Below are 288358 nucleotides of genomic sequence, written 5' to 3'. Positions count from 1 at the left end.
CACTTGCAGCTCTATCCTTGACCTGATTTGGGCGCTTGATAAGACATTTGGATCAAATGGATGTGAGTGAACAAATTCAATGAAGAAGTATATTCATAAAATTGGGAAAAGAGCAATGGAGTTAGATTCAATGGTTAGATTTGTATTTTTTTTTTCCTCAGTGAAACATTTCTCTACTAAGTTAAATATTCTAGGTATTACTAGAATGAGAATGGTAGTTGCAACTACTGGTAAGAGATATGCTTTAAAGGTACATGATGAGTATTTGAAAATGAAAGCAAATACTTTGAATTTTACATTTAAGGTAACACAATCACTTGCATTCAAAATGTGATTTTAAGGAATGAGATTTCTGACAGATAACAGACACTTGGTTTTCTTTCTCTTCTTCTTTTTTGAATTTCTATCAGCATGGAAACCTGAGTACCATGAACTACATTATAAAAGTTTGTTGACTTTGACATGTGATGATGACCTACAAGAGTACTTACACTTGCTTGCTCAACACATGGGCAAATATAATTCTTTCCAACAGAACAGCTTTATTTAGAAGGATAAGCTTTAGAAGTGAAAGTAAAAGACAACTGTGGGTTCTGAAACACTCTTAAAGGAAATAGTCAAAGCTTGAAATATGCATGTATGGAAATGTCAAAGTGAAATCCATTAATCGGTATAATGAATATACTTTGATAATTATAATAAGAATTTTAAAAGATAACATTAGGATTTATGACTTACCTACAGATATGGAAGATAGACCCTCACAGTGGGTGACACCATATTTGAATAATGAAAGGGAAAGGAGTGACTTTTTTACTCACTGCTTAAAGTTATTGAGGTTGTTTTTTAGTATAGGCAGAAGAAATGTGGTTTAATTTTTTTCTTGTTGGTTGTTTAACAAAAACTACAACATAGTCTAGCTTGATTAATTTCTTTTTATTTTTCAAAAATTTCTTTTAGCCATAGATGTACATGATACATTTATTCCAATTATTTATTTTTATCTGGTGCTGAGGATCAAACCCAGTGCCTCACACATGCTAGGCAAGCACTCTACCACTGAGCCCCAACCCCAGCCCCTTGATTAATTTATTCGTATTTAGGAAAATTAGTGCCAGGCACAGTGGTGCATGTCTGTAATCCCAGTGACTCGAGAGACTGAGGTAGGAGGAACGAAAATTTGTGGGCAGCATCAGCAATGTAGCAACTAAGCAAGACCCTGTTTCAAAATAAAACATAAAAAGGGGTAGGGAGGTAGCTCAGAGGTAAAGTGTCCTGGGTTCAATCTGCAGCACAAGAAAATAAAATAGAAAAATGAAAATAAAAAGAAAAAAGTAAATTAGCTATATACAATAATGAACTGATACAATGCAGAGATGCAGTATTAATAATTTGCATTTCTGTAGATTTTAACTACTGTTCACAGTTTATCTTTGTTTTTATTTTTAAAGTAATACATACTTAATTTGGAAAATAAAGAATAAAAAATGCTTATTATCATCTTAGTCCTAAACAACTTTCATTAGTATTTTTAAATCAGCTTTTGAATCATTTTTTTACATACTGTCAAACTATATGCAGTAATTTTTTTTTTTTTTTTTTTTTTTTTTTTTTTTGGTGCTGAGGATTGAACCCAGGGCCTTGTGCTTGTGAGGCAAGCACTGTACCAACTGAGCTATCTCCCCAGCCCTATATAAGCACAATTTTGATACATTTCATAATTTTAGTGCTAAATCATAAACATTCTTTATTTTTATACATCACTTTAAAAAATTGTTTTGATGAATTAAAAAATGGCTCTACGTTTCATGGAGTCAATGTGCAGTAATTTATTAGTTGTGTGCCTTTGTTGTGTGTTTAAATTATTTCATGCTTTTTATTTTAATAAATAATATTCGAACATTTTTGTTCTTAAAATTACTCCATGTTTGGTTTTCCCTTAGGATTGATGCCTGGAAGTATAATTAGTGAATAAGAAAAAAAAAAAACAGCTGGTATGGTGGTGCACAGCTGTAATGTCGGCTACTCAGGAGGCTGAGACAAGAGGATCACAAGTTCCAAGGCCAGCCTGGGTAACTTAGTGAAACCCTGTCTCAAAATAAAATGAAAAATAAATTTAAAAAAGTACTGGGGATGTAGTTCTGTAGCAAAGTGTCTCTGAGTCCAATCCCCAGTACCAAAAAAAAAAAAAAGACTGGGTGTGGTGGCTCATGCCCTTAGTCCTGGTGACTAAGTAGAGTGAGGCAGGAGGATCTCAGCAAATTTGAGGGGAGCCTGGGTAACTCAGTGAGACCCTGTCTCAAAAATTTGAAATAAATAGAATAAAAAAGGGCTGGGGATGCAGTGCAGTGGTAAAGCAACCCTGAGCTCAGTCCCCCATACTGCACAAAAAGGAGAATGTGAAATACTGAAGGCTCTTAAATAGTGTCAAATTGTTTGCCATGGAGCCTTTGAGAAGCGACTAGGTCACTTCTACCTTCCGGAGTGAGAGCTGAGACCTTATTAAGGAGGCTTGAGGAAGCCTTTTTACCCTTTTGCCATCCATGTGAGGATGCAGCAAGAAGGTACATCTGTGAAGAAAAGAGCTCTAACCAGACACCGAATCTGTTGGTATATTCATTTTGGATGCCCTCATCCCCAGAACTGTGAGCAATGTTTCTATTGTTCATAAATTACCCAGGCTAAAATGTGTTAATAGTAGCCCAAAGGGACTAAAACAAAATGCACAGTAGTTTTTTTTAAAAAAACTTTATTTATTTATTTTTTATTTTTTATTTTTTTTGGTACGGGGGATTGAACACAGGGGCATTTAATCACTCAGTCACATCCCTAGCTTTTTTCATTTTTTATGAGACAGGGTCTGGCTAAGTTGCTTAGGACCTTGCTAAGTTGCTTAGGACCTTGCTAAGTTGCTGAGGCTGGCTTTGAACTTGCAATCCTCCTGCCTCAGCCTCCCAAGTTGCTGGAATTACAGGTGCATGCCACTGTACCCAGCTAAAATCACTTTTTGTTGCAGTGCAGGTATTGCCATTTACTAGATGAGGAAATTGAGATATACAAAGTGTGAATCCCTTTCTTGGAGATAAGGTCTCACTGTGGTGCCCAGGCTGCTCTCCACCTTCTGAACTCAAGTGATCCTTCTGCCTCAGCCTCCCCTTTGCTGGGGTTACAGGTTTGGGTGCCACCATGCTCTAAGCCTGACTTTCACCTGACCATTAACAGAGTTTGGAGTAGGTGCTGTGTGAAATGCAAAAGGAATAAACTGAAAATTTAGACACCAGTAACTATAAAACAAGGTGACTTAGAAGAGGGTGCAAAACAGGTCAGAAGGGTAATGCATTGGTGCCCAGATTTCTCTGGGTGTTCAGATTTCTTTTGTCTGGCCCATGTGAAAACCTTGGGGTGGGTGATGGGGAGTGAGGCAGTGGTAGCGTCTAATCTGGGTTATCAAGGCTGAAAGGACTTTGACAGCATGGAAGACAGGAGGGATAGAAGGAGGGGCTTGCTGTCTCTTCTAGAGTAAATAAATGTATGTGGGGAGACTGAAAGAGGTGAGATTTGAAGAATAATTTTTGGCTAAAGAAACAGCCACTTTTGTGTTTTCAAGGTATACTTGGGCTGGGGATGTAGCTCAGTTGGTAGAGTGCTTGCCTTGCATGCATAAGGTCCTGGGTTCAATCCCCAGCACCACCAAAAAAATAAATTATATTTATTCTCTCATCTGTCTTCTGACTGGAACCATAGAGAATTTCAAAGTCAAGAAAAGGAGGTTCTTGCTGTGCAGAAACCCTTGAGAAAAAGCAAAGGAATTTCAGTGAAGATCAAACACCTGAGAAAAATGTTTGCCCCAAAGATGTTCAAAAGGCAAGGAGGAAGCTTCTCTATGAAATGTAGGTACCATCACAAGGCAGATGTACAGAACCAAGATTCCAATGGCTAGGATGGCGTTATGGTTTAGATATGAGGTGTCCCCCAAAAGCTCATGTGTGAGACAATGCAAGAAGGTTTGGAGAGAAATGATTGGGCTACAGCCTTAACCTAATCAGTGAATTCATCCCTGATGGGATTACCTGAGTGGTAACTGGAGGCAGGTGAGGTGTGGTTGGAGGAGGTGGTTCATTGGGGACATGGTTATGGGGTATACATTTGTATCTGCAAAGTGGAGTCTCTCTCTCTCTGCTTTCTGATCACCATGTGAGCTGCCTCCCTCTGCCACACTCTTCCTCCATGATATTCAGCCTTACCTCAAACCTCAAGGAATGGAGCCAGCCTTCTAGGGACTAAGATCTCTGAAACTGTGAGCCCTCAAATAAACCTTTCCTCCTCTATACTTGTTCTGGTTGGATCTTTCAGTTGCAGCAGCAAAAAAGCTGATTAAAACAGATGGCAAGAAGAATTGGCCCCTGCAGAACCCAAATTGACGTCATCAGGATCAGAGGTACCAACCATGTGAGCCCAGAGGTCTAAAAGGTGTTAGAACTTCTTCTTCTTCCTCAGTGGCACCTTTGTGGAGCTCATCGGGGCTTCAGTTGGCATGCTGAGAATTGTGGAACCATGAATTACCTGGGGTGGGGGGACGCCAAACCCAAGGTCAGTTAATAAACTAATCTAAAAGTGTGGTTATGGCAAAATTGATAAAAAGTCAGTTGGATTGACAGATACCACTGGGTTGCTGATCTCCTGGTAAATAAGGTACCATCTGCATGGATGAACTCATTCATGAGATCTGTACTATTGGAAATGTTTCAAAGAAGCAAATAACTTCCTGTGGCCCTTCAAATGATCTTCTCCAAAGGTAAAATGAAGAAAAAGACCACCCATATGGTAAAAAGTAGAAATACTGGCAGCAGGGAAGACCAGATCAACAGGCTCATTAGAAGGACAAACTTAAGTTATCTACTATGGTGTTTTTACATTCTGACCAGTTAATAACCAATGACTCGAGTTGAAAAGAAAAAAAATAACACACACACACACAATCTTCTTGGGGCTCTGTTAGAAGGATTTTGCCAAAAATATTGTTTCACCCTATCCTGCTGTTGGTTTTTAGTAATGCACAGCATTCATTTGTGATGGTATTTGCTTTAAAAATAAACATCCCAGGATTGTTTTCATTAAGTTTATTAAATAACGCCTAAGTATCACATTAAAATACTGGGCTCATTTGGGTAGTAGATTGCCAAACTCCTGTGTTTTGACCACTGAAAGACTTTTCTTGAGATGACTGAACGTCAGACGATGACTAGCAGTGTGGGCTCACAGCAGCTAAAGGCCTAACAAGCACTGTCAGGCAGCCGTGCATTTCAGCTGTTCGTTTTGCTGAAGGCAGATAATTTATGCTGCATCCCACACCACAGAGCAAGTACATAAAACCAGAGAGGAATGTTAATGGAAAAAACATTAGAAATTCTTAAAGTGACAGGGATTTTTTTTCATTTAACTGATGTAATCAGATTGCTGTATTATCAGATTATGAACAAATTTAAATGAAATGTAGGTGCAAGAATTTTATAAGAGTGAATAAATACAGTATATTTGATTTTTTTAAAAAATCTGGCATGTACTAGGTATTAAGAAATTTATTGACTAAATAAAGGAATGAATGTATATATATATATATATATATTTTTTTTTTTTCTTTTTCTTTTCTTTCCTTTTTTTTTTTTTTTTTTTTGGTACTGGGAATTGAACTCAGGGGTACTTGACCACTGAGCCATATCCCCAGCCCTATTTTGTATAGAGACAGGTTCTCCCTGAGTTGCTTAGTGCCTTGTCTTTGAACTTGCAATCCTGCCTCAGCCTCCGGAGCCACTGGGATTACAGGCATGTGCCACCATGCCCGGATGGAAATGAGTATATTTTATTATGTCCTTAATACACATTTTTGTTACTACAAAATTTTACTGAACTGGAAATCTTTTTTTGCTGAAGGAATTATTGTAAGATGGATAAACCTTTAAGCAAATGTATTTGATTTTATTTTATTTTTTGTTAGAATTTTTGAGACATTTGGCTTTGACATTTGGCTATGACTTCATTATACAATACAAAAATATTGGCAGAATATTAATCTTAGTTCTCAGGGACATTTCAAAATTTTCAGTTATCTCAGATAAATTTCTTGCTTAGTTTAGTTAAACAGTGAGAGCCAAACCATAGGATGGCCAATCTAAAAGTGTTATGATACACTGGCTAAATTATTTCTTTCTAGAAAAAACTGATACATTTTCTTAAAGAAGTTATTTATGATGAGAGCACTGATCCACAATAATGAGTATATTTTGCTTACCCTACTCAGAAAGATGGGCTTTAAATTTAATTAACAAATAGCCCTCTGATTATAGTTTTGCAGTGAATGAAGCAATAATAGCTATTGAGTATTAAACATTTATCAGAATCTACTAAGGCCTAAACTAAGACATAAATTGTCTCATTTTATCCCCTCTCCAACCTTAATAGATACTATTATGATCTTCATTTTACAAATGTGGAGGAGGGGCACAAAGTTCCTGTCACTGGTTCAAGGTCACAGAGCTAATGACAGGTGGGGTCAGAATCCAAACAGCTGATTCTAGGTGTTCAGTCACTGGGATTATTGCCTTTCTGTATGTTCAGCTTATCTAAGATAATTCATAAACAGAATCATTTGAAACTTATCTCAGTTACCAGTGAGTGTGCAAGCTCTGTTCTTATTTTTTTGGTGTGGTGCTGGGGATGGAATCCTGGGTCTTAAGCATGCTAGGCAAGTGTTTGACCACTGGTCTGTCTCCTGCCCAAAGTCTATTCTTCTGCTTGATTTTTTTAGGAGAGTTTTCACTTTCTTCAACTTTCTATTGATTTTCTATTCTTCAGTCCTTAGGAAGTAGGTAAGTTAGTAAATTTGCCTTTTTGAATAATAGTGTGATAGCCAATCTATATCAACTATTTACTTTGCACCGGGCACTTTATAATTGCTTTATAAACAATATCTGATTTAGTCATTACAACATCCTTGAGGAACACACTATTACTATTAATCCCTGCTTTACAGCCCAGGAAACTAAAGCTTAGTGAAGTTAGCTACTGAATTTCAGCAAAAGTAAGCAACCCAAAGTCATGTCGGTTAAGTAAGTAAACAGTGAGTTTGAATTTGAACCCAGGGCGTTTGACTGACAGCCTACCTAACTGCCTCCCTCTCCTGCCTTCTTAAACCAGAAGCAGCGGGGCTTGTCCCCGAGCAGGTTCAGACACCACTTTCCCCTCCCTTCTGAAGCACACCTCATGCAGACTTTCCCAGTCCACCAAGTGAGAAGCCTGCGAGAGTCAGACTCCCATAGAACATCTCTCTGAGCTCTATCAGGCCTCCACATGTTGGGATGTTCTATATAGATTTTTTGTTTTCTCATGGCTAGAACATTGACAGCCTTCAAGATTCCCCTGAGGGAGTACAGCTTTTTTTCTGACATGTGAGCCACTCTGATTGCAGATGGTGGGTGTGGATTGCATCTGTCTTGGGGCTACTTCTCTCTCACTTACCAGCTGAAGTGCCCCAAGCGCTTGCCTGCTTCTTTTCGTTCTCTATTTCCCACAGATTTTTTTTTTTTTCTTCTCTTTTTAAAGGTGAAACATAGATGTTTCTGTTTCATGTCCCGCCAGCTGTCTGGTTTACCCCTCTCACCACCAACTGGAGCAAATGGAAAGGAATACATTTGCTAGCCTGGGACTGACCCAGGCGGTCCACCTTTGTTGGCTCAGTGGGTGACCTCCACAGGGGAAACACTGTGAGTTTTTGTAATCTTGCTACTCTCCCTGGGAGGTCTTTTAAGGGCTGGGTACCTAGGCATGTTTATCTAGCAGGCCTTTTTTTTTTTTTTTTTCCTCTCTCTTTTTTCTTCCACCTAGGTTTGATCTTGCATTCCACTGCTAAATCAGATAACAACAAAAACTAATATCTGTGATGGAACTTTACAGTTTACAAACCACTTTTGTATTTATTCTCCCATTTAACCCTCACAACCACCTAGGGTAATGAGTATTTACACATTTAGGGCTGAGAAAACTGGCTTAAGGTGGTTGAATTGTTTCCCCAAGATCTTTTGCTTGGGAATCCTGATGATACAATAGCTTTCCTCCGCTGGCTTTACCAGGTCCTCATGCCTGCTAGGTAAGTACTCCACCACTGAGCCACCTCCCCAGTTCTACAATAGCTTTTCAGTAGCAAGATCACCAAGTGGATGGAAATGGAAAGGTGTTTCATACCATGTAAATTCTTTGTAGCAGAAAACATTTTGGAATTTGGAGGTCAGCAAGGAGGCCAGTCTCTAATAGCTGTTCAATAAATTGTTATTGAACTGAACTAGTCAGATACTGTCACTAACTTGCAATGTGCAATTTAGCCTCAGGCAACCTTTTTAACCCCTTTGCCCCGTATTGCTTTTTTTTTTTTTTCTCTTTCCACATTTTTTTTATTGGCACATTACAGTTGTACATAATGATGGGAATTATTGTTATATATTCACTCATGCACACAATATAGCAGTGTCATTGGCTGATATTCTGCCCCATGTTCTTTATCTGCCCTGATGGTCTCAAAGGGTTGTTGTGAGGATCAAATGAGATCATTTAAAGCTTTATGGAGTGAGATCAAAAGGAATTATCATTATGCTCATGTTTTTAACTCCAAATTTCCCTGGCAAGCATCACACTTTCTATTTCCTTTACGAATATCTTTCTTTGAGATAATCTTGTCTCATAGATTCTGTGGGAGTCTTTTAGTGAAAACTGCATCCTAATTTTAAAAAGAGAAGTAGGAGTAAAGGGAAGCCAGTGGGAGTAAAAGGCTTAAGGCGAAGGGTAAGTACTTGGCCCTGGAGTCAACACTTTTAAAGAAAGACAGAGGGCAAAACAGTTAAGGAGCAAGTACAACAGCAAATTCCAAGAGAGTTCTTACTGTGAGCCAGACTCTGTTCCATATGCTTTTTGTGTCTGAATTCAATAAATCCTTCTGGTGTCCTTATGAGGAAGATGCTGTTCGTATCCCCACTGTACAGATGAAGAAGCAGCCATCAAGTGGCAAGTCATGTGCACAGGCTGGGCAGCAGGGAGGGGTAGGTAGAATGGAACTGGGTTAGAGCTTTGCTGCAGGGCTCAGGTGCTTCACATTTCATTGTGCCACCTTTGGGGTCAAGGTGTGAGACAAGCAGCCCATGGGATAGCTTTCAGAAAATTGAAGAACATACATAAGGAGAGCAGCATTCAATCTTGCTATAATGTAATTTGTCATCAAAACACTTTTTGCTTGCTTTTCAAACACAGATGCAAATCCACAAATCCATAGCATTGGTATATAATATTTTGGAGGTCTTTCAATCTGTCTTTCAACCAGAATCTATCCTAGCTTTTTTCTCTGGTGCTCTCCTGATAACTTCTTCTTTCCCCAAACTAGAGTACCTGTAGACTAAGAATGAACTTTCCTAACTTTAGCTTCCTTGCACTGAATAAAGCTACTATTTTTTAATCTAAATTTTTGAAATAGGCTTATGTTAGTATAGTTTGAAAATGAAAGGCATATGAAGGCATATCATGAAAATTGTCTCCTGCCTTTCATCATACCTAGTTCCCACACACCCCAGTTTGGTACCAGTGCTATTAATTTTTTTTTTGTACCAGAGTTTGAACCCAGGGGGCTTAATCACTTAGCCACATCCTCAGTCCTTTTTATATTTTATTTAGAGACAAGGTCTTGTAGAGTTGCTTCAGGCCTTGCTAAAGTTGCTGAGGCTGAGCTGGGGTTGTGGCTCAGCAGTGGAGTGCTTGCCTGGCACATGTGAGGCACTTGGTTCTATCTGCAGTACCACATAAAAATAAGTAAATGAAATAAAGGTAATGTGTCCATCTACAACTAAAAAAATAAAAAATTTGCTGAAGCTGGCTTTGAACTCACAATCCTCCTACCTCAGCCTCCTGAGTCACTGAGATTACAGGTGTATGCCACTGCACCTGGCCAGTGCTATTAATTTTTAATGTATCTTTTCAGATTTTCTTTATGAATAGAGAAATAATTATGAATGTCCCCCCCAACCTTTTTAACTCTAAAGGTAATGCTGTTATGCATCTTCCTTTTTTTGCCTAATGTCTTGGAAATCTTTCCATATTGTTACTTAAGAGAATCTAATTTTTTTTCTTCCTCTCTTTCTATCTTTATTTCTTCCTTCCTTTTTTTTTTCAATGCATCGTCATTCATTTTATTAAACTAGTCCCCCATTGATGGTCATTTGAATTTTTTAATCTTCTTGAGGCTACCATTTCAAATTGGGGAGTGGGAGTAAACTAGGACAAGAAGTAAAATCCAGAAAATCTTCAAATATAAAGTTGTGATCTGGCGGCAAGAATGAAAAAAAATTTCTGGCTCTGCCCTGTGATGGAGCACATCTGGAGTGCCAGAGGCTTGCATTTTGACTACAGCTGTTCTTGTTGGAGAAAGAAAGAAAACAATCTATTCTGGTAAAACCTCAACACACCTGAGCTTGGTTTGCTGCAAAGTCTCAGGGTGAGGACAGATTGACAGCTGGTGTATGAGCTGCCCAAAGGTAAACTCCTGTAATAAAGAAATTGATAGCATGATAGATAGAGGTGAGATAAGGGCTATTATCCACAGGTAAAGTTCTTTCAACAGGCTGCTACCAATTCTCATATATAACTTTCAGTTGGAAAAAAATAGTTCAACAGCTCTATTCTTAAACCTTTAAGTAAGCTCTGACACCTTATCAAAGAGCAAGGGAGATTTGTCTTTGTACCTTGGACACATGTCAAATAAAAAACTTCAGTAAAGGGTAAAGTATTTAAAATAGAAATGATATGTCTTAAGCTTATGGTATTTAGTACTTTATTAAAAGCTTATTTTGATGACAGGATCTAGTAGCAATTTCATCTTAGACTTTCTAAGGTTAATAATCACAAATATGGGATTTCATTTCAGAGTTTTGATATGAATCCATGAGTTTTTTTTTGCATTGAAAGATAAGGAATAGTTTATAAGTGATCTCACAAGATACCACTGTACTGAAAAATGGAATATACTTGAAAAATGCAAGTGTGTCATTTATCAGTGTTACATAATGCTATTTTATTGGTTGACAGTGAATTGTAAGGAATTTTGAATTTATTACATTGCAAAGAATTTCCTAATTTGTGATGTTTAGGAAAAAAATTTAATATTTCTTCTGATGTGCGAGGCATGGTGGTGCATGCCTGTAATCCCAGAGATTTGGAATGCTAAGGCAGGAGGACCCCAGGTTTGAGGGCAGCCTCAGCAACTTAGTAAGACCCTGTATCAAAGTAAAAAATAAAAGAGGCTGGGGATAGAGCTCAGTGGTAGAGTACTCCTGGATTGAACCCCCAGTACAGAAAAAAAAAAAAATTTTTTTTTGGATGTAAACCCAAGGTTTGTTTTCTTTTTTAGTTTTTTTCCTCTTTTCTTTTTAAAGAACCATATTAAAGGAGAGAAAATAGACCAGAGCTCAACTTGAGAAAGGCATGCAATCAAATTTCTTTAGTCTTGCTGGGTGTGGTGGTGCACACCTGTAATCCCAGTGGCTTGGCAAGAAGGTCATGAGTTCAAAGCCAACCTCAGCAACTTAGTGAGGACCTAGGCTTCAGTGAGTGAGATCCTGTCTCTAAATAAAATACAAAAAAGGGCTGGGGACATGGTTCAGTGGTTAAGTACCCCTGAGTTCAAACCCCAGTACCAAAAAAAAAAAAAAAAAAAGAAATTTTCTTTAAGCTTGATTTTTAGTGGAAGTCTTTTATACATACATGTGTATCTCAGTATGAGTATTAGAAATAGTAAGGTTCTTAGCATTTGGACTTAATCAGAACATATTTTGTGTTCTTTGTTACTTTGAGAAACTTTTATGAGGTTCATTGAGTTTTTTGTTTTTTTTTTTTTTTTTTTTAAACTCAGTGAAATCCAAATAACTCTGGAGGAAAAGCAAATTGAACAACTATTTTTTTTCCTCCTCTAGGAAGACAAATAAGGTGTAAAAACATTATTTAGCTAGAGCAAACTTTTTCTTTAAAAAATTTATTCCAGCATGAAAGATGGTGGAATGAAACAGACACCATTACCCTATGTACATGCATGATTACGGGAATGGTATGAATCTACATTGGGCAAAACCACAGAAACAAAAAGTTGTACCCCTTTTGTGTACAATGAATCAAAATGTGGTCTGTAAAAAGAAAAAAAAAAAAACAGAAAAAACAAAGAAAAAAAACTTATTCCAATAACCCTGGAAAAGTTTTTGTTTTTAATTTAGTCCAGTTTGATAATTCTGTTTTGAAAATAATTTGTTTAAAGATGTGAAAGTGACAATTTCAGAAACATAACTGAATGGCTTGCTTCTTCTTGAACCAAAAGAAGAATCCATGGTGTGAACTAAATCAAGCTTTGTGTTCCTGAGCTGTTCTCTTGGACTTTGACTTGTTACCCTTTCCCCCAGGTTAATGGTCCAGTTTTTCTAAAACTAAGTGTGGACCAGTTACATTAAGACCACATGGGGTTTTTAGGTATGATTACTGTGTTGCAGTCATATTTTTAAATTTCATTTTTTGGAGATATAAATTTGCAGTATTAATAAAATGTTAAAATATCTAGATTATCTTCAAAATAAATATGTATGAAGGGTAAGTGAGTCATGATAGAGATGAAATAAAACTGGCTGTGGATTGAAGCTGGATGATGGGTATATGGGTAATCACACAGTTTTCTTTCTAATTTTGTATTTAAAATTTCCATTGAAAACAGTAAAAACAGAACAATTGCTTATGGTCTTCTTAAAAACTGAGATTCCTGAGCTTCAGCCTAGGTTTTCTGTGTCAGAGTCTCAAGTGTGAGATATAGAAAATGGCATTTTATGGAGTTCACTTGTGCTCACTGAATGATAAGAGCTGCTGGTAAGAGGTTTCCTTGCACACGTCACTCAGTGTATTTGTGTCATTTGTGTGTATGTTGTGGTTTCCATATATCGGCCAATTTCCCATTCTCTGAATGCAATAGCAAATCAAAGTAATTACTGTATTTAAAAAATTCAGACTTTAAAATTAAGTTTCGAAGAATTATTAAAGTGAAGCAAAAGAAAACAAACAAAATAAAAAAACCACATCTGTTTCTAACTAAAATGTTCATGCGAATAGGTTAGCTTTCTTTTACCTTTTGATGAGAATGGATTATCATGGGAATATTATAATCTCTTTCTCTAATCAGGGCAATAATATCCTATTCCAGACATCAAGTTGCATTCAACAGTGGTTCCTTGCTCTTTCCCAAATGTACCATGTTACTTGGCAATGGGATTCCCTTTGATCAAAACATTCTTTAGAGGAGGGTATAGTTCAGTGGTAGAACTCATATTTTGCATGCATGGTACCCTGGGTTCAATCCCCAGCAACGCATGCCCATCCCATGAAATTAAAAAAAAAAAAATTCTTCAACTTCCTCTTTACCTGGTTAATTTCTTTTCTTTTTATTTATTTATATTTTGGGGCTGGGAATTAAACATGGCCTCAAGCGTGCTAAGCATGTGCTCTACCACTGAACTACACCCACGACCCCTCCCTGATTCATTTCTGTACACCTTCACCCCACTGCTATCACCAGTTACTGATTCAGAAGTCTTTATTTTGTGGGTGAGGGTAGGTTAGGTTGAATTCATTGTGGTTTCCTGGTATGCTATAATACCGTAGTGCTGGAATGTTGAACATACACTTCATACTTCATCATCTGGCTCCATTTGCCCGCCTTTCCCCTCTCCCTCACCAGGCTATACACTTCTATTGGTTAAGGACCGCGTTTTGTTTATGATTATATCTCGGCTGCTGAGTACAGTAGCTGGCATGTAAGAAATACTGAATAAATGTTTATTGATCAACTGAAGATGTTCACAAAACATCTCAGCAATATTTTTTGAACATGCCTGGGTCTTAGGAATTTTTTTCTTTTCTTTCTTTTTTTTGATGGTAGGGAGGATGAAACCCAGGGATGCTTTACCATTGAGCTACATCCCATATCCCCAGTCCCTTTTTTTGAGGGTTTTGCTAAGTTGCTGAGGCTGATCTCAAACTTGTGATCCTCTTGTCTTATCCTCCCCAGTGACTGGGATTGCAAACATGAGCCATCATGCCCTGCCATTAAGTCATTCTTTAAGGAATAAAGAAGCTTTCTGGATATAAAAAGCACTCTTTGGTTGTAAATGCAGATCTTGGAAAAAAGTTCCCTCCAAAGGAAGCTAACAATGCACCAAGAATTTCTCTCTTGGGGGCTGGGACATGGCTCAGTGGTAAATAGAAGCCTAGATTGTTCCCCCGCATCAGGAAAGAGAAGACAAGAACGAAATCTTTAACACACACACGTCTGTAATCCCAGCTGAGGCAAGAGCATGGCAAACTCTAGACAGCCTGACAATTTAGTGAGACACTGTCTTAAAAATAGAAAGGGCTGGTGATGTAACTCAGTGGTAGAGCACAGTCATCATTAAAGAAAAAAATTCTGTGTTGGGCAAAGTACTACTGATAATAATTTTGCTTCTATGCTTAGTCATTTTAATACCTCTTTGTTAATTTACCATCATTAAATTATATTTCTTAGTCCCACTTTCCCCCCAAAATTTAATTGTGAAAACTCTCAAACATCCAAAAGACTTGGAAAAATTGTGCAGCATACCCATATATGTACCATCTGGATTCTGCAATAAAATGGTATCCCAAGAGTCTTAGTGAAGTTTTAAACTTTAATAATTTCAGAAACATACATGACAAAAACTTGTAAAAACATCATTTAAACATTTCTCCAAATTTATTTTATACTTATTTCCTGAGTGTTTAATAATGTTTTAGTTTTTATCTTACCATCTACAGAGGGATTGAAAGGAAAATTTAAATTAGCAATCTATGAGCCAAAATTTACAAAGCTGGTTGGATGTGGTGTTGCATACCTGTAATCTCAGTGACTTGGAAGACTAAGACAGAAGAATGGCAAGTTGGAGGCCAGCCTCAGCAATTTAGTGAGGCCCTAAACAACTTAATGAGACCCTGTCTCAAAATACGAAATTAAAAAAGAAAAAAAAGAAAAAAAAAAAAGGACTGGGGATGTACCTCAGTGACAAAACACTCCTGGGTTTAATCCCTAGTACCAAAAAACAAAAACAAACAAGCAAACAAAAAATAAACAAATTAAAACTTTAAGTAAATAAGTATTCAAACAATATTTTAAGTTCATAGGATGTTTCTGAAATTATTAAAGCTTAAAACTACAGTAGGGACCCTATTGACAGCATGGAAACCCACTAAATATGAAGACTATTTTAAATTCTTATATCTTATAATGTGTTAATATTAAGAATATATAAAGAAATGCAACTCACCAACAAAAACCCTGCAAACGGATTTTAAACTGGACAATGAATTTGAATGGACATTTTTCCAAAGAAAATGTACAAATGGCCAATAAGCATACAAAAAGAGGTTCAACATCACTAATCTTTAGGGAATTGCAAATCAAGATCAGGATTAGATCACGCATCATATCCATTAGGATGACTTTAATAATAATAATAAAGCAAAACTCAGAGTGTAGCAAGTGTTGGTGAGTTTGTAGAGAGATTGGAACCCTCGGATATTGTTGGTGGGAATGTAAAATGGTATGGCTGCTATAAAAATGCTTGGTGATGCCTCAAACATAGTCAGGTGTGGTGCTCATGCCTATAATCCCAGTGACTCAGGAGACTGAGGCAGGAGGATTGCAAGTTGGGGCCCAGCCTGGGCAATTTAGTGAGACACTGTCTCAAAATAAAATACAGGCCTGGGGAGGTTAGTTCAGTGGTAGAGTGCTGGCTTAGCATGCACAAGACCCTGGGTTCAGTCCCTATTGCCTGAAAAAAAAATTCTAAGTCAAAAGAAAATAAAAAGGGTTGGTATTGTAGCTCAGTGGTAGAACTCTCCTGAGTTCAATCCCTAGTATCACAAAAATAGAAAAAAATTAAATTAAAAAATTAAACAGACTTGTTATATTATCTAGCAATTCTCCTTCTGTGTATATACTCAAAAGAAGTGAAAACAGGGACTCAAACAGATACCTGTATGCCCCATTCATAGCAGATTATTCACAATAACCAAAAGGAGCTACAGTGTTTGTACACAGATGAATGGATAAGCAAACTGTGGAAAAGACATTCTATGGAACATTATTCAGCCTTCAAAAGGAAATGCAGACGCATGTTACAACGTGGGTGGATCTTGAAGACATGAAGATAATCAGCCAGTTACAGGTCAAATACTGTGTGATTTTACTTATATTAGGTACCTAGTGTAGTCAGTTCACAGAGATGGAAAAGTTTACCAAAGGCTGGGAGAAGGGCATTTGGGAAGTTGTTTGATGGCTATAAAATTTCGGTCTAAAAGATGAAAAAGTTCTACAGAAGGACAATGGTGATGGCCACATAGTAATGTGAAGGTATTTAAATCTGCTTAACTGTAGGCTTCAAAATGGTTATAAGTACATTTTATATGCACATTTTTACTATAATAAAAAAGTCTTTCAGAAATGTTGAGCAAATATGCATAATTGAATAAAGTAAATTTATCTGTTACAGTAGTGATATTAAAATAAAAGAAAAAAAAACCCTCCAGTTTTAAAGCAAATTACAAGTGAAAAATATACTGCTTCCTCTTAAGGAAGTGGAGTGCAACAGTTTGGTTTGGTCTGAGACTCTTTGCTGAAGTAAACTCCATATGAAAAGAAAGTAATGGGGGAAAATTGCTGATTTGGGTAAATTCTTCTTATATATTCTCATTAACTTATCCTTCTCTCTTTTCACTTTCTTTTTTGTCAGTTCCAATGTCTTCAGATACAAATAGCCTGTCCATGGATTGCAAGTAACATAGCACTTTCCCCAGAGGCAGAATTTGTACATATGGTAATTTAGAAAAGAGACAATTTAGCTCCCTTGTATAAATTGCCATGGTTATTCTTCCCAGAGTTGGGGGCAGATAAGATGGAGAGTTTTTTGAAATCACTGTTCTGGTCTTATTGAATTAGCTTTTTCTGAAAGGATCCCAAATTGAGTTTATTATTTAGCCTAATTGAAGATAGTTAAGAAGGACCCCAAAAAATTTCACAAAAGTCTTTGTTTAGGGTGCAATAACTGCTACAGTGATGATGAGCTGGAAGGAAAATAAATTTAGGCATTATAAATATATGAATAGATAATGTTTGTGCTTTCTGAAAATGGAAGATCCAGAAGACTAGAATGCAAGTCGTGTACATAGGTAATCTTAGTGCTGAATCCAGCATGGATAACCATTTTCATGTCCCCTTCAGCACCAGAATAAATTGATAAAATGTGTTACACTGTCTTCCTGCCACAGGAAGAAACAAGAAATACATATTTTATAATACCTGGGCTTCCCCCCAACCCCCCCCCAAAAGGTGAGAAAATATCAGAAGATTCATGGTCAATTTGGCCTTGAAATTTGAATATTGCCCTTTTCTGAGACTTTTTTTTTTTTTTTAAACCAAACTTCAATCACCAAGTTAAAAAAAAAAATCAGCTTTTATGGCAAAGGGATTGAAGCGAGGGAATTGAATGAGAATTGTTGATGAGGATGGTTGTGGTGGATGCTATTTTTCTACTTTTGAAAATTCATGGAAATATTAATATTGTGCAAAGTTTTAGTTTGCATTTTAAAATGCTTTGAAATTAGTTTCTAATGTCTATCTGTGAACTTGAGGCATTCCCTTTATTTTATGTGTGTCTGAATTGATCTGCCACCTGCCTTGAGCCTAGGATATGCCAAATTACTTGACTCATCATTTAGCTAAAGAGGCTCCATCTTGATTTAGGGATTCAAGACATTTTCCTGCCTCCCAGAGAAAACAGTTGCAATTTCATTCACATCTTCTTCTCTGTGAATCAAAACATAAAAATTGAACTCAAACTTCCTTTTGAGTGGTAAGTCTCTTTAAAATAAGAAGTATGGCTATCGAAGCATTATGTGAAATTTCTTTCTCTTTGTTTAGAAACAGAATCTGAAATAATGTATCCCTCTAGATTTATTTGGAACTAGTAACTATAGATCTCTTTCAGTCATGGGCTAGTCTCTGAATGTGCTGAACGCTCCTTGGAGAGCAGGGTGGAAAACCCCTCTGAGTGTCACCGCTCCTGTTATTGATGTTGATGGCAGAGCCTTCTAATTCTAACCCCTGCTGAGTCTTTAGAAACCTGGTAGATTGTTAACATGGTTAGCAGGAGTTCATGAACTCTGCTCTGTAGAAATGTAAAATCCTACAACTTTGATATGGAATTGGCATTAAAATATTTTTTCCCCATATCAAAAAAATTTAATAGCTTATAAAGGACAAACTTATGGAAGCTTGTTGGATTTTAATACAGTTTCTACTGTATAAATATTGCATTTTCAAACATAATATGCTTGGAGAATTGTTAGAAAGCTTGTTTTTGGCAATGTGCTTATAATTCCCCCTAGCCATTTAAAAACAAATAACGAATGTTTTTTCTATATGCTAATGGAAGCAATGTAGAAATATTTAGTTATTTACATAAAGGAAATTTATGGTAGCAATGTTGTGAAAATCAGTCATTTGGAAATGATTAGAACCTATAGTTAAAGGGTGTATTTATTACTCACATAAAATTAAGGAAATATCTAGAGGAATAGTCATTACATTCGATGTGCAGTTAAGACACCCAGTTGCACATGTCATGGTTGTAAATCAAGTGTATTTTTCCAGTGGGTATTTGGGTATAGAGGCAGAAAAATTTCCTGGTCACCACTTTAGTTTTTCTGTTGTAAAGCTGGAAAAAAGAGAGGGACCGGAGAGACTGGGGACAAGGAGGGCTGGTAGAAGAAAAGCCAAGGGGAGTTGACTTTCAAAAATTTCTAGTGCCAATTTCCCAAGCAGATAACATCTACCTGAAGATAAATTTATTCAAGTGTTCTTTAAGTATCTATTAAAAACAGTGCTGCGGAAAGACCCCTTTTTGTAGGGGTGGGAACATAGTGGATAGCCAAAGTGGTCACCCTCTCTCACTCTCTCCCTAGCTCTTTGTCCTACAACTCCCAATCTCTCTTTTAAGCTAAAGGAACATAATCTGAATTTATTCCGGCTATGGGCTGATTCACAGGCAAGACTTCAAGGGTCTGAATAGCTCTCTCAGGGAAAGGAGGGAACTTCCTGGAGGGTGCTGGGGTTCTTTCTTTGTGTGCAAAGCTGATCTCTTCACATCTATTAGCCTTTATTGAGTATTTGGTGAACAGCTGGGGATACCAAAAGGACTAGGAGCTGTTGCTTGTCTTTCAGAAGGTCACAAGCTCAGTCTCATTTGTTTAGGGAGACAAACGTAGAAACCAGTACTTGTAGTGAGTGCAGCTTGCCCCGGTAGAGGTAAGGACCCAGGGTTCCACAAGTAGCTGTAAGTAATTTATTGGGTAGTGAGGGAATGCTTTACAGAGGAGTGACACTGTGCTTATTTAAAGCGTGTGTGGGAGCCCACCAGGTAGGAGAAAGCATTTCATAGAGAGTGAACAGAAAAAAAGTCAAGAATCGTGAAGAAGCATGTCATTTGGTGTGGCGGGGGCGGCAAACAGCTTGGTGTGGCTGCACCATAGGGTTTAAAATAAAGTTTGTGGGATGCAGAGGAGGGAATTATAAGAGAAGGTTGTTAAGGAAGATTTGAAGCAAGGTTATGAAGAACCTTGTTTGGACTTAGATTTTTATTTTGGGAAGCAGAGGGAATCCACCAGAGGTTATTAAAGTTACTAAAAGAGAATATTAGATTTATGTTTCAGAAAGATCACGTTAATACAACAATTGTCCGGCAAAGAGGGCAGAAACAAAGAAATTGAGAATCAGGAGATGAAGACAGCTTTGTATAAGACAGTGACAATAGGGTTAGAAGATAGGCACAGATTGTGGACAGAGAGTCAGGAAGTAGAATCAGTAGTACTTGGTAGCAGATTGGATTTGGGAATTGAAATAGAAGAAATAATTAAGAACAGTTGGGTACAATAGCTTATGCCTGTACAATCCCAGCAACACTGGAGGCTGAGGCAGGAAGATCACAATTTCAAGGCCAGCTTCAGCAATTCAGCAAGATCCTGCATAAAAATAATAATAATAATAATAAAAAGAACTAGGGATGTAACACATTGGTAAACTCCCCTGAGTTCTATCCCTGGTACCAAAAAAAAAAAAAAGAAAGAGAAAGAAAAATAGAAAGAAAAGAAAAGAAAAGGAGATGGAGGAAGAAAAGGAGAAGGAGGAACAAGAGGAGAGGAAGGGGGAGAAGGAGAAGGAGAAGGACTTCAGAGCTGCTTTTACTTTAGGAGCTAGAAGATTGGGTGTGGAGATGGGGATGATGGGAAGAGGTTTAGGAGTGGAGAGAATTTTAATTGCAGACATAGTCACAAGTCAACTGATAGAAGAGAGAATGGGTGAAAGATGTATAATTGGGAGGGGTCATTTTTAAGAGTTCGAAGAAGGCCCTAGAAATAAATAAAATTGCCCCAATAGAGCTTCTGGAATTAGAAAAGAAAGTTTGCTCTGGGCAAACTGCCCCTTAGTACCTTTCTCCAGGCTGTCTACTGAGAAAGTGGCTCGCTTGAAGACTAGGGGAACAAACTATCTACTCTTGAACAGATGCGTTCTTCTTTCTCCTTTCTTCTTACTCTTTATCCTACTGATCTACTCTTTTTAAAATAATAGTTTCTTTCTGCAACAAATTTGGGGTTCCTTCCATATCCTTAAAAAAAAAAACCCTTCAAGGTACTTACATTGCTAGTTCAAAACTAACAGGTGTTGAAACCTGAGCTATAAGTCATTTCACTTTGAACACTGAATTTATTTCTCTCTGTGGATGCAGTTCAGACTCACTCTCCTGCTCTTGAAACTTGCTTTGAATAAGTCAGTTCCCCAGAGTCCAGGTCTCATTGTGTAGGAGGGTTACATAGCCTGTATCTGGGCTCCAGCTGTTGGAAGTCTATTCAGCACCGTGAAGTCTTTGCCTAATGTCTGTATTGTCATTTGGGAGGGAATCTAAGTATAGTAATCTCTGAGTAAGAAGAGCCAGGCATATTTCTTTTCTAATTCCCAGATTCCCTGAACCTTCCTGTTAGGAAAATGGTTCTTCAGGGAACTCAGCATCTGCATTCACACAACCAGGAAGGCCATCAGTCCTGGGACTGAACATCCCACCAACTCCAGGTATTGGGGAATTTTGTTATCCAAGGTCATTGACCCACAGAAAATGAGTAATAAGGGCCCAAAGTTCTATCAGATGTGAATGAAGTGAAATACAAAAGTACAGACTAAAAGAATAAAAGAAGGAGGAGAGGAAAGTTGCTGAGCCATTTTTTAAGCAGCTATCACAAGCGAATCACCTGCCACCTGCTATGTATTTTATATGATCTCACTCCACCCTTACAGCTTCATGAGGTATCATTCTACCCATTTTACAGAAGAGGCTCAAGTTTAGAGATATTAAATTACCAAAATCAAATACATGATGACCTGAGATTCAAACTTCACAGTGGCTCCAAGTATGATCTCACAAGCAAGGAAAGAAGTTGGCAAAGAGAAAGCTATAAAAATGTATAGGAAGGAAGGAACAACATTGCTAACCACAACTCCAGCTGCAGGGCTTTCAATCATATTCTTCCTGTTTGCCAGTCACCAGAATTTTCCCTTCACACTGCCCAAGAAGTGCCACCAATCTGCCTTGTAACTTTTCCTATCTATTTAGGCCTCCATTTACCTTTGCCCTTGATCTCCTTTTTTTATTTTTATTTTTATTATTTTTTTAAGATTCAAGTATGTTTTATTTATCCCTTGATCCTTTTTATAATATTTTGTAGACACAGTCATACCTACATTACAGCATTTCTGAGAGGTTAGCAATGAGGAAAAACTACTTACTTCTACCATCTGAGAACTTGAGGGAGACCAATTGCCATGATCTCCTCTTGGAGCCTGCTGGTTTGGAAGATTGTGTGCATGTCTGAAAGAGAATTCCTCCAAGAAGAGCCATCTTGTCACAGGAACACAGAGTCCTGCTGTTTGCACAGCTGTATTTGTTGCTCTTATTGGTAGAGAAGGGAGGCTCACAAGACACTTGGTTTTAGAAAACTTTTCATGGTCCATGTAGAAGAAATTAAACTAAGGGCCAGAGGTTTCCCACTGCTTTTTCTAGAGGCCAAGAATCTTTTATTTTTGAATTCTCTCTCTTGTCATTGAGGACGTATTATGGCAATTACTATGTAAATGTTACCATTTATTTTTGAGATTTGCCTGAGGGAAGTTTCTTCCTAAAGAAATTATTTTTCTGTCTTTCTTAAGAATATTTAAGTTCTCTTTCTAAATGAAGTATTTGTGACTTTTCTTTGACCAGAACTGGTTCATTGTATTCAGTGACCACATTGCTCACCAATGCTGAATCATCCTGTTCCTTCTGCTGCCCCCAACAACCCCGGGACTGTTTTTCAATTTAAAGCAACTGTTCATGGAAATACTGCCGTAAAGGAAAATACTGTGAGTCAAAACACTTTGGGCCAAGTCCAACTCTCAGATAATGAAGTCAGTACTACTTGTGCAAGAAGGAATTTGCCCCATGATAGTAATAAATCTGTTATTTGTATGTCATAAACATAAATGGCTAGATGTATTCCAAGGTCCTGCTTGAAATGAGTTAAGTGGGTTTCCCTGTGCATCCATAACTAATTTGATGACTATTCATAAAACTGCTTTTATTTAGATACTAATTACAAGTGAGTAAGTTTTATTTGGAAACTGAAATAGGGGAGAGATATTTATTTGTAGTAAATATAGGGCCTTTCCTTGTGCCACTTGAGCATTTATACCTACAGGGAAAAAGTGGTGTTGCCTTTCCTTGGGTAACTCAAGGGACAGGGTGGGTGATTAATAATGAAAACATTGGACCATGTAATAAGCAATGTTAATATAGCAATGTCTAGAAAATTGTTGGTATCCTCATGAAATGTTACCAAAAAGGTGCTTTCAAGGTAGGTACCCTGTTCATGTGTTGACTGTCTCCAAACTAAATGGATCCCAAATCAGATTCTGTGAAGTATAAACCACATTAAAAATTATATTTGGACCAAAAGTCCCTTCTCCTTTCTACAGGAATTACAATTTTGATCAAATCAATGCTGAACAACATTACTTTTTCTTCCTAGCTATGGTGTGTCTAGAAATGGTTTGTGACAGAAAGTCTTTTTATAGCTTTGCTTTCAACATGCATTTACGTTTTAATGATACATTCTCCGCCTGTAAAAATGTAATTGTAGCACACAGAAAATCAACACATTTTAAGCTTTCTGAGTATATTTAAGCTGTCAACAGTGTGCTATCTGACATACAACATTACTCTGCTTCCGCCTTTAATGGCTAGGTTGTTTTCTAAAGACAGTCTAATGACACAAGACTCCTAAATCCTGTTGGACCATTTGAACTAAGAATGACCTGGGTGGACAGGGATGCTTTGGCCATCTGTCATTGATAGCTGTATTGATCTGGAGATGGTGGCTGAGGGCACTGTGTACTGAGGGTCAGGCAGTTTGCTGAGGTGTTGATAACCATCACTGATACCTTTGTGATGGGCTTGATTTCTCATTCTGCCTTCCTCAGCGGTGGAACCCTTGGGCAGTAAGTAACCTGGTCAAAAAGTATGCTTCTAGGTCAAAAGGGTACATCAGTTCTCATACATTATTTTCCTAGGTCACCCTTTACCATGGCTAAGGAAACTGTAAAAAGAGAGAGCTTTTTAAAAAGTTTTGATTTTGAAAAATTTCAAGCATACAGGAATTCACCACTTGTTTCTATTTGAATCATTTCAAAGTTGCAATATGATTGTTCATCCCTAAATACTTTAGCAAATATCTTCTAAAATTAAGGAAATTTTCCTACAGATGCACAATCCATTGTTATACTTGAAAAAATTAACAAAAATTTCAAATGTAATCTGCTAACCTATCCCTACTAAAATTTCCCTGTTTGCTCTCCAAATTCTTAGTTTTTTTTTTTTTTTTTTTTTCAAACAAGTACTTATTCATGGTTAATGTTTTACATCTGACTGCGTCTTTTAGGTCAAAAGGGACCCCTTTTTAATATTCAAATAGTATGGCAAAATAAAATGGAAAAAACTGATCTCAGATTCTATTATAGGTAGGAATAAATAGTTTTGTTCACACACCTGCTCTACCCCCTAATGTCTAAAGCAATTCAGATTCTAGCTGATGAAATTGTCACCAAGTTTATGACCATTCTTAGGAGAGAAGAATTTTTCTTTTCTGGATAAGCCTCTTTCAATCTCTGCATTGTGACAAGAAGTTAAATGCTCAAAAGATTGCCTTCCATAGATATTTACATATTAGGAAGCAGGGAAAATCGAATGGTTGTATCAGTGCAATGAATATATTATGGATATTACAAAGTCATAGTTGTAAATGATCCATGATCTCAAAACTAGTATTTAGTTCTGAAAGTTAGTCAGTGTGGTTTGGTGGTATATACAGTAGCAGTGAACTCTTTTGGATTAATACAGTGAGCAAGTGATAATAATACAGAAGAGCAGAATTAGAACATGTGATAATAAATATGAATGTGATGAAATGTATTTTCTATAAATGAGAATAACCTTTTTTTCCCCCACATTTCCTGTGGTCCATAAAAATGCTTCTCAATAGGTAACCTTCCATGTTATTGTCTTATCAACTAGTCTAGTAAAGTGCCATGTGTTTACACAGTGGACACTCTGTAAATGTTAATTGTTGATGATATGCAAGCTACTTTTCACCTTTTTTGGGGGAAGGGGTGCTGGGAATAGAACCCAGGTTCTCATGCATGCTATATATGTACCTCTGACCCCTGGTCTCTTTCTCTCTTTTCAGTTAACTCTGGATCACAAAATAAGATAATGGGGTTGAAAAATCATATGAGAGATAAGGGACACAAACACCAAAGGGACCAAGAAAGATAACATAACTTCTCAGTGATACAGTAATCCACATTAGAATTTGAAAATTATTAACTGTATTGACTTATTAATAAAATGCACTCAGCATACATTTGTTAAGAATTTTCTAAAATTCTTGGCATTGCTTAGAGGAATTATATTGAAACCCTTTGTGTTATGGAAAAATCCAAATATGCATAAAAGTAGAGAGAACAGTATAATGCATCCCTGCATACCATCATTCAGCTTCACCAATCCCAACATTTTGCCATCTTGTTTCATCCATCCTTCCCATTATTTGGGAGAGGTGGTAAAGGAATATTTTAAAGCAAATCTCAGATGTCATGACATTCACATAATCAAACTTCATTAGGCATTTGAGGAATATTTGAAAGTCATGAAGTTTGGATTTCTAAAATTTTTCTAAAATTTGTTTTTAGATGTTGATAGACCTTTATTTTATTCATTTATTTATATGTGGTGCTGAGAATCAAACCCAGTACCTCACACATGCTAGGCAAGCACTCAACCACTGAGCCACAACCCCAACCCTCTGAAATGTTTTTGACTAGAAAAACCTTAAAAGTTAGTTGCCCAGTATTTAGTTAATAAATATATTTGTTCCATAGTGAAGTTGAATAATTTTGAAAAGCAATATGTGCTATCTGAAGTATAAAGTGATGAAATGTTAAATATTTTCATACAACTCGAACTACAAAATACTTATTTAAATAATGTTTTAATAGGGGTATTTGTGTATATGCAAAGAAAACAGCATTAAATTAAAACATACACACCCACACATTCATACACGTACATGCAAAGGGGAAGTATGGTCCATTTTTTTAAAATCTCACACTTCTCTCTGCAAAGTCTATGAGCAATAATAATGCAGAATTCCTGTGAAATTTATCACTTTATGACGAATTTATGATCCAGAAGAAAAACCAAGAATGGTTTGATCAGAAGTGATCATGAAAAGATAAAGAAGCAGAGTTTCAGGCAAGGTTCAAATAAATTAAGTGACTTTTAAGGGTCAAAGTAGAAAAGGAACAGAGTAGGAGGAGGATCCTGCTCACTCATCCTCCGATGTGCTTCCGCTGTGTCCTGGGACAGACATGGGACTGTTTTCTTGGTTTCCTGTACTGTCATACTTGCATATACAAAGTCTGATTCTGAATTTGCATTGATCCTTGAATCTTGTTCCTTATTTTATTACAGGACAATATACTACAGTATCAAGCAGAAGACCGAAGAAAATACCTGGCGCAGTCAATTCTCCTATTTTACGGAAAGAGGGCTGAGGCCCAAGTTTCAGTGACTTACAAGCCTGTGGTGTTAGGGCTAAGCTAGTGGTCTTTGCACTTCACCAGGTAAACCTCTCCATATTGTTTCATCTTCAGATGTAGTTCAGGCTTATGGCAAATGAAGTAAGCCTCTACTTCAAACGTAAAGGTTTTCCAGAATTCAGAGTGGGTAGACTGACCTGACTGTGGGGGCAGAACTCTCCATCATTTCAGGTAAAGATGTAGTTCACTTACAGTAGTGATGGTCTTACTTTTTGAAATGCATATAATGCCAAATTTTTGTGAAAATGCATCCCAATTTTACTCTGGGAGTAGTTTGAACAATCTGCCTCTGTCTCTCTCTCTCTCTCTCTCTCTGGTATTGGGGATTAAACCGAGGGGTGCTGTACCACTAAGGTACATCCCTAGCCCTTTTTCTTCTATTTTATTTTAAGACAGGGTCTCACTCAGTTGCTGAGGCTGGCCTTAAACTTTCCATCCTCCTGCTTTAGCCTCCTGAGTAACTGGGATTACAAGCATGTACCCCATGATAGGCTGAAAAAACTGCATCCTTATGCAACTGATAATTGATGGACCACACAACGTACAAGTGAATTCACCTAATCAGAATGGTAGAACACACACACACACACACACACACACACACACACACATATACATATATACATTTATATGTGTGAGGATATATATATATATATATATATATATATATATATATCCCAAACTCTATTATTTACCAGTAATTCTGTTTGCTTGGATGAGTCAGAGAAGGCACTGTCATGGACCTAGCATTTGAACTGAGGCTTTGAAAAAATATGGGGAAAGTGTACTGGAGAGAAGAAACAGCATGTGCTGAGACATGGAGATATACTTTGTTCAGAGAAGAGGGAATCCTTAAGAACCTCAATTGGTTGGGTCACTTCTGGAGTTTGGTGTTGTCCTGAATGGAGTAGGTATGACCACCACAAAGATTCCTCTTCCCCACCATATCTGACTGCCTAACATTTTTCCCTCTTGTACTCTGTTCTCTCAACAGGGGCAGACAGGGGTCTTGCCAACTTACTAACTTAGCCTGTTGATATCCCTTCAACTCAACGTCACTTGGACTCTATTCAGATGCACCTTCACTGTCTAGTCCCTCTTCATTCAACCTGCACCATTGGTTTTTCTGTTATGAATAGGACATTAAAATACTCTCAATAAAACTTTAAAACTAATTCTTAACAATTTTTAGGTAGAATCCTCAAAAAAAAATGCCTGATAAATAACAATACTTTTCAGTGTTGCATAATTTACCAGATAGTATAGTGCCTAAGAGCACTGGAATCAGACAGATTTCAGCTTGAAATTGGTTGTGTCACTTAGTGAATCTGTAATCTTGTTTGGGAAACTTATTTAAACTCTTTGAGTCTCTGTTTGTTAAGAATATTCAGTTTAGAGACTGGCGTGCTATAAATTCTCTTTCTCCTGGGAAAAAGTAGGTTTTTTTGAACCATTCTGATGGAGCCCAAGTGAGAAACTAAAGAAAGAGAAAATCTGTACAACATGGTATTCACTCAAACGTAGGCTGCTCTCCAAGTGTTCTCAGAACCTGCTTTCCTGTGTCTCTTCTGATTTTCAGCTGGTCTGTGAGCAGTTCAAGGTTAGGGACCATTTTTTCTTTAGCTGTTTCCCTTTCTCTATGGTAGTTAGGACTACTAAACAAAGGGGGAACCCACATACATTTTCCTTCTTTCTTTTTCTTTTGGTGGGGTGCGGGGTCCTGGGGATAAAACCTAGGTCTTCACTACATAATATTTTGGTTTAGCCGTTGCTGTGTAGTTCACGGGACATCCTGGATGTCACCTTTTCTCATCTACTGGGGCAGTCCTGGTTCAACCTGATTCCATGGCATCAGTTGCCTTTCAATTCCACTGTGTGCAAGTCCTAGGACCTGCAGTATCACAGGTGTGTGTGCTTTGTGTGTGTGTGTGTGTGTGTGTGTGTGTGTCGTGCACATATATAAACACAAACATAAAAACCCATAGAGTACATAGACACAATATACACACATACATGCATATTTAAAATTTCCTACATACGTAGTTTGAGTTCAACATTGGTGATAGGTTAGGGAGAAAATACTGCAATGTTTGTCTTTTACCTAAGCTACAGGGCAGGGCATTGTATCAATTAAAATGATGGTCTTTTTTCTATTTAGCAAGATAATCAAAAGTTTCTCATTTATGTTTCTTACTTCAATATTAAGTATTCTACAAAAAAACCTTTTCTCAAATTAGATAATCCCCTTTATTTCTATAGGGCTCTGAAATTTGCAAATCTCTTTAATTTCTATTACCTGGCATAAGAACTAATAGGTATTAAATACATACTGATGAATGAATGAATGAATTCCATTGACCCCTTAAAACACACCTACAAGGTAAACAGAACAGATATTAATATTGAATATCATTCTTCCATTTCACATATGTGAAAACAGAGGTCCAAAGTTAAACTATCTTGCTTAAACTCTTGCAGCAATAAATGGCACAGCCAGGATTCAGCTTAAGTTTTGGGATTCCCCAATCAAAGTACTTTTTAACTGCTATTTCTGATTATAGGAAAGACGTGTTTTAAATTTCTAGTACTTGGGGAAGATTGTATTACTACAATTAGTTCTCCACATGAGGGCTTCATGATGCTTCTAATTATAGCTTACTTGTGAATCTCCTCTGTGTAGTAACCTTTAGCATAAATTTAGTGGTAACTGTGAAATACTTCATGACTCAAGAAATATAAGGATGGAACATAGCTATTGATCAAATCCAATGCCTACGAAGCAATACATTTAGTATGTATTAAATCTGTTATCTAAGTACACATGCTATCTTAACATCTGTCTCTCACACTTCACTGAAATGACCAGTGAAACTATGACTAATAAAATTGGTTTAGAACCAAAATTCAATAAAAGCAAAGTTAATTATGTGTTTGTAAGAGAATAAGCATACAGTCAGATCAATATGCAAATTGTGACCTTCAATGGTCTTCTCTGTCTTCTTTTAAGCCCTTAGTCTTGCAAAGATTAACTTACTACCTAGAACTTCATTTTGTGAAGCCACTAGGACTTAGATTACTAGATTTTTAATTGTTTACATATCAGTGATATGTGTGCGTATGTATCTGTGTGTATGTGTGTGTGTATGTATACACATAAATTTTCTTTGGTGGGGAGTCCTGTAATAACATCAGAAACAGTAGATGAGACAAATAAATATGTCCAACTTCAGTCAGCAAAAGAACAGATTTAGAAAATTAAGTTTACAGCAACATTTTCTTAGCACCATGATTCGACATCACGTTTGATGCTGTGGGGAATACAAATTAAGTAAGACATTTTCTGGCCCTTAAAGAGTTTACAATCTAGTAGAAGAGATAGTCATGTTTATAAACGTTGTGTGTGTTTGTTTTAAAATAGTGACTCAAACGAAAAGAACAGAATGGAAAACAGATGGAGGGATGGATTGAATACTTGGGAAGGCTTCACTAAGGAAACAGCATTTGATCAGATCGTGAAGAATGTATAGAATTTTCACCAGAGGAAATGAGAAGGCAAGGCTAGGTGGAAGAAATAACAAAAGCAAAGGCACAGAGGACATACTGCAACTGAGGATGAGTGGTACCCTCCATCATACTAACTAAACCTATAGGAAAACAGTGCCTGGCCTTGTACCTCAGTTTCATGACATTGGGCTAGTTAGCACAAGGGGTGCTAGATGGAGACCTGAAAATCATTCTTATATTAAGAACAGCTTGTAATACCTTACTTAGACACAGGAGTGACAGCGGACCACAAACATACTCCACTAAACTCAAACTAAGCACATCACCAACTTACCTTCCCTTGGGACTCAGAATGTTTATAGCCACTCCAGCACTTCTCCATGTGAGAGGAAGTGTGATGGAAGGAAAGTCCAAGTGGAAAGAGACAGGGGTCTTGCTTGATTGAGGGTAAGGATCTTACTTTTCAGATTTCACAAAAACATATCACCCTGTAAACACATTGCTAGAGACTGAAGTGTCATTAGTGTTGTGCTAAGTCAGCTTGCTCATGACCTGCCGCTAACCTCCTTTCTATGAATTCATGAGTGCTTTTTTCCAGGGATGCTTCTTAAACACCTGTTAAGAGATTAGAGCAGAATCCCCAGATGTTTCTGAAAACCTTTGAGTACATTTGTAGTAAACAAACACATCGGAGGCCATAGGTTATAATCAGGAATAAAGCAGGCAGGGAACTTTTAGCTGGCTAGTTGCACTCAGGCTACTGAAAGGTTTAACTGGAGCAGTGTAGAAGACTGTTTATATTCTTAGTAAGAGTGGACCACGTAGGACAAAAAAAAAGAGACTGTTTCTGCTATTTCTATTACTTTTGTTTTCCTTAGGCAGTCTGAAAAGAAAAAGCTTGTTTAATTCCCAGATAACTTGAAATTCTTTTTCTTGGCTCCTTTCCTTAGTTTAGTTTTCTCCATTATTTCCATTTTAAAAAAAGAAAATTTACATTTTCTAAGATTAATATTCTAAGGTCATTTTTCTTTCCATGCCAATTATGTAATCTGGAATAAAGAACTTCCGTCTTTAAGGCTATCAACTAACTGAGACCCTTTGTGTGTGTAGAAATGTTGCATTTTCAAAGAAATAATTGTTTTTTGTGGGCTTCCTGTTCACTGGCCAAGACAGCTTGCAGAGTCTTTCTTCACTGTCTCTCTCTAGCCATCAAATGGCTTATGTTTCCTGTGTAGACATGAGCAATCTGGGATAGTTACATAGGGTCCTATTTTGGGTAGCAGAAAGGAACCATGAAAAAAAAAGTTCTTTGATTTCATAAACATTGAATAAGCACTTATTTGAGGTAGGTGCTATAGTTTCTGGAAATATAAATATGAAGAAAACATAGTTCCTGCCATCACGAAACTCAGAATTGGATTGGGAGTGTAGCTCAGTGGTAGAGCATGTGCTTAGCATGTATGAGGCCCTGGGTTTAATCCCCAGCACCAAACCAACAAAATTCCATAGAAAGTAACAGAAAGGTGGACACTGTATCATAAACATAAATCCTTTAAAAGAGAGAAGTGCAAAGCATGAGGTCATTCTTTACTTGGTAGACACAGGGAAGGCTTCACTGTAGAGGTAGCATCAAAGGTGGGTCTTGGGGGCCATGGGACTGGGAAACAAAAATAGAAAGAAATTTTTTTCTGGCAGAAAGAATAACACGTGTTATATGCTAAGACCATTTTGGGGCACAAAGTGTGCACAATGTGAAAAATGTGATATGATAGGTGCATGTGGCATGTTTGGGGGAATGGAGATACAATTGGGAAGTTAGATTGAGACCAGATGATAGCTAAGAAGGTTTGACATTATTCTGTATGAAATTATACAGTGTAAAAGGCAGCAAAAATGTAAACTTGAGGATTATTTTTAAAGATTTCTTTATAGATGATCCATTTATAATAGAACTAAAATTTGGTCACTTAAACAATGTAACCTGAATGATCCTTTTGGGTTACAAATAAGTTATTCCACTTCATGTTTTCAGATTATCTGCAATTATTACAATACAACACTTATTGACCATAGGCTTTATAGACCTTAGATGCAAAACACAATATTATCTTGTCTTCCTTTAGGTTAGAAGAATAATTACAGGTATGGATTGTTACAGTAACAAGATGGAAGCTGGGTTTTAAAAAGTGGCAAGGTTATCGTTTAAAACAAACCCCTCCCTTTGTGACTTTATTCATGCTCTATATTACATTGGGGGTCATTTGACAGATATAGTGAAATTACACCTTAATTTGGATAAAGTAAAGGATATGTTTTCTTTTAGACCATAGACAAATCCTTACAAGGTGATAGGAATCGCCAATGTGTGAATTTTAAAAAATCAGCTATTTCCTCTCAGATCACACAGTGAATGTATAGTAAATAAAATAAGTAAAAGACATCAAAAGTTATTACTAACTACTATAAGAGGTTATTAATTACAAGTAGAAGGGAAGTAGACTAGCAGTCTTTCTGTAGTCATGAAAGAGTTGTAGGCTGTAAACAAGAATGTCATGGCCCCCCTCCTCCTCCCTCCCTCTCTGGCTCCCTCCCCTTCCCCCTCCCCCTCCCCCTCCCCTTCTCCCTCTCCCTCTTTCTCTTCTTTCAGTTCTGAAGATTGAACCCAGGACCTCAAATGCTAGGCAAGCACTCTGCCTCTAAGCATCATCCCCAGTCTTCCTTCTCTTACTAAAAAAAGTTGAATAAACGTTTATACCGAGTCTCACTTTATTCTAAACCTTTTGAAATAAACTTGCAAGAATTATAGCTGACTCTTTACTACCATTCTCCTCCTCCCCCTTCTCCTCCTCCTCCTTTTTGGTACCGGGGATTGAACCTCATAGTGCTTTACCACTGAGCTACATTCCCATCCCCTTTTATTTTTATTTAGAGACAGGTTCTTGCTAAGTTGCTGAGGGGCTTGCTAAGTTGCTGAGGCTATCCTTGAACTTGGAATTTTTCTATCTCAGTCTCCCAAGTTGCTGGTATTATAGGCATGTGCTATCGCACCTGACCCAAGGATAGGAGTTTTATATAAATAAGACATTTATCATAAATGTTATCATAGAGTACATGTGATTCTATAATTTGTTTTTAACTCAGCGGTATGTCTTAGAGATCTTTCCACGTGAGTGCATAAAAATATCAATGTCATTCTAAAATTGTAGTATGTATATACCATGGTCTGTTTAGCCATCCTCCTATGTTGGGTGACATTTTGGTCATTTCTAAAAAGGAAATGGATTTTTAAAGGTTTGGAATATCCAAAGGGTTGAAGTGAACTTTATCTGTTATGTTTAACTTATTAGTACATGTGTTAATGTACTATTTGTGCAATTAAAGCTTAAACATTTTAATAACACTTGTTTTTGGGTGACCATTTAACGTTTGTACCCACTCCCATTGCCTGTATGGTGTGCTAGTCTCTGTTCTACTGTGATGAAGACAGTAGACAGTCAACCAGCTTCCCACTGGGCACCAGTGTCCATTGGGGTTGGATCTGTCCTTAATCCCAGTCTGTTTCACTGAAGTTTCATTTTCTTTGCCTCCTTGCTGTTAGCTTCTATTGTCACCAGTAAATGGAAGAAAAGGCATAGGTATATGTATGCATAAATGTATGTATGTATATTTATATGATCATTTATTTTATATGTATATATACATGTATAATTATTTATTTATATATTTATTTTATATATAATTATTTGTTTGTTCGTTTGTTTGTGGTACTGGGGATTGAACCCAGGAGGTCTGCCCCCAGCTCTTTTTATTTTTTCATTTTGATACAAGGTCTGGCTAAATTGTTGAGGCTAGTTTCAAACTTGCACTCCTTCTGCCTCAGCCTCCTGAGTCACTAAAATTACAGGCATGTGCCACTGTGCCCAGTGAGGCATATTTTTAGTTCTCAGTGTGGGTTTTCTAAATAGTCAATCTCAATTTAATGTGTTCATGTGGTTATCTTATATATCGAGTGATTTCATCTTTTTTTGTTAAAGAAAAATTAAAAGAGCTCTTGTTTTACAAATTTTAGTTTTCAACATAAATTTCATCTTTGATGGTTTTCATCTAGAAAAAATTTGGCCTTTAAAGTATAGTATGAATTCTAATTGGCATAACAGTAAGGAAAGAACACTACCAACACTATAAACTCTAAATATAATCATCCCTTGGTATCCAAGGGGGATAGATTCCAAGACCCCTGTAGATCCCAAAAGCTGAGGATGCTCAAGTCCCTTGTAAAAAAATGACATTGTATTTGCATATAATGTACACATACGCTCATTTATACTTTAGATGTAGATCTAGAGATGTCTAGATTACTTATAGTATCTAATATGATGTAAATGTTGTATAAATAGGTGTTATACTATATTGTTTAGGGAATAATGGCAATAAAAATGTCTGTCCATGTTCAGGATTTTTTTCCTGAATATTTTCAATCTGTAGTTGGTTGAATAGGAGGATACAGAACCTGTGGATATGGAGGATCTTCTGTAATAGAGTTGCAATTGCATCTTTTGAGCAAGTTTCTTTTCATACTTATTTTCAGTCATATATTTTCCTGTTAGGTAAAGCAATGAAGAAATGAAAAATAGTCATTTCAAACAAATTTAACACATAGAAATATTTCTGGACTTGTCTGAGATGTTTCAGAAAAAAGCTGTAGGATTACTGTTCTTGTTAAAAAAAAAGAAATTGCAGCTAGTTCCTTTAATCTCAGCTTCACTTAGTAAATTGAGGATAATTCATTAAAGTTGGAGTATGTTTTCCAAGTAAAGATAAAATGATTGGCCTCTATAAACAGAATTTTGGAACAAAATCATCTAAAAATTGGTTTAACAGTGTTTCTAAGAACAGAAGCATAATAAATATTTTTATATTCAGGCAGACATTTAGCAGGAAAAAAATTTAAAATAAAAACTTCAGAGAATCATCTCATCTTTTTGCTGTCTTAAGAGTTGTTTTGGAAATGGTTAAGTGACCACACAGTGATGGAAAGTTGGCCTATAGTAATTTTGACAGTTTACTCCAGAGCTTTGCTTTCAAATATGCTCTTTAAGAAATGTGTTTGGTGTTTTTTTCCACCGTAAGAGCAGATTGCAAAAGACTTTTGAGACTTGAAAAATATCCCTTCCAGTTTATGGTTTTGGGAACTTTCAGCGAATGTGTTCATGACTTTCATATTTTTTAGCAGAATAAAATTCTTTCCTTCTTATGCTATGTTTATAGGCAAAATAATAAGTAGTTAGAAAGAAGGAGGGTACATGCAACAACTAACCTAGTTGAGAAATAACATGATCATTGAGATCTAAAAGGCAGGAAGGGTTCGATCTTTGGGCTCACCTATAATTTGTGCACCATAAATGTAGAGGGAAGTCAGCAGGGACTTTTTAATGACAGTGCTGTCTATAACAGTATCATCAAGAAAGACATTGGCATAAATCATTGGCACTTTGCAAAGTGTCACTTCTGTCAACCTTCTAGTGATGTGATCTTTAGTCTTTCAAATCCATAGACTGGCATTTGGATCAGCTAAGCATCTCACATCCTGTCTTGCATATTAAAGTCCTTTTAGCCAATATTGTAATGCTGAAGTAATGCATGTTCTAAACTATTTTTAAGCAACTGACCTAATAACTAAGCTTTGCTCTTGGTATAGTTTGCAGAATTTCCTGTTTGCAAATGCAAATGAGCCCATTATTCATTTTAGGTAGTTTCCCAGGGAAAAAAAAAAGATAAATGAAGCAGTGGTTATTTTTATATCATTTCAAAGGACTTTTATTAATAAAACTTTTATTTGCAGTCCAAAGGCAGTTTTACTTTTAATTCAAGAAAACACATTTTGTTAAAGTGATTGATTTTCAGTTTGATAAATTTTATGAAACAGAAATAGCTGGATGAGGTGGCATACACCTGTAATCCCAGAGACTTGGGAGGCTGAGGCAGGAGGATCACAAGTTCAAGGCCATCCTCAGTAACTTAGTGAAGCCCTAAGCAATTTAGTGAGACCCCGTCTCAAAATAAAATGTAAAAAGTGCTGGGGATGTGACTCAGTGGTTAAGCGCCCCTGGGTTCAGTCCCTGGTACCAAACATAAATAAATAGATACATTAAAACAGAAATAATGATACTGATTAACATAATCAATTATTCTCAGCTAGATGAAATAAAATAAGTCCACACATGTACATAAAAAGATGGAAAATCTGTATACTGTAATTTAATTTGAATGAATTCTTGCACTCAACGGAATTGCTTCTTCCATTTATGGAGCTGAAATCTTATAGTTACTTGCATTGGTATTTAGAGGTTCTGAAATTAAACTGAAAAAAAAAAACTTGAGAAGCATATAGCTGATTTCATGCCTCCTTATTAAATTTTCATCATTTTTATGTTCTGATTACAGTTCTTTGAGAAAACTTAATTTGGAGCAGTTATACCAGATGGTTTGGGGTTACAACATTGTGGTTAAATTTCACTGTTTAAAATTAAGACAATTTTTTAAGGATAATTTTGGATTCACAGAATAAATAAGAGAAGGCACAGAGCTTTCCCATATAGCTCCTGCCTCCACATAGGTTTATTTTGCCCATTTTCAACATCCCCTCCCCACCCTCCAGAGTGGTAGATTTGCTGCTATTGAACATGCATCAATACATCATTATTACTCAAAGTCCCATAGTTTACTTTAGGGTTTGTTTATTTATTTATTTATTTATTGTCAGTACTGGGGATTGAACCCAGGGCCCATGGATGTTAGGCAAGCACTCTACCAATGAGCTACACTCCCAGCCCTTAGGGTTCACTCTTGACATATATTCTATGGGTTTTGACAAATATATTATGATATTTGATGATATTTGACTATTATGATACCATTATAGTATCATATAGAGTATTTTCACTGACCTATAAATTCTCATGCTTTGCCTGTTCCTCTCTCATTCCCAAATCCTGGAAACTACTAATCTTTTTACTGTTTTCCATGATTCTGTCTTTTTCAAAATATTACATAGTCAGAATCGAACAGTATGTACTTTTACAGATTGGCTTCTTTCACTTAGTGATACACATTTAAGTTTCTTCCATGTCTTTTCATTGCATGAGAGCTCATTTCTTTTTTAGCACTGAATAATATTCTATTGTCTGGATGTACCCAGTTTTTTTATCCATTCACCTGCTGAAGGATATCATGGTTGCTTCCAGGTTTGGGTAATTATGAATAGAGCTGTTATAAACTTGCAGGTTTTTGTGTAGATGATAAGTGTTTAACTTCTTTGGGCAAATACCAAGGAGCATGATTTCTGAATCATAATTTGGGTTTATGTAAGAAGCTTTTGTAAAACTGCCAAACTGTCTTCCAGAGTAGCTGAATTATTTTGCATTCTCATGAGCAGTGAATGAGAGTCCCTGTTGCTTCATATCCTCATCAGCATTTGGTGTTGTCAGTGTTCTGGATTTTAGCCATTCTAATTAGGTGTATAGTGGTATCTCATCATCATTTTAGTTTGCCTTATTATGTGGAGCATCTTTTCATATGGTTATTTGCCATCTGTATATGTTCATTGGTGAGGTGTCTGTTAAGGTTTGGGTCATTTGAATTGAGTTGTTCATTTTCTTAAAGTTGAGTCTTATGAGTTGTTTATGTTTTGGGTAATAGTACTCAATCAGATATCTTTGCAAATATTTTCTCATTCTCTTGACAGTATCTTTCATAGAACAGATTTTTTTGGGGGGGTGATTAAACCTAGGACGTGGCTCTTGCTAAGCATGTTTTCTACTATTGAGATACACTCCCTGCACCAGAATTTTTTTTCTTTTTCTCAGTACTGGGGATTAAACCCAGAAATTTTTTATTTCATTTATTTATTTATTTTTGTGGTACTAGGGATTGGTACCATTTACCACTGAATTACATCCCAGCCCTTTTTATTTCCTATTTTGAGATAGTGTCTCTTTAAGTTGCCTAGACTGTTCTTAGGCTTGTGATCCTCCTGTCTCAGTCTGCCAAGTTACTGGGATTGCACCACTGCGCCAGGCTGAAGTTTTTAATGAATTTGAGCTTATCAGTTCTTTTTTTCATGGAATGTACTTTTGGTGTCATAACTAAAATTTCATCATCACACCCAAGATCATCTAGATTTTCTCTTATTATCTTTTAGGAAGGTCATAGTTTTGTTTTTTGCATTTAGATCTGTGATCCATTTTGAGTTTAATTTTAGTGAAGAGTATAAGGTGTGTATCTAGATTCTTTTTTTTTTTTTTTCCGCTGGTGGGTGTCCGGTTGTTCCAGCAATATGTATTGAAAAGACTTATCTTTTCTTCATTGTATTTATTATCTTTGTTCCTTTGTCAAAGATCGTTGGACTGTATCTAAGTGGGTCTACTCCTGGGCTATCTATTCTGTTCCACTGATCTATAAGTTATTCTTTTGCCAAAACTACACTGTCTTGATTTTTTGATAGTTTTAGAGTAAGTCTTAAAATCAAGTAGTCTCAGTCATCCAACTTTGTTGTCCTACCAGATTATGTTGGCTATTCTGGGACTTTGGTCTCTCTGGATAAACTTTCGAATCAATTTTCTGATATCCACAAAATTTCTTACTGAGATTTTGATTGGAATTGCATTGAATCTATGGATTCAGTATGGAAGAAGTGACATACTGACAATATTGAGTCTTCCTATCTATGAACATATACTATTTCTTCTTTCATTTAGTTCTTTGATTCCTTTCATTAGAGTTTTGTAATTTTCCTCACATAGATCTCATACATATTTTGTTACATTTTTATGTATTTCATTTTTGGGGATGGTAATGTAAAATAATATTGTGGGTTTTATTTTGTTTTGCTTTGTTTTGAAATGGGGTCTTGTTTTGTTGTCCAGGCTGGTCTTGAACTCCTGGGCTCAAGTGATCCTCTTGCCTTAGCCTCCCAAATAACTGGGAGTGGGCACACAGCGTGGTGCCTGGGTGGTATTATGCTTTTTTTTTTTTCCAAGTTGCACTTTGTCATTGCTGGTATTTAGAAAAACATTGCCATTTTTATATTATTCTTATGACCTTCAATCTTGTTATAAACACTGTTAATTTCATTTAAAATTCTTGCAGACATAGATATACATTATCTCAAGAAGAGAACTTTGGAAGCATAAAACATGATCCCTGTCTTCCCAGAATTTATGTTCTTATCACCATCACTATTACTCCTTACTTCCTGGTGCTATTCCATAGGAATCTAATATCCTTTCAAAGCTGTGCCATGGTCTCAATGTTCTTAGACAAATCAAATTTTTTTTGTTCTGGTTTCCAAAGAGAGCAGAGAAGGATCCATATAAAAACTTGAGGTGGCAAGAGACCTACTGTTTCAACCAAAGTTAAAGAGCTTCTAAACTTTTCCTAGATTCTCAGAGTATCACTGAGATAGTCAGAGTCCAGTTGACCCAGTAACCCAAGGCAGAGGAAAAGGTTATGTTTTTTCCCTGGGGTTCATCCAATTTCAAGGGGACTGCTGTTGGCAGTAGAAATACCCTTAACAATAACAAACAAACAAACGAAACAAAACAAAAAAAAAAAAAGAAAAGAAAAGAAAAAATAAAGAAAAAGAAAAAAGAAAGGAAGGAAGAAAGAAAAGAAGTTCCCTTTAAGCGAGGTACAGTGGCACATGTCTTAGCTACAGGCTGAGGCAGAAGGATCACTTGAGCCTGGAGTTCACGTTCAGCCTGGGCACATAGTGAGAACCTGCCTAAATAAATAAATAAATAAATAAATAAATAAAATCAAAATACTCTTTAAAATGTCATAGAACTCCTCAAAAAGACAAGATACATTCTCAAATGTTGCTAAATGTTTGCTTCTTTTTTCTGTCTGCTTATTTGTGGCATGTTTACATTTGAATCTTGGCTGTCTTGCCTCCAAAGTAACTGAACTTTGGCAGAAACAATAAAATGTTGGCCCCCCTATTTGTATTTTTTTAAAAATTTGTTGTCTTTGTTCTTCTGTGTGGGCCTGTTGCTTTGTTCATAGCAAATTCTGGCTTCATAGAAAATTATCAAGTCATTCTCTTCAAAGTTAAGTGTGGTAGAACAGTTTCATCAGACAAGGTACATAGTTTCAACTCTATGTGGAATTAAAATGGAGAAAAACTGAAACGACAGAAAATAGTGCTGCAGATAAAGCAGATACTAGTCCTTTGCTCAGCTATGTGACCTTCTTTGAGATCTCATATCAACAGCTCTTTCTATTTCAACCTTCTAGTTATAAAATGGGAATGAGCACTACTGTTCACCACTGAAGGTACTTATAAAGAGGATTTTGAAAATTCCAAATGAAAAGACCTTGTCAATTTACTCGTTCTGCCCAGACCCAATTGTACATCGAACTAGAAAGAGTCCTAACATGGTAGCTTATGGTGTAGACCTGATTGCCCTAGATTTGTTCCCCCTTTACCCTGTATGGCCTGGGTTACAGGAGGGCAGACACCCTGTAGGCTGCGATTCCCCAGATCTGGATAGGCAAGAGGAAGGAAGAAATCACTTCTTCCTCTCGCTTCCTCTGTGCCTCAGGCAGCAACACTCTAGAAACCCTGGCTCCTCTGAACTTCCAGCAGTGGTTCTGGCTCCTATGACGCAACCCTACTCCCTGGCTCTGATAACACAGTCTCAGCTCTTGACCTTCTAGGTTAGCTGGTAGGAGAACAGGGGTTTCCTGCTTTTGCTGCTCTCTGCTGCCCCAGTTTGCATTTTCTCTTCAGTCACTCATATAATCCATTTCCTGTTTCAGACACTTGTCATGGCCTGTTTATGTGATTGAAATCTGAATAATTCACGTATCTGTGAAGGTCAAGAATAAGTATTTTACCTTATCTTTTCCCAAGAGAAGATAAGGAGGAAAGGAAGGAAGGATTAAAGGAAGGAAGGAAGGACCTTCAGTTTGTTTCTGCTTCTTCTTAAGACCTTCCCTTGCCCTCATTGCTCTTCTCTATTTAACAGCTGGGGACAGCCTGCTTGTGAACAGTCCTTTCAGAACTGAGACCAGCAGATCTAAGTAGGCTGGCCATGGGGGATGAAGGAGGAAGAAACATAAGAACCACTTGTAGAAGGATCCCAGGCAAACCCAGGTCCTTCTAGAACTGAGAAGGTTCTAGAAGGACCTGAGAACTCTGTGATTTCTAACCAGGTTCAGGTTGCTCCTTGATGGCCCCATATTCCCATCTTCTTGTATTTTCTCCACCCCATTGCCCATTCGTCCTCCCAAACACTCCACTAACTCTCCTATATATTTTTATTTTTTATTTCTAATTTTTGATACTAGGGATTGATCCCAGGAGCACTCTACCACTACATCCCCAGTCCTTTTTATTTTTTTTATTTTGAGACTTTCACTAAGTTGCTGAGGCTGGCCTGGAACTTGTAATCCTTCTACCTCAGCCTCTTGAGTCACTGGGATTACAGGCATGCACCATGGTGCCTGGTCATCTTGACGGATTTAAGGGGGACTAGAAAGGTATTTAGTACACTGTCCCTCAATTGGTATTAGTCTAACATTTTTCTCACGATGAGACTAGGTCTTTGGGGAGGAAGATTACACAAGTAAAGTATGATTTTCATTGCATCTTGTCAAGGTGCATAGCAACATGACATCAGTGTTTGTGATGGTCTTCATCGTCTGACTGAGGTGGCACAGGTTTCTCTACTGTGAAGTTACTCTCATTTCCCCCTTTCCATACTGTACTCTTTGAAAATAAATTGCTACGTGCAGCCCACATTTAAATAGTGTGCAGTTACACTCCACTTCTTTGAGGCTAGAATATTTACATATATTACTGAGAATTCTTCTAATTGGGAGATTTGTCTATTATCCTTTTCCTTATTTATTTATATCAGGCAGGACTCATATATATTTACTATTTATCTTGGTTTTAATACTATAGTACTTTATTTTGTTGCTTAAGGTTTTGCAGTTTTGGCTATTGGGGAATCTTTTAACTGGTTCCTGTGGTCCTTAGACATACTGAATCACTGTGGGGTTTCTTGACCAAATCAAGAAAAATTAGCCATTTCTAAATCAGCCTTTTCTCCAGGGAGCCCTGGTTTCTTTTGTGGGAGAACGTTGTTAGAATCTAAGATCTGGGTGTGCTCATTGCTAAGTGTCCCTACTCCTTTTTCATCCTATTTGTTATCAGAGTTGACCAACAATTCTTGAACCTGAGGCTCCAATTCCTTTTCTTTTCTTTACTCTAAAGATAATTTGCCTAGCAATAAAACTTAGAATGTCAAAACGGAAAAAAATAGCTGTTCAGGTTAGGTTAGATCATTTGGGGACTATCATAGATGAAGAGATTGGATCAGATGACTTCAAATGTCACATCCAGTGCCAAGGTTCTCTGATATTTTTTTCTGATGGCTTGATGTAGGATGGCAGTCTTCTTACTCTCCAGGTGGTCTGAGATGAGAGAGATAAGAACACGGGGTGGGATGGGGAGCATACTGGTGTGGCTAAAGTGGGGAGTTATATGCCAGGTTGGAAAAGATTGGAGCTATATGGGGTGCCTGGCCTCGAATACCAGGCCACATTCTTTAGACTGAAGTGACCATTTAATTTAAGAAACCAGGCTGATATAGCTAATGTTCTGTAATACATATTAGAGAAAGGTTTTTCAGAGTGAAGTTGGCCATGAGGGCAGAGAAATAGCAATAATGGACCATGCAGGTGGCTGACTCCATAGGGGTCAGGACTGGGGGGCCAGTTTCCGTTCTGTTTCTTCAGCACACACACATTCTCTTTTTTACCTAGTGGATGTAGATATTCAAGTCCATTATGAGTATTTTAAATACATTGTATAAAATTAAGTCTGAAGTGGACTGTACAGACTCATTTTCCTTTATAACATTCTGCTCCTATTAGATTTCAAGTAATGCTAGAAAGCCCTAGAGGAAGTAGAAAAATGATATATGCAACCCAGTTGTCTCACTGGATGATTGTATGTACATGTATAATCTCATTGTCTGTGGCTAGAAGATTGTAGGAGAGTGAGAACAATTTTAAACCCTGAGGCAGGAAATATTAATAGGTCTTTGTCTTTAAACTGGCATAACAAATATTGTCCAGCTTGCTTTTTCCTTCTAAGTTTGTGTTATTTATTAATTCCCCCTTTGCATTCTGAACTTTGACATATTTCTGCCCCATCCCCCACCCCTGCTTTTGAGTCATCCCTCTGTGCCTGCATTTGGGTAAGGTGGGTTACCTCTTTACTAGGGTAATCACCCTCTGAATGGATAATAATTTGTACAGAGGCAGCTTACTTTGCTTCAAACCTTCACCAAATCAATAACCTTGAAGAGGGAACTCTAATCCTCCCTCACCTTTGAAGTACTTTGATATTTTTAAAACCTGATTCTCCTACCTTTTCTTAGTTCTGTAGCTGTCTTCCTCTAATCCTGAAGTATTTGTATTGATCATCTGTAACTGATAATTGTTCAGATAAAAGTTGTCATTATTTTCATTAAGAAGACCAAGACTTAGGCTTTTGATCCATTCTATAATTCTTGCTCATTAAAATGTTGATACTTAAATGTTTCCCTCAATACCATTTAGAGGAAAAAACACTTTAACAATGTTAATGTTTTTTATTTGCATTTGGCAAATATTTAGGAGCATTTCACAGTGGGGTTTAAAAATAAACCCAAACATCTCCTTCTACCTGTATTAGATCTCCCATAAAGAGCAAATGGCTAGGGGCTGGGATTGTGGCTCAGTGGTACTTCACTTAACCTCGCACATGCGAAACACTGGGTTCGATCCTTTAGCACCACATAAAATGAATGTAATGTGTCCATCTACAACTTAAAAAAAAATGGCTACACAGGAGGCTGAGGTAGGAAGATTGAAAATCTGAGGCCAACCTGGGCAACTCAGCCAGACTGTATCTCCAAATAAAAATAGAAAGGACAGGGGATGTAGCTCAGTGGTAGCGTGCCAATCCCCAGCATATTTCAATCTCAATTTCTCTCTCTCTCTCACTCTCTCTCTCTCTCTCTCTCTCTCACACACACACACACACACACACACACACTGACACAAACAGGAGCAAGGGAGTCTTTTCTACTTTTGGTGGAAGCCAGAGTACCAAAGAACTGCTCCCAGCAGAAGTGAGGAGGGAGAAGTTTTAGAGGAATAAACACAATGAAGGGTCTGACCTGAGGAGTGGTTACCTCTTCCTGCCTTTGCTGGAAAATGTCACAGATTTTAACACAAGAATGTGCATAGTAAGGACAAAAGACTTTATTCCACGTGGTGAGGGGAGAAAGAGAAAGTCAAGTCCATCAAGCCCAGTGATACACAAAACCTGTGTCAGGTCAGGGCAAAGACTCCCGAATGTTAATGACCCATCATTTACCTGCTTGTTGACATAGATGCATATTTCATGAAGGGGTTTGGGTTTTTCTTTTTTGGGGGAGTACTCGGGGGGTGTCTTGTCTTTTTTTTTCTTCTCTTCCTTTTTCTTCTCTCTCTTTTTCTTTCTTTGTGGTGCTGGAGATTGAACCCAGGCCCTCAAGCATGTGAGGCCAATGCTCTGCTAATGAGCGACATTGCTAGCGCTGCAGTTTTTATTTAATAATTATGACTACCACTTTTTATTTATTCATTTTTTACACAAGAAGAAAAAGTGACATTTAACCATTTATAGGTCAGCTAGTGGGAGAACAGGAAATAGTCTGATTCTTAAATTTGCCTGCAATGATTGCCGTCCCTTCAGACGGGGGCTTCTCTTTGTCACTTTCATTATTGTTTCTGCGCAATGTACTGACGATTGGGAGATGGCATTTTAAGTGGGTGTAGGATAGGGCTGGAAAGAACTCTGAATTTCCATCACTCCCCACCTTCCTGAGCATCACAATGGAAGTCTTTGCCAAATGGGAGTGGAAAGGAAGGGGCCATGGGACATTCTCCGGCTGGCCTCGGACAACGCTGACAGCACCCATCAGCCACTCAGCACTTTTCCAAGTAGCAGCTGATGCCCGACTCCTCAACTTTAACCCAGGAAAAGAAGGTCATCTCAGGGAAGAGAAGCACATCAAAGATTATGCTGGTGGCCTGCTGGAGAACGTGTCTTTCCAGATTTTCTTTAGCTCAGTGTCAGCACCCTCTTTGGGGATAGAAATGCAAGTGCTTTTCTGTCAAGGAATGAACTATATGTAGGTTCATCATTGAAAGCAGAGAGAAGAAAATTGGTTTTATCTCAGAGCATTGGAAGAAATCATAATAATTAACATTTTTGGGCATTTACTAAGTGTTAGGCACTATGCTTAGTATCTTATATAAATTGTTTAACCCTTAACATAATCAAAGCTACACCTCATTTTTCTTTAAGATTAGCTTCTTCCTTTAGGAGACTTTGTGATTAAAACACTACTTATTTAAAATTACGTTCTGTCTCTGACATAATAATAATAATAATAATAATAACAGTACCATACTGTAAAATAGTCTGTCTGACCTGAATTTCATTTAGACACAAGCATGCCTTGTTTTTCTGCATGATTTTTCTTACACTATCATTTATCACCATGAATTATGAAAACAGACAATACCTGTTCCAGGCTCTCCCCCTTGTACACTCAGAGATCTGTGTGTGTGGTTCACGGGACTTTAGAGCTGAGCATAGGGTCGTGGCGGTGCACGCCTGCAATTTCAGCTACTCTGGAGGCTGAGGCAGGAATATTGCAGATGTGAGGTCAGCCTCCGTAGTTTAATGAGACCCTATGTCAAAATAAAAATTAGAAGGGGTCAGGAGTGTAGCTCAGTGGTACCTTGGGAATTGCACCCCTGGGTTTAATTCCCAGTATTCCTCCCCAACACACGAAGAGCTCAGCATATGGGTAGCAGGGGAGTTCTGTACATCTCCATAGGCTCATCATTAGTCCAGACATCCCTAGGATGGTAGGCTCAATAATGGTCCCTAAATATATCCGCTCTCAAATCCCTGGAACATGTGACTATTATATGACAGAAGGCACTTCACAGATGTGATTAAAGATATTGAGGTGGGGCAATTATCCTGTATAATCACTGTGGCCCCAATGTAATTACAACAGTCCTGAAGAGGGGTATAGGAAGTAGTGAGAGAGACGGGGAGAAGGCCATGTGACCATGACAGAGGTTGGAGTGATGCACTTTGAAGATGGAGGAAGAAGCCACAAGCCGAGAGTCCAGACAGCCACTGAGAAACAGCAAGGAAGCAGACTATCCCTCGGATACTCCAGAAATGACTAGTCCCACTGACACCTTGACAGTTGACCAAAGCAACTGATTTGACACTTAGGACCTCCAGAACTGTGAGTGAATAAAGTGTTGTCTTAGTTTGGGATCGCTCTATTGAGAATACCACAGGCTAGGGATAATGCTTATTTCTCACAGTTCGAGAGCCTGGGAAGTTCAAACTCACGGTGCCAGCAGATCCAGCCTCTGGTGAGGGCCCACTTCTGGGTTTGCAGATGGCCGTCTTCTTGTATCCTCACATGGTAGAAAACAAGGAGAGGAAAAGCAAACTGTCTCTTCTTGTAAGAACACTGATGCCATTTTAAGGGTTTCACCCTCATCACTCGGTTACTTCCCAGAGGCCCTGTCTCTGAATACCATCACATTGGGAATTAGAGTTTCAACATGTGAATTTTGGGGGTGACCAAACATTCAGTGGATAGCAGTTGTTTTAAGCTACGAAGTTTGTGGTAACTTGTTACAGAGTGGTAAGAAAGGAACACACCTAGTTAGCATAGCATTTAAGTTTTATGCAGGACAATTATGCAGCGCTTTCAAATTGATGCATACGCAGTGCAAAACACAGGACATCACAATTCTGAGCTCTTAAACTATTTGTTGTTGGGTAGCACGCTGACGCTCTTGGATGGCTTGTCCTTGTCCTCCCTTACCACTGCTGGCACTCCTCCACCCTCAGAGATGCATACACAGGAACAAAGCATTTATTCTCTGAGTGATTAGTCTTCATTCTCAGAACAAGAATCATTTTAGATTATTTTCAAGGGAAGTCTTAGGGAGAAAAAAACATCTTTGCGTTAATCTCAGCAGTTCTTAACTCCCTTTTTTGTCTTCTCTTGTGGTGTGCTGAAGATTCATCCAAAATAGAGAGCTAGGATGCTAAGGGTAAATTGAAAGGAAGATCTATTTGTTTTGTCCTTTGTTATCACAGGATAGTAAAAGTAATTAGTTTGCTTATCCTTTGGTGTATTTCTATGAGCCAAACTTTGGTATGCTTAATATTTAATACTATTTGGAATCTTTGCAATTAAGACCTATATAAAAGACTCTGGTAAATTCTCTGGCTAATCAAGAGAAGACACACAGGCATTGAGGTGTAAAGAGAGATTTTCTCAACTTGAAGCAGCATCTTAAGAAATATGGTAAAATGAAAGTGGAAAAAGAGGAATTTTAGTAGAGTATCAACAATGGAAATTTTAAGGTATTTTTTAGTCCTAACAACAGCTCTGACAGGTAGTTAGGAAGTATTCAGTAATTAAAGTATATGTATAGTTTGGAATAACTCTATATTAATAATTGGTTTTCAAAGAATATAATACATTAAAATTCAGTCAATGCTGAAGCTTAATTGCATGTAGTTTATTTGAATTCCACTGACTCAGATTTTATACAGGATTATGCTGTGCACCTAAAATATCTCCATGAAGGCACAAAAAAGAGGTTCTTTACATTTCTGCACCTGCACAACCCTGGTAGCAAATTTAGTGCCTGGGTGGCCCTGAAGATTCCAAAATGGTGAAACACATTTCCTCATAATCACTGTTATGAATTTAAATCAATATAGTTACTTTTTCTCAGAGAAGAGTATATGTGGGGGATAGCAAATTCTAAAAGAAAAGAGTAAAACTTTTCCCTACCTCTCCATCCTATAGAGGATTAAAATAGTAAAGCTGAACTGAGGAAAGAGCTTGTAAGTTTTCAATAGCATCTTAATTTGAAATTGCAGTTTGAGAAGACGAATATTCATACTGCTCTTAAGAAATGCTCAGAGACCTGAGGTGCGCTGCATTACTAGGCCTGCGAGGGCTGTGTCACTTCATTGTGTCTATATTCCCGGAAGTGCTGGCCTTCCCCCAGTGGCATTTCCAAGAACAATGGTACAGCTCAGGCCAATCAGAGAAAGACAAACGGAAATGATAAAAGTATGTCTACTAATTGCAACAAACAGTTCAAGAAAACATAAAGAAAGCAAATGACACATGTTCCTGGAGAAAGCAAGCTGCTAAATGAGTTCCTTTTGGACAGTTATTCGTCCTAAAAGCCCTATTTAGAATCATTCAGCCACCAATCGTTGAGTCATTAAGTGTTAGAAACTGAAAATCTGTAGGCATGAAATTGCGGTCTTTTCAGAAAATGTAAAATGGGAAACATTAGAATATGCAGTACATATAAAAGACAGGAAATATTAAAAAGTAAGCTAGAGTAAACTAGGCAAAATTCTCTGTCACTTTTTATTACCTGCTGAATGGAAGTAAACATTTCTGGGTATACTATTTGAAACAGAAAGGAACAAACAAAAAGATTTGTTTTAAAAATATGTATATATCTTTATGTTTTTCTCCTTCGGTAGTATTAATTTTTAAAGTAGCTTGATTTAGGCATAAAAAATATCAGTGCCATCATTATTGCTGAATAGGGTGGAAAATGATCATTTACCTTAAAAACCCTATCAGTTCGGAAGCTTATGTGTACAGAGAATGTCATCTGTATCTAGAATCATTAGTGGGAATATAGGCCATCTGTGAACTCTTAACACTAGATTTATGGAAAAGTCTGAAACCAGGAGCAGTGGTGTGTGCCTGTCGTCCCAGCCACATGGGAGATAGAAGCAGGACGATGGTTTGAGTCCCGGAATTTGAGGCCACCTGGACAATATAGGGAGGCCCTGTCTAAAAAAATTCTGAGGTTTTTGAGAGGGGGTCATGTAATAATTCTCATCTTTTAATCATACAAATAAGGTTTTAAAAAATGGTTTCTTAAAAAAATCAGCCAACTAAAGTGAATTTCGACTCTATTTGTAAATAACTAATTCAATGTAATTTTATGGAAATTCAATATTAATGTATAAAATGATTTATTAATAAGCACATACACTTTATAATACATTTAGGATATCAAATACTGAAATAGTTGGTCTCTTTATTGAGCTGATTTAGATTGTCTTTTAGATAGTTTCATTGTTAATTGAGTCATCCTGCAGTAAGACAGGCAGATTAAAAAATGTGATTTATATCTCTATCTTTCAGCTCATTGCTAATTTTAGGGGTATACAGTAGTCTAATTTTACATATTATTTTTCAACAGTATTAGGATGATCAAAGTAACAGCTGTTACTGAAAGCTTCTTTGGGGACTTGAGTGATTTAAAATAATGTGCCTAAAATACCAGTTTTCCCACTTAGTTTGCTTTAGTTATGATCCTCTAGGCAGGCTCTACATCCATCTTTCAGAGAGAGAAAGCAAGTTGATGTTTTTATATGCCTTTTTAGCTTTGATTAACAATTACACTTAGATTTTAAGTGAGTCGATGAGGAAAAATACTGTTCATGTTCACCGCTGAGTTTTAAGAAAACTTAAAATTAACTTCATGTTTTTTTCCCTGTTAAAACAAACCTCTGGGATTTCACCCTCAGGCTTTGACAGTTAACAATTAACAAGGGTTTGAAGAATGCTCTTACCACCACTTCCCCCTTGAGAACTTTGTAAGCTTTGCATGTAAATGCAAACAAAAATTTTAAGGCTTTTGATCTTGGAGATTTGGGGAAATCTCCAAATCTCCAGAGCAAATTTAAGGATTACAGGCTTCAGCAAGTACACATATAAAAGCATGACAAATTAATAGTAAATATATGGTATTGATCCCAAACAGGAATATGATGGATTTATATCTTATGACGACACTCTAGTCTGAGTTAAAAAAAATGTCACTGGGATGGGCGGGAGTGGAGGAAATGGCAGAAGTCTATCTATTGACTGTATTCATATTCGTATTCATTTACATGCAAACGAAAGAACACAGTTCACTGAAGGGCTTCCTGTACTATAATCCTTTAAAAAAAAAAAAAAAAAAAAACTTGTTCTAAGCAGAGTGAAATTCAATTCTAATCAGACCTGGGTCACCAGGGAGTTGATATCCCAAAGGCCTTTTTGTTTCCCTTGTGTCAAGATCTGAGAGAGCTGGTATTTAGCTGCAGGAACATAGGAAGCCTCTTGCTAAGCAAGACAATGGCCAGGGCTTGTGGAATTACCATAGTGCCACATAGTAATTGTCATTCTGAGAGGTGATCTATGAATTCCCTCTCCCACTTGGTAGCGGTGGTAGCAAGTTGACCTGGTCATCCCAGGTTCAAGTGTCATTGATTGGCTGATGATGGACAAGGCAAGACATGAATCTACTTGACATTTCACTCAACAAGCATCTTAGATGTATTATCTAAATCAGTCTCCCCCCCCCCCCCCCCCCCCGCCTTTACTTTGCTCATAGTTTAGCAACAGTAGCATGCAGGGACATATCACCTTGTTTACATCTGGTAGTGACTCTTGGAAGGAACAAAAAGGTCTCCCACAATCTTATGTAGGCATTTCACATTCCACAACTATTAAGAAAAGTTGACTGAACCATAGCAACTATTAAAATGACCAGAAATAATGGATGCAATTGTTTCTAAGGAAGAGAAACAGAAAATAAACCTGATCCATGTTTTTTGTTTTTTGTTTTTTTTTAGTAGTAGTGATTGAACCCAGAGCCAGAGCCACTCAACTACTGAGTCACATCCCCAGCGCCCCCCCCCCTTTTTTTTTTTGTATTTCATTTAGAGACAGGATCTCACTGAGTTGCTTAGGGCTTCTCTAAGTTGCTGAAGCTGACTTTGAACTTGTGATCCTCCTGCCTCAGTCTCCCAAAATATTGGGATTACAGGCATGTGCCACTGTGCCCAGCTCAATCCTATTTGTTTTGTACCATGGATTAAATTGTTGCTTTCTTTATTTGCATGTTTTAAATATTGAGAAAGATGACATGTAATGAGAGAAGACTCAACTCTGGTGTTCTCCATAGAATTTATGCAAATCTGCATTATGTGAAAACTGAGAAATTGATTTCAAAATAAAACCTTGGGACAGGGAACTTAATTTGGTTACATGATTGATATATACTTTTGTTGCCTTCTATGATGTCTAAACTAAAGACTTGCCCAGGCTCAGTGATGGGTATCAAAATGACTAAAACTCTGGAAAATAGTTATTGATGAGGAAATTAAAAGGAAACTAAAAACAATAACTGGAAAGAGACCAGAAGAGTAAACAGAGGGAAACTCTAATCAAATGCTGGCTTGGGTCCATAGATGCCATCTATGGAAACCAAGAGACTTTGACCTTGGTTCTGTATCCACTGTTCTGGCTGATGTGACTAATGACACTCACAGAACAAAACAGGTAAAAGAGGTAAGAGCTCATATATTTTTTATTTGTCCAGTCACATATACATCCTCCGTTTTCTAAAATGTACATATAAAGCATTGTGATGATGGGCTGGGGTTGTGGCTCAGTGGTAGAGCGCTTGCCTGGCATGTGTGAGGCACTGGGTTCAATTCTCAGCACCACATATAAATAAATGGATAAAATAAAGGTCTACTTTATTTTAAAAAAATAAAACATTGTGATGTTGATCTAACATTGTAGATAGTTTCTAAAAGAAAGTTTCTCATAAAAAACTACTATCTATGTTACTGTAGAGGGTATAATTCCACACGATGCTGGACTGGAAAAAACAATGTAGAAGTACTCAGTTGAGAGTTACTTTGGGTTTAATTTTCCTTTTTACCTTGGCTAGGACCATAGTTCAAAAATTTTATCTCAAATAGGCATTCCCATAATTTTACAATGAGCTACTGAAAACTTAAATGAATCTATTTTAAATTTTGAAATTAGAAAATGGAAGTAGAAGTCAGAAGTGAATAAATACATAGATTACTCTTAATGACCCTCTTGTTAATGTACTGTTTATGAGATGAGGTTTATTACCTGAATGTCACCCTAATGATTTAGGCCAAACATGACCTCTTTTAATACATTTCAATCATTTATTCTGACTTTTTTTTTCTGGGAAAGGAACTTCTCATGCCACTTTCCTTTAAGACCGCAGAATGAAAGGCACTGGGAAACCCTTGGGTTTCTATTGTGCAGATGAAGACATATAAATACCTATACAACAGGCAGGAATTGCAAAGGTGTCATCAGCAGGGGGTAGAAGAGAAGTATCACTTACCCATCAATCTTAAGTTTTAGGATGTAGAGGATCTTGGATATGACTGTTATGATTTCAGAAACTAAGTGAATTAAGAGTGAATGGACACCAATATGAGTAGAGTTAGGCTATAAATTGTTGGTAAATAACAGTTTCTGAGCAATATCCTATTGTGGTTGATTATATTATTTTTCTAGTAACTTCTATTGTAAAAGAACCTCTTCTCGTGAGTAGAAGTGCTGTATTGCCATTTTAAGACACTCTGTATGTTTGCAATAGTTCTTGTTCTTTTCTTTCTGCCATGAGAATGACATTTTCTCAGTAATCTGCACTCATGCATTCATAAATCTTTATTGGGTATACTCTATACACAAGAGGTAGACAAGTATTTGCCAAGTTCTGGAAATACAATACCTCAAGAAGCTTCCATTCTAATGGAAGAGATAGAAAAGGACAAAAATAATTTTAAAATGATTGTGTAATAATTTTATGGAGGAGATAAACAAGGTGCTGTAATGGACAAGAATGAGAGGTAGAGGTTGAAAAAAAATAGCAAGCAAGCATAGTAATGAAAGTTGTTTTATTTATTTATTTATTTATTTTGGTACCAGGGATTGAACATAGGGGTGCTTAGCCACTGAGCCACATTCCTAGCCCTTTTTATATTACATTTAGAGACAGGGTCTTGCTGAGTTGCTTAGGGCCTTGCTAAGTTGCTGAGGCTAGTTTTGAACTCATGATCCTGCAGCCTCAGCCTCACAAACCTCTGGGATTACAGGCATGTGCCCACCACTGTGCCCAGTCATGAAGGATCTATTTAAAAAGTGATATTTAAACAAAGACCTGGGGAATGAGAAGCTGACCGTATGAAGAGTATTCTAGGTCAGGGAACAGCAAATGCAAAGCCTCTGTGTGTCTCTTCAACTTACAACTTGATTCTCAATATCTAGAAGACGACAAAGTTCTAAGATTCTGTTGTGAGTCATTTCAGGGGCTCAACTTGAACTTAGACATCAGAATGGACTTTGCAACGATAGAAAACATACCCCCATGTAGCTCCAATGTAACAACAACATAAAACAGAAATAGAATACAGACAGATAAAATTACATGGGCTTGCACTGCTTTCTTTAAATAGAACAGAATGTAAAAAGGATCTCCTCGTTTGATTATAGTGTGCTGGCCATACGAATGTCAAAGGGATAAAAGTGACAAATGCACAAATCAGAGTGAAGGGTATTTTTACTTTCTCTGTCTGATCAGCATCCCAAGGCAGGCTCCCTGCTAGCCATTTCCTAGTTAATTAGAAATTTCTTGTCTATTTTGGAATAGACTTCACAGAGTTCAAAATCATATCAGTGAAGAAATACTATGGAGTGTCACTGCCATCCCAAAAGTCCCATACCAATGTAGACCTACACTTACTAGGGATGGCACCAAACTGATTTGGGAGGAGTGAGCTACTCGTGCACTGGTGTTCTGCTAGATATAAATCATCTAATAATGTCACACAAATGCTTCCAATGGCATTGTGTTCATATTGCATTTGCAGCAAAGCTGGAGAACTGCCTGGGTGTCTACCCTAATTTCCAAATTCGGGGTCCCTCTCATGTTCACACCAACATGTATGACGGAGACAGAGGAGATGTGCAGGCAGGGAAATCCACAGGAAAAGCAGTTAAGTTTATCTCAGTTTAGGTGACTTCCCCCAAAGTGTCATTCCCCCTCCTCCTCCCCTTTTTCTCCCCCAAGGCAAAAGGTGCAGGAAAACAATTCTTAACTAGGTGTCTTTAAACTCTAAATTCTGCATTTCTGTGATTCCTAACTCGACAAGCACATTTAGAAATCAAACACAAAGCTGGGTTGGGAAGAAAGCCAATTCTTTGCCCATTGCACCTGGTCCCTTAAAAGATAATTTATATGTGAGGCAAAGAAGGCATCGGGAGTGTTCTTTCTAAAAGGTGAAAAATGCTTTTATCTTTTACAGACATAATCCAAAGACAGCAGCAGAAAATTTATATGTATAATTCCCCAATTTGATGTAGTAGTTAAACTATTTTATCTGGCCTTTGCAATGATAGAAAACACACCCCTATATAGCTTTAATAAAACAACAACATAAAACAGAAATAGAATATAGACAGATAAAATTACATAATGCTCTCATGATGGTGATTTGAGAAGCAATTTCTACATTCCATTAAGATCAGGGAGAGCATAGCAGACTTCTTAGAAGAAGCCATTCCAGTCTAATTAGGGATGCAGGTAAATACACCTAGCCCTTCTGATCTTTCAAAATCATTTGTAAATGAATTCAAGGTACAATTTAAAAATGCAATAGTGTTTAACTAAACAGCACATTACTTTTTCTCTTCTTAGCAAAATGGATGTAAAAGAGAATAATTTATAAGCCATTTCCCTGGCTAAGATGCCAGTTGCCCACAAACTGATAATCATTTGGATGAAGAGTGTTAAAACCGAAAAGCAGGAATTCCAAAGCAAGTGTGTTAGCGAATAAAATTTCTAATTAAGTCCAAATAATTAAGTTGTCAAATATCAGTATAAATCCTCAAATAAAAGTCCCATGTGTGGGACACATTGGCCCATACCCATAATCCCAGCAGCTCAGGAGGCTAAAGCATTATGAGTTCAAAGCCAGCCTCAGCAATTTAGGGAGACACTTAGCAACTGTCTCTAAATAAAATACAAAAAAAGAGGGCTGGGGATGTGACTCAGTGATTAAGTGCCCCTGAGTTCACTAACTGGTATAACAACAACAACAAAAAGCCCCATGTACCATTCATATAAAATCTAGGACATTTAAAAAATGTGTCCCCTATTTGAGTGACTTCGGAAGATAATATGTACTAGAAAACAAATTTGTAGATGTTCAAGTAAAGGAATATTTTCAATTTTATGCTTATTTGTAACTGAAAATCAAAGAGTTCATTTTTCATTTGTTTATATTTTTTTAACTAGAACCCAGAAGTGTTTGCCTTCTTTGGATAACCTACTTAATGAGATAGCTTATTCTTACATTAACTATCTTACTATATTATCTTCCATGATGTAAACATGCTTCCATTAGGTCTTTTAAGTAGTTTTAGGTGATCAAGTGGAGTGGTTAGTATTTAGATAAGTTCTCAGTAGTAATCAACTATATAGAGTAGAACAAAGTAATTTTGAGTATTTATAATCAGTTTTTAAATGTTAGTAATTTTAAATGTTAGTTACTTAGTGTTAGTAAGTAAAATAAGATCTTTATTTCTTAAACAGTTTAAATTTCTCAAACCAGGTATGTTAATAGTCATTATTTGAAAAACCTAAAACATGTCAACCAATTAGAATCTATGCAAGAATTTTTCTTTTGGGTGGTTAATATCAAATTCAGTTTTTATTTGTATCAAGGTTATACATATATTTAGTTTTAAAAATCAAATTTTCCACAAGTTTAATTTTGATAAATAGCAGGCTTGTCCTGTCTCTTCCTGTCCCCTACCTTAATCCCACTTCCCACTGAAGGAAATCACTGAAGGAAATCACTTTTAACTCTTTCAACTGTTTCTCTTGGTACTTGCTCCACATCACTCAACCTTAGGCTGCTAGTTATTGACTTTTTATTTTTGGGCACCATCTGTCTATTGAATATGGAAAATAAGAATTTATCTTTCTTGTATTTCTGTTCCTACCAGGATTCTCATTACTGCCTGATACATGTCTCATTTTCCAATTTTCCTCATACAATTATATTGTAATTTGGTTTAATATTCAGGGCTTACATTATCACGAGTACATAAATGCTATTCACAGCTGAACTATGTAGTGTACCATAATTTTTTTAACTTTATCACTTTTAAAAAATAATTTATTTTAATAATCTTATTTTTTGTTTATTTAATTCTCTCTGTACTTATGACCATTTATCCTCAAATCCTTCCCAAATCAAACAAATTCTCGTTATTGCAAACCCTCAGGGATTCCATCGATTTTCCTTATCATTGAGGTCTCTCTCCTATGGACTTCTGATCTGTCCTAGTTTGGGCTGGTTGCTTTCTGGGTTTGCTGCAGAGCTATCATTCTGGGATCTTCCTTCACCATCCTCCAGGGGAAGGCCATGTAAAGAAATATTTTAGGCTTTTCAGGCCACATGGTCTCAGGCACATTTGCTCAACTTGGCCATTACAGCATGAGAATAACCACAGATGATAGGTGCATGGCTGAATGTGTTCCCATAGAACTTTATTTATGAATGCTCAAATTTGAATTTTATGTAAAATTTATGGCAGGAAATATTCTTCTTTTTTTCTTTTCGAAAACGACTTAAAATTCTGAAAACCATTCCTAGTTCTTGGGCCATATAAAAACAGGTGCCAGGCTAAATTTGACCTGTGGGCCATAGTTTGCTGACTCCTGCTTCAGGAAATCATCTTTGTCTCTCTTTTGTGCTGGGTCTCCCGATTTCTTTCCTTCCTTCCTTCCTTCTTTCCTTCCTTCCTTTTTCATAGTCTTACTTTGGTAGATCCTACCTATCTTCTAACAGCTTCCTGAGAAATGTTTGAGATCTTCAGCGACTGAAGTCCATGTTTTCCCCTTCACATTTATAATTTTGAAAGCATTTCTCCATTGTTTGCCAGCTTCCATTATTGTTACTGAGAAGTCTGATACCCTTCTGATTCTCAAATTTGTGTGGTTTTTTAAAAAATCCAAAAATCCTTTCATTTTTTTTCTTTGCCCTAAGTTTCAGAAATTTCATAATGATTTTTTTTTTTTTTTAATGAAGGTGTGGATCTACTTTTTTAAAAATATATTCATTGTTTTGGGTACTCCATTGATCTTTTCTTTTTTTCCACTTCTTTTGTATGGGGATTGAACTGAGGGGTGCTTAACCACTGAAACACATCCTCAAACCTTTTTTATATTTTGTTTAGAGACAGGGTCTTGCCTGCCGAGTTACTTAGGCTTTGCCAAGTTGCTGAGGCTGGCTTTGAACTTGTGATCCTCCTGCCTCAGCCTTCAGAGCTGCCGGGATCACAGGCATGCACCATTATGTCCAATTTCCAACAGTCTTTTCATTCTGGAAACGCTTATCTTCAAAGTGCTAAGAAGGTCTTTTGAATTATTTCCTCCAAACACTTTTTGGAATTCCCATTAGCAGGTTTTAATGTCCTGAATTGCTTGCTCTCCTGCCATTCCTATCTTCTCTCACCTACTTTTCTTTTTACTTTTAGATTGTGTGTGTGTGTAGGTATGGGTGTGTGTGGTACTGGGGACTGAACCCATGGGTGCTCTACCACTGAGCTATATCCCTGGTTCTTTTTATTTTTTGTTTTAGGGAATGCACCAATATCAGAGACTTTAGGTATGTCATTTTGGACTAGTCATATTTCCCTCAAAAGAATCATACAACTCCTGCCAGCATTCTGGAAGTAGAATAGGGTAAGAGGGTTGGGGTTTTGAAAGTTCAGTATGTAAACTTCCATTTAATCTTCCCCTTTTAGTGTGATACTTCTATCTCAATTATGCCTGGGTTCCATCAATCCTGAGTTCTTGTATTTTATCTTCTCTGGAGAATATCTTGTCCTGTGCTGAGATTGGAGAAGGGTGATTGTCTAGCTGCATGGAATTGAGGAAAGACTAGCTCTTTGATCCACCCCTTTACTTCCAGTGACTTTTAATGTCAATTCCTATCTATCTAGAATTTGTTGTTGTTAAAGCAAGTTAGGTAGCTTCTTTGCTATTCCCACTGCCGGTTTAGGATTTAGCTTTTAGGAGTCTTATTGTTCATTCATCTGTTTTTAAGCCTCCAAAATTTAGTGACTTCATCGCTCCTTTCATTTTTGTTCTCCTGTAGGTTTATGGTTTAAAAACTCTTTTGTCACTGTAAGGGTTGGGGGAGAGAATAGAGATAAAGTATTCAATTTGTCATTTTAAACTGTACTAACTTTATATGAGGATTTCTCTTATGAAATTATGTTAACTTCTTTATATATTTTAATCGGAAATCATTTGGTTTATAAAATATACCTCCATGTGAGGCATAGGGTATTAGTAAATAGTTTAATCCTAAGGGGGTAATGGTGAATTTGGTTTTATATTCTTTTTGCCAGATACCTAGTATTATTTGTCCTAAGTTTCTACATGTTTCGCACATATGATAGTGGGAATCTATGGGAGTTGTCCTAAAGCATATTTAAAGCATATTATGTGTGTTATAGTGTTATGATGTTTATTAGTACTAGGTTCAGGATGTATTGACAAAAACTCTTAAATAACAGTGGCTTAAATCCTCTGTTTCTTCCTTATATAAATGAAAACAAGAGGTAAGCAAGTAATCCAGGGTTTATAAAGAGGCCCAAGGTCAAGAATCAGTTTCCTTCTCTACGGATGTTTTACCAGCCTCAATGTGTGGCTTCCTCCTTATGGTCCAAGATGGCTCCTTGAACTCCAGCCAGCAGGCCAAAGGAAGTGGAAAAGGGCATGTCCGTCTTTTTAAGGATGCTTTCCTGAAATTGCATGCATTACTTTACGGATGTTCCATTAGCAGAAATTAATCATATATACATAGGCAAACTTCGTATCTAGTTACAAAGGAGTCAGGAAAATGTGACCTTTATTGTATATAACTCAACAAAAAGTAGTGTATTTTTTACAAGGAAGGAGGGAGGAATGAATTTGGGGTATAAATAGCTTCTACCATAATATCCAAGATAAATTGTGTAGGAACTGGATCTGATAAAACATAAGGTCCCGGAAGTAGAATACAGTAAGGAATAAAGGAGAAACAAGGAGGAAGAAGATAGTGTTTGAGGAGGGACAAAGAGGGCCTCTAGATAAAGGGAGGAGGACACTGTGATGCACAAAGAGAATCCTGGAAGAAGGTCTGAAGGTAGGATGTTATTCTTGGATCTATAATTCTGTCTTCTTAGGCAAGTCCCTTACCTCCTTGTACCTTTTTTTTTAATCAATACATTGAGAAACATCTAGTAGTGAATGCAAAGACAGGAGTGCCCTGGGAGATGGGGTTAGTTTCAAATCCATACGTTTACTCTGAGGATTCAAGTTTTAACTAATTCAAACACATGGATTAGTTCAATCTAAGAACATGGGATAACTTCTCAGTGTCTTAAACCCAGACTCTTATTTTGACTTAGCTTATAATTAGATGCGTGATTTTGGAAAAGTTATTCTTGGTCTCACTTTTCTTTTCCATGGAATGAGATATTGAATTAGATTCACAATTCCAAAACTGTGTATTGAGTACCTTGGGGAGCAGCAATGAACTCACAGGGATATTGCAGAATATTTGGAATTTTCAAGGGCAACAGTGATATTTGACATTTTTCAGACACCAGACAAAATAATAACTTGAGATAGTCTGAAATATTAGCTTATGCTGTATTTCTAGAGTTGGTCTTTGGTTGTGCTATGATGAAAAGCAAATACTTCATAAAGATCAGTATTGAACAAGAAAAGGGTGGAAACGTTCAATTTGATTCCAAGCTTTGTGATGTGCAGTGCTGAACAAATGTACATTATTGGGAAGTAGTTGTGATTAAAAATTAAGTAAAATATGATTTTTCTTTTAATTTGTGTTTTTTTTTAAGTCAGCAACTAAATTGCTAGGACATAAATACTTATTAAATGTTTGATTCCAACTACATAATAAATGAATCATTTATTATTGCTTTTGGCCAATGAGTACTGTGAAAAAAATTACTAGGATATTCACAGTGCTATGACCCAGGAAAATTTAGGCATTTCTGGCCTTGATACTCTTTAGGATGTTCCAAAACTGTCTGATTGTATGACAACTTCTAGCCTGAGAACCGTTCCTACAATATGGAATGGTTAACAGGCTGAAGCTCCGGGACCTGAACCTTGTAGTCAGAAGAGTTTGGTTCTAACAGTTCTTACACAAGCATGCATGAAAAGTCTGTCCCTAGATCATTCTATGATCATAGTTTAGATCATCTTAGGGGAATACATGTCCCAAACATTTCCTTCCTATTTTCAAATTTAGTCATGGTATTGGCTGTTGAGAATATTTACCTCTTGGGCTGGGAGGTGTAGCTCAGTGGTATATTGTTTGCTTACCATGTTCAAGGTCCTGGGTTCAATCACCAGTGCCAAAAAGAAAAGAAAAAAGAGGAAAAAAAAAAACAACAACCAAAAAACAAAAACAATACTAAACAAAACCCCTACTACCTCTTGCTGAGGGAACTACCTTACTAGGTCATGAGATATGAGTTAGAGTTTCAATAAAGGAACTGAGCAGAGATTTGTTCTTGGCAAGCTTAATTGTTATGTGGAATACATTTTCATATAGAAAAATGTTGTGACTATTTTATATAGTTTAGTCAATTTTAGCATTTATCAAACATACAAGAATTTATTTGTGACATTCAGATTTTTGGCTTCCTGTGGATAAATACTCAAGAGACTAACCAAGATCTTTTTCTGGAAATGTTTGGTAAACAAATTCATTGCATTGTTAGAAGTGCTCCTAGAGCACCTTTCCCAAACTCTATTAACTTTATAAAAGAGACCAAATTCCTTAGAGCAAACAACCTGCCAAAGCCCTGAGAAAACCAAACAAGCTTTAATGTTCAGATATGCTGACTGATTAGAAAAAGAATATTGTGTTTAAATCAAGAAACTTTGATGGTTTAATGAAAATATTAACAATAATGAATTGCTAAGTTGCAGCAAGTTTAAGACGCATTGCTTTGAATTGGTTCCTCAGTCATGCAGGAACCCATGCGGAATGTAAAAACTCCTCCTTTGTCTACAGCAGTTGCATCAATGGAGAACCAAGAAAATAGGTGTTGAATGATTTGACTATTCAAATAATGCTGAGCAGATTCCAACTTCAACCTTAAGTAGGCACAAATGCCGGGTAAATACTTTTAAACTAACTATCCTTCTGTTTCTCATTTGGGTTTGAATTTTAAATGATATCAATGAAATGTATTTTTTCCACTCAACACAACTAACAATAATTTTTATCATACACAATAGATTCAGATAATGATCCCCAGTTTTTTTGTTTACAATTATTTTTTTCCACTTTCTGTGCTTTTACGCTGCTTCTAGTAAACCCAGTATTTTCTCATACTAAGGAGAATGATATGAAAGTTTAACTAAGCTCTACAAATATGTTGTTACATGCATAAAATGTATATATACCCTGTATTAAATTAAACTTTTTTTTTTTTTTTAGGGGAAACATTGTGTTGCAGCAAAAATTAAAAGCCCTGAATTTAGATCAGCTCTTTGAAGACGACACTGCTACATACTAACTAGGATCTTTGTCAAGTCATTTAACTTTTCTGTGTCTCAGTTTCCTTTTCCATCAAGCATTTACAATAATATTGGCTGCTTGTAGTATACACCCCACATACCAGGTCTCAAATTTTCAATTTCTTAGTATTCAGGGGTTGATATATTTTACTTCTCGGGTGCCTACCTCCTCTACACTTTTCTTTTGAATTTATTTTTCTAGAAATTTCTTGCTTAGTTGTAATGGGATCTAACATGTTACCAGTTAGTAAAGGTCATACACAGCCGTGATAGGGTTGAAAGAGGTAAAATGTCTGGCTAGGGTTAGTACTCCTCATATGTTCCATGCTATCTTGCCACACTCACTGGTATGTCTTTAATTACAAGGTTGAGTTTTCAGAACCACAGAAGTTACTTAGTCAGCAATCTGCTTAAGTAAATGTTCCTGATGCTGCTGGCTCTGCCTTCCATCCCCTACCCCTTATGTTACTGACTGACTTAATCCTTGACAGTTTGGCAACATGTAAGAATGAATGTTGCTGGGGGAAATCAGAAGATTTCAAAGATCAAAAATGTTCCCAAAGATATTATAAGCTGGAACCAGTTATATGGAATTATTGGGTTGTTGAAGGACAGTGCTGCAGTATAAGGAATATGATCTCCCCTAAACCTGGAGGATGCTGCTGAACCCAGATGTCTCAGCTTCCAGTGAAGTCATAGATATCTGCCAGCAAAGAGTTATGAATATCACCCAGGCAGGCCTCGCACCATGTCTGTTGAAGCTAAAAGTGTTGTTTCAAAACCAGCTCATTTGCTGCAGTGTTAGGTATTGGGTTCTGCTAGTATTGGTTAAAACTTGGGTTATGCATTCCAGGAGACCCAAACTGAAAGCATCAGCTGTCTTGGGGTTAATCAAGATCACAGCATCAAATGTGCGGTCTTTTCGCCGTGTATGTTTTTTCAGTGGTTTGCCTTCTTGTCTCACTCACCCGCCTCTGCCTGTTTTTCTTCATTCTCGACTGTGTCTTTAGACAGTGCTGTCTCTGACAGCAAGCTGGATAAATCGTCAGTTGCATGCTGATGAGCTGCTTTGCCTTCTTTCGCCAGATTAAATCAGGACAGCTTTGGAGTTAAGAAAAGGAGAGTGGTCTTTGCCATTCCCTCCTACCTTCCCTTCTTTTTTTTTTATCTGGGACTTTTTCTATTGCAAAGCCCTTCTTGGTTGTGTCCCAATTCAGGACACTTCCTTCATCTTTTCTGCCAGGAACATAGCTGCTTCATTGTCCTACCAGTTTGTTTTCTTGTTTGCTTTTACTGCTCTTACTTTGTGTTCCTTGTAATAAGTGCACAACTTATGAAAAATTTAAGGAAGTTCAAGTAAAGTAGAAAGTCTACTTACTCCCATTGTGAGAAAAGAACCAATATTTACAAATTCAGTTTTAATATAAGATGGTAATAACAAGAAAAAAAGAAAAAAAAAAAAAAACCTTTAATTTGGTATTCCCCAAAGTTGTTTTGAAAATCACATTCCAGAACACTGATGCTACATCGTAAATCTCTAAGAAAAGAATATCGCACACTGCTTTTCCCAAATGTTAGAGGATGCATTCTTGTTTCTAAAGGATTTTCAACAGAGTAATGTTCCCAGAAACATACTGTTAGAAATGTTATGTTCCATTTTTCTACCATTTATGCTATACTTCAGCTTTATATATAATTTGATAATTAGTTATAATTTCAAAGAACTGTAGACCTCACATTTTAAAAATAGTGATCTCTGTGGGGAAAGTTGGTCTTAGTCTTGATAAGGATTTATTGCACTTTGGATACGTTCAGAAATTTAACATCCTAGTAAGTTTTTTCAGTGCTGGGGATTGAAACCAGGGCCTCATGGCAACCTAGTAATCTTTAAATCTCCATTTTGATAGGAAGCCATCTTATTTCCATTTTATCTTCACAATTACCTTAAGAAAAAGTGTAGAAAGAGGTGTGACTAGAGTTCCATTTTCCCCCAATCTTTATTATTTACTGTTTTATGTACAATAGACAGAAGTAGCTGAAGCCAAAGATACAAACACTGAATTTTACCTGCCAATATGAGTCTTGAGATTTGTCAATATTTCAGAACATTGCTCTTGGGGCTGAGCATGTCACATTAGTATACAATGAAGCCTCCTTTCTCTCCCAAAATACGTTCTGTATCATGACTATGCCCCAGTCCAGACCCCAGTCATCAACTTTAAGCCCACAAGGTCACCTGGTCATCTTGTGATTACAACAGCAGCTTTACTGCTTGTAATTGTCCTACAGCTGTGGCAGGTCAATGGAAAAATGTTCTTTAAACACCATAAGCATCTGATTGTGCAATACCTAAATGAGTGTCATTGATTATTCACACTGCTGGCTGGTCAAAGCTGGGGAAGTAATTAGGGCTTTTTGTGTGGATTATCCACTGAGAAAAGGTCAAATAACTACAAACAGTGCCAGCAGAGAGGAGCCACCAAGGACCGCAGCATCCGTGATCAGTTAAGAAATGCTAAAGCAAGGTTTAATAATGATGTGCTTATGCCAGTTCTACAGAACGTGATCATTCTGTCATAGAAATTCAATGAAGCATGAGTGATGGCTACTTTTTCCCTGGAAGCTCTGCTTCAGGTCCCTGATGCCCATCAAACTGGTTTGTCAGGGAAACTAGACTGAGAAGAATTTAAAAAGCAGGGCTTTCCCCACCTCCCACCCCTTCTTTAAATCAGGAATAAAGGACTTTTGGCTAAAGGACCATTCTCTTAAACTCCTCTTTTGAAACATCATAACAATATTGTTTTTCATATTTTTGATTAAGTAACCCATCAAATGTCCTGTATTATGGGAACTTGAAACCACTCATTTGCTGATTTAAATTAGGAGCTTGAAAAAAAAAAAATCCTCTTTGAGTCACAGTTCTATTTAGAGTAATGCAATGCTGAAAACATTTCAGTTTGCTGAAGGGTCTTTTATATTTTCCAAGTTCAAGATATCTGTTCTATAAACCAATCCCCAAATCCAAAGGCCAAATGTTTTCTCTGATATATGGATGCTGATCCATAATGGGGTGAGGCTGGGAGCAAGGGAAGACTGGAGGAACTTTAGATTGGGCAGAGGGAAGCGGGGAGGGGAATGGGGATGGGGATGGAAGAGATGGTGGAATGAGATGAATATTATTACCCCATGTAAATGTATGATTACATGAATGGTGTGACTCTGCATCATGTATAACCAGAGAAATGAAAAGTTGTGCTCCATTTGTGCACCATGAGTCATGAAGGCAATGTACATGACAGCAACCTCATGTATAACTATTGGAACAAATTTAAAAAAAGATATTTCTTCTAAATCCACTTAGTCATACTTGGGACCAACATCCCTCTTAAATAACCCTGGAAAATCTAAGGTTAAATCTTCATTTAAATTATTTGTTGTTATTAAACGGATGATCTTCTGGCAAAGACATCAATTTAGTTGATTTTCACCCAAGTGTAGATAAAGCATTCAAAAGCCAGGTTTGAGAAGACACTAGGGAAATGGTATTTGTAAAGTAAATGGTTGGGGGTACCCAAAAGTAACATTCTTGGGTTGCTTCCTAACTGTGCCTGGAATTGTATTAGTATAGTGGGTAAAAATACTGAGTGATAATTGAGAACAACTTTGTGTAGGTTGAAATACTGGTTGGATCACTTCCTCTGTGATATTGGGCAAATCGCTTAAACTTTCTCAGCCTTAGGAGAGGGTGGACAAAATTTTAAAGGTATCTGTTACCAGAAGCCAGTGAAATAGCAGGTAGGAAATTAATTGAGAAAACAGGGACTCTGAAAGCCACCCTGTCCTTATAGAATGCAGACCTACCAAGCCCTCCTAAGAAACGGGAGCTGTGACCAATGATCTCCATGTGGGAACAGGTTTTTGGGTCAAACTGCTGGGTTAGACATTGACTTCTCTAGTCTTCATTGCTGATCCTCATCAGGAATCCATAAGACTGTGGTCATGTTGAATGTAACTTAAGAAGGATTCACTTTCTAAAACAGAAAAAACTTCAAACTTAATGGTGGGATTAATGTTGGAATTTCAGACAAAGTAACAAAGAGAAAGAGGTATTTTGGAGCAGGCACTTCTAACTCAAATCCCCAGTTGAGTACCACACGTTTGCTCTCTTCTTGGTCCTTTTTGAGGTTGGAAGTCTCCTGGGTTGAGAGAGAATTGTGAAGAGAATAAAATAATAAAATAGCATATGTGGAAAGTACCTGGCAAGCTGTAAAGCTCAACAACAGCCATATGCCAGAGCCTAGGGGAGACAGGGAAATTTGATTTTAAAAGACTGACTTAGGGATCGGGGTTGCGGCTCAGTGGTAGAGTGCTCACCTAGCATGTGTGAGGCTCTGGGCTCGACTCTTAGCACCATGTAAAAATAAAATAAAAGCATTGTGTCCACCTACAACTAAAAAAACAAAATAGTAAAAAAAAAAAAAAAGACTTATTGCTGTTTCTGAAGTATTACTTTTTTTAAAGTCTGCAGGTTCTAAATGATAGGGTTGTGAAAGTTGTCTGCTATTCTGTATGAATTCTCTTCCATTGATCATTTAAATGAGGGATTATCTTGTTTTCCCTTTTTGGACTGAGGATTAATTCTTGAAAGCAAAGATGGAGTATATCCTGGCTCTGAATGTTAGAATATCCAAGGACCATTGCATGACACTTTCTATGTTTTGTAACAAAGGAAATTTCATTGCCCATCCATGAAAGTGGAAAGAAAATAGAAATGATGTGATTGAAATGGTGAGAAAGCAAAAATTCATGTGCGATTGGGATTATTTTTAAGTCCATATGAAGGTCAAATGAAATTATTTTTGGTTTTAGTTCATAAACGAGATGAAAAATCTTTGTATTTCCTATTTGTATCACTGTAACATATGAGGAAAAGGTTGTCCTAGACAGAACTAGGACAGTTCATTCCTGACTTTCTTGGGCCACACTGATGGGAATTTGGTAAAGTGATTTGTTGCCCCCTCTACGCCTGTTATGGTTTCTGGGGGCTGATGGAGCAGGTATGTGCCTGGGGGCAGCAGTGACAGAGTGATTGAGAGGAGTAGTGGAGACCATTGAGGGAGGAAGTAGATCCAAGTTTTCATCTCAGTCCCACCTCAAATTCCTGTCCAAAAACATTATAGAGGGAGGAGGTATGATTTTTTTGGTGTGCATGGCAATTCTATTGAGGTATAATTTACATACCATAAAATTAATTCTTTTAAATTGTGCAACTAGTAGCTGTTAGAATATTCAGGGGGTTGTGTAACCATCACCACTTTCTAGATTTAGAGGATTTTTATATCACTCTATGTTTAGCATGTTGAGGAACCGCCAAGCCATTGTTCAAAGTGACCGCACATTTTATATCCCCACAAACTCTGTAGGAGAGTGCTAGTGACTCCACTTCCTCACCGACTCTAGTTCTTGTGGGTCTTTTTAGATGATAGCTGTCCTGGTTGATGTGAAGTAGTATCTCATTGTGGTCTTGATAAGCATTTCCCTGATAACAGATGAAGTTGGCCATCTTTTCATGTACTTATTGGCCATTTGGAGAAATAAAAGAAATATGGGTTTCTTTAGTGTTTCATTTTTTTAAAAAGTGATTTTTGCCCTTTTATGGTGTTACAAGCTCTCTAAAATTTCATTTTATCTAGGCATATTTTAGAAAGGCTCAGCGGAGAACTTGGTATCTTGAGGCCTCACTTGCATAAACCAGTAGGGAAAAAAAGAAGGTAGAAACAGGAGGTCAGTGGTGAGGGGGTGTCCAAGAGTCCACATGTGTCATTTGAAAAGGTAGGGCAGTTATAAATATGCTTAGGTGCATGTCAGTACCCAAGATGTTTGATCTGATGATTAGGAAACAGTAGCAGAAATCACTAGTTAAGGACAATCTGAGTGATTCATTCAACCAATATTTATCAAGCACTTGCTGTGAGAAAGAATCTGAATCTGGTTTGTTTGTTAGGGAAAGCTCAGTAAAGTGATAGTAAATCACTGGCTTCCCATTGCTTATGTTCTAGTGGAGGAGCAACAAGTTTAGAACAAAAATTCAGTCTATGAGCATGAGAGTCTGACAAATGCTAGGCAGAGAAACAGGCCCAAGAAATGAATAGAACTTTTCCAACAAGGGATTCCAGTATCACATCAGAAAGTCACAGGAGAGGCTTGATTTGGTGGGGAATGGTGAAGTGCGAAGGACCAGAGGACCATATGCAGGCATGTGATTTTTTTCCCCCAGTACTGGGGATTCAATCCAGGAACACTTTACCACTGAGCCACATCCCTAGCCCTTTTTATTTTGAGACAGGGTCTTGTAAGTTGCCTAGGCTGGCCTTGAACTTGTGATCCTCCTGCCTCAGCCTGTGGAGTAGCTGTGATTACAGATGTGTGCTACCATGCCTGGTCATTTTTACCTTTCTGTTTAACCTGTCTTTTCAATTTACAAATCATTTGGATGCAAAATACTAATTACAGGACATAATCTTTTTATATATACATATCAGAGCAGCTGATCAACACACTGATTTCTTATGACTGATTATTAGACTCTTTATTCAAAGTCTAGTAAGAAAAAAGGCTTGGGCCCCATCTCTCAGATGGTTCAGGTAGAGGTAAGAATAAGCAGACACAGCACTGTATCAGAATGCATTTGACTGAAAGAAATAGGAAACTCAACTGTAGAGGCCTACACATCTGGAGTTTCATATTCCTTATATAACTAGAAGTCTACAGGTAGGCGGTTGCTGGTTCTTAACCTAATGATTTCAGGGCTAAATTCTTTGTCATTTTCCTGGTCAGAATATAGTTTCTGTGGCTCCAGCCCCATGCCCATGTTCAGGACAGGAAGAAGACCAATGGAGACTTTCTCCTTGTACAGTCTTGTCTTTTTATTTAGTATAAAGTCTTTCTATGGATTTCCCTGGATTTCATTGGCTAGAATTGAGTCATGTCTTCACTTTTTGGCTAATCCATCAAGAAGGGGAAAAAGATTAATTGCCATGATTGATTTAGACCAATTTCAGCTCATTCCTGTTGCTGAGGCATTAGCCACCCGTTCCTGAAATCAAGGGATCTCTACCAATAACCTGAACATAAGTTGAAGTTTTGTTACCAGAGGAGAAGGGAGCAATGGTGTTGCTTAGAGGAGACAAAGGTACTGACCCATGCACCAGTGGATCCAAAGGTGGTCGCACACTCAGATTGGAGATATGGTACGGGACTCCTGGAAACTTAGTACAACAGGATCCACAGAGCCTCACTACATTAAACTAGAAGGGGCAGAGATCCCTGGCCAATCTCATATTCTAGCACCTCCATTGTAGAGGGGCTATGGGGTTCTTTTCCTTTGCATAGCAAACTAAAGATAAAGAATCTTTTAGTCAGTGCATCCCATCCTTAGGTGGTCTTCTACCCCTTTTTTTCATTCTTTCTGTCAGTTTCCAGAGCCTCATAAGGACCAAATGAAAAAGTAATTAACACCTGTTGGGCTCTTACTGTGTGCTAGGCACTGTGCTGAGCACTGGACACTCCTAGAATCATATTTATTTTATTATTTGGAAGCTATAAGTTGACCATCCCAGCTTTCTGTCATAATCAGAAAATGTGGATTGAACTGGTTATGAACTTCCTGTCCACCATTTTGTTCTATCATTTCCAAAAAGTTGTTTCTCTGTCTAGGTCACCTTTATATCATTTCTTGGAGTGTTCTGAAAAAGGCCACTATGTAAGTATAAGCCAACTAGAGTCACACAACTAGTAAATGAGGAAGCCAGGTTTTAACCTCGGACTCTGTGCTCTGGAGAAATGCCTTTAGCTATCCAGTCTCTACAAATGGAGAGTAAAATGGAGATTGAGAGGGCTGATCTAAAGATCCAGCTCATGGTGTTAATCTTTACAGGCAGTAAATGTGTATCTAACAAGGACTTTCTGAAGACATTGTGCTCTGATTTAATGCTAATAGGAGAGTTTTCATATTCTGAGGAATGCTGGAGAGACAACTGCCTGGGGACCAGCAGGGTCTTGTGCCTTCTTTCAATAAAAATCACAAGGAAAGAGTTCTCAAGGAGGTGTTGATGATATGAAGAATCATTCTTTCCCCAAATATCTTCTTTGCCTGAGGCCTTTGAACTTATCAGAACGGTATTTTTAGAGAGGAATAAAGACCTAGGAATCTTACATTAGATTGAAAACCGTGCCTCTTACAGGTGGTAGAAAATGAAACACACCTATTTGAACATCAATTTTTGCTCTTTTTTTTTCTTGGGTATTTTGGTTGAAGCTGAACAGCTTTTTCTGAGCAGTAAGTGACCTTGACAAAAATTGGCTTTACTTTTCAGAAATTTTAAAGTTAGGGCGGTCAGATGGACACACCTGACTGATATTTTTTTCACACCCAATTCTCTAATATTTATTTTAACTTGCGTAACTTGCTTGCATTAGCTTGCACTGACGCTTACTGCTAGTGGAGCATTCTGCAGTATTTTTTTTTTTTTTATGGCAGCTTTCATACAAGAGTAATTCATGGTATGGTTTGAGCCAAGTTAGCACACTGTAAACCAAAAGAACTGTTGTTTATTCAAAACTGAACCCGAGGAAGACTCCAGGGCACTGCCCTTCCAATGCCAGGCAATGAAACAATCTAAACATTCTGTCATCCTTATATATAAACATTATTTAATGAGCACTCTTATGGAAAACTGCATAAATATGGAAGAATTCTTTTCATTTAAAAGCACAGGAGGTTTTGCCAGCTCAAATGTGGTCTTGCTTTTGCTGGTTCATTGACTTAGGAATAAAAGAATAACCTGTTTGTTGCGGGGAGGGATTTCTAACTATTTGTTCTCTTATTGAAATACCATTCTTATTCCATCATGTTTAAGTCTGGTAACAACTTCATGTTAATGAAAGGATTGTGAGCGGGTGAGAAAGGAATAGGACTAAGCAGCTCTTTCTATATGATCTCAAACTAAACCCTTGTTTTCAGATTAATTTTCTTTAGAGAGGAAGTACATTTGAATTTCCCACATGTATTTAAACAACTTTTGTTCTATATGCAAAGTACAGCATATAACTTAGAATAAAAATTTCCATTTTGCATATTTCGGCATCCAAGTATGCAAAGATTGGATTCAACAGTTAACAGAACAAACAACAAATGCTTTTTCAAAGGGAAACCCTTGGAGCTTGGCTACTAAAGAAATTGTGTCTCACTGCCAAGGATCTGGACTGGCTTAGACATGCTATTCTAGTTCTGAGTCATCTTCATGATAATGTCAATAGCATGAATTTGTAATCACTTAGCAAGCATTAATTTAGAAACTTTTCCCCCTAAATATTCCTTAATGTAATAAATTAGCCTACAACATAACTAATAGTATCAGAAAGATAAATAAAGAAGAGGGATGACATATACTTTCACAGAAACTAGAAGCTTGAAGAGTAAAATATATTCATGTTTAATCAGCTCTTTGGTGACTGTTGGAGAGAGGCTTTAGATCAGATCTGGTACAAGAACAGATTTGCTCAACTGGCAGCACTTAGATCTGAAAATGTTCTAAAGTTGGGTTGTGGTGTGCAACATTGGTTGTACAACTCCTATTCCATATATGCGCAAGAAGCATGTGAATTGCTCATTAAAATAAAACAAGAATAAAAAACAGCATATATGGAAACCCTCTCAGTACCATGACACATTATGGATTTATCTGCTGTATGACTTGTATGGACTTGTATTTCATGCCCAACAATTTCTTTGTGGGAATCTGAATAAGAGAAAAGAGGATGTTTCTTCTAAATACCTTCAAAGGTAATAATTGGACTATTGGAATATTCCACTTCATTAAGATCTATTCATAACATTTTACTAATTATTTTTAAAAATATTCCTCCACTTAGCAAAATATAGATAGGACATATTGGAAAGGTTATTTCTCACCTAGTGCTAGAAAAAGTCCCAGTGGATGGCATATTCCCTTCTCTCTTCTAGAAGCCATTTCCTCTGTTTCATCCACTCCAGCCACTGCCCAAATCTCATGACCCAAGCCCCACCAGTTTCCGTGCTCTCTCTTTCTCTTGGGTTCTCTCCTTTCAGGTCACACTTCCCTCTGAGGCCAAATAACCCTTTGCTAACTTCTACCTAGAACTCTTTGCTGGAGGGATCGCCTCCTCTTGGTAAAACTGAAGGACATCACACTCTTCAGGGTCACAATGTGTCTATTTTACGAGAGGTCACCTAGATATCTTCAAACTTCCTTTCAGTTTTGATCTTTACCATGGATAACATTTTTTGAGCATGAATGACAAATTAATCCTCAAAACAGCAACCCTGAGAAGTGGTTACAATTGTTATTCCCATCTTAGCCCTGGGGCAATTGAGATCTAGATTGATCATGCAATTGTCCCAAGGCTACACAAAGAAGTAACTAGGATCCAAGTGAAAAAGTTTTGATACAGACAGAGCTCATGCAACCAACTATTATCTCTTATCTACCTAGGCTACCTCTTCAGTAGCCACAGTATGGAGTCCTTACTGTGGGCCGATGTTATGCTAAGTAATTTAATACAGCTTCTAATTTAATTGTTAAACCTCCTCAATAATATTAACATTAATAATTTTGATCAGTTTCCTTCTCTGTAAAATGAGGCTATGATACCAGTATCTCCATATTGCCTTAGTACTTGATCATATTTGTTTTATAACACAATGTGATGATCTAATGGTTTACATCTTATTCCTTAACTAGAAAGTAAGCTCACTGACAATTTGTCTTATTTACCTTTGTGTCTTCGGTACAGGATGTGATTTCTAGCACCTAGTAGGTATTAATAAAATATTTGAGGAATGAATAAAAACATGTCTTGTTCATATGGTTAAGTGAGACAGTGTATGTGACAGTACCATGAAAATTAATTTTTATACAAGTGCATACAGTTCATAATAATCTCCTGTTGGACTCTGCTTAGTATGAAGTCAGATATTCTCCTTTTGCAGGGAGAGATGTGCATTTTTACAATTTTTTTTTGAATCATTACCATTGCCTGTGATGAGGCAGAATCTTTACTGAATATTTCCATGGGAAAAGAAAAGACTACTCTTTACTTTCTCTCTCTCTCTCTGTCTCTCTCTCTCTCTCTCTCTCTCTCTCTCTCTCTCTGTTTATTTTTGTACTGGAGATGGAACCCAGGGTCTTACACATGTGAGGCAAGTACTCTACCACTAAGCTACATCCCCAGCCCAAGAACACTTTTCCTTGAAGATCTACATTCTACTTAAAAGGCATATCTAATCTAATTTTTTAAAATCTTAGGTCTCCCAGTTGTAAATGCCAGTAATGTTCAGTCTTTAACTATAGAGTAAGCATTATGAATAAAGTGAAAATGTATTTGTACAGAGCCAAAAGAGCCTCAGATGACAGGCAAGAATAGCAGAACAAAGTGTTGTTAATGATTACCCTGGATACTTTAAGAAGAGTGCAGAAGATCAATAGATCTACAGAACATTAATCCTTCTTGAATGTGAGTGCATCCTGGATTTTATTTATTTAAGGTTGCACAATTGAGTTATATTTTTGAGAATCTAATGGAAAATAATCATGTCATCTTTCAGGAAAGCAATCCTCTCCTTGTACTGGCCAAGCTGCATCTGTTAATTCTTTTCAACCAGCAAAGTAGTTGGTATATTCTTGTAAACTTTCTGGAGGCAATTTGTCCATTATCAGGCCTGAACTTTAAACAGTTGGAGGAAGAAAGGAAAATTCAACAGCTCCTCTTGTGTCAAGATAATTCGAATGAGTCTCATTTTAATAAAACTCTAGAGCACAGTGTCACCTAGCAAGTTAACAGGTACTCAATAAATGCTCTTCGAATAAATGGATGAAAATCTAAATTTGGGAAATAGATCAATAGAGATGTGATCATTTACACTCCCAAAAGATTTATCTGCTCATTTGCTTCAGAGTGCTGACTTTAAATATGGATCTTTTATACTAGTATCAAGGAATAAGAATGTGAGATTTTTCTTTTGAAGTTACTTAGTCCTTTTCCCACCTAGGGTGTTGTGCCTACCATCTCAGCAGCTTATCGCTTTACCTATCATATATGATGAAAGAAAGAGCTTCTAGTTCCTGCATTTTTATAAGTACCAATATCTAATTTTTTAAAAAATAAAAACCTGCTGGACCACCAGGATTTATAGATTTAAAATGTGCCATAATGTATTACGACTTAGCATACGTAGCTTTCCCTCCAACATCTGTATCCTGATTTGTAGTCTAATAAACCTTCCTGCTGCAGATGGCATGTGCATAGTTGTTCTGAGGTGTAATACATCAACACAGCATTTCTAAACACAGAGCAATAATGTATTCAATTAAGGGAGGAAATAAAACATCGAGCTGTTTCTTATAATAAATCTTTTACTAAGCTTCCAACATCACATGTTTGCTGAGGAAATAATACATGTCATTCAGACTAAGGGTTATTGTAGACTGCTGAGGGAAACATGAAATTCTGGAGGTTTCAGCAGTACCGTGAAACCCTGAAACATGGAAAGTGTACAAATTAGAAAAGGATGTAATATGTGACTAATGATACCTCTTGGGATACCTTTGGAACCCATATTTACTGTTATGATCACTAGATTCATTTAAGCTACAGGAGTTGAAAAGCAATACCCTTGTAAGTGAAAAACACCTCTGAGTTCATTAGATGTGGTTGTAATTTAAGCTCTAAAGGCTTTTTTCCTTGCTGTCATTCTTCATACTTCTGGAAATGTGGTACTTGAGCTCCTAATAAAAGTGGTCTACATCATGACCATATAATCTAAAGTTCCTGGAAAGCACATTTACACCTCCACATCTGTAGCTAACACTGGGACTGAACAGAAACTTAATTCACCCCAGATGTCACTCAAAAGAAAGTTCTGGAGAGAGGTTGCTGTTCTTAGAATTTTCTAGCCACTGATTAAGGCCCAGGCAATGGTATGAATAGTCAACCAAGAGCCCACATGTCCCAATATTGAAAACTCTTTTCATGTACTATGCCAAGTGCAAAATTAATGGAATCCCACAAAGTTAATCCCTTAAATCTATATCTTCACTTGTGGAGGGAAACAATAGATAGTTTGACATTATTTAGACAGATGATTCCAGGTCTTTCTTTCTTTCTTGAGCACTTTAACAAGAAATTTTGTTCTTCTGACTTGGTAGCATCATGTCATAGTGCTTCAGAAAAGCTGACATGACAGTTTCTTTGCAAAAAAAGACATATGTATGTGATTTGGGCTACTAATTACCTAAATAGCATTTGGCGGTGCAACATAATCAGGCAGTCCATATTTTTCCAATGATACTCTAAGTCTATGATACTACTCTTCCTTCCTTAACCTTGGGTTTTACCAACCAGTTCTCCTATCCTCAATGATGTTGGACCTCTTGATATGAAATCAGCGTTCCCATTCCCAGGTAACGTGCCTGACTGGAAGGGCTTTATGGCTGAAAAAGATCAATGCATGAACCGTAGGATTCTCCAGTGTACAGAAAAAAAATCAAGCAGGGTAAGACTTCAGTGCCATGCTAATCTATTTATGGTTTCTACTTGTGTCTCTTCAACTCATGTGTTTCTTGCCACCCTGCTTAGAGTTGCCTTCGTGACAAGTGAGGCCCTCCAGGTGTATGGGTCAGTTGGTCTTTACAATGTCCCAGGAGGCCTTGCGATGCTGCAGCTTCTTAGTTGTAGTTCAGGGAAGAACTCTGCAGGGACTTTGTGCTTTATGACTATTGGGGCTTCTGCTAGACAGAAACCATTTTTTTTTTGTGTGTGTGTCAGGTTGGATACAGAAGCCAGATTCTCTAGGCTCAATTGTTGTAACTACTCATAAAAATTAGTATTTAATAAATACACCTTCAAGATTTATTAAGGGAACAATATGAGAATGGTCATATGAAAAGTAGGTTTGCTTTAAAGACTTTGTTCATGGATAATTAATCAGAGATTAATCAGCTAATAATTAATCAGAGAATCTACCTAACAAGTTCCTCTGAAAATGTGTATCCTGAAAACCTGATCTGTGTTTCTCTGTTAAACACTGGAATCTCTACAGTCCTTTGAATTCTTCTTCCTGGTTTCACTACAGAGATTTGAGTTAAGTTTCATGTTTAATGATACTGATAATTTTATTCTGGTTTCCTGATCTACATTTCCTCTCCTCCCCTGTGATGGTCTGTGAAATGGTATTGGCAGGCTCTAAATACCTGAGTGTGCATGCAAAAGTGTATTGTGTGCTTGTGTATGTGTGTGTATGTGCTCACTTGCATTTTTTGGGGAAAGAGTTCAAAGTTTTTATCAGATTCTCAAACAGATGCATTTCTCAGAAAAAGTTAAGGATTATAGTCTATATGGTGTTTTAGATTTCCCATCTCACCTTTAATTGTTCTGTTTAACAACTATATTTAGATTATAAATCACCTAAATTCTTTTCTTTAGAAGGAGAGTGAAGGAAAGTTGGATGGCAATAAAAATTATATACAGGTAAATTCAAAAAGAAAAGAAAAGAATAACAAAACAAAAAACCTCAAATCAAACAAAACCCAAAACAAATATATCCCATTTGGACTGGGGATGTAGCTCAGTGGTAAAGCACTTTGCTAGCATGCACAAGGCCCTGGATTTGATCCCCAGCATCAAGTAAGTAAGTAAGTAAGTAAGTAAATACCTAAATAAACAAAATGGCATATTTTGTTGTCAAGGACTCAGTCTACCATTTGGGCTTTTCCCTCCCAGAACTAATGGACTGAAAAGAATAACCATAGATGGTATACATCTATATGAAAATGTAATCTGGTATCTTTTCTCTTTTTATTTTTCTCTTAAGAAAAAAGAAGCCAAACAGGTTTATCTTGAGAGTTCCCTATGTGAAGGGTCTTCTGAATACTACAGGGAAATAATATCCATAGAAAATATTTCAGCATGTGACATTGATATCCAAATTGACCTAGGGACTGAAAAACCCCTCTATGTTGTACATATTAATGTAGGATTTTAAAGATAACCCCAAAGGACTTGCTTTGCTAATTTGGAAGCTAGATAAGTCCAATAAAATGAAAACTTGTTCAGAGAAAAAGCTTTGATGAGCAAAGATCTCAGGAGATCAAATAGTAACGCCAGACCACTGGAGGAGCAGAGCTATTTCCCGGTAGAACACAATATCTTCCATCTTGATTTTTCCAAAATAATTTTTATGAACATATTGTGAATTACACAAGACACCAACCCTGCTGTTTTGGGAGCAAAAAGACAGAGCTGACAGATGTAGTTATTTGCCAGGAACAACCATGTGAATTTATAAATATTTTACAAGTGCAGCTTTCAGAAGAGTGACTTTTACTGCCATATTAATGCAACTTGCAAATTTATAGTCTGGGCATTTGTGGGTTATGAATGTCCAGTATTCGAGGCTAGTGCCAAGAACATGGTTTATGTTTTGAAATTTTTTTTCTCTGATTACAGACTTCTTGGTTGTTAAGATCTGCTTTATAATTCAGCTGCATATGAGGCACAAGGCTACATAATACATCAGTCCCCACTCCCAATAGCTAGACTCATAAATATACTCATTACAACATACTTGATGTGACAGAATGACACCCAAAGCATAAAAAGATCTCTAAAGAGTAGCAAACTGGTAAGATATAACAGTGGCAATATTCCATGCTTCTGGTCAGACCCATAATATTTGACCTAAAATTATAATTATGTGCCATAAGACAATGAAAACTGAAATAATATGTTTAGGAAAAGAATATTTTAGGCTATATTAGATAAACACAGTAAAAGAGTGTAGTTACTGTACTCATCTTTCAGCAGATCATGGAGAAAGAAACACCCTGCCAACTCTTTCCTTAAAAATTTGTAAGTTGCATTCCACAATGGCCATACCCAAGGTGAAAAGTCTTTTTAGTGTTCCAGACTTCAAAGAGAGAAGCAAATTTCTCTGGGCTTGAGCAAGCAAAACCTGAGATGAAATCTTAAGGTGATGAGACTGGCCACACATGTCCTAGGGTTCTCTTCTTTCAAGACATGACCTAAGAAGAATCCTTCACTGTTAATGAAAATCAGCAAGCACTGTTGCCCAATCTTTCTATTTCTGCTAAGTAGTTCTACTATCTTTTTTTTTTAAATAATGTTACTGTACTTTTTAGATCTTTATTTAATTATTTTATGTGGTGTTGAGGATCGAACCCAGTGCCTCACGAATGCTAGCCAAGCCCTCTACCACTGAGCCACAACCCCAGCCCAGCTCTGTTATCTTGAACTTATCACTTAATTTCTCGGGCTTTATTCCCTCTTTCTTACAATATTCAAGTTGTACCATGTGACTGCAACATCCTTTCCAACTATGATGAGATTTTTTCTAAAGCATGTGTGCACAAATATATAAATATTAACAGTATTTCATAATGTGTGATATTAGTTGTTTTGTTTATTAGTATACACACTTTTCACTCCCTAAAAATTTCAGCTGGCAAAATACTTCATTGTTTCACTTTTTGATATCTGTTATTTCTGGTTCTGTATTTAGATTGTATATTATCTATTATCCCCAAAAGAATTCATTGGGAGTCTAATCTTAAATAATGGAGAATCTTGTGTTCTTACAAAAAAAATTGTGATTAGTACAATGAGTAAAGCTTTTCTGAATTACCAAAGCTAAATAAATAAATAAGTAAATAATCCCTGTTTATTCCAAGGCTTAATCCTATTGAGGCCCCCGAACCTGATTAATCATGTAGCAGGCAGCAAACTGCCCCTTATTAGCTGACCTTACACATTTCAATGAAATGGACTACATCCTGTGAAAAATGACACACACCCCAAAATCCCATGCAGTAATTATATTAGAAAATGCTTTGTTAATGGTTCTAAAGACAACCTTCGCCTTAAGAATAAGATTCTGTCAAGAGCAAATCCTTCTTCTTTCATTTGCATTTAACCTGAGGGATAGAAGTCGTCAAATGCTTGTTATGGTTTGCCAGGAAAACTTCAGCTTTAAAAGTAATTGAATCAATTGGCTTTATCCTATTATCTTAGAACCTAGCAATTTTAAAGAATGCAATAGAATAATAACTGCCCACAATCCAGTCTTATATATCCCCTGTTGGTTTGTTTTCTTCTTTTCCACTTTTTCTCTGACTGAAGTTTCTTTTCTGTCTTCCTGTGAAGGTAAAAATACAAGAGGAACATAATTAACTATTCATACTCTTCTAACACAGCCACATGGTCACATGATAAGTGGAACATTACCACACAGAACTGCTAAGATGACATCCTTTTTGCAGGCTCAATTTACTTAATTTTGTTCCTTCCAATGATTAAGTCAAGGGTCACTCATTCTGCAAAATTAATGGCTGATATAAATTTAGAATAAAAAAGCATAAGGAAAATAGTTCTTCATCCAATGTATGGGCAACCTGTGGAATTTACTACTGGGAAGCCATAGATTTAGTCAATGGATAAATTAGAAAGGGTTAGATAATTTTACGACCAGTCATAATACTATGGTTATGAATACTAAGATAAGGTAATAGAATCTCATGCTTCAGGGAAGAGGCTGATCATCTTAGAAGCTTTGAAGGAATTCTCCTATTTTATGATGCTTTGAAGTGCCGGATACACATTGAGATTTCACCTATTTTTTTAAAGTGTTGACTTCTACTGTGAACAGGAGACTATATAAAGTCACATTGTTTTTTTAGCAATGTAAACAAAAAATGTCTGTTAATACAAGACCAAAGAACAATAAGATGATAAAAGAATTTATTCTTTAATTTAAAGAATATTTATTGAGGATCTCCTGTTTTGTTGGCTTTTTTGCCTCTGTGAGTGAAAGACTTGACAAGACCAATTAGAGGAGTTTATTTTGGGGCTCACAGTTTCAGAGGTCTGAGTCCATAGACAGCTGACTCCAGTCCTCTGGGCTTGAGGTGAGTCAGAACATCATGGCAGAAGTAGGTGGCAGAGGGAAGCAGAAAGCTCTGTGCAACAAGGACAAAATATATACCCAAAAGGCACACCCCAGGGACCCACCTCTTCCAGTCACACCTTACCTGCCTATGGGAACCATCTAGTTAAACCCTATCAGGGATTAATGCGCTGATTACATCAAAACTCTCACAACCTGATCATTTCTCCTCTAAACTTTCTTGCATTGTCTCACACATGAGCTTTTGTGTGAACACCTCATATCTAAACTGTAATATCTCCCATGAATCCATTACTGTTCTTGGTGTTTGGGATAGAACAATGAGCAAAATAAAAATCCCTACTTCCGTGACCCAACCCTCTCCTCCAGCCCCTTGTTATATCCTAAGGAATCAGAATCTTTGTCCAAGATATTGTGATCTACAGTTTGTCCAGATGCAGATGAACCTCCCTGAGTACAGCTTCTCAGGAGTAGGTTCTCTTGAAGCTATCTGCCCCCTGCATACAGAAGTGAGACAAGGACAGGGTAACTGCAATAACCAGTCTCATTCAAAGAAGGGAAGGATGGGAGACACACAGCACTTAGTGGTCCATAATAGTTCTGAAGTCAGTCAAGCATATGTTGCTATATTTCCTATACTTAAGAAGGATAGAATGTTCCTTGATTAGGCCCAGTTCATCGTAGGACTGTCCTCTGAGGTTCTTCTTAGAGGAAGGGATTTATAGGCCTCTGCACTCTTCCCTCCACCCTTTAAGACATTTCCTTTTCAATAAAAAAATAGCTCAAGTTTGTAACTGGGTAGTTTTCATAGCCCATTTACTATGTATAGAAAACTTTGGGGTCCAAAGAAAGTCTTCATTTTAAATCATTCTGTTTTAGTTCAAGCTGGTAGGGATTTTTTCAGTACCACTCTTTAAAAAATTTTGTTGGCTTCCTCTGAATCTTATTTGGGTCTAACTCATGCCCTAGAGACCACACCTGTTTTTGAGAAGGCCACTCTCACCTTTGAGCCGCATATCAGGCTGCTGTGACACAATACTGTGTAACAAAGTGTCTTTCATATCCTGTTTTTGGTAGGTTTTCATGGGTGTGGGTAGGGAAAGGGACCACAGGGAAGATGAATCCTTTCAAGGCACTTCCCCAGTGTGACGCCGTCCAGTGGAGTCAATTTGTCGCGGGAGACAATGGAGTAGTGAGACTCTTGAATTCGAAAAGGTTTATTGATGATTCAGAGACCCAGAACCCCGGGGCTCCTCCAGCCAGCTTATATCCCCTCCAGGAGGTGAAGGGTAGGGCCAACGCTAGTTAAGCGAAAAGCAGGCGAGGAGCTAGCTGTCCAATCACGGTAAAGGTCAAAACGAGCAGGCACGAGCAGGAACACTCAGGAACACATGTGCACGCATTGTGTGCGTGGGCTTAATTGAATACGGCCAATGATAAAACACCTGGGTGTGCTTATGTTAACTGACTTCCTCACCCCCGATATGATCAAAACAACTTCTGGCTGGCTACCAGGTACCATCTTGGCGTAGTCCGCATGGCATAGCCCCCAACACCAGTGATCCACTTTCTCTGGACACTCCCCACCTGCCTTCAGTTCTCAACCAGTCAGTCCACTCAAGCTAGGACATAATGATTAAGTTACAGCTCTCACAATCCCATCTTTTCACATCTGGATATTCCAGCATTGACATAGGAGCTTTTGGGGGACACCTCATTTCCAAACCAGAACATATGCCTTGATATGGATCTTTACTATGAAGTCAATTTTTACTTTAATAATCTTTTAATGGCTAGAGAGGCCAGAAATAAGAATTAGTTTTGTATTCTCAAATCTCAAATCCTGGCTTCTTTATATTGTCTATGAATTCTAAAGAATAACTGCACAGTTCTCTCTAACTCAATGCCCCACACCTTAAAAAAAAAAAAAAAAAAAAAAAAAAAAAAAGAAAAACTACATCTTTACAATGTTGCCTGGTAATTTCTTTAGCAGGTACTAAAAATTCACTAGATAAGTTTTCCATTTCCAAATGATCATAGACAGCAGGGTGTGGTGGAGCACATCTGTCATCCCAGCTATTTGGGAGGGTGAGGCAGGAATATTGTAAGCTCGAGATCGGCCTGGGCAACTTCATGAGATCTTGTCTCAAAAAAAAAAAAAAAAAAAAAGGGTTGTGGATATAGCTCAGTGGGAAATCCCCCATGGTTTCAATCTCTAGTACTAAAACAAACAAACAACAAACAAATGATCACAGCTAAAGTTTGGGCACTGTTCACTACTACATGTTGTTTTTCCAGGGTACTATTGCAGTTTCTTCACCAATTTTCCATTTCCTGCTAACAGTTGATTCAACATTTTCTCAATTTTGGCTAACAATTGTCCTCGTCCCTTTTCCAGTCTCTGTTTACCACTTTGTCCCAAAGTTAATGCTAAATATTTTAGGTTGCTGTTACAGCAATGCTCCAGTTCTCATGCCACTTTCTATATCAGTTAGTTTTTTTTTGCTGCATAATAAACGGTCCAAAACTTTGTGGATTACGACAATATCTAATATTTCTCACAGTTTTGTGAGTTGACTGGGTGTTTTTTTCTCATACAGATAGACTCAGCTGGGGCTAGATTGTCTGGGACATCTCCACATGTCAGGTTGCTGTTCTGCATTGGGTGGTGAGAGCCATGTCCATCACCATCCGTGAACTAGCCCAGACTCATCCACATGATACAACATTGAAGTGCACAGGGACTCACACATAGAAATTTCTGGGCTGCCATTTGCAATTGACCACAATCCTTTTCTTTTCACTTTAGTTTCTCATCTTTATTCTAGTACTGAGGGGAATTAGCTTTGTTCACTTCTTGACTGGTTGCCTTACCAGTTACTTTCTTATTCTGTTACTTGATCATGACTGTGAATATTTACTGATACTATGCATTTGGTGTAATAGTTATTCAAGACTTCACTGAACCACATTTCTCTGGGTCTTATTGGTGAGTTTAATTCTTTCCAGCTTGTATTTGAAAATTCCATACTCAAAAAAGGTCAGTTATTATTCCTCACTACTTGAGATTTGATTGAGTTAAAACTGTCATACTTTACCACTTGTGAGCTTGTATATCCCTTTATTGATCATTAGGGAACACACATTTTCCATAAAATTTACTGTGTCCTTAAGATGAATGTTGAATACAATTATGAATTCGTTTGAAGAATCAAATATAGTAGTGGTAGGTAATATTCTGTTTTCTCTGCATTGAGATTAGTGGTTCCAGAGGAGGCAGGAATTTTAGAGTGGAAAATGTTTTGGGAGTGGGAAATGGAATTATGTGTTGAGGAAAGCATCTCCTTAAGGCTTCTGCATTCTTAAATCCATCAAAGGAGTCATTTATTTCTCTCATAAATCTGTAATGATGGCATGGTTGCACATAATGGTTTGTAATTTCATTTGGTCAGCAAAGAGAAAAATGAGAGAGGTAAACAAGCACATGAACCTGGTAATGTCCACCCAATATTTCCTAATAGCCCCTGAGATGGCAAGCCTAAATGATCTTGCTTGTTGAAAACCATGGCAATATTGGAGAGGATGAGTTTCTAGGCATAAGTGGAACACAAATAATGAGATGATTTCTTGTGCCCTGCATAACTGACATGCTGGTCCCAATTCCCTATAATAAGCAAGTCTTTTGCATTCGACCTGTGATAGAATAACCACTGTCGACACCCATTTCCTATTCTAATCACATCTTAAAAACTTAACATGTTTATAAACTAAAAACTTAAGCCAAAATTTTAATTTGTTTCACTGCACTCTCAAATTCATCCCTTGTCATTGCAAGATCATTTTTCTGCTGCCTTCCTTTAAAACTGCAGAGTTTGTATTACAATAAATAAGTAAACTTTATTTAAAGGTGTCTGTTTTAAACCAGGATCTATTTTTGTATACATGTTATTAAGAATGATATGTAAAGCAATCAACTCAACTATTTGAAGGAATTATTTTGTGAAGCAGTAACTGGGCCTAATGTATGATAAACACTATCATCTGAAGGGTAAACTGCTCATTTTCCAGGAGCAGTTTATAGGTGGTAAGTTTATTTATTTATTTTTTAAATTCATACAGATACATCAATACAACTACCACCATTACTTGAATGTCAGCCACCTTAGGTCTAGAATTTTTAATTGTCTCCTAACTGATCTTGCTTACTTCATTCTTTAACCATAACCAAATTGGTTTACACATTGCTGCCAAAATGATTGTCTTTAAGTTGGTTGTCATTCCCTAGTTTAGAAATAGTAACCATTTCCTTGTCTCTCTATAGTATAAAACCCAAATCCCTACCTGACCTTCAAGTCTGTTTATGAACTTGTCTTATCACAGGTAATTTCCACCTTCATCTTCGTATAATAAACTGAGAAGTGAGGTTATCTGTAGCTCAGCTCCCAAATATCTTATTTTGTCTAGAAGGGACTAAGGTTTTTCTTAAAACTGAGGTGCTGACTATTTTAAATACTATAAGGAAAAAAAGTCAGTGTCTTATTTTAAATAGATAGAGATATCAGATTTCTAATGGATCTGAGGATTCTTTATCATTTCAGCATAGAAGGTCTAATACTGCTCCAGGCCTTCTTTGCAATTTGAATTTAAAAAACACATTAGAAGACATTTTGTACGTAATGTTGTTTTGTGATCCTTAAACACAGTACTGGTGGGTATTATCATAGCCTGTTTTCAGACAAGGAGGTTGAGTTAAAAAATATGTGCAGTTCTTCATGACTAGCCAGAGTGCAGCCAGAATTTGAATAACATTTTCCTGCCTTTACAACCTGTGCTCCTTTCTCTTTACCACAGTTGTAGCATAAATGCATGATAGTGCTGTTTTGATCCATCCCAGAATCTTCCTATAAGTTTTCTTGAGTGACCTCTGCAACAGATGACCATGGAGTTGACAATTTATTAAATGAATTTTTAAGAATTACAGTGTTCCAGAGATTCACTCTCACAGATGCTAGACTCTGAACTGTTCTTTCTCTTTGGGTCAGAACTACATGTTGCATGATGCCAAACAGGTGTTTTCTCCTTGATACTGTGTTTCATCTGGGTATTTAGATCCTGGCAGGGATAATGAGAATTAACTTGTAATAATATAGAATATAAACCATTTTCCAGAGTCGGGGTTCACAGTCTTTAATGCATTCAATGGTGTTGCCAATGATGCTGTAAGTAGGAATGGATAACAGACTGTATATTCAAAAGACATTTTCTGATATTATGGGTTTAGTTAAAGATTTCCATGACTTTAAAAATATTCTATTGTATTTTGAGTCTAAAGAATTGAAATAGAATTTGAAGACTTTAGTTAATTGTACAGGATCCCTTTTTCTGCTACCTCCCAAATGGTTACAAATTAGAGAATAAAAATTTTGTGATGAGCCGGGGGGTGGGGGTGGTATGCCTGTAATCCCAGCAGCTTAGGAAGCTGAGACAGAAGAATGGCAAGTTCAAAGCCAATCTCAGCAAAAGCAAGGTTCTAAGCAACTCAATAAGACCCTGTCTCTAAATAAAATACAACATAGGGCTGGGGATGTGGCTCAGTGGTCAAGTGCCCTGAGTTCAATCCCTGGTACCAAAAAAAAAAAAAAAAAAATGACAAGTTCTGAAAAAATATAGAATACTTCATCATAAAATATTGAATATTAATAAGAAACATGCCAGTACTTTTGGTGCATTGAAAAATATTTAACTTGTTGAAATCGAATTTTAATATATTTCAATTCTACAAACCTGGACTGTGGTTGGGTTTAAATTCTGTCTTCCCAAGTAAAAAAAAAAAACAAAAAAACCCCACAACTTTTTAAATAGCAAAAATTTTTCCCTATGTCCATAAAATGTCTCTTTTATGTATTTTTTTGAAGTAAAAGTTTCAAAAACCAAAAAGATTATGAAATTTTATCCAATTTGCAAGCTCATAAATTAGCCTACCACAGTTTTAAGGGTGCTTGTAGAAGACATGATATTCCCAGGTCAGAGATACTCACAGCATTAGCAGTAGCCAGAGAGAGAGAGCATCAGCATTGCTGCCACTTCCCCAAGTCCCAGTATCCTGCAGGCAAGGAGAAGAGCATCGGGTGATATTTGCACATGCAGTACAGAGTACAATAGGTGAAGAACCCTGAGCTTAGAGAAACCAACTTATTTACAATGAACAGTAGGCATGTTTACCATTTGCTCTAGGAGAAAAAAATCTCTATATTCCAGGACTGAAAGCTAACCTGCCCTTTGACCTAGAGCAAACAACTATGTGCAAGACATGGCTGTTTGCTACACATACATGTTTGAAAAGGTAGTCTGAAACAAAGTCAGTCAGTGCTTCTGTTGGTAAGATGTACAGAAATATGGTTTCTCCATGGAGAATTGTGTTCCAACACCCAATTTCTGGAGTCCCAAGAAACTTTAGGGCATGCTACCAGTTTGACACATTGAATAGAAATAGAAGAGCAGTTATATCCTGTGCCTTAAGGTGTCCTGTTCCCCAACTTAATACATATCTTGACCTTTACCATAATAGTTTATATGTTGACACAAGTTTTAGTTCTACCAATAAAATCCCTTAGCAAACTGCAAATACTGCTGAAAGTTCATCCTTCCATATTCTAGTTCATAGAAATTGATTATTTAAGGAGAAGGCTATCCCTGGGCTTGAGGCCTGTTTCTGCCACTGACTACACTGGACCTCAGTTTTTCAACCTGTTAAATACTAAAAATTATGAAACAGTAGATAAATGATATAGAAATTCTGAGTTAAAATGCTTGCCAAAATAAAATTCTACACCTATCTAAACATGAAGCTAAATGTATTTTCAGATACGTAAGGTCTCAGCAGAATTGTTGCACCTCCACCTATACATTAAAATGAAGAAGTAGAAAAAAAGGGAAAAGAATTTAAAAAAATGGATCTCACAAAAATAAAAGGGAAATCAAAAAAGTAGAGGAAGGAGACAGAAAGAGAGGAGAGAAAAGGAGAAGAAAGCATAAAATCTTGAAAAATAAAGTGGAACAAGAAATGTGATTATAATATACTCCGTGAATGAGTTGTAAGTCTTATTTATATATTCATAATTATGAGACCTATGATTATGGATTTAACTTAACATATGCTATAATTATGTTGGAAAGATGGAGAAGGGGAAATAGGTGTGAATGTTTGGGAGAGTCTGAGAGGATATGTTAGAGGTAATGCCTTCCATAGAATGAACTAAATAAATGTTTAGAATTCAAGATTTAAGAAATAACAGCATAAATCCATTATCTGAAAAAGGGATGTAAACACCAAAAGAAATAACTCAAGTAATTAAAAGCAATTACCTAAGGAATCAGTAGAAGTTGGAGAGGGGCGGGTTAGGGGACTGTTTTCATTGTGTTTCACTTTTTAAACTATGTACATGTATTACTTTGACTGAAGTAAAAATTAACTTTAAAATGTAATACATCAATTGGTCCAATGCTAGTTCAATGTTTAGTAGAGATTAGCTTAAATCAGAGGTAGGATGGAGCCCAGTGGAATCAAGGGAGCAGAAGGTGATGCTGTTAGGAGAAGTGAGACTGATATTTCCAGTCTTTTACAATTCCTTTTCTAGGGTCAACTTTGGCTGCATCTTTGATCTCATGTCATAAATGACATTAGTTAGAACATTAATCACATTTAGAAGCTGTACTTACTTGTTTGGAGTCTATGTGGCAAGTCACTACTTCAGCACACTAAACACCATCATTTCAGTCTGAAATGAGTTAATACATCTTTGGGGAGCCCCTAATTCAGTGTCCAGAGCAGCTTTGACTCACTGGAGGAATATTGTGTTGTTTATTGAATACAGGTAGTGGGTGAGAGAGAGAGAGAGAGAGTAGAGGAAGTCATTGCCTCTTTCTGCCTTGTTTCTGTAGGCCTATAGAATTTAAATTACAACTCTCCTGGGTAAAGATGATGACTAATTCAACATTCTGAATTGCATCTAGCAATTGTTATTGCTCAATAAATATTATGGTGGTAATGTTTGGAGGGTTGGGATGTTTGCAGCTTAGACAAAACTGTCACCAGTTGTGTGAAAATGAGCTCAAACTGCTGTCATATTTCTAGTTGGCTCTTGAGTGTCATGCCTATGTGAGCCTGTTCATCATGTGGGACTTCCACAGTGCAGCTAGGGCACTGTGATCCATGCAGCTTCCTTTTGTGGACTTTATGCAGTTTATGATCTGTACCAATGAGCTGGGAAGGTGTCTGATACGAAAGAAAGAAGTCGTGTAAGAAAACGCTATTAGACTGATCAAAATTCCACAGCCTTTTTCTATTTATTCATTGAAGAATCTAAGCAGCTATTGTATACAAAACAGTACTAGACAGTGCAAGGCTACAGAGCCACAAAGACATACACCCCCATATCTCAAAGAGCTTACAGTTTAGATGGAGGGACAGAGTTATGAATACTACTTGTGTCAGGCAGAATGTTCTAGAAGAAGCTGGTCTCTGGAATTGGAGGATCCGGATTTAAATTCTCTACTTTCTAGCTGCGTGGTTGTAAAAGAGTTACTTAATCTTGCAGAGGACTCTATAAGATGGAATAATAATATGTGAGGATTCAATGAATTGATGCTTTCTCAGCAAAGTGTCTGGCACATGGTAATATCCGAATAGTTATATTTTAATAGTAATATATGATTGTTACTGGAGGAAGCAGTGGGAAGGGTTTCCAAGGTAGAAGGAGCCCTTCCTGATGGAGTGGCATGTGAGTGACTATGGAAGTGGCAGCTGAGCTGAGCATCAGAAGAAGATGAGCAAAATTTTAATCTCGCTGAAGAAGGAAGGTGATGTATTGCAGCATTTTAGACTTGAAATGGTATGGACGACAAAAAGGCATGAATGTTTTGGCTTATTTAGGGATCAGATATGTTTGGGGGTTTGTAGTGAGACAGAATGCTGGAAAATGAGATGGACATCAATTAGAATAGGCCTCCAATGACATAAGAATTCAACATTTATGCTGTTTAGTAGAGTTAGGAAGTTGTTAGTTGTTAACCAAGTTGAGAGGCGATGAGGAGAGTACTTGAGAGGTCCTCCCTGGATGCTGGAAATGTGGGGAAAACAGTAGGTACTCTGATGTGACTGGGGGATTGGGTGGCTGTGAACCAATATGGTGCCCAGGAGGAAGGTCTGATTCACAAGGAAAATAATTGCTTTTGTTTTGGAAATTGGTGACTTAGTCCTCAAGGTTACTAAGGTTACTCTTTAAAGAAAAAATTTCTTGAATCTATGATTATATGAAAGCTAAAGTTTTGTGTTATTCATTTTGTGACTAATATGATTTTCAAGTGGCTTCTTATGTGCCACACCAGGCTTTTAGCATAAAGATACATGAGAAATATTAAAATCCAAACACTCTCTCCAACCCCTCTAAATTTTCTCACACCTTAGCAGAAATCTTAGTATCTAAGGTAAGGATTCTAATAATTTAATATGAAGAATATGTCTTCACATTTGTATTAATTTATCTTTGGACCTGCTTAAGTGACCTCCAGTGAATATTTAAAGGATTTGTACTGTCTTATCAGTAAGGTAGGTATCAAGAACCATTATAGAGGGGCTGGGGAGATAGCTCAGACGGTAGAGTGCTTGCCTTGTAAGCACAAGGCCCGGGGTTCGATCCCCAGCACCCCCCCCCAAAAAAAATACAAAATAAAAAAACAAGAACCATTATAGATGGGCTGGGGTTGTAACATAGTGGTAGAGTGCTTGCCTAGCACATGTGAAGCACTGGGTTTGATCCTCAGCACCACATAAAAGTAAATAAATAAAATATAGTTATTGTGTCAATCTACAACTAAAAAAATATCAAAAACCATTATAGAATATTCACATAATGTTACATTTGATTGTGAAATCAGCAAATTGAAGAAGGGAGGCAAGATAAAGACAGGCAACTTGAGTTCCAACACAGTAGAACTACTGGGTTATGTTTTAGATATGAGTGTACCCTGGTATATGGTTTGTGTGTGAGGTGGCCCCCAAAAGCTCATGTGTGAGATGATGCAAGAATGTTTAGAGGAGAAATGATTGGGTTTTGAGAGTCTTAACCCAATCCGTGAATTAATCACCTGATGGGATTAATTAAGTGGTAATTGAAGGCAGGTGGGATGTGGCTGGAGGAGGTGGGGCATTGGGGGCATGGCTTTGGGGTATATATTTGTATTTGGCAAGGGGAAATCTCTCTCTTTCACTTTCTCTTTCTCTTTCTCTTTCTTTCTCTTTCTCTCTCTCTCTCTCTGCTTCCTGATCATCATGTGAGTTGCTTCAATCCTCCACACTCTTCTGCCATGATGTTCTGCCTCACAAGCCCCTAGGAATGGAGTCTGCAGATTGAGACCTCTGAAACTGTGAGCCCTCACATAAACTTTTCCTCCTCTACAGTTGTGCTGGTCAGGTCTTTTAGTCACCATGATAGTAGAAAAAGCTAAAACATCCCCTAAAGGTTCATGTGTGAGACAATACAAGAACATTCAGAAGTGAAATGATCAGGTTATGAGAATTGTAATCTAATCAGTGGATTAATCCACTAATAGGGACTAACTGACTGGTAACTGTAGGCAAGTAGGGTGTGGTTGGTGGAGGTGGGTCTCTTGCAACATGTCTTTGGGGTTTACATGTTGTCCCTGATGAACAGAGCTCTCTCTGCTTCCAGGTGCCATGTTGGGTGACACTCTACTCTGCCATACCCTTCCACCATGTTATTAAGCCTCACCTTGAGCCCAGGGCTATGGAGTCAGCCAACCATGAACTGAACCTCTGAAACCATGAGCCAAAATAAACTTTTCCTCCTCTTTATTGTTCTTGTAAGGTCTTTTGATCACACGAAACTGAGTAAAACACACCGTATCTGCTCTGCAGGACTTGTATCTGGTATGTAAGAGAAATAAACTGCAATCTTGTTTAATTCTCCAGTACACTGGAACTTGTTATGCAGTTCAGTCTATATGTTAACCAATATAGATTAAAATAATATATGGGTAGCAAAATGATTGAAATTTTGAGAAAAAAATCATCTGTAATTCCACCCTTCTAACACAGCTATCTTAAAATTTGCACATTATCATCTGACCCACATGCATATGTTTTTACATAACTGTAGTGTTTACATACCATGTAATCAGCTATTTTAGATTTAACCTTACATATTTCATAGCCCTCTGTTTTTTTTAACACGGTTGTCATGGATACTTTTAGGACCTTCATATCATTATAATGTGTTGCTACACTCTGATCCACAGATCTATTCAAGAGATATATTCTTAAAAATTAGGTTTATTATTAATTATTGATTTTACAATGAATCTGGTTGAGCCTATGAGTACTGTAAGCTTAGCTTAAGCCTGAAATATATACTCAGCAGGGGATGCATTATATATAATAATCAATATATCCTAGCTAGTATTATTGTTATTTGTATTGAATTCTACTGTCTATCTCTAGAGATGAAAAAGTTGAGAACAAGATCTGGTTTGAAATAACAACTGGGGCAAGTTGGAAGACAATGATGGAAACCTTTACAAAACTATGACCAACCAAAAATGTACCACTTACAAGACATTCAGCTGTTAGTTGTTAAGATTTGAGTTTCTTCAGATGTCCTTGGCTGGAAAGAAAACTCAGCCTCTTTCTATTGCTCACCTTTAACCAAGTCTCTTCTCCCTTTACTCTCATTGTTTTACCATGTCTTGGACATTTGATATTTCCTCTATGGGGCTTTAAGGTCGTGTGTGAGCTTGCTTGATGTTTTGGAGATCTTAATAGGATAGGATGGATAAGAACATTCCACATAAAGACTTCTAAATTTATCATATACATATGAATGATATATGAGGTTTTTTTGTTTGTTTGTTTGTTTGGTGCTGGGAATTGAACCCCAGGCTTCATGCATGTTTAGCCTGAGCTCTACTGCTAAGCTACACTCCTGGCTCTCATTAAGTATTGCTTTAGCTAAAAGTCTAATGTGAGCAGATGGTAAGGTTTCTTATATTGGTGAGTTCTCGATAGTAGAAAATAATATTTTAGATTTATTTTTTGTGTGTGGTACTGAGGATTGAACCTAGGGCTGCTATACCATGGAGTTATATCCCCATTCCTTTTTATTTTGAGACAGGGACTCATTAAGTTGCTGAAGTTGACCTTGAACTTGCAACCTCCTGCCTCAGACTTCCAAGTTGTTGGGGTTACAGATGCGTATTGATGTATCTGGCTTGGAATTTTTTAAATTAAATTTATTTTAATTAAAGTTAATAACTTTAATAAAAAAGAGATGATTCTTAATCTACTGAAGAGTATGCAAAAAGAGAGAAGCAGTAATTAAAACAGTGTATAGGAAATATAATCATAGGATTTCAAAGGCCAAAAAGTATAAAAACGTCTTCAGTGACATGTCTCCTTCAACACCCTTATGTACTCAGTCCACATATTCCCTGACCAAATTAGCCATTTGTGTTAGTCAGCTTCCTATTACTATAACAAATAAGTGAGATAGCCAACTTATGAAGAGAAAAGGTTTATTTTGTCTCAGTTGTAGTTCATTCCATGGTTGTCCCTTTTGCTTTGGGTGAGGCAGTGCATCATAGCAGGAGTGTGTGATGGAAGAAAACTGTTCACCTCATGATCAGGAAACAGAAGAGAAGAATAGAGTAGGGTCCCCTCTAAGGACACATCCCCAATGACCAAGGGACTTCGCATAATGCTCCATCTCCTAAAAGCTACCACTTCCCAGTAGTACCATCCTAGGAAGCAAGCCTTTACCATATGGACTTTTGGAGGACACTTAAGATTGAAGCTTTAAAACCATTGTTCATAATTTCATCTTTCCAGTTCCCTGCTGCATATATAAGCAAATGTAAATGTAGATTCTTACTTTCTCTCTTTTTGCACACTCTTCAGTATGTTAAGAAGAACCTCACTTCTTCCCTCCCTCCCTCTCTCTCTCTCTTTCTCTCTTTTGGTTTTGAGACAGTCTCCCTATGTTTCCCAGCTGGCCTTGAACTCCTGGACTCTTAGCAACCTTCTGTGTGTTATGGTTTAGATGTGGTGTCACCCAAAAGCTCATGTGTGAGACAATGCAAGAAGGTTTGGAGGAGAAATGATTGAGTTATGAGAGCCTTAACCCAATCAGTGATTTAATCCCCTGATAGGGATTACTGAGTGGTAACTGAAGTGGTAGGGTGTGGCTGGAGGAGGTGGGAATTGGGGTGTGGCTTTGGGTATATAATTTGTATTTGGCAAGTGGGCTCTCCCCCTGCTTTCTGATCACCATGTGAGCTGCTTCCCTCCACCACACTCTCCCACCATGATGTTCAGCCTTGCCTCCGGCCCTGAGGAATAGAACCAGCCTTCTATGGACTGAGACCTCTGGAACCGTGAGCTCTCAAATAAACTTTTCCTCCTCTACGGTTGTTCTGGTTGGGTCCTTATTCACAGTGAAAAAGCTGACTAAAACACTTTGTTTCAGTGTCCTAAGTAGCTGGGACTACAGGTGTGAACCACTGATTCTGGCTCAAGAAGTGTCTTTTGAAGAGATAAATTTTCAGTATATTTTCAACACATAAAAATTACTGTAGTTTCTGGAAATATTATAGGTGTGGTTACATTTCAAGGGCATTTTTGGAATCTAGAACTTGGAATTATTTTCTTCTTTGAAACTTCACTGAAATAACAGCATAAGAAAATTTCATGTGTAGTTTGTGCTACTAAAAACAAAACAAAACAAAACAAAACAACAACAAGGAACAGAGTCCAATGACCAGAATACAGCTTGAAAAGATGTCAGATTTCAAAATTCATTTTTCATATCTGTGCAACATTTATATCCCAAGTGTCTCTATGTAGTTAGGACAAGACTATCATGGCTGGTACCACAAAAGATCTCACATTTCAGGTTTGCAGTTTGTCATTTCTGAAGTCTCATATCAATAGATAAGATCTGAAATAATTTATTTCAAGAGCATAGAGGATTGATGATACAGTATGATATGCTTTTGGATGTAACAGAAACCCCCAACTTGGAGTGACTTGAGTATTAAGAAAATTTCGTGGCTCATAAGTCCAGTGGTAGAGAAGTCTTCTTAATTGATTGACACAGTAGTTCATCTCACTAAGGAGCATTGTTCCTTCTGTCTTTTCTCTTTGCTATCTAGTTTATCTGCAGATTTGATTTTTCTTGCATTGGTAGGAAGATTCTGGTAGGAATCAGAATTCTTCACTTCTCCAAGATGGAAAAGTGGTGTGGAGTGGGGAAAGAGCATCAGAGATGCTGGATCCAGGAATTCTGGAGAACTGGCCCTCAGTTAAGACACAGGAATGCTTCTCTGTGAGTGTGCTCAGGGAGTTTTACAATAAATGGATAGACAGCAATGCGAGCAAGTGTATTTAGAAACTAAAGTGTATCTTGTTCAAGGTCAGTAGTTCCCAACTGAAGCTGCACATTGAAATCACTGGGGAGATTAACATGTAAATCTGATGCCCAAGTTCAGTTCCCAGAGATTCTGATTCATTTGTTTAGACATCTGAACTTTTAAACTTCTAGTCCAGCACTTTTAGGAAGAACCCAACAGAGAATTCAAACACAATTAACTTTTAATTCCTCAGGAAATAATATTAGCAGGTGATCAAACTGGTGGTCAAACATCCCACATTTATTAAATACTTATGTCAGTTGACCTAAAGCTAAAAAATTGTCTATTATTCTAATAAAAATAAAGGCAGAATCAGAACATGTGTTTTTATTGTGACAACAAAAATAAGAATCTGGAAACACCCATGCCACTCTACCCTCCCTTTATCACTAAGTCACAACCTATTTGCTAACCCTCAACTCTGGAATTCTTCCTTCAAATTCCATTGCTCTCACCTAAAGGCACATGTCACAGTCTTTCACCTGTATTGCTGTGTGGTCTCCTCACTGGGTCTGGTATGTCTTCCCTCCAGTCTTTTACAAAGCTTCCAGGTAAGTTGTCTCTCAGTAAAAGTATTGTCATATCAATCGTATCATTCCACTGCTCAAAAATCTCAGGTTCTTGAGCCTTGCTTTCTAATGCCTCTTCAATCTAGTCCACATATACCTTTTTATCTTCTTTCACTTTACCTTTCTTATTTTTAATTATTTTAGCACTGGGAATTGAGCCTTACTTTACCCCTTCATTCACTCCACACTTTGGTCAGATCGAATGAGTCACTATGTCCTTACACATATTTCGTCCATGTCCCCATTAACACTCTGCTTAAACCTACCTTTTCCATAAAATATTTCCTGATAATTCAGCTGAAATACTTTCTTTCTCAAAATCCCAGAGAACTTCAACTGAATTTTTCTTGTGACACATATTCTACCTTGTAATCTAATGAGAGGTGTACATGACTTCCTTCATAGTCTTCCATCTTTGATTTCTTCTTTATGCTTATGTTTGTTGAATGAATGAATGAACTTTCATTCAGTTTCTCTTTATAAATTTTACTTTTTTTAAACTGGGGAATAACCAGAAATCAAGAGAGCATCTGCTTTCCATGAGCAAACAGTATTTAATCCTCACCAGAATAAACCTCATCTGGCTGCATGTGAAGTTTTTTTTAAAACTTTATTTACTCATGTGGTGCTGAGAATCGAAACCAGTGCCTCACATGTGCTAGGCAAGCACTCTACCACTGAGCCACAACCCCAGTCCCTCTTTATGAACTTTAGACTACTTCTGAATGCTTATATGATTCCAGAGCATTTGGAAGTTTTGTTTAAGGGGACGGTGATAAAAAGGTCTTAGGTCAACTTGGCAACTTGGTTGTGTTTGCTATTATCGGACTAGTTCCACAACTACTGTCATGTACCAGACACACAAACTTAATAAAAAGTCCCCCAAACACCATTCTTATCTTTCAGATGAATAAACTGATATTCATAAAGAGAGGGTAAGTAACCTGCCCTAGTTCCTTCATAAATTGACAAAGCTGGAATTCCAGACCATCTCTGTCTTACACCAAAACCGTAGAGAACAGGGTTAAAACTGAAAATAAAGATGGGGACTTAATATCAGGCTGTTGAATTTTTAATTAATTAATTAATTAATTTTTTTAGAGCATCTGGACAAGGTCAAGTTCCTGTCTACTTATTTACACCTTGGTCTAGTCTGATTCTGTTCTCAGTCCTACCAGCAAAGCCACTTCTTATCCAAATACGCTATCAAAGAAAAGTCAGGTGAAGTGGTACACACCTGTAATCTAGCGACTTAAGAGGCTGAGGCAAGAGGATTGCAAGTTTGAGGCCAAACTCAGCAACTTAGTGAGATCCTTTCTCAAAATACAAAAATAAAAAGGGCCAGGATATAAGTCAGTGGTAAAGCACCCCTGGGTTCAATCCTCAGCACCAAAACAAGACAAAACACAACAAAAACCAAATCTGCATGAGATACTTTGACTCTAGCCCAATCCAATTCTACAGAAACCATTAGGAATTAATAATAGAGATTGAGAGGCTTCAAAATGAGAGAATACAAAGTTATGAACAAAAGATGAAATTTTATGAGGTAAAATTGCTATGAAACCTCAGCTTACCTATCGAGTCTTTGTTGCCTTTTACATATTCATAACACAAGTTGGTTATGCCTTCCTGACCTCAACTTTCAGTTTCAAAGTGAATTTTTCAGACTTTTATCTGTATTGTCTCCACATAATCAGATTTGTTTTTAACCTTCCAGATGTTTTCCTAGCACTCTCACTTTCATCCACTGACAACTGTGCAGAACACTGAACATCAGCTGAATAAATATGGTTCTGGTCCTGTGTGTTTAGAACCCAGAGAACTAAATTCAATGGGAATTTGACAAATTGGTTCTATGGTTGTTATAAGAACAGTTATTATTTAGTTTTTAACACTTGTTATTATTTAGTTCGTTAAAGAAGAGGACATAATTTGTCTCACTCAAAGGTGTCCCTGTACTGTAAATCCTCACCCTACATCAGTCTTTGAAAGGCCAAATGTAAACATAAGTGGTAATAGCAGCAGGAAAAGAGCTTCATTTAAAAAATGTGAGCACAATGGACACAATTTGATAATCTAAAGGACATTAGGAGAGACAGTTTGAGTCACCAGTCTCTAATGGGTGTGCAGAGCTGTCACTTTAATCCTCACATCAGCTTCATCTACTTTCTGGATACTCCAAAGAGTGACTGTCATAGTTGAGGTCAGGAATGAGCCTTCCAATCAGAACTATCTATACCAGAGGTGTATTTTTGTCTCTTTAGTAATAATGCATAACTAGACACAATGGCCACCCACGCACCACAGAAATTTTGTGATGAGATGTGAAACTAAAGATAAAGCATTTTCCAGAATCTCTAAAATATAGGAGTCACATTATTTCTCATATGCTATGCCTTTTATTACTAGATTCTTCTTTTAGTCTCCGTAACTGTTGGCTAGTGAGTCCCAAGTAAGACAGATGCTAAGCTGGTCATAAATATGACTTTTACTCAAAGTCAGAGAACAAATTAGGAGACCAGAATAGTAACTGATATTCAATGTTTGTCAATTTCTCAATATTCAAATCTAATAATTTTCTTCATTTTAAAAAACTAATTAGCCTGAATACCCACTTCAGCTGCACATATACTAAGAGTTGGAACTGAAAGTATAAATCAGTGGTCAAACAATATTACCACAAGGCAGGAAGTTCCAGTTCAGTTCCTACTACACCATGGAGTTACTGTTGAGGACCTTAAACTCTTTATTTATTGTCTTTAGATTTATAAAATTGGGGGATTAATATCTTGAACTCATAGGAAAGCTGTTAAGCTAAATTAGATTAATAACCAATAAACATGGAAACTCTTGAGCAAAGAAATAGCAAGTTATTAAGTGTGTTTGTTTCTAACTAAGTATTTAAGAACGCTGGAATGTAAATTAGTACATTACAAGGCATTTTGGAAATACCTATTAAAATTCAGAGTAATAATATTGGGGAAGGGAAAAGGTACTTTTACTTTTCAGTTTATATCTGATTTGAAAAATGGGAATGTTTTATATTAGCATTTTAAATTAAATAATTAAAAATGAGGAATATTATACCCATTACTGTTGTCATTATTAACATATTCATTGTACAAATTGATGAGATTCACTGTGGTCTTTCCATATACGCATATATTGTGCTTTAACTACATCCAACCACCCTTCTTCTCCTCTTGGCCACCATCCCCCCAGCACTCTTCCTTGTTCCTAAAAGTCCCTCACAGTTCCTTTCTGTCCCCCTACCCCTCCCTGTCTCTAGTGACCACTATTCCCTTCCATATATCTTCAAGGTTGACTGATTTTCTTAAATCAGTGAAAACTGCACCTTTTGAAAGTAAAATGCTCTTAAGGGAAGTGAATCATTGATGTCTACTTCACACTGCAATTGTAGACCAATCAGTTACATAGTTCAGGTTTAATTTTATTTTAGAACGGTAACATGTTAATGGTTCAGTGGTCCATGCTAACTAACAGTTTCACCATAGACCTACATAGTCTATATTCTGTATCTAGTACATAATAAAATAGCTCAAATAAAAATGCTCTGGCCAGCTTAGAAACACTTTCAAGAAAACCTCGAATGACTGTGTCTGTCTCAGATTTTTTCATCAAGTTGTTACTGTATCTGGGCAGAGAGAAAAACAAGAAGAACCAGAGGCAAACTGCTTCCAAATCTTCAATAACAAGGTGAGAAATAACCCTCCTAAAGTTTCTACTATTACAGAAGGTGCTGGAAAATCTTGAGGGAAGGGTAAAAAAAAAAAAAAAAAACTAAGAAGGAACCAGTCATAGAAATATAGTACTACTAAAATGTTTTAAATCTCTCCTTCAATTTTGTTCTCTGAAAAATTTTACACTGGAAGATTCTGCTTTAACTTTGAGTTTACCGAAAGTCTAAATCATCCTTCATTAGTGGACACTGATTTAATTTTTCATATTATAAAGTTTTACAACTTTTTAATTTTAAAATAAGGTTTTTTTTTTTTTTTAACAAACAATCTCATCCAATTATTTGGCACAATAAACTCAAAAGCAAAGAGATTCTATTGAGAATATGAGAAGGCTCAATTCACTCTGAGTTCAGTTTAGATTAACACATTTTCTTTGGTAATTCAGTTGATCATATAATGCTCTGTTTTCGCTAACAGTGGATTTGACACCTAAGTCTTCTAAGATAATGCAGTAACAATGACAGAGTTTGGGAACGCAACTCAGAATAGGGTACCTTGGCATTTGAGAAAAGAGTAAAGGTCTCTGACTGCCCCTCACCCTTCTCTCCTGAAGCAGATCACAAAAGGATTCAATGAATCAAAATGCAGTCTGAAAAAATAAAAAATTTTAATTAAAGAAAGGAAAAAAAAAGAATTCTCTGACCTTCCATTAAAATAGGTCATTAACATTTTTATTCCAGAGAGATCTTTCCTATAAAGAGAGAAAAAGTATGAAGATGCAGGATGCAGAGAAGAATTCGAATCAACAGGCCTTGCTACGTTGCTCTGCTTGTGACTATTAGAGCATGCCTCTTGTCCTCTGGTCATGCTCCTGCATGACTGTCCATAATAATATACAGATTTCTTTATTTCTTTGGGTGTTCACTTCTGAAGGCCTTTCTTGGAACATAAAACGTACGTTAAATAAAATGTGTATGCTTTTATCGTTTTACTGTCTTTTGTTATAGGAGTCTTAGCCATCAGCCTTATGATGGGCAAGGAAAAGATTACTTTTTCTCTCCTACAACCATTACTTCTTTTTTTTTTTTTTTTAAATATTGCAGATCCATTTCTGAGCCTCTCGGCATACATGAAAAAATAAAGGTGAACTAATTTTCCTGTTGTCTGGAGTTTGAAACAGATTGATAATTTTCCAGGTTCAGAAAAATGCTGCAATTAAATTTGTGAAGAAAGATTTTTATCAATTCAAACACAGAAACAAAGAAATAGGCTTTGTAAGACACAAAAACATTCAACCAGTAGAGATGCACAAAGGGACTAGTAGCATGTGGCAAACAGATAGTAGAGATATTCCCCAAAAGATTTTTTTAATACAAATTCTCTAAGATTTCAGAGCTTAGTGTTGACACAGCTCTGTTTATGTTCTGCTGTTACTCATCAAGAAGCAGCAAACACAACATCTGTGGCAGGCTGCTAATCTCTTCCCAATAGCTGTTCTTCTTTCACAACACTAGAATTTTTAACCCGGTGTAGGACTATCCCAAATTACCACTTCCAAGACTCTTTTGGTTTAGTGCTGCCATGTAACTTAGTTTTGGTCTATGAGCTATAAGTGGTGCTACCCTGTGGCAGCTTGAAACCCTCCACAAAACAAGGCTGATCCATGCTCTTTGTCTCTTTGATATTCTTCCACCTTCCTGCCTGGAACACAGAAGCTACCATCTTGGACAAGGAAGTTGAAAAGTTCACATTGTGAGGAAACCATGTCATTCCTGGACTGCACACGTAGACCCTGAATTGAAATAGAAATAAATATTTATCCTGCTTAAGCCATTGTACCTACGGCTTTCTGTCATTCTCAAACCTAACTCTGATGAATACACCAGCTTTAAGACCCACTGAGTCACTGGGTGCGGTGGTGCACACCTGGTAATCCCAGTCGCTCAGGAGACTTGAGGCAAGAGGATCGTTGAGTTCAAAGTCAGCCTCAGCAAAAGCGAGGCACTAAGGAACTCAATGAGACCCCGTCTCTAAATAAAATACAAAATAGGGCTGGAGATGTGGCTCAGTGGTCGAGTGCCCTTGAGTTCAATTTCCGGTACCAAAAAATAAATAAATAAATAAATAATCCACTGAGTCCGTGTTGGGAGAAAACCACTACTTACTTCTTAAATTTTATTTGTATTTTTATTTATTTATTTATTTAAACAGATAAAGCTTGTTTTTATTTCAAGGACTGAGACCACTAAGTACTAAGTGGTCTCTTCCTCCTGGGACAGTCCTGACGATCTCTGCCTTCTCGGCTTGCAGGCGCTCCTCACCGCGCTTGCGCGCCTTCTTGGTCTTAGACCTGCGGGCCTCAGCCTGGTCAGCCCGGACCTTCTTGCGGGCCTTATCTGCCTTCAACTTTGGATGTGTTCCATGAGAATCCGCTTGTTTTTGAACACATTCCCCTTTACCTTCAGGTAGAGGCTGTGATGCATGTGGCGGTCAATCTTAGATTCTCGGTACCTCCTGAGCAGCCTACGTAGAACCCGCATCCTCCTCATCCAGGTTACCTTCTCTGGCATTGGAGCATTAGCGGTGCCCTTCAGCTTACCTAGGCCCATACGCCTGCCCTTCCGGTGAGCCAATGTATTTTTCCGGCTTGGAGCCCGGGAATGGACAGTCACTGGTTTGCGGATGATCAGCTCATCTTTGATCAGCTTTCGGATCCGCTGACGGGAGTTGGCATTGGCGGTTTCATTGGTCTCGATGGGGTCCCCATCCAGACCTTCTATTTCCCACAGCGGAGGACGCTGGAGGCAAGCCTCTTCTGAAGCCTGAGCATACTCGTGACTGAGGCTGCGGCAGCGAACCACTACTTATTTAAAAGTATACAGATTTTTTTTTTTTTTTAAATTTTTTGTAGAAAACAGATAACAGAGTCAAACAGGGCTGGGGAGTGTAGCTCTATGCTATGGTATGTACTGCATATGTTCAAAGCCCTGGGTTTGGTGCTAGCACCACAAATACACCACACACACACACACACACACACACACACAAACACACACAGAGCAAAGCAAACAAAAATAGATATCAATGAAAAAAATTTCCTACAATACAGTTAAAATGCAAAGTGAGACCTGAGTTCTTATTCCAGTTTTAGTATTGAAATATTCTATTCTATAATGAAGTAAAATAAATATATAAATCATAATAGATACAAATTAGCATATGATTTGTTTTCAAGTGTGTCATTTTGTTGTCTCTCTCTCTCTCACACACACACACACACACACACTCATTCCAGATTTTTTAAATTAACTGAAGATTAGACAAAAGCTACCTGAAAAGAAAGGTATTACTGCTACTAGACTAATTAATTTTATTAAACTTATTTTCCTGGTGCTGGAACCCAGGGTGCTCTATCACTGAGATACAATCCAAGTTCTTTTTTAATTTTATTTTGAGATAGGGTCTCCCTAAATTCAGGATGGCCTTGACCTTGGGATCCTCCTGCCTCAGCCTCCCTAGTAGCTAGGATTACAGGTGTGCAACATTGCACCAGGCTTTATTAAACATTTTAAAAAAGCAAATCTCCATTTCCTCTTCCTTCTTACCTACCTCTCCTCTCCACATACTCAGTAGATGATCTCACCCTCTTCTTCTTAGAAATAGAAATTTCCAGATGGAAAGTTCCTCATTTTTCTATTACCAAATCTCCAAATCCACCTGTCTATACTCTTCTGACCTCCTTCCCTTGGGTTATGATTGGAGGGCTGTCTCTTCCTCCCCAAGGTCAATTTCTCTACTATACTTTGAATTCTAGAGCTTCTGTCTTCTTGTAAAATCTGTGCTTATCTCTTTTCTTTCCTGTATCTTTAACATTTATGTCTTTTCAACAGGATTATTCCCATCTGCTTCTAAACAAGTTTGTTTTACCCATTACAGAAAGATTCCTGGTTAATAATCTCTTCTCCCTAGGTAGCGTTTGGATGAACATGGTCAACACTTGCCTGTGTGAAGAATCTCTCTTCTCTGTATTTTTATAACTAGCCACAGGGTTGAGACCATAGGCCTCCACATTTAATCAGGTTATAGGCAAATCTTGTAGCCCACGGGATAAATAGTCTGTATTTCAGGTGGCTGCATATATCTGCTCTTGCCCTTCTATGTATTGATTTCTTGGTTTAATTCTCAGAGAGGAATCTTATTTTCCCAAATTCCTTATTCCTAGAGAATACCTCAATGTAGCTCTGCATTATATAACACTAGTTTTCACAGTATTTTTCTACATTAAAGAATTCCTTATAATCAATGCACATGTGTGTACCACCCAGATTTTGTCTCCTAGACTTGTAGTTTTCAAATTCCATATATAAAATTTTCCAAGGGGCTGGATGTGTAGTTCAGTGGTAGAATGCTTTCTTAGCACATGTGAGGCCTTGAGTTTGAAACCCAGCATCAGAAAAACGTAATTATATTTAAAAAAAAAAAGACTTCACCAAGAAGTACAATACTAATTGAGTTGTTCTACTGAAACAACGAATCTACTCCCAACAGACTTTATTGAAATAACTTGTTTGCATCAAGCGTTGATCAAGGTTTCTTATTTTGAAAGTCAGTATTTAGTTACTTACATAGAACCCATTGCCATGGAAGTTAACAATACCATTTTAATAAAACAGTAGCGAATATTTGTAGAGAAACAATAAATGCTTCACATTCATTGCATGTTTTATGATTATGTGCATCAGTAAAAAGAAGAAATTGAATATATTTACTCCACATGGAAAAGATGTTAAAGTAATGAGAAAAAAAGAGATATACTTCTGATTTGAGCTGATCAGAAGATGTATCTTAGGAGCAGACTTTCATTTACATGTCTCCAAATAACAATTTAACCAAGGCAGTAAGAATGACTACTTTATCTGAATTTTATGAGGGCATTCTGATTTGTTGCTATTTAAAGGAATCACATAAGGGCAGCAAATTCCCCAAACATTGGAAAATGTAGTATTGAAAAATTCCAGTATTAACTTCTTACAGATGAATCCTCACAAATAGTAGAAATAATAAAGGGTGGTTTTATGAGTGTGTGATGAGGTAGCAGGGTCACTACGATTGAACTGAAGAACTTTCATTTCCCTGACACAGAGGCAATTCTTAAGTGGCATTTTTTGCTCAGAGAATTAGTACAACACAGATATTACATTCGAAGGCTCTTGTTACTAAAATAACAATTGAAAATAACTTGCAATGAAAATTCAAAACTGCCTGGTGAAAATGAATTAAGCACACCAAAACAAAAAACAGAAAACAAAAAACAAAAAAACCAGGATAAGCCTTTTCAAAGACTGAGGCTTTGCTGTTACACACTTTATAAAACCAAAACACAATTTTTTAAGTTTCCCATCAAGTGCTGTAGTACAATTCAACTTTCAAATTATATATATATTTTTATTTGCAATGCTTCTGAATTCCATCTAGATAAATCTTACTCTAAGAATAAATAAGGAAAAAATGAAATTATTTTGGTAATCAGGAATAATTTTAGGGATTTCTAGAGAAATTCATCCACGCTTGACTGCCATAGTTATTGTCTTGGTAAATATGAGTTGTTAAATTATATTCATTAGTTAAACCAAAAGTTTAGGGATGATAGTAGTTTTGTCAATGGAATATATGCTTTATGTATGAAGAAATTATTCAAAATTGTGTGCATTAATAAGTAAACTAAAGTCATAGGCATTAATATATTTTCTAGGAATAGCCCTATTAATTAAAATGCATTTACTTGGTAGTGTTATTACAAATGCTGGTTCTGTTGACTATTTAGAAATCTTGTTCTATTTATAGGTTTTGTAGGTGTGTATATTGGTTTTCTATTGCAGCTGTTATTAACAAATCGACACAAACTTGGAGAATTAAAAACTTGGGGAATATAACTTTATTATCTATGGTTCTGGAAGTCAGCAGTCCAAAATGGCTTTCACTGGGCTAAAATCAAGGTGTAGCAGGGCTGCATTCCTTTGGAGGATCCAGGGGAGAATTCTTTCCCTTGCCATTTCTTGCTTTTGAGGACACTTGCATCCTTAGCTTTGGGCCCTTTCCTCTATCTTCAGAGTCCTCAACATAGAGCCTTAAAACCTCTCTGTGTCTCTGTTGTCACATCTTTCTCAAACTTTGACCCACTTGGCCTCCCTCTTAGAAGTATGCTTAAAGATTATGTTGAGTCAACCTGGATAATCCAGGCTAATATCCCTCTCTCATGATCTTTAATTCAAACACTTCTACAAAGTCCCTTTTGCCACGTAAGATAACATGTTCACAAGGTCTGAAGTGCAGGATATGGCAAACTTTGAAGTCATTTTTTCTGCCTACTGCAGTATGGTAGACCAGATCATTTTTCCAGTGTTCCCTCCCTACCTGCAAATAAGAAGTCCATATACCCTTCAGCAATTTTGTAGTGCCTGCTCAATATAGGTAAGGAGTATGCCCCATCTCTTGGCTCTGGGATCCACCAGGTGACTTGTTTTAGCCTAGGAGATTTTAGCAGTTTTTATTGGTGCATTATAATTACATAATGGTGTGATTTGTTGTTACATATTCATACATGCACATAATATAACAATATATTTCAGTCAAACTCATTCCCCAGCACTTCCCCTTTCATTTTCTTCCTCCTTTGCCCTAGTTCTTTTCCTCTACTCTACTGATCTTCCTTCAATTTTCATGAGGCTTCACCCACCTTTCTTTTCCTTGTTCCTCTCTAACTTCCACATATGAGTAAACATACAACCCTTGACTTTTTCTTAATGATCTTTCTGCCACAGCCTCCTGAGTAGCTGGGATTACAGGTGTGCACTACCCCACCTGCCTAATGCTAATTTTTCAAATCTGTCTTTAAAAAAATCAAGGTTGCTATTAAAAGTAAAATTAAAGCTCACAGAAATGTACAGGAACATGGCTGGACAGGAATCAAGGTTGTCAGTCCTTTTTCTCTCATCTGTGGCTTCTGGGAAAAGTACCATTGTTTGGAGTAATAAAGCAAGAACTCAAATAAGATGGAAGGTAGGGTCCCCATACAAAAGGCATTTATAATATTGAAAAAATGAATGGAAGGGTGGCAAAACACATCAGAATGGTCGATCACTTACTTAATTCTTGATGTCCTTCATGGTGCCATAGACATGTCTGGGGTAGTCTACAAGTTGTGAAGACTGGGTAGGTGTCAACAGTACCAACTTTCTTAGCTTACCAAAATTTAGATCATAAAACCACATTAAAGTAGCCATCCAACAAGGAGAAAAAAAAGAGGAAAAAATGGAATTCAGTTTATTTTAGTAAAAGTATCCTAAAATTATGATGTTAGGAATAAAGGTAAAAAAATTGTTTTGTATTACAGGATGGGATTGAATATATATTTGATGGATAAGATACAGAAAAAAGTTGAAAAATTAAGTGGGGTGGGGTGGGGTAACAGAGAATTTCTGAGTACAGAAATATATAATGCAAATTACAGGCAAATATACAGGTAGTGCTAAAAGTCCTGTAAGAATATGTGTTTGTGTGTGTGTGTGTGTGTGTGTGTGTGTGTGTGTTGTCTGTTTTCTCAGTCGTGGGATGCTATTAAAAAAAGGCAGAATTTGGTTGAGACTTTTAAATTTTATTTGATTTCACTCTTATTGGTCTTAGAGTAGTCATTTGTAAAACACTACTGTTTAATATTGACAACTTTGAAAGTCACTGAAAAAAATTAAATGGCAATTTAATGTTACAGTTGCTTATGGTTATCAAATCCATCAAAGCCCTTCATGAATATATTAAGCACAAACCCACTAAATTACCGCTGCTGAAGACAGCTTGGTATTTTAAAATTGCCTGGTGAGAAAAGGTGCACTATAATAGGAAGTATTCTGGTCACAATTTACTATCTTGTCTTTCCATAGGGAAAGAAACTCAGACCTGTTTTTAATTAGTGAATGTTCTAGAACCTCTGCCAACCTAGCTAAAAAGTGATCTCCAGAAGTGTATTAGGAAAACATTGTTTCATCTAAATTCATGCTTTTTAATTGCTATAATAACAAAATGAAGATAAATTCCTGTAACAAAAATAATTCATATGGGTAACAACAGAGAAAATTCAGTAAATAATTTATATTGAGGTGGGTGTGGTGGGCTAGGCCTGTAATTACCCAAAATCAGGAGGGTGAGGTAGGAGGATTGCAACTTTGAAGCAAGCCTGGCAATTTAGCAATATCCTGTCTCAAAAAAAAAAAAAAAAAAAAAAGGCTAGGGAATGTACTCAGTGGTAAACACCCTGGGTTCAATCCATAGTACTAGAAAAAAATATTATTGAGTCAAGTATAATTGAAAGCTCAGATGTGAATCCTTCAAAATTTAATAAGGCAGCTATGTTCTTCGTTTTATTCTTGTAGAAATATTATTTTTTTTTCATTAAATGTTGGTAAGGATGTTGTGGGGATCAGAAAACACTACATAAAATATGTCCATGAACACCTTGCTTATTTCACACTGCTAGTCCTGAAACCATTCTTTGAAAGGCCCATGCAACCTGCTTTCCCTTGGAATGTTTAATTTCCAAAATACGGTCTCAGTTATCTTTCCTCCAAGGTGCACTGTGTCAAGACTTCATGACTTCCCAAACCAGTCTAAGCCAAGGTGCAAGGAGATAGTTACTCATCCACTCTCCTGAGTCTCTAATTGGTAGAAATTCAGGGAGTGCAGGTCAGGGTTCTCCTTGGGAGTGGGGTGGGCTGGGGAAGTTTAAATGATACCATTAGCCTTGCACTTTACCCCCTAGATAAGCTGAAGGATAACTTTCCCTAACTCTGCTATAAGCCAAGAATAAAATGGAATTTCCGAGGTCACTGGATGGTAACTCTAAGACAGAAATTAGAGATTTAAATGACAAGAATTAAAGGGGAAGAATCAAAAGTTCTCATCTTTTAATGCGCCTGCTCACAGTGCAAGGTAACCTCACCAAACCATAAAGGAGAAGCAAAACAGTTCACATGGAGAGGAGGGGGTCTGCATTAATTTTAGTAATGAAGAACAAGCATTTTCTTAGCATGATCACATACCCTGGGAACCAAGGCTGACCAGTATCAGAAGGCAACACAGGGATTGGATTCCTCACATCTCTGGAGACCCAGGTAAAATTTAAGACCAGCCTGTTAGTCAACACCTAAGAATGAGGCAGAGCCATGGTACAAGAGGGCTAGAGGTGATCTAGACATATTGATACCTTTATTAAAAGTACACAAGGTAGGGACTTGGTCTCAGAACCCAAGTAGGAGAAATTCAGTTACTAGAGCTTGGCTAAAAGTTAGAGGACTACCATCAAAGCTGACCTTATAAGCAAGCAGGGCTGGGAATTGGCTCAGCTTAGCATGCATTAGGTACTGGGTTCCATCAGTGCTGAGATTTCTGAACATTGAGAGTCTGTGAAGGACTAAAAAGGACAACAACAACGAGAGAGAGAGAGAGAGAGAATCTGGAAAGGGAAATTCAGCTTAAGGGAGAAAAGGGCTGCTACCTGGGCAGGAACCAACCCTCTGACCAGAATGGAAAGGGATAGGCAGTTCTCTCACCTTATTCCTAATTTGCAGAATACTAAAGAATTCAACATCTTGTTAATAACTCAAAATCAGACCATGTTAAATTGCTTGTTCTTCTTCTTTTAAAATGATTGGCCAGGATAGCAAAGGCCCGAGTGTATATTTATATGTATGCAAATGAGATGAAGAGCTAGAGAAAATAAATGTGTTTCTTATCTTGCTAACTTAATAAATTATACACTAATATGATTAATAATAATGATAACCTAGGCTGGGGGTGTACTTCAATGGTAGAATATTTGCATGTTATGCTTGAGGTCCTAGGTTCCATCCCCAGTACAAATAAATAAACAAATGAATATGACCTAAAAACTCAAACCATGAGTTGCATCTAGTAGAACTTTTTGGTTCTGATTGGGCTTAATGTCACATTTTTTAAGGGTAACTGATTGTCTTCATATGAAATTCCAGTGATTGAGAATATGATTTTTTTTCTTGTTGACTGCCACATAATGATGAAATCATACCTATTAGTTCTAGAAGAATCAAATGAAAAGAAGGATAAAAATTTGGAAAATAAAACAATCTTCATTTCTAAAAACTCTTTTAAAGAGTCATTATTACAGGCTAGGGATATAACTCAGTTGGTAGAGTGCTTGCCCCCCATCCACAAATCCCTGGGTTCGATCCCCAGCACCAAAGTCATTATTAGATGGCTTGAAAGACAATAGGGTTAAAAAATTTAATGGATTAGGCTGCAAAATAAGTACAATTTCAATTGCTTCTTTCATTTAATTCACTCTTTACTTACAAGTCCACCTTGGTTGCTTTATTTCTTGGATCATTGCTCATGTGCTATGCCTTATCATGAGGCCTCAAGCAGCCCTGTACAGAAGTCCATGTTATGAGGAACCCAAGCCTTTTCCCAGCAGCCGAAGAGGAATGGAGGACTCCAGCCAACAATCCTGTGGGTAAACTATCTTTAAATCAGAGCCCCTGGCCATCATCTTCAAAGGACTGCAACAGAGCCCGCATCTTGACAGCACCCTCACGAAAGACTTTGAGCCTAAACTATTCAGCTAAGCTGCTCCTGGATTTGTGACCATCAGAAACCATATGAGCTACTGAGTTTTTGTTTAAAGCTGCTCAATTTTGTTATGCAGCAATACGTAACTAATATAATGCCTTAATATAATTTTTCTCCCACATGCCAAGGAAAGCTAAACAAAAATGAAGATAAGAGAGACAGGAAAATGTAAATTGTGTTTTGGCCTGCTGTCTGCAATGTTCCTCTAGATTTTTTTAAACCTAGGTTTGTGGTTGGCATTCTAAGTTAATTTTGAAGGGCATAAGGAAGGGGTTTAGCATTAGAAATAGGGATACATATGTATCTTCTTTGAACTGGAGGACCCACTTTTGAGAAGAAAATCAGATTTTCCCAGAGTTTAGTCTCTTTTTTGTGGAATGGTAGGGAGGCCACCACCTCTCTCTGGTTGAGATTTATAGTTTCATTTATTATCATTATCATTATTAACCCCATATGACTAGTTTAAAGAATGTAAAGTATGATTTGATTTCCTTCTTAGTTTTTGTTATAGAAACACTTGGAAACAAAAGAAATATGTATTTATTTTAGCCTTTGTCTTTCCATCTTACAATCAATTTCAGTAACTTTAACAATAAGCAGTAAAAATGATGGAGTATACAAAGCATTGCTCAAATGAATCCATCATGGACCTGTGTCCGAGAATGGATTCCTAAATAGGGGAAGTGTGTTTTATACAAAAAGTCCATTTTCTGTTATTGCCATTTTTATTTAGACTACTAGATGCTATATATTTTAAGGCAATCTTAATAGTTTTCTGTCTTTCACTAACAAGAATGACTTGTCATAATGAGTGTTGTAGACACTGTCCATTTGATCCACTCCACAAAGCTGTCTATTTGATACACGAGTAAATCAACTCAATTCCTTTGTGGAATGAGAGGAGTATAAATAAATAAATGAGACAATAATAAAAAAAAAGTGGTCAGTTCTATCAGAAGGCAACAAAAGATAGGGAAATTTGGAAACCTAGTGTAATAAAAAATGTGACAAGACAAAGAATTGTATGCGATAACTATAAAGAGGAAATGATCCTTGCTAATAAAAATATTCATGAAACAGTTTCGACCTTAACAGAAAACTTTGCAGTTTAATAATAGTTCTTAATTCTGATACCAGAAAAGCCTATATTATAAAGTCACTATTCACTTCTGACTCTACCAAAAAGAATTGTGATTTTCAGAACTCTTTCTATAATTCATCACATTTATAATACTGGATAGGAATTTCGGATTCCATTTTAGGAAATAGGTTTGTTTTGTGGGTGTCTTTTTTGTTATTACTTCAATTCTGAAGTTTTTGTCTTGTTCTGTGAGGTAAGGCATGGACACCTAAATGCCCTAATTTTTACTTTTACAATTAGTATTTGATATTATCACTTAAAGAATTTCACAAAATATCATACTGTACTTGACTACTTAAATTGTCACTAGTACTGTCTGAAAAAAAGATATATATTTGTTTTTGGTTCTGGGGATTGAATCCAGGGCTTTGTGCATACTAAGCACATGCTTTGAGCTACACCCCAGTCCTTGAATGTTTTTGATGAAATATTAATAGAGCCATTGTTCCATGCTGGGTTTAGGATTCCAGCTGGGGATGAAAGATAAATTATGACAAATTAAGTGTTCTCTAGGTGCTGGGAAATAATAGTAGTGTTTTTCAAATGAAATCTCAGGATGTATGGCATTCACCTAAAGAAACTGAAAGACTGGATCAGAATTTCTGGGAGTAGGACTTGAGAATCTCCCATGTCATAGGTTCTACCAAACCATAGGTTCTGTGATTCTAATGCAAACTAAAGTGTAAGGACTATTGACCTAGAGAAGTTTGGAGGGTAGAGGAATAAGCGATTGAACCATATCACATGTACAAAGTACAACAGTAGTACCTATGAAAGATAATGGCTGATAGTCACCATCTTTAATGTAGGTAAAGTTTAGGAAATGATATTCATGTGTCGTTTTCAAAATAATGTACAGAGTTGGAGGGTACACCTTGGGGCATCCCAGCACTGTTTCCAAGCATATCTTTACCAAGAGACATAAGGCAGTGGACACCTGCAAAATGCTTTGTCCTGGCAGTTCCTACTTGGAGACTTCTTTAATTAGCCTATATTCTTTACAGTTACTCTGATTTCTTCATTTTCCTTGATGACAAACATGGGTACACATTAGGTTCTCGGTGACTTTAATGGTGCAGAGGAGCTTGCATGTAATATCTAAGATGTGTCTTTTTGAGAACATATGTAAGATTTACAGACAGAAAACACTAAGTATTCCTTGACTAAATGTTCAAATTGGAGTGGACAGACTGCATAATTTTGTTCTACTAATCACCACCCGCATTAAAAAAAAAATGCTTGTAGATGGACAGTGGTACTAATATCTATTTAGCCTTCTGGGTTTTTGTTTTTACTCTCTGATGGACAGTGCCCAGAACCCCCCTTTCTTCCTCCGTAGTGGGGGAAAATCAGGCACTCTAAGAATACGAATTAGGCAGAAAAGAAATGTAAGACCCAATCAGAACGCTCCCTGGAGCAGCTCCAGACAGCTTCTCTAGGAGGACTGGCGGAAGATGGGCTTTGTTACCTTCATGCAATCGGACAAAGAAGGCCGTAACAGTTTAGGTAGGTCTAAAACTCCTTGTGGGTTAGCAAACGATGTGTTAAACTTTGGTAGGGCTGATCATCGGACAGAAGGTCCCTTCGTCGGAAAACTTCTGGGCACCGCGGATACATTATTTTTCGGGATCGTGGAGAAATGATCAGCGGTTGTTGAGGTACCAGTACCTAAAATGGCGACAAGGGGCTTCAGCGGTGGGATCAGGTGACGAAGGCCGGGTCTGCTCCCTTCCCACTAGCCGCTCCTCCTCCAGCTCCCCTACGTAGGGGTGGGCGTGGCTTGCCTGGAGGCTCTTTCTTCCGAGCCGGAGAAAAACCGAAGGGTACACATGCGCAGTTGGGCCCCCGAGGCCCTTCTCACCTCCTCCCCGCCCACCGCCCCGCCCCGTTTTTCCGAGCGGGGCTGGGCCAAGAGTCCAGCTGCTGCTGGCTGGAGATTCAGTGACTTCCTTGTTGTGAGTCCCGGCCTGGCAGTGTCCGGACTCTTAGCCCCGCTGTCCGCACCGGGACCGCTAGCCCGAGTCTAGGTCACAGCCACAACCCCATCCGTCGGTCATCCTTTGAGCACAGGTCCTTTCCCCCGCACGCCTTGCGCTCCCTAACATGCCCAACCCCGGCAGCACCTCCTCTCCCTACCCCCTCCCTGAGGAAATTAGGAACCTGTTGGCAGGTAATGAGCGGGAAGGGGGCGGGTAATGCTGCCGGGGCGGGGGCGAGGGGACGGCGAGCCGATGGGGACAGAAGCATTCAGAGTCCTTACCCTGCCTCGCTGTGTATCCCGCCCCCCGGCCCCAGTCTTCTGACCAGTGGGGGCGGGACAGGGAGGAGGTAAAAGGGGTGCTGAGAAAGGGAGTGGGCGTGTGTGTTGAAATTTGGTGTGGGGATGGTGGGGTAGCCCTTCTAGATACTCTACGCTAATGGGATCAGGACAGTTCTGTGTGCATAATGAAGATGCCGTGTGTGGAGGGAGGGGAGAGGAAGAGGGCGAGAACATTAATGAATGCATGTGTAGAGCTGGAAAGACAGCAGAAGTCAAAGAGGTAGTTCTTGGGTGGCCTCGCCAGTGGAGATGGAGGGTGTAACAAAGAGATGTCAGAGCCACAGGGGTTAGGGGTTATGAGGTGGAAGGGTGTATCACTTCTAAAACTCCCACTTTTCTTGAACATTCAGCCCACTCGTATTTTGAGACTTACAGAGTCGAATTCTCAGATGGCCACTTGGCCTCAGTAACTATTAAAGCAAAAAAGGAAGGATGTTTTAAAAGTCCTACTTCCTGTGTCACATGATGAAAGTGCTTCATCTTTGCACCCTCATCTTCCCCTTTTCAGTTTTACATTCCCATTTATGGGAACTTGTTTTTTTTAAGAGTTAAAAATGTGGTTCTTTAATGCGGTTATGACCCCACTATTAGTTCAGTAATATTCTGAATACGGAGCTGTGCGTTTTCACCAAGGACCAATGAAGACTTTAGAGTAGAAAATATATCTTTATAGGGGAGCACAAATCTTGCCTATTCTGATGTTCTGGAATTCTTACCATCATTTTGTCTTGTGTATGTCAGAATTCTGGAAACGGAATTGACTATTTTACTTTGTCTCTGTCCTTCAATATTGATCACAACTGTATTAAAACATTTTCTTGCAGATGCCTGTGTTATAAGTTGCTTATTTTAACTCAGAAAGCAATGTCATAAAAAATGTGATATTTGAAATAGTAAGTTACTGGTATGACAGTGCGACAGCAAATGTTCTAATAGTAATACACCGTTACACTATTTTGGTGGTTAGCATCTATAGTGTCTGCATGAATGCAGACTTATGTTTGTATGGACGTGATAATGTGATGAATGCATTTGTAGTGGGGTAGTATTTCTTTCACTTTAAGAAATGATTATCATTAATGGGTAGCACTAAGGTAAATATTGAAAGAACTGTAGAGACAAAGTAGCTGCTTTTCCCATTACATGAGTTTCACATGAGTATAAATTTTGTTTTACTACAGTTAACATTTTTGTTGTTTCAATGCTGGAATTGCTCACCGAGAATATTATTTTAACAACCACAATAGAGAAATATTTGTCATTATTCCAGAAATTAATGTCACCATTTTCAGGTTATGTTTTTGAATTTAAGAAATAAAGTGCAGACCTCTGCTTGCATGCTTTCCAAGTTTGACAGCTCCCACAGTAGGCTGTGTGCTATTTGGTGCCATTTCATACATTTTCAGGTAGTAGAATATATGAGTTATGGAACTATTCTTTGATTTGCATTGGTCATAGTTTTTTATGTGGCTCTTACTTATGTAATTTAAACTAAAAGCTCAGAATTACATATTTAAATTATCTGCCAATGCTAACTTCCTACATATTTATGCCATCTCTCAAGTCAAGTAATAGATTAGCAAAATGTCTGCAGTTACTTTTTTCTAAGTCATTTTATTGACATTTTTAGTATTTCATATGACTAAAGTACATCACATTAAAATGCATGAGTATTAAAAACAAATATTAAAACGTTAAAACCTTGGAGATTATAAATTTGGATTATACTTTATTTTCAAAGTATATATATATTTTAAATTTTTTTTAGTTGTTGATGGACCTTTATTTTATTCATTTATATGTGGTGCTGAGAATTGAACCCAGTGCCTCACACACGTGAGGCAAGCACTTTACCACTGAACCACAACCCAGCTCTCAAAATATATTTTTAAGAGCTGTGGATGTGAGTTGGGGGATAGATATATCTTTAAGTAAATCAAACAAGTGAAGCAGGTTCTTTTCAGGGTTAAAACATTTTAAAATGTATTCAAGGAAAGTTGTTAACATTTTATGTTTAACTGTAATTAACCCGTTATGTCCCATACATGGGACACCTGTAAAAACCTATACGAGTTTATAGGACACCTATGATATTGTTCAATGTGTTTTTCTATGCATCCTATGTATTGGGCATTGAGACATCATGGGTTAAAATCTTTTCTGAGGTAGACAAGGCTTCAAGAATAGATGCTCTCAGCAGTTATTTCATATATTTCATCTAAAAACATCTTGGGGAGGCATGAGAATTTGCATCATTCCAGTGTACTGGTGATAGTACATGATTAGATTTAAATTTCTAAAACTGCAGAGGAAGTGTTTGTATTGATTTGAATTTTAGAGCTTTTATCTAGTATAATTTTTTTTAATTGAGAAAGATTGGTATTGGTGGTTGTAAACAGTCAAGTGTTCTTAGAATACATGGCATGATGCTAGAATTCCAAGATAGAGAAGATAAGGAACTAAACCTTTCAAAAGTTTAAAATCCTTTGCTTTGAGGAAAAAGAACAGAAAGTCCAAGATAATGGCTTTCAGAATAATATTTGCTAAAACATTTCCTTTTGTGCTCCATGTTCCCATTATCCAAGGCATTATATATCATATATTCTAAGTATTTGGCATTTAACTGCTTGATGGGGACCAGTTCTTAAGTGTATGTTTATCATATTTATTCTTTGTTTTTCTTGTTGATTATGGTAGTTTTAGGCTATCTTTTCAATACTTGTCTTCTGTGCCTTCTCCTTTAAAAACATTATATAGAAATGTGAAAAAAAGAGGTTGTCTTAAATAACATTTAATGATACCCTTGGAAAAGTGGTAATATGGTTTTTTATACTTTCTATAATTAAGTATATTAAATCTTGAAAGGCTATACTTTTTATAAGAAGTGTTGAATTATTCTTCTGGTTATGTAAATAGAGAAAAGAGTTTTCAGAATTTTGAACTACCATATGTACTATAGGCAACCTTTGATTTCCCCCTATAATGATAGAACAACAGGGTTAGCTTGAGTAATTAAAATCGAAAGATAATCCCAAATCTTGTCCATTTAATCTTCCACATCCAAATATTTTGACTAGGACTAACAGCAAGAATAACCTTGATTTATGTGAGTTTTTCCCTTCTGGCAGGCAAGAAAGTGAGAAGTACTGCAACCACTGCCTGCTACCCTACTTCATTTGTTTAATCACCCTTTAAATATTGGTTTGTTAGTGATTTGTAGTCAGATACTCTAATTCATTCTCATTTACTCATTTTACAACAACTTTTTAAAGGAAAGCTAACAGATGTTATCTTTTTTTTATTAAATTAGAAAATGAAGCAGATGTTAAAAGAATATAGTTATCAGTGCACTAAAGTCTCAAAACCAAACAATAAAGTGGCTATATGTTTTCTGCAAAGTGACCTTGAGGTTTTGATCACATGGCACTTTTGATTAGAAATATCGTATTTTTCTCTATTGGGGATTTCCACAACTTTTTTTTTTTTTAAACCTTCACACATTGTAATTGATAATCCCTTTAGGGGCAGTAGATAAAGAATACAATTCAGCTGAAATAGAGGCAGAATTTTTTTTCAATGCTGAGTATAGTATGATTTGATTTCCACCTTTCCAAAGCCCTGTTTATAATTTGGTCAACATTTTGGTTTTATTTTTCCTCTGAGAATTATTTATGGTGTATCTAGTGTACCATAATTTCCTTCTGGGGCATTGGCTGAGTATGTAAAGGGAAGAGTGCCACCTACTGAGTCACCAATAGTCACCTATTTCTTAGCACCTGGAATTTCCAACAGAGCAAGAACAAGCCTGCCCCAGTTTGGCAGCAGTAACTAATGAGCATCAAGCTAATAAGAGAACATTTAATCTCAAAATAAAATCAATCTATGATACATCTTAGATTTTCTGTTCTAAAAATAGGAATATGAGTTTGTAAATCAAGGGACCAGAAATTTATTGAGTTTTTTTTTTTTTTTTTTTTGGTTGGGTCAAATAGTGTAGTTGAATTAAGATGTGGGGTTAGGAAGATTATTTGCCTATTTACCTTAAGCCTATAATGTCCTACTTTTTCTTGGGAGGGGGTATTTTAATATGTCCATTCAAAGTATTTTCATTTCAGATTACTAAGTAAGGCTCTTGATGTTATTCACAATTTTTACAGTTACTTAATCCTAACTAACATTGGTTTCCTTTAAAAAATGAGCAGTATATGGAAAATTTTCAAGTGGGGTTATCTCTACTATCAGCATTTAAGTATAGCTTGAAAGAAGGAAGAAACAACAGAGTAGGAAAAGCCTCTAGTGATTTGAAACACAGTTCAGTTGTCTCTCATAAATTTAAGATTAAGTGTCATATATGGGTGATAAAAGTGGCATAGGCTAGGTTTTATATACTCATTATTCACTTAGTTTGTCTTTTTCAATTAAAGCCAAGTCTATCTTTTTCATTCCACTGAGTTTACATTTCTTTTTCAATCACATTCTGAACACATTACAATAGAGGCTGCCTAACAGTGAATATAGTGTAAATCTCAGACTAATGTGTTATTCACTGTGGCTTCTTTGAAAATGTGTGGTAAAAAGTTTTTGATTATTGTAAAGTGCTATTTATCAAGAGTCATCTTTTTAGAGGTTGAAAGATGGTCAGCCCTATCTTTCAACAGCCCAGCTTTCTATCATGACAAATCATTTAATCTGTAAAGCCAGTTTTAAAAATTTTGTAGGATGATTGGATTATAAGGCTCAGGTATGTTTTATCCATTGCAATATGAAAAGTGTGCTTGTTTATGTCTCTTTTTCCATGTTTGAAAAGTCCACAGTTCAACCCTAACCTATAAAAGTGCTAGGTAATCAAGGATATTGATTTGAACAATCAATAACTTTTCAATTAGCCATTTTCCGACTTTGGGTATTTGGCTTCATTGATCTGCATGTGCCCAGTTTAATTGATTTTTATATTTTCACCAGTAGCTGTTTGGTCAGACCATTTCCCTGCTTTAACAGAAAAGTGTCTTTTTGTTTTGAGTTTCAGTCTAGGCTACTATCTTTGGCACATTAAGTTCAGTGACAGCACATCTCAGTGAATACAAAGTGAAATCTGACCCAGTTCATAAAGTAGAGTGAGATGTGGAATTAAGTAGTACAGCTGTTTGGGGTGCCGTTGGATTGGTTTTTACACTTATTTTATTGATCTGGGGCTGAGCAAATGGTGGTGGATTCAGCTGAGTCCCTGCCCCTTCCTCTTTACAATTTAGGCCATGACAGAGGTTGTGTGTGTGTGTGTGTGTGTGTGTGTGTGTGTGTTACCTTTGTGACTGTTTACAGACTCCAGCCTGCAGGTCCTATTGCAGGATCTTTGGTGGTGGGGGATGGTGAGAACAAGTGATCAAAGCTCCACTGTCTCCAAGAGTGGGAACCTGGGCTAGGTACTCAACTTGGAGAATCCGATATATATTATTGTTGGCAAGAATTTTAAAACTGTTCTGATCTTGTGTAGTTCCATCTTTTAACTGTTTGATCTGGACAGAAGTTGGTAGAAAGCAGTCTATGTGTATGTGTTAGATCCCTGTCCTTATCACTCAGGACCCTAGAGGAAGACCGGGTGGCAGTTTTTTCTGTGTGTGCATTAAAGAAAAGAATTAAAAAAAAAAAAAAAAAAAAAGGAAGGAAAAGTCGGAGTACCAGTCAGTAAGTCCTGTGTCAAGTGTTTGCCTCTTAAGGGTCGAGATGGCTATTGAGAGGTTTCTAACTTAAACTGTTTAAGGATCACTGAGCCAGAACAGGTCATCTTTTAATTTTGTTTTCAGACCTTAACATCTATCTCAGAGCAGTTGTAAATCTGATCTTTTCAGCGGCCTTCTCCCCCAGATCCTTACCGCTGTTCCTGGAGATAAGGCTTACTCCTGACGGCGTCAAGGTGTAAAACAGCAGCAGAAATCCCCATCACGTTTACTTTTGCCAGAATAACTTTTTCTAATGATGACTTTCGGGGGTGGAGGCTGATGGGGTAATCCTGGAGCAAAGTGCTGGCGGTGCAGACCCGCAGTCTCCGAGACTGCGGGTGGGGGTCAGTTAGATTTGAAGCGCTGGAGACACCCCTTTCCCGCTCCTTCTCTGCAAGGGCCAGCGGGGCCCCACATGCGTCATTCCTGCGGCGGGCGCCCACTGGAGTGAATGAAACCCCCTCCCTCTGAGAAAGAGGAATTCTGACTCACCAGGCCAAGGGGCGAGTGAGCGAGGCAGGCTGACCTTTTCTTGTAATCCAATTACGGTGTTTCCCCCCAAGTTACAGGCAGTCAGGAGTCAGTGCAATCTACATATTAACCGAGGGACACGACCCCTGAAGGAAGGTAAAAGAAGGCTAAGGCGCTTGCTAGTTTACCGCGCTCGCTAGTTTACCGTTTGCAGGGCTATTTAGAGCACAATAAAAAGCTTCAAATCTCTTTCCCATCCAGCCAGAGGAGCGCTTGATTCACCCAAGACTTTTATTGCTCGCTTTTGAAATATTGCCCTGGCTTTAAGCTACAAAGCCGCAGATCCAGCCCCATTTGTCTGGCGAGGGCGCTGCCCCAAACCCGTAGCTCTTCCTGCTCACAGCTCGGCGCATGGGGAACCCTGGTTTTTAACACTCCGCAGGGTTGAGGGTCGAGGGTGGAGTTTCTCGGTGGGCAGAGCCCGGAGCATCTCCTAGGAAAGCCCAAGTTACTTCTTTTCTGTGCTTGCTGTGTCTTTGCGCTTGGGGAGCCAGGTCCGTGCGGTACAGTCACGGCGCGGAAGGCTGCCCGCATATCCAGGGAGCTTCCTGTGCTTAGGAGACACTGGTTTAGTTGGATTTGAAAATAAAAGGGCGAAGTGTAGATTTTAAGCCATGACTTGGATTTCAAAAGCTTAACAGACAACCAAATCTGTTGACAACAAACAAATTATAGCAGGAACCGCTTCCAGTTAAAGTTCTTATTTATTCAAACAAATAGCTAAGCATTTCCTACTCTCTACATCTCTTTTGAGAAAATACCAAAGAAGTCATTGTTTATTAAATTCTTCCGGTTGCTTTAAACCCTTTTCTGGGAGAAGCTTGAGAATAAATACATTTAAAAGACTTCTCTAAAAGTATAGATCTTTTTCCTTATCCAATCTCTGAATCCCCTCCCCTCAAAAAATACTGACTTTTTGCCCCCTGGAATCTCACACTCTCCACAAATCTTTTCTCATAAATAGAAGCATCTAAAGAATTATTAAAAAATTTATTTTTGGAGTCTTTAAGAAAATACTACATAGAATACTATAGCCTTTTTTGTTTTCTGAATGTGTATAGAACTGAAATGACCTTTAAAAGAAATAACTCTTGAGCTGCAATTCCTTGTGTTATTGCTTCCAGAGATAGAAAATACATCTTGTTTGTTTAAACTTGGATTGTATAATGAAAATGTAAAATAGGCAATTAAATACTCGTGGAAGAGGGAATTAAAGACAAACATTGAGTGAAAATAACATTAAGCAGACTATTCACCAGTCATTGTGCCAGTGATTCTCTCAAGTATTGAGTCCACTTGGAAGGAACCATCAGCAGTGGGGATGCTACTCCCTTTCCTTATTCCACTTTTTTTTTTTTTAAAGAAATATTACTGGATGGATCTCAGGGAAGTCAATGATCTTTTCCATTTCAGCTAATGTCTGAACGTCCAAAGGTTGCTTGCTCCTCTGGGTACAAGCTTCTCATAAATTTCATTATTTTAAACTCACTTGAGAAGTCTGGGTCTGATTTTTGCACTGGTTCTGGATTATATCTGACCCCTCTTCAAAATATGGGCAACTCAAGGAAAAAGAAGGTGGAACATTTTGCCTCCATTTCATTTTGATACTTACTTTTAACATATTAGTTGTTAATGGACTTCAAACCATAAGCTGTTTTAAAAAAAATTATTACAAGATTAAATTTTAATTCTTTCACTTGTCATTTTGACTTAATGAAAAAATGCCTTTACACTTTTGTAATGAATGTATAATAATTTAATCAACTTTCCTTACTGGATCAAAATACTTTTTTAATCAAGAATTTAAAATCGATTATAAACATTTTATTCCATATGTTAGTTTTAAGTAGTTAATTATAAGTATAGTTGAGGGATTCTTTATTATACTGCTTTGCATTACTTATATGCAATCCTATGTTTTGATGCCATCCTTCTATCAGTGTGTGTTAGGCGACAATGTAGTTAAATAAAAGAAAGTAAAACATACATATATATCTTCAATATGAAATATGGATGATTTATAGCCATGTCTAGTTAAAAAATTTAACAGTATCTTCTTTATTAAATATTTCAACATGAACTTTGAAATTCTGAAAGTAAAATTAATCTAAGGTACATGACATTTCATAAACAATGAGAATGAAACTATTATAAAAATCAGTTGAGCAAGGACTTCTTGAAATTTTACACAAGAGAGAACCAGACAAGAAAATAATTTAGGAGTTTACTAAAATTTTGAAAAAGAGGCTGTGGGGAATGTTATATGGGGTCCTAGAAATCTTAATTCTTGGATACTATATTTTTAAATAGCAGAAGAATCTGTTTTTTCTGCTTCCTTTATGTAAGAAGTATACCAGTGGAAACACTATGGCAGGAAGCAAGAGCACAGAACTACACAGCTGGTTTTCTTTTTTATTTGAGAGACTAGAGTGGGTGGGGCCAGTAGTAAGGAGCAGGGTGTGATTTGGGAATCTTGGTTAGAAAAAAGGGATTTATTTTTTCTTTCAAAGCATTACATATTATTTATACCTGAAAGTGGATTATACTGAGAAAAACAGACCCTTGCCAGAGACATTAGCTTATATTGATATACTGCTGTGAATGACTTGTTCATATAGGAACTCACAAAGTACTATAAAATGATAGTAACACATGCGTGAAAGCTTGCTTTTACATGAGAATTTGTTTTATGGGCACCATAGTTTATTAAAACTTGTGTGCTTCTTTCTGGTTTAATGATGCCAAACATTCAGATAGCATTTGCTGTGCTAAGCATAAGTATAGCATACACATTTTATTAGCTAAGTGGTAAACAGATTTGTCCAACTTAGTATTTGAAACACACTTCAACGGTTATACTCTGGGTTGATAAATAACTAGACTGAATTCTACAGATATTAATGCTTTTATGTAGAAACAACTATTGTTGTATTTGTTTTCACAAAAAATGATTCTTTTCTATAATTTGTATCCTGTTTCTTACATTTCATGCTTTAGATGTCGAAACATTTGTAGCAGACACACTGAGAGGGGAAAATTTATCCAAGAAAGCAAAGGAAAAGAGAGAATCCCTTATTAAGAAGATAAAAGATGTAAAGTCTATGTAAGTCACTTGCCTTTAATTACTGATTTTTTGCTTAGAAGCAACTTTGTAATTAGGAATTGATTTTAATAAGGAATTGATTATCATGGAGTTAAATTTTTATGTTCATTTGTTTGTGTTAAGTATTTTTTAAAGGACAAAAATATATTTCCACCAGTTTTTAAACACAAATATACTTATCATATACCCTTTTCTTGAGAAGGTTCTTGACTGTGTATTTTTCTAAGCATTCTAGCAAAATCCAACTGTTTATTTTGATTATCTGAGGGTATATTTGGTTTAAATGATAAGACATGAGTAGATTGATGATTTTAATATAAATATAGAAAATACCTCATACACTGAAAAGAGAATCCTTTTGTTACTACATTAAAGGAATAAACATATGTTATAGGTATTAAAGATATAGTCTCATTTTACTACTGTACTTAGATCTTTAAAAATAATTTCACCATAAATTCACTAAGCATTTTGGAATTGTCATTTCAGCACAGGAAATAGTTTTTTTCTCCCTCCATATTTGTAATATAGATTTTAGATTTGAATGTGCCACTGATTATACCTTCTTGTGATTTGCCAACCCCCTTTTAAAATGTAATGTTCTTCATTTTGCAGCTATCTTCAGGAATTTCAAGACAGAGGTAAATTTCAAATTTGAACTTTTTTTTTTTCCTCTGTGGAGATCTTCAATAGAATAGTCTAACATATCCTGAAATTTGATAGTTGGAATCAAAATTTAAATTTCCGGGCTATATATTTAGACCTTCAAGATGAGAGTGCTAGCTCCCCCTGCTGAGAAAAAAATTAAAAAGCATATCAAGAATCGATTGCAGTCCTCTGATGGAGAAATCATATGCATTTAACATTCTTGGGTTTCATGTTTCTTAGAGTTCATTGTGGCAGAAATTTGTTAGGACAGGTATATACCTGCAGTTACACATGGAAGAATTTAGTGAAGCAGTGGTGAGATATGAACCCAGTGCTGTTTAATACTGCAGAGGTTATTTTATAGAATGGCAGAAGCAGAAGGGCCTGTGGCTGGGTGCTCACAGGTCACATTTTTGAAGGATACTTTAAAAACACAGCAGGTGGCTGTGTGCCTGGGGACCTGGGGTCTCAAGTGAGGTGCCCTGACCTGGAGAAATGAAGTCTTAGAGTTGAGCAGGTGCTTCAGGAGGAGCAAAAACTCCAAGGACATCGTTGTTCTATGCCTGAGACCACGAGATTTGGGGATCACAGGGCCTGATACTTGAAGGCTTCCCAAAATCTCTCCCATGTCATCTTTTGTCAGCTACAGACAGAGGCCTTCTACCACCAGGGAGCATATTGTAACAAATGTTGTTGAAGACTATTTATTACTTAAAAAATATTTTTAGGATGTGACTTTATAAATAAACAAAACAACCATTTGTGGGGGGAAAAAACCCCCAAATAAAAACTGTAAATTTTTGTTTGATAACATGAGTAAAATCTTTCTCGAATGCTAGTTTTTTTTTTCCTTGTGGTTCTTTTGATTTGAATAAATGTGTTGTTTCATAGAGATTTTTAGAGATGAGAATTCAGTTTTACGTTTTTGAAATATGTGAAAACACTGGTAGACTGATTGTCTTCCTTTAGATTTGAGGGGCAGCTGCTTACCACGCTGAAGACTATATCAGGAAAAGCATAGGAAGTTCCTAATACTTCATGTTTTCAGTTCTGTAAGGGGAACTCAGTATGGCCCTAATTTCCCTGATGCTAATTCATAGGTCATGACCTCTAGCTTGTGGATGCTGGTATGAGGGTCATAATATGAGGTCACTTGACCAGGATCTGAACTAGGTTCTGGGTTTGGGGAAGAAACAGTATAATATCTTCCAACTGGAGTTAGCAGGACCCACAGAGTAATTCACATTTGTGCCAACTGATGAGAGAATAATGACAGTTCTAATAAACTAAGTACTTAACCAGACAAACCTACCAGACAAACCTAAAATCAGTTAAAAAGAAGTCACAGTTTCTTTTCACATTAAATTGTCAAGATCTGTGTGACTGAAAGGAATGAGGTTTTTTTTTCTCTCTGTATTAAGGTTTTTTTTAAAAAAAAAAAAAACTATTAAAAAAAGAGTAGATGAGGAGACTCTTTCTCTCCCCAAGTACTCACTTTTTTTGTGTTCTACAGTGAATTCTAAACTATGGACTTAATCCTGTTGTATTTTACTTTGTCAAATATAGAAATGAATTCATACATTTTAATTATGATAGCTTTTATACAGTGTACTATTTATAGAGGAATATTAGATATTTGATTCTGCCTATCTTCTTAAAAGGCATATTTTGTTCTGGTGATTATTTATTGAACTCTTCATTGTGGCTTAATTGTGTGTATATTAAAAAATTTTAAGCTAAGAAAGCATGATAATATGAAGTCATTCTATAATTGCATATGGTTCAGTAATAGTGTAGGAACTTTCCCTTTGGAATTCTGTTTTAGAACTTGTTCAGGTGTGTGGATATTAAAATTACATTACTGAGATGCATTATTTGTCTCCAAAGAAAATGAAAGTTTATATTACTATATGAAGGAAATTGAAAAATGAGTTGAGGATAAGAGTTCAAATAATGTGGAATTCAGAGATTCACCATAATCATTTTCCTCTGAATAACTAATTTGTAGTTCAATACTGCTGTATTGAGTTAACTAATCACCAAGAGTGCTCAAAAGTAAGCCTGTGGCTAAATTGGAGGTATACCTGGGAGGAATATGAGAAGTCATTTTACCCTACAAGTATATTTAGCTTTGTTCTACAAAGACTATTTTCTAGTTTATAGGAAGAATAAAGGATGCAGACTTAATAATTGCCAAGTGATTATTCAAGACACTTCTCTTTTTTACAATAGGAATTTATTATGAGATCTCTACACTGAATGGATTCAATCCTAAGTATGTTTTGGGGTACTGTTCCCCTCTTATATTTTCCCCTATGTGTTTTAGATTGTCCTCATCCAGGGAGAACTGTAAAGAATTCCTTTTGGCTGTTTTCCTGTTTCTTTCTCTCATATCAAAATAGGGTCACAGTGAAGTAAGCCAAAGTTGTTTTCCTCCATTTCATATTCTTGATTTTTAAAATGAGAGTTAAATACCATATTAATACCATTATTGGGAGAAAAAAGAGCCAGGCAGAGAGGTCTTAAATAAACTAATTCAGATTTATTAATTTCAAAAAGTTTTTAATCTCTCTAATGTACAGATGTCTGTTGTGTGTCCTTCCTTCCCATCCTAATTCCTCCTTACACTTTAGCTAAAATTTTCCATTCTGAAATTTAACAATACAGAATTACTAGTTTGAAGTATTTGAATTCTTTAATTAATCAAACTGACATGATTATTGATATAGTAAACTGCATAGATCTTAGAAGGATTTTTTTTTCATTTCTACTTTTTTTGTGAGAATAGTTTATATTGTTAGAAACTTGTTTTGTTACAGTGGCTCCAAGATAATAAAGCTTGTTCACTAAACTAATTTTCTACTTGTTATTTATATTTATTTCCATAGAAAACTATTGTTTTAAACTTCACTTTTCATTTATTAAATTTATGAAAGTTTTCCTTTTATCTCCTTATATGATCCAGTTTAGATTCTGCATCAAAGAGATCTGACAAACTGGAACTTAAGAATACTTATCAGTTGATTTTCCGAATTATTTAATTTTACTTGCATTTAAAAATGATTTGAATCCAGTTAGCTAAAACACATTTTGCTTGACCTAGTCTCTGTTATTCACTTGAAATATTGCTCATTTTATCTAGAGAGTGCCTTCTTACCTCAAAGTATTGTGAAAGACAGAATAACTATCTAACCCGAGTTTCCTAGTTGCAATATAGCCCAACTCTCTAACATATCCTTCTTCCATGCACTGGAATTATGCTGTGTGATTATTTTTTAATTGTTCTGTCACATAACAGCATCCTAGGACTCTTAAATGTGATTTGAAATAATTATTTTTGTAATGAGAATAGATTACTGTTTGAGTAAAGTCTATTGACTGAACTTTAACTAGAATTTTCTAGTATATATTAGATACATGATAAAAAATGTTTACTTACGCTGTACTTGTATCTTGACCTTCTATTATAGTTTCATTTTGCTCAAGTGATGATTTGGATGTGATTTACTTTCTTTATAGACTGATTTATTGAAATAAGACAATGTGAAAATACCTATTCATGACACATAATAGGTGTTCAGTAAATATTATATTAATGCATATTCACTAATTCAACTTAATTTGTCAAGAAGATTTAAGTTAATCTTGACTCATAAGTTCACTTCTAAAATAATTTTTAGGAAATTATTATAAATTTTTTAAAGAAGGGCATACATATTAAATGATAATTATTTCAAGAGAATGGCTTTCAAATTTGTAAAATATTAATGTCTACAGTTTTTTTTTTTTTTTTTTTGGCCCTGGTGATTGAACCCAGGACCTCTTATATGCTAGATAAACACTAACCACTGTTCCACACTTCCAGCCCTAGTGTCTACATTTTAAAAAATGTGAATATATTGTTTCAGATGGGACAGCTAAAAAAACCCATTTTCTCCTTTAAAACTCTTTGCCCTCTTAATTGCAAAAAATTTATTTAATAGATTATGCCCTTAAGACTTCATTGATATTGTTAAATATGCATAGATTTACTTAGAAAGCAATTTCCTTTGACCTTCTCATTTGTACTATTTCTTAAGTTTATCAATGGACTGAATAACTTGCTAAAAATAGCAGTACTGTTAGGTAAGAAGGCATCTATTTTAGTTTGTCCTAATGGAATCCTTAAGAGTAGCAGAAAAGTCAGAAGTTTGGATGATGTTTAATTTCCTTTCCCTTAGTCTTCCTAATATAGTACATTTTCTGTTGAAAGTTGGCTCCACGATGAAATTTGAGCAGATAACTTGCAGCTTTTTTCTTCCACCACCGACCCCCACCCTTGCCCTTGTACAAATGTGGTCAGCATGTTTGAGATTCTGGGGCCTCTGTAGTGGTAGAAGTCTATTTCTGAGGCAGTACTTGAGAAATAGTGTGCTTATTTTAAAGCTGTGCCTCAGTTCGGTGTAAGAAATTGTCTTTACTATTTACGTGCTATAAAGTAGCTTTCCTATTGTGGAAGAATTAAGAGGAGGATCTTCTTATTTTTCAGTGACCTATATCCTTTTAAGAATTCAACTTCCCTTAGGAAATTACAAGTTAAATGCTTAATTCTAAAATTAGATCAGACAAGTAAACCAAGTAAAGAATTTAACCGAGTAGAGAGACAAAACTAATTTGTTTTCATTTGGACTAATCCCCTCAAGTTTGTCTTTCATGTTATGTAGAAAAGAATAGTTACCATCTAAATTGTATGCATTAATTTGTTATTTTTTCTTTTAAATTAATGTTTAATAATTATACATGGCTGTAGGGTACAGTGTAGTATTTAGAGTGTGGATAAAATGTGTACTAAATTTTAGAGATGTAATGTTTTTAGATATTTAATGTTTATCTGATTGTTGAAAATCGCACTGTATTTGAGAACAAGCAGTAAATGGGGTGACTCACCATCAGTCGTAGTAGAGATCAGTGGTAGCAGAGTTGAGTCGATCTTGGGCCACCTTTCCAGGCTTTTAGGAAAATGTTAATTGATGATGAGCTGTAGCAATTTGAACCCAACTATTATAAATTTAAAAATAGATATCAGAGAAATACGCTGCTGTGGTACAATTAAATGTCGATTCTGTTGTGATATTTAAGCTGCCACTGAAATTAAAGGAAGGAAAGCCTTGGATTATTGTCTTTTAGGCTGTTAACTTTGTATCGTTAATTAAACTTTTGAAAGTTGTAGGATAAATCAAATGCTTTTCTAGGGAAACAAGAAACAGTATTAATGAGCAACAACCCCATAATTATCCTTGTGAGTACATAACAGGGACACATTCATGTCTTTTCTTTGCGCAATAACTTTTACAAAGAAGTATTTTTAAACTGATCATTAATTTTATGACCACAGAAATGAGATGCAAAATTTATGCTGTTGTCATTGGCACAGGCTCAAGGCACCACTGACATTATGTGCGATTGTAATAGAATGGCTGCCAACTAATGATTCTGTAGACATTTCATTTGAGCATGCTTTTCTTTTAGATGTCTGATTAGTCTGTAATGCTTTCAATTATGTCTGTAAATTGTATTGGATACGTTTACCTGATGCCCATTGTTGATTTGGAGTTCAGCTTTTTATTACATAAACTCAAGTTGAACATTTCCCTTTAATTTATAGAAGTCTTTGCAGGTAAAGCTTCAGATACTTAGCCCCTGGGGAGGAAAAATGCTTTGCACTACTCAACAGCGACCCCTGTGTTCAGTTAAAGCTCCCTATAAGACAGCAGTTTTTACTTTACTGGTTGAAAAACAAGATTAGTGAGGGGGGAAAAGGGATGGGTCATCCATCACTAGGCCAACAGTAAGATGAGGAAGGTCACAATGAAAAGTGATAGTACGTATCTCTTAATGCAGTTGTTAAAAAGGGGCTTCCATGTACGATGCCACATTGCTGCTTTACTTTCTGAGTGAATTCAAAGGAAGTTGGGTGTGAGGATGGGGAGGGAAGCGATCAGGCCAATAGCAGTAGTTAATTTATTTTCTCTCAGATAAATGTCACACTGATTTTTTGAAAAATAATACTTTCAGTTAACTGCATTTCTTAGAATGGGCAAAATGGAAGACAATTTTATAATCAAAAGGTTAAAAAAAGAAATCACCGAAGTCTTCAACATATCAGTGACCAATTTGTTTAGAATATTCTTTTATTAAATATTCAGTTCACAGCCTAATAATGATCTTTTTATATGCATAATACATAACATATCAAATGTAGATTGGTATGTGCATCTATGTGTATGTATGTGTATATAATATACTTTACACACGTGTACACATAAAAACTTACAGTGGACATTATCAAAGGATAATAAACTACTGTTGATTTTCAAAGCTTTAAAATTACCCATTCATTTCCACATAGAGTTTGAAATTTAAACCTGAGAATATGAATTTTTAAAAAATGCTTTTCATATTTTCTTTGGTTTTTCATATATTCTTTGGTAGTCATAACAGCATAATATACTAAGTGCTAAGTTCTGATGATGTATTTGAAGTATCCTGATACCTTCATTTTAAAAAATTCAGCAAGTTTTATTGTTTTAGTGTGTACAAGACATCCTCAGAAAATTCATAGTATAGAAGTTATTTCTTAAGAATATAAGGATACTCTAGCAACTGAAAGTAACTTGAGAATTTTGTGACCTCTGCTATTGCATATTCCATGTACTATCATAAATTGTTCAAAATGTTTTTGGTAGCTGTTTTTCACATTCTTTCTTACCTTATATTTGATATCTGAGCATTCTTGTTTTCATAAGAGAAATATTGAAGGGATCACTGAGTGTTTTGAAAAGTACTTGGAACATGTCAAAAGAAAGATAAGTTGAAATCTGAAGAATGAGAAGTATTTATGTGTACTCTTTGGAATTTCAATCAGGGAAGAACCATCATCATATTTTGTACACCTAGAGGTAAAATCCTAAGAATAACAAGATAGCCATCCCTGTATTCTGCTCTTGCTGTCTTCATGTCTTAAAAGAGGCTCTTTGCTTTATCAAAATTTTCCTATGCTGGAAAATAGGGAGGTACCCATGCAAAAATAGGTGTCAGGGGATATGGACATCCTTTTGAAGAGTCTAACAGCTTTAACCTGGGTCTGCCCAAAAACTGTGGCCCAAAAGTAATACTATAGAACTCTAGGCTTCCCTGCTGGGATTTTCACCAGGACTTTTGAATCACCCCTGAGATGGCTGGTTTTCTCTTGAATCTGCAACAGGTAACTTGAATTGTTAACGGTTAGATACTTGACAATAGTATTAAACATACTTTTTCTTTAATGTTGAATCTGTGCAAAAAATGAGTGCTTGTATATTACTGGGCTAGCAAATTGCTGATTCAGCATTTTATTAAAACATTATTTCAACTAAGTATATGGAAAAAACCCAAACCACAAGATCTTATCATGGGAGATTGAATGACCTAAAACAAACAGGCAGACAAACCCCAAACAAACCAACCTAAAATCAAGTATGAAACCGGCCAGAACATTTTTAAAAATGGTAACAACATACTACTGAATGAACACAAAGTGTAAATCATCTCGTTTGAATTTTAAAAGGATTATATGAGTTTTAAATCTGTTTTCCCATTAAGGATTCCAACTCTTAAAAATACAACTCTTTTTAATCTACCCTAATGTAATCCTGTGATTTTTAATGAAATAAAAAGTGTTCATATGGCTTCACATCACCAATTTCTCATTATCATTTTTCAAAATTACTGAGTAGGTAAATGGAATTACTTGAATTATTTTCTTTGTTGTACTTTGCATCTTTGGGGGTATTGATATTTTAATTTTTTATTTGTTTTGGGTACATGCTTTGTTTTATCTTGCTTCTACATTTTGAATTCTTTATAGAAGCCATCATAATTTAGGGACTGTATCCTTTTGTGTCACAAATAAGCAGTTGTCTATTGGTTTTGAGAAACTGACCACATTTACATAACAATGAATACAAACTAAAATAGGACCTGTTTTAACTTCATTCAGAAAGTTTTGTTTTCCCATTACAGTGACTGAACTTAATAGTAAAACTTAACTCTTTAGCCATTAGTTCAGATGGCTAAATTATAGAAGGCATTTCTCTGATTCTTTTACAGGTGATGCAGAAGAGGGGGAAGAATATGATGACCCTTTTGCTGGACCTCCAGACTCTATTTCATTAGCCTCAGAACGATATGACAAAGATGACGAAGCCCCCTCTGATGGTATGTGACATTTTTCCATAGAATTTACCTCTTGCCACTTTGACACCAAGCAGTGCTTTTTGTGGAGGTAGTGGTCTTATCAGAAAGCTGAAGGCTGAGGCTTCCATGAACTCACCTTTACCAGAACCTTTTAAGGAACGGAAGAGCTCTCTCTAGTGGTCCTAGTTGAGGTTTCCCTAAAAATGTAGTTGCTTCTTTTTCTAGGAAATTTTTAGAATATTAGGAGAGTGTTTTGCATTACCATGCGAATATTATTAGTAACAGTTTGTTGGCTAGCTTAATATTATCAAATTCTTGTTTAATTTTATTGTGCTTCTTAATGGCTTGCTGTATTATTTATTTTATAAATAATGAAAAAGGTTTTTAGCTTTTTTCTGAAAACTTCATGCAAAATGAGTTAATAAAATATTAAATTAATTATTCTTACATTGCCTTTTCACATTGAGACAATTTTTATCAAATGCTTTTTTTAAAACACATTTTCATTTTTCTGATTGTCACTTAAAAATGCCTTATATTATGAAGTAATATTATAATATTTTTGTATTAATTGAACTAGTAATAAAGTTGATTGTTTATCTCTTAGTAATTTCTAAAAACTATTGAATGTTGCCAAAGTTATGGAACTTGTTTTAGTACAGCATGTGCTTTCTCTGTTATAGCCAATTGAGTGCATCTGCATGATAGAAACCTTATAAGGGTGATATATAGTTATAAATTAAGAATGTGTATCGATAAATTAGCCATGCATATTAATTTGTGGCACTCAAAGTTTCACATAGACATAGAAATGAGTAATGTCTTCTGCCACTATATGATGATCAAACTGTGCAGTTCCATCTCTAAATACAATTGCTGAATGAAAATATGCTTCCTGCAACAGAGCACTCCACATTTTATGTTATCCAGATTATTCCCTTTGGAAACATAAATTGCTTTTATGAGGTATAAAATTATGTCTATTGCAGAACAGGGATAAGTCAAGTACATGCATAAGTGATAAACATTCTAACCACTGATTCAGAACAAAACAATCTTTTTTTATATCCAGAACTTTGTACAATGTGTAGCAATAATAATCATATCCATTTTATGTTGAGTTTTACATTTAATTTCTATTTTTAAAATAAGGGATTTTTTCTCTTATATTTCCTTTTTATCTTTTACAAAGATGTACATTTCTCTTCATTTATACTTATCATCCAAAACAGAGCATTATCTTTTCTACCCTCATCTTCAGAAGCATTTCTGCTAGAAAATGATTTATAATTGAGGAAATAATATTTTCTGGTCAAACAGTGAATTATCATCTTTGTTGTACTGTTTTTCAGATGTACTTTAATTATTTGTTTTGCTTCTCTGTATAATGTTGGTAGATAAGAATGAGTGTATTTGTATACATACACATATACAGACAAAGTATTTATACCTCAGGGGATAAACAAACACATGCATACAGAATGTTCTCATAGAGTAAATATCCTTAGAGTGTCTCAAAATAGCATAAATATTTTGATGTACACGGGAGCATTATATGCATTCTTTAAAAATTGCAAGAAAAAAAAACCCAGCAATTAAATATGTACGAGAGTTTTATACACAGTGACTTGTTATTGCATTATATTGTCTTTATATGATTATCATGTTTTCTTTCTTAAGAGTAAAAACTTTATCACATTTTCATAAACAAATATACAGGAAATAGGTTAACATGAAAAATATTTGCTGTTAAAAGATTATAAATATTTGAATATTATTTGATGATTTTTTTATAACACCAGCTTTTTTGTTAAATATTGGTTCATACTATTAATGTTTAAGAAATTCTTAAGCAAATCGGAAATTTAACTTTTAATATTACTTATTTTTATATATAAATAACGTGATTTTTAATGGTTTCACATTTTCTTCTAAGTATGTTTTTCTAGGTTAATTTTCAAACTACCACTTGGACTTCTAATCTACTCTTAAGACATCTCATCATCTCAGTTTTTCTCCCTGCAATTTAGATTTTTGTCTGTGTTTTCTTTCTTTTGCTGAGTAAATTTTCCTTTATTATGTGACCTCAGTCTAATAATGTATTAATTATAAAAAAAGATAATGCATTTAACAATAAGTATAACCAATTTAGCACAGGTCACCAAAAGGCCTTTTGTCAAAATCAGATTGTTGTTTTGTCCTTTTGACTTTTACCTTATGGTAGGCACTAACAAAGTACCTGAACTTTGATGGATTATAAACTCTAAACATGATATGTATTTTTCATAATGCTAATGTAATTTTCAAGGTACTGAAAAGGTCAAACCTGCACATCTCTATGTGCATTCTAAGTCTGTCTTTCCCTTTAATATTTCTTTTTCTCTGTTCCTCTGGTTCAAAAGTTCACTCAGTTCCCAAATGGCCACCTAATTTTCCAGTTATTCCCTCAAGCCATATGTGTTTTGGTTTCTTTATGGTTTATTAGGTACTGTAGGAAAGTAGCATAAGTTATATCTTCTAATGAAATTCAAGCACACTTCAGTGATGCTTCGACTTGATTGCTGGTAGCAATTAAATCACAGCCAAGGAGAATAATGCATAATCTCACAAGGTCCAGACACCCTATAGAAAATGAATAGGGATGAAGACAGAAAACAAAAACAAAATCTCCAAACCCTGCCAGACACACTGTTTCCAGCTTGCCCTTTTTTTTTTCTTTCTTTTTTTTTTTATTGGCCAGCTGCCTGATTGATAGCAAAATCATAACTTGCTGCATGCTAACAGGCAGAGTTCACTTGTAGGTTATTGTGAGCTGATAAAGGGTTAGATGGAGTTTTGATTTTCGCATTGGACCTTGGTACATCAGATTAATGGAATTTCAATGAGAGACTAAGAGTAGCCACAGCTTTGTCACAGAAACAGATGGAGATTCTATAGTCATGTCCACTCATTAATACTAGTTGCCTGAAAGGTGTGCTGCTTCTCTATACAAAAGAGTTGATATAATTGATTTTTGAGTGGTACATTGAAAAAAAGTACCTTATTGATGACTAGAATTGTAACATAAATGGTGACAAATTTTTGTGTGTCTTGTAACATAAAAATATTGTACTTTGTAATTTTTTCTCCTTTCTCTTTGGAGACAATTTTTTATTTTTTTGAAGAGAAATACATCCTAAGAACAATTGCAAAAAAAAAAAAAGAAAAAAAAAGAGATAAAATGCCATGCTAAATTACCTTTTAGGAAAAAGAATAAGACTTTACATTTTATTTATAAATGATTATATGACTTCTATCAGAGCTTCATTTTTATATGGTAATATTTTTAGAAAGCATATTTATTAAAAGTTTTATTTTATTAGCTGTATGCTTTATTTTTTTCTGGAAAATTAAAAAATGAATCATAATGGTTTCTAAGCTATTGTAGATTACTGTTGGAAGTTTTATGCTTATCCTTTGACTGGAGATATATTGCAGTGTTAATATTGTTAGAGATAATGAGACTTAAAACCTTAAAGAAGAATATTCTTTATTGTACACATGTTACAATGTTCGGGCACCAAGTAGTAGATATCAGGTAGCCTTTAGACACTATATAATGACTTAAGTTTCCATTTTTCTATTCTGAAATCATTTTTCATTTATTTTTGTCATTTGTGAAAGAAAGCTTCTAACCATATAGTATTGTGGAGAGTCCCTGAGGTAGGTGAAAGGATTCAGTGAGCTAGAAGACATATATTGGCTCTGCTCATCAATGATAGGTCGAAGGATCCCAGTGGACATTTGTTACAAATCTGATTCAGTCCTAGACCATAATCACTTTGTGGATAAGAATCTGGAACCTCTAGGGTGTGAATGTAGGAAGGCTAAAATGAAACTAAAGATATAGAAGAATCATTTATTGTCCCGGTATCTTCCTAACTGAAAATTTCCAAATGAAATAAAGCTGTGGGCATTGGCAAGGGTATAGGTTTATATGAAACAGTGTTTGTTTAGAAATGGAACTATTTTTTTAAAGCTTGGAATTAAGAAATAGTTAAACTACTTTGATCATAATTTAAAATATTATATAATATCTTTTCCTTTTTGATTTAACTTATTTTAAGAAAATCCTATGTATAAAAATTTGGGTTTATGAAACATGTAAATCATGTATCCCAGAAGATTTATTTTAAAAGAATTGTTTCTAGGATGCCTGTATATCATGAGTACTCATAATGCTTCTAAAACATCCATAGGCACATTCATGTATTTAATGTACCAAGCTTTTGAGGAAGTTTTCTTTGTATGTGTGTGTGTGTGTGTGTGTGTGTGTGTGTGTGTGTGTAAAGTTAGGTGTAGCACTAATCAGTTCTTATAAAAGTCAAGCAATAAATGTTTTATTTTTCTGAGTCTCAGTAGAAAATGAAATAATGTTTACAATCAGGATAATATAAGAAAAAGATTGAAGCTTTCAGTAAATTAACCACTTAAAGTAAATGGTTTTCTACCATGGTCATGTAGTTTTTTTCTATTTTAAATATTTTTTGTTTTTAGTTGTAGATGGACACAATACCTTTATTTTATTTATTTATGTGATGCTGAAGATTGAACTTAGTGCCTCACCCATGTGAGGCAAGTCCCCTACCACTGAGCTACAACCCCATGTGGTTTTTGATACTTAAAATTATACCTTTGTATTTTATTCTGAGTATTTATTTATTTATTTATTGTTATTTTGTGGTCTGGGAATCAAACCCAGGGCCTTGTACTTGCCAGGCATGCACTCTACCATTGAACTGTACCCTTGGCCCCCTAAGAATTTAATTTCCAACTTGAACTTTTTTTGTGTATTTACATATTAATATTATACTTGTGTTTTAAACTTTAATAGTTATATCGGTATACCTAGTTGCTAGCTTGTGCATGTGTTAGCAGTGTAAGAGAGGGGATTATAGTTTGGGGAAAGGAAAAAAGTAAATAACATGTTTCCAACCTTAAAGATATATATTGAGGATATAAATCACACAGATGTGAAATATCTTTGTGATACAAAGATACAAAGAAGTAAATAAAGGCACAGAGCCATTAAGAATCATCTTTCTATGTTTTATGCTACTAAATGGGAAACTATATCAGAGTAAAACAAGTGGGCAAATGAGACTGTGGCAAAATAAATTACATAAGAAAGAATGCAAAAGTATTTACACAATACATGAAGAAGGGTGCAGGATATCTGGATAAGACAATGAGGGATTCAAAGAGGAGTAAGATAAAGTTCTTATTTTTTAAAAATATGTAATTGAGATGGGAGGAGAAGACAATCACCTAAAATAAGATAATTAGCATTCTAGTAATCTAGAGTAAGCTTGATTCCAAAAATGATAAACATTATGTGTGGCTATATCTATGATGTGATCTATACCAAGGCAAATAATTGGTTTCATTGATTTTACTCTCTTAATTTATTGGTTGAATCAGTCATATGTTGTGAATAAAACAAAGCCTAAACTTTATACCTAAATTCTGAATGATTTTAGGGTAAATTGTAAAGGGGGGACTTTTATTTAAGTTTTGTGTGGTGCTTGAAGTTTTCTGGAGAGAGTGGGAAATGATCCTGAAAACAAAATTTGGAATAGAATTCCAGCAATCAGGTTTTAATACTCATTGATGATAATTTGTGTGGTCAAGAACAAGTCACTTCACCTTTCTGGGTTTTTGTTTTCTGGTTTGTGCAGTGAAGTATTTGGAATTTCCCTAGAGCACTAAATGCTTTTGTCTACATTTTAGAATTGTAAACTTAATGGTAACAGTGAGGTGATTTGCTTGAAGAAAATAGGTTTTGTGGGTGTTAAGCAGAGGTGAGGTTGTATAGGAAGGAGTAGGAGCTCTTGAAGATAAATGCATGGTTTACAGTAGGAATAAATGCCAAGTTCATTTGAGGACTTTCCTTTGATTTGGTAGCCATTAACAGATCCCCGAAGCAATTAGCAATGTGGTGAGTGCATATTTGGGGGGTATTGCCTTGGCAGTTAAATGTAGTTAGAATGAAGGCAAAAAGACCAGTTAGTAGAATCAGCAAGACAAATACTGTGCTATATTATTTATTTTTAATTTTTATTAAAATTTTTTCTTAGTTGTAGGTAGACACAATACCTTTATTTTATTTATTTATGTGTGGTGCTGGGGATTGAACCCAGTGCCTCATACATGCTAGGTGAGCAGTCTACCACTGAGCCCTAACCCCAGACCCTGTATTATTTATTTTTAATCTTGACAGGCTCTCTGTGAGGTTGATATTATTATTATCTGACAATTGAGGGAACCTAGGGATAGAGATGAGATAATATGATTTGCCCAAAGTCTTATAGCTACCAAGTGGTAGAACCGGGATTTGAATTCCTTTCTGCCTGAGTCCAGGGATTGTGTGCTGATCTCAAAGCCATTACATTTTCCTTTTTCCCTGGCTAGATACTTTGCTTCTGTTTCAGGGGGTGTTGACAAGAGCCTGGGTTAGAGTAGTGGACAGTGTGCTGAAAGGGAAGTGCTTTTCATATCTCCCTTTTCAGCATACTGTCTGCACTTCAATAGAGTCAGCATCACCTAGGAGCTTATTAGAAGTATTGAATGTCTGTCCCCACCTACTGAATCTGCATCAGTACTTTTAACAAGATCCCCAGGTATATGTCAGAGTTTGAGGAGCTCTGTTCTAGAGGCATTTGTCATACTGACTCTTCTTGCAGCTCAAAAAAAAAAAAAAAAAAAAAAATAGGCAACCAAGCAATTGCATGTATGGGCTACCCATGAACATTTCACTGCACTGCACCAGGCATTGCACTGGGGACCACCTTGAAGTAGGTGAAAAGTAATCTCTGTGGTCACCTACCTTCACTTCCAGTACTTGTTTCTGTCACTGGAAACCCTTATACTGTAGCTTCCTAAGCTGTACAGGGGCCCCTTTTCCAAGGATGCTGTCTGTGGGTAGTTGTCCCATTTTGGAACCTTTTTCTAGAGTTTCTTTCTCCTCAAACTCTGCTAGGTAAAGCTGTGATAAATTATTCCTAAGAATATTTCCTAAGAATATTTGCATGTTCATAGGGGCAGTGCCTTTAACCCAGGGGAGTCCAAGGCCCACTCATAGATCTTGAGGCATCAGCACAGGCCAGGGGTAAAGATGTTATTTTAGAGTATCATCTCTCATGAGATTTAGGCTTATCTTTCTTAATGTGCACATGTGGATTTGATTCCATTCTTTGAGTTCAGAGAGATTACAGTTAGGGCTTCCTGTCTTTGGTTGTGCGTCCTGTTTACAAATTGAGCCAAAGAGTGAGTTTAGAGACAAACTCAAAGAGCAGAGTTCATTAAGACAGTGGGATGACTAATTTGGATGTAGAAAGGAGTGCTATCCTGGCATAGGACCCCAAGGAGAGCGCCTTTTCTCCAGGAAACCTAACATGGAGGTGGCCGTGCCCATGGTTACAGTAGCACCTTCAAGGAAATAAAGGGATTACAAGGTTTAAAATGAATATTGATTAATAAGTCTGGCACTGTCTGCCATATTCTTTCATGGAATTTCTGTCTTTTAATCTGTTCAGAACTACCTCTTAAGGAGACATTTTCCCTTTTTTTATTCAGTCTCTAGACATTTTCCCTTTTTAAACTTAAAATATGGAGACTGAGAAAGGACTAGAACTTTAAACTCTGAGTAACATTCCAATTTCTTTGGTCTTTCTACTCCATGATACTTATAAAATTAAACTAGCATTTGTTTTTAAATTATAGGAAACATGCATGTGGTTAAAAATAAAAAAGTAGACGGTGTACAATACAAAGAAATAGCTTTCTTTTTCTGCCCTATCCTACCCTTAGAACTGCTTCCCAGAGGCCACTGTTCTTACAGGTTCTTCTGTAGTTTCTGGAGCAACTTTATTTATGTTTAAATATATTTTAATTTTTAATTGAGATATAGTAATTGTACCTATTTATGGGATATAGTATGTATAACATATTAGAATAACTACAAATTACACTTCTTGGTTTTGTTTGACCAACTATAAATGGTATTTTTTGACTCCTGCAATGCTGGATACTTCCTTAAAGCTTCTCTCCCATTTCTGCCTCCCAAGTTTTTATTATTTTATTCTTATTTCTTTTTAATGTTAATTTTTGACTTAATCTTCTTTTCCTCCTCCCCCACCTTCTTCCCTTCCTCCCCCTCTTCCTCCCCCGACTCCACCTCCTTCCCCTCCTCCTGGTCCCTTTCCTCTATTGATCTCCCTTCTATTTTCATGAGACCACTCCATCTTCCTTTTTCCTCTCTTCCTTCCACATATGAGAGAAAATATACAACCCTTGACTTTCTGAGTTTGACTCTTTTATTTTTTATTTTGTGACAGGATCTCGCTGTGTCCAGACTGACCTTGATCTTGCAATCCTCCTGCTTCAGCCTCCTAGCAGCTAGGGTTACAGGTGTGGGCTCTCATACTTGGCTTATGATATATTCTTATTTTTTAATGTACCAACCTCAGGGCCTATTGATTTTACTTTGAAATGTCAAGAAATTAGCACACCCGGTCTTCTTCTCATCTCTCTTTCCACTCCTCAATTTTGGTTTTTTAAAAACGACATTATTTTTGCAGTGTTAAGCTCTCTAACATTTATATTTGATTTCCTGACTCTAAATTGACTGCTTTTTTTTACTGGCTAGGAATTACTTGGAATTTTTTATTCACTGAAGATACCTTTTCTTGACTATTGATGTGATTAAGACTATTTATTTATTGCAGTGCTGGGGATTGAAACTCAGAGCCTCACACTTGTTAGCAAGCATTCTACCACTGAACTATACCCCCAGCACTTTTAAAAACATTCAGAAAGGGGCTGGGGGTGTAGCTTAGTGCTCACTTATCATATGCAAGGCCCTTGGGCTCAATTTCTGGCACCATGTGTGTGCAAGCGTGCACATACTCCCTCTCTCTCTCTCTCTCTCTCTCTCTCTCCCTCCCTCCCTCTCCCTCTCTCCCTCTCTCCCTCTCTCCCTCTCTCTCTCTCTCTCTCTCTCTCTCTCTCTCTCTCTCTTTCTCATGCACACATACCACACATATTTTTCCAGGGGGACTTCAGCAATCTATAATGCCATTTTAATAACACCAAGAGACTGCTTTATCCTATTTCACAACTGGTCTATTAGAATAATTCCTTGGGGAAGAAGTAAGCTCCCTGGCCACCAGTCAGAGGAAATCAAAATAAATATGCCAGTCTGGCCTTGGATATAGATACTTAACTTTCTGGAAGAACCTGGATTCTATAAGCAATAACGGAGAACCATCCTTTCCCCTAAAAGAATTGTAGTCTTACTGTGGGTACGGTGAATGCACACTTCACAGTTAGGAGCCTTACCAACTCTATTCAGATTAAAAAATGTGTGCCATTGGCAATAAATACTCCAAGAGATCAGAAAAAGAAGCATTGCATACTGGTATCAGTGGAAGAGGCTTGGATTTAAACTAGAATTTAATAAGGTTGGATGCAATTTTAATTAGTAGAAAGTGGAGGGAAGAATGCTTTTCTGAGAAGCTGAGGGAACAGGGAATAAGAAGAAATGGAGCTAGAAATGAGCATAGTTTGAGGAACTATGGAAAGACTAACATGACTAAGAAAGGTTTGAGACGATCAAACGATGAGGTTGACCAGAGTGGCATGGAGAGTGGCTCTGACTTTTGGTACCGATTCAACCACCAACTGAGCTACTCTAGTTAAGGCATGAATTGGCTTGCTTCTTTAAAAAGATTTAATTATTTTAGGCAAGGTAAAAACCAAGTATGAAGTACTTTAAATGATCTCAAAAGGAGCTGATTCTGTAATGACCCATTTTAGACTTTTGAGCTAGACAGTATGATGAAAAGTGGTATTTTAGGTAGACATAGCTAGTTGTGCTATATAGATGGATTATAGGGGATTTAGTCAGTGAGATAAGAGGCTATTCCATTAAGCCATATGTTCAGTGATCAGAGACTCGACCATGAGAGGGACAAGGAAACTTGAAAGGAGAGGATACATATGAGGAAGAATGGACAGGTAGTAGCTATGTATAGAATTTAGAAAAAAGATCGAAGATGATTATAAAATTCTAAATTTTAATGACTAAGAAAATTGACTGAAATGTGAATTTGGAGAACAAGTTTGGAGAAGATGAAAATGTTGATAAGTTTGGGTTTGCAAGTGGAACTGAGCTAACAGTGGACATCCAAACTGCCTACTAACTAGTTAGAAATATGGGAATGGAGCTTTGCAGAACCTTTGCTTACCCTTCTTTTTCATCCCTTTTTTGGCAGATATGAGATGAGACATACCTCAGTCACCCTAAAAATGAAATATAGTGGTTGAGAATCATTTTGTTTGTGTTCAGATACTAGCCTCCAGCAAGTTTGTGGCCTCCATCAAGTTGCTGAGTTTCCTCATTTATCAAATGAGGATAATAATTGTACCCGTATCGTATTGCTATTACAAGGATTAAATATAAGATTATATAAATTAAAATTAACAAATTTAATATAATTATAAAATGATTAGTATAAATTTATGTAAATATAAAGCACATAAGAAATGAGAATACTTCCTGATAGTAGGGATGAATTAAATTCAGGTTATTATTATCCCGTCTATTTTGAAGATTGCTTTGTATGTTTTATTTCTGCGTTTAAAACAGCTGTGTGCATGAGGTCTCATCCATCTTCTGTACTGTGTAGCTTATATGCTTCACTGGTTAAGTTGGATTTTGTAGGATTTGCAGTTGGAAGTTTTAGGGATTTAAAATACATGATCATTTTTTAAATTGGGTATTTTCTGTTGAAAACTGTTAGCAGTTAAATTTTCTGTATCAAATCTGTTATGCCTTTGCCCAGAACCATTCTACCTCTCTGTATCTTAGCTTCTTTTTATTGACTAAATAGTGAGCATGTGAGAATGAAAAAATTTTATACCTGGGAAAATTTTGTAGATAGGTATCATTAGCCCAGGGAAGAAGGTACTGTATTTTATACTTTAGCTTGATAGCTAGTGACTAAAAACTTACATACTTCTGAGAGCATTTGAATGAGTTTAAATCATATTACAAGATTCTTCAATAAGGCTGTATATTTAAAAACAGGGAAAAAGTGGCCCAAAATTATTAGGAAGCAAGGACAGCAATCAGTATCTCATTATTCTCACTCAAGAGCCAACTGGGATAATGTTAAAGACAATAACAAATCCAAACAGAAAGAGTGGTACACTCAACTAAATTGTAGGACTGGAAAATCAGTGGTAGCAAATAAATTAAGGCAAAAATTGTTTTCTGTTTTTACAAAGATTAAACAAGTAGTGCAGTCTTTAATATCTGCCTACCCATTTTATTTTTTTACAAAAGTTTCAGTTGGTATCAGTGTTTTGCAACAGTGATTGAAGAAAAATTAAGTACACTCTAGATTTTAAAATAATATAGATAATGCCAGGTACAGTGGCACATAGCTATAATCCCAGCAACTTGGGAAGCTGAGGCAGAAGAATTGCAAGTTCAAAGCCAGCATGGGCATCTTAGTGAGACCTTGTCTCAAAATAAGAAATAAAAGGGACTGGGAGTGTAGCTTAATTGTAGAGCACCCTGGACTCAATCCCCAGTGATATATGAAAAATTTGTAGGTATTTTAATGAAGAAGATATCTCTGCAATGTGCAGGAATCAACTTAGGTGAATTATTTTCTTGACAAGTTCTTTCTTTATTTCTGGTTAACACTTTGCATTATAGGTTTGGGGGTAAGCCTAAAGTGATTTTTCAGTTAAACCTTAGTTTATGAATTTTGACATATGTACTTACTGAGTTAAAGGAGATGACTTTGATTTTAGAGAGTCCATCAGCAGTTTGGCCTAGGGTCTAGTATTTTTGAAGTTTTTTGAAATACATTTTTACCTAACCATAGAATTTACCCACTTAAAAGTATACATGGCCTTTCTGTGTAGCTCTTTTCACTGAGCATAATGTTTTCAAGGTTTATCTATGTTGTAGCATGTGTCAGTTCTTCCTTCCTTTATAGCCCATTAACAATTTATGGTGTGTATTATTTGCCCCCTTTTGTTTATTTACCAGTTGATGGACATGTGAGTTGTCTCCTCTTTTTAGCTATTATGAATAATGCTTTTGTGAACATTTGTGTACAAGTTTTTGGGTGAATATATGTTTTCATTTCTCTTGAGTATACACCTAGGTATGAAATTGCTGGATCATATGTAGATTTAACTTTTTGAGGAATCGCCAGACTTTTTGCAAGTAACTGTGCTACTTTGTTCCTACCAGTGACTTTTCCATGTACTTTTTTTAACACTCAATATTACCTTTTTTATTTTAGGAATCCTAGTGGATGTGAATTAGTATCTCATTGTGTATGTCTTTGGAGCCAAATCCTTTCCCCAGTTTTCAGTAGGGTTGTCTTTTTATTGTTAAACTCTGAATTACTTATATATTCTAGATACTAGTAGCATATCAGATATGTGATTTTCTTTAAATTGGTGAGTTGTCATTTCACTTTCCTAATGGTATCCTTAAAGCACAACATTAAAAAAATTTTTTTTTTCCTCTTTTTGGTATTGGGGATTTAACCTAGGGATGCTTTACCACGGAGCCACATCCTCAACCCTTTTAATGTAATGTTTTATTTTGAGATAGGGCTTTGCAAAGTTGCATAGGGCCTCACTAAGTTGCTGAGGCTGGATTTGAACTTGAGATCCTCCTGCCTCAACCTCCCAAGTTGCTGTGATCACAGGCACGTGCCACCCTCACTAGAAATATTTTAAAATTTTGATGAAGCTTAATTTATCTGTTGTTTCATTTATGCTTTTGGTGTCATGTCTAAGAAGGCTTTGTATAACAGAAAATTCATAAGGTACTGTCTTTCTCTTAAGGTCTTCTTAATTTGAGGATAAGTTATTTCTCAAAATACTGAGTTCTTTTACTCTAAGAAATTATAAGATTAATATACTAATTAAAATAGGGACAAATCGTACTCTATTCAGTGTAATTTTTCCTTTTATAGTACATGTTTTAAAGTTGTGCAGATGACAAAAGGTAACTTTCTTCTTGTGCCTTTTCATCATAGTGAACTCTCAAATTCTATAATCTTTAATATCATTTTAAAAAGAATTCTTGGTTTCTTTTGTGGCATATGATATCACTACTCTTATTTCTAGCAATATGCCTTTGACATATAAGTGCAATAATGTTTGCTGCATTGCAAATATAAACATAATCACATGGCTCTTTCAAGTTAGTTTAACAAATTATTTCTGAGAACACATAGTGTAGATTATTGGTGACACTGGCTCTTCTGGGTGAGGCTTTGTCAGTTCATAGTTATGGTGGTGGGATTCAAGGGGTTCCGGAATTGTGGTCTTGGAAAAATTGTTACTATCTTTAGCATTTAAAAAGACTGTTTATTTGCTTTTGTCTCTTCTCCCTTGTAAGGACATTCCCCTCACCCTCTGTGTCAGTCATCAAACTGAGTGATCTTGCCAGATAAGGAAACTAAGACCGAGACACAAAAAATGTCATGTGAATTATCTAACCAGTACTGTTAAATGTGTGGTCTGAAGACTGGTTCTGATCTGTGATCTGTTGATTCGTGATCTGTATACTACTGATCTACATGTGACAATCTTAAGTACAGAAATTAAGAGTAAGTACTGAGGAATATTGATAGCAATTTGACATTTCTGTTTTATCCAAGCACATAGTCATCTCTTCCTAGCAATCCATGTTTATTGCTTTTTATGTTTTGCTGTGAATTTTTACAAAAATATTGGTTCATAATGTCTTGGGGCAGGGTATGGTGGTCCTTTACCACAGACAGAAATATTGATCTAGGATCAAGATAATTATTACAGGAGCCCCAGAATTATAACTTATGCTTTCTGGGACCTTTTCTTTTTTTCTGTTTTTTCCCCCTGTATCTTTCTTTGTGCCTTCCTCCATGCTGATAGCCATGTTTTAATTGGAATATTAGGTTTATATTCACTATGGAGAAACTTTAGGGATTATAGTCCCACATTTATTATAAAGTATGCTTTCAGATTCCAGTGTCATATCAGATAATGTAATTATCTTTCATGCAAAAGTCAAGCAATGGGTGTCTCAAAGCTTTTCACTTGGAGTATCTAGAGAAAAGGGTAATGTAATTTGAATGTCATCTGGTTCTTTTTCTGACTTGAGAAGAATCATGTAGGGTCATACTTAAGACTTTATCAGAAAAAGTAATTTCATCTCAGAGCTGTGATTTTGGGTCATTTTGTGTAAATGTCTCCAAAAGCTCCTCCTAACTTTTTAATGCCATTTGTAGAACTGGTCTATTTTCAACCTGTTGATCATTTTTTTTTAATACTGAAGGAGGTAAACAAAAATAATATTTTAATATTAAAAATAGTGAAATGTACTATGAAGAGAAGAAATATACATATTTCTTTCATTGAATAGGGCTTGTTTTGGTATTAATATTCTGGAGAATATATATATATATATGCTATAAACTTCTAATATGCTTAGCATAGGATTTCTTTGCTAAAAGAAAATGTGTCTTATAGGAGGTAAGGAATTGGTTTTTAAAATATAAATAGTAAGAAAGGGTAACAATGTATGTTTTAGGTAAAGTGCTAAATGGAACAAAAGTTTTATTCAACAAATTTTACTGTTAGTTAGAACTGTTAGTTCTGTTAGTCTGGGAGCAATAAGATGATTAATAAGTTAGGTCACTGCCGTTAATGACCATATGGATTAATAGAGGAAAGTGAGATATAAATATCAACTCTAATTTAAGGGAGACTGGTGTAGTGACTTCTATAAGAAATATAGAAGGAGAAAGAAGACAATCATTATGATTGGAATGAAGAGTACTTGCTAATAGGAATGGCATTTGAGGCATGTTGGAGAGAATAAGAAGGTTCTTCACATATGAAACATAACAACATTTTAGATTTGTGCAATCTGGTAAAGAGATACATTGGTCAAGACTCTTGATTCATGGGACAAAAAACAAACAAATAAACAAACAACAACATTAACAATTCAAACTGAGCTCAGTTCAGACTAGCTTAGGCAAAAGAAAGGGGAATTTATCGGTTTGCCTATGAGAAGATAGTTGGCATCTCACTTCTTGCCCACCCAAATCCAGGTAGATGCTCCAACTGCCTTGAGTTTTCTCACTCACGTTCTGCTTTCTATGTTTAGCTCTCCCAACCTCTTTGTGTGTGTGAGAGAGATGCTCCAGTTGGTCAGGATTGAGTCAGTGTCCAAAATAGAATGTGTGGGGGTGTGAGGGGTATGGGGGGTGGTTAGCAAAAGCTGCTGCTGCAGAAACACATGCAACTTATTGGTGGTGTCATTCTCCAAAATTCTGAGAGGAAGCAGTTCAGAGCAGGCAAAAACAGATTTCCACTACACAGTAGGATAAATGGAAGTTTGGTTAAACTTAGATGTTGTAGAAGTCTATGTAGAGAGAAGGGAAAAAGGAATGACTGAGGTAGACAGTAGTCATAGGTGTATGGTCAGCTGAGAGTAATGTCCTTAAAGCAGTAGGTTAAAACCATTATTTAGCATGTTAAATTTTCAATTGATTTGTAGATAGAAGAACTTGAGGGAAAAAAAAGTTGGACTAACTCTCCGGACTGATTAATTTTCCTTATTTATTTTTTATAGTGCTGAGGATTGAACCTAGGGCCTCCAGCCCATGAAGTAGGTCCTCTACCACTGAGCCACATCCCTGGCAACTTTCTTTTTTAAAATTCTAATTTATTAGTGTACCACTCAATCTTAAAAGAAAAAGAAAATGTAAACAAACAAACAAAAGCTCCAAAGAGTTTTATACCATTTTTTAAGGAAGAGAAACTGTTCCTTTTAACTTTATACTCACCCCACATCCCAATTTCAAAATATATCATTTATTTGTCTTGGTTGTGGATGTTTCCAAGATGAGATTTGATATCATACTTCATTCCTTCTGTGTATCAGGAAACCCTTGCTTTCCTTTATTGAAGGAGGCGGTTCTGTTCAATCTTGGTGTTCTTCATCCTCATCTTTGCTTCTGGAGATATTTCCTCGGGTTCACTATCCTCACCTTCATTGAAAACTGCCGCTACTGAAAGGGTTTTAGAGCAAGAGTTAGAACAGTTTCCCTAGGCTTACTTGATCCAAGTTTGATGGATATGGCTGATGCTTTCTTTATTATCCGACTACTTGTGGCAAATCCAAACTTGGAGATTTTTGTAGACTTTCTTGGGAGGTCTGCTGCTATTTCTTTAGCTGATCATGTCTCAGAGCTGTATCTGGAACTTTCCCCTCCATTATTGGAACAAATAGTCTTGGTTTTTCCAGTTTCTTCTGTTTCTTCTTCAGGTCCTCTGGTGACCCCAGTCCACTGTGGCTCTTTAGGCTTCTCCTTTCCTGCCTTCCCATCCAGCATTTTCCCTGGGGCAGCTATCTGTTTTTATTAAATCTTTATCCTTTTTTAAAGTTTGTTTTTGCAGTTAGTAAAAGGTTTTTTTTTTGCTTGTTTTCTTATTTAAATTGTGTGCTATTTGGCTACCCTTTTCTTTTTCTTCTTGGCAGTGTATAAGTGAAAAAGATTAAATCAATCAATTAAAACACATCCGTCACTTTTACTTTTTGGCACTGATGTAAAAAAGAAAAACTGTATAGTTTAGAGATAAATAAAAGTTAGACTTTTAGATTATTTGAATTTAATTTGTCCTTAATAGACCTGCTTCTTCTTATTTTTTTCTGATTTGTATGGTTTTATAAAAATCAATGGAAGCAGTTCACAAAAATACATATATTATACCAAAGTTAAGAAAATGAGTTAGAAACACAAGGACAGAGAGAATGAGGATAGTCAGAAAAACTAGAGTGAAACTAGGATTAATATTTGTATCTCAAATGCTTGCCATGAGTACGCTAGCTTTTCCTAGAGAACGTACATATCTGGCCCTGAGATTTTTATCAGTCAGTGCAAAGAGGGAAAAAATGATCAGGTGAAGGATTTATAGCATTCTTCATATAAAAATAAATCAGATACTCAAGAGAGATACAGCTCTTACTAGTACTGGAATCCTGTGAAATTTCTTTCAAGGAAACTCCAAAAAGTATGTCATGAGGATTTTGTAGTAAATAAAACTCTTAAAAAGTATATTCAGTATTGCTTTGGAGTTTTTTCTTAAAGATTTGTTTAAGGCACATCATTTTATGTGGGGCAAAATAACAGTGTAGATTGGTGGTTGACAATCTATGGCTTATGAAGCAAATCTGACCTGCTGCTATTTTTATAGTAATTTTTAGATTGGAAAACAACCACACCCATTTGTTTACATATAGTCTGTGGCCACTTTCATTTTATAACAGCAGCACTAAATATAGTCATGTGCCACATAGAGAGGTTTTGTATATGATGGACCACATTTAAGATACTGCCTTATGAAGTAGCTCTCTTAGTTTGTGTAAGTACACCTATCATTTGCACAATGAAAATACCCAACAATGTATTTCTCAAAATATATCCCTGTTGTTAACAAGTGATGTCTGACTCTAGTTGTGACAGAGATCCTATGTCCCTCAAAACCTCTAGAGTATTTCCTATCTGACTCTTTGCTGTAAAGATTTGCTAACCTTTCTCCTAGATACACAATTCTCTGATGGTTTGGTTTAAAATTAAGACATCATATAAAGTATCTAGAGCAGAGGTCTCAAACTGGTAGATGATGTATTTTGTTTGGTCAAATTAGTATTGGTTTTTTAGAAATTTGTGCCAACCCAGAAAAATTCAGAATTTGGCTTTTTTGGAAAAATTGGGTGAACTGACCACACTAGGTTTGCATGGTATTCATCTTTCTCTTTAGATGCACCATCTCTTTCCAATGTGTATTCCATACTACTCTGTTACTTCCCAGTCTTCATCTTCTCCAAATAGTCTTTTGGCCACTGAGTTAGAAAAATAGCCAAGTTGCAAGTACTTGAGCTATGTTCAAATATATTGTTTATTGTAATAGTACTTGACAGCAGAGAAATTTAGGATGTATTACTTGACTACTGCTTGGAGTGTACTTTTGTATTGCTACCTATAAGCAGGTTATACACATTTTTAGCCAGCAGAGTTGGAAGTACAGTTGATATTCTCCTAAGATGAGAGGCTTGTCAAAGATGTGTGCCTACGTGTAAAACCAACAAACCTGTATATGAAAATGGGCTAAAAGATTTGACCTAGAGACAGGCCAAATTTTCAACAGAAAATAATTCTAGTTCTATCTTAATAAAAAGACAAATGGATAAAAAGACAAGTATCTTAAATTTACTACTTTGGCTCATCAGTTTCCTACTTTAGAGAAGAGATAATGGGTTAAATTACCACCATATATAAAGAACAAAAGGCATCCAAGAAAATATTTATCAGATTAAGCAGGCATAGAGAAGGGTTATAAAGAATAAGTAAAACGAACAAACAAACAAACAAAAACCCCAAGAAATCCCAAGATTCAATTTGTCATGAGAGAGGACCTGGAAGTAGAGAGAAAGAGAAAAGACAGGGCTTAGCATACTTCTGGTGAGAACAGGCTTGAGAAGGCCTCAGGAGGGAATTCATTGATCAAGGGTAAGTCCTGGCACACAGGACATGCCCAGTATTAGCTCTTGGCTATTATAATAACATGTAATATATAACAATTAGCTATTCTATGGGTAGAGACAAGGAAGAGTAAGTACCTAGAGGGAAAATGGAGGAGAACCATGGTAGACTTCATGATTGTGTCTAGACTGAGTCCTGATTCTTAGATTCTTTTCTCAAGGAAGTGATAGCATCTGTAAAGAAAATGGGAAAGTGGATAAGAAAGATCAAGTCTGTTGAACTTGAAGGAGTATTGAGAAAATTAGTCAAAGCTGTTTGAGAGGGAGTCTGAGATATGGGATAGAGATATAGAGAATCACTGATTTATTTGCCTAAACATGTTGAATGTCATGAAAAAGATAAGACTTGCCAGAGAATGTAGAAGGAGATGAATTAGGATGTTCAGAATAGAGACGTCTACCCCAACTTTCCTCACAGGTAAACTGGGAGAATTGTCACTTTGGTTTCTAAATCCATGATCCTAAGTTACAGAATTTTAGAAGCCATTAATTACTTTCACTTAGTATGATTATATAGCCAAGGGGATACACTTTATCTTGGTAGTTTCTCTGACATTCATTTGAATGCTGGTATGATCTTAGACATTTCCTTTCTCTTTGCTTTTATTGTCTATTTTCTTCTTTGTAATTCAGGGCATCATGTTATGTTGCTGTACCTTGTCCTGGCAGCTTGAATAATATCAATCAGTATTCAAGGCAGACCAGATACAATTCTAATATCTGCGTGTTTATATTGAAGGACTTTAAAGAAGATAAAATTTGTATTTCATCAGCTCAAGGGTAAATTATACTGTTGTGGTTAATTGTACAGATTATTATATCATAAATACCTTGGTTTAATCCTGGTTTGACATTGTGACTTTGGGAAAAATTATTTTGTCTCTAGGCCTTAGTTTCTTAATTTATAAAAATAGAAACAGTTATAGTATTTCGTAAGATTGTAGTAAGGATAAGGAAGGTCCTGGCACATCAGACATGCCCAAGTATTAGCTCTTGCCTATTATAATTTCTCAAGATATTTGAACATAGGTAATTTGTGTTGAACAATATTGCATTTAATTATATCCTAGCTACTTATATGTCAGAATGTAAGCACCTAAAAGATGAGTTGATAACACTCTGAATTTTTTTTACCATTGAATATTCATTCTTGTACATTGACTACTTCCATGTGGTGATTCATACGTGTCATGGCCTATGTTAAATTTCAGTGATCTTTTTATTTGGATGAATTATATTTGGCTTCATGTTTCTGTCAGATGATAGGAAAATAATGAAACAATAGCATGTGAATTTGACCAAAGTGAACCCTGAGAGCCATTAACTGGATATTTTGTTAGAAAAGTGATAATGGGATAAAAATGTGAATTATCTTGAAATTCAGAGTGGCTCCATTCTTTGGTTGTCTAATACCTGATATCTGCAGAGTTTTCCTTCGGATGATAAAAGTGCTTGAGAGATAAACTTTATTCTTTACATGAACAATATATGGGATTTATGTAGAAATAACTCCTTTATTTTAAAATTGTTCCCTAATATATTTTTTCTTGCTCTGTTTTGCTACCCTTAAACTTTATTAATAGGGTGTCTTGTTATCACAATCTATTTATTCTCTATTGACATTGTTTTAAATCCTCTACTCTTTCTCTTTTATTTGATTTTTATTTAAGAATATATTTTAATTTATTTTCATGAATTTTTATGGACCTGTATGATACTTCTGTGAATTAATTGTATTCCTCTGAGATGATAAAAGCGTTACTACTTTGTTATTTAGTACAAAAATATGAAGGTTAAACAGCTATGTAGCACGAAATTATGGTGGAGGAATGTGTCCTAAGTTCAAACACTGATGTTCATTTTACATTTTACAAACTTTCAGACAAGCTATTCGAATACATACACAATTTTTGTTAGATAAGGAAAAGTGACTTAGGAGTGGTTTGGGTAAAGCACATCTTCTTAGATTAATTTTTCTATCGCTGTGTCTGCCAGTGCCCACAGTAGGGATTCAGATATAGCATCAGCAACTCATGTTAGCAGCGTATTCCCTATTCTTCCATAACATGCTAGAAAATGTATTAAAAAGGTTTCACTTAACATGGATCAAATTAGTGTGTACCTGTGATTTGACTAATACTTTGCTAGAGCCTTATAAATTCAGTCCTTGCTCTTATACTTAAAAACTTTTTTTGCCATATCAAGTATATTTATTAATGAAATCTAATTGGTCTGTCACTGATTGTGTTTGAGACAAAATCAAAAGGCCATCCATCAATGTAATTGCTAAATATTAAGTGCATCTGTATATTTATATTGTAAAATTTTATGTTCTTAGGATTTAAAAAATCAACAGTCTGAATTTTCTTTTAAATATTTTTAAATTTTTAATTTTCTTATTTTAGTATTTGACCTACTAAAGCTTGAATAATGCAGAACAGCTGTATTTATTCATAAGTGATAGTAGGCCAAAGGAAGGTGGTAAGAAAAGAAAAAATAAATTTCCTCAGCATAAGCTTTGCCAGTTATTGCTAAGTACATAGCTGTATTACATTTTTAAAGCATGACTAAAGCAGATACTAAATTTCTCACAATTGTACAAATTAACAATGTATGCTATCTTTACCATATGATTTGACTTTGAACATGTCTTGAGATGTTGCTGTTTCTTTAACATTCCTTAGATGGCACAAAATGGAAAAAAATTTTTTCTGAACAAAAACATGAACAAAGTATTTTTTTATAAAGTATGCAAGTCAGTTATTTAGTTATGAAACCATCATGTGCAACCATTATCTGATCATAATTTTCCTTTTGGAAAATATACAGTTTTAACAGATGCTGTCATTGAATACAAAGCAAAAGGAAAAACAGGAAAAAAAAAGATAGCTTCATTTACCCCCTCTACAACAGTTATGCAAAAATCCTTTAGTATTTATTGCATGTAGATCATATGCAGTTGAATCAATTATCAATGTACTTTGCCAGGCCCATGATGAAAAACTGAGATTACATTTTACTTTTTACTACATATTATTTTATCATTGCCAACTAATGTTGGGACTATTTAAACATTGAAAAATTCGCTGGCATGGTATTTAGAATGTTATTAGGGTATCATAGGAAGGATGTACTGAGTTGGTGGTAATTGATTTATCCCCATCATCCTGAACCTCCCACTCTTCTTCCACTTTGTCCTCCCTTGGGCAATAATCACAGGGTCGAGCTGCCAATCTGTAGACTTAATTTTTTCCAGCAGTACCATCTGGCTCCTTGGCACCAGAAGTTATATTGGTTCTTTGTGGTTGCTACTGAATTTGTCATATTGTTAGACAGCTTATAGGATGTTTTTGCTATTTGATCCTAATTTTCTTTCAAGTAATTATTGATTATTATTTAGAGAATCTTCCTTTGCCATTTCTGAGAACATGGCAGAATTTTGTTGTGAAAAAAATAGAATGCACCTAAACAAGTTGTGTGTCAGCCTGGAGATTCTTTTTCCTGTATTGTTTTCTGTTGAGTTCTCCTTTTCAAGAGAGATTAATTTAAAGTTAATCATGGAGGTTTTCTGTTTCTAAAAATCATTCAATGTGTATTTAAATCCTATTATGAGTACCATCACATCCTAATTGTGAATATTTAGAAATCTCTATCAGTGGCACAGATAACCTTCCAACATCCAGCAGTACTTTATCCCTGTTTAAAGATGGCCGCCTTGTGAATCTTGTGTTTTATTTTGTAGATGAGGTGGTTTTACAGTCATGTCTAATAACATTCATAAACAATTTAAAAGTAGAATTGTGAAAAGTTCATCAGTGTTTCAGTAATTAAAAATAATTTCCCAAGCATGTATTTCTACAAACTTAAGCATTTTTTTCATCTTACATTGTAAACTAGACATTTTCAATGAAGTAAAAAAATTATTTGACCCATTTGTTTCTAAAATAAAGATCATAAAAACATTTTTAAGCTCTTAAAGAATGTACATAGAAAGCAGATCACTTTGACAAATATTTATTTCATCATATTTGATTGCATTTTCATTTAGTGGAACAAGATAGACATATGTTTTAGAAAGTTTTTAGGGGCATTCATTCACATGAAAGTGTTTCTCTTGAGTTTAAAATTTTAACTAGATGCTATGTGATCCGTTAGTTTACAATAAGGACAGGCTACTGATATGTTAGAAATATTTATTTTGAATCCTTTTTGTGGCTGATGTAAGGGTATTTGAAGTTCTTAAACAGGGTCTTAGTTGGGATTATTTTAATATTACTCTATTAGAAGTAGTATTTTAATACTACTCTATTAGAAGCCCACTAACTATAAACGGGACTTGCAGAACATTTTCAGAATGTTAGATAAAATATACAGCTAAATTACTGTCATTTGGTTGTGATGTGATGTTAAAATCAAGTTGTTTATAATTTTTAGGTTTTAAGTATGTAAAGGAAATGAGTAATAAATGTCACTGTAAGAAGAGCTAAATCAGATGTCAGTGAAATGATTCATGTGCTAACTGGAATAGTTAACATGCATTTTATTCTACTGTCTAGCAGGAGGAGGTGGGCTATAGAAAAATGAATTCTTCACTAAATTATTCACAACAATTATATCAAATTTTAATAACTTGAACTAAGAAGGCGTACATATGATTCATGTTTTCACAATCACCTACATTAGAGATTAATTGTGCTTTCTTTAAACAAAAATGCACTCTTACAAATGTTTTTAATTGGTAAATCATGATTACTTTCATATTTATAGAGTATTATCATTTGATCAGTTTTTAGCTATAACCTAAGGTGAAGCTTAAATATCACAGCTAATCTGTTGTCTCAAATGCCAGCTCATTAGAATTTGCCCCTAGTATCAAAAAATGCCCTGAATTGTTTGTTGGCTTTATCTTAACTCAAATATGTAAAGGGGACAGTAGAACATTTTTCTTTGGAATCACAGAGAGTTCAGTGACCTTTCTGTGGCAAATTATGTAGAAAGAAAATATTTATATTCATTTAAAATAACCTCCGTGAAGAAATAGTCTCATTACCCTGTTTGATCAATTTCTTGTAGCCTGAGCTGTAGCATGCTGCTATTGCCATTGGTTGATGGAATACACTGAGTAGTGGCTAATGGTGATGGTGCTCATCAGGAAGGGTTCAGCCAGCGGTCAGCAACAAATAATTCAAGACTGTTTCTAAGTTTGTGGCTGGTGGAATTTGCTTCTTGCCCCAAGCCAGCGGCATTGCTGAGCTGGGCTATTTGATTAGAAGAGAGGCATATTTGCTTCTTAGCAACTGCACATTTGCACAACCCATAGTCTTCTACTGCCTCCAAAGGTTTTCCTTTTGTGATAGTAGAATAATACTTTATTGTTGATTGACGGACAAAAGAGGTTCTAATACAAGGCAAGCTTATAACCATTTTTGTAGTTGTTGGCTTTTAAATATTTCAGCTACATGTACCAGTTTTTGAAAAAGTAAAGACCAAACATAGGTATAGTATAAATAGGCATCAAAACTCCAATGTGTTAGAATTTCAGTTTGCCTATTAGTGTAAGGAGGTTTACCCAGAATGAATTGAGTACTGTTACTTTTTTGCTTAGCAGATTCAATAATAGAAAATAAAGCCTGACCCTTGTTGATACTCTGGGTATATGCGCTTCCAATGAGAATTAATGCTAGATAAAATTTAACTAATGTTTTTGAAAGAAAAATTGATGTTAGTAGAGTTTTTACATAGCTTTTTCACACTTAAGAACTGGTTTTTAGAAATCAAATTTTGAATTGTGAACACATTGTAGGCATAGAATTTGGAACATAGTTTTCACAGGAATGAATCTTCAGAAGAAAATATGTGTCTTTAATAGAAGACAAAGGTATTTATAACCCAGCAGTTAAGAAGCAAGTGAGACAAGATAAATTTGGGAAGGACAGTCTGAGTTTTATGATCCTGGGAAACCAGGACTGGAAAAAAAGTTGTGGGTTTTTTTTGAACATCATTTTATGGCTTTTCTCACTCAAATTATATGGTTAGGACTTGAATTTTGGGATTTTTAAGGCAGATGGTTTAAAAAGTGGTATGACTATATATGATGTTAATTTTACTCTTGTGCTATTTTATGATGATTGGGTTTTAGAAAAAAAATCTGTGATACCATAAAGGAATACTGAAAAAACTATTTGAGCCAATGTATTTTGATATACATGATTTAAATCCATTATTTTATATAAATTGTTGACATCACCCCTGGTAAAATGAAATTGCATATGTAAGATGAATTAAGGTTTTGAACATAGTGATTTTTTTCCTATTTAAAAGATGTTTGTTCAATTTTTGTCTCCTAAGATTTATGACAGATGAGAGAGTTTTCACAATTTAAAATGAACAACCAAAAAAGTGCATTGGTGTGAGTTTTCTAGTTAGCAAATCTTGAAATGTGTTTTGGGACTTAGGGAAAGTTAAAGCAAGTGCAGACATTAACATAGACATAAAGTGTGTGCGGGCAAATACTCTCATTCCCAATAACAGGACCTTAGGGCATATCAGTATGCATAATATGGCCATCACTGTATTTACTTACTAATAAATAGCCACTTTAGTGGCAACCTAGAGTCCAAAAAAGGGAAAAGGAGTGAGGTTGAGTGATCCAATATTGCTAGGCAATAATATGCCCCATCGTATCAAGCAGCTGTCCCTTTGCAATTTCAGTTAACATACTTGAAATAGTTCCTTTAAAAACAAATTTGAGCTCTAGGAGGAAATGGAAAATACTTTTAAGAACGGTTTTAAATTGTTTAAAAATTAACATGCCTGCAAGAAAATTGCCAAAGTTACATGTGAGTTTGATGTTATATAAATTAGGATTATAGCTTTTGTTAACATTTTATTTATAAGGTAAATTATGGGAGTTTGATGTAATAAGGAAAATGCTCTTTAAATTACTAAACTCTCTTGCAAATAGTTGCAAAAATGGCATTTAAAAGCTCTAATCTAGTACATTAAAATTACTTGTATTTGTCTATATCATTACATGGCATTGTTGTTAAGTGCCCTCTCTTTTTTATATACAAATAGCTTTACAGCTTCTTATTTGGGTGTATATAACAAAAGGCAGTTTGCTTAGTGGGACTTAGGAGGATCTATTTTATTATTAACAAGATTCATCCCTCCATCTTTCATTGTAAATGTAAGTAGTGAAAGTGATGTCCTTTGGACTCAGGTTTTTACATGTAGGTCCATTTGTTAGAGGTGAAGAGGAACAGGGACAAATAGAATTTTCTTATACTTTTTTTTTTTCCAGGTAAGGAGGGTATGTGAATAGGGAAGAAGCAAGGTGGTAGGATTGGGGGACAGATTTTGTTGTCCGTTCCTCCAGAAATTTCAGTGCTTGTGTAGTCTCTTTAGGCGTCTGAAGTCAAATCACTAAACAAATCAGAATAAATTCTGTGGCATAACTCGTAAATTACTGTCTTATTATTGAGGAGGTTATAACCCAGAGAGATTAGGTGATTTTCCCAAAGCCACATAACAAGCAGTGGTGAAGCTGGGGTAGAAATTTAGGTCTATTTTTTTCTCAGAAGTGACGATCTTTCTCCTACAGGACACTAATACCTGTCTTGCAGGCTTACCTTCCTTGTTTAGGAATGTATGCTTTGGTACTAAAAACAGGAGATGAAATCTCTGATAACTAGCTTTGCGACCTAACCAAACTCCTTGACTGCTTCTTATTTTTATTTTTAAAATTAATTAATTACCTAACTAATTAAATTATACAGTTCTTGGGATCCAACCCAGGGCCTCAAGCATGCTGGGCAAGCCCTCTACCACTGGTCCACATCCCTAACCCCTTATTTTTAATTTTTAATTGAATAAATGTTAAATGATAAGTAAAAATTTTATGTATTTATGGTATACAACATGATTTGATATATTTGTACATTTGATATATTTGGACATTGTGGAATGTCCAAACCAAGCTATTTAAATATGCATTACCTCACATACTTACTATTTTTTTGTGGTGAGAACAATTAAAATATATTCCCTTAGCCATTTTCAAGTATATAATGTTTTATTAACTAGTCACCATGATGTACATCAAACTTAATCAATCCTCCTAACTAAAATTTTGTGTCCTTTGAAATCTTCCCAGTCCACCCACCTCAGCTTCTGGTAACCACCATTTTACTCGGTTTGTTTGAGTTTGACTTTTTAATGTTCCATAAAGATGTAAGTGAAATCATGCAGATTTCGTCTCTCTGTGCCTGACTTAATAACTAAAGGTTCATTTGTGTTGTCACAAATGACAGGATTATTATTATTTCTCCTCCTCCTCCTCCTCCTCCTCCTCCTCCTCCTCCTCCTCCTCCTCTTCTTCTTTTCTTCTTCATCATCTTTAGGGCTGTGTGTGTGTGTGTGTGTGTGTGTGTGTGTGCGCGCGCCATTTATCCATTTATCTGTTGATGGACAGTTAAGTTGATTCCATATCTTGCCTATTGCGAATAGTGCTGTACTGAACATGATGTCTCTCAGCATACTGATTTTATAACCTTTGGTATGTATACCCAGTAGTGGGATTGTTGAGTCATATGGTATTTTTATTTTTAAATTTTTGAGGAACCTCCATGCTGTTTTCCATAATGGCTGTACCAATTTACCTTCCTGCCAACAGTGGTATAAGGGTTCCTTTTTCTCCACATCTTTGCCAAAACTATTATCTTTTTGATAATAGCTATTCTGAGAAATATGAGGGAGTATCTTATTGTGGTTTTGCTTTGCATTTCTCTAATGATTAGTGATAGTGAACATTTTTTCATAAACATGTTGGTCATTTATATGTCTTTTCTTGGGAAATGTCAATTTAAGTCCTCTGCCCACTTTGTAATTGTGTCATCTGTGTTCTTACTGTTGAGGTGTTTGAGTTCCATATGTATTTTGAATATTAACCCCTTATTAAGCTGTAGGATTTGAAAATGTATTCTTTACTTCTGTAGGTTGTCTCTTTACTCTGTTAATGGTTTTCTTTGCTGCACAGAAGTTATTTAGTTTGATGAAAGCCCATTTGTTTGTTTTTGCTTTTGGGATCCATGCCAAAGTATCTTTGCCCTGACCAATATCCTGAAGCTTTTCCCCTAGGTTTTCTTCTTGTAATTTTACAGTTTCAGGTCTTATGTTTAAGTCTCTAAACCATATTTATTTGATTTTTTTTCCTATGGTGTTAGGTGAGGAAATAATTTCATTCTTCTGCATGTGGATATTCAGTTTTCCCAGCGTCATTTACCAAAGAGACTATCCTTTTTCCATTATGTGTTTTTGGCATTGTCATAAATTGATTAACCACAAATATAGAGATTTATTTCTGGGATTTTTGTTCTTTTCCATTGGTCTATATGTTGGTTTTTATGACAATGTCAGGCAGTTTTGATTACTGTATTTTCATAGTCAATCTTTCAAATCAGTTAGTGTGGTGATTCTAACTTTGTTCTTTTTGCACAAGATTACTTGGACTATTCAGGGTCTTTTGTGGTTCCATATAAATGCTAGATTTTTTTCTATTTCTATGAAAAATGTCATTAGAATTTTGATAGGAGGTACATTGAACTTATAGAACACTTTAGATAGTATAGACATTTTCAAACATTAATTCTCCAAAACAAGGATCTTTTCATTTTTTTGAGTCTTCTTCATTGATATTTTGTAGCTTCTAGTATATAGATCTTTTACCTCATTGGTTAAATTTATCACCAAAGTTTTTTTGGGGAATAGCTATTATTTTCCTGATTTTTTTGGATAGTTAGTTATTAGCATAGAGAATGCTAATGATTTTTTTATTTTGGTATTGTACAACTTTACTGAATTTGTTTATTAGTTCTAATAAGATCATGTCATCTGGAAACAGACATTTAACTTCTTCCTTTCCAATTGGGATGCCTTTTATTTCTTTTCTTGCCTAATTGCTCTGGCTAGAACATCTAGTCTATGTTGAATATAAGTGACAAGAGTGAGTGTCCTTGTCTTATTTCTGATCTTAGAGAAAAAGCTTTAAACTTTTCCCATTGAGTATGAGGTTAACCAAAGGCTTGTCCATGTATGACCTTTACTGTGTTGAGGTACATTTATTCTATGCTTACTTTGCTGAACTACTTGGCTTCTTTAAAGTTCATTTTACTATTAGATTAACTTAAGGATAAGTATACTTATTGTTTGAGTTATTTGAGGTCCAAATGAGATAGTCTATGGAAATTTTCTTTGTGAATCTGAAAATACTTTACAATAAGGAACTCTAATTTAATAGATGGTAGACCTAAGGTTTGATGAAGTTAAATTCATGTTTTTTGATTTCTAACCATTGGAATGGTAGATTGTCTTTTTAGTTCTGGAAGGGACCTAGTCATTTAGAATCATACTTCCTTGGTGAAAACCTAGGACATAGAGTGTTTAGGCAGCTTCTCAAGGTCATGTATCTTATTACAGCTTCTCAAGGTCATGTGTCTTATTAATATTATCACCACCACTACTAGTAGCTACCATTTATTGGGCTTTAATCTACCAGGCACTGTGCTGGGTATTTCTTGCATATTATTTCAAATCATCATAATCTTGATACAGAAGAATATATATTTTACTGATAAACAGATTTAGGGTGCTCACACAACTAGGAAGTGGGAAAGCCAGGATTCAAACCAGAATCTTACCGTAGTGTCTTTATTACTGGTACAGTGTAATTTGCCTCCCTAACTCCAGGTCCCAAACTTTAGCTTTCTGATTTCAGTTAGTGAAACATGATCTCCTCATAATCACATCTATATTTTCACTAAAGAATCTGTTAATATTAGGAAGTGTAAAGTTTGAATCATTTAAGTAGCTCTTTGTTCATCTGTTTTTTAAAAAACTGAGTCTTGACAGTTGTGGTGGTACATCATACCAGTTGCTAAAAAGGTTGAGGCCAGAAGATGGCAAGTTCAAGACCAGATTATGCAATTTAGTGAGACCCTGTCTAAACAAATAAAAAAAAAAAAAACAAACAAATGAGGATGAGAATGTAGTAGAGTTCCCCTGGGTTTAATCTCCATTACTGAAAACAACAACAACAACAACAACAACAACAACAACAACAAAGTCTTTTTCCCCCCTTCAGTATATGAGAGAATCCCAACATGATAGGAATTCTATTTTCTTTTCTTTTTTTTGATGGAATTCTTTTGTGACAATAGGTATGAAAACTTACTAGTTGATATAGATATTAGTAAAATAAACCTCAATAAAAAGCTATAGTCATCTATTATTTTTCTTAAGAGGGGAAGTAATGGTAACCTGTATTCTAAAACTAGTATGTATAATATGTATGCTTTTAAAGTAAATGACATTTATTTTTCTCACAAAAGATTTCTTATTATAATTTTGCTCAGATTAATAGAGAAATCAGTTTGTACTCCAAAAGTACAAAATGCCTATGGAACAGGTGGTGGCAGCTTCATGATACTCGTTGCAATGGGAGAAACTGGTCAATATCAAATAGATAACAAAAGTGAGTTTGACAATAAGCATTTAATTATGGGTTGGTTTATTTTTCCAAAGTGGCTTTTTAATTTCTCTCTCAAAAATACTAAAGTGGAATCTTATGATAATGTGCTTTCATGGGGCCTGTTTAATGGGGCTGCCTTATAGTGAGATCACTTTTATAAGGACATTCTTTTGTCCTTTCAGTAACTGTTCTGTTATCTGATGTCTAACATTGTTCACCTTCCAATGCGTGAATTTTATTTTATAGATTACAGCGTTTTAATAAGGGTAGAGTATGATGTAATTGGTATGTAAAATAATGCATTTATAATAGCCATTTTATTTTATTATAGTAAAATTTTTAAGAAAATTTGAGATAAATGAAGAAAAACATAAGGAAATTTAGAATAGATGTTTTGAGGAAGATACTCCCAAATACATAAACACATTAATATAAATTACTCATCTTGTTAGGGAGACATAAAATAAGACAAGATCCTTGCCTGTGGTCATACACATTAAAATTTGCAGAATAAATGCTAATGGTGATGTAATATAAACTATAACATTATATTGACTTTGACTAACCAACATTACTTTTAGGTAAAAAAAGACAGATAAATTCATATATATTTTTAAAAGCTCCTTCTTGTATCTAACCTGAAATCTGTATATTCAGCTTAATAGCTTTTGTGTTGAGAGTATAATTTTGGCATTTGTTCATTCAACAAATATTCAACTTGCTGTGTTCAGTGATTTCCACTATAAGAGCTGAAGATGCAACTCTAAAAGACTAATGAAATTATTAAAAGTAATGGGTATTATGAAGAATTACTAGATCATGAGAAAGGTGGTTACATGTTAGCAATGTATCCATGTAAAGACATCCGATAGGGTTTTGAAACTATGGTATGAGGTGAAAGAGGGTGAGAAGACATGAGTGGAGAGAGAAAATATGAAGCCATCTGCATAAAATTTGAGATTACACTGTGAACTCATTGAAGGTACAGGAATGAAAGAAGAGGGATCTTTGTTAAGTCAGAAAAGAAAAGAAAAAGCCAATGAAGAGATAAGGTGGTTAAAGGATGAGTTAGGGTGCCTTAATGTCACCCTAACTTTCAGTTTAGAAACTGAGAGTCAAAAACAGAGAGATCACTGAATATGAGAACTGAAAAAAGATAATCGTTTTGACAAGGAAGGTATTATTGATCCTAAAGTCATTTAAATTATTTTTGATAGATTATTATTTACTACTAATAAGTCCATTCTTAATTCAGATTTCCCTAGTTTTTACTTAGTTTCCTTTTCCTGCTACAGGATCCCATCCAGGATTCCACACTGTGTTCAGTCATTATGTCTCCTTAGGCTCTTCTTAGCTGGAACATGTTCTCAGACTTGCTTTGCTTTTGATGATCTTGATGGTTTTGAGGAGTAACAATTTCCTCAGTTGGGATTTGTCTGATACTTGTCTTATGATTAGACTAGGTTTATGGGTTTGGGAAGGATGATGACAGAAATGTCATTTTTATCAGTCATATCAAAGTTCATATTATCAGTATGACTTATTTCTTTAAAATTTTTAAAATTATTTGTTCTAATTATACATGGTAGCAGAATGCATTTCAACTCATTGTACACAAATGGAGCACAACTTTTCATGTCTCTGGTTGTACACGATGTAGAGTCACACCATTCGTGCAATCATACATGTACATAGGATGATAATGTCTGTCTCATTCCACCATCTTTCCCAACCCCACATCCCCTCCCCTCCCCTCCCTCCTGACCTATCACTTTTTATATTAACCTTGATCACCTGAGATAGTGTTTGTCCAATTTTTCCACCATAAAGTTACTCTTTTCTCCTCTAATTATTTTTAACCTTTTTACTTTGATACGATTTACATAACAGAAAAGTTGCAAGACTAGTTACAAGAAATTCTCATATATCCTTTAATCAGATTCACCAAGTGTTTTGTCTTTTTGCGTGTGTGTGCGTGTGTGTGTATGTGTGTGTTTTCTTTTGTTCTGAACTATCTGAAAGCAAGTTGGAGACTATGCTCCATTCAAAGTAAATGGGTTTTACATTTCTGGTGTATCATAGCAGGAGGTGCATGATGTTTACTTATGTATTATTGTTGATGTTACCATTGATCACTTGGCTAAGATGTTGTCTTCAGCTACCCCAGTGGTCCTTCTCCTCTGAAGTTAGTGCTTTTTCCTTTGTAATTAACGAGTAATTAATGTAATTAGCCCACTCTTTTTTGAATTTTCATATGGTAGTTTCAGTATCCATTGATGTTTTTCTAATGACATGTTTAGTAGTTGGCATTAAAGTTTCCCTTCTTTATTTATTTACTTATGTCAATGTAGACTTGTATATTTGTATTCTATTCAATATGTTATAGTTTTTTTTTTGTTATAGTTTTTTACCACACTTTATTCTCATTTTGATGCTAAAACTATCCCCAAACTGACTATTGGGAACCCTTTTAAGGGAATTCCTATGCTCTTATAATATGCTCCCATTATTTTTTGGGTACTTCACATAACAAGATGTTCCAGGCTCATCTTGTAGTTTCCTTGTTCCAGTCCCATATTTAGCCTTTTCTCTAAGAAGTCGTAGAGAATGATAATTAAAACCCAAGATCTATGTGCATGATATGTTCATATAATTGGTATATCATTGCTTTTAGACTTTTGGAATGACAGAGGAGGAAATGTATCAATAATATATATAAATATATAACTATGTTTTCATATGCATTTATTTCTGTTTTTTTTTTAAGTTTTATTGCATGACTTCTGAGGCTAGATCATAAGAAGCTTTGCAGCTTCACTCTGGGTCTGTCAGAATGCTCATTCTTGGAACATTTTCTCTTGGATTCTGGCTGCAATGTTATAAGAAGAGTAAGCAATGTGAAGAGGTCATACACATGCTCTGGTTGGTAGTCCTAGGTGAGCCCCTAGTCTATAGTTAGCATCAACTGGAAGCCATGTGATATAGCAATTGTGGATATTCTAACCCAATTGAGTCTGCAGATGACTGCAGCTCAGCCACCATCACATGGTAGAGAAAAAGTGACCAATTGACCTGTGTAATCCACTGGATTATTTTATTTTATTTATTTATTTTTATATTGTAGGTCTCATTACTCAGGAATGGGGGAGCAAGCAGATCAGGAGGTGAATTCCACTGAAAAGAAAGTTTGTTATTCACAGTTCCCAAGAGAAGGAGGCATAACATGCCACACAGGGCCACGTGGGAAAGTACCAGGGCTGATTAAGAGGCAGAGGGAGTGAGGGGAAATGTGGGTTAAGAGTCATTATTGTGGTTTCTGTGGGCAAGGCAAGGCAGGGTATGTAGGCACAGAAATGATTAGTTTGAATAATTTTGGCAGGCCCTGGGATATAAGGTCTACCCTAGTTGTCTTATACCGTGTCCTAGAGTGATTTAGTACAGGTGGCTGATGGCCCAGAGTTTAATCACTAGATAAAAGAGATAACTGTGTGTATGGGTTCTGGAATGGTTGACTTGAATCTGAAAGGCACACATGCAGGAGAGCCCTTTATTTTCTCTAGGAATTGGCTAGCCCTGGGAAGAACATTCTTCCCAGTATCAACAAGCCCTCAGATGTCAAAACATCAGAAAATACAGAAAAAAAGGGACATAATTAATACAAAGACACAAAGTAATGAAATGGTTGTTGTTTTAAGGTACCAAGTTTTGGGATTGTTAGGTAATAAAAAATCCATTTATCTGTCCATCTTATCTGTCCACTTGTCCTTCTGTCTACCTTTCCACCTACCTACTCACCTGTCAGTAACAACAAATTCATTTTGGTAACCTCAATTCCAATCTAATATCACAAGTTACAGTTTTTGTTCCTTTCTGTATTTGTAACTCGATTATTCAGTGATGGAAAATCTTGCTTCCATCATTCTCAATATAGTTTCCACTATATTCATTTCATTTTCTTAGGCCTGTAATTCAAAGTAAACAGTAAATTTATAGTAAAAATAAAAGTAAACTTCTAACTAGCTTTCAATACTTAAAGTTTTTTTGAAATGTATAAATTCTTTTTTTTTTTTTTGTGGTGCTGGGGATTGAACTCAGGGCCTTGTGCTTGCGAGGCGAGCACTCTACCAACTGAGCTATCTCACCAACCTGAAATGTATAAATTCTAAGTGTTTGATTTAGTGAGTTTTGAAAAATGAATATACTCATGTAACCTATACCATTATCAAAATGTTGACTATTTCCATTGCCTCAGAAATTTTCCTTATGCTTTTTTTTTTCAGTGCCCAGTTTGTGCTCCACTCTACCTCCAGCAAAGTCTGCCACTTTTCTAATTTTTTTAATCATAAGTTTGCTTTGTTTGGTCTAGAATATTATTAATACTTTATAATTTCTCCATTAAGATCACTCTATTCTAAGATACCATCATCTTTTGTCCAATGACTTTAATGGCTTTCTAATAATATCTGTCTATAATCTAATTAATTGGTTCTCAAACTTTTTGCACATTGCTATCATATGGGGGTCTTTAAAAGCTATTGATCACTGGCTTCCACCAGAAGATATTGATTTAGTTGGAATGGGTGTGACCTTGGCATAGGAACTTTTAAAAGCTTCCAGGTGATTCTAATATGTAGCCAAGTTTAGGAACCATCGAATTTACCAATTTCAGAAATGGAAAAGAACCTAATTCTAAGGGTTTTCAGAATGGAGTGGTCTTCTCTCTGTTATATTACCTCTCTAGTTCAATAAGCATAGATAAGGTGCTTTGGATAGATTTTAATCAAACATAAAAAACCTGAGTGATGTTAGGGGAATCTGGTCTGTCACAGTGTCATTTCTTTTTCTATAATATCTTAGATCTATCTTTCCTATATTTTTCCTATTTACTTGTCCTAGACTAGTCTTAGTTATCATGTACTTGAATTACTTTTATAGTCTCTAACCAACCTATGTGCCTCTTCTTCCACCTCTTATAATTTGTCCCATATATTACAGCATCAATTGAATTCCTCAAATGTGCCATTTGAATCTCTATTCAGAAGCCTATAATAATCTTACTTATTTCAAATATGAGATTTTTTTCTGACTTTAAAACTATCATTATTTCATATGACTTTAAAGTTTATTTTTCTCAAAGTAAACATCAATTTTTTCAGTTTTGCCTTTAAGCCATAAATGTTTTCAGACTACCTTTTTCTTTGAAATTTGGTTCCTTTCCTGTCTGAAATACTCCATTTGGAGCTCAGCTATTTCACAACTTTTTGTAGAACTAAATATCCTGGTTGAAAATATTGCAGTCACCCTTCATTTTTTATGGTTGTATATATTGCTACATATGACATGATGTTTCCCTGTAATTATTTGCAGATTTTTTTTTTTAGGTATCAGAAGCAAAGCATGCCCATTTGAGTGTAATGATTGACACTTTTGGAACACTGGGCATAGGGTTAAGGGCTTTATATGAATTATCTCATTTATTTTATTTTTTAAAATTTTTAAAAATTGTTGATGGACCTTTCTTTATTTATATGAGGTGCTGAGAATTGAACCCAGTGCCTCACACATGCTAGGCAAGCACTTTACCACTGAGCTACAACCCCAGCCCGAATTATCTCATTTAAACCCTGTAACAACCTTATAAAGTAGGCATTGTTACTGTGTCTCCTTTACATGTGAAGAAGTTAAGGTATAGAGAGGCTAGGTCACATGGCTATTATTAGACCCAAATTCAGACTGAAGCAGTCTTATTATAGAGCCTGTCTCCTCCCTTTCTTTTACTTTTTTTTATTGTGGTAAAATAGATATAATAGAAAATTTACTACTTTGACTACTTTTAAGTATTCAGTTCAATGGCATTTAGTACATTCACCATGTAGAGGAACCATGACCCTAGTTTCATAACCTTTCATTGTAGCAAACAGAAACTTTAAACCCATTAAACGATAACTTCACATTCCTCTTATCCTCACCTCCCAGTAACCTCTATATTCTTTTCTAGTCTCTGAATTTGCCTGATAGAAATGGCAAATTTATATGTAGGGTCATAGAAGTGGAACCACACAGTATTTATCCTTTCGTGTCTGGCTTATTTCACTTAGCATAATGTCTTCAAGGTACATCCATGTTCTTCAAGGTACATCCATGTATCAGAATTTCACTCTCTTTTACGGACAATCATATTCCATTGTGTTTATATACTAAAATTTGTTTATCCATTTATCTGTTGATGTCACATTGTTTCTACCTTTTGGTTATTGGGAATATTGTAGAACTTAGGCTTTGAATCACAACCTATACAGATGCATTATTTATGCTTTTTTTGCAAATAACCCCCAAAACTATGTATTATTTTATTATTAAGTAATAAATATTTAATTATTCTCACTGTGGTTCAGGAATTTTGGAATACACTGCTTAGCAATGTGGGTTCTATCTTGTGATCAGTCATGAGATTTCAGGCAAAATATCAGCTGGAGCTGTAGTTATCTGAAAGTGTGGAGATAGAGAATCCACTTTCAAGATGGCTCACTTGCATGGCTGCCTGTTGGTGCTCCTTTGCAGTCCTGCTTCACAGGGGACTTTCCACTTGGCTACTTGAATACCGCCATGATACAGTGACTGGTCCCTTCTGGTATGAGTAATCCCACCCAGAAAGAGCCATACAGAAGCTACATCCTTTTTATGACCTCAAATGTCACAGTCTGTTCCTTAGAAGCAAATCATTGAAGTTGACCCACATTCAAAGGGAAAGAGAGTAGGCACCACCTTTTGAAGGGAGAAGTGTCAAAGAATTGGTAAACACATTTTAAAACCACTGTAACTGAGAAGTATATAGAAGAAAATAATCAAATAATTCCTGCTAGTATTATCTTATTTATCTGCCTAGAGATATTTTCTATACATAGGATCTTATAGTCTATATGCTGTTATTTTATTTTTTATAGGAAACATCTTTCCATGATATTAAACATTTTTCTGCATATAGTTTGTTAATATTTCAAGCAGTTGTCAAAAGTGGTATTTCATTTGCATTTTCTTTAATACTGGTGGAGTTATTTCATATTTTTATTCATTATTTGTATTTTTTTATAAATAGCCTTTTCATATATTGGTTCATTTTAAAAATTGAAATGAACTTTTTTTTTAGGGATTAAACTTTATCACTGAGTAACATTCCCCAGTTTTTTTATTTTTTATTTTTTATTTTGAGAGAGGGTCTTGTTAAGTTGCTGAGCTTTACCTTAAATTTGAGATCCTCCTGCTTCAGCCTCCTGAGTAGCTGGGATTACAGGTGTGCACAACCTCAGCCAGCTCTTTTGCTTTGTTAAACATTCATTATGTGTTAAGGATATTAAAACATCATGTAGTTAAATACTTCTTTATTTGTCACTTTTTTATTGACTTAGAAAACAGATTGGAGAATTTTAGAGTTAGAAAGGATAACAGGGGATCTAGTCCAACACTTCTGATCCAGAGATGAAACTACCCTATTTTTTCTCTCCTCCAGACTTCTTTTCTACTTTTCTCCTATCCAGTCTTATTAATCTGTTATTGTCATTTGCCCAAATGTTTTGTGCTCAGCACATGGTAAAGAAGTAAAGGACATGATGGATGCATTTTCATTGGTATTTAACAAGGAGTCATTCTTTAATAGTCAGGAATAATGAACCCTACTGATGATGTGTTAGGTATGTGTCACCAGGTAGTAGGAGAGACTTTAAATTTTGGAGAGTTAAGCAGCTTCCTAGATTTTAAAAATGGTGCTTTACTAAGTGACCACTTCTCCTTTTTTTTTAAGACCATATCTTGACCATGAAGTTGTTACCCAGTAAATCTAAACATAGGGGTTTCAGTGACACACTGTTGTTTACAATACATCTCTTTTCAAAATGGACTTGAGATGCTAAAATTCTTTTGTACTTATAGTGCTAAAAATTATATTTTGCTAGTAAAGGTTGATTCAATTAAATTCACTACTTCTAAAGCTATAAAAATGAAGTACTTATTAAGTAAGAAGAAAAATTTAAAAATTCACTTATGAGTTTATCTTTTGATTTAAGATAAGATTAAAATATGTAACACTTAGATAATTTAATTTTATTAAGAAGCTTGGAGCTTTCTGATGGGAAAAGGTGATATGACTTAATATTAGTATGTTAATCAAAAGGAATAAATTATTTACTGGAAAGAACCAACATCTGAATCTTTCACATTCTTTCTCCTTGGTTGTATATAGTTACTGAAGTGTATCTATCACAAATAATAAGGAACTTGGCCTGAGTTTCAAAGATAGAAGAATTTGATTGTATAAACTAAAGCAAATACTATGTAGCAAGAGTAATATTAAATTTCCGTGGCTCTTATCTTGAGGCCCTTTAGGATTTTTTCGGTTTACATAGTAAAATCTCTTTTAATTGGTACATAAACATTTATGCACTTATGGTCAACTCTTTTTGTCTATTTCTTTACCCACTTTTCCCTACCCCAAGAATTGGTGAGACAAATTATTATAAATGGACCATATTAGCTTTACAATTTTTACAAATGAAAATTCAAATGTTGCTAACATCCCACAGTGAAAAAATATAGAAGAACATGAATTATATCAATTTCAAAATGAGCAAAGAAACTAGAAAACCCCAAATGGATCAACTTTAAAAAAATGGACCTCAGTAGATGACAGAACCAGGTGACTTTAGAGGATTTCCATCTTTGTTTTTAATTTGTTATGACCATTTCTAAATAGGATTGGATGAAGCACTTTTGGCTAACATATTAAATTCTTTATAGATTCTTAACCATTCTCTTTTTCTGGTCTTGGTTTCTTGGAGCTCTAATTTCCTAAGACAAGCACGTTTCCTGACAGCCAGGCTAATTAATTGTTTTTTAAACCCGAATCTTGTTGCTTTAAAGAGTCTGTCAATATTAGCAAGTGTTAAGCTTGATTCATTTAATAGTAGCACTATATTTAATTCATCTATTTTAAAAATGAATTTTTCCTTTAATATGTCAGAGTTAAAAATGACCTTAGGGATTATTTCATAATGAGGAAACTAAAGTACTGATGTTAAGTGACTTGTCCAAGTTTATGTAGCCTGTTTAGTGGCAGAAGTACTTCTGTAACAGATCATTTGCCTCTTATTTAGGGTTAAAACTTTCCATCTCTTGCCCTTACTGGTCTGACTTCCTTGTCAAGTCACACAAAATAGCAGTTACTGTGCATTTTGTTTAATTGAAAATAATTTTAAAACTCAGAGTAATGAAAAGGAAATCTTTCTAGAGAATTTGGTTTGATTTAATAATTGTTCATTTTCCCCACAAACTGTAGTGATCTCTTTTATCTTGATACTGAGGTGTGAGGAATTTTAATGTAAGGATAGTCCACTTACGACTTTCAATTTTGGATTCTAGGGTACAGGGTTAAGGAAAGAGCTCTCTGGAGGATTCTTGAAACTCTTTCTCATCCTGGAGAATTAGCAGTTTAATTTCTGGTCAACCTGGGTTAGTTAAGGAATGTTGGTGATTATGCTTTTGCCCATTTCACATGCAGAAATTCAAAGTCAGGTAAAAGTAAGCCTGTCAGACCTGGGGAGGGTTATCCTAGAAACAGCAGGTAGGGAAAGAAGTTCAGCGTTTCAGAAATAAGGCCCTAATTTCCAAAGTCTGTGCTACTACTAGTCTGCAGTAGCCTAATTTCCATTAGGAAAGAATTGGTTTCTTAAAAGGGAAAAGTCATGGAGAAAACTTCCTAAGAGCTTTTTACATTCTTTTTCATGAAATTATTTCTGCAACGTATTGATTAATATCTAACCTTAAGAATTTTATGTAGGCATTTCACCATTATAATTTTGAAATATGGAAAATCCTTGCAAACATTCTTAGATTGCCTTCTGTCTGTCTGCCTTGTAAAAGATCCTTTTAGTTAAATGGACCATCCTCCTTAAATGATGTCATTAGCTCAGATTGAAAAGACATTGCCTGCAGGGAAATCATTTAATTGAACTAAAGTGCCTTATTTCTGTAGATCTTGGAGCAGTTCACTCACTCTTATCTTCAGATTAGATAATTTATATCAGATAATTTTTTCAACTCTACAAATGATATAATGTTGAAAAGTAATCTCCCTTTTAAGGTATTTTTGTGTTATGTAGTTCTCCATTTATATCAGAATTATAGTTGATGGTTCTTAAAATGTAGGCTACCATCATATTTTTCAGACAAAAAAAGTAAGTATTTTAGTTCATTAGAACTAAATTATTAATGTATTTGGGTTATATAGGTCAGTGACCCCAAAATAAATGTTTGTGACTCATGTAGAAACAAGCCAACTGCTCCTGCTCTGAAGATCTTTTCCGGTAGCCTTTAAAAAATTATTAAAATCAGGTTTATTGAGATATAACTATATACAATAAAGTTTATCTTTAAGTGTACAGTTTCATTAGTTTTGCTAGATGTGTGTATCTCAATAACCACCACCATAATCATAAGATCTAGAACATTTCCATTACCAGAAAAAGTCCCTTTATGTTCCTTTGCAGTCAGTCTCCTGCTTTCCATTCTAAGCCTTTCATAACCACTGATTTAATTTCTGTGCCTTTAGTTTTGCCTTTTCTAGAAAATCATATTAGTGGAATATAGTATGTAGCCAGAAATTCTTCCTTCTTACACTTAGCATGATACTTTTATGATTTATCCACATTGTTACATGTATCTGTAGTTTGTTCCTTTTAGTTACTGAGTAGTAGTTCATTGTATAGATGTACCACAGCTTGTTATTCTGGTTACTAATAGTGGATACTTGTATTATTTTCTTTTTCTTTCTTATCTTTTTTTGGGGGGTGGGGGTACCGGAATTGAACTCAGGGATGTTTCACAACTGAGTCACATTCCAGCCCTTTTTTGTATTTTATTATTTATTTATTTTTACTTTCAGTGAATCTTTATTTTTTTGATTTATATGTGGTGCTGAGTGTTGAACTAAGTGCCTCACACATCTAGGTAAGTGCTCTACCACTGAGCTACAACTCTGGCCCCCTTTTTTGGTGTTTGATTTAGTGACAGGGTTCTACTGAGTTATTTAGGGCCTTGCTATGTTGCAGAGGCTGGCTTTGAACTCACCATCCTCCCGCGTCAGCCTCCTGAGCTGCTGAGATTACAGATATGCTCCTCTGAAGCCTCTTTTCAGTTTTAACTAATGTGAGTGAAACTACTGTAAATGTTTGTGTAGAGATCTTTTTGAGGACTTATGTTTTCATTTCTCTTAGGAGTGGGATTGCCATTTCATATAGAATTTGTATGTTTAACTCTGAGAAAGTCCCAGCATGTTTTCCACAGTAGCTGTACCATTTTGTATCTCACCAGTAGCTGGGCATCCTCACCAGCATTTGGTATTGTGCATCTTTTCATTTTAATCCTCCACTAGGTGTGTTAGTGATGCTACTGCCTTTAATTCTACTATGCATGTATCTTTATCTTAATCCTAAGAATTTAAAAATAAAAAACCCAAATATAGCACCCAACCCAACTATTAGTTGAGTCCATTTTACATAAATGGGTCAGTTTGTTTCATGGTTCTAAACTGATTATACTCATTCCAGTTTTTAAAAATTTTGTGTTGAACTCAGTATTTCTGCTCACTTTTGGTATTAAGGAATGAAACCATTATCAAATATTTTCGTTGTGTTCATGAATGTGCTACATGATAGTATTGGTGGAAGCAACATGTAGCTCCTCACCTCTTGGAGTTTGCCCTAAGAAATATTTAGTTGAATTTTCATGGCAACTGTACATATGCTGAACTAATTTTAAAAATGAAGATAACGAGCATGGTGGTGCACACCTGTAATCCAAGCAACTTGGGAGGCTGAGGCAGGAGGATCACAAGTTCAAAGAAGCCAGCCTCGGCAACTTTAGCAAGGCCCTAAGCAACTTAGTGAGACCCTGGCTCTAAATTAAAAAAAAAAGGCTGGGGATATGGCTCAGTGGTTAAGTGGCCCTAGGTTCAATTTCAGACACCAAAAAACAAACAAACAAACAAAAAAGACAATACTTTTAAAATTCTCAATGAAGACATTTTGCCATTTAAAAAAATTGATTCTTTTTAGTTATACATGACAATAGATTACATTTTGATAAAATTATACATGCATGGAGTTTATCTTGACTCTTAAAATGTTCACAGTTCTCTGCTTTGAAGTACTCTGGTGTCTTAGCACAATAGAGTGTTACTATGTTGAAGGCTTTTGATGTAGTATGACCATTTGGTAATAATTTTAAGGCCCTACTAATATGTGGTTCCTTCTCTTCTGCTTAGATTAGCAGTTTTGAAAAGGACAAAGTTATTTTACATAAAAAAATTAAGGCAAAATGAATGCTATCCAAAGATCTGTTGAACAGTCTCTAAAACTTTTAACTATTTAATCCTAGATACTTAAAAACACTTAGAAGTGCTGGGATATTAGTTTCAAAAGCATATATGAAATATAAAATATTTTATTAAAAGTGACCAATGTATGAATGCTTTTATTGAGGTAGAAAGTGGTACCAAGTAGAATAGTATATGAAATCACATCAGTAATTGAATTAGAACTTGTAAAACCTTTTCTTAGTTTTTCTTCTGAGAACTAATTTGCTCTGAAATAACAATACCACATAGTTTCTGTATCAGTATGTTTCATGACTCATGTTGTAAAATTCACATGTAAGATTTGTAAAATTTCACCTTATTAAATTTAGATAATTTCATGGTATGTAGCTCTTCTATCATTGATTTGATGTGAACCTCACCAAAATCAGTCATAACAACATCCAATTTTCTCCTAGTCTCTAGTTCACTGCTAGGTCAGCAAACTTTTGTGGAGAAGAGGATGAAAGGGCAGACTGGTCTGATATAGGTAATAGGCTGCTTTTTGTATCCAGGTGAGAAGATTCCTTGCTTCCAGACCTAAGTAATTAGGGGGGTAAGAATCCTTCGATAATTCAGCCAATAAAGGTGTTTAATGATAGAATGAACAGTTAGAGGTGATGATTAATTAGCCTGGGCACTTTGGGCTGGCCAGTGTGCATGCAGTAGTACATACTGGCCATCAGCTGGTAGGCATGCAGTCTTGTAAAGGGCTTTCTGCTCTGACACTGGTCATATATCATTGCAGCTGTGCCCTTTGATTACTGGGAGGGCTTGCAGAGTGATTAATAGCCAGGATCAATGTTTCTGCCCAGCACATGACATTTGGTCACAGAGCAACCATATACTTATTCCCCTTTGGCACAACGCTTAGGAGGAATGAAGGATGAGACCTGCCAATTTATAGCTGAGGAGCTTCCAGTTTATAAAATGAGTCAACTTTGACTGTACAAAATTATTCCCCATTGAAATAATTAGTGCAGCATTAAACACAATTAGAACTAAAACTACAGGAGCATGCTTGCTGAATTTAAGCCAGTTGACAGATGGTTAAGGCCTGATATTTGGCTGCCTATGATGACCAGGAGTTATTATTTTGCTGAGAAAATGAAAAAGCTTGGAAGCGAGTAGTGGCTACTTAAAAAATTAGGTAATATGAGGTAAAATACATATTTTAAATACATCAGAATGTTAGAATATTCAGTGTGACAACTCTATAAGTGTAATACAATTGACACTATGTGAATGATGCTTATTATTAATACAAGATATATCCATTTAAAACAGGCACTTTTTCAAGAAAAATCGGTTCCATGTGGGCCACTTTACTTTGATATGGTCTTATTTAATGACCTATTGTGGACCTCAACTTACTTTTTATGGCACTTACAAACCCTGTTAGAATAAAAGGTTTGTAGATATCAGGTATTAAAAAATTCAGCTACTTAAGAAACATCTTTGGGCTAAAGATTTTTAAATCCTTAGCTATGTAAATTGAGCTTACTTATGGATTTTTATGTTACCATATAAAAAAAAAGATGGTCTTTTGACTTTCTAAATTAAAGTTTCATAAATTACAAGTCTGTATGTTTTAATAGAGTTGAGCATATGTGCTGTGAACTTTGGTTTTGATAATAATATTTAACTAATAATGGCTCTTATGCATTCGCAGTGCTGGCTGTCTTTTTGTGGCATTTAATTCACAGACAATTGTTTCTAGACTAATCCTAGATGTGCTTCCTGATGCTGAGTCATTTTACATTCTGGTCATGATTACTCTAAAGAGGCTATGTAGAAAAAATTGTCAAGATCTGTTGAGCATACCATCTAAGTCTAAAATTATTTCCAAAATCTTTGTGTGTGTGTGTGTGTGTGTGTGTGTGTGTGTGTATGTGTATGGTGTTAAGCATGTATTCGAGGGGAGTAAGAGTTTAAGCTTTCAAAGAAGCTGCAAGAAAGTTATGAATGGAGCATCACTTTTCTAACTCACACACATGATTAGAATTAGAATCCATCTTATGTTCATGGTTACAAGAAGTCAGTTTTCTTACTGGATTTTTCTTCTAAATCATTAAAAAAAAGTAAGACTAATATATTATTTAGTATTCACCTACCCCTTTATTTGTAGTTGGAAATAGGGCCCATTTAAATTTGGCAGTTTTGGGTTAATCACTTAATTTATGACATATTTACATTTCTTAATTTGTAATGGAAGAAAATATACCTAGGCATATCTAATTACCTAGATTTATATACTGACTTAAAAATAATTCTAGGTGATTTATGATTTCTCCTGTAATATTTCTTTTTCTATTTTCTCTTACCACTGGGAATAGGAGGGATAAAAGGTTCTTTGCTTATTCAGGATATCAGCCAGTGACTACCTCTTAGAAGAAACCAGGGCATGCTTCTAAATAGCTATTGACTGTCTTGGTACTGTATCTTTGCAACAATATTAGATGATCATAGTCAACTTGCGTAATAGCTAATAAAACATTTTAATAGTATTAATATTCTACCTATTTTATTTTTTTGTTCCTAGAAGTCATTGTTGATTTATATACCCATATATTTCTTATATACCCATATGTTCTTATATACCCATATATTTTTAATACCTTCTCTTGACCAGTGACATAAATTTGTGAGTTGGTGGGGGTTTGAAAAGAAGAGCATGAGAGTCATTTGTGGTTGCGAATTAAAGCAAAATTCTGAGATGAAGGTAAGGAAAGAACTTAGCTTCTTTCCTACCTGTGCTCTAGTATAAGATAACTGGACATTGTGTATTTGAAAACTAAAGATGAGCTTAATTGATTACTTCTAGGCCTTGAATTCCTATTCTTATTTCATTTCCTGTTATATGTGGATATATAAGTCTTCATGTGATTAAAATTAATTAGTTATGGGGAAGAGGTGCAATGTGTTGAGTTACTAGATAATTGGTGTCTAAAAAAGAGTGATCGGTAGAAGGAGGAATGATAAGATTTTCTTAACCTTAAAAAAAAAAACTGGACAATTCTATAGGTAGAACATGTTGACTTGAAGAATTAAGTTCAGAGAAACAGAATATTTTAGAACTGTCACTTTGTGGAGAAGATATTTATTTAGATATAGACTGAGATAACTTGTGTCCTGTAAAGGCCATGATGGTGTGTTAGTGAGATCATGGTAAAATTAAGAACCTTTTCCTTCACATGTGCACATGTACTCCTTTCAGAGGGTGTGGGGCTCCCCTCTGCCTTGGGTCCCCTGCCCTGCTTATTACTCTTCCCCACTCCTTCTCGCCTGTCCACATCTTTGACTTGACCCACTCTTTTCATCTCTTTCAGTTCAGCTCACTGATCACCTCTTCAGAGAGGTTTTTCCAGCCTACCCTTTCTAAAGTAGTCACTCAATCTCTATTGTCATTCTCTATCTCTCTAGCCCATTTTACATTCTATATTATTGGAGATTATCTTATATGGTGTTTAAAATTTGTTTCTCCTCCCTAGAGTGTAATTTCTGTGAGGTTAGAAATCTGGTTTGTCTTGTTCAACACTATGTCCCCAGTTCTAGAATGGTAGGTCTTTAATGAGTGTTAGTTGAATGAATGAATTAAACTTCTGTATTAAATTTTAATCTTAATTAAAAAGAAAAAAATTCCCCAGTCCTGAGTTTTTCTGTTATGGTTGCCAAATAATTTGTATAGTATGGCCAGTGTAGCCCTTAGACCCAGGCCAAAGGGGCCCCTGCATTGGGTCCTGATTGGGCTCTTCTCCAGTTGTATCCTACCCCACAGATCTATTCTTAGAGTCAAGGCAGTGCCCAGCTCATATCTACACCACTTCAACTCACTTTCTAGACCATGTTCTGAGTTCCCAGGGTGCCAAGACAACCCTAAGTTTGCTCCCAAGACCTCTGTGGGCTTCTTCCATGTCTGTACTCTGGGAAGTGAACCATATCACTGGCGTGAATACCTGTTGGCATAGGAGGCAGGAGGCAACTCGGGTTGTGTACAGGGGAGTGTGGAGAGATCAAGCGAAAAAGGTTCCCTGGGGTTTAGAATGGAGCCAGGAGTGGGGAGAAAAGAGATGTGGAACTCTTAGGAGTGTAAGATTCTAAATTTTAGTTTAATCTTCCACATTATTATTATGATGGTATGTATTTGTCAAGTTTGGAGGATAGACCATGTTGTACTTAGAAATTTTGTTAGCTTCATATTAGATATGTGTTGTGTGGGCCTTCATTTGTATTCTTGTTCTAGGCCCCACAGATAGAAAGGAAGGTTTGAGTATTCTAATTTAAACTTTACCTCCTCAGAATTGGCATATTGAAAGAAGTTTAGCAGGTTTTTATTGAAGGTAAAACCTATTGGCACACCTTATGAGCAAATATAAGGCAATTCAGTTTTGCCCCAATATTTTGCTATGCATATTTTTAGACATACCACAGAGAAATAGAAGAATTTTATGGTGAATAGATTTGGTCACTAACACTTTTCTGTTCTTGCTTTATCCCTTATCAGTTTTCCGTCCTCCATTTATCAACTTACCTTATTTTTTTTGATACATTCCAAAGTAAATCATTGATATTAATATACTATCCCCTACATATGTGTGGGAATTTGCTTTTAATAGGAGAAGAAAAATCTCACTTAAGAGACTTTATATCTTTATAATAATTATCCCTGTAATTTGATAAATTTATTATGTTCATTCTTCATCAATGAGTTTGAATTCCTACCATGTGTTGGTCTTCTTCACAAGGTGCCTATATTGATGATAACTTCTTGTGACTTAATGCAGCACATGATGATTTATATCCAATTTTGTTCTGGCACATAAGACTTTGAAAACATAAAGATGCATTTGAATGTTTCTTTTCCTTCAGAAACAAATTCTGGTTTGTGGCCCCAATAGGCAACATGGAGAATGGGGACACGGGATGATAAGCAGTGGCAGTCTGGCAAATGTTTAGTCACTGGCTCTTATTGTGGAAGCAACCCTGATTTGTAGCATTTGCTGATTTCCATTGGCAAATATTCCCACCATGGGGGAATTGGTTTTCTGCTACCAGCTGAGGTCTGGATGATTGGGGGCCTACAAATTAATTGATAATAAATTAATAGAAGTGACAAGGTTTGTTCATAATGTGTGAGATCTCTCAGTAATAAGTAACTCCCTGAATAGTCATGGTGGAAAGGCTTATATCCTGACTTAAATGGAAAGGTTTTAGGGCTTCAAAGGATGGAAGTGGGACTTGTTTATGCAATTGGCTTTAGAATGCCTCAATGCCAAGGGTTAGGTGCCTGCCTGACTGGAGCCCTGGAGCAGGGCTGGGGTTGCACTTGTCACAAACAACTCTTGTGAAGCTCTGCTTTAGTCTTATTGATAAGTTAAGTTCAGATAAGATTTCCTTTTAGCCTCTGTGGATGGGTTTTTGGTTCCTTCAGCAACCTGCATGTTGTCACTCTGGAGTTTAGAAAAGATGCTAACAATTGGTTTGTGGTCCAACTCTAGGTGGCCCCAACACAGCACTGGAAGTGTTATGATGGAGGAGAATACATAAAAGGGGAGGCATCCTGGAAGAGAAGGTGCTTAAGCTCTTTTTTTAAATTAGTGCATTATATTTATACATAATATTGGGGTTCATTTTGACATAATTATACAAGCATGGAATATAATTTACTCTTCGTCGGTCTCCAATACTTCCCCTTTTACTCCATTCCCCTGTTCCCCTTTCTCTACTGGTCTTCCTTCTATTTATTTATAGTTATTTAAATTTATGGATATACATAAAGGTGAAATTCACTGTGGGATTTTCATATACGTACATAGCATAGTTTGGTCAATTTCTTTCCATAGGTACCCCTTTTCCCTGTCCCTCCTTCCTCCCCCTCAGTCCTTCCTCTGCTCTGTTGATTTCCCTTCTGTTTTCATGGGATTCCCCCTGACCTTTTTTCCCTTTTCTTATTTTGGTCTTGCTTCCACATATGAGAGAAAACATTCCATCCTTGACTTTCTGAGTCTGGCTTATTTCACTTAGTATGATGTTCTCCCTTTCTGTCCATTTCCCAGCAAATGCCATAATTTCATTCTTCTTTATGGCTGAGTAAAACTCCACTGAGTATATACAGCACACTTTCTCTATCTCTTCATCTGTTGATGGACACCTGGATTAGTTTCAATAACTTGGCTATTGTGAATTGGACTGCTATAAACATTGATGTTGCTGTATCACTATAGTAAACTGATTTTAGTTCTTGGATAAATACTCAGGAGTGGAATAGCTGGGTTATATGGTGTTTCCATTCCTAGTTTTTTGAGGAATATCCATGCCACTTTCCTGAGTGGTTGTATTAATTACAGTCCCATCAACAATTTATGAGTATACCTTTTCACCCATATCCTCACCATTAAGCTGATTCTTGAAGGGTGAGTCTGAGTTATACACTAAAGGGTGGGAAAGTGGGCTAATTAATGCTGGTTATAGCAGGGTTGTTAAGATCCTTGTGATTCTTATATACATATTACTAAGAATTCAGAGATAGAGAAATGGTGGGAAATAGGTAGGGAAGTCACATTCTGTCTACCCAAAGCTTCAACCTAGTAACAGTGTAGATTGGAGGAAGACCAGAAGAAATGTAGTAAAAAGAAGAAGACAAACAAGAAATATTTTTAGAAACATGAGTAGACTAGAGCTTGGTGACTTACCAGGAAAAGAGAGTTCATGATAATTCCCTAGATTTCTGCCTTAAGCAAATAACTAGTGAATGGTTTATTACCTGAGGGTAATATGAGAAAGGGAAATGATTTGGGGAGTTTTAAAAATATTAAATTAGAACTGCTTTGGGGACATGCAGGTAGCAATGTTGGCAATTAGTTATGAGTTTGGAATGCAGGAGAGTAATCCAACTTCAACATATGTATTTCAGGAAAAGCAGAAAGAATTCAGTGCATTCTGGTGTTCTTTTTGTGCATCTGTTTTGGTCTGTTTGGTCTGCTACAACAAAATACCTTAGACTGGGTAATTTATAAACCACAGAAATTTACTGCTTAGAGTTCTAGAAGCTGGGAAATCAAGGTGCTAGCAGATTTGGTTTTTCTGGTTCTGTTCCTCATAGCTAAAGCCTTCTATGTGTCCTCACATGGCAGGGGGACAAGACCGCACTCTGGGGCCTCTCTTATAAAGGTACAAATTCCATTCATGAGGGCCTTGGAGACCTAGTCACCTTCCAAGGGCCGCACCTCCTAATGTTGCCCACTACCTTAGGAGTTAGGTTTCGATATTTGAATTTGGGGGGACACATGTTCAGACTGTAGCAACAAGTTTCTAAAATGTATTATTTCATACAACTTATTTTTTAGTTAACTTGAAAAAAAAAGATAAGCTTTTAACCAATATCCTTAGAAGATGCCAAAGGTGATATTTCTTTATTGTAATTTAAAGTAGCATATGGTGGTTTACATCTGATTTCTTCTAATAAGTCAGGTTTTATCACTGCCTTATACTGTCAGTTTATTACTGCCTTATACTACCAGTTAAATAAATACCAGATGATTCTTCAGTGCCAAGAAAAAAATTTCTCAACATGTACACAGATAATATTACAATATCTTACAGACAATTTAGGAGTCGTTAAAATCACATATTTCTTTTACATGCCAGAATTGTGCCAGAGACAGAGACTCTATCAAATCTGTCTCCATGAAGCAAAAAGTCTAGTGGAGAATACAAACATTAATCATGGAAACAAATGAACCAATATTATCTATACATTCTAAAAAGCCCCTGCCATTAGGGGAGAGTATGTGATGCCAACAGGGGGATCTGGCCCAGTCTGATGCAGTTGGACTGAGGTTTGAAGAGTGGCTGGAGTGGGAAGAACAGTATGGAGGAAACTGACCAGAGTGGATGCTGATGAGAGGCTGTTTCAGAAGTTGGGTAAAAGATGGCAGTACTTAGGCTAGAGAAGTAGCGTAGGTGCTGACCAAAGCAGAAATCATGGGGCTCCTTAGGAGGCCAAATATAGATTGGCAGAGAGGGTGGTGTCAGAAGTTGATTCTTAGCTTTTGATTTGATGCCCTATGTTTTATTCAGGAGTTGTCGCTAATTCAGTATTTAAGTGAAGTAAAATGGTAGCTTCACAAAGTCTATTGTTTTTGAACAGTAAGTCTCCTTTGGAACTAAAGATTTGTTGCAAAATTGATTGACTGTTGTAGTAGTAGTTAAGTATGTAAATATCTCTGGAAGAGCAGAAGCACCTAGGTTGACATTATGTACTTCCATCTTCTTTTGGCAGATATATGAAAATTTTACTGATATGAATTGGAGTTGTATGCAAAGTGGGCAGATTGCCTTTATTCAGAAAGATTTCATCTTTTCTACTAGGGGAAAAATCCTACAAAACATTATTGTTTCATTGGGTTTTAGATGCATACCACTCTGTTAAAAGGCTAATATTATCTAAGACACACTGTTTTACATGGTATAAGAGGATCACATTTGTACTAATTGTGTATTGCTGACAGATAAGCTTCCATTTTCAGTCTTCTCTTACTACAAGTTCATCTTTTTTTGGTTGATGTGTTAATCACTTTTTTGTTGCTCTTACTAAAATACCTGACAAAAATAACCTAGAGTAGGCAGAGTTTACTTTGGGCTCATGAGGTTTTAGTCCACGGTTGGCCAATTCCATTACTCTGGGCCTGAGGTAAGGCAGAACATCATGATGGAAGGTTGTGGCTGAAGAAAGCTGCCCAGTTCATGGCAGCTGGCTATGAACAGAGAAGCAGAGGACAAAATACAAGCCCCAAGGGCAAGCCACCAGTGACCTATTTCTTCTAGCCACACCTTAGCTACCTACAGTAACCACCCAGTAATCCATTTAAATTATTAATTCATTAAATGAATTTGCCCACTGATCAGATTGCAACTCTCATAAGATAATCATTCCATCTCTGAACATTCCTGCATTGTCTAACATGAGCTTTAGAGGGGACACCTCATATCCAAACCAAAACAGTAGGTATTTAGTGAGACAGGATAAATTTCTTCTTTTGTTGTACTAATGACAAATAGGTTACAGCTCTAGTTATCTTGTAAAATAAGCAATGGTAAATAAAATTAACATTATGATAGAAAATTTCATTTCAGTGATCCCTGTTAGCTTTTAAGTGTGTAAACATACCCTTAATATAAACATACCCTTAATATGTTATGGTCTTAATATGCTATGGTCAAGTAACAGCACAGTAGCCTTTTGCACTGTTTTAGCTGAGATGTTATGTGGTTTGTTGAGCTGGAGGAAGTTAGTGAAAAAAATTGAGCTGTGAATAGAAGTTATTTCTCATGTGAAAAAAAAATTTGCTACATAAGCGTTTAGAAGTTAGGAAAGCTGAGTATATTGACTTTGGTTTTATAGATGGAGAACTTATGACTAAGAGTTTGTATTTGTGTTTAGTTAACAAATTACAACCCACTGTTTTTATATAGCCTGTAAATAGAGTGGTTTGCATTTTTTTAATGATTGAAAAATCAAAAGAATCATCTTTTTATGACACATGAATATAATGTGAAATTCAAACTTACATGTCCATAAGTAGTTTTTTGGGATATAAAAAATACTCATTCATTTTTATACTATCTATGACTATTTTCAAGCTACAGAGGTAGAATTGAATGGTTGTGATGGAGTCTGTCTGACCAGTAAAGTCAAAAACTATTTATTTTCTATCCCTGGTCTAGAGAGCCCCTATGTAAGATTAGAAATTATTTAGGTCATTCAAAATCAAATGAATGATTCTGAGAGAAGCCAAACAAGTATGAGTTGAATTAAGCAAATAAAACAATTCTACCACAATAATAGCAGCAGCTAACATTTGTTAAGCATTTGCTATGTACTGTATTATCTTCAAGATACTTTAACACATATTGACTCATTTAACCCACGGGATTCTATGAGAATCTAGTTCATCCCCTTATACAGGAATTAGCACAGAGAGGTTAAGGAACTTGTCCAAAGTTAGTCAACTCTGAAAACAGGCTAATTGAACTGTCCTTCAAGTCACCGATTTTCTTATAAGTATGTACCTTATAAGTACTTTTCATTGAATGTATTATATTTCTTGAGCAAGAGATAAGGGTACAGATTGAGCATCCCTAATTTGAAAATTCAAAATCCAAAATGTTCTGAAACTTTTTCAGCACTGACAGGAAGCCACACGTGGAAAATTTCACACCGTGAAACTTTGTTTCATGCCCCAAATTATTAAAACTATTGTATAAGATATCTTCAAACTCTGTGTGTAAAGTGTATGTGAAACATAAATTAATTTTGTGTTTTTACTGGGATCTCAAGATATCTCACTATGAATATACAAATATTAAAGAATCCAAAATCCAAATCATTTATGGTCCCAAGTATTTTGGATAAGGGATATTCAACCTGTATTTTCCTTGCTTATTCTCACTTAGGGTACTTCTAGGTTGTATTTGATTTTTAAAGCAGATATTAGGTATATTTCTTTTTCACTACTGGGGGCTGAACCTGTTTTCTGTTGTGACCAATCCAATAGTTTTTCCCTCTAATTTTTTAAATGTATTATGTCACTTAATTGATCAAAATTTTGCAGTAGTTTCTCATTGCCACCACATCAAATTACAAGGCTGATGTAGCCTTGCAGGATCAGCCTGTGTCTGCCTCTTTAGTTGCATCTGAGACCAGGCTTTCTTTCACTGTGCCCTCACTACACTGGTTTTGTTCAAGTTCCTTGAACAAATCAAGCTTTACCTGCTTTTACCCTTGATGTTCTTTGTGCCATGTTGTAGGTCTCATCCTCAAAGTCTGTCATGTCTTTAGAGGTCTCCTTGGGCCTCCTTTCTAAAATGAGGCTCCTTCTCTGCCCCTGCCTTATTCCTTATCCCTTTTTGTTTCCTTTGGAGCACTTGACACAGTTTGTAATATTTGTGTTTATTACTTGTTTTTCTATCCATTTTTCTCATCATATTGTAAGTTCCACTAGAGAAGGAACCTTGAGCCTTTTCACCATGTAATCCCCATGCTTAGCACAGTGCCCAGTGTGGCAGGCCTTCAGTAAATACCTAAGAAATGAATGAGTGAAAGAGATCTGCTTTTAGTGCCACTACGTAGTCTAAGCACTCATCACAAAGAAATACTGTAGCTGCCTCCTAAACTAAAAGGCCTTTCACATTCCTTTTATGCTTCTAATTCCATCCTGCCAAATTGATTTTATGAAATACTACGTTGATAGAATCATTTGCTTCCTCGAGATCCTACAGTAGTGGCAGAATGCCTACTGAATCAAGTCCAAACTTCTTTGCTTGTTTTTTAAAGCTCTCCTCATCATAATCTTTTACTTCTCTGTCACATAACTCTTTGCTTTTATTGGCTGGCCTTTTTCACAAGCCATCAGTATTAATTCTAAATGCTTGCTGCCTTCCAACACTCATGAGAAGTCCTTCTCTGGTAATCCCAACCCCTCGTCCCTTGATTTCCCATTGCAACTGTTCCTGCCTCATCCTTAGAACTTAGATCTTGGTCTCATACTTGAGTAGATTTGCCAATATAAGTCTTATTTGTACAATAATATGGAATATACATCGTGAAAGTTTTGCAAGAAGCTGATTCTAATTTAAGCAGAGTATATTTTATAGAACGACATGGATGGAAGTGCTTTGTCCTATAATTGTCAGTTTGGGGATTAGAGAAAGATGGAAATATATACCATTTCTGTCTTGGATATTGAGATAGTTGATGTCAATGAACAAAGTTGCATCTTATCTTTATTAAATTTCATTGAGTATGTAAGCTTCAAATGTTTCTGATTTATGACATACAGAATTACTTACAAAATTAGAAGAATTCATTCCATTGATTCAGAATTTGTGGTAGTATTACAGGGTAATTTTTTGTAAGAAAAACTAGTTGTTTTCACTGTGTGAAAAGGTTATAAAGGAAATATTAGAATCATTCTTATAGCTTATAAACAGCTTTTTAATGATAGCAATTATAAGTACTCCCTACGTTTTTAAAGGTAGGACGTCCCCATCAGAACTTTATTTGGAATTGTTGATAACATATTTGAATTCATGCCTCTATTCACAATCCAAGAAAGAACATGTATCACTGTATTTTATGCAAAAATTTTTAAAAATTCAAGTTCTGTCACTGATTTAAATTTGTTGCCTTCTGGTTAATTTTGACTACCAGTTTTAACTTCTTAAGTCCTTTGAAATTCTAGAGTTCAGTTTAGAATGGCTTGGCAATTAAGGCAGATATCAGAATCTGAAAATATGATTGTTTCAGCTACTTTTGATGTTATCATTTCTAGAGCACTGCTATTCATTTATTTTCTTTATTTGAAGGAGAAGAAATTAATTGTTCTGCTTCAAATTTATATTATGTATTATATATGTATATAACATCTATATGCTATATGTATATAATTTATTTTCTATATATGATACTGGAGTTAATTACTATTGTTTAATCATAGGATATATTCCCCTTATGTAAGAAAGTATATTCATTTGATATTAGTTGTTACTTGCTTCCCAGATAAGTAATTTGCCTGTGGTCATCCATTTCTGAGTAGTAGAACATCAACTGGGAAAACCAGACCTGTCTGATTGCTGAGTTTGTGACTTTGAGCAATGTGCTACTCTTTACAGATATAAACAGATGATTACAATGTAGAATAATGAAATAATGCAGTGATAGAAATATGTCCTTCATTTGAAGTACTTTGCAATTCTTGATATCCTTTTTATGAATTTAAAATTATGTGCAGCACTGAATGTTAGAAGAATCATAGAACATGGAACTAGAAATGACTGAAAAACTGTCAAATATTGTTCTAAGTGCTTTACATAAATTATTTCACTTAATCTTGAAAGCAATTTTATGAAGTTGATGCTCCTGTTATTCACTTCTGCAACCTGGGAAACTGAGACTCAGTAGAGGTTCATACTTGTTTTTCCAAGAGAGGTTAGACTAAATTCAGCCATATTATTTCAAGCAATATGAAAAAAAAATTTTCCTAACTCTGAAGTATTTCTTCCTAACTCTTAAAAGTAAGGAATTTCTTATTTGCCAATAATGATTTTCTTGTAACAAGCTGTTTTCAAATGCATCATTACAGTTCTAGCAGCATAGCAGTCTTCTGACTTAGGCCTCAGGGGTTAGAAATTAATTCAGGGTAATCAAAAAGTTTTGTGCTTTTGTAGTAGTAGAACTTATGTAAAATGTAATTAATGGATAGCTGTGTTAAAATATATAGCTCATAAAGTTATATATTCCAAGGATTTTATTAGTCTAAATACAGATCAATTCATTTATTGATGTTGAGTTATAAAACAGTGGGAATATATCTTACCAAGATCTTAGTCTGTTTTCTTGTGTTTACCTGAAAATACCATTCATTCCTCTCATTGATATGTTTCTTATTACTCCTCCCTACAAGTATCATGCTGTTTGTCTTGACAGGACACTCTGGATTTTTGTGGTATCCTGTCACCCTCAGCATTTTGTATTCTTAAGTTTGTGTGTATGCAGAAAGGAACAGCAAATTTCTGCAGGCATTTTGGGCACTTAGTTATATTGACACAGTGATGACCTTATTTTGAAACACACTGCTACCCTGTGGATCAGCAGAAGAATATACTGGGTATATGGATTGAAGATCTTTTATCAGTACTTGAAGACATAGCAGGAATAATGAAAGATTAAAATGAAATCATTGGGAATCTTGCACATCTGAGAAAATAGTTTCAAATATTCAAAGAACTGTTAATGTCTGCTATTTAATATTTAGTAAATTTTATTTCCTTTTTCTGTCATCATAGGGTTTCTTTGGAGAGAAAAGATCTCACACAGTCTTTGAAAAGTTCAATATTTAGACTTTATTTGTGTTATATTTAATTATAAAATATTATATCAATCATTTCTTCTTCTGGTCTGTCGTGGAGAATATTTGAATTTCATATTCCAGGTTTGAAGGAACTAGAAGACCACTATCTCTGGAAAAGATGTATTTTATATTATATGTTTAAATTATTTTTTCTTTACATTAAATTTAGAGTACTTTCAAGCATTTGACACTTTTTTCCCTTCCAAATATTAAACCGGTTAGTGATTTCAACTCTTGACCTTTTAAAAATCCCATGTACCATTTTGTTTTCCTCAGAAAACTCTCCAGACTCCTTATTTGGACACCTGAATCACCAGTTTGTGAGACAGTATGTTGGGGAATTACAAGTAATTTGGCATAATGAGAACACGGAATGCAGCTGTTCAAGAAGTGAGAGAAGATGGAAAAATGGACAGGGGATAGGTTTTTAAAGGGTCTTATCTATTGTGCTAAAAGTTTGTCTTTATCAAAGTAGACAGTGGGGAGCCAATTGCAGAAATGACATATCAGATTTGTAGCTAGGTAAGATCACCTTAGCAGAAATTTGGAGAATAGAATGGAGAGACCAGAAGAAAGTCTCTTGTAATGATCCAAGAGAAATAAGAAAGAATGAGAGCTTAAACTGAAGAGATAATAGTGAGGAGTAAGAGGAGTGTATAAACTCAAGAAACATTTCAGGGAGAGAAAGAAAGAGAGAGAGAGAGAGAGGAGATGGGACTTAGTGCTTGATTAGATGTGGTAGGTAAAAGAAGTTGAGATGAATTTTAAGTTTTGAGATGACTAGTTGTGGTACCTTGCATAGAGATAGGAACAATGAGAAGGAACGGAGGTGACTGGAACTAGGTCAGTCAAAGTGAAAAGAAAGGGAGTAATGAGCTTAGTTTCACATATGTTAAATTTAGAAGGTAAACATTTAGTTATTTTATGGATTTGGAGTTTAGGAGAAAGATCTTGACTGGAATTTTTAACATGTAGCAAGCTGAAGGTGTAAGTGTGGTTCACACTGGGAAGGTGTGAACAGTTTTAAGAAGTGAAACACAAAGACAAAGTGCTGGGAAGATGTCCACATTGAGGACTAGGATGAGGAGGGTGAGAGTCTACAAAAGCAGACTGAAAACAAACTGTAGAAGAGGACCAGAAGAGAAGAGTTTGATTAGAACTAAGGGAGAAGAGAATTTTAGGAGAGGGATGAGTGGTCAGTAATGTCAGTTGCTTCAGAAAGAATTGAGAAAGATAAATACTGAAAATTGGCCACTGAATATGGAAATTTGGAGGTTATAGTGATTTTATGAAGTATTTATGGAGTATTATGAGCAGAAATCAGATTGCGGTAGGTAGATTGAAAAATAAGAAGCGAGCATCAGAGAAGCAAACTTCTCTTTTGAAAAGCTCAACAGTAACAAGCTATGGTACACAAATACTTGGAATACTGCTCAGCAATAAACAGAAAGGGACCCTTGATACTCATGATGACCTGGATACATCTCCAGGCAGTTATGCCAAGAAAAGAGTCAAATCCCTGCCAGTTACACACTGTATGTGTCCATGTCTACAACACTCTTGACAAAATTATAGAAATGGAGGATAGAGAGTGGTTGTCAGAATTTAAGGAAGGGAAGTGGGGTGGGAGGGAGGTGGGTGGAAGGAGGTAGGTAGAGAAAGGACAACAGGAGGGATCCTTGTGGTATGGAACTGTTCAGTGTCTTGACTGTATATACATTAACCAACTGGTGATAAAATTGTATAGAACTTAATACACACACACACATAAACACTCACAAATACAAGTAAATGTGAGAAATCTGAGTGAGATAGGTGGATTGTATCAATGTCAGTGTCCTGGTTGTGCTACTTAAACTATAGTTCTATAAACTGTTACCACTGGAGGAAATTGGGCAAAGTCCCAAGGGACTTTGTTCTTACAACTGAATATGAATCTGTAATTAGCCCAATAAAAATTTCAAAGTATAGCAAAAGTCTTGCCATATACTAGGGTCATAATAAGTGTTGTTCATTGAGTAATTACTGTCATGCCTTATTCATATGGGATAGAGACTATGGGAATATATATTTTATTCTGAAATAAAGTTCTCAAAAATTGAAGTTATTAAGTTTAGATTCCAATTGCAGAACCACTTTATTAAACTGGTGTTTGTTGATGCTCCCTTGGAAATGTATTGGCTAAAAACTTCTGAACAAATGTAACTGAGAAAGCCTGTAGCATGCAGAGAAATACCCAAGGAGCATGCTAACTTATTAAAAATTATCTTGGGTCCACAGAAGGGCAATAAATCTCAATTCTGATAACCCAAAGTGGAGAAAGAAGGGTTTTCATCCTCAGTGGGGATACAGGAAGGGAGAAATGTAAAATGGCATCTCATTCCATTCTCCTGGTGTCTTCAGTCAGTCTGTAAGTAACAGCCACAGAAATGTGCCCGAGGTGATGTTTGTGATTGTTAGTGTGGACCTACAGAATTGTATACCAGAGTCGGCCCATTTGTTTTGAAGAATTTAAAGTGTATCTAAGCTCCAACCCATGCAGAATGTTTTTCTGGAGAATGTCATCTTCATCCCACATGGGATGTGTTTAATAGATGACAGGCTGAATTATCAAGATCATCAGTGGATTTATCTAGTACAACTGTGTAAGGGTCGGGAGACAGGCAAAGCAATTTAAATGGACCCCGTATAATCGTAATGTAAAATTTTCCAGTAGTGTTAGGAGTTTATTAATTAAATATTCTGGATTCTATTCACTACTGAATAAACATGTAACATAACTATAAAGTGATATTTTATATCTGCCACCAATTAAAGTTACATGCCATAAAAATACTCTGGCTCCCACAAAACAAACACACACATGGATTGAGTTTCACTTGGAATTTCCTCTGGCCGGTTGTTTGAATGTTTGCCAAGTGCTTTGTAAAGTGCTACATACAAAAAATCCAATAGGCTTTGGTTTTTCTGATATTTAACTAGTGCTTATTGACTTAAGTGAGAGTTTTATTTCCTTCTGAGGGTGTAAGTTGGCTTTAGGGCCCACCATGGTTATTATAATTTAACATAAAAAGTAAAATGAAGCTTTTGGTATAAAGGATGATCCCTATAACATGTATTTTAATCTAATAACCTTTATTTATTCAGCATGCATTTTTTGAATAATTATGTCCCAGGGAATGGGAAGATGAATAAAATTAAAGTGTTTTTGTCCTCAAGTAACTTATGCCCAAATCTGCATCTCTCCAGACCCAATATGACTTTTTCTCTGTAGGTTTTCTGGGTCATCTTTTTAGTCACATTGAAAGAATGACCTACATTAAAATGCTTCAGCTTTTTCTTTGATAATTTTATTCATTTTCTATAAAATATTGATTTTTTTTTCTTTACATACAGTTCTTATCATTGTTTTCTGTGGTACTTTTGTCTGTTTATTTATTGATAAACAGCTTGTAAATTCCCATTTTATTGGTGAAGAAAGTAAATGTTAAGTAGCAAACATATTTCTCTATATTCTATATAAGATGGACATATGCACAACTGACTCCAGCTTAGATTTTCTACCTATTGCATGTTTTACAAGTTCATTATAACTTTGTGAATATCAATTACATAACCTACTTATCATTAGATGTCCGTAGGTATTTTTCATTCTTGAATTCTGCTTGTTAACTTCCCTTCTCTTCCATTAAACTTGTTCAAGAGTTCAGATTTGTGTTCTCTTTCCTGTTCTGGAAAAGGGGTTAATAACTGGGTTCTTTGATTAGAGTAAGCTGGTGGATCATTTGGTTTAAGTCCTCAGGTCCCAAACTGATCATCATCTAAAAACTCTATTTTCACTAGCTATACCTAGGGATAAGTGGGCATAATAACAAGTTATAACACTTATCTTACAGAAATAACACTTTTTTTTGCTTTTATTGAATGAAATTGATGCCATCTATATAAACAACAGAATAAAATGATTGCTGTGTTATAAATCACAACCAGAAGGTTTCTGGGAGGATTTATAATTTTATTTCCTTTTAAATATTGTTAGTAAGCTTTACCTAAACAGTTATTACACTTGACCCTAATTTTAGTGTTTTATTTCCTCAAACACGTATAAAACATACCTGATAAAGATTTTTAAAGCCATCTTTGCATACATTGATGCATTTTAGTATTTTTAGATACTAAAAATGTTTACTATTTTTAAATAGTGAAGCACTAAGGTTAGAAAGAAACTTACAAAATGTATAGTCTGTGCCTCTCATTTTATAAGTGAAGTCTAGAAACAGTGAATTATTTAGGAACCTACAGTGACATTTAGGAGCCAATAAGAGTAACCTGATTCCTGGTCCATTTCTTCTACTTCTATTAAGGATGACCATGCTATTGTTATTTTTTATTGCACAATTGTTCTCAACATACATTATAAGATACTGTACCTGGTTGCTAGGTGGTTAAAACTTTAAACGTACACACACAGCACTCTTCATGCCCTTTTCATGTTTGAAGAGTATATACCAAGGCAAGGATCAGCTGTTTCTCTTTCTGAATTATTTAATTTCCAAGTTGTTGTTTTTTTGTCTAGACTTCAGCTAGACAAATGTAGAGTGTTATTTTAATTTGTTAAAAAACAAAGACTGGTGGTATAGCTCAGTGGTAGAGTATGTGCTTATTACATGTGTGAGACAGTGGATTCGGTTCCAGAACAACGACAACATAGCTGGGAATGTCACCCTTCATAATCATAATGAAAATAATTCAGGAAAGAATCTGGGAATTCTAAGCCTAGTGAATGCTACAACTAGTGGGTGAAAGTTTGAAGGAGAATGGGATATTTACATCATTTCAAAGGCTCTCCCCACAAGATGCTGATTATCTATATAGTGAAAAATAGTAAGGTGACAGTGGAGAAATGTGGCATATGTTGCTTTAAACAGGTCATAAGATTAGCATCATCAGTGATGGGATAAATTGACATCATGTGCCTCCTGATATGGTGCCCTGAGCCCTAATAATGGGATGAGTTTTGTACAAATGTTTTTTACTTTAGTGGTCTTGAAATTCTTTAGAATAAAAAATTCAGACTTTATGTGTTTTATGTCAGCCTCAAAGAAATTTATGTTACTAGGCCACTTCCAACATGATCAGTTATTTCCTTTTTATTTGAGATTTTCTTATGTATCTTGATCGTTATGATTTTTCTTAATGTAACTAAAACACAAGAAGTTTTAATTAATATTCTATTAAGTAAATATTTAGTGTTACTAAAATATGAATAAAAATATTTTTAAAAACCTGAACTAAAAGATGACATTTCCTTCAGAACATGTAAAACTTCAATTGGTCATTGAAACTCTGTTTCTTCATTAGATCCTAAAGAAGAAACTAATGCCTGAGTAGCGATTTAATTAAAATATATTGTCGATAAGGCCAGTGTTACCTATTGGAACTTCTGTAGGCGTTATATTGCTCTCTGGCTATGCATCTAACATTGACAAATTGGGTTGCAAGTTTATGATTTTGGTTTCTTGGGTGTCTAAGAGAATGAAAGGTTTTTAAAAGAAGTTATAAATTGTTTTGAAATGTTTAGTTTCCTTCACCTTAAAAAAAGTCCTGTTTCTTAGAAAATTATTTTAGTTGTATCTAAAAGCATAAGCTACTTCAAAGATATCTCAAGCATTAGTTTCTCAAGGATATATTTTGCAGCATTGTGTGTTTATTTGTGTGTGTGCTATACCCACACGCATGTATGTGTGGGAGAGAACATTAATCACATGGGTAGGGTTTTAAGGAATTTCACTAGGAGGTTCAAGGACAGTTAGCAGTAGACCTAAAAGATTTCAATATGAGAATATAGTTTGTACAATAGATGTATTTTAAAATATTATGCATAAAATGAACTTTGCAATATCATAATTTAAATGTACCAGAGAAAACAAAAAAAAATTTTTTTCCCTTTAGTACTGGGAATTGAACCTAGGGGCACTCAACCTCTGAGCCACATCCCCTAGCTCTTTTTATATTTTATTTAGAGACAAGGTCTCGCTAAGTTGCTCAGGGCCTTGCTTAGTTGCTGAGGCTGGCTTTGAACTCGTGATCCTCCAGCCTCAGCTTCCCAAGCAGCTGGGATTACAGGTGTGCACCACCACACCTGGCTGTACTAGAAAAATATTACTGTTTCAGGATGGTATGAAATAGCATTGGTAAATACAGCCTCTTAAGTGATTTTTTTTTAAGTTTCAAAAGATTTTTGGCATTTATTTTTCTTAGCTGCTAGCAAAGTTCACAACTTATTTAATGTTCTACTGTTGTTGACATGGACAGATTACCTATAATATTGGATTACTATTGCTGTCTTTTTATTCACTGTCTGCACCAGCTTCCTTCAGTGAGGCTAATTAGAGCCAGTTGTTCTGTAGGATTCAGTGATGTGTATAATTCTTTTTATAGCAAATTCAACTGACTAGCAAATTATTTTTCTTGACATCTGAAAAAGCTATTCGATTTTAAGAATTGCACTTTTAAAGATTGCAATCTTTTTTAAAAATTTTATTTTTACAGACTGCTTAAGATTGCAACATGCCATTTAAAACTCTTTTGTATTACATTGGAGATACACTAAATTTTCAAATATATCAAAAAGTTATTTTAATCTGTTGTAATTAATTTTTAACCTTACATATGAATTTATTATTACTAAACAAGGTTTAAATATCACAGTTTAAAATTGCAGAGTTGACTAAGTTATTTTGAAAACTTGTGTTGTCTTTTTAAATTGTTTTGAAAACTTGTGTTACTACAAATATTGGATTAGAAAGAAATTGAAAGTACTTTTTCTTTGCTGTTCCTTCTCTTCTCCCTGTCACTAGTGATTTTTTGGGGGGGAAAGACCAGTTCTCTTTTCTGGGCTCCACAGTCTCCCATTTCATTCTCTAATTACTGCAGGCTGGCTTCTTTTGAATGCTACCTTGTCCCTGACATCTCAGCAAGACATTATGGCCTCCTGATTTCCATATTCAGCAAACAATTTCTAGTACCTCTCTTTTTTGACCTTTCTGAAGTAAATAGTACTCCTAACCATGACTTGTTTCACTTCTAAAATTCTACATGCTTTTGGCTTCTGGTCACACAGTTCTCACTTAATGTTCTCATATGGCCCTTTTCAAGTCTTCCTCGGGACTCTTTTCTCTTAACAAAAGTGAAAAATAGAACACTTAGTAGCTTGGTTGGTATTCTGCCTGAATTAGACATGACTGACTGGAAGTTGTATATATAAAGGAGTTGCATTCACTATCTTAGGTTAGGAAATAAATTTTCTCACTCAGCCTATTCTTTATCCCTAATTTGGCATAAATTCGTATTTTTTTTTTTTGTCCTTCAAGTAGTCTCAATTGATGCATAGAATATCTGAATTGAAATAACTCTGAAGGAAATTTATGTTGTGCCTTCAAGTAAAATTTAATATTTCCCTCAAGAAAATCTGTCATCTCATTTAATTGCTGGGGACAAGCAAACTTTTTTATTTTATAATTTTACATCTTTCTATTAGCACAGAGTATTTATAATATTTTTCATTACTTTCCAGTGTGAAAATGCTTCTTTTTTCTATTCATGGCTTTGTTTTAGGCATGAAGGTGCTTTTTTGAGATTTTCTTGACATGTAGCATTTTCAAGTAACTGAGATCAGTCACTTTTACTTCATACCTAAGAATTCTCCAGATGGTTTCTATACATATGTTTCTCTTTTCTTGGCCACCAAACTTCAATTTAGCTTTATTTTAAAGATTAGTAATAGTACATGCCTTAGGAATAAACATTTTAGAATCATCCAGAAGACTTGTTCAAACCAAAAACAGAGATATATTTCCCAAAGAGCATGACTGCAATAAATCAGGTGACTAGAGTTGGGGAAGGGATGGTAGTGAGCCTATTTGTAAACTTTGGGTTTCTGAATGTTAATTTTAAGTTAGCTTTTTAAAAGGCCAGTGTTTGTAGAGCTTATCCTGTCAGCAATATCCTGTGTCAATTGTCAGGTCATGTTTAGCGTGTGAAGATGTATTAATCTGCCATAGCTAGCACTGTAAGAGGCTGGGATAAATAGAGGGCTCAAGCAGATGAAGAGGGATTAACTGTGTGGATTGAGCAAACTCTTCAATCACAGAACCAGTGATTTTACAAAGGATTAGCTGCTGTTTTTACAAATATTGATTACTGATTTGCTACTCAGAATGGAGATGACATAACTTGTGCAGTTTCTGTGTAGTGGGCTCTGTGAAGTGCACATCATTCATATTAATGGATTTGTCATAGGCATTATAGAAACTGACAGATTTATTATAGTAGCAGTTGCTAGAACTGTTATGGTTAAGGTTGTGTCAGCAGATCTATTAAAACTTCAGGATTTTAGAAGTTTATGACATAGCTATAAAATTCATTTCCCAAGAGGAATTTGGAATACCAGTTATAGCCTGGCACAATTTTTAATGCATATTTTTACTTTAGTTTGAAGGCATTTAAGTTGAAATAGAACAAGAAAATACATTATTTTGTTATTTGTGTAATACAGGTTGAATATCCCTTACCAAAATGCTTGGGACCAATGTGTTTTGTATGTGAGATTTTTAAAAAATTTGGATATTTGCATATACATAATGAGATATCTTGGGGCTGGGACCCAATTCTAAATGTGAAATTCATTTATGTTTCATATAAACCTTATACACATAGCCCAAAGGTAATTTTATGTAATGTTTTTACTGTACCTATGCTTTGATGTCAGTTGTGGAATTTTGTTCTTGCACTATCATAGCTGCTCATAAAGTTTCAGATTTTGGAGCACTTTGGATTTCAGATTTTCAGGTTCAGGATGCTCAATTAGAATAAAAAATTTAAATTCATTTCATTTTGGGAAAAATTTAAATAACACTGAGAAAATCAGTGCAAGGAATTATATCAGAAAAAATATCCCTTTAATATTTTTAAGAAATCAGTTTTCCCACAGATATTTTCATTGTCACAGTAGGAAGGCTTTTCAGAGACATGACTTGTTATCTTGAAGGGTGAATGGGAGCTTTCTAGCAGTTATGGTGGTGAGGTGTGGAGGGAACAATAGTAAAGAAGTAGCATGTTTCAGGCAGAGTGACATCTGCCTGACCAACACTTGACCAAGTTGAAGAAGAGCCAGGCATGTGAACTTTCTCAGAATGGAGATGAGCTGAGCAGATTGTTTTTAAGTTCTATTATTATATTATGAAACTACAATTGTATTGTTAAATTAAATCTTCTACCTTTGTGGGTGTGCTTTTTCTGGCTAATGATTTTAGTAATCTAAACTGGTTTAATTTAAAATTACTTAAAAGTCTGTTTTTATTTTTCATTTTAAAAGTTTTCTCATGTATACCAGGTGCAGTGGCACATGCTTATAACCCCAGTGTCTAGGAGACAGAGGCAGGCAGATTGAAAGTTTGAGGCCAGCCTCATCAACTTAGCAAGACCCTGTCTCAAAATAAAAAATAAAAAGAGTTAGGATGTAACTCAGTGATAAAGTGCCCCAGATTCAATCCCTAGTACTCACTCAATTTGTATTATATCACATTTTAAATATAATACATACTTGGGACAAAGGAAAGTTGCTACCCCTTCCACTTCCCCCCAAAAAACACTCCCTAGAAGTGAGAATTACTAACAAATCTGAGGTGTGTCCTTCTAAACTTTTTTCTTGAGTTATATGAATATATACATGCTAGAAAAAAATATGGACTCAAACTTTTTTAAAATTTAAAATGTGGTGTATCACTGTACATGTTTCACTGCTTGCATTTTCATCCAAGTATTGTAGCCATCTTTCTACATTTTAGTACATATATTCCCACATTATATTTCTCTAGTTTTATTGAGTAAATGGTTTTATAATGTTTCTCTTGCAGGACAGTCTTTCTTTTTCTTTCTTTCTTTCTTTCTTTTTTTTTTTTTTTGCTGTCACAAGTAGTGTTTTGGTGAAGATTGTAGCACACACAGCCTTATGTAGCTGTGCTTTAATTTGTAGTTGAATTCTTAGGATGTTGTCAAATTCTCATCAACAAGCTGTATGAAATTACACACCCCAAAGTAGTTCAAGTACCATCTCTTCACACCCTCCTCATTGTTTGATGTTATTCATCTTCTTGGTGTTTGCCAGCCTTACAGGTTAAAAAGTAGAATCCTGTTTTCATAAGTTTTTAGTGAGGCTTATTTGTTCAGTCATTTTTTCCTTCAGCAAAATTTTTGAGAGCCCATACTGTGTCCCAGGTGCTAATCTAGGCACTAGGGATACAGCTGTGGACAAGGCTGTTGTGTCTCTGAACTGGTAGAATGAATGATCTAATGAAGGAAGGGGGACCTGGGCAGCAGACAACAAATCAGGAAATGTTCATTTTTTTCTTCATGTTGGCCTTTATATATCCTGTGAGTTGCTTGGTTCATATTCATCACGTCTTTTTCTTTTGAACTATTTATCTTTTTCTTACTGATTTGCCAAGAGTTCATTATCTAGTGTGACATCCAGGCAAATATTTCTCCTGTAAGCACCCCCTGAAAAAGTCATCACTTGACAAGTTAATGATTTTACCAGTTCTTAGCCATGTAGAGAATTATCATACCTCATTTCCTTGGTTAGTAAGAGATAATTGGACCAAGTATTAAATTTCCCTAATTCAGCATCCTCTGAGGAATTTGTCAGAGGTATTTCTTTTTTCTAACATGATGTGTTTTTATATTTTCAAAAGTACATTAGAACTATGAGTATTGCATGAGGCTTAAGGCTATCCAGATGAAGAAGACTTAATTGACTTAATTGGTTTAAGAAATAACTGTTATTATCTTAATATTAGGAAGATAGGTAAAACATAATTTATATAACTTTTGTTTTTCAGTGAGAATGTACATCTTGGTCTATTCAGACATGATTTTTACTCCCTAGTTCTTTGAAAACCACATAATGGAATATCTTATAAGATGTTACCATTGAATGATCTGAAATAAATTGTTATGTAATTTATTTGTATGGAATCTGAGTGCGATGCATACCCTTTGTACTTTTAAGTCTTTTCCACATTTGTAAGAGGTTACCATATGTTTCACTCATGAATTGAGTGAACTATAGGTTAAGAGTCCAGGTCATTTTGTTTTTCTGGCCTCCTCCAAGGTGAATGCCAGGTATTTACTGTATAAATGAGAGACCCCACTGAACTGCCTTTGGTGTGATTCAAGTGTAACTGAATTGCACTGTTTACATGAAGTTCCATCATTCATTACATGTCATTGGCAAACATTTTATTCCATTTAATATTCTATGACCTTCTGTTCAAAATATAACTGGACATTTCTAATTTTAATCAAAAAGTTGAACTTTGGTGGTGAAAGTATTCTGGTAATGACAACTCTTAAGTGGAGAAAAGGAGGTCTTGGATGATTGGATCGTGTCAGGCTCCAAGAACCTGGGATGAGATGGTTCACATGGCGACCACATTGCTGCTTTACCTTTGGATGTCTCGCTCATAACAAATATTAGTTTCTATGTTTGGCAGTTGATTTTTCACATCAGAGATACTTAGTTTTAAAAAATATGCTCAACTCACATGACCAAAAATGGATACTTTTTTTAACTATACATTCTGTCTCAGTCTCTTTTTTCCTTTTTATTGTATTTCTTGCTTTGCTGTGGCAGTTGCAGAGTTTAAAACTAAATTGTAGTGTATTAACTGTAAAAGTAGAAATTAAGGTGGGAAATAAATGTGAAGATGATGTCTCTACTCTTTTGTTCTCATAGTCTTTACTGTCTTGCTTCTCTTTCTTCTCTTTCCTCATTGGTTCCTTGAATCCTTTTCAGTGGAGAACAGCCCCTAATCAGGAGCTTCTCAAGGGCAAGGGCTGTAACTGTGCCTTTTGCGCCTTCACAGTACTTGGCACATTCTGGGTGCCCAATAAAAGATGAATGAGCAAATGGATGTGTGCAACTAATTGCTTAGTACTATTTTTTATTATGACAGTCTATTGAGGCTACTGTGCAAGATTTATGAAATGTTTACAAAAGTATTTTAATACCTCAAAAGTTAGGTGGTCTATAAGTAAAAATCATCTGCTTGATCATTTCTATGGCTGGCATTTCCCTTCTGTTTTCAATATTGTGCTGATTGCTAATCTGTACTTACCAATGTTCTTCTGGTTTTGTATTGAACATTGTCTTGGAGCATATTTTATAAGTCCCATAAACAAGTATTAAATTAGTTTCTTAAAACTTGTGTGCAGTAGCTTGGAGTGGTGGCACATGCCTGTAATCCCAGTGACTTGAGAGACTGAGGCAGGAGAATTGCAAGTTCAAAATCAGTCTCAGCAATTTAGTGAGGCCCTAAGCAATTTAGCAAGGCCCTGTCTCAAAAGAAAACATACAGAGGGCTGGGGATGTGGCTCAGTGGTGAGGTGTCCCTGTGTTCAATCCCTGGCACTAAGTAAGTAAATAAATAAATCAGTTCTGAGCAGTGTAATTTACCTTAAAGCAGTACTTCACACTTTAAAAAAGTATTTCCTGTTGATTTTCATGCACACCCAGGTTTCAGAACCATTGCCTTTGGATCCTTCTGCTGCAGGTGCGGTGGAAAAGACAGACTTGTTCACACATTTTAGCCTGATATTGTAGGTGCTACGTGAATGTCTGTTTGTCTCCCCAGCCAGTTTCACATGTGGTTGTTAACAGTTATTGCCCTCTGAAGCTCAAGACCAGAAAGAGAGTTAAGCTTGTGATATGCTTAAATTTTCAGGAAAAAAAAGGCTACACATTAACTGTTCTAATATTGATGTTTTAGTTGCATCGTCTAGTAATTCACTCAGTTATGTAGATAAAGTGCTTTCTAATCCTTTCAGTTACCCAGTGGTACTGAAGAGTAGACTTGGCATTTTATCATTCTCAGTAGCATGTCCTTCTGTGGATTTGTTTATTTGAAGTAGACAGACACATGCTTCAAATTTTTACAGACTAGAATTGTCCTGGCTCTGAAAGCTTTTGTAGGGTAATTGCTGATTTGTTTTTGTACTAAGATGATCTTCTTTCTGGCATATGTTCTTGCAAAGCTATTAAACTTTACACATTTAACTGTAAATTTCAAGTAAGAGCATGTTAACTTTACCCCTGGCTTGGCTCCTTATTAAGGGAAAAGCATAAACAAGCTGTGTGTGCTTCTTGCAGGGAATAAGCTTTTGTTTGAGATTTAATATTTACCAGAAGTTTTGATTGAGACAAACAGTATTTTGGAAGCATTGTCTGAAAAAATGTGCATGCTATCTATTCTTTATAGGTATTCTGTAACCTTAACCTTGAGTTTAACATAGCTGTTTAGGAGCTATGTACTTGGGATGCCTGGTTTTATACTCTGTAGAATTGCTTTAACTGAATTTTGCTTTGGTATTAGGCTGTTGGCCCAGTGTGAATAACGTTATTCAAAACAGTCCTATGAAACTTTTGTTTTATATACTATAAAGATGTTATTGAGGACATTGAAAACACATGGGAAAAAATTATTTCTCATTTCGGTGCCAGGAACCAGGAATAGTTACATGTTCTTCCGTGAGCAATGATCTGTATTTGTCTTGTGGTCAATGGCACATATAGTTTCTTGCTTCATGTTTGGGGTTATAAAGCTTATAACTGAATTTTTGACCTATTCCTAGCAAATTTAAGAGACGTCGTAGTTCCAACTAGTTTTATGTCCCTCTCATCTCCTAGTTTTGCCTTAATTAAAAAAAAAAAGTCAAAATAATTTCAATTGCAGAAAATTTGCAACAGTAGTACAGATAATTCCCATATACCCTTTACCCAGATTGCCCTAACATTAGCACTTTTCTGTGTAGGTATTTGCTTTATCATTCTTTTCTGTTTCTGTGTCTCTGTCCACACTGATAGCTCCTATTTGTTTTATAGTTGCTTCACCAAATGTTTCTGAACCTTTAAAATACTTTCTTGGGAGAATGAGGCAATGTATTACTGAATTAATGATAATAGTGGATGAGATTGTACACATTTCACACCTATATTGAACAAAGGGAATTATATAAAGACCTCTTTTTCTAGGTGGAGAGAAGACACATTGTGGCGGGGTGTGGGGGGTGAGGAAGGGGGAGAGAAAAAGAGAGGAGAAAGAGCACATAGGCCTGATTTTTGAGAAGGTACTTAGAATACTTCAAAGGACAGTTACTTTAAATGGCAGATGAGGGAAAATGCCAATGATATTTTTTATTTAAATAGAAATCAAGGAGTTGCCTTCTTAAATAAAAGCGGGTAATGAATACTAAAGCATGAAAATGATTGGGAATGTATTTGCTTTAATAATGAAGCCCAGTTTAATAATCAAGTATTCAGAGTGGGACTATGAATACTGTGAGAACCTTTAAATCAACTGTGTTTCCTTTTATTAAGTTGTCATAAAATAATTTCAAGTTTGATCACTTTCAAACTACCGTTTTTACTTTCTTTAAAAAAAAAAACTTGGGACTGGGGAGATAGCTCAGTCGGTAGAGTGCTTGCTTTGTAAGCACAAGGCCCTGGGTTTGATCCCCAGCACCCAAAAAAAAAAAAAAAAAAAACTTACTTTATGTCACGGATGGTGGTGCACACCCATAATCCCAGCAACTCAGGAGGCTGAAGCAGGAGGATTTAAGTTCAAAACCAGCCTCAGCAACTTAGCAAGGCCCTAAGCAACTTAGTGAGACCCTGTCTCTAAGTAAAATATAAAAAGGGCTGGGGATGTGACTAAGTACCTTTGGGTTCAGTCTTCAGTACCACAACAAAGCAAAACAAAACAAAACTAAACTAAACTAAACAAGCTCATTGTAACCACACCTCAAATATAAGATTCTTTTGGGAGATGGGGATAGGATGACGTTTGTTTGTGCACCTGTTCTCTTTCTTCACAGCAAAACAGAAACGAAAGCTTTATTGTACCATACAGTACAGAAGGCATGAAAACTGCATATTCCTATTTCAGATACTTCAGATATAATTCTGTTATTAATGACTCAAAAATTTGGGGTCAGAGATTTAAAAAATGGGATAAAAGTGAATTTAAAAAATCTTACAAATTCTAAATGCTTTTCATATTCTTAAAATAATTTTTAAAATTTATAGCTTAAAACAAACATAAAACATTTGCAAAAATAAATGAATGAATTAATTGTCCTCTGGTCTGTGTGAAAATAACACAGTGGAGCGGAAAGGAGCTAAAGAATTCATTCTAAATTATAGTCAGTTCTTATTTCTAAGCAATTTGCTAGTGGAATCTGCATATAAAAAGAGCTTTCTTTTCCATCCATAAATATCAGTTTTCCCAGCATTAATTTGTTCCACGTTTGTATATATGCATTTTAAAACCAAAACCGAAGTCTTTTTAAAAGACATGCTTAGGAAGAAAAATTGACCCCAAATCTTGTAGAAGATGAAATAAATACTCTAGAATTTTAAATGCATGATATTTTAAAATATCATTCTCCTGTTAAGGCATTAATTTTACATAATAGTGATTAATGCCATACAAGAATAATTCAATAGTGTTGTCTTATATAGCTTCTATAGATGGCATTTATTTATTTATTCCATCAACAGCATTTCAGAAAATGGGCTTTGTAGGAAGGCAGACTTTGTAGGAAGGCAGACTTGGGGTACTAACTCCACTTATTGAGCATGACCTTGATTTCCCATTGGCAACATAGAGATAATAATACCTACCTCTTGGGGTTGTGTGAGAATGAAATGAGCTGATGATAGTATCATGCTTATTTTGTGGTGAAAGCTCAATAAATGTTAGCTGTTGCAGTTACTACCTCATTGAACCGTGCTGATGTTTGCAGTCATCCATGGGTAGTTCTTTAAAAAAGGATTCTTAAGATTATAGTATAGAGATGTGGAAAAGGTTGTGATTGATACAGAGATAACAGGTAAGGAAGAAAGGAGTAGAACAATTATTAGCTGCTATTCTTTGAATTTTATACATAAATTATTTGACTTTTCTCTGAAATACCTTCAACAAATTTTCAATATTGAGTTTTATTTTTCCAGGTTGCCTTTGTTAGGTGATATTTAGTGAAGGACCAAGCAAATAATGCACACTAGTTTTTCATTTGCACACTAGTTTGCATATTTGTTTTCTAAGTGAATAGAGTGTTGCTTTTCTTTTATACTAACCATACATGTAATGCCATCTTATGTTTTTTCATGGATCAGATTTTTTTTTGGCCAAACATCTATAAATGGAAAGAAATTTGTATTGCTAAATGGTGTTTAACTTTCATATTTTTATTCACATGGTTTATCTTTTCATCTGATGATTTTCTTATGTGTAGAACAAGGAACTTGTAGCAAATCTGTCATTTGAAAATAATTGTACTTACAAGAACTAACATTTCTTAAAGTGCTGCCCTTCTAAATTCCCACAGTATTTTTCCAGAGTATGCTCTCTTATTACCTATGTTCCAAAATAAAGTTTAATGCATTGATGTAACTTGCTAAGTCACAGAACTAGTGGTTAAGATACCATTTGAATAGAAAACCCAGGGTTTTAACCATAGTTCAAAGTTATAATCTCAGATTTGGGACATCTTCATTGTGGTGAAGAAAAACTTTAAAACCCAATTCATAATTGTGTATATTGAGTGTTTAAGTAGAGTTCCTGTGAAAATTTTGATATATTTAGGATTATGTTTATAATTGAAGGAGAAATGTGCATTCCATTTTAAGATTGTGCTTCATTTTTTCAAGGTGTTTGTTTCTTAGAGGCTATTGTTTTTTTGAATTCAGTTAGTTTTTTGGGTAAAGCAGATGATTTAAATATAGACAAATGCAAAGTAGCTGAGAAATTACTCTATGTAGAAGATACAATTTGGTTTTTATTCTTTCTGTGAAATTTACAGATCTATTATTAAAAAGAAGTTTTTATCAATATTAAAAAGAAGGTGACTGTGATAATAAATATATAATTATAATCTTGACTTCAATGTGAAATTTCTCTTATTTATCTCATTTTGGAATGATTGATTCAGTATATTTAGATACCGTCACCCCTGGAAATAATTAAGAGATTCTTACAGAGTTTTCCACAAATCAGTAAATTTGGCATTTTAAAATTAAAAAATATATTTTTAATTCTATAGGGAACAAACAATATGTTACAAAAATGTGATACCTAATGTTCTATCATTAGATCAAAGAACCAGAAATCATAGAGAGTTTTGTTTTTCTCTTCTTAGTTAATGAGAAAGGGGCGGCAATCCTATACTAAAGACTTGTCTAAAAAAAACTATCTTCAGATAATAAGAAGATAGTTTAGATTCTGGTTATATACTTACACATACTCTAAAGGAGCAGTTTTAAGTGATTGGGAAAGATAATTGAACCCCATGGATAATATAATTCACATGTACTTTTGACCTGTGATTTTTTGACTACTATTTTAGTGGGCATTGGTGAGCATACTTTATTTCAAATTTCTCCAAATTTTTCTGGAATCTTGCCATTTGAATTTTATATTTTTTGGCAGATTTCCATGAAAGCTAGTACAGCCACAAATAAGTAAGTAAATCAATAAATATCTGATAGAAAATAGAAGCTTTTGATTGAATTCTGAACAAACACTTAATCTTTGTATTATATTCATGAGCACTTCCTCCATGCATATAGATGATAATATTGATAGCTATTGTTGTCTTCCTTGGTTCCAGAAATACTCACTGAAGACATATTGGAATTCTCATGAGGCTATTGGAATTTCCATTTCATGAAGTAGTGTGAATAAAGGCAAAGTTGAATTACCCTAATGGTTTTTCAGTTTTTGCTTGGTAGCTTTCAAAGTGGCTTGCCACTTTACAGAAAAGGGAGGAGACTAACAGATGGTAAACCTGTGATTGCAACCTCTACTTCGGCCCTGTGTCATTAAGTAGACTGTTTTATCAGTCTTTAAGGCCTTGTCCCTACAGCTTAGCCCCCCTGAGAATTCTATGATTCTGCTAATTGGAAGTTGACCATCTTTGTGTCTAGCATGGTGTGAGCCTTTTCTGTCTTTGTTTTTAAAAAAAATATCATGATAACTTTGGAGTCACCAGAATTAATCTTACTTGGTTAATCCCTTCTGAAGAAATAGTGATGAGAAAACAAGTTCTGTGAAAAGGCTATGCTTAAGTAACAAAATTAGTCGCCTTTCAGAATTATTATTTTCTTAAAAGTTATTGTTTGCTATGTCTATTGAATATATAATGTCTGTTAGTATATAATATATAATAATTTTCTTTTTGCTGCTAAAACTGATAAAAGGATTTGAAATTCCGGTTTCCCATGTGGAAAAAATAATTATTAGAATATGAAAAATATTTAATTTATATACTTATTTTCTTTGACAGACATTAATAGGCTAACATTCTAGTTAGAAATAAAACTTTTGAAATGATGTGAAATTTTTCTATGCTAGATCTAAAGGAAGTGGTGATCAATTGCTCTAAAAAAAATGTGAGCAATTTCTACAGTTTATATCTTTGAAAGTTAAATCAATTTTGGATCTTGGCCATTTGTTAAAGCACAAGAAAAGCATTAGTATGCAAACAGTTTATGGAGTCCTAGAATTGAGAGAGCCTTTGAGAGAAACTAACCTATGTTTTTCATGTTTTAGATGAGTAAATGGAATCCTAGATAGGCCAAGTGATTCATTTAAGGTCATAGATTTACAGAACTAGGATTTGATTACAGACATCTTTACCATGGATTTTGAAGTCAGTATCAATGTAAAACTAAACTTCTGAATATCTGCTATGTCACTAAACTGTTTTTTAAAAATATTTATATTCAAGTAAAGTTTAGGTTTCTTTCCCTTGTTGGTGCATAGTCTTATTTTGTCTTGTTTTTTCTTGTTTTGCAGATATGATAATGAATTATTTTTACTTAAAATCTTTTTGGAATAATAAGAAAAGAGGGTCAGCAACTTTACATCTTTGTGTTTTCTGCCTGTTCTCTAGAATCAGGGAAATGACACCTGAGTTTATGTGTGCAGTTGTGAAGTAGTGAACTAATGATAAGTTCTGAGCCAGTCATATAGCTCTGGGAACTGAGGCACACTTATAGACTGCTTTCCTAAAGCTCAATACTCAATATACCCTTCAGCCAAAATTTCATAAAGATACTGACATCATCTGGAAGGACACTGGGAACAAAACATTTTTATTACCTTCTACAAAATTATGATGTATTAGGACTATATTGGCATTATGAAATGGCACCTGAAAATGTACTTCAATTCTGATGGCCAATTCTTTTTTTTAAATTAAAATAAATTTTTTTTGTGGTAGTGGGGTGATGATCACTTTTTAAGAAAAATTATCCAATAAAAAAACCAGGAGAGGTTATTTTAGGAGAGGTAGGAGAGAGTATTCCAGCTTGCAATGAGATTGTGTTCTAGGAAAATTAAAGCCTAATATGATTCTATTTAAATAAAACAATCATTAAGTGGATAGATACATTTTGAAAAATGAGTCTATTTACCAAATTCAGGGAATACTGCCTGACCAGGAATTTTCTGAAGTTTATTACACGAGTTTCAAAGAGAGGAAAGGAAGCACTATGTCTCCCCCCAGAGGGTGGTCAGTTTAGGGACCCAGTATCCCAAGTGTAAGGTGAAAATGAAGAATTAAAAAAATTTACATAAACATATGGATGTTTTGTTCATGTGAATTACAGCAAGAGAGAAAGGATATTTTTGAGGAACTTATCCTTAACTTTTTGTAATTGAAGGAAAATAGTCACATCATGTTGGAACTCAAAATATTTGACTGAATAGACCAAGAAGATGCTGACTTAGAGTGAGAAATCTCATGAACAGAAAACAATCCTTGTTATATCTCTTCCTTCTTTTTCAATATAAAATAAAATGAATTTTTAGTTGCATAAAAGTGGTGGAAAAATTATACTGCTTGAAAACTTTAGGGTTCATGTTGAATACTATATAAATGCCAATAATAAGGAGAAAAGATGAGGCTCAGAAACCTAGCAGAAATTTTATACAAAGTCTAGATTGAACAACCATAAAAATGTGAACATATTATTTCAATGAAACCTGTAATATTGTAATTTATTAATGATAAAATAGTAAAAATAAGGGTTTAGATATTATGGTCATCAAAGTTGCTTATCAAAAATTGAAATTACAAAGAATAATGAAAAATAGATGTCTGTTTTGAAAATGTTTCCGAATCACATCTCTTGTGAAACACACCTATTTGGTCCCACATAAAGAACCAAGTAGGTAGAAAGGAAACCGTATAAAAAGTTAATTCAAGATGTAAGTATTTAAAATTTCTACAGATTCCTTTATCATCTTTCAAGTTTTTTTTTGTTTTATTCTAATTGCAGTGGATGGAGTTTCAAGTTTTTTTTGTTTTATTCTAATTGCAGGGATGGAGTTTAGATCTTGTCCAAAGTAGCCACATCCATGGACACATAGTCCTCAAAATCAGTGATCTCCTCCAGCATATCTGTTCCAACTCTCTCATTTTTAAGTACACACTGGATTTGAAGTTTTAAAGTTCCTTATCCCACTAGAACTAGTTTCGAGGAGTGTAGATTGGGCCTTCTGTTTGAATGCTTCTGATGTGCCCTTTAGTTTTCCCACAGCTGTCTCATCCTCTTAGGTTTCATGGCTTATAAAAGTTGCAGGTTGGAAGGAGACTCTTTTCTTGCTCAGTTGCCCAAGCAACTAAGCATGGATGTTAGTTCTAACGTCTGATTTTTTTCAAGCTACTCTCGAAAAGTAGAACTGTCATATAAGAAATGCAAGCTCCTTTTATAAAAAGAAAACTGACCTTTCCTCATTTTCTCAAGATACTGAAAACTTTTGGCCCCTTAACCAAGCTCATGTAGCAATTTTCTGTAATATAAATAGATTGGTCTAGAGTTTGGGTTAATTTTTTCTCCCTTAGAATATAATGTATTCATTCATCACTTTTACCTTACCAAAGGAAATCTTTTAATTGCTTTGAAAATAACTGCAGTGCTTAACTTGAATAGTTCCTAAATCATGCTTTTTATTGTCTTTCTGATGAACATTCTCTAGACAGCATAGTCTCACATTTACATTAGCATCCAGCTGATAGTTACAGTATACTAATAGCATGGTTGTTAATTATAATAATGAATAAAATCTTACATGTGTTGAATGTCTACAGTATGCTAACTATGGCCTGGTTCAAAACTTATTTTTAGGACAGGGGTATGAATTTTGATAGTGTAACAGATCTGATAGTGTAATTGTGAATTCATCGGCATGTTGTATAATTAGGTGTGTTTTCAGTTTCTCATAGTGAGCTAATGTAATTGTGCGTGACAAATGTTGGGCAGTTCCTCATGTTGCCTGCTAGATAGATTTGTACTAGCCTTAACTTCCTTTTCATGATGTATCATTATTCATGGATATTTGTAGAATTTTAATTTAGATCAATCTGAGTCTTCTTAGATGGTAAGATACTGTTTTTCATTGTAGGTATAGAGGGACGAGTCTAAATGATGTGAGAATTCATTTTTAAAAATCTTATAGCAAATTTCCAATATATCGTAGCCATCAGAAAGTAGTAAGTATTTATATGTTTATGATGCTATACAGATCACATGATTCTTCTGAGGACTTAAATATATAAAGTATTTAAGGGGATTACTACTGATGTACTTTTAAAAAATTTCACATAGTTTTTAAGTAAATTCTGAATATTGGACAAATAGCTATAATGGTTTAGAAAAATAAAATTTTAGTTAAAAAATGTCTTGCTTCCCTCCTCCCCAGGAATGAAAAAAAAAGATTTTGTATTAGAAATATGAATTTAGAATCAGAATAAGTATTGCTTATGACATCAAATATTATTATGATTTATCAGGTAGAAATTTAATCAACATTTTTCTTAAAGCAAAACACTCAAGTTATATATATATTTACCCTAGCAAAATCTAACATCCCCCTCTTTCTTCTCTCCCCCTGTCCTCTCCCTCTTTTTATTACCAGTAATTTTTTTAAACTTGAAAGCTATGCTAAAGGTACCCATTTCTTCAAACAATTTGAGTTTTCTTAAGACTTCTAAACTGTTTATTCTGTATGTGAAGAGCATTTAACTTCTCAGTGAACTAAATCAGACCACTATCACCATTATCACTATACTGTTTTATGCTTACTGAGTGAAATTAATCCACCAGGGAACTAAAATTAGTGCTTTAACTTTAAGGTTTATTTCTTCAGGAAATGTATCTATAATTTTATACCAAAGGTACCTTAATCCCCAGGATATTTTTTAAAAACTGATAAAATTCTGTGTTGAATTTGTATATAATAAACTTTCTACCAAACATATTTCTATCATAAGCTATATTAAAACTAGTTTCATTGAATGTTCCATAGAAGCTTTAATTAAGTTCACTGTTTCACTTGTTAGAGTTCTAGTAAAATTCTGGGGATAACTAATGTATTTCTAATGAAGTTTATAAAAATGGTGAACCCTTGTGAAATTATTGAGTTACCTATCACCCATCACCAAAAATATACAAATTTCTAATTTGACTTAACATTAGTTTAATCTTTAATTTTTTTATAGGGATCCCATATTTGTTTTTGATAGTTATAGCAAATCAATCTAGTTTTTAGACTCTTTCCCTAGAAAAATCTAAAGCATACTCACTTAAATGTCTGTAAGATTTCTCTACAAATACAATCAGGGAGAAAGAATATTTGACATGGACTCAGAGAAATAAATTTTAGCATTTGATTTTGGGAAAAAATAATCTTATATTTTACTTTGTAGGAATAAGGATATTTGAGTAACAGTCAAAATGCATTGAAATTCTTGAAGAGTTAATCCAATAGAAATGTAAAGAACTATATGATTCTAAAAAATTTCTGAACTTTCTTTCATGGATTTATTGCATTTATTCATTAATAGTTTCTAAGTCCTACCCTAAAGTATCACATTTTCAAGATAATTCAGTTGCAGAACATTTATATATTTTGGGACCATAATATATTAAGATGTAAGAGGGAAGAACCTTTTTTTTTTTTTTTTTTTTTTTTTGCTCTTGAGATTTATAGGAAAAGAGGGACTAGTCTAGGGAATGGACCCGAAACAAGACTAATGGGGGTTTAAACAATTTCAGTAATTAAAAGTACACTGAATCTAATGAGATCTGGCACTTGGTTTTTCTAAAATGGATTATCCACCTCATTTATTTCCCACTCCGCTTCCCACAGGAAACCAGTTTCCTCCAATTGCAGCACAGGACCTTCCTTTCGTCCTGAAGGCTGGCTACCTTGAAAAACGCAGAAAAGGTAAGTTGTAAGATTCTAATTAAAATCTAAAAATGATTTCCTCCTTAGATACAATATAAAGAGAGCATACTACAGTATACGTGCAGTATACATGTGTAGTCAGTGTGCTCTTTAGGTAGAAGAGTTTAGGACTGTAAGAAAATCTGGATGACATTATTCAAACCATAAAATAATATAACTTTCAGCTTTAAATAATTTTAAATAACAAAACATTAGGTCAGGTTTTAGTTGTCAGCCTGGACTGTTTATGAATTATTCAGGAGCTGTTTCCCACGTCTTCTAGGAAAGCTGTGGGCCATGACTGATCTCAAGGATGGGATTTCTCACTGTTACCCCACCCTGCCGAGCGGCAGGCTGTCCTCCACCCGACCCAGCACACACCCGGACTGGTTCAGATCAAGCCTGGCATCTTGTCTGCCACTGTTTTTATTCGTTTCAGTGTTCCTCTCCATTGGCCGTGATAATTGGGAGTTGACCAGATGGTCTCATTCTTTCAACACCAAAGTTTAATGGAAATGAAATATGGAGGTGGTGTTATGATATGGGAAATGAAGGGCAGAAAGTCTCTTCATTACTGTTCTGCTTATCTCTCGGGTAGTCCCTTTGGGCCCTTCTGTTTATATTCCATTTGCTTTTCTGAGCTTTCTTAGCTGAATTTTAAAGCTGAAAGATTTAATAGAAATAATCTAGGTCAGCTCCCCCTACTATCCTTTTTATAACAGATGAGAAACCAAAACCCAGATGCATCAGACACCTTTCTGAAACTGTCTCTGTCAGGGAAGTTTGATTGCCAGGCAGTTGATCACAAAAGAGTGGCAGCACCATCTCTGCTTCACTTTATTCCTTTTAGTTTTATTGGGATTTTTGTTGTTGTTTGTTTGTTCTTTTTTTTTTTTGGTCTCTAGGAATAAAAGATACATATTAATTAGTCATAGAATGTTAGAGTCAAAAGGAACTGTAGAAGTTATATTAACTAATCTTTTCTTTTACTGGAAGGACATGGCCTTAACATTTGTATGACATGTATATTATCTAAACTGTTCTTTCTCCCCTTTTATTGCAGATCACAGCTTTTTGGGATTTGAATGGCAGAAACGGTGGTGTGCTCTCAGCAAAACAGTGTTCTATTATTATGGAAGTGATAAAGGTAGGTTGTTGTTCAGTTATAGCAACTTCTATTGCTTGAGAGTTTAGGGGTCATTTTATTGCCCCCTTCCCTTAATTTTTGGGAACAGGATAAACTGAAGATAAATGGAGAAAAAGCAACAGAATTTTTAGCAATCAAAGTTTAAGAGTAATTTATAATTCTGTTTCTCTATTTCGTTATTTGATGAATGTTCTGAATTCTGCATTGCCTTAAAAGTTAACTCAATTGTGTTTCTTTTTTAAAAATATTTTTAAAAATTGTTGATGGTCCATTATTTCTATTTATTTATATGTAGTGCTGAGAATCGAACCCAGTGCCTCACACATGCTAGGCAAGCACCCTACCACTGAGCTACAACCCCAGCCCCAATTGTGTTTCTTGATTAGGAAAGAGAGTAAAATAACTTTCATCCATGTCCTTTCACCTTCGGAAATCTTTACCAACCAGGCAATAGTTGTAGAATTTCTGGAAAAGCAAAGGCCATATAGGTATGAAATTTTAAAGGCTGGAAGAGAAAATATTTTAAAAGAAAAATTCGGATAAAATTAAATGTGCACTACACCTTTCTGGGCTCCTTTTACAGATGTAAATAGCAATAGCAAACATGTACACAGAATTTACCATATTCTAGATCCTGTCTAAGCACTTTAGCTACTTAAGCATGGCAGTTATGTTAATTTGATTAACTCACAACAACTCTCTGAAGTAGCTACTATTATTAGCCCCATTTATTTTGCTGTTAAGAAAACCAAGGACAGAGAGATCAAGTTTTGTTCAAGGTCACAGAACTTTGGTAAATGGCAGATATAGGATATGTCTGTAGCCCAGGTAGTATGGTCAGAGTTCAAGTTCTTAACCACTACTGTCACTATATTAATTTACAAGTAGTAGGATGCATTTCATAACTTCATTTGTTGATTAATAAGCCTTTTACTCATAGTTCATATGTTTATTATTTGAATAAACAGAGGCATAAAATGATGAAATTTAAAGGATGTAAATTCTTAGTTTTGCTTTTTTTCTAAGGAAAGCTCACTAAAAGTTGAATATTATAAATTAAGGGTCATATAGAAATAGATATTCACTTCCAGGAGGGGGCCTTGAAGGAGAAAAAAAGGCATAAAATCCCAGAATCACTAAATACATTTTTTCACGGAATTGTTATTTATCAGTATTGTTTGAAAATTCATGTTTCGTTTTATATTATTTGTGGTTTTAAGGATTTCCCCTTATTAAAACATGTAGATGAGACAATTTCAGATAGTTTTGAAATACATAATGCTAGAAGTTGATCTCACCCTTTGGCTAATAGAATTAACAAATTAAGCACTTAGTGACCAGCTTGTATTCCATTAGTAATCTATAATGAGCTCAAATATAATCATGGGATCATCAAAGTGTAAACCGTCAATACCTATACACAAACAAGCTTCTTTTGTAAGTAGGTGATTTTGTCAGAAAACTTAAGAACCCAAGTTAAGTTATGATTGTCATAGATCATAAGCTTATGTTACCATTGTAGAAGCATAATTTTATATAATATAGTGAATTTAGATCAAGGTCTTACCTTTCCACAAAAAAAATCCTCTTTTATACAGGTCTAGGAGGGAGGTTTGAAATCCTTATAGCTTTGGTTCAATTAGGCTTCTCATTTCTAATTGTTTTTAGAATCAATGAATACTACTGTCAGTATTTCATCCATTTCTAACTGGTATATACCTATAGTTAGGTCCAGGTCAGCAAGAGCCTTCCTAAAACCCTTGGAGTGTTTATATTTACTTCAAAGACCAAAGTTCTATAAAAAAATTCCAATTAGAGTATTTTGGATATTATTTAAATTCCCAGTCCTATTCTTATTTGAGACCTCCTGAGTTAGTGGCATTGTTAGTAATTTGCATTTTAACTACTTTGTGATCCATTTAGCCCCCTCAACCAATTCCGATTTTTAAAAATTAGCATTTTATGCAAATCAAAACCATACTAAGATTTTCTTCCAGTCAGAATGGCTATGATCAAAAATACAAATAATAATAAATGCTGGCAAGGTTGTGGGGAGAAAGGTACACTTGTACATCGAGGGTGGAACTGTAGACTAGAACAAATACTCTGGAAAGCAGTATGGAGATTCCTCAAAACACTAGGGATGGAACTACCATATGACCCAGTGGGATAACTGGTATTTTCCTCAAAGATCTAAATTCAGAATTACTATAGTGAGATAGCCACCTCAATGTTTATTGCAGCAAAATTCACAATAGCTAAATTATGGAATCAACCCAGATCCCCGTCAATAAATGAATGGATTAATAAATGGTGTCATATATATATACAATAGAGTTCTACTTGGCCATAAAAAAGAATGAAATTGTGGCATTTGTAGGTAAGTGGATGGAAATGGAGAATATCATGTTAAGTGAGATAAATCAAACTCAGAAACTCAAAGGTCAAGTGTTTTCTCTCATATGGGGAAGCTAGAGTAAAATAAAGGAAAGGGGAAGGGAAGGATTGAATGACATATAGGAAAGATCAGTCAGTATTGTGGAAGAAGGAGATCAAGAAGCAGAGTGGAGGGATGGGGAAGGGGAGGCAATGCGGAAGGAATTCCTAAAAAAATCAAGTTATGTGCATATATAAACTGCAGGGAACTTCACCTTTATACATAGGTAAAAAGAACCAATCAAATATAAATAAATAGATGAGCAAAAGGAAGTCTAGTAGAGTAGAGGAAGAAATAAGGGGAAGGGGAAGTAGAATGGGGAGGAAAGGAGGAGGGATAAGGAGGCAGATCACAAACTGAAATCGAATTCCATGAATGTATGAGTTTGTCAGGGTGAACCCAACTATTATATACAACTATAAAGCTCTAATAAAAAAATACTTTAACATTCTTTTTTTCATGTTGGTATTTGAACTATAAAGCTCTAATAAAATTATATCATTTTAACATTCTTTTTTTCATGTTGGTATTTGAGGATCTGGCTTCTTTTTCCTTAAACTCTTCTGGTCAGTTAGTATGAAGCCTCCTATTTCAAGTGTGATTTCAATCTGTTTTTGGTGGTTCTTTTCTCCTTTGGCTGCTTCCTTTGGAATTCCAAATTAATTTCTTTCCCTTTAGGCTCTTTGGAAACTATCTGCCTTTAGATATTTTTAATTGGCTTATTTGCCCTGATTCTGATTTCTTTCCTTTAAATTATTTTCTTTCCAGGAAATGTGTCAAATAAAAATTTTATTTTCTTTTGTGAAATGAGGTGGCTACTTTGTACAGCCTTTTTTTTATTGTGTGAAGCATTTACCTAAACTTTGGCAAGAGCTATTTAGATATATGAGAATTGTAATCCTCCCACTAAGTAGGATTTAGATAAATGGATTATGAAGGCACAGAAGGAGTTGATACCACTTACTAGGTTAAACTGTACTTTGTTACTGTTTGACAGATATACAGCTCACATTTTCTGCCTTATTGTGCGTGCCAAAAACATATTGACCTATCAAGATAGTAATGGCTTAGAAAGAGTGGGTCCATCCTCTAGGGTATATAATGCACTTACCTTTGTACGCATAAATATTGTCTGTATTTATTATTCATAGCCATTTGGGGTCCTTAAGTAACAAATACATATAGTTCATATTTTATTGCTTTATGAAGTCACATCCATCCTCTCATCTCCTTCCTTTTCCCATGATTATCATGAATCTCATTCATCAAATTTCCTACATCCTAGATATTCAGATTTCCATTCATTCATTCACTTACTCGTTTATTTGTATTTTTATTTGGTAAACATTTGTGGGCCACTTGGTAGATAAAAGGCAGTGGGTGGGGGGTAAGATCCTTAGAAGTGCTGACAGTTTCAGTTGTTTCGGTATCAGGGAGAGGAAGTGAGAATGAGGGATCAGAGGTGGGGACTAGGCAGCTAGACATAATTGCAGTGCAGGAAATAAATAAAATATCCTTGGTTTTCAAAGGAGTGAGAGCTAACTGTCTAGGGGAGTTAGGGAAGACTTGCTGGTGAAGAGCACACACTGTATTGGGCCTTAAAGGATGCGCACTTGCTGGGTAAGTGCTAGGCTTTGACTATATATATCCTTCCAAAATTAACATGTTGGAACCTAACATACAAGGAGATAATATTAAGGGGTGGGACTTTTAGGAGATGGTTAGATCTCAAGGGCTTTACCCATATACATGAGGTAAGTTCCTTTATAAAAAAGCCTCTTTTGCCCTTTTTCTTTGTCATGGCTCAATGTTTGTCCCCTCTGAAGGGTGCAGCAACAAGGTGCTATCTTAAAGGAGAGAGCAGTCCTCACTAGCTGAAGATCCTGCTGGCGCCTTGATCTTGAACTTCCCAGAACTTCAAGAAATAAATTTCTGTTGTTTATCAATTACCCAGTTGTGGGTGTTAGAGCAGCCCAGATGGACCAACGCAATGAAGGGTAAAACATGCCAGGCAAGGAAACAGTGGAGATTTGGGGTTATGATAGACCATGAATGGAATCATTGTTGGGACCAAGGCTGGTGGTGTGTGGAGTGAGTGAGGAAAGGGGTCAGGTAAGGCTAAGCAAGTAAATTATATCAGATTGGAGATTGATGAGAGCCTTTGGAGAATAAGGACCTTGCTGAGGTTTGTATTTTGAGTATGACCTTTAAGCAGAGCCTGTATAGCCAGATTTGGTTTTTAAAAATTAATCATGATAGTATTGTAGAGGATGTATTAGAATGGATAAAGATGGGATCAACAGGACTATTTAGGAGGACATTGAACTAGTCTAAGCAAGAAAGGTTAACACAGGGCTGTTGAGAAGCAGAGCAAAGGTTAATGCAGATCTCTCTGGCTCCAAGTTTTGCTTTCTCCACAACTTTGTGGTTATCAAGCATTCCAGGGTGCCCATAAATGATGGCCAAGTTAGGAATCTGTTGTTGTTTTTCTTTTACCTTCCATATGATCTTTTTTGGGGGGGTACTGGGGATTGAACTCAGGGGCATTCCACCACTGAGCCACACCCCCAGCCCTATTTTGTATTGTATTTAGAGATCTGGTCTCACTGAGTTGTTTAGTGCCTTGCTTTTGCCAAGGCTGGCTTTGAACTCTTGATCCTCTTGCCTCAGCCTCCAGAGCTGCTGAGATTACAGGTATATGCCACTGTACCCAGCTCGATATGATCTTGAATCAGCATTATGATATGAACTTTTTCTCTCCTCACTTTTGAGGAGGGGTGGGATTGGCAGTTCATCGTACCCACCTGTTCTTAGGACATACGCTGCCCTCCCCGTCAACTAAAGAATATATCAGCATCATCCAATAAGTGGCAGCAACAAGTAGCCTTGCTCCTACCAAGTCATTCTAAATGTATGTTAAAGGTTTTTTATTACATTACTGTATTTTTCATTATAATATATCTTCTACATATAATAAAAGTCAGTAGAAAATTGGACTTAAAACAGATAATGTAATATAACAAAACTTTTAGGACTTGGCAGAGAAATTAAATTTTTCATTGAAATTGACCATCTGCTCTCTCACTTTCCTTACTACTTTACCATTGATAGGAATAAAGAGAACATATCTGTTCAGTTTGAAAATTATTTCTGGGTTAGGGCATCAATATTTTATAACTGTATCCTGATGATATATGTGAAGTGTGTAAGCGAATTCTGATATTTTTAAGATTTATATTGCAATTTTGTTTTCATTCGATGTGTGAAGAATAATATCTTTATCCCTTTAGAAGTAGGAATCATTATTTCTACTTTATCAGAAATCATTGCAATTTTATAGACTTTTGGTCTTTGATATGCAAGTATTAACTTTTACTTTATTGCAGTAAACCTTAAATAAAACATATGCCTTTATTTTCTGCCTTGGTAGCTAGAAGACCTTGTAACAGTATAGAGAAGTTAAAAGAAAAACTGATATCTACTTATATAAATATATAGATGTTGCTTTACTGCATGGGTAGATAGATGGATAGAAAGATGAGCATATTTAGATAGATATAAAGCTATAGCAACGTCCACACCTGTAGATATTCTTTGAGCATCTATATTTCAGGTGCCATTCTTGCAAACCAATACATTGGCTCAGAGGAGGGGACACAGAGGACCCATTAAGCAGTGTGATGCATGGGAGCCAGCTCACTGGAATAGTGGGTGAGTGAGGACTGCTGAGCTGGAGGTGAAGTCAAATTGTGAAGAGTTTACAAGGCCTAGTCAGGACCTGGCCTTCCTAAGGGGCAGTTAATGTTTCAAAGCATTGAAGGTATGCAGATGGCATGACAAGCTCTCTTTGGATGTTGGAAGGTTTGGAGGTGGTGATATTGAAGGCATGATGCATTCTGAAGTTGAAAGTGATGGAGAATGAGCGGAGGCAGAGGCTCCACTGCCTTGAGTACATAGTGGAGCTGCTGCTTATCTTTAACCCTCTCATGTTGTGAGGATAGGAGCAGCAGCAGCAGCATTCTGTAGGAGGCTCTATGAAGATAATACATACAGGATAGTAAGATGTTCTCTGTGTAGTGGTTGTCTTAACAGTACTTTTTGTTGTGATAGTCTCAAAAACCATACCATAGTTATTATATGAATTTCAATTTTAGAGGAAAATAATAGATACTGCAAGAAAATAAAGTAGAAACAAGGTCTTTAACTTCCTTTTCTTCAAAACTGCCTGTGATTTATTTATTCTTCATTTACAACTACTATCTTGTTTTTAAATAAAGTTAATACCGATGGTTAAAAATGTGTAGCTGAGTAATACCCAATAAACATGAATGATTTTTATGTCTTTATGTATCACTTTAAAATAATTTAGATAAAAAAATAAATGCTTAAGTATTTGAAAAGAAAATGAACAAGGCAGGGATGCCCTCTTTCACCACTTCTATTCAACATCATCCTTGAAACACTTGCCAGAACAATTAGACAGACCAAAGAAATTAAAGGGGTACAAATAGGAAAAGAAGAACTAAAGCTGTTACTATTTGCTGATGACATGATCCTATATTTAGAAGATCCAAAAAACTCCACTAGAAAACTTCTAGAACTAATAAATGAATTCAGCAAAGTAGCAGGATATAAAATCAATATGCGTAAATCTAATGCATTTCTATTCATAAGTGATGAATCCTCTGAAAGAGAAATTAGGAAAATCACTCCATTCACACTAGCCTAAAAAAAAATAAAATACTTGAGAATTAATCTAACAAAAGAGGTGAAAGACCTGTACAATGAAAACTACAGAAAATTAAATAAAGAAATTGAAGAAAACCTCCAAAGATGGAAAGATTTCCTATGTTCTTGGATAGGCAGAATTGACATTGTCAAAATGACCATTCTACCAAAGACACTGTACATCCAATGTAATTCCAATTAAAATCCCAATGGCATTCCTCATAGAAATAGAGAAAGCAATCATGAACTTCATCTGGAAGAACAAGAGACCTCAAATAGCCAAAACAATCCTGAGTAGAAAAAGTGAAACAGGAGGAATCACAATACCAGACATTAAACTATACTACAGAGCAATAGTAACAAAAATAGCATGGTGTTGGCACCAAAATATACAGGCAGACCAATGGTACAGAATAGAAGACACAGAGACAAAACCACATAAATACAAAAACATAAATACAGTCACCTAATACTAGACAAAGGAGCCAAAAACATACAATGGAGAAAAGATAGCCTGTTCAACAAATGGTGCTGGGAAAACTGGAAATCCATATGCAGTTAAATGAAATTAAACTTCTATCTCTCACCCTGCACAAAACTCAACTCAAAATGGATCAAGGGGACCAGAGGCCCTGCACCTAATAGAAGACAAAATAGGCCCGAATCTTCATCATGTTGGCTTAGGATCAGACTTCCTCAATAAGACTTCAAAGCACAAGAAATCAAAGCAAGAATCAATAAATGGGATGGAATCAAACTAGAAAGTTTTTTCTCAGCAAAGGATACAATCAAGAATGTGAAGAGAGAACCTACAGAGTGGGAGAAAATCTTCTCCACATGCACTTCAGATAGAGCACTTATCTCCAAAATTTATAAAGAACTTACAAAACTTTACACCAAAAATACAAAGAACCCAATCAATAAATGGGCCAAGGAACTGGACAGACACTTTAAAGAAGAAGGCATATAGGTAATTAATAAATATATGAAAAAGTATTCAACATCTCTAATAATTAGAGAAATGCAATTTAAAACAACTCTAAGATTTCATCTTACTCCAATTAGAATGACTATTATCAAGAACACAAACAATAATAGATGTTGGTGTGGATGTGGGGTAAAAGGCACACTTTTACATTGCTGGTGTAGTTACAATTGGTGCAACCACTCTGGAAAGCAGTGTGGAGAATCCTCAGAAAACTTGGAATGGACCCACCTTTTGACCCAGTTATTCCTCTCCTTGGTTTATACCCAAAGGACTTAAAATCAGCATACTACATTAACACAGCCACATCAATGTTTATAGCAGCTCAGTTCACAATAACTAGATTGTGCAACCAACCTAGATGCCCTTCAACAGATGAATGGATAAAGAAACTGTGGTATATATACATAATGGAATATTATTCAGCCATAAAGAAGAATAATGTTATGACATTTGCAAATAAATGGGTGGAATTAGAGAATATCATGTTAAGTGAAATAAGCCAAGCCCAAACAACCAAAGGCCAAATGTTTTCCCTGATAAGTGAAGAATGATATATAATAGGGGTGTGGGGTGGGGAGGGAGAGAAGAATGGGGAAACTTTAGATTATGTAGAAGGAAATGAAAGGGAGGGGGGTATTAAAAATGGTGGAATGAGACAGACATCATTACCCTATGTACATGTATGATTACACAAATGGTATGAATCTACATCCTGTACAACCATAGAAACGGAATGATGTACCCCATTTGTGTTCAATGAATCAAAATGCAGTCTGTAAAAAATTAAAAGATAAACTTAAAAAATATATTTAAAAAAAAGAAAAGAAAATGTGTGGCTATGTTAGTCAGCTTTCATTACTATAATGAAATACTGAGACAATCAGCTTGTAAAGAGGAAATATTTACTTTGGCTCTTAGTTTTGGAGGTCTCAGTCCATGGTCAGTTGGCCCATTGGTTTTGGGCCTTCACAAGGCAGTACCTCATGGTGAGAGCTGTTGCAGAGGAAGCTATCATCTCATGGTGGCTGAAAAGCCAGGAAAGAGGAGTTGGCTGGGTTGCTAATCCCATTAAAGGACATGATTCCAGTGACCTAACTTCCTTCCACTATGCCAGTCCTCCTAAAGATTTCACCACCTCCACAGGCTGGTGACCAAGCCTTCAACAAGCCACCTTTGAGGGACATTCCAGATCCAAACTATAGTAGTGACTATAAAAAAAAAAACTACTTGATTGTTATGCTTGCAGTATATCAGAACAAAGGAAAAAGGAAAGGTTTGAAATTCCTGCCATCAGACCATATTATCCAAACTTGTAATTTTAACTGAAATGTTTCTTTTGGACCCACAATGTGTTATTATCCACAGCTAATTAACAAATATATAGGTAGCTTATAATGTTTTTCATTTAGTAACTATTTGGTATCTCCTCCTCACAGTATAACTCAAAGCACTAGAATGTATATTTCAAGCATTGGCACCTATATTTCTGTGATCCAAACAAACAGAAGTAACAAAAGTAAAATGTTCATTAATCTTTAACTGAGGTCCTACAATTACTTGTGTCTGTTTTGACAATGTTTAGTGAAAGGACTTACATCAAGGGACATCTTTTCCTCTTCCCTCCTAATGAGTATTAGTACCTATGGGTATTGCATGAGTTGTTCACTGAGGGGAAAGACTTTCTTAAATATAAGTAGCAGATACTCTCAGACATGACTGAACATTACATGACTTTCTGCTTACTAGCTATTGTGCCAAGTTAGTATTCATGGAACAAATGCAGAAACCAACTTTATGCTGAAGAGGAAATTGTTAGGAGAATATCAGTTTTTAGGCAGAATTGATGGGAAAGCTGCACAACCATGCTCAGAAAGTAAGCAAGATCCAAAGAAGTAAGGTGGCTAGACTTTCAGCCCAGTGCATGCGGAGTCTGGTTGGAACACCCTGCTGGCCGTGGTCTTGTGATGTTGTCACTGTTAACTGCCACTGATTGGTGAATGCCTTTGCCACAAGAGTGGATTCTGAATGGTCTTGATTCTTTTGTTACTCTCTTCAGATTAAGGTTCCAGGCTGGAACATCTGCTCACCTGTGCTGGAATAGGGAAGATCTGCCACTCTCCAACTGCTGTGGTGGGAAGCTAGGCCCCATCCCCAATAATCTTGGAACAAAAACAGGAAAGATGATTGGCTGCTGGGGAGCTCCAGTTGATAAATACATATGAGTTTATAAGGGTCATAAAGGATTTGGAATTATTTAATAGTTGCTGTATTTAAAATAAAATGAGAGTGCTTGGTGTTCTAAGCATTATCTTCTAAGAACCAATGAAAAAGAGAAAAGACAAGTATATTTGCAAGAAAAATGGTACTGATTAGATTTTGGTAGGTGGCAGTAGGTGTATGGGGGAACACGGGAACTTGGTGAAGGAAAAAGGGAAATTAAGAATGGTACTCAGTTTTCTGGTTTGGGGGCTTGAGTTAATGGAGGTACTAATTATTGAGATGGGGTACACAAGAAACATCATAGGAGTTGGGGATCACAGATGTTGGGAAGAAGATATGATCTTCATTTTGAGTGTGTTCTGTTCATTGTACCTCTAGGACATTCAAGAGAGGAAGTATGTATAACACATAGATGAAGATTTGGATATACAGTCTTGAAACTGTACTAAATATATAGAGAATTATGAGTCATAGTCATGTTGATAGGAATTTAATCTTCGGAGTTAAATGCAATTGCCCTGGGAGCTCTGTAAAATGAGAAAAGAGCAGGATTTAGAACATGACCTATCATGGCTGTTTAAGAAACAGGCAAAGGTAGAGGAGCCCATAAAGGAAGCTGAGAAAGTTTGACTCATGTTATAGGAGGAAATGTAAAAGAACATTTATTTTCTTTATGGTGACTTCATAAATCACATGTTCTGTCTAGGACAGTGGTTTTTCACATGTTAGTATCAAAATCATCTGGAATGCTTGCTAAAATTTGTTTTCCTGTACCTATGCCCAGAGATTCCTGTACAGTAAGTGCTGGATTTTTAGCAGGTATTCAAGATAAGTGATTTCTTGAAATATACTTTGGGAAACAACTTTCTAGGAAACCATGTGAAATGGTTAGTGTCAGAGATGCTTAGGGTCCTGATTCTTACCACTTAACCATTTGTGTGACTGTAAGTTGGTTAGTTTAAGGTTTGTTTTCCCGTCAGTGTTGGGGATATAATATATACCTTCTGTCACTTAGAATTATTACAAGGCATATGTGAAATGTGCTGTATTAAGTTCCTGACACATTAAAGGAGCTTGCTAAATGTGTGTTGTCTTTTTGGCAACTTAAAAAACCTAGAACACAGCTGTAAAACTAAAAGACAGTGAAAAAGTAGAAGGAAATTTCTGTCATTAGCCTCGTGTGTTATGTTTTGTAGGAGATCAGAGCCAACTGCTTTTACCTTGAACGTACTGAATTAGAATTGTGTAAAATTAAGTTACTGACTTAATGGATTTCATTATCTAGTTTCTCCTAGCAGCCTCCAGTTCTGTAGGTGTTGAGCTTGAGCAGCAGGGTAGAGGCAAGGTTAAAATGTGAAGTAGAAGCCTAGGGAAATTTAATAGGGGGGCCAACACCTCAGACATCTGGCAGGCATCAGTGTGTTATAGCATACTATAAAAACTAATATTCAAAATGATGCTGCTAGATTGTCAAGAAAACATTAAATTAGGTTTAAAACACATTGAGAAAGTTAAGGAAGTATATATTTAAGAAAGATTTTCATCACCAAGACCAAAAATTTTAAAAGTTTTGGCACTTAAGGGAATAAATTTCTGCTATGTATGAAGTTCACTAAGATAAAATATTTTGTTAGTCTTTCACAGTTATGGGTAAATGAACTTATATACCTTGTTTCCAATTCAATTGGCATTTAACTGTTTTTAACAATCTGTGTCAAATCAACAGATGTTCTTGAAACTATCCCAGAAAACCCTGTGGAACTAACTGGTATATATGAATTTTTGTGAATAACCATGCTGAAGTATTTCTCTGTCCAGAGTGAAACCAATGTGAGGGAGAAGAGCAGGTCTTATTATAACCATGTCTCCCTATTTCATGCCTTGGATCTCTTGTATAATGTTTATTAAAGGGAAATATTGCAACTTTATTTTTTTATTTTTTTATGTTTGCATACCATATTATTTTTATTTTTTTCATATATATGTGTGTATATATATATATATATATATATATACACACACACACACATAACATATATAGTGTGCTTGTGTGTGTGTGTGTGTGTGTGTGTGTGGTGCTGAGGAGTGAACCCAGGGCTTTGTGCATGCGAAGCAAGCACTCTACCAACTGAGCTATATCCCCAGTCCTTTTTAAAAATATTTTTATTGGTGCATTGTAATTATACATAATGGTGGAATTTTTTGTTTTGTATTCACACATGTATACAATATAACAGTATAATTTGGCTAATATCATTCCCCACCTTCCCCTTTTACTCCCCTCCTGTCTCTTCCTGGTCCCTTTCTTATACTCTACTGATTTCCCTTCCATTTTAATGAGATTCCCTCCTCCATTTCTCTTTTCTTTTTTCCTCTCTAACTTGCACATATGAGAAAAAACATATGACTCTCTAAGCTACTTTATGATTAGGGTTGTACAAAATCTATTGAGAAGGAGTTAGGAATTTCCTTCTATTCAGTCTTTCTGGTTCCACATCCGTACTCCACTTGGCTGTTTATATGATTTTTTATCCTCACTCAAACAAGTAGGTCTAAGTATTAGTTTCTTTTTATTACTTTTACTTGGTTAAACAATATCGTCTTTTGTTCCACGGACTTGGGTCTGTCTTTGGCAGAATGAAGTTTTCTTCTGTTACGTCTTTGATTATTGGCACTGTTTTGTTACTCATCTTCCCGAACACTTTTTCCTTACGTTGTATTTTTGTCAGTCCTCCATGTCCATCATATTACCTTTTCTCCCTATCCTCCTTTACTCTTCTTTTCCTATCTGCTGAGTGAGCTTTTCAGGGTACACATGATCTGGTTTTCAGCAATATCAATTTTACTTTTTATCATGCCACTTTTAATACATCATTTGTTTAGCTACTGCATTTTCCATTTCCTTATACAGTTTTTCCCTTGCTTTGCTGACTTCATGTCAGTCTCTTCATGTCTCAGCCATTTCCCTTTTTATTTATATTACATCGCTTCATCTTCTCTTTTATAATTTGTGTTTTTCTTTTATAAAAGATGCAAGGCAATGGCTAAAGCTTACTTCGGTTTCTCTGACTTTGTTTATAATTTCTGCATCTCAAAATCTTACATTTTTGTATTACGTAATATTTTTCTGACACCTGTCTGTTTGCATTTCTTCTTTTACCTGTCCTGGAACAATGACATATCTGTATAATCTGGAATGCTTATAATAAATAGAATTCATTCTCTCTGGTTTTCCTCTTAGACTCTAATGGAAGATCTGCTGCATGATCCTATAATGCATTTCTGGGAATTTTTTCTAAAGTGTATCTACTAGTGCAAATTGGGGTCTCCTAATCTTGCTACTTCCTAAAAATCTAGTGCAGAAAGGTCTCCTGTTCCCTCCAGCTTTTCTGAACTCAGTCTTTGTAGAGCCAATTTTACATCTCCAGATGTAGACTCCCACTCTTTGTGCATTTCCACTTTCATGTATTACATTGATAAGAATATTAGACCTAAGGTAGAGGTCAAAACATAGGTTTTAGAGCAGATAGATCTAGTGAGTGAAGAGATTGAACCCTGTGTGGCAGAGGGGAGAGGTGACTTTCCTCCATATCTGGTCCCTGAAAACACTTTTTCTCCATGGTGGTGGTGGTGAGTTTAAGGAAATTTTTCAAAATTGTCCTGGATGGTTTCGATATATTTCCTCAGATTACTTTTACTTTTTGTAGTGGAAATTAAATTCCTTTTGCAGTCTAATGGATCACTGAGTATTTGTGGAGTGAGTATGTGTGTATGAGTTTGTGTGTGTGTGTGTGTGTGTGCGCCCGTGTATTTTCAGTGGGAAAGTAGGAAAGGTCTGATAAAGTGTTATAAAGCTACCTGGCTTGTTTAAAGTGCTTTATATAAATTTGTTGAATGAGAGAATGAATGCTTTCATTTTTTTTTTAAAGAATTTTAGAACCAACCGTTCTTAACCATTTATTATTTTAACACTTTACCCTCAATATTTCTCTGGTTAAATATTTTGCAAAGTAGGCTTTGGGAGTACCAGATCCATAAAATATTCTGTGAAAAAAGGTTCCATAGATGAATAATTTTTGGAAATGGTTCATACTAAATCTTTTTCTTAGAAATTGTCAGTATGTAAATATACTAAGGGTCCCAAGAACATGTTGATCTAATCTGAACTTACTCCCCACAAAAACTTTTTAACTTTGTTTAATTCAGCACCAATCTTCCCAAACTTACCTAATCATAGAAACCTATTAAGACCTCATAAAACACACTTCAAGAATGCTATAATTTTAAAGTATAGTTTGTGAACTTCATAGGGAATTGTAGACTTTTCAACCAAATAACTTCAGATTTTTTAATTGAATTTTTCAGTCTTCTGGATATACAAATTATGACTAAATACAATTAAATCATCCAGGTTTAAGTCAAGAATTTCTGAATCATATTTATTCTTATTCAACAATTTGGATAAGATATGATCTCAAAGATCTTTTAAAAATATATGTTACTGTAGGCATTAGTTTATTTAAAGAAAGGATATATATATATATACACATATAATATTTATATATATCCAAAATACATATATATATATTATTGATGGACTAAGCTAAGAGAGCCTTTTATCTCATGTTATGGGAGCATGTCTCTATTTTCTCTGAGACTAGTAAAATGGACAGTTTGTCCCTACTCATGGTTTCAATATTGTGTGTTAATCTGGGAAATAAACCTATAGCTGTGCAACTTTTCTATGAAAATGGCACAACCAAGTGAGCTGGGAAAGCTAATTTTATTTTCAGTTTGAGAGTATTAAATCCTTTGTTGCATTTCTATTTTGTCTTTAAAGTTATATCTGACCAAAGCTCAAGTCATCTTTTCTTTCAATCTTCATTATTAGATTCAAGTGTGCTTCTACTATTTCAGCTGTTCATTGACTGGTTAATAAACCTCAATTTTTGTAACTAATGCTTTTATGCTTGCTTTTCCTCTTTTCTCCACCCAAATATTTTGTTTTCACATTACATCTTTTTTTGTTACTAGTTTTGTTTTTCTTTGTATTTAAAATTTTGAGCTAGATTTGGGAGTTTTGTTATTTTAAGAAAATATTTTTTCTTTTGATGAGGGTGGTGGAAAGGAGTTGGTAAAAGGAGATAATGGTAAATGAAACCCAGAAACTTTCAACTAGACAGGTTTTCCCATAGACTTTCTAAATCTGAAAGAACCAGACTTGGTAGTGGGTTGTCTAGCCAGTTCTAAGTTCTAGTTCTTAGGTATTCCCTGTATATAAAGGTCTTATTTCCACACTTCATTCTGAACAAGACCACATATACAGACCTCTTTCCCTGGTTCCCATAGATATCCTTTTTAGACCCAACTGTCCCCAGTGCACCCATATTTTAGAATTAAAAATGATATCTAGAAATGTTATTTAAGCATTGCATTACTAAAACAATATGACCAAAATTACTCTTTTCTAGGAGTTGACAAAACAACTATATATTTATATTTGCTGTAGTAAGTGAAATTCTAACTGTGATTTTATCTTCAACAGACAAACAACAGAAAGGTGAATTTTCAATAGACGGCTATGATGTCAGAATGAATAACACCCTTAGGAAGGATGCAAAGAAAGATTGTTGTTTTGAAATCTCTGCTCCTGATAAACGAATCTATCAGGTTGGAGTTTTTATGTTGTCTTGAAATTAAGTTGATAAGATGTTCTGGTTTCATTTATAGAGATATTAACATTTTGTTAAAACAAGGCTCACTGACATGTTAGTAATAATAAAAAATTACTGGTTTTTGTACAATGGACATTCATATAAGAGAAAATACATTTTAAAAAATTCAGATTACTTCAAGTGATATCTTCTTCAAAAGGATCAAGTGAATATATAATTTATCAATTACTTTACATATAGCATTTTATATCTATTTTAATAGAGCAGTATGATTTCCTAAAAGAATTACATAGCAGAAAGAGTGAAATTATCAAAGGAAAAATATTAAAGTGTTAATGCATATTGTATTGCTTAGGGGTGTGGGAGAAAATGAAGATAAAGACACGTATCAGCTCTGCAATTCAAGAGCTATCAGCTAGGCATCAATATGGAATGTATGTTTAATAAGTTTTAAATATCTGAGATCGCAGTTGAAAGCCAGTTAATTAAGTTGTCAGGTAGTGTGTTGGAATCTGACAAGAACATTTTTAAGAAAACTGTACCCAGCAGTCTAAAGAAATTCATGGGTGTCTTCTAATTGTCAAGGGCAAATTTTGTTCATCAGTTCTGTCTTTGACATTGATGAAGAGAAGCAGCTTTTTTTCCTGCACAGCTGCCAGCTGCTGATCAGAGTTTCAAATCCATCATCCTCTGCTTCAATTACGTAAATTTGTCAAAATTAACTGTACATTATAAGAAGCATCCTTGCAAGAAAAGTACCACTAGACATGAAAAGAATTACTAATGGTCTTAAAGAAATGATAAGAATGCAACATACTTTTTATTTCTACCGTGGTAATTTTTGTTCTTATTGTTTGTTCTTTAATTAGTTTACAGCAACTTCTCCCAAAGATGCTGAGGAATGGGTACAGCAGCTGAAATTTGTATTACAAGGTAAGAGCATCAACTGAACATGCAGTCATGGTAAATATTTAAATGCTAAATAACTGAGTAGTTTGGTTTTCATATACAAAAGCTTATTGACTTCAATGAGAATGATGAAGGGAAATGACTGGTTTAATATAGACTATTTGCTTTAGATTCATACAAGCATCTTTTCTATAAGTGCCAGTTAGCAACTTTAAAATAACATATTTACAAAACAATCAACTTTAAAAATATTTTAAATGAAGAGGAATGTGCAGAAAATATTATTACTACTTAGTAGGACTGTGTTTATTGAGGAAATATCATATTAAAAGCCTCTTTTGTATCCCTTTAAAATTCACTTCATGAAACATTTTGTAGACATGGAATCTGATATTATTCCTGAGGACGATGATGAAAAAGGAGAATTATATGATGACGTTGACCATCCTCTACCAACCAGCCAGCCACCAACAAGTGGGCAGCCAATAGATGATGAAATTTATGAGGAACTTCCAGGTATTTATTGTCTGGCTATTCACTTAAAGATAATTTCGGCTCTTTTTGCACACACCCACATGTGTGTGTGTGTGTGTGTGTGTGTAATTTGTCTTCAAGTTGGCACTTGAGTAGAGAAGGGTGAGCTATTAGGAACAAGGACAAAGAAAATATTCAAAGCCCTATTTTACAAAAATGGTTCTGCTTGAGGTATTTCAAGTGAGTGGATGTATGCTTAGGAAAAGTGAATGGAACATTAAAATGAAGCAGATACAATCCTAATCTCTTGGGACTTTTGGCTCATTAGCATTGTTTATGCTACATAATTTTTTAATTAAAAAATTGACTTGCCTTACAGTTTTTTCCACCAACTCACACATCATTTTTTATTTATACATCTTGGAACTTCCATTAACCAGAAGTTCCACGCACGCCCCATATGTCATCAACTTCTGCCTCCTTTCCGCCTTGCTGTAGTGTGTCCCATTGTTTTGGAGGAATGCTGAGGAAAGATAAACAAAGGCCTTTTGGAGACTTGAAGTCTTCCTTACTGATATTTTAGCATCAATATGAAATGGAAGATTTCTTACTATAAATTCTCAGGCCTGGTTTAGTGTTCACATGTCTCAGTATCTGTTATGTGACATAAAATGACCTATTGGCTAATTGACTTTTGATTTTGAGAATCAAACTAAAATAGAAAAATAGGCATCTGGGCTGGGGAGATAGCTCAGTTGGTAGAGTGCTTGCCTTGCAAGCACAAGGCCCTGGGTTCAATCCCCAGCACTGCAAAAAAAAAAAAAAAAGAAAGAAAGATAGGCATCTGAAATTTAGGATTCTTAGGATATAACAACATTTGGGGAATTGTATTATTACAAACCCTCTAAGTTGAAATGAGCCTTTTCCTGACCATTAAAAAATCAGTAGTAGAGAAGAAAAAGGGATTATAAGCAAAAAGGTGAGATTTAAGTAGCATCTCATGTAGAAAAGCTGTTTTTCTCTTGACTAGAACAATATAATGACATGGTATAAACCTTTTAAATTGATTTAGAAAATAATGTAGATGTTCCAAATTAATGTACAAATGTCACTGCAACACAGTCAGTAAAACCTAATAACCAGAGCCTAGACTTTAGAGTAAAAAATTTAAATTCTGGACTAGTTCAATGAACTTGTAAGTTAATTTCTTCATCTATAAAATGGGGCTAATATCATTGGGAGGCTCACGTGTAATTTAGCACAGTGTTTGAATATTTCTATTATTTGGTGCAGCTCTTCATTTATAGCCTTTTCCTTTCTGGTTTATCCTAAGGAAATGATATTTGCCATACCATCGGTTACTCTTATGTAGCAAAGAATATTCTTTGACTACTTGTTTTTAGTCATATCATATCATTTGTACAGTTATTTCAATCTTCAAAATATTTGAGAGAACTCATGAGATATATAATCATGTAAAACGGAAGAGTGTAGTACCTTTGAACATGATATTGTCGTATGCATTTCATCCCTTTGAAGTCCTAGAGTGACTGTTATAATTGTTGAATTAACTGTAAAGTTCTGTGATTCTTCAGCTTGACTATTCTTTCCCTGCTACCTGAAGAACAAAAAATCAATCAAGAATAAAGATCAAATGTTCATAGTTTTTTTCCATAATAAAGACCAAGGAAGATCTCCCATAAATAGCTTGAAATTTAAAAATATGAAACATCTTCTCTAACAGCTGTTCTTTCTCATCCTTTTTTGGCCTAAGGCCACATAATTGTTGTAAATAACTGGTTAGTCTAAGTAGTGTTACTTCTTGCTGTGGTACTGGGGGAAATTTAAGCTTCTCTGGGATTTCTTTGCCCCTGGCTGGGATCCCCAGTTGCTGTACAAAGTGATTGAGCTTGATAGAGCCTGCAACTGTGCCCCTGGGAAGGGCGCTCTTGGAGGCAGCTGTGGAATGTCTGGTGCTTCTTTCTTCCCCAGTGTAACCCAGAGCCTCGTCAACATCTGCACCATTCAGCAAGTTTGTCGAGTTTGAGCCAGCAGCTACAGAGGGGATTTTTCTTAGGGAAGCCCCTAAAGTTAGTTCAGAGTTTTTGTTTATTTAATATCTAAAACTAGAAAGGTAACTTTTTTGTAATTAAAAAAAATTCTTTCAGGATAGGAATTAAACCTACTACTTTCACTTCTGTGACATTTTAATTTTGAGGTGAAGGTGATGAGAACAGTAGAAAAGCATAGAGCCCATGTACAAATTGTTGATATTTTTCCGGTTCTGTACAAAGAACTACGTATCTGTGAAGTCTGACTGGTTACATTGCAAGAATTAAATAGTACTACCATTTCAACACAATTTTCTGTCAATTACATATTATTGAAAACTTATCCTCTTAGTTGAAAGATGAGGCCTACAGATGTATTTGAAGAAAAATCTAAGCAGTCAACATGATAGTTTAAATGATAAATCTCTTTTTCTGGGAAATTAAGCTCTAACTTTATTAAGTGTATTTTTTTTAAAATGAAGTAAACCTTCAGTTTTTAAGTATAAAGAGTAAGAAGAAGAAAACCTTGTTTAAAAATTATATTGCAGAATATCCCTTGGAAAAATGTTCATAATTCCATGGGAGTGTAAATAGTTTCATTGTAATTGTTTTTCAGTTAGAATATTCTAATTTTATTACAGCACCTTCACTTTAATTTCTTGTTCATTAATTTTTAACTAACTTCATAAAAGAATAAGGATAAATTTCTAGGTTTCTTTGTGCTTAGGGAATTTATACATATGGCAGAAAAGAGTTGAGGAAATGATATTTCTGGGGAATGGTAAAGGTATTTGGCTTTTTTTCAAAGACCCCAATGCTTTGGCATCTTTTGTGTTTTATTACTTATTAGCATAAGCCAGTTGGGTTTGCATATCTTATGATATCACTATAGCATATTTTTGTTTGCACAGCTAATATGTTGGTATAAGTGTGTTAAACTATTTTATAATACAGTAATGAGTTCATTTGGCTTAGCATTTCACAATTTATTGCTCATTTTTTCATCAAAACTCTAGAGAAGCATTTTTTTGTCTGATTTTGAATTCTGAAAATGAGAAGAAATACTTGGGAAATTGTTGCAGAATTCAATCCAGCTTGCTCTTCTAGTTACTATGTTACTGGATCTCCCCCCCCCCACCCCCCGCCAACACACACACACACCACACACTTCAATGGCAGGAAATTGTGTAGAAACACTACCAACAAAAAGATTTTTCTGGATGGGATAGAATCAGCCTAGTAAAAAGAATGGTAACCACCCATTAGCCTATTAAATCTGCAGCTTTCAGGAGAATTGCACTTGAAATGTCTTCTGGCACAGCAGACTGGAGGAGAGAGGGCAGTGTAAAGTAGGAAGACAAATTTCTATTCCATTAACCTATTTTTTTTTTTTTGTTAATGTGAATTCATTTTTTTAATTGCAATGACAGATTGAACTATTCTGAGCTAGAAAAGGATGTTTTTATCATTTGGTTCTTCATTTACACTTAAGTATATTCAGTTCAACCATATGTGTCTAAAATGGAATAAAAAGTAAAATGCAACTATGATTTTTTTGATGAAACTATTATGCATACATTAAAAAGAATAGTGTTTGGGTAACTTAAATTTGAAGTAATTTCTAGCAGGTGGGCACAAATGCAAATTTAATCAGAGTGGTTACAAACCCCTTAAATATATTTTAGTTTTATTTTCCTCCTGAATAATTATCATTCACATTACCAAGTAGATATCAAGGTAATAGAGACACTCTAGTCTCTGGTATTAACATTGTTATGAGCAATGGTAAGTTCTAACTTCATCAGTTTTTCTCATTCCTTCTTTGGGACACAATGGAAAAATATCAGTTAACTTTCACAGAAACACATATATTCAACATTTTAATATTGTTAGTATGGGCAGCCTGCCAGTATTTTTTCTCAAACCATAGTACTGAATTATAAAGTTATTATGGTGCTATTGTGTCCAAATACATAGTATGATAAATATTTTTCCCAAGTGAATAACTAGATTGGAGTAAAATTTTTAGATGATTTCAATTCCAAATTCTACTGAGAAGGTTATCTGAAGTTATTTAAAAAATAAGAAAAATATTCATAACTCAGGGTCAATGCGTGCATGTACTATTTGTTTATATTTTTATCTCTGCTGAATGTAGATGTGCTTTTAGTGGTTTTTATGTTGCCTATTTCAGATTATGATTCTGCTTGTCATATAGTTTTTCTCTGTCACTGGCATTGCAAACAAATTTCTTTTCATTATAAAAGATGGCTTAATATATACTGAAACCCAAAATACCTGTATGCATGAAAAATACATATTCCATTGGTTAAGACATAAAATGATCCATTTTTGCAAACTGAAACTACATCTGTAGTCCTGAACCAGGGAAGATTTTAGCTCCCAGGATACATTTGACAATGTCTGGAGACATTTTTGTTAGTCACAACTAGGGTGTGTTTGTGTGTGCATGCACCTGCATTATAAACATGAAGTGACCAGTGATGCTGCTACAACAAAGAATTATCTGACCCAAAATATCAGTAGTGCTGAGGTTGTGAAACTCTGGCCACATGTATGTATAGATAGCTTTTGGTTTATCACTTTTGGTTTATTATCCATATTTCTTGAGTTATAAAGATTCATAACCCAACCTCCAGATAAGAGTTTATTCATTTTTATGGACATAATATGGGTTTTCTTACATACATAAAACAAAGTTTTCATAGAATGCTTCTAGGTTATAAGAAATCAACTGGACCTACCTGTCACCATTTCCTTCAGGACAGTGTTGAAGTTCTGTCTGTCTGTCTGAGGGAAGTGAGAAAGTCCAAGGTGACCACAAAGGCAAAATAAAAGTAGGGGAGCATTTTCTCTATTCTCACAAGCTACTCTCTGTGAGGGATGAAAACAACTTCTTTCTTTTCTCTTTCTTTCTTTCTTTCTTTCTTTCTTTCTTTCTTTCTTTCTTTCTTTCTTTCTTTCTTTTTTTCTGACACGGTAGGGGTACTTGGTATATCCTGTTGGGATAGGGTTGTTCTTTTGAGGCTGAAGGGGGAAGACCTATGTATGGATGAAGGACTGGACCTTATCTAAAGGGAGAGGGCATCCTGGGAGAATGCAGGGCTAAGAAGGTCCAGGTTACCTGGAATTTAGCAGGTGGCCATAGGAGAACTGAAACTTTATGGGACCTGAAGAGATTAGCTGACTTGAGGTGGTCCTGTGCCCTTGGAGGTGGCCTGAGAGTCACAGAGGCTGCTCCATTAAGAGGGACACACACCTGAGTGGACATCATAAACCACAGTGGGTACTTGTTTATTACTCTTGGTTCACTTTTTTTTTTTGTTATTGCCAAGTCTTGATTTTTAAATCTGTGTTTATAACCAATACATACCAAAAGAAAAACTGAATATTGCTGATGAACATGAAAGAAAAAAATGGAAGTTGCCCTTACCCAAGTAAACATTACTAACTGTATGATATGAATCTTTGTCTTTTGCTATTGAAAACATACAAATACATGTATAAATTTTAAAACAAAAATGATATCTTTCTTTTTATTTACTTTCTTCTGCCCCTTTTAAAAAATTTCCTTCCTCCTCTGGCTTTCTCCCTACTTCTTTATTACTTTCTGTCTTTTCTCATTCACTTATTTTCTTCACTTCTTTTAACTATTTCTGCTTCCATCCTTCTTTTCTTGCTTGCTTTAATTTCCTTCAGTTCATAAATTTTCTTGAACACCTTTTAATGCCAGGCTTTGTACCTACTTCACCTGTCCTTACACAGGCCTCAAAAAGGTGCTGCTACCCCTTTCTGATCCAAGCCTTGACATACTACCTCTAATTCCTCATGATTATTTATATCTTATGTATACATATTATATTTATGTCCCATGAATTTGCATTTTGCTTCTCTGGCATAGGAATCCTGTGCTGTAGCAGGTAGTGTCAAAACTAGCCTGTGTCTTTCTGTCATCACACCTTCTTCCAAAGTCATCCTCCACTTCTCTCTTCCTCTCCATCTACCTCTTATCTCTGCTTCACCTACCCATACACCCAGGATACCTTTCACTCTGTGACCAGTAGATTACTATGATTGAGAGCAGGGACTTAGCAGGGAAATGTACATCATTTTGAGTCCCAGCTCCACCCCTTACCATGTGCTTCAGTCAGAAGAGTGAACACAGAAGACAGGTGCAAGAACAGTAGTAAATATACAAACAGGTAAAGTGAGTCAGTAACTTTATCTATTGCTTTTTCTAAATGAGCCTGATTTTAACTAAATTCTGCCAATAATTAAAAAGTTAAGTGGGACAAGATGGAGGTATAGGTAATGAAAGCTTGAGAAGTACTGTCCTGTTCAGGAGGAAGGAGAAAAGAAGAAATGAGTAGTAGCTTTTGTTCTTGTTGGGAAACATAGAAGTAGGAATTGCATTTTAAAAATTCACAGTAACTTAAAAAATAAAACTAGAAATGCAATTTTAAGTTTCCCAAAGCAAAAGAGGGGATATTAAAAAAGTGGTATACCCCATTTGTGTAGAATGAGTCAAAATGCAGTCTGTAAAAATTAAAAAAAAAAAAGGTGACCAAATAAGAATTTTTTTTTTAATTCCAAAGAAGGCTGGGGATGAGAAAAAAAAAAAAAAAGAAACAAAGAAAAAAATCTGATAAAAATAAGACTTACTCTAAAAAGTAATTATAATACATGTAACTTGATTAAATCAATCTATTAAAAAAATGATCACATTGGGATTTTTTAAAAAATCTAAAAGTACTCTTCTTAGAGCAGTTACATCTGAAATAAAAACCATATAGAAAGTTTCAAAACAAGAAAAGGGAAATAAATATTTCAGATAATCTTATCCAAAGAGAGCTACTATAGCAATCCTGTAGTTCAAGACACAAAGCAGGGGTAGGATTATGAAATACTACATATTAACTATAAAAGAATAAGCTTTAAATCAATAATATAAAATATAAACTTTAAATCAATAATACAAAGACTTGAACACAAATTTGACAAATCCTCAGTCATAGTAGGAAATCTTAACATACCACTTTTAGAGACTGGTATACCAGGGAAACAGAGTGTTAGAAAGACTATGGAAGCTTTGAACCACAAAATTAGTGACCTTGATCTAATATATTTAAAAGAATATAAGTCAGCCTTTCAAATAGTGTAGGATTTCTGTTCTTTCAGTACACAGAATAATCAGGGAAACTGATGGCATATAAATCACAAATCCTAGCAGATTTCAGTTAACCTTTATCATACAGACTATGTTCTTTACAATGAAATTTTATTATGAGACAACTCTATTAAAATAGTTAAAAATATCTCAACATCCCTATGTTTGGAGGCTAAAAAATAAATAGCTCATGAAGTAAAAGAAAAATATTGCAATGGAATTGTCAAAATGTATAGTTCTGAAAGAGAATGAAAATAGTGCAGATAAAAATTTTGGCATTGTGCTTTAAACCATATTTAGGGGGGCTACAGTGATGAATAGGACAAATGGGAGAATTAATCAAGAACTGGATACAAGAGAACAATCTGAAAAGCAACTGTAAGTGTACTAAGAATATGTAAAGAGAATGTGTAAAGAAGGAATAGAAACTTTACCAAGAGAAAGGGTCCCTATGAAAACAAGGATTAGACTTGCTTTTTTAAAGAACGCAGTAGGGCTGGGGTTATAGCTCAGTGGTAGAGCACTTGCCTAGCATGTGTGAGGCACTAGGCTCAATCCTCAGTACCACATTTAAGTAAATAAATAAGGGTCAATCAACAACTTAAAGAAAAAAATTTTTTAAAAAAAGAACCCAATAGACTTGCTAGAAATTATTGATGGTTTGGATTATTTATCCTCTGAATTCCAAATTTTCAGATACATATATTTATATTGCTTGGATAACCAACAGAATACATATTAAAAAATCTGAACCAGAAAGTTAATAAATGTCAACCACTAATCAGACAAAAATGTTGACATTTATAAAACAAGAAAAAAAATTACACAAATTGACTGGGCTATCGAGATTTTTTCTTGTGAACCTTATATTCTTCAATCCTAATTCTGTGCCAGAAGGTCAGATATCCACACTGCAGGTTTTGTGTCTGTACACAACTGAATACTTTTGTCATTTGCCACCAAGAAATCCCAACAATTAGTTCAAAGGCCCAGCTTCTCACTACCTTCATATCAGACTTTTTAACTGGAGTCTTCATTCTGCAGATATGATTTGCCTCCCAAGCAGAATATACTAATCATGACCAGCTCTTGCTTTTAATTCCTGCATGTTTTCAGAAGACAGAGTATGATAAAGTTTGTAGTAGCTTCACAAAAATTTAATTGCTTCTTTAGGTCCTGGATACACAGGCATGTGTGCTTGTGTGCATGTGTGCACACACACCCATGCACGAATACATGTATCTCTAAAGACAGACTGCAGAAGGAGAGTATCACGCTTCACTATTTTTGCAGATAGGTCAGCTGGGAATATCAACTTCCTCAGAGTACTTGGCTGCTTACTTTAAAGCAATGATTAATAAGAATGGACAAGTTCAACAAAATGTCAGTGATAAATATAAGCACTCTTTATATCTGGCCTCACAAGTACTGCAGTTGAGTAGTGCAAAGCTTTCAACAAAGTGGGAAAAAAATCCAGTCTAACTTAATTAAGCCTAAGTGAAATTTTACCTTGATTTTATTTCAAAGAAAACATTCTTTTATTGATCTGTTCCTCTTTATTAGAACTTCATTAGAATTCTTACAAAGAAACAACAGCTCCTTATAGCTACTTGCCCATTGGCCCCTTTGTTCCTTATCCAGAAGTTGAGATGGGTCAGAAAATGTTTTCTCATAGAAGAACAAGAGAATTAAGTTGCAGGGTCCAAGTGGCATTCTCAAGCTGTCTTTGAACCAGATCCTGAATCCCCTACCTGCTGGTCTGGACCTCTTTCCACATTCCTGATCCTGGTTCACAGAACTACAATCCCACTCTGCACACACAGTCTTGGGAGCTCCCTTTGTGCCCTGGTCTCTTCTCTTTACCTGCTCACTCCCTAACCCCTAGCAGTTTGGTTTTCTGACCTGATCACTAACGAAACCAGCTTCTTCAGTAGTCACCAGTACTCCCCCAATCATCAGTCCTGGGCCTCACCTTGATCTCTGGAGACTCAGCTTTACTGGCCACCCCTTTTGTCCTCCGGCAGCCTTCCTCATTTTTATTTTCTTGGTAGATACAATATTTGTACATAAACATCTCAGCATTCTTAGATTTCCTGATGCTTACTGATTCTGATTATTTCAAATTATTTGTTTTCCAGTGTGTCTTTTATTTCTTTAATAATGAAACTTTTTTGTTTCTACTTTGCCTTATGCTCTTTTTTCTTAATTTTTAGTTGTAGGTGGACACAGTACCTTTATTTTATTTTTATGTGGTGCTGAGGATTGAACCCAGGGCTCTACATGTGCTAGGTGGGCACTCTATTACTGAGCCACAACCCATACCTTGTGTTCTTGTTCTTTGCATCAGACATTCTTTTTTTAAATTTAATTATTTTTAATTGTTTTTAGCTGTAAATAGACACAGTACCTTTATTTTATTTAGTTTTATGTGGTGCTGAGGATCAAACCCAGTACCTCACACATACTAGGCAAGGGCTCTACCACTGAGCCACAACCCCAGCCCTGCATCAGGTTTATTGTGTAGTTTATTCATCCAGTGAATATTTATTGAGAACCCATTGCATGCCAGAATCTGTTTTTGGTGTTGGGAGTTTAGGCATGAAAAAGGAAGTTGTAGTCTTTATTAAAATAATTACAGATTATAGAAAGTGCTCTGAGGGTAGATAAGAGGGTGAGGGGAGAAGGAGTGATCGTTTTATATTCTGCAGTCAGGAAAGAGGTGACATTTAAACTGAAACCTCTTGGGTAAAAGTATTAAACACAAAAAAAGCAAATTCTTTTCAGGCACAGAGAACACCAAGTGCCAGGGTGAGGCTGAATAGTGCTGGAGTGTTCAGGATACAGAAGGAAGGCCCTGGGCTGCCAGACAGAGAGAGGTTAGAATGAGATTGGGGAGGGAAGCTAGAGCCTGGTGAAGCAAGACCTTGTAGGATCAAACCACAGCTCTGTGTGCATAGATGACACTTCAAAAAACCTGTGTTGGATTTTTAAAGTGAGGCTTATGTGTATAATTACATGAGATTTCCCATGTACATCAAATACTCTTTATTGTGTTGTGGTTTAATATGATGAAGATTTTGCATTTGGAAAGCTGTCTCTTTACACTTTCTCTGGGCAACTTTATACCTTCAAGTACCACTACATGTAGATGCATACATTAGAGAAAAGTAGAGTATCTTCACTGGGAAGCCAGCTCATCAGAAGAGTATAAGATAAGATGATAATTATAATGTAAGGGTTAAACCTTAGTATTGTCAAGTACTTTCCAAAGCATTATCTCACTTAATAATTTATATACTTTATTCCATCAGTACTGTTACCGTTCCTGTTTTACAGGTAAGGAAACTGAGGCACAGAAAGACTCAATAACTTGTATGAGTCACAAACTAAGAAATGGCAGAGTTGGAATTCCAACCTAGGCATTCCAACTCTGAAGGTCAAATTCCCTTAACCAGTAATTATATTGCCTTTCAACAGAAAACATCACCTTGTTCTTAGCTATCAAATAAACATTTACTAACATATATGTTAAAAAGACTCTAGGAAAGATAGGATACCATTCTTATTTCACATTTGGCCTCTCCTTTGAGCACTGGACTCATTTAAAGAAACTATTGGTTTTCATGTCAAACTCATATTTAAGATCAGACTCACCATCTTCCTTACAAATTCTGCTTTCTCTTTTATTTTCTATTTCTGTTAACAGTATCAGTAGTCATTCAAGATTTAAAAAAAAAATTTAAAGAACCTCAAACCCATCCTGACTCCTTCTCGGTCACCCCATGTCCCCAATCAGGTCAGATGCCAATTATTACTGATCTTGCCTCTAAAACATCTTCCATCTCCAGCTCTCCATTTACTCAAGCTTATGGATTTCTCACCTGGATCATTACAAGTGTTCCTGAGTGCTCTCCCCCACTTCCTATGGCTATATCTCTCTGTCTTCAACCAACCTGATCCATTCTATACACTACCAAGAGATTGATCTTAGAATATAATATGCTCAAATTAATCCCTTACACAGTAACTTTTATGGGTCCCTACTGCCGAGTGGACCAAGTTCAAACTTACTGGCCTGGCCAGGCCAGGTTCCAGTCTGCTACTCAAACTCTTGATGCTCCAGACAGGCTGAACTTTCACTAATCCTTGCTCCTGCCCTGTGCTTCATCTTGGTGCCTTATACTAAATCAATGTGCTGAGTTAATGAATTAGTTCAAGGACAGAAATCCAAATAGCATATAGATAAAACAGGTTGATTTTTTTGTTTGTTTTTCCCCATCCACACTGTCCATGACCAATACTATTGTTTTTTTCTAATCTATACACTATTTATAAGGTAAAGTATAGATGCTATGATGGTAGATAAATAGCCCCTATCCTCAAATATGCCATAATTTAATTATAGAATCAGGTTTATGAAATCTAACTGTAGGAAAAAAAAAAACAGATTAAAATGTGTATCACTTTTACCAATTCCAAAGTGTAATGTTCTATGTCCACACCTATGTGGAACCTTTATAGTCATTGCATCAGAAACAATAAAGATACCCTTATGGATCTGTGTATTTCTTACATCAGTCTATATTATTAGTATAAATACAGTATTTGCTCAAAATCTGCTAAGGTAGAATCTTCATGGTCATTCTATAAAAAAATCTAAATTCCCTGGAGATTCTCTGTCTTTATTGGGCATAATACAGTATTTTTATTAGTACAAGATGGCCTAATACTAAACACAATATAGTATCATAGTATAAGAGAATGTGGTATTATAATACCATATACGCCCGTGTCATTCTGGGCACATCCAGAATATATTATCTAAATGCTTGGAGACACCAGGTATAAAAGAATTGAAAACCTCCTTTATAAACCAGTTACTAATTTTTCAGTTAATGGGAAAAATGGTGTCAAGAATAAGAATTCCAAAGTTTCTTAAGCCATATTTTTGTGCTGCTTCAAAATGCCAAGTGGTTCTCCAGTGCCCGTGAAGTGCATATTCCTCACTGTGGCACCCAGAGGTCTTCTGCAATGTGACAGTCTCCCACTGTAGCCTAGTCCCAGTTATAGTGCAATACCTCTTCTGTTTCAACAAACTGATTAGCTCTTTGTTCTCCTGCAGGAATTCCATCCTTTTAAAACCTCACATTTTGGTTCACACCTTCCTGTCTACATGGAATGCTCTTCTCTTGTTCAGTTTCTAGCCAGATCCTTCCAACTTTCCCAGGTCAAATCCCAGCTGCCAGAAAAGCCTCTTGTGCACATCCCAGCATGAAGTGACCTCTGCCTCTTCAAACTTTGGTAGCACCATTCATCTGAGAATTAACTGTTTATAACTTTTTTTTTTTTTGTCATTTCACTTTTCATGTGATTATTTGGCAAGCAAGCAAATGGGTAGATCATTATAACTTATCTTGATTATATTTACAAGCCCCAAAAGGATACAGGTCAAATCTTTTATTTCTTGGCCTATCCTTTACATAAATACCTAAGAATTCAATAATTAATACTTTACTCCTAAGAATTCAATAACTAACACCTGAGTAGTACAAAGTTAAATGAGCCCATCAGTTAAATTAAGAGAAACCTTCCCTATGATGATTCTTTTCCTAATAATACATCAATTATTGCAGAACCCCAAAAGAATTACTAAACACTGTACTATCAGTGGTGTATTGAAGTATGGCTGATCCCCTAGAACTTCATTAAAATCTAACATTACCATTCCAGTGAGCATGGTCTCAAATAAATAAAGTTATGAAACATAATACATTGAGTGATGAAAAGCTCTAATATCATCAACATTTTGTACCATTAAAGATAGATCATGTCTTGTGAGCAATAGGACCCACTTGAGCTCCTTGCTCCCTATGGAGGGCCAGTCATCTCAAGTGAGACATTTCTCAGGAAATGACATACTCCTTTGCTCCCACTCATTCATTAAAGGTCACAGGTAATATAGCTCTAAAGAGCATATCATAACGAAGATTTTTAAAAACTGACATCTGCAAGGACAGATACCACAGGATTTAACTAGTAAGCAAATGATGACAGTTGTGTGTAGAAATAATCTCAGATATGAAAAGTTGCATAAGCAGCTTGAAGTATGGTGAAAGGAGATTAATAGCCAATGATTGGATAAATGCTGGGAAAATACTTAAAAATGATCTCTCAAGCCACTGTGAGATTCAGTGGGCACAGAGGAGCCACGGAAGGGCCTAGAAAAAGAGGAAGACTGTGGTCAAGATTCACTTTACTCACTCCTAGTACACACCATGGCATACTTTAATCCCCGTTTCCCTTCTCTACACCTTTCCTTCAGTTAAGCTAACTCCTTGCCACAGCCTGCTGCTTGTGAGTCCTGCTCTGATTTCACATAGTCTATAACACTGTCTCATTCACCAGTAATCTCATTTCATTTCCCCAATCTTTTCCTCCCCAAATTACCCAACATCTTAGTTCTTCCTGGAAGTTTAACCCAATTAGATGGGTCAAGATGAAGGTCATCTATACCCATAATAAAATATCTTCTGTCCTCAGATTGCTTAAGACTTAAGTCTAGGGACTTGGGTGGTAGCTGGGTGGTAGAGAGCTTGCCTAGCACGTATGGTCTCTGGGTTCGATCATCAGCACCACATAAAAACAAATAAATAAAATAAAGGTTAAATTCTTTAAAAAAAAGAAAAAGACTTAAGCATAAAAGACAGTAACCCCCAAACATGTAGATATACATGTGAGTTTTGAGCTTCATTACTTCAGAATTCATTGAAATGTGTTCTGAAAAAATCAGCTAAAATTCTAATAAATGAACTGAGAAGAAAGACTGAAAAAGTGAAACAAGAAATAAAACAAGTGAAAAGAAAAAAGCCAGCTCTTTGTGTAAGCAATTCAGTTATTCATGCAAAACATACTAATGAGGCAGTTTGGATGCCAGGCACTGTGCTGGACGCTGAGGACAGGGGTTGACCACTATAACTCAAAGTTTGTTAAGTAGAAATAAATGTAACAAATAAAAAGCAGTGGTTATGAAAAAGTAACCAGAGACCAAAGAGCAGCTGATAAAGAACCAGAGGTGCGAGCAGTGGGTGGGGTATCTGAAAGGGACTATTTGTTCAATGCTGCTCATTCCCAGCGGGCAGTATGTGGTTCTGAACACCTGCAGAGCATTCTGAAGATGAAAGTGGAATGATTAAGACGAAGGAGTTTATTAAACAAAGGCCCTTTAAAAAAGGTTTGGATGGAGTAATTACTGGTATTTTGGAAGAGGCCAGATTGTACCTATTCAATTTTACAGAGAAAAAGGGGAATTTATATACATGAAAGGATTTAAGAATTTTTAAAAACACTTTCAAAAACAACTTTTAAATCCCCTTAACATTTAAATTAAATTTTTTTTTGCCCCAATAACAATGAAAAAAGACTTTCCAAAGGAAGTGGTAGAAGAAACCCCATTGCTTGAGATATTAAAAACCAGATGGTCCAAAACCCCAGAAAATATTCACACGGGATCCATTCTTCACTGGGTGAAAGCAAAGGGACCAGCTTCATGTAATATATGGTTTGCATCTCTAGCTTAGCAATGCTATGAAAATAAAGATTTACATTTCCTTGGGCTTTCCCTTAATTTTGTGGCCCTCCCCTATGCTTTTACAGCATTTGGCCTTGACTTCTATTATAGCTGGCCTCACAGGAATTACCTGTTTGCTTGGCCACTGGGCCACTCTTCTTCTAGCTTCATGCATCTGCAACTTATAGGGTTTTCTCCCTGTCCCTAGGGAGTGCTGTGTGTTCTGGGTCCTGGAACCTGCTCCTCTACTCCACGATTTGGCATTTATTTCTGCCAGAACCTTGGGGGTTTCACAGTTTTTGTATTGAATTTCTTGGCTTGGGGCACATCACACTTGAAGGTTGTCTAAATTTGGACCTCAGATTGTACAGAGTTGGAGTTTTGATTTCTCACCAAAACCCCAACACCCCCAATACCTTCCAGAACGGAGAAAAGACAAAAAGCTTCCTGTGGCAGTCCTGGGAGAGTGGGGTCTCTCTTGCAGCTGTCTATTCTCCTAGGCTTTGCCTGCTGTGTCCAGGAAGGTGCTCCAACTCCAGCCTTTCATCCTGCAGATAGTGTGTCCCTTTGAGCAAATGGGAAAAGACAGGGTTGTTTCAACTTGGATGTTGACCATATTGCTAGAGGCTGAATTCTTAGCCATAAGTAATCACTTATTACAAAGACACTACAATAGAGACTTAATTATAAGTACTTGATTTATAAATTTTAATTCAAGTTAAATAAACAAAATTTTGAATACATACTGTGGGCATGGCTCCAGGCTAGGTTCTCATATCCTTTCTCCCGAGAACTGTTAGGCTTTAACTTTTATATTAATTACTTCTTGACAAGAAGACATTTTTGTTGAATTTATGAAGGAAGAGATCTTAAATGGCTATTGAATTTATGAAGTAAATGATCCTATATAGCTGCTTAATGCTTCTTAGGGTAAAAATGACATTTGTATATAAGAAGAATTATAGAAGTTATATCAAGGTAGAGATCCATCCAGATCCAAGTGTGGACTTTGATTTTCTTTTCAGCTAAGAATAACACATATTTGCAATCTAAGTCATGTTAAATCAGGTTAATGTGGTGACTTTACAATATGTCTTAAAAATGGAGTCGGCATTCCAATCAACTCAAGTCCTTCTAATCTAAATAACTTACTTTATTCCCTATGCCAATCAATCATTTTTTCCCCAGAAAGTCAAACCAGTTTTTACACTATTCATTTGTAAAACTTACATGACATAAACATTATGTGACAGAAGTTGTTTGTTATTAAGAGAGAGAATATCATCTCAAAGAAGCTTGTCATCTGGAAATAGGAAAACTCACACAAAGTAATTTTATTTGTATCATGGCTTCTTCACTGTTGGCTACATTTGTGACAACTGATTTCATATTAAATATTAATAATATTTTGTTTATGTTTGAATGTGCTACAGTGGGATGTAGACTTTACTCAGAATTTTCCTGGTTGGAAAGAAGACTGTTCAGTTAAGTGATACACTTGTGGGCTGGATAAAAAGAATTATAGACATTATGTATCTAAGAAGAGTAAGTTGCCACTTTGGTGTCAAAATTTGGTGTAAATTTTTTTTCTCTTTTCAGTGCAGGGAATTGAACCCAAGATCTCAAACATGTCACTGAACCACATCCCCAGTCCTTTTCACTTTATTTCGAGCCTGGGTCTTGCTAAGTTATCCAGGCTGACCACAAATTTACGATCCTCTGGCTCAGCCTCACGAGTAGCTGGGATTACACGCGTGCGCCACTGCATCTGGCTTGATGTCAAATATTTTGAAGTTTCACTTTCTCCTTGAAACTTATAAAATTGCTGTTTTTGAAGGCTAAAAAAAGTGACAAAATATTCAAAATTTCATTTGATTCAAACTAATAGAAACACTAGTTAGCAGCAGGCGCAGGCTTTAGAAAGTTGTGGATATTAATATAAATAGTATGATTATAATGAATGAGCTATGGAGACAGTTAATCTATTTGCTGGGAAGAATTATTATTGGACTTTTGATATAGGGAATAAAGTCAGGGTTATATTTCTCATTTTCAAGAACTAATACAATAAAAAAATTGACGTATTTGGTTTGAATTTCTTGTGGTGAAACAAGTCTTATTTGTAAATTTTACTGTAATTTTGGTGAGATCTATTTTAAAGAAGTTTTGCATTGTGTTGAATCTTTGGGTTTATGAAATGTGTACGCGGGTGTCTATGATTTGTTTTGTTTGGATTTTTCTGTTCAATATGTGAGAATACCCATGAGACAGGCTCCTGCTGAATTTTTGGTCACCATGTCATCAGTGCTGGCAGTGCACGTTGTCAGTTGTTTAAACATTGTTGAATCCACTGTGGGTTGGCAAGAAGCATCTGGGAGCCAGACTTTTCCTATGGACACATGCCAAGTGGTGGATTGTATTTCCTTGCTACAGTGAACTATATCAAGATAATTTTTCTTCTTGAGTTTTTTAATCCAGAAATTATTTTCCAAAGCTAAGTAAAGGATCATGTGATAAAATCATTTATAAGAAAGCTACCTGAATTCTGTAACCACTGGTCAGTTACTACTTCTCTTTAGTTAGAGTGCATGTAAACAAGTCATGCAGTTGTACCACATTCAGATAGTTAACATTATGGTCCTAAGTAGACTCTTCAGGAAAGTTCATATTGTTATTTCATGTGTTCTCTTTAAATCAATAGTTTACTCTAAGCAAGGACAATAAACATTGAATGACCATTTAAATACTGTAGTTGGGCATGCCATTAAATTTACATGTTTGATTGCATACGTAATTAGATGGAACTAAAACCCTGAATTACATTTTAGCATAATGTACATAATTAGAGCACAACATTTATTCTAAATAAAAGTGCCAGGAAAAGCTTACTAAATGTTATATTAAACTTAGAAAACATAAGCAGTTGTGGTCAGGGGACGAGAAAACAAGAATGTGTATCATGCTTGAAAATAGACAATAGGTTAGTTTTAGAGCACTAACTGGCTGACCCCAGTCCCCTAAGATGGCAGGAATCTCTCTTCCCAAAGAGGATAAGTTGACTTCATTTGCTACCCTGGGACACTGTGGGTGAGACCTTGAAAAAGTCAGATCGGGTTTGCCCACAGTGTATAGTGAGAACACCTTGGCTCTTTTACATAAGCAGACGTTTTATTTGTGTTGGCTTTTATTCTGGGATCCAAGTAAGAGAAACTTTCAAATGAGAGTTCAGCCTGTCCCTTTAGGGGACCAAAACTGAGCAAGTGTGTTGTTTTTCAGGCTCAAATTTTTATTCTTAACGTACCTTAAAGAGCATCAAATACTATTTTGGGGAAATGAACACCAGGACCTCTGTCAGATGAGTTCTGTATGTCTAACCTCCCCTTCCTCCCCCAGAAGCTTCTACCTTGCTTCTTTTGGCAGCCCCTTTCTACAAAAATATCCTTGTTCTAGAAAATCTTTCCTTTTCCAGGCATTATGACATATTTTATCATAAATTTTGTCAGTGTGACAAAAAAATACTTCTTGCTTTAGAATTGAAAACACCTTAAAAACATCATTCTGAAAGTCTGTGCACAGCCCTCCATAAGTTCATGGAAATTTGTATTTTGAAAGTGCCATTCTTTTGTGTTATGTAAAGTGCTTTAATTTGCTGCATTTTTCATGTCTTACCGCAGTCAAATCTGGTGATAGTCTATAGCTATCTTATTCATGATTAATCAATCTTTTTAGGCTCCTGGCTAGGACAGAAGCTGCTCTGGGCTCTGCTTGCTTCAGGGCTTGGCCTTACTCTGTTTTTTCATCATATTCAGTCTGGGAGGGAGGTGCTGGGAGATGATTTTTCCATTTACAAGCTGCCTCCCAACAGAAAGAAAAATGGAAGGGGCAAATGCCAAGCTTTTCAGTTTTTGTGGCCATTACAAACATGACTCGTCTCCTGTTTTTAGCAGTGTACACTATTTTTCAAGGGGGTTATATTTTTTTTTTCTGGATTGTTGGAGTTAGCCAAGTTATTTTTTCAATAAAGAATCTTGAAAATAAGAATATATGTCAATACAACACCATGAAATTAAATTTCTCATCAGTTGCATGTTGGAGAAGTAGGTTAAAGTGCTGTTTAATTAATTAACACAGATAGGAACAAGTGACACTTGCTGAGTCTTATCCCGAGAGAGAAGAAAAACCATAGTACTTCAGAACTCAAGGCAGTACACAGCCATCCTGGGTTCAAATCCTAACGCCATTGCTTATATCTGTGTTACACTGCACTAGTTATTTAAATGATCTACACATCTGTTTCTTCATCTGGAAAATGGGAATTATGGCATACCTAGGGTTTTGAGGATTGGATGAAATTTATAAGTGCCCAGCAGTGCTTGGTACACAGTAAATCCTCAGATTGTCATAATCAGTGTTATTAGACACCTACTATGCAGTGGTCATCGTGTTGGCCATTTCACCTCATTTTGTCCTCACAATAATTCTCTAAAGTAGATTTAATATTTATATTTTCCAAATGAGAAAATTGAGGGTCAGAATGTTGAATTAATTTCCCTAAATTTGTATAGGTAGCAAAAGAGGGTAATAAGAACTAATGAAACACAAATTTTATTTGTTAGTATAGTTCCATTGTATCTTTTGAGAATATATATGCAATTAACTCCTGCTTTACTAGTTCCATTATAACTAATTTTACTTTGGTATTTTTTAGTGAGGCATACATATATTTTGAAACTTAAAAGGTAAATGACATTTAAAGATACAGTGTCCTAATTAACTTAGATTCAAATGATGATTGAACACAACCTTTTGAAACCTTATGTAAGATGATGTGGCTGTAGGTCATTGGTTCTCAAAGTGTTGTCCTCAGCAACATGAGCTGGGAACTTGTTAGAAAAGCATGTTCTTAACTTAAAAAAAAAAAAAAAGAAAAGCATGTTCTTGGCCTCACCCTAGATCCACTGACACAGAGGCTCTACGGTGGGTCTCAGCAAACTGGGCCTTTACAAGTCCTCCACTTGCCTCTGTTGCCTGTGAAAGCTTGAGAACCACTGCTCTGGATAAATAACACATCTAGGTGATATACAGGTGTGTTGATATAGCTCATACTACCTAGTCCCAAACTGGAAGTTATGTATTGTAGAGAAAGTATGTGATGGTAATAGAAAAATATGGTTGGGGCTGTTATTGGATAATTTTCCTATAGATATTCATTTTAATATTGTGGGCTTGATCCCTTCCATGCCTTGGATTTGGGCTCCTAGGCAGGTGGCAGCCATTACTGTCAGTCATAGTCCACTGAACACAAAAGAATTGGGAGATGGGAAGTGACTCTCTCCCCTCTATTACCATGGTTAGTTTTTTTGATATTCGATCATTAGAAACCTTCAACCAGGAGGAACTGATGCTAAGAATATAGAGAGGGAAGGGAAGCAATAAACAGCCATTACCATTGCATCTTTTTCTATCTTTAGATGCAATTTAAATGTTGAAGTAGCATATTAAAAAATGAGTGGGGTCAAGGATATAGGAAATAGGTAAACTGCTACTATATCTAAATTTAATTGTAGGGGAAAATGGATAAAAGCTGTTATCATTTTAGAATCCATGATAGGGAGGAAAAGAAGGGTTGTCAGCTGGATTGACATATTTGCCTAGACTCAAGGAAGGCAGACTTCAAAAAATTCAGAGAAATAATACCACAAATACATGGTATCAAAGACCAATAAGTATTTTTAAATGACATTTGAATTTTAATTATAAATAATGCCAACGAAGAAAAAAGGCGGAGAAACTAAAATATATCAGTGTCCTTATGCTACATTCTCTTCAGTGAAATGCATCTTTAAAAAAGATGCATCAACAGCTGAAATGGCCACATAGCTAAGAAAATATGAAAATAGCTGAAATTTATCAATTATGGTAAGGACAGCAAAAAATGTATAATAGCTATGTGGTTTTGTTTGTTTCCAAAACTTATTCGGGGCTAAGTAGCTCAGAGCAAAATAGTTCGATTTCTATTTTAATTAATCCTTTCTGTGACTAATCTCCAACTGATAAGGTTAGTAAGAGTAACAGAAGCCCAGGATTGGTCGAGAGATTGGATCCTTTACCTATGCGTGACTTTGTAACATCATGCATCAGTCAATTAAATAATCAATATTTCACTACATTATTCAGAACCTCCAAATATTGACACAATTTTTTATTTGTTCTTTTTAGATATACTTGACAGTAGACACAATTTTTTTTAAAAATCACATTTCGTTACTATTACTGCCTTTCTCATCAAAAATCTTTAAATAATAATGATCTTTTAGGCTTACAATGGTGGATATAAATTTCTGAAATTCTAATTTTTGCTTGAAAAGTCAAATTTTATCATTGGCAATAAATATTGTGAGTTATGTCCTTGAGTCAATAAGCTTACTTTATTTTTGAGAAAATGTGGATTCCTAAATCTGGATAATCGTAGTTTGTCAGTCATTCAAGAAAAAGCAGCATTCCATGAAAAAAAAAAAAAAAAGCAGCTTGTCCAACTCACTGCTTGTATTCTTGCCCATCTGGTGGTATAAAAGATGTGTTTATGCATTCTTCTGATTTTGTCACACAGAATATTAACAAAGACACGTACTCAAGGCTGGTATTAGGTGGAAATAATTTTTACCTCTTCATCAAGGACATTCTTCAGTGAAGCTGGTCTGTCTCTCCCTCTCCCCTTCTCTCTCTCTTAAATGCTAGTGTAAGACAGTGAAGGATGCAATGACAGTTTGGTGCCACTATGCTGATTTATGCTAAGGTGTCAGTAGTTTTACCCGTCATTGCTTCTTAACATCAGTGCAAATGTTAACACAGTGAAAGAGGCACATAATTTCTGTCTTAGTAGCATTATGAAAATATTTTGACCTTACATACCCCTACCCCCTGAAAGGGTCTTGGAAATCACTGCTGGTGCAAGGGATATGGTACCAATAAGCCAAATGGTGACGGTTCCTTGTATGTGACTGTGCTTCTTCTTTCTTGGGTTCTTGAAAACAGGTTAAGGTGCTCTGCACTTGATAAGGAAGGGTACATATACATAGGCAAACAGAGAAAACAGCCAAATCTGGTAGTAAATGAGACCCCGGGTTCAATCCCCAGAACAAAAATTTTAAAAATAAAAATAAAAACTAAAAACAAAACAAAAGCACAAACAACCAAGCTGAACAAAAGAAAGAAAAATAGGTGTCCTAGAAGGAGATGTTAATAGTAGTTATGAATAGGTCAGAACTTGTTTTACTTATCTCTGTTTTTCAGACTTTTCAACAATGAGTAGATAATGCTTTTGTAATAAGAATAAGAAAAAGGTTCATTAAATGAAAAAAGGAACTATAATTGTACCAGAAACATAGGGCCAAATAGAAGTTCCTAAAACTGAGAAATAATTCAGACTTTCCTTGGTTAAAAGAATTTTAATATTGTAAAATTTGTTATGTAAACTGAATGCCCAGGAATTTGGAATTCATTAGGATTGCAAGGAGAATTTTATATCCTAGCATCCAGGGAATAGTACACAGAGCCAAGGAGTCATGATTCATAATTTCCCTGCTGAACTCTTTAGGAGTAGGATCGTTCTGACTCATAGTCACTTCTCTTTTTTAAACTTTATTTTACTTTTTTTTTTTTTAAAGGTAGTGCTGAGGATCGAACCCAGTGCCTCACACTCTACCACTGAGCCACAACCCCAGCCCCCACAGTCACTTCCGTCCCATAGAATCAGGCCTCCTGAAACTTAATTTTTAACCCACCTGCTTTCTTTGTCTGCCCCAATTGCCGTACATGGTCAGAAGTGCTCCTCCAGCCCCAGTCCATGCTTATAAAAGTGTCCAGTGGTGCAAATTGCACGGAAGATGGGGCAGGGTGCAGTCCGTGTGACCTTGAGCCAGACGGTCAGCATCCTCTGCTCACTTCCCCTGTTATGAAATGAGGAAATGGAACAAGATATCTAAGGTTCCTTTTCCTTCAGAATTTTTTTTTCCTGATTCTGTCAAATGAGGTCTTTGCTTGAGTTTGAATTTTTTTCCTCAACATCCCAACTGTGAAGTTAACACATATAATGTCTATGTGAAAAATTGTTTTTTTTTATTTTTATATTCGTTTTTAAATTATTAATTTTAATATCATAGTAAAGAAATTACTACAATCTAATGGCATTTCCTTTTTCATTTGAAGTGCAATGATAACCTTTTCATCTTAAACCTTATAAAGAATAGAATGTCTAAATTAAAAATAAGATTATATGATTGAACAACTGTTACTTATTTTGTCATTTTTTATATCATGTTGACCTTTGTGGTTGCTACATTCATAAGTTGTTGCAAAATACCTTGCTGTTAAGGTAATAAACTTGATACTACATGCTAGCTGTGTGTCCCCCCCACAAATCTGGCTGTCTTATTGTCCTCCCCAAATCCTTGTTCAAAGTGCTATCAGCTAGACATTTTTCTTCCTGCTATGAAGTACCATAGAGAAATGACAGAGAATTAGAAACAATGTCAAGGTTACACAAGTAACCAGAAATGTAACAATGACCCCACTTTGCCTAATCTCCAGGAGAGTTAACATGACTCTGAAATAAGCCATTTCAGTTATCTTTATCCTTCTGTACATTTTAAAGTTTATGTAAGGCTAAAACTTAGGCACATGCTTACATGAAGATCGTATTTTATTACCTTAAAATGTATGTCAGTCTATTAAGTAGATAGAAGAATCTTTACAAGTGTCATATTTATGTTACCAATAGTTCTGAATTCGTAGGCCCTTGAGGATCACACTCTCCCTCATTTTTATAATCTTGAATCTCTTGCCTATAGCCTTTGATTCTGTTCTTCATCTTTTCCAACCTTTTCTCCAGTCTTTATAGCTCACCACAGTTCTTGGAAGAGAAGAGGGGTTGAGGTGTCTTCTCTCCAAATGTCGCTTGTATAAAACCTCCCAGCATTGCTCCATCAGGACTAGCCCATTGTGTCTTCGGTTCCCTCATGCATTCTGTTACATCCATTCAGGGACATCTTGCTTGCAGTGCCCAGAATCTTGAACCTCTGATGAAATGTGAAGGAGAACCCATTGGTCTGAAACGTGGGTGAACTTCTTTCAGTTCTTGGTGTGTAGAAAGACTCACCTTTCTCATCTCTACTTTAAATATATCTTTCTTATTGAAATTAAGTGAAGAGGAAAAGAAACTGGCTGACCTAAAAATATTTTTTTTTTCATTTATGAATTGTATTAGAAACCTTAACAAAGTATTCAGTACTGTATGCTGGTGTTGGGCTGTAGAGTGTGTGCAGAACTAGTGGTAGAGAAAGAGCTAGAAGAACAGAAAAGAGTAGGCAGCATGTTTTTTTTCATCCTCAGTTGCAATTGTGTTTGTAGAACAGCACTAAAAAGATTGTTTCATATATAATACTTGATAATATAAAACTTGCCCACCTCTGTGAAAACATTTTCCAACTCCAGAAACAGTCAATGTTTGTATAAAATTTTAGAAAATAAATTTAAGCTTGTTTTTTTATTTTTATTTTTTGTAATGCTAGGGAATCGAACACAGGGCCTTATGCATACCAGGCAAGTGCTCTTCCACTGAGCTATACATCCCCAGCCCTTAAATTGAATATTTTAATGAAAATAAAGGAAAATACACTGTGGTTCAGAATTAGAGCTTAGTAACAGGTCTGAAGTTTAAATGCTGGCTCACAAACTCTTAACTGGTTGTGAGAACCTAGGCAAGTTATTCAAGCTTCATAAATTTCATTTCTTGAATTCATAAAATGATAAGGACATAAGTACCTATTACTGCCTCATAGAATTGTTATGGGGATGTTGTTATATAATGAATATAAGTGCAGATAATATGATCTTTTAGGCAATAAATATTAATCATTCTAAAGAAAAATATGTAATCGCATAATCAAGTGAAGTTCGGGCATGTTGTAATCTAAACACAAACTTCATTTCACAGCATGATTTCTTATTGTGTCTTATGTCTTTACAATACATTGGAACTTAGTGAAACTGTTTTCTAAAGTTGTTTTGTGAGACAGGTAAAGGTTTTCTTACGTTCCCTCCTCTTCTCCCTAGAGTGCTTATCTCTCGTCCTGCCTTGGTGCTAACAGTATCCTCATCTTTCTCACCCAGTGTCACCTAAATATGTCATTGTTTATCACACTTCTTTTTGGTCATTTATCCTAAAAATAAGAACATTAGTAAGCCAGAAACAACCATTTTGTTAAAAAAAAAATGCATAGCTAGACAGATCTGTGATCTTTATTAGGGTAATAATCCATCTGTTATGGAACTGGATCAATTTGTAAATTAAATTGATTAAAAGGGGGAAAAAAAGTCTTAACTTTTCCCACAGTAAGCATTTTCTCAAATGAATTTTCCTAAAAAGATTTGGGAAGACTCAATTATCTTCTTTGCTTCTTCTCTTTGCTCAACCCAGAAAGAAAGCCAAATATCTATTAAAAAGGGAGGTAGGGTGCATTTATCCTTTGGGATTCTATAAGGTCTGATTGCTCTTGGAAATTTTATATTTTTGACATGGTTTAATGTTAAAACCTTTTGATAAGTACCAGAGCATTTCTGCTACTCGTGGATCAGTAAATATGTGACTATGTTTGAATTATTTTCTTCACTTAGTTCACTTTACTGTTATTTTCATCTTGTCTGATCACAAAAACTCTCTTGATGATTCTTCTAACAATGTGTGATTGGAATAATAACTTCACATGTTGAAGAGTTTTGTGCTGCAGCTGAGAGGCATGTAAATACAAGCTGCTTATTTGCAAGAAGCTTCCAGATTTGCAATATGATTGCTATGGAAACCACATAATGAAAACCTTATAACCATCTGTGTGGTTTGATGGATTTTACTGCATAGCTGAGCTGTTTTTGTTTACTGTTATTAAAATGTTGAATGGAATATATTAACCCATGAACATTGACTGTTTGAGGTATTAATTAGTATTGTATAATGACATCGTGCCTCCACACCAAAATAAAATGTGCTTAACAATAAACCTAAATGAAACAATATGTGAGTGTATATATTTCTAACACATTGTGAAGGTGATTATTGCCTAGAATTCTGGTCCTTGTTCCTATGTATTTTTTTTAGTGGTGCGAAGAGCTTTGCTCTGCTGATAAATGAATATGTTAGGATTTATTTTCATGACTTTTGAATTCATTTGTTCACTCAGTATTTAGTGAACATCTCCTTTGTGCAGATTCTAGTCAAGATTCAGTATGAGTTTTTCCCCCTAAGATTTAAAAACACACACTAAATTTGATTTTATTGTGTTTTATCTGGAAGCTGCTTGTATTGTTGACCTAAGATAAAATGAGTTGTTTGAATATTATTAAGAAAAAATGATGTATGAAATGCAGGATACTTTTTCCTAAAAGATAAAATTACTAGGTTTGATATGGAAAAAGGAAATGTTTTTAATTTGCACCTCACGCTCTAAAATGCTCCTTATTAAAGAACATCTCAAATGAACTTCAACTTGCATACTTTACAGTGAATATTGATGCTTAAGTAAATATTTTTAATATCATTCTGATAATTTAGGAATATATTTCTTAAGGACAGAACTCTCTGACACCAATAATACAACCTTAAGCATATGTTATAATTGCTTAAATTCTAATAAAAAAATAAAATTTTAATAATTTTTTTTACTAAATTTCTTGCTAACTTTTTCAAGCAGAAGAGCTTTCCCCTTTAATTGTTATAATTAATTTCTCTGCTATTTGGAGCTGACTTTGGGTAGTGATTCTAAATCCCAGTCTCTTCTTAAAGCCAAGACTAGTGTTTACTATATTGATATGGTTATAGCTTTTAACGAAGGGAAAATGTCCTTACCTCTTTTTATATTTATTCCTTATTTTTGGATTTGTGACCAGATTGGAAAGGGAGTGGGTGTTAGGGATAAAGAAAGTGTAAAAAGTAAGCAGAACTTTCTCCTTCACCTTTTAAAAAATTAACTATCTGTAAAGTGAGTAGATTGGACTGACTGTAAATGTCCCTTCTACTTTAAAAGTTTATGTGAAAATACCCTATTAAACCATTTATAACAACTAGTCCTTGAGGTTTGGCATAAGTGATACAACTGTTGTTAAAGAGAAAAATACCATATTAAATTGCCACAGTTAGGTTCAACAATATGGTTAAAGCACCAAATATTTCCATCTGTTTCTTATTTTGGGACTTTTATTATTTTGTTTGAATTGAATTACATAAACTCAAAACAGTTTTATTTGTCCTGTAAGCACAGTAACTCTCAAGGTTGATTTAAATGTGATTTTGATTCATCACCACTTAAAATCTCCAGGAGACTCCTAAGTATACATCTGCAGTCCCGACTTCTCTCCCATACTTTACAGTTGCCCTTGGACATTCCCTATGGGAAGCCCACCAGCACATTAAATCCCTCCTGTCAAAAACAAACTGCTGTGTTCTCCCATCATGGCAGATTGCCTTGGCTCTCCTCTTTTTAGGAATGATATGTCCTGTGTCTCAGTTAGCCACGCTCAGAGCCCAAGTCATCCGTGGTGGTTCTCTTTTCCGCCTGTCCTCCACACCCAGTCAGGCAGGAAGGCACAAAGCTTATCGATTCTGGTTCCTCTACTCTCAAAACCATCTCCTTCTGATTTCTTCTCTTCTGCCCCTCAGTTCAGGACTTCCTTCCCCTTTATCTAGACACTCCACACCCTCCTCCAGGCTGTCTAAGACAATGGGCTCAAATGATCATTCCTGAAGCAGTTTCAATCCTGGCCCATGTCTGCTCCAGAACCTTCTAGGGCTCTTACTACTCACCAAATCATAGTCCGAAGTCTATAACTAGGTGTTCATGGACCCTCAACAACTGCTCCAAACCACTAGCACCTTCTCCCATTCTGCACTTCCCCTTCATTTCTCACATTATTTAGTCCCAATGAATGTGACTGTGCCTTGTTTTCTAAGTTCATGGCTTTCCCTGTATGTGGAAAGAGCCTTCTTTTCATCTCTCCTTATTTAAATCCATCCCACAGGGCTTCTTGGCTTTCCCCAGGTGGGAGTTTTTTTCTGCTCTGCACCCCTTCAGTGCTGACGTGTCCCACTTGTTGGGTTTAGGTTCCTTTAGCCCACTTTCCTTTAGATCTTGTCTTCTGTCTCCGAGAAGTGGTCAACTTCCTGAGGGCAAAAGTTCCTTATTACCCTTATCTCCTTGGCAAATGCCCCCTCTTACTCTAGTTAATACTCAATGAAAGTTGAACAGTTGATTTCTATAAACATTGTCAGTTTATAGAATATTGGTGATTTACTGACTACATTTATGTATATGTTGCATATTTTTCCTTAAAGTTTTTGATTTTTTTGAAATTATGATTCTTTTTGAATCCCGTTTTTGTTTGGCATGCCATTTATTCCCGAGTCCTGCCCTAAGTATTTCTAAGTTGTATATAAATCCTTAGATGGGGAAAATGGTAATGTAATAAATAATTTTTAATATAAAAGAATTGACTACTTTGATTCTGCTTAAAGTAAGAGTTTGGTTCTGAATCATTCGATTCTATTGTTCAGTGTTAGATTATTGATAGAGGAAAGGAAGGAGGGAATATGATGGAGAGTGTGAAAAGAATATAGGCAAAGTCCTGACTGTAGGTAGGAGAAAGAACGTGGACTTTAGAATCCCAATCTTAAATTTGAGTAACAGACTTTAGAAGTTACTTCACCTTTCGAGTCTCAATTTACTCATCTGTAGAAGGAAGATTTAAAAAATATTTATCTATGAAATCTTATCTTCCATTGTATTTAACACTTGGTAGGTCCTCAGTATAATTTGGAGGGAATTAGTTGGAAAGATGAGGATCCTTCTAGTATCATCCTGTGAAGATTAAGTGAGAAAACATATGAAAGTGTCTGATACTCAATAGATGATGCCTTACAGGTTAAATGTATTGTATATCATGCATTTTCTCCTTGCTATATTGATGTTTTAGGAACCATGATTTTATCAGTAATATTTCTGCCACACAGTATAATGTAGTTTGTCAGTATAATGCTGAATGTTATTTTACTGGATTTAAGATGGCTCCAAGTGAATTTCTATTAGTATTTGAAACAAAATATGCAATGTATTAGTATATATCTTAAATTTTGTCACACCAACGTGGTAAACCTCAGTAAATCTGCTACTGAGAAATAGCTAGCAGTTTATTTGTTCCTTGTTAGATTATTGACAGAGGACTGTGAATCTTGAGTGGTTTCATTCCTTTTAAAAAATAATATTCATGTGGTATAAACTTTTGTTGTGCTCTTACAATAGGGTGAGTACTGTACTGTTATCCCAGAGGAACCCCTTCAGTGTGCTGTTGTTGTTTTTTACAGAGGAGGAAGAGGACAGTGCTTCTGTGAAAATGGAAGAACAAAGGAAGATGAGTCAGGAAAGTGTTCATCACGCCTCAGGTAATGATTGCGTAGCTTCCTGGCAAAGCTTATTCTGATTTTGTTTCAGCCACTTTCTTGCTGCTCTAAAGACGTTCACGCAGTTCCCAGAAGTTGGCTTGTTTGGTCTGGATATCTTACTGCTGATAAGCTGCTCAGTCCCATTTAGGATGCATGAAAACCACTTGAGAAGGATTTATAAAGTAAGCCAATTTATACAAGGTATTCCTTCCTGAATTACTTTGTAATGACTCAATTAGCTTTCATTTCTGCACAAAGGAGATTTAGCTGCATAAATTAGCTTATCATCATTGAGGAAGTGTCACTGCTAAAGGACAGTTTATAGATACAACATGCAGTTGCTGTCAAACCTATAAGAATGTAATATAGACATCTGTGTATACTTTGTGCTTGAGCAGAACAGACTTCTGCCATTCAGAGACTAACAGGGGACAACAAGTTGCCCAGGGGACTGGCAATGTAGACATCTCTGAAAAGGTCAACTTGACACAGGCTCTGACAATCGACCCACAGCTCTGTCTTCTTTGATAAAAATCAGATAAACTTAAGACCGCTAATTGATCTGCAGCCTGTTTAAATGTTGGCCATGCATATCTTCATTGCATATGATTAGCACAGAAAGCAAATGAATTGGGTAAGAAATGCCAGAGTCCAGTGACAGCAGCTTAAAAATTGGAAAAGGACACTGTTGGCCTAGAAGACTAGGAAGGATGTTCCTCTTATCCATTTCCACTTGGCACATGGCCCCAAGTACTAATTATGACTGAGACTGGAAAAATAACTGCACACACTGTATATGAAATCACATGACACGGACCACTCTTCTTGCTTGTTGTTATTTCCAAATAGCAAGAGATAAACCATATCTGTAGTGCAAGCATGAGGTTAGTTTTGATAAACCAGCAATTATTTTACATGGAAAGAAGAGAAGAACTGCCTTCTTATCAGGACTTTACACCTCTTCGTAGCCACATGTCAGCTGGGGCAAGGTCTACCCTATCATCCCTGGGTCCTGCAAAGAGCTGGAGCTGGGGTCACCTTCCCCTCTCTGATATGTCCATACATCACTCTTTCAAGCTGTCAGAGGCAGGGTGGACAAGAAGTGTGTGTTCAGGAAGTAGCTTTCCAGAGGCCTTCCTACTGTGACATGTGGAAAGGAAACAGAGGCCTGATTCCGGACCTGGACAGGAAAGCAGGAGCAGGTTGCTGTAAAAGCTTTTGGTTTGCTTTTTTCAGAAAGGAAGCAAGGACACGGTCATTAGCTGTGAGCACTCCCGTCCTGTAAAATACAGCTATAAAACACAGAAGCTTAGTGAAACCTTGAGGACTGTGTTTAACAGTAATTTAAGTATGTATGTTTTGGGTTATGTATCATGAAGCTTCTATCAAAAGCATGTAGTTTTCTTTCTTTTAAATTTCAATACAGGAATAGAAGGTAGACAGACACATATAGATAGACATTCTTTGCACAGATAGAAATATTTTGGCTTAAAGCAATCAGATTTCTCAAAAAATGCAATTTTAAAGAAATTTTTAAAAAACACCCTTTTTAAGTAACTATCTCCCCATTTTTTGCCTTCAAAGGTAGAAAAAAAAGTACATTTTGCTCAAAGGAATGCAATAAGTAGAACTAGTTTTTCATGCCGTGGCTATAAAGTACTGCAATAATTCTTATCTTTGGTGACATGAAATTCTTTTCAAGCAACAGTTTTAATGCTTTTGCATAGCAGTGACCTTTGCTCGTCCCTAGGCTGTCAAAGACTAGAAGCTTGTTTGCCATGCAGAGCAGTGAGTTGACAAGGGTATTACTATCTTGCTGAGCATCACATGACATGAACTTCTAACCTTACTCAAGAATGTTATATATTTTTCACATTGACTGATTTTACTTAAAAAAAAAAAAAAAAAACAGACTGGTCTAATGTAAAATAAGTAAGCAAACACAAAGTTGATCTTATATTTTTTTTACAAGTTCCTTCATGTTCAGGTTTATATATCCTGCATGTACACACACACACACACACACACACACACACACACACGATCCCATTTGTTTTTTTTAATGCTGTAAAATATTTCCAAAATAGTTTTCAAACATATAGCACCCAGAGAGAGATTCTCCATTATCTTATTATGCTATTTTTCATCCATTGTCAACATGTTTTTAAAATCTTGTCATCTTTGCAAAAGTATCTCCAGTGTTTACATGTTTAGTTTATACAAACAATTCATAACAGTTCTGTTAGCTTTGCCCAATGGTCTGTTTATGTACGTTTTTGAAAGCAGAAGCAAGTACATTGTTTAAATCCTTCACAGGCTGGCTAATTTATTTTTTCTTTCTTACTTTCTCTTTTAATCATCCATGCCTCTCAGGATAAGAAACATAATAAGGTGATTTTTTTTCTTTGTAATTTTGACAGTATAGATCATGATGTGAGTAGCATAGAAAATTAATCCATGTAGTAAAGACAACTGAACAGAATTAACTTGTATTTTAGAATGTATGTTTATCACATTATGCTCTATCCTATAAAAATACATATCTTACATGGGATTTTTTCATTGTATAAGTGAACAGTGCCAACTTTTGTAAATGTACTGTGCTTTGGTACTACATTTATGCTTAATTTTTGTGTGTGTATGTTTAAGCACAATCAAAAATTTAAAAAGTAAACTAGAGGAGCTTGCTGTTTCTCAAACCAGGTAATTCCTAATTTTTATGTCCATATTTCATATCAAGAATTTAAACGTCATTTTCCTGAGGAGAAAGAGACTAATAAACATATCCTTGCTAGCTGTGATATTTCAACTTTATAACTCATATTGCATGCTGAAACAGGATAGTAAATTGTATGTACATGTAGCTGCGTGACATGAACAGATTATTCTTTAGCAGAGCTCACATATGGGACACAGAAATGAGGTTGGTCTTTGGGTAACATCATCATCAAGATTATAGAAAGCACAGTTGAAAATGCATCTTTTCCCCAGTATTGCCAAATCGCTGGCTCCGTCGCCTCTTTACAGCAGTGAGGTTTAATGAAATGCTCATGATGCACATCTAGGGAGAGATGCATCTTGCACACGGTGGGGGTCTCTCTTCCCCTTATCTGCTCCTGTAACTCCCATTAGTGTTAATGGGAGTTTCGCCAAGTGCATCGAGGGGAAGAGAGACCCCAAAGTGATAAGGATTATGTGTTAGAAATCACCATACACTTTCCTTTTCCTTCTTTTTTCCCCACCCCCTCTTGAAAATCTACTAAACGAAAAAACTATCGTGAGAGAATCTGAAAAAGGGAAGAGCAGCCTGGACAGCTGGGGAACCCATTGGGACACCACAGCTAAGCCAAAAACCTCTACTCTAGCTTTTAGCCCAAGTTTTGTTTCTTCCACCTTTTTGGACCAAGCCTAAGGCTGAGCAGCATGGGGAACACCCTGGAGCCCTTGAATGGGGAAACCAGCCATTTAGATCCTTTTACCTCCCGGCTAGTTGCCGTGGGGGAGGGCCTTGCATGTGAAATGATGTCATCCCCTCTTTGCTCTAATTCCTTGACTTTTAAGCTGACACTGACAGACTGCAAGGGGCGCAACATTTGACCCATTTAGCAGTTGATTTAATCTGACTAGAATGTTTCAACTTCTAAATCTCTATTTGTCTAAATAAGTGGTTTTTAAAGGAAATCAGTCACTTTATTATTAAGTGATTTTTTTTTTTCCTTAAAAAAAAAGGAAAAGAAAGAAATTAACAGTGTTTGGAGAGATCTGGTCAGTCGGAGTGCCCTCTAGCGTCCATTTATAGAATTTTCTTAATATATGCTTTGAGGGGAAAAATGTAATGAAGGGTGGCCACAAGCATTGTTAGTTCTTGGTTGGATTCCCAGGCTTGTATACATCCCTGCTGGTATCAGTGATGAGTGCTCAAATGCTAGCGTGGAGAAGCCAATAAGGTGCCTGTCTCCCTCCGTCTGCCTTCCTCTTTCCCTCCTCCCTCCCATTGTCCCTCTCTAGCTTGGAATTCTTATAAAATGAGAAAAACATTTACTAGGGGGGGTTTGCTCAGTTGTATATTTTTCTGGTCCTTGTTTATTTTCTTTCATGTATAAATGAAGAATGGTATCCTGTAACATTCTGACTCCGTGTTCTTCATATCCTCTTTTTTGGTTTTAGTAATTTTTAAAAGATATTAAACAATTTTAAATTTTTCTAATAAAGTTAACACTTTGTGTAAATCAGAAACTACATCTCATAAGATGAGCACCCTAATGACATGCTAATGTGACTACTTATGTAGGAATTGCCAGAAGCCTGCTGTTTGAGAGCCATAGAACAAAACTAAGATGACAACCCTGATCCAGCATGTGTCTCCACAGTTATCCCCTCAGAATCCAAAGGCGACATTCCAGTGATGGCAGTTGTCAGCACTTATGTGTTCTGCCTGGCTAGTGAATACACGGACATCTTATTGATATTACTTGCATTCTTTTTGCATTAACTCATCAAAACTCAATTATCATGAAATTAAAAACAGGAAGCAGTTCTCAGTGTAACAAAAGCATCCAGTGTATTTAACTCTGCTGTGTTTCAGGAGACCCACATTGTATCAGTGACAAAGCATTTATTACCCGGTTTATTGTGGTATTACAGAGCGGAGAGCGCTAAATAATCAATCAGTTAATGGTCTGTATGGCAGTTTGAGCACATCACATCCATTGTGCTTATGCTGGTAGAAGGATGAGCTGATAACTCCAGTGTATGTTGCATGTTTATTCAGAGCCTAATGTCCTAAACTGGGCCTGACAAAAATCTGGTGAAAAATGTAGCTGTAGGCTTGGCAGTTTCAAAGTTGCTGAAATGTTTTAGAGACAACTTTGAGAGGCTTTGGGTACAAATAGCCCCCAAGGAAAAGAGCTGTAATTACCCTTTATATTATTTGCCAGCTTTAGGTTTTAGGATAAAAAAAAAAAATGGATCCCTAGTTTTGATTTTATATTTGTGCATTAGCTCTTTTGTTGTAGTTGTTAAAGTGTCACAAATTCTGTGACATGGTAATTTCACATGTTTGTCCCATCATCATGGGTATGGCTCATTAGGACATACGGCACACTCCTCTTCCAAACATGTCATAGATGAGCTTACGTTTGTTATGTAAAGTAAGTGAGAATCAACTTGTAGGTGATATGTTGGTGAGAAAATGCTGTCACTACAGGTTTTAAATGAAAGGCAGGAAAAAGGAAAAAAAGACATTAAAAATGTGAACTTTTTGAAAATGATCTTAATTAGATGATTGTAAGAAGTAGGGTTGTGTGTGTGTGTATACCCAAATGTTTCATTGACTCAGTGTGGAATTTTTTTAGACTGTTTTGGCGGTCTTGTGTGGACTTTTAATTTCTATTGATTTATACTCTAACTCTTACTTTCTTTTTCTTTTTCCTAGATGATAAAAGCACTGATTATGCTAATTTTTACCAGGGTCTTTGGGACTGTACAGGAGCACTTTCTGATGAGTTGTCATTTAAGCGTGGTGATGTGATTTACATTCTTAGCAAGGTAAGAAGGTACCCAAAATGACAACTGTAAAGGGGAAATAACGCAGCTCGATTTATATGCATTTGGATTTACAAGACTAGGGAAAAATGCCAATTGGAATTCTTCTAGGTCCTTGTTAACAATTGGGAGTTCACAATAATTAATTATTTTGTCAAGTGAAATATAATCAAATTTTAAACACAATCAGATAACAGGATTCAACTAAACAGTGTGTTTACCTATCACTTCAGCTCTTGGCTTACATCCACCCACTGCCTTCTCCAGAACAATGTACTTATGTGAAAGTTAACATTGGAAGGTATTAGGTTATTTATTATGTTTTTCTTTCCTCTTCCTTTTTATTCTTCTGTGCTTATTCTGATTTTGTCTGCCATTCACTACTGGAAACACTGTGTTTATAGAACAAGTTTTTCATCTTTATGTAAATACATTGGGTGTTCCGACAATTTAAAAGCAATGCTTTCTATTCAGACAGGTTTAGGTAAATTTTTTTTTCTAAAGTTTAACACACTATATTTGTAAACACAGTGGCAAAGTATATTGCTGTAAACTCATCTTTATATGTACAAGAATCTCTGTCTCTGCTTTCTAAGACTGGATTATTCAGGATCTATCAATTCTAAAAGCGAGGTTGTATTTCTGATTGAGTGTGAGGTGTGAGCTCTCTTCACTTTCATGTTTTAATTTCCCCTTCTTTAGTCTAGGGATTAAAAAAAAAACCTTCCTCTGTCTACTTTGTGAGGCTATTTTAGAAACAAATGTAGAAACGATTTAAAGGTAAGTGGAGAAATGTTAAATAATTTATAATTCTAAAAGTTTAATTTGATTTCTTGATTAGAGAAATATTTTGGACTTTTCAGAGAGATAATATGACATGTTAGATACAAAGGGAATTCAGAAGCCAGGTGACTTATTGAATTTTAATAGTAGATGACTGGAGCATAAAATCCTCATATATATAATCATGGAACATTAACTCATCTGTTGTTGGTTTTACAGATAAGGGAACTTTGGTCAAGAGAGTACCAGGGCCAGTACTTGAATTAGGTATCTTGACTCTTGAACTTGTGCTTTTCCCTGTTTTCTTTCTTTCTATCCTTCTCCCCCAACTTCTAATTAATTTGAAACCATCACAAAGTACCTACAATGTACCAGGATCCTTTCTAAGCTCCAAGAATAGAAAAGGAATAAGATATAAGCATTTGCGGGTTGTGGAAGAAAGAAATATTTAGTAGTAAGTAAATACAGACAATTGTAAGGACTGCTAGTTAAGGTACCCAAAGCTAAGATTTGTCACTTCTCTCGGTATTCCCAAAAAGATGCTTTCAGTTCTTAGCACCTATAGATAGCCACATTCACATTACAACTCCTGATTAAACCAGTTATTGAGCATTTAATTGTCCTGCATTAAAACAACAGCTTTTTTAGTCAGTTATTTAATATAGAAATCAAACTGATTAGTTTTAGTTCCTGTCAAGAAACTTTCCTGGACTCTTTTTCTGAATGTACTCAGCTCACAAAATTTCTCTTAAAAGATTGATTAGTTTTCATTTGGAATTTCAGATTATAGGGGAGAATGCTATATGGCCATTATACTGCTTTTGCAAATATGAAACTTATAAAACCCATGTAATCAGCTCTTAAGATCTTTATGAATCACATTATCTTTATTCTGAAAGCTTGAATAGAGCACTAACTCCTAGGATAAACAAACAGTTCCCATAGACTTGCTTTATTTCTACCACTGCCTCAGAAAATCGTTTTCTGTTGACATGAAATTGAAAGTATAAACATACATATATTCATACTTCCAGAATGTTGGGGTCCTTAGTTCCTGTTCTCCCAAATCTGTTTTGTGGTGATAGTAGTTTTATTTGTGAATCCTAATCAGAGAACTAGGTTAAGGGTAGTCTAACTCATGGGAATTATTTACTTCCAAAATTTTAAATGCTAGTGTTTAGGAGAGAGCTGAGCAAAAAAATCTTCTGCAATCAAGCTTTTATAAGGTGTAAAGTTCCACCATCATCATTTCCTTGTGACCTTCTAGAGGTAGGTATTTCAGCTGGGGCTTATTTTGGTTTCTGAAAGAAGAGTCAAGAAAAGAAGATATTGTTAGCCAGCATATTATTCTCACCATGAGTTGAATAATTCAATACCTATATTCACCCAGTTACGGACCTAGTAGAATCAACTAGCTAAGTCTTGGTAAGGGTGTAAAGAAAGAGCACATAGCTCTCTCTGGTAAGAGTTGAGCATATTCTGAGACATTGAAGGGTGTTTTCTGAGATGTTGATGGGTATCTTGGCTATTGATAATCTGGTTGCTTTGGAAAACTCCTAATAAACTTTTATTAATGTGGCCTTCTAGTTTTATCAAATTGAAAATACAGATCATAAGTTAACACCAGAAATTCATTTAATATGTGAACTAGAACTACAATTCTGAATATTTTGGTATCATGAATTAAGAACTCAAGGCTTTTAGTGGAAGAGAGCAAATAAGTTGCTCAACAGGACTTGTTCCTAGATCAAATTAGGGCCAATGTTATGTACTGGTAGGTTTTTTAAAAGTACAATTAGTATAGAAATTGCTAGCATTGTTATATGCCTAGAACGTTTAATCCTTCTCAGAGTTCTATTTAGATTTCATGGTGATGGGATGAAATTTTGCCAGTTTAATTTATTTTTTTACACCATCTAGTGGCTCAGAATGAGTGGTGCAGGTAATTGCTGCTAATGTGCACAATCAAAATGGTTTCATTAATTCAACTTTAAATCTAGCTATGGGTTATTACTTTCCTATCTGATGTCAATAAAGTATTAGCATTAATCATGGAAAATGTTGTTCATCATTTTGAATTAAATGTAGAAATTATATACATAAGGAAAATATATTTTAAGGAATATAACAAAATATTTGTGGAGACAGAAAATATGTATTTTGTAAAGAAATTAATGCCAAGATATTTTTAATGAATAAAGCCATTTAAAAGATTTTAAAGAAATGCAACTTGTTCTTTGTAATGAACTGGTTTATAATTTAAAATATTAAATTAACATTAATTCAACTTACCTTCTACAAGTTTGTCAGTTCTGAAAATGCTGTTTTAAAAAAGACAACACAAAATGATTTAAGAAAAGATGCATTCTCTCAATATAAACAAACATTTAGATAAATCAAGAAATAAAATGGCATGCTTTATAATGAAGAGTGTTCTAATTTTGTAAGTGTAATGGCAGAAAAACATTTAACTAGTTTGGGGACTAGACTGTTTTTCTTAAAAATCTCTGTGGAAATATAGTTTTGTTTTAAAATTCTTCCTCCTTTTTCTGTTTTGCAAGAAAGTCTTGATGGGGTGTCAGCTGTGCTCAGTCAGCCCAGGGGTGATTTATTTATTTTAAACCTCTTTTGAGAGTTATACAAATCTTTATTTTCAGTGAAAATCAAGTATTGCAATAAAGAAAGAAGGGAAGGCAGACACCCTGCCCCACCCCTTCCCTTTTTAACATTTTCCAATTAGCAGCTGTCATGTGACCCCTGGCTGAGCTAGCCCCTCCTTCAAAGTGTCCGGCATTTTCTTAGTTTTAACCTTTGAACCACACTAATAATAAATCTAAATACTGCTTGCCTGAAAAGGTGAGCCAGTAACTTTGTTTTACAGTTCTTTGCATATAGGATTACTGCCAGTTTTTTTTCTTTTTTTGTAATGTGTTAAAATAAATGCCTTAATAGTTCAATGGCAATTAAGAAAAAAAAATTGTTTTTCCTCCTCAAAAGGAAGAATAAGGAGCATGTTTATAGGAATGGATGAAAGTGGAATTTGTGATTTTAATGACAGCTGCATTGTTAGTGAATTAACTGCAACACTGGGCTTGGTTTTAGACTCATTTGGTGGGGTGAGTCATTAGGTAGAAACCCTAATTTTTAAATTTTTTAATTTGTTTTAGGAATCATATTGTCTAAAATCATACTACATTCTTTTACTAGTTTGCATGTCAATTTTATTTTCCCCAAACCAAAAACAATATTGTAATTATTGGTGTTTTCCTAGAACCATATTTGTGAGATTTTATAATTTCAGGAGCAGAATCCAGATTATGCAGTAGTAGATATATACTGTAACCTGCATACCACTTTGGTTATGTTACTCTAGTTTGCCTTTGTGAATTTACATCCACTGACAGCTTATCTTCCAATCTGCACTCACTGGTAAATTGCTAACTGCATTCTTATGCTTACTTCTAAAGCAATATATTTTTTTTAGAGACTTAGTAACAGACAAGCCATACTCCAGCAGTTAAGAGGAATGCTACTTTGTCTGATATTAAAAGAAAACTAAGAGAATTAAGGATTCTGGAATATTTTACCTAGATGAAGGCACAAGTGACTTTAACTTTGCAGCCTTTTGAGAAATAATAATAAGTCAAAACCAGGAAATGAAGGTTAAGACAGTGGTCACTAATATATAGTAAAAGACCATTTCTAAGTGTTTATTGGGGTGTTTCAAGTAGTACTTCCTTTTATATCTGTTTGACTGATTTTTCTGAGTGATCTGGGAATTGTGACTGTCATTGACCATTTGCTTTTCATTATGAGAATATAGATTTAGTTACTATGGATTTAATTTTTTTTTTTTTTTTTTTTTTTTTTTTTTTTTTTTTTGCTTCAAACCTATGAAAGGGAAGTTTTGCTATCAGGTTGGGGACGTAGCTCAGTGGTAGGACCCTTGCCTGGCATGCCTGTGGCACTGGGTTTAATCTCCAGCACTGCAAAAAAGAAAAAAGTCTGCTAAGCTCTACTAGCAGATGAAAATGGCAAGTTTCTTTTTAGCTAATTTAGTTTTTCATGTGTGATCATATGACCCAGGGCGCCACAAATAGCATGGTCAACTGCTGAAGAGTAACGACAACATCTCAAAATGAGATATGCATTGTTGACACTAAGCTAGTTCCAAAGTATTATCCTTTGGGGAAGGAGGAGGAGGATTTGTTCCTGTGATTGCATCTGTTTGGACCTGATGGCATTTAGTTTCTGGGTTGCCAATGTGGATGTGGGGTTAGGGAACACTGGAAGCATTAACTACGCCAAGCTCCTACTTAGTACCCACCTCTCCCTAGCAGTGAAAAGCATTTGACAACACCATTTCAGAACATGTACTGGTTCCATTCATAGGACTCCTCTTATTGTCTTTTTGCAAACAACTTGCTCAGATACATCCATTTTCTTTTATATAAAATGGAGGAAGCATTCCAGAATAGTGCTGGTAATTGAAAGAGGAAGGTGCTTATGAGGCAGGATGGCAGGCTCAGTCCCTGCAGACTGGAGAGGTAGAGGATGAGCCAGAAGGCAGGGTCGAAAGAAGCCAGGTGAGCAGAGGTAGCATGGAAGGGTTGCTTTGGGAAGGAGGAGCAAGGCTGCAGTGTACATGGTTTAATTTATCATGGAATAATTGAGAGTTTGCCAGAAGCAAAACAAAACCATAAAGAAAAGAAATACAATGATAATTTATTTTTAATCCTAAATGGAACAGTCCATGGTTTCTTACGCCCTCTCTACCCTACCCCAACCTAGAAAATCAGGAACCCACTCAGTGTTTGTATAGCATGCTTTCACTATTTTGGGATGTCCTGCTTCTCACCCCTTGAGAACATGAAACTTAGAGATTCCAGGAAGTTAGTAGGCATGAGAGAGTAGAGATAAACTACTGATTCAGAACAGTGTAAAGAAGAGAGGGAGATCAGTGAAGCCTGGAGTAATTAAGAAAAGATTCATAAGGAAATAAAACTTGAACTAGACTTGCATGAATGGGTGTTTATTCATTTAACGTGATTATTTTTGTCTGTAGGATATAACATCCCAAAGAGTGGTAGAAAAGAGTGGATGGTCCTATTAATGATACATAGAGCCATAGACAGTCATGGACAACCAGTAGACAACCAGTTGTTCAAGGTCACTTGTCTTCCTTAACCCTGTGATTGGTAGGGAGTCAGAGAAACACCAAAGAAACCAACCAGCCTGACCTTTCCAACCTAGTTTTCCTTCTTTCTCTTGTGCCACTTTCCCCATGGAATAATTGAGAGTACCTTTTATTATGTTAGTCACACTCTCAACTCTTGCTTTTCCCTGGACAAAGCACTTTCTTCTTGCTCTCCAGGACTTTCCTCTAATTTTTGGGTTTGGAGTCTCAGCCCACCTGTCATTTTGTACGTAAAGCCTCCGGGATCTTGCTGTGGAATTAGTTGCTTCTCTTTTTACTCATTTCTTCTTTCTCTCTTACTCAACATTCAACATTTGATTATCTGTTTATCTCTTTCTCTTCTAAACTCTGAACTTGTGGAGGTAGAAACCATGTAGTACTTTTTACTTTACAATACCTGACAATATGGCAGCAAATGTTTAGTGTCCATTTACCAAAATACCCTTCAAAATGGGAAATAATCCTGACTTCTTAACAGAATGACAGAATCATAGTTAGGGGAACTTTAGTGCCAGCCCTTCATATTACAGGTGAAGAAATTAAGGCCCAACATAATCGGGGAAAAATAAATCAATGACCAAGGGAAAAAGAGCATAACTTGTGGTGAATTTAAAACAGTGGAATTTGTACAGTTGAACTTTTGCCTTGGCCCTGAGCTTCTTGGCAGCCAAACCAAAGAGAGAGATAGGGAGCTAATAATTGCTTTTAATCACAAAGGAGGGATCTTGACTTTTCCCAGCATGACTACTTTGAAAAGACAGATTCTCACATGAATTCCTAGAATATGTACTGATTATCTGGCCTCAGGAACTTTACATAATAAGTACAAGAGTGGCAGGTAATGGCCTCAACAAAAAAACATTTATAGTAAATAGAACAAAAATTTCAAAAAGGCATTTCTGTGAGGATCCAAATGTAAAATAAGTAGACTTATTGATTTATATTAAGTATGTACCCAGATTATTCTAAAGTCTCAATGAGGAATAGAAATATAAACAAAAGTATCATTTCTAAAGAACTTGGGAAAGAACTTGGGATTAGCCTGAGGTTGTCTGCCCAGTTAGTGACAGAGCTGGGATGAGACTCTGGATTTTCTGAGAAGATAATCTTTTTTTTAGATTCTATTCTTTATGTATTAATTCTTGGCATATAATTCATTTTGAGTATGTAATCATGACATTGCTAGGTTTTTATGCATACAAAGGAAAGTTTCATCTGTTATTTAAAATGACATTTACCCAAAAGTCATTCCTGATCCTTCTAGTGAAAGCAATATTTTTTAAATTTTTAAATTTTTTTTTTGATTCATTGTACACAAATGGGGTACAACTTTTCATTTCTATGGCTGTACTCGAAGTAGAGTCACACTGTTTGTGTAATCATACATGTACACAGGGTAATGATGTTTGCCTCATTCCATTGTCTTTCCTTCCCCCTGCCCCCTCCCCACTCCTCCTTTCCCTCTACACAATCCATCCTTCTTCCATTCTTCCCTTACCTCCCCCCACCCACCCCCCTGTTATGTATCATCATCCACTTATCAGAGAAAACATTCAGCCTTTGGTTTTGGGGAATTGTTATCTCACTTAACATGATATTCTCCAGCTCCATCCATTTACCTGCAAATGCCGTAACTGAGACGATGATCTTAAGAATAAGAAGTGTTGGGCATGGTGGCATATGCCTGAAATCCCAGTGACTTCGGAGGGCTAAGGCAGGAAGACTGCAAGTTCAAAGCCAGCATCAGCAACTTAGCAAGGCACTTAGCAATGTGGCAAGACTCTGTCTCTAAATAAAATATAAGGACTGGGGATATGGTTTAGTGGTTAAGCACCCCCCTGGGTTTCAATCCCCAGTACCAAAAAAAAAGAAAAAAAAACAAAGAATAAGAAGGAGCTGAAAACCCAGCAAATTTTCCATTAGACCTGCTGCACGGTTTCTACCTTGCAGTGCTCTGTCTTAACCTCCTCAGTACAGATAATTCAACTGAACTCATTTCTTCTAAGAACAGGAATTATTTTGTCCCAGTTCCAAGAGGACAAAAACCTTTCTAGAGATGGAAAACCTTTCTAGAGATGGGACTTGAGCCAATTAGAGGAGGCATCCCACATGGTGCAGTGGACAGCACCCCTGCCTCAGGTAGGAGCGACACACTTCAGATTGCACAGCTAAGTGTGCATGTGTAACACACCTCAGGACAGATGTTTGATCATTCATTCATTCTGTATATGACACGAAGGAAAAGGTATTATATTGGAAAGTACATTTCCTTAAAATAACTTAGGAAAGTCTTCTGTGCATCATTCAAAATGGAAGATTGAGTCTGTTTCAATATCCAGTACTCACTTATGGAACACCTTTAACGCATTGGGCCCCAGATCAAGAGTAAAGCCTTCCCTTGATCTCAGTGAATTTGCACTTCATGTCAGTGGAAGGAATAAAATTAATGTACAAGCTGTGTACTGTGGTGCAAGCCTGTAATCCCAGTGACTGGGGAAGCTGAGGCAGGAGGATTGCAAGTTCAAGGTCAGCCTCAACAACTTAGCAAGGCCCTAAGCAATTTAGTGAGACTGTTTGAAAATAAAAAAATAAAAGGGGCTGGGGATGTGACTCAATGGTTAAGCACCCCGGGGTTCACTCCCTAGTACCTAAACAAGAAAACGAAACAAAAAACACTAATGTACATAAAATTCACTGAAGAATAAAGGCTCAGCTTGAAATGAGAGATGCTATTATGGGTAAGATAATTCAGAGGAAAATTTACATGATAACTGACTGGAGTCAGGTTGTAATTGTTGAACAGGATGTGACTTAGGGAGGGAGACTTACTGGGAAGGTAGCACCATGCACAGTGGCAGGAATGGGTGCGGGTGATGGGTCGATGGGGAAATATTGCTAGCACATAGGAACAAGCCAGGCAGAAGACCTTGTATGTAGTTGAAGGCTAGTCGATGTCCTTGAGCAGCAGGGGAACTGATGAGGACAATTTCTGGGAAGATCGGAGAGGCTGAGTTGACAGTGCAGTCATCAAAGGTAAGGGGAGGGTTTGAAGGCCTGAAGTGCAGTGCTGACAGGCGGAATAGTGGAATGGGTGAACCTGGGAACAGTTCACAGAGCCATGTGGTGGTGGGTGAAGTGCACTAAGGGCCAAAGCCACCCTCCGCCGCACATGACTTGACCTTTTCTTGTCTGATGTTATCTATGAATCATCAGTCTGAATATCAGTTTTTATTATGTGGTATTACAACTGTTGATGCTGTAGAAATTTTAATTAAATGTGTCTTGGCAGTGGGATATGAACTAAAATTTGTTGTGAGAATTACATTCTTCTTATATGCTTTCTTTCTTGCCCTTTGTCTCTCTTGTTTTAAAAATGGAGTGCACAGTGCAAGGACAAAAAAAATAGTCACTATTTGAGTTAAAGGAACTCAAAGACTGAGGGTTTCACATTCCTGTCATGCATTTTAAGGGAACCTTTTGAAATGATGCATGTATAAGAAATTAAATGATTCTTATGAAGTTTCTAAATAGAGATAAAAAAGGAAGAGACTGAAGCAGTGGCCTTGCAGAAAGTATTTATGTATTTTAAATGTTTATCTAGTTGTCACACTACTGAAATGTCTATGCATAATTATTACAGTGAATACTTGGAAAGCAAGGGTCAAGTCCACTGGTTCCTAAGTTTACTGTATTTCGTATTTTATCCATAAAATTGCTTTCATTTCCACAAAAGGCTGGATGTGTTAAAGCACAGATACATGTTTGAAAAAAGGACACATAGTCTTTTATCCTTTCAAACACCTGTTGCTTTCAAACATATCAGTAACTAATTTCTGAAAGAGCTAGTACATTACAAAAACTTGGTAGTGTTTCAGGTTTCAGTTAAGGCAGCTTTCTTTCACCATATGGCTTGCAGAAAGTGGATTAACTTACTTGAGAAATTAGAATCACGGTTCTGAAAAGTATTGAAGTCAATGTTGGGGCCTTATTTAAGTGTAAAATAATACACCAGCCAAGAGAGATTGAGTTAATGAGTAAACAGGGACATATGTTTAGTATTGTGTTGAATGAAGTCTCTGTTTCATTTTATCAGAACTAGTTCTTTTTTCTTGCCTTATAATGCAATCATTTTAATTTATTGCTCAATAAATAGTAATTGGGGCCTAAAATTTTAATTATCAAATAAAAGAAATAAAAATGATTTTAATGGTCTGAAAATTGAAAATGCAGGAGTGAGATTGCAAGCATTCAGTTTCACCTTACTATTATGTCCTCGGATTATTGGGCAAATTTGGCTTTTTCTTTTGCTTCTTGACTGCCACATTACGTTTTGCCTTGAAGCCATCCATTTTGCAGATATTGAATTTCTTTTGAGTGCTATTTTTATACAATAAGCATCACTACACCTCTGGATCTTGATAGCATTACTGCGGGAGGAGAAAGCAGCTTTGTGTTAGTAATTACCTAACATTGTCAGAAGCTGACTGCAGGCCTCTTTCTAGTGATAACAGAATAACCGCATAATGTAGCTTTATAGCACATGATTAATAGAAAATAATTACACGTCCTACAAAGGGATGCAATATTTCTTATAAATTGACTAGAATGGTTTCCTGTAGATTAAAGGACTCTTCATTATTTTATCAGTCCTCCTGAAGTACAGTCACTTGCCTATGTTAGCATTTCAGCTGATGTTAAGAGCCGAGTAGAATGAAGGATACCAGATGGCAGACCTTCTTGTACCTGAGATCTCGGCTGCTGTAAAGATGACACGATGCTTCCTAACCTGTCAAAGATTTAGATGGCAGCCTGGTATGGTTTGTCTCTTTATTTTTTGTTTATTAACAAGATAAGGTTGGAGAGGTTCTTTTTAAATGATCCACCTGTGACTTCATAGGACAATATGTTGGACCATAAGACAACATTGTATCCATTGCATTATTTTTCACCATAAGTCATGCATCATTCGTAATCACATTTGTTTGGGGGCAGCAAAGAGGAAAGGCAAAGACAGGCCGATTTTCATCTTCAGGAGGAAAGCTTATGTGATGTTGAATCTTCAGGCCGAAATTTAGAATACAGCACTCCAAGAAGCATTTTCATTCCAATTTATAGGCTGCAAATGGTTTAATTGGGATTCATGTTGCTCAGGAGGCTCATCCAGAGGACAGTAATGATGGAAGGGGAGGCTCCTATGTTTGCAGTCTTGTCGACACTCTCTAATGGCTACAGTGTAAATCCATAAATATGCCTCCTAGATTTTTACCTCCCTATATTTTATCTTATCCCTTAATTCCACACAGGAGTATTAAATGGAATTCTTTATGAATGTAAAGTAATAAGTATTTTGGTTTTTATTTTTACCCTGTTCTGATTTAAATCTGTGATACATGAGAGGACTTTATGACTTGTGTATTTTGTACCTTTTTTGATTGTTTTATTTTTAATGTTTTTGTAGTTGTAGATGAAGAGCATGCTTTTATTTTATTTGTTTATCTTTATGCGGTGCTGAGGATCAAACACAGTGCCTCACATGTGCTAGGCAAGCGCTCTGCCACTGAGCTACAGCTCCTAACCCCTTTTGATTATTTTAAATGAAGTGAAGCTTTTAAGATTATCTTAATGTAAAACTTTATTTTTCTTTCTAGAATATTACTTTGAAGGAATTTGTTTGCAGTGGAGCAAGTTCGTCCCTACTGTTTACTACTGGGCTTTCTATATAATGAACCTGCCTGGTCTACCCTACTTCACAATTCTCTCAAGTGTGAAGTCTGTCATCCATTTTTGTTGATGTGATTTGTCGAACACCAGTTCTTAAACTGGGTGTGAGTGAGCTTTTTGAGAATGATGCTATGCCCTTAATTGCAGATTTTAACCAAAATAGACTATTATAAAGTTATATGAACTTTCTGGCTTGTAATTTGAATCTTAATATTATCACCCAGATTGTGGGTCATTCTCCGTTAGCAGATTTGGGTCAATAATATACCCTCTCACTGAATGATTTCAGTGTCTACCGTTGGAAGACTCGTCCCTCCACTCTTTCCAAATAAGCACTTTGAAAAATCTAAGATTGGCATTTGGTAAGAGCTTTCACACTCAGCCTTACCCTGTTAACTGTCCATTTTGACATCTTACACTGTGGGCATTAGGTCTGTGGAAGGTTAAGTTCATTTGTTTTGTTAGGCATTAGCCTCTAATTGTATTCGTTGCCTTAAAAATTGAAAAAGGCAGTTTTATTAGGTACCTATTAGTATATAATGGTTGCTAATCATAGCTTTCAGTAAGTTGGTATTTTCTTCTGAAAAATAAGTCCTTTAGTTTATAGTCATCATGGCTGAGTTCTGGACCCAGAGTATCCTTGTTGCTTAAACTGTTTTGTACACTAAGTTCACACTGTCAGTAAACTTAAAACTTCAGATCCTGAATTCACTGCCTCTCAAGCCAGGGCTGTGCCCTCACTAGAACAAGAAGTACAGGATTAGGTTTTTCTCTCTTCTTGGTTCTTCAATAAACCCAGTTCTGGTACTACCCACTGTTTAAAAAAAACACCTATAGGTCTTATTCCATAATCTGTTCTTAGACTACATATCTATGTGTACATGCCAATGTTGCTACATTTGTATGGAAGAACTGCATCATTTTCCTTTCTAGTGGTCAGTAGCATACTCATCAATACAGATGTTAACTCTCCTAGTGCTGGCCTGCCCTCCACATGTGAAACTCAATATGCATATGCACATTTATCTATGTCTCAGATGTTGGAAAATCATAACCTATTGAATTACTTCTGGGATTGATTTTAAAAATTTATCTTTTATGAAAAATTAAATTTGAGTCTTACAGTGCTTGAAAAGAGTATTGCCTTTGGAAGATATTATTCCTGAAACTTGTAATTCATATTACTTTGTTTGTATCTCACTAAACATAAATAAATTTGAGATAAAAATCCATTAGTCAATCTGGCAGACATATGAGACCGGTTATGGAGCGTCCTCAATGCCTAAAGCAGTGGTGTAGCTGTCAGTGGGGGATAAAGGGAGGAAAGAGGCACAGGTTTGTTTATCTCATGTGACAAAGTAAATGCAGAAGTGCCTCATCAATCACTCTTTTTTTTTTTTTTACATCTAGATTAATATTTTTCCTTTAAAATTTGAGATACTTTTGTTTTCTGTTGATCTTCCCCTATAAGGGTAAATATAACAACACCTTTAAATCCCTTCCACCTATCCTTTATCTAAAGTAGCTTGCGACCAATGAAAGAAACAATAAATGCCTTATGGATGCTGTTTTAAAGGGGCCCATTCGTGAATTCTCTTGTAAAGCTATTTTTTTTTTATTAAGGTTCTCTTATTCTCTTATCTGTTCAAAATGTATATATAAGATTTTCTTATGGGATATGCCTCTACACTCTAAACCATTTTAGGTCATATAGGTTTCACTAGGAATTAAGTAGTTTGTTATAAAAAAATAATTTTATCCTTGCTAGATAATAAGCTTCTTGAAGGCAAATAGTGTGTCTTTGGGATCCTAGTTTTACTCTTATAGCCTCTTGCACTGGTGTTTACACATAAAAGGTGTCCAAGGAGAGAGAGAGAGAGAGACTCTCTTACCATGAGTGCCTGCTTCTGTGTTCTACACCTAGTAATAAACAGGCTTTGTGTTATACATTAATTTAAACCTTTGCCTAACAGCATTTTTAAAGCGTCCAGACACACACACAAAAAAGATGAAAATGTTTCCATTTGCAGCTCAAGCTCTTGTAACTCTATAAAAAAGAATAACATTTGTAAGAAGTTGCATAAAAACGACATTATACTTACACCAGTCTAAAGGTTAATATTGCATATTGTTTTCAATTAGGAATACAATAGATATGGCTGGTGGGTAGGAGAAATGAAGGGAGCCATTGGCTTGGTGCCTAAAGCCTACGTAATGGAGATGTATGATATTTGAGAGTCCTGGGTAAGTACATTTTAATCCAATATTCTGTAATAGCTCATATGTTCTCTTGGTCTCTTCCTTGTGAATCTTTGCCTTTTTAGTCTTTATAGTTTTCTGATAATACAAAGATGGTGCCCCCAATTTTTTCGTTATGTTGATCTTTAATTTTTAAAATAACTTCACAGAATTTACTTTGAAAATGAAAAGATTGTTTTGAGAAAGTTCCTTTGAGACTAACCAGCTGTTTTCTCACACCTCTTCCCTTTTAGTAAAATACCACTTTTATGGCTTTTTTGAGGTAATGAATTGATAGAATGTTAAGTCAACATTCATTTTTCCTTGACTAAAAAAATGTAATTTTTTTCTAAGCAGGAGAAATCAACATTTTGTCTGAAGAAAAAAATTAAAATACAACTTTCCCTTTCTACTTACAGAGAAGGAGGCATCTTCTGCTTGTCTGCAAATGCTTGGATTTAGAAGCCTCGTGAAAACATGAGTGACAGCCCATAACCTTTCTTTGTTTTGTTGAACATCCCTGTCTTTGACTATTATTTTATATACTCGTTCATTAAAATATTCCTCTGAAGTGAAATTAAATGAGGGGTATTAATGTAAATTAGATGCAAGTCATAAAGTTATACCTGTTGCTGTTTTGCAAAGAAATAATTGCAGTTTTTATTTACCCATTTAGTGATTTGTGTGAAGAATTCATTACTGTTTTATACAGACTATGTAGTTACTGCAACTTCCAATGTGAGTTGTAATTTCTCTTAATCATTGAACATCAGTTATTTTTTAGAGTGTAATATATAATTTCATAGAATTTTAATTGAATATATCATACAGGGTTTAGGCAGATGCTAAAAAAATATGTGGATTCTAAAACTTTGTAGAGCATTTACCTTAGTATTTATTTTTCACACAATAGTAACATGTTTTCATGAAAGAAGTTCTACAAAGTGGCAAATATACTTCCTATTGAATACAACTAGGGGGACACAGGGGGAAAAATGATAGAAATACAAATGGCTACATGCTGTCACCTGCAGCACAAGAGTAAACTGGACCCAGGTTTGTGCAGAGCGCTTTACACATAACAGATATCCTGGTTTGAGGATGGGCATGCCAATGTTTTCTACTGTACTTTTATTTAAACTTAATGAACTAAAAGATTCATAAGAAACCTCATTGTACCACGAATATAATGATATAATCAACCTCGATATATTCTCAAAGTAAGAAAGCATGACCAAACACCCTCTCATCCCGCTTTATTGCCATGCTCTTGCAGTCCTGCCATAAAACAGCAGAACTCTGGACTTGAGTCTTTTCTGCACTTCTCAGAGTGGTGCTGAGAAGAAAAGGAAGGCCCAGAGAGCACAGTGTAGAAGTCACAGGGTAACATGCACCAACAGGTGGATGGAAGGGGGGGAAGTGTTCATCTGGCATCTGAGTTATGCTCAGTGCTGTGTGAGTAAGATTTGCAGAATCAATTCAGAGGAGTTTTAAATGCCAGCAAAGTACCAGTATGACCTTAATATATACCAAAATGCATTATGGTGACTGGGTATAATCTCCTAGGATGGAATCAATACTTAGCTGGTACTGTCTTTGTGAACTTTTCAGATCTTTGCTTTATAAAGGTTTAAGACTCTAACCATGCAAATGAGTTGATAATATTTTAAAACCTCCATTGTTTCTTTAAAACTATTTACAAACAATATTAAAGTGTTTATTTTACAATTATCTCCTAGGTTTCAAATGTTTAAACAAAAACCTTACTTTTGGGGACTGTGAGTAAATCCCAGTTTACATATAGACACATCAAATTAAAGTTTCAGAACTTACATTTGTGTGGTTATTATCCTTTTCCTGATGTAGCGCCACTGAACTAGATAGAAATCATCTTGGCAAAAGTTAGACCACTGGAGATGAACTTTGTGAACTGGCTTTCAAAGCCTGAGTAGTTGAAAAGCAGAAGCAGTTGTTCCCCTAATTGCAGTGGGCTGTGGAGTTGGGCTTCCAGGCTCCACCTAAGTAAAGTTTTCAGTGCTGGGCCAGTAGATGGCAGCAGCCTGTCATTGCATACAGAACACTTGGCAACCCCTCCCCCACTCACGGACTACTTCAGGAGTTTAGGAGATTTCTGCCTCTTTTTACAGTTAATCCAGGAGAGGGAGTCCTCTGCCAACTGATGGCCAACAATTTCAAGCCAGCTAGTCTCCCTCTGAATGGTAGCAATACAGAAATATGGTTTTACTTCTGTCCAGAGCTCCCCTGGCCTTTGTTCTTTTTTAACTTATAGGTGAGAGATATAGAAAGGAAACAGAAGATTTAAAATTGGAGTAACAGGAAAAGCAATCGTTACTTTCAGTTCATGACTATTCTACGTTCATTTGATGAAATAATTTGTATACGACCAGGGAGAAAGTTTTCTTTACCCCATGACAATATATCACATACTCTTCAAGATCATAATAATATCATTAATGTGAATTTAAACAACATGGCTTGTTAGAAAATATGCTAATTGTTATGTTCTCATTATGTTTGCTTAGCTTTTATTTGTTTTTCTATGAACAGTTAGAGAGCTAATTTTTTTCAAAGGTGATTGTAAGTCATATTTTATATAGCATTTTGCTTGATTATTTGCTCTGTACTGAATTTGTACTCTATTGCCATTAGATCTTACAATAATGTTCCACTCTGCAAATTTTTAAGGTTCAAATAAAGTTTAATTGTTTGCAAACTGTTATGATGCTAATAATTCAACAGCCTGCTGTGTTACTAATGAAATTACTTTGTTATGATTAATTTGGAAAATAGTGTGTTGATTGTAGTAATTAAGCACAACAAGGTGAAGTAAATGATTCTAATGCCATCTGGCCTCCAAACTGAATGAAGAAATGAAATAGGGCTGTCATCTGAATTTATTCAAAGAAGTAAGGATAATACAAATGACTTTCATTGCCATAGGATTTACACTTAACCACTGCTCACTGCTTTCTGTTTCTGCATTCACTTTGCTGTGTATGACACTTCTTTTATGAAAAGGAATATTGTTTAGTCCTGCAATTGTTCTGCATATGTCAAGCTGATTATTTTTACCATAATTTAATTACAGATAATTACATAAAGTATTATAGGATCATAGAGAAATCACATTTCAACCATCTGCAGGTGAAATCTATATATGTGGGTTTGTTTGTTGGATTCTTTTGCTACCATATACAAACACTTGGAGATAGTCTTTGATGAAGAGTATAGCTTCTCTTCAGTTGTTTCTAAAATGTTTGCAGCCAAGGCTCAGATGGTTCTGTTGATTTCTACTTTTCCTGTAATTTCTCTAACCTATTGTTACTCACTTCATAAACTCTGGTACCATCTAGGGTCATGATTAAGACCAGAACTGAGTTACCTATTATAGAGTCTGATTTGCAGTTCAACCACTAGAATGAAACTGATCTTAACATAGGTATAGTTTAAGTTTGAGCTTCACAAGGAGACCAAGTGAAGCACTGTGAGAATTTTTAAATCAAATAAAGTTCTTCCAAATGCCAGATATGGCAGTTGTTTGTATTTCAGTTGTAGAGATTCAAACATGATCAAGCCATAGAAAACAGCTTCCCTCTGAGGTTGAAGGAATATAATTAATTTTATGTATGTGTATACATACTGAGTGTTGAAAAATATAATTTATATATTGTTTATCTTTTCTATAAACTTATGCTCAAATGCATAACAGTTTGTCCTGTGGACTGGGAACAAGGTATTTCTGGACAGCCTCAGCTTTATCCATTTATCATCACCTGCTACCTTAAATCTGAGTTCTTCCAGAATATCCAATAGAATCCCTGATACCATAGTATTTTGCTATGATGATATAAATACTTACATAATTATGTAATCACTGTAACCTGGAATGACATTTAGTTAATGCTGTGTTTGAGGAGCTTTTTCTTGTTTCTATTAGTAGACTCAATTGTTACTTGGACACAACCATATGATTTAGTGCCAGCGCAGTGCAAGGTATATGGTATGCATCCGCTAAATATTGGCTAACAGGTTTGAAACCCCCACAATAGCTCAAGGCCCAAGACTTAAGGAAGAGTTTGGCCTCTATACCTGGTAGACAATATCCCTTTATGCTTTCAGACTAAGAAAATTATCTTAGTAAAAAAAAAAAAATCAGTCCCTTCTACTGAGTCTTTAAAAGCCGGTTCTTACAACAGGTTATGTCAACAAATAGACTAAATTTGTTAGTAACAAAACGGAGTGTGAATAATTAGAAAGTTGAGTCGTAGTGTACTCTTTAGATGATTCCCCTTCTCTTGTGCTCAGAGTTGTGATGTTCAAATAAGGGACACAGGTGACCCTGGCAGCTGGGGATCTTGTTACACTTACCAGAACATTCCAAGTTCCTGCTGCCCTAGTTTCATTGGGAAACGTCAGGAGGGCCTCTGCTCATGCATCCTACTGCTGACTTTGGGTGGATCAAAAAGGAATCTCTGAAAGTGGGATGTTGGCACTGTTGTTGCCAGATCCAACCAGGATGGAATTTTTGTCCTTTAAAGAAACAACTTTTGCTTTCTGTTCTTTAACATTGTATGATTATGTTAATATGAAGTCTTTAAGTCCAATCCCCATGAAGAAAGGAACCACAAAAGCAGAATGTAGTCATACCTCTGCTTAGCTTAACGTTCTGTGCTGTTGGGAAGGGGATGGAAACTGAGCACATCAGAACACTTATGAATATGCAAAGGTGGGAAATAGAAATTGCTCCCAAAGCCTGTCTCTTAAGTGCCTTTCTTAAAGCTGGAACTTTGGACAGTGTTTCCTTAGATCTCTCTCCTTTCTGTTTTTGTGGTTTTCTTTTTTATTTCCATTACTCAGAGAGGTAATGCAGTGCAGCACTTGTCTGTTTTCTGTTTATTGGCCTTGACGTTGTAATATAGAAATATCACTCCTCTTAGAGTAAAACCGGACCCTGTGTGAATCTTGAACAGCAGTTTACTTCTGGTTTGAGGAAAGTGTCACACAGGTACTTTCAATGGAGGGAAAGTAATGACACCAGTGTATGCCAGTTGCAAACAAGTGCCACAGAGGACAGAGTTGCCACAGAGAAGCAGGTTCCCATATACCGCCTCCCCTCCCAGCACCAACGGCAGTCCTGGAAGAAAACCTCTACCATACGTGATGACGACACTTACCTAGTGATAGCAATAACCAGCAATCCCTGAACCTGTGCTGTTTGTGTGCTTTTTCTTCAATCCTCATGACAATCCCAAGAGGCAAGTTCTGTTATTTATTCCCATTTTCCTGATTAGGAAACCAAGGATGAGTAATTTGTCCCAAGGTCGCGGTGGCAAGTTACCTAGCCAGGCTCCCACCCAGCCTCCCTCCCCTGAATTCAACACCACTGTACTGGGCAGTGCTGGGGTGAATTCAAACCCAGCTCTTCATTTTCTCCTTTGCAAAGGGTGGACCCTCAACAAGTGCCTGTGACCAGTGATGATGGCAGAGTCCCATAAAACAGGCTGCAGCATGTGGAAAGCCTTGTCCAAGACGGGACAGTCGGGCAACTGAACTGGGCTCATTTGGTGGCCAAGCGCACCAGGGTGACGACATCAGCTCTGAAGCAGCAGATGTGCACTGAGGAATAAGCTCCAGTGTAGGAACACTTCTGTCAGTGGGACTTCCGGCCCAGCTGAAATAGGAAGTCAACCAAGGTGGCAGAGAGCCGAGAGAGGACGCCAGCCCAAAGGGATCCTATTGTAATGAACTTTTCTCATCCTCTGTCTCCTCAAAAGTGAAGCCCGTGTAAACTGATGAGCCAGGGAAGCCAGGGACGACTGCCAAACTGGCCACTTCTGCCTCAAACACTTGTTTTGGGCGGATGAATTTTAATTGGTAGGTTTTGTTTTTTTTTGTTTTTTTTAAATCAGTTTAAAGATTATTAGCAAACTGTCCAGCCCTTTACAATCAGTGAACTAACTTCATTTTAAAATGTGTTTAATTTTGTAACCAAGTGATGGCGATGTCTGATATACTTCTTTACTTGTTGCTATACGAATTTGTTCAGGAAGTTTTATTGGGCACCCGTGTAGTGCCCAAGGACTCCATAAAGAAAGTCTCCTGTTTTGTTTTTTGAACAATCCTGTATTTATTTATTCATTTATGTATTTATTTAATTTTTTTTTTGTACTCTGTGATTAAAGTTTGGTGGAGCAGGGAGTGAAAAGATAAGGAAGGATATAAAAACCAACATTTACCATAGGGCTCTGGAAATGAGCCAGAAAATGGGGTAAAATTGAGCCCTTTCATGGTCTAAAATGCACCCTAAAGTATTGACTGTCTTAATACCCCCAAAAGGAATGGGTGTCCCAATGTTTAATTTCCAAGGAGCATTTCCAGCTGCCTACCTGGTAGATCTGATTGGTGTAAAATAAACTGTCCCATACAGATGGGTATCCTGCTTGCTCCTAATTCCAGGTCAAGCCCTGTGTCCTGTAGAGTCTGTGACTCCCTGCCTTCATCTCCTTGCTGGACTTTCTTCCTCCTCTTCCTCCAGCTCTCCCAAGGAGCTGAGTCACATGAGACAGGAGACAATTCTTATGGCTCTACAGTTACCAATGTCAGCTGTGCCCTCTGCTTTCTGTAAACCCAGCAAAAACAAGGTACATAACTGTGTTCTCCTGTTAAGCTACATCCTGAGCAGAAGAACCGAAATGCACTGTGAGTGACTGCTGTTATCTGTCGCTGTGCTTCAGTTGGTCAGCATATTTGCTTTATTCTTTATTATGTCTCCGGGCTTGCTATTTCTCTCCCTATCTAATTAAATGATTCCATTTTGAATAATTACATTTAAGTTCCAACAGCGTGCGAGGGGCATTTCAAATATAGGATTTGACACAGTCCTTCCCAAGTACATTTCGTAGTTTTAAACAGGAGGAAAGCACAGGAAGGATGAGAACAACCTTAGGTAGCTGTTCCCTGGCACAGTTCTCAGCCTGTTGAACCACTGACAGTGTCCAAAGATGTAAAAGATTCTCTGATTTTGTTACTTCGGAACCTAGAGGATTATCTAGAAAACAAGCAGGGAATTTTTTTTGTCACACACACATATATATATATTTAAAAATGTACCAGGGGAGGGGAGAAGCTGCAAGGGTTTCATTATTGTTCAGTCAAAAAGATTGTTTTTTTTAAATACAACTATCCAAAATGCTTGTAGATAGTAAATTAAGTGTGATGGAAGCAGAGAGCTGTGTATGAATAAAGTGAACAAATCTTTTACAGGAGTTGCCAATTACGGGAAAACACATTCTGGAAGCTTCAAGTGGACCCTTACCCCTTTAGGAATGAGGACTCGTCCTCAGTGGGGGACAGTGTGCCAGTGCAGTGCTCAGCACAGAATAGTAGGAAGAGCACAGGACCTGGAGTCACCCGAAATTCCAGTGCCATTCCCTAATGTGTTGTGCCTTAGACTAAGCGTCCCCACCTGCAGAGTGCCAACTGCACCTGCTCTCCTCCCTCACAGGGTTCAAGTTAGGCTCAAGTGAGATTATATTTGGAGGGACTTGAAAAATCCATGACAGTGTCGAATATGACTTTCCTGCATTTGAAGACAGGAAAACTGAAATGAAACAATAGTCAAAATAAAAATTTCTTTACCACCAAAGCAAGCATGGGGGCGGGTGGGTGGGATGAGAATGCTCAGCTTTGGCTGTAATACTTCTTGGAATAATGTTAGTGAGCTCTTGGTTTTGTTGTCATTTTTTAATAAGAATTGATCCTGGGGAAACTGGGGTTCTCCTAAGGTCTTAAATGCATTTTTGTATGAAGCCGTTGGCTTTAAACTGTGATCAATTTTTGTTAATGGAAATTTCAGTTACAGAGATGTTACTTGTGTCTACAAAATTTCTAAATAAACTTTTCTCGTGATATTTAAAACCTGAATCTGCTAATAATAGCCTTTAGATATAGATCGTTTGTAGTTGGATGGACTTGGCAGAGAATTCTTAATTTTTTTTTAAACAGACACAGGAAGGGAATTTTTTGTACAGGTTCCCTATGCACAATATCTACTCCAGATGGGTATTTGTGGATATTTGTGTGTGCGCACCCTTCCTAGTTAAAAATTTTTTCAGATGCATGTCTAGGAATAAGACAATTTTATTTGATCGAATAAGCCTTGCAATATAGCCCTAATCTTGGTTTGTAGTTTGTGAAAATATGAAACTAGAAATCAGGGCAAACCAGAACCTCATTACATGTAACCTTAATGCTTTAATGTTATAACTTTAGGCAAAGCTAATAAAAAATGCAAAGGACTCTTAAATAATTTAAATTATCTAAAAAATTGAGCATATTCCTTCAAATAATAATGGCTTTCATGATCTGATTTTTTAAAATTCATTTCTCATGTCTCAAATTACTTAGAAGTATAGATATCAAAGTAAGTTTGAGTTTATTTAAGATTATTAAATATATTTGTAATCATGCAGTCATGGAGATTCCATATTTTACCCTCACTGTTGTAATCTACAGTGTTATGCAATATATAATTCCAAGAACATATCTAATAATGTCACTTTAGCATGGACTTAATTTTTAGCACTTCTCTTTAAAATAATGCTTCACAACTTGTTTCCTTGTTTTGAATCATCAATCAGTTCTATCAACTTGAAAAAAAAAAGTCATTCTGGGTGCCTATTATTTTTTGCTTCCTAAAAATAAAAGCTTGATCTTGATCTTACTGACTTAACCTGGGGAACTGTTATTTTCATCATGCATTTTTATTACCATCTTTACATTCTTTTCATTACAGAAAGTAGTGGAAATACAATGAATTGTGGCAACTGTGATTAAAGTAAAGATCAGTCTGTTCCTAAAACTTTTTTCCTCTTCCTAAATGATTACGGAGTAGAATTGTGCGTTCTGAGCACAGCATCTTCTGCTTCCCCTGGTGCTGTAGTTCATAGCAATAAATACTCTGTATTGATTACTACTTAATTCTAATGGAAGTATACTAAGGCTGGAAACATAATATAGCTGAGCATTTAGTACCTTAATTTTTAAACAGTTTCTAAATTTTAAAAATTGATATAATTGTCCTGAATATGCTTCTGCTATTGAATCCATTTCATGCTATAAAATCATTCTCATTTTATATCTTTCCTAAAGATTATTTTGTTCACAATATATTTTTTTCTGGCACTTCATTGCTATTTTTGCATAACTGAAAATTTGTCATTTCCATTTTAGCTCAATTTGGAAACACAAAAACCATCTCAGAGCAGCACATTCCGGGCTAATATAGAAACACAAAAAAATAAATGGGAGAGAGCTATGTGGAGATTTTAAATTTAGTCAAATTATTCAAGTGTACAACTTTAATCCATTAATCTGGTTTGAAGCTGCTTAGGAGAAATATTTCTCTCTAAACGAGGTTTTTCTCTTCCAAAACACGTTCAGAAGTCTCGCATCTAAAACAAATACTGTGGAGTTTGTTTTTGGTTTTGGATTTTGAAGAAAAGAGTGAAGAGCTGCCCTAATACTCGGTTGTAATTTATTCTTAGTCAAAAACAGATTGCCATTTACACTCTTGGTATTAAAAGCTAGTTACAGTCATTAGAGGTGGTCTTTCTAAAGCTGTGTGTTAAGATACTAAATGCGAGATTTATTTTCAAGCCATTTTGAGGCCACGAGGGAAGTTGTTTTCCTTATGAAGGAAATTCTGTATTTTCCTTCATTATTTGCTGTATTTTAAAAAATATAAAACAGAGGAGAGAACGGGAGCCGTTTCTTTGAATCCTAATACAGTATGTCTTCTTAATGAACCGCCACAGTGCCCAGAAAACAGCTCCCTGCAAATAAACATGCTGCAAGTGATTTAGCCACAATGTCCAGACTGTGTAAACATCTAATTATTACAATAAAATTGTCAATAAATTTACATTACTGCTCCCTTTTCAAACGTTAACCAACTTTTTCTTTGCTTGATAAAAGGGCATAAATTGTATTTTTATGTGTTGGTGTTTTTGTTTTCATTACACTTCTTGCTGCACTCTAGACAAAAGACCTCAAGCCTTAATGCCCTGAGTTATTCCTGGATGAAGAAAACTCCTACAGTTGTTTATTAATGTAATGTGCTGTGCTTCCTTTCACGGTGAGATGGACGCAGAGCCTTCACAAGCTGATCTTTAGTCACGGCATTTTTGCAAAAAGCTATAAAGCCAGTGTTGTAGTCACTGCAGCTTTAAGAGAGACACAAAGAATTAAGGTCCCTTATAATCCACTATTAGAACGGGGATTTAAGTTAAATTAGAAGCAAAAGATAAAACGGCAAAATGCAATAATTTCCTTTGCAAAGATTATGTCCAGTTTTCGGAATTATGATATCATGCTGAACATAATAGTGGAATAAGCCCCCCCCCACGTATTTCTTATATAACTGGTACATTAACATTAGAAAAGCAGAGCAATATTGAATTCTAATGAGGTCTGGCCTATATGCTCTGCTAGGAGAAGAATGAGGATAA

The 288358-nt window shown here is 35.7% G+C and overlaps 1 protein-coding gene, 1 non-coding gene and 2 pseudogenes across 3 annotated transcripts; 2 read left to right on the top strand and 2 right to left on the bottom strand.

The window, feature by feature from the left end:
• Window positions 1-3620: 3620 nt before the first annotated feature.
• Window positions 3621-3693, top strand: Trnaa-ugc (transfer RNA alanine (anticodon UGC)). Its single transcript has one exon. It is a non-coding gene; the product is annotated as a tRNA-Ala (tRNA).
• A 92559-nt stretch (window positions 3694-96252) lies between these two features.
• On the bottom strand, window positions 96253-101113 carry LOC124991345 (60S ribosomal protein L19-like; annotated as a pseudogene).
• Window positions 101114-111981: 10868 nt separating this feature from the next.
• Window positions 111982-285495, top strand: Skap2 (src kinase associated phosphoprotein 2). Of its 2 annotated transcripts, none has more exons than XM_047560671.1 (13): window positions 111982-112250; window positions 121646-121751; window positions 122367-122392; window positions 130527-130634; window positions 210400-210477; window positions 211541-211624; window positions 227543-227667; window positions 228542-228605; window positions 228960-229097; window positions 258269-258346; window positions 263781-263893; window positions 277734-277835; window positions 278187-285495. In XM_047560671.1, exons 1-12 carry the CDS (start codon window positions 112184-112186, stop codon window positions 277824-277826), a joined length of 1080 nt encoding a protein of 359 aa, XP_047416627.1. In that variant the 5' UTR covers window positions 111982-112183; the 3' UTR covers window positions 277827-277835; window positions 278187-285495. The 2 variants fall into 2 exon arrangements, with proteins under 2 accessions (XP_047416627.1, XP_047416626.1); XM_047560670.1 differs by having other exon boundaries at window positions 111985-112250; window positions 278249-285495.
• Window positions 146553-147073, bottom strand: LOC124990476 (PEST proteolytic signal-containing nuclear protein-like; annotated as a pseudogene).
• Window positions 285496-288358: the final 2863 nt, after the last annotated feature.

Source organism: Sciurus carolinensis, chromosome 8 (assembly GCF_902686445.1).
Source record: "Sciurus carolinensis chromosome 8, mSciCar1.2, whole genome shotgun sequence".
Taxonomy (NCBI): domain Eukaryota; kingdom Metazoa; phylum Chordata; class Mammalia; order Rodentia; family Sciuridae; genus Sciurus; species Sciurus carolinensis.
The sequence above is the reverse complement of the archived record's forward strand: the minus strand, read 5'-3'. Positions and strand labels throughout refer to the sequence as shown.

Coding starts and splice junctions, on each gene's coding strand:
- Skap2 (XM_047560671.1), top strand. CDS start 112,184: ATGCCCAACCCCGGCAGCACCTCCTCTCCCTACCCCCTCCCTGAGGAA. Junction 122,393..130,526: donor TCAGGAATTTCAAGACAGAG/GTAAATTTCAAA, acceptor ATTCTTTTACAG/GTGATGCAGAAGAGGGGGAA. Junction 228,606..228,959: donor GCTGAAATTTGTATTACAAG/GTAAGAGCATCA, acceptor AACATTTTGTAG/ACATGGAATCTGATATTATT.